General features: G+C 47.1%; 5 protein-coding genes across 9 annotated transcripts; 3 read left to right on the top strand and 2 right to left on the bottom strand.

Moving 5' to 3' along the window:
• The first annotated feature begins 56,341 nt into the window (after positions 1-56,341).
• On the top strand, positions 56,342-137,562 carry LOC123369028 (NACHT, LRR and PYD domains-containing protein 3-like). Its single transcript, XM_045014400.1, has 13 exons — positions 56,342-56,624; positions 60,556-62,212; positions 66,518-66,536; positions 82,399-82,442; positions 83,816-83,998; positions 92,139-92,309; positions 94,618-94,788; positions 97,105-97,275; positions 110,403-110,573; positions 116,892-117,062; positions 122,327-122,518; positions 131,432-131,602; positions 137,235-137,562. The coding sequence occupies exons 1-13, from the start codon at positions 56,342-56,344 to the stop codon at positions 137,407-137,409; spliced, it is 3,579 nt and encodes a 1,192-aa protein (XP_044870335.1). The 3' UTR covers positions 137,410-137,562.
• A 2,477-nt stretch (positions 137,563-140,039) lies between these two features.
• On the bottom strand, positions 140,040-170,879 carry LOC123368709 (inner centromere protein). Of its 2 annotated transcripts, XM_045013754.1 has the most exons (18): positions 170,522-170,879; positions 169,672-169,782; positions 164,459-165,240; positions 157,457-157,508; positions 155,522-155,555; positions 153,511-153,607; positions 152,753-152,804; positions 151,010-151,127; positions 150,787-150,921; positions 150,449-150,460; positions 146,436-146,545; positions 146,235-146,355; positions 145,113-145,235; positions 144,160-144,335; positions 143,744-143,855; positions 143,366-143,470; positions 141,245-141,404; positions 140,040-140,392 (listed from the first exon to the last, which is right to left on the bottom strand). In XM_045013754.1, the coding sequence occupies exons 1-18, from the start codon at positions 170,656-170,658 to the stop codon at positions 140,178-140,180; spliced, it is 2,652 nt and encodes an 883-aa protein (XP_044869689.1). In that variant the 5' UTR covers positions 170,659-170,879; the 3' UTR covers positions 140,040-140,177. The 2 variants fall into 2 exon arrangements, with proteins under 2 accessions (XP_044869689.1, XP_044869690.1); XM_045013755.1 differs by lacking the exon at positions 150,449-150,460.
• Positions 170,880-171,060: 181 nt separating this feature from the next.
• LOC123368710 (inner centromere protein-like) lies at positions 171,061-200,874 on the top strand. Of its 4 annotated transcripts, none has more exons than XM_045013757.1 (19): positions 171,061-171,145; positions 172,591-172,729; positions 173,461-173,574; positions 176,253-176,995; positions 178,013-178,064; positions 178,982-179,015; positions 180,418-180,535; positions 181,660-181,753; positions 182,900-183,038; positions 183,114-183,248; positions 185,112-185,123; positions 186,055-186,164; positions 186,504-186,624; positions 191,017-191,112; positions 191,886-192,016; positions 192,595-192,682; positions 193,003-193,104; positions 196,010-196,169; positions 200,529-200,874. In XM_045013757.1, exons 1-19 carry the CDS (start codon positions 171,109-171,111, stop codon positions 200,738-200,740), a joined length of 2,637 nt encoding a protein of 878 aa, XP_044869692.1. In that variant the 5' UTR covers positions 171,061-171,108; the 3' UTR covers positions 200,741-200,874. The 4 variants fall into 4 exon arrangements, with proteins under 4 accessions (XP_044869692.1, XP_044869693.1, XP_044869694.1 ...); XM_045013758.1 differs by having other exon boundaries at positions 171,077-171,153; XM_045013759.1 differs by lacking the exon at positions 171,061-171,145 and adding an exon at positions 171,375-171,501.
• Positions 200,875-234,031: 33,157 nt separating this feature from the next.
• FTH1 (ferritin heavy chain 1) lies at positions 234,032-240,351 on the top strand. The gene is made up of 4 exons (XM_045013787.1): positions 234,032-234,306; positions 236,700-236,846; positions 238,185-238,310; positions 240,029-240,351. The coding sequence occupies exons 1-4, from the start codon at positions 234,196-234,198 to the stop codon at positions 240,191-240,193; spliced, it is 549 nt and encodes a 182-aa protein (XP_044869722.1). The 5' UTR covers positions 234,032-234,195; the 3' UTR covers positions 240,194-240,351.
• A 2,549-nt stretch (positions 240,352-242,900) lies between these two features.
• Positions 242,901-257,634, bottom strand: BEST1 (bestrophin 1). The gene is made up of 9 exons (XM_045013760.1): positions 257,483-257,634; positions 254,488-254,582; positions 254,086-254,319; positions 250,904-251,058; positions 250,152-250,229; positions 246,745-246,897; positions 246,005-246,085; positions 244,681-244,832; positions 242,901-244,118 (listed from the first exon to the last, which is right to left on the bottom strand). Exons 1-9 carry the CDS (start codon positions 257,632-257,634, stop codon positions 242,903-242,905), a joined length of 2,316 nt encoding a protein of 771 aa, XP_044869695.1. The 3' UTR covers positions 242,901-242,902.
• Between the last annotated feature and the right edge of the window lie 20,137 nt (positions 257,635-277,771).

Consider the following 277,771-nt stretch of genomic DNA (forward strand, 5'->3'; position numbering starts at 1 on the left):
CAGTGATAAGTCTTTCTGCCCACTTCTCTAGCATGAAGTGCTGATTCATCTCTTCAAAAAGTCAAAGCCTGCTTACCTAGTGCTTGCATCTGACTGCTTTCTGTATACACTGAGCTCTTCCTATGAAATTCCAAAAAGACTGCATTGGGTTTTGTAGGTTAGGGACAAACCTTTCAATCACCTGAATGATTCGGAGTCTAAGCCCTGGTTTCGAGAGTGACAGACACTTAAAGCCAGATTTTGAAAGGTAGAGATGGAGATAGGTGCCTTGTGAGATTTTCAAAATTGCCTTATCAGGTTAGATGCCTAATTTAAATAGATTTCAAAGGAAAAGTCATTGGATAAGTGCATATGTCACTTCTGAAAATGGGAGGTAGGCTTCTAGGCCACTTAAATACTTTTGAAAATTTTACCGTTAAGATGTAAAACCCAGTGAACTTGCTTTGGAAGTTACAAGAACAAAACAAATCAGTCAGATTTGCTCCTTCCATATGATTACATGATGGGTCGCATGGTCTCAACATTGATCCAGGGCAGGTCTGTCCAGGGACAGACAGATGAAAAATGTGAATTACCACTCTTCTTTTTCTAATGATTTCAGTACAAATGGAACAATGAAGCATTACATTTCTACAGCAGGAGTGGGCAAACCACAGCTCATGAGCTGTATGCGGCTCTTTTACAGTTAAAATGCAGCTTGTGGAGCCCCCAAAAGCGCCCCCGCATCCATTCTCCATCTACCAGACAGGGGGAGCTCAGGGCTTCTGCCCTGCGGCGAGCTGGTGGGGCTGGGGCAGGGTTGTCAACTTTTTAATCACACAAAAACTAACACCCCTGTCCCCGCTCACTCCATCCCCTCTCCCTCCGTTGCTCAGTCTTTCCCACCCTCACTCACTTTCACTGGGCTGGGGCAGAGGTTTGCGGTGCATGGGGGTGTGGGCTCTGGGGTGGGGCCGGGGATGAGGGGTTTGGGGTGTGGGAGGGCTCCGGCTGGGGGTGGGGCCAGGGATGAGGGGTTTGGGGTGCAGGAGGGGGCTCAGACTGTGTCAAAAGCTTCACTGTCACACTAATGCTTCCCACCAGCCACTAGGCTGGTTACCCCATCAAAGAAGGAAATTAGATTAGTTTGGTGTGATTTGTTCTTGGCAGGTCCATGTTGGCTATTACTTATCCCCTTATTATCCTCTAGATATTTACAAACTGATTGTTTAATAATTTGTTCCAGTATCTTTCTGGATATCAAAAGTTAGGTTAACTGGTCTATAGTTTCCCAGGTTCTCATTTCTCCCCCTTTTTAAAGATAGTAGTTATGTTTGCCATTCTCCAGTACTCTGGGACCTCATCCATCTTCTGTGAGTTCTTGAAGATAATTGCTAATCTTCAGAGATTGCTTCACCTAGTTTCTTAAATACTCTAAGGTGAATTTCATCAGGCCCTGATGATTTGAATACATCTAACTTTATCTAAATCTAACTTTTCTAACTTACTTAAATATAAAGTATAAATATATCTCTCTAACTTGCATCCGAAGAAGTGGGTATTCACCCACGAAAGCTCATGCTGCAAAACGTCTGTTAGTCTATAAGGTGCCACAGGATTCTTTGCTGCTTTTACAGATCCAGACTAACACGGCTACCCCTCTGATACTTAAATATAAATATATATATAAAAAGGTCTTTGCACTTATTGTATATCACATTTCATCTAATGATCTCAAGGCATTTCACAAATATTAATTAAACTGCATATGTTCCCAGTACAATAAGTATTTTTATCCCTGTTTTAACAGATGGGGAAACTGAAGAGAGAGGATGACTTGTCCAAAGGCCTCAGTGGCAGAGCTGAAAGTAGAATCCAGGAGTCCTAATCCCATCTGCCAGACTTCCCTGTGTTTGCCTGTATCACACATTAGCCAAATGATAGTTGAATTAAAATATTCAGGAACACAACATCTTGACTCTTGTGCTAGGCTGCAGTGGCAATACCTAAACACACAATCAGTTGTGGCAAATTGCCAGCACTATTATGATGGATCTCACACTTTCTCTTCTTGGGGGGAGGTGGGAGTTCAGGGCACCATTTCTTACCCCTGAATTGGAATATTAACTGCCCCACTAGTGTCCTAGAGGGGAAGAGTGGAGAGGGAGGAACCTGGGCCCACCCTCTACTCCAGGTCCCAGCCCAGGGGCCCTGAGGATAGTGGTAAACCACATGAACTGACAGTTCCTTCCCCTGGGCTACTTCCCTCTCCTGCCCTTCAGCTTGTGGGGGCTTCCTGCCCTCCCTCTTGTTGTCAGAGCGGTACCGGTGTGGTGCTTTGCTTTCTCCTTGTTGATATCACTTGGCTGCGTGCGTGAGTTTCCTCTGTGTGCTGCCCCAGCTTTGCGCAGATAGCTGACACAGCAGCCCCGACGAGAACCCCCAATAACCACAGAGTCCAGTAAGATGCAAAGCCACGTCGGCTAGGTTTATTGCGACCTCGGACACCCTTGCAGGGTCCCCGTAGATTACTTAGTTTACCGGGCGTACTGCGAGAGAGTGCCTCTTGGCAATGGACCCGGCTTAATTAGTGGCGGGACTTTCCACTGCCCCCTAGGCCGGACAAAGGCACCGCCCTAGGGATGCATTCTTATACACAGGTACAAACAAGTTACACATTACTTCTGACGTATTGAGGTGCAACCTTTCTACATAGCACAGTACAACCCCTCTACGTATTAAGGTGCCGCCTCTTACCTTGTACATGTTGGTTTAATTAAAACAACTTTATTTATTATATTACCCTTTTGCCCCTGTCATTGGGATGGGCCAGCCTGTTCTTTATTTGTGTGGAATGTGCAAGTATGTGAATGTTCTGATATCTAGTGTTTAGTACCTTTTAGGTACGTATTTTTTTGCAGCATCAGCCCTTTCCTTGCCAGCTTCTGTGAGCAGGGCCTGCCTCTGGCTCACAGCTTAACTTTGCTTTGTTAGCAAAGTCTTGACCATTACTTTAGTTTAGGCCTTAGGCCTTATACCAGGCCTCTGATACCAAGGTTTATATCTTAGGGCCTCCTCTTACTACACCTCTGTACAAGCCAGGTGCCCCTTTACCTAGGATCTTGGACGTCTTAGCCCACCACAGCACTTCTTCAAACTGTTCTCTGCTCCAACACTGTCTGATTGAAGCAGGGGTTTTTATCAGGTGACTGACTGCAGGTGCTCTAATTGGCTTCAGGTGCTCTAGTTAATCTATAGCAAACTTTCGTCCCCTTTCAGGGAATAAGGCTCCCTTCTAACCTCCTCCTGCTGTCCTCTGGCCATTCTGTATCACATAGTGAATTATCAGAAGGCTGATAGGGGCCCTTACATGTTCAGCAGAAAGACCATCGATACTTTTCTTCAGTGCAGCCAAAGCTGCTTTAGTAACGTCACCAATTTTGTATTGGGAAAATGGTCCAGCATAAAGCTGTTCAAGCCCTTAAGAAGTGTCCAGAAACAACCAGGAAGAACCACTCCAGCAGAAGCAGTCCCCGAAGCACAAAATACACTATAAAGTTTAGCAAGGTAACTAAAAATATTTTAAGTTATTCATTTTTCACTTATTTGAGGCAGTGTTTCCACAAGTGTATCAAACCCTACTGCTGCCCCCAAAATCTAGTTAGGTTTATGCTTATTTTAGATGTAAGCTATTTCAGCTTCAACAATTTTCAACTTTCAAAGGAGATGCAAAATAATACAAAACACCGAAGTCTGCTCTTAGTTATATAAGGCCTGGTCTACACTAGGAGGTTATGACGAATTTAGCAGCGTTAAATCGAATTAACCCTGCACCCGTCCACACAACGAAGCTATTTAGTTCGACATACAGGTCTTTTTAGTTCGATTTCTGTACTCCTGCCCGACGAGGGGAGTAGTGCTAAATTTGACATGGCCATGTCGAATTAGGGTAGGTGTGGATGGAATTCGACGCTAATAGCTCCGGGAGCTATCCCACAGTGCACCACTCTGTTGACGCTCTGGACAGCAGTCCGAGCTCGGATGCTCTGACCAGCCACACAGGAAAAGCCCCGGGAAAATTTGAATTCCTTTTCCTGTCTGGCCAGTTTGAATCTCATTTCCTGTTTGGACATCGTGGTGAGATCAGCAGCACCGTCAATGATGCAGAGCTCTCCAGCAGAGGTGTCCATGCAATCTCAGAATAGAAAGAGGGCCCCAGCATGGACTGACCAGGAAGTCTTGGATCTGATCGCTGTGTGGGGCGATGAGTCTGTGCTTTCGGAGCTGCGCTCCCAAAAACGGAATGCGAAGATCTACGAGAAGATCTCCAAAGCCATTACAGACAGAGGATACAGCCGGGATGCAACGCAGTGCCGCGTGAAAATCAAGGAGCTGAGACAAGGCTACCAGAAGACCAAAGCGGCAAACAGATGCTCCGGATCCCAGCCCCAGACATGCCGCTTCTACGAGGCACTGCATTCCATTCTAGGTGCAGCCACCACTGACCGTGGACTCTGAGGATGGGATAGTGTCGACGGACGGTTCCTTGGAGATGGGGAAGATGAGGAAGGAGATGACGAGGACGAGGCAGTCGAAAGCGCTTACAACGCTGATTTCCCCGACAGCCAGGATCTCTTCATCACCCTCACGGAGATCCCCTACCAACCCTCCCCAGCCGTTAACCCGGACTCTGAATCAGGGGAAGGATCAGTCGGTAAGTGCTTTAAACATGAAAACATTTATTTCTAACAGAACAGGAATATTAACTATGCGAAAAGGTCAATATGAACGTGGATAGAACAGAAATCCTCTTCGGAGATCTCCACGAAGCTCTCCTGGAGGTAATTGAAAATCCTCCGCATGAGGTTCCTGGGGAGAGCGGCCTTATTGGGTCCTCCGTGGTAGCACACTCTTCCGCACCAGGCTATCCTCTGGTACTCTGGGATCATAGCCTCGCAGAGCATGGCGGCATAGGGCCCTGGTTTTTGCTGGCTTTCACGCAGCATGTGGTCTTTATCTGTGGCAGTGATCCTCATCAGGGTGATGTCGCTCATGGTGACCTGCTTTGAATTAGGGGAATGTTAGGATTGAGACTGCTTGCCTGTTCCTTTACATAACTGAAACCGGCGGTTTACAGCCACGCGGTGGAGGCGGGACAGGGGCAGCATACAGGGATCTTTCCCGGGGACAGCCGCGAGGAGCAGAGTTCATGCTTTACGGATTGCCGGCAGCAGGAACTGGCCAACGCTAGGAGCATTGCTTTGACCGTGAAAGGAGGGCACTGCTATAAATTAAGTTTTAAGCAGCCAAAAGTCTGCGGCTTACCATGTCTGCCTGCAACATGAATTCTGCTGTCCTGCCCCGCTTGTCTGAGTGCGAAGGCCGAAAAGTCGACCTTGTCCTGAGTGCGCATGAGATAGGTGCTGTGCATGGTCTTGTTCACAGAGACAGACTAGACTATGTTCATTGTTCGCAAAAATGTATCTTTGTAAGGAATTCACTCCCTTTTTCCCATCACACAGCTGCGGCTGTCTCCCAACCTACCCCGGCATCCCCCTCACAGAGGCTGGCGCAGATTAGGCGGTGAAAGAAAAGGACACGGGACGAGATGTTCAAAGAACTTATGGGCTGCTCCTGAGCCGAGGCGGCCCAGCAGACCCAGTGGAGGGAGAACATTTCTTGATACCAGCGCTTACACAGCGAACGGGAGGACAGGTGGTGGCAGGAAGACCAGCAGGCGACTCAAACGCTGCTTGGACTAATGAGGGAGCAAACGGACATGCTCCGGCGCCTTGTGGATGTTCTGCAGGACCGGAGGCAGGAGGACAGAGCCCCACTGCAGTCTATCTCTAACTGCCCTCCCCCGCCACAAAGTTCCATACCCCCCTCACCCAAAGTACCAAGAAGGAGGGGCGGCAGGGGCCGTGAAAACTGTCACTCCACCCCTGCAGAGTGCACAAGTACAAGAAGGCTGTCATTCCCAAAATTTTGATAAGTCCTTTCCTTCCCGCCTCACCCAAGCCCCTGTCCCAGTTTCATCCCCTAACTGTGTAGTTGATAATAAAAAATACTTTTCTGTTAATTACTGTTTCCATCATGTTCTTTTAGAGGAGACTGTGTTTGAAGGGGGGGAAAGGGGTTGGTAATTGGACAGGACAGTCACCTTTACCAGGGTACAGACACGGGGGCAGGTTCAGCAGCAGGTCACACACACAGTGCAGTCACTAGGCACCCTGGTCAGTCTGGGAGGTGGTTGTCATGTTCTGTGGGGGGGGGGCTATGTGACTTTGTGGTGGGGGAGGGCGGTTAGAGATCTTATGCAGCGGTCCTTATCCTGGAACACAGAGCCATGCAGCAGGGGATCTGTAACCGTCCTCCCCCGCCACAAAGTCACATAGCCCCCACGCACAGAGTCCTGAAAAGGAGGGGTGACAGGCTCCGTTGAAACAACTAGTCCACTACTGCGGACCGCTCTAGGAGCAGGAGCCTGTCATTCCTCGAATTTAGAAGCAGTCTTTACATCACTACACACCCTACCCACCACTGTCTGCGTCCCAGTTTCAACCCTTTACCGCGAAATCAGTAATAAAGAAAACGGTGCTAATTAACAAAGTTCCATGTATTTTATTTTTAAACGTGTGTTGGAAGGGGGTGAACGGGGTATGTAACTGCAGAGGATAGTCAACATTAACTGGGTAAAGAAACGGGGGCAGGTTCAGCTTCTCTGTAAACAAACTTAATAGTCACAGGTTACCCTGCTCCCTGAGGAACCTTGCTTTCAAAGCCTCCCGTATGCACAGCGCTTCCCGCTGGGCTCTTCTAATCGCACGGCTGTCTGGCTGGGCGTAATCAGCAGCCAGGCAATTTGCCTCAACCTCCCATCCTGCCATAAAGGTCTCCCCCTTGCTCTCACAGAGATTGTGGAGCACACAGCAAGTTGCAATAACAATGGGGATATTGGTTTCGCTGAGACCTGAGTGAGTCAGTAAGCTTCTCCATCTCCCCTTGAGATGCCCGAAAGCACACTCCACCACCATTCTGCACTTGCTCAGCCAATAGTTGAAGAGTTCTTTGTCACTGTCCAGGGCGCCTGTATAGGGCTTCATGAGCCAGGGCATTAGCAGGTAGGCTGGGTCCCCGAGGATCACTATAGGCATCTCCACATCCCCAACAGTTATTTTGTGGTCCAGGAAGAAAATACCTTCCTGCAGGCATTTAAACAGACCAGAGTTCCTGAAAACACGCGCGTCATGAACCTTGCCCGGCCATCCGACGTTGATGTTGGTAAAACGTCCCCTATGGTCCACCAGTGCTTGCAGCACCATTGAAAAGTAGCCCTTTCGGTTAATCTACTGGCTGGCCTGGTGGTCCGGTCCCAGGATAGGGATGTGAGTTCCATCTATAGCCCCACCGCAGTTTGGGAATCCCATCGCAGCGAAGCCATCTATGATGACCTGAATGTTTCCCAGGGTCACTACCTTTGAGAGCAGTAGCTCAACGATTGCGTTGGCTACTTGCATCACAGCAACCCCCACGGTAGATTTGCCCACGCCAAAGTGGTTCGCTACTGACCGGTAGCTGTCTGGCGTTGCAAGTTTCCAGAGGGCTATGGCCACTCGCTTCTGCACAGTCAGGGCTTCTCGCATCCGGGTGTCCTTGCGCTTCAGGGCAGGGGACAGCAACTCACACAGTTCAAGGAAAGTTCCCTTACACATCCTAAAGTTTCACAGCCACTGTGATTCATCCCAGATCTGCAGCACTATGCGGTCCCACCAGTCCGTGCTTGTTTCCCGGGCCCAGAATCGCCATTCCACAGCATGAACATGACCCATTGCCACCATGATCTCCACGGCGCGGGATACCGTGCTGTGTGAGAGGTCTGTGCCACTCTCTGACTTCATGTCCTCACCACGCTGCCGTAGCCTCCTCGCCCGATTTCTCAGCATCTGACTGTGAAAAAGGTGGACGATAAGGTGCGAGGAGTTGACAACGGCCATAAGTGCAGCGATGATCGCAGCGGGCTCCATGCTCGCAGTGCTGTGGCGTCCGCGCTGTCACTCACCAGAAAAGTGCGCGAACTGTTTGCCCGCCGGTGGGAGTGACGGTTGAATGACGACAGTTACCCAAAACCACCCTCGACACATTTTTTCCCCCAGCAGGCATTGGGGGCTCGCCCCAGAATTCCAATGGGCAGCGGGGACTGCGGGAACTGTGGGATAGCTGCCCACAGTGCACCGCTTCCAATGTCGACGCTTGCCCCGTTAGTGTGGACTCACAAAGTCGAATTACTGTCCTTAGTGTGGATACACACGTTTGACTTTGTAATATCGGTTCCACAAATTCGATTTAAGTAGAATCGAACTACTCTGGTAGTGTAGACATACCCTAAGAAACACTAGTGGTTTCAGTAGAGTTACTCCAGGTTTGCACTGATTTAACTGAGAATTCCTGTACACTCCGACTCCTTTGAGCCTAATTACACCCGCTTAATAACAAACGAATGTAAGGGTGTGGAAGATGGTGTAACTTACTCCTTGAGGGCCATAACAAGTTGTGAGTGAAAGTAGGATGTCTATTATAACTTCCATGTTCTCATCTCTAGTTACTTTCTTTCCTTTATTTACTTTTGTCTTCTGATCCTTCAGTTTATGTATTATTCTAGACTCCTTTCATTCAGTATCAGTGAGCCTAGTTTAAAGGCTCATTTAAAGAGGGAAGGTACAAATTGGATAGTAAGTGTGAATTTAAGTGACTAAATAATTGCAAGGGAGTTTAAGCAAGTCACAGAGGTTGAGACTTTTAGGGCAGTTGTGTGGCTAAGTGCCCTAGTCTGCTTTGAATATCTCTAGTGAGTATCCTGTGGAATTGTGAAGCAGAAATACAGAGACAGAAGGGCAGGGATTGATTAAAATAATTTTCAGTAAAACCTTTTAGTTTGTGGTGCATCTGAGCTCACTTTGTTCAATCCTCCAATTTGATTTTTGCACTGAAGAACTGCTGCTGCTTTTTTGATGATTCATTGGCTCAATCTTTGTCTTCCCTGCTTCCTAGCTGTATTCCCTCTCTCACCACTATGTGGGACCTAACAATCTTTTATAGTCCTCATGATTAGTGACCAAGATGTACAGAAACATCAGGACAAATGAATATGGAGGCCAGACAGTTCTAGGTTAAGTGTGTGCAGTCTTCTTTTGTGAAATATTTTTGTCCCATTGCCATGATTCTCAGCTCAGATTCCCCATTTTATTATGTTGTGGGGAATCTCCTCTGTTTAATTGTGTGTGTTATTTTCTGAAGTTTCATTTTTGAAATGGGAGAGAAATTCATATGCAAAAAATCCACCAGCTTGAAGTATAGTGAGTAAATTGTGCTTGGAAACATGAAGGACCTTTTAACCAGCCCCAGTGTTTGCTTTTATGAAAGTAATTAAACACTTCAGTGCATCTCTGCTGGAACTGTGGCTGCATCATTTCCAAGATACTGTCCACATGCTTGTTCCAAGCCTAAGGTTCAAAGCAACTATCTTGTATGATCTTTTTCAGGTACCAGTTTTAATGTATGTGGTTTAAAGGAAACTCCGAGGAACTTAGTAAATGTTGCCAGTTTGACATAGATTTGCCTCAGTTATTATCATAACAAAATCTGGCATTTTCCTTTCATACCTGCTGTACCAACAATGGAAGTGATACATGGATTTCTTCTTTGTAATATTGAATTATCAATGTAAATGAATGACTTGTGCATTGATATAGTGTTTATCATCCTGTGATCTCTAAGCAATTTACCATCTAACCTTCGTTATTTTTCAGTAATGTATCAGGTATAAATTTCAATAGCTAATTAGATCCTTTCCCAAATCAAGCCCTCTGCCTCCTGCACTAATAAAACAGGACACAAACAGAGAACTGAACTGCTTTTGGTTTATTGGAATAAAAAGTTTAAATCTAAAACATCATCTGTGGCTTTTTTTATGCATTAGAGATTAAAAACTCTTGATCAAAGAATCAGGAAGAAGAGAAAATTAGAGAGAGGGAATCAACAAGAAGCAATCAGCAGGTAGGATTATGATGATTTTTTCAGTGGTGCGGATCCATGGAGTTATGGTGCCTCTTAACACTTTTCCAGGATATTTTTCTGAAACAGAGATTAACAACAGTGAATGGAGAAGGCTTGACTCTGCTAAGAAGATAATGCAGGTAAAGTGCCGTACAACCAACTAAATTGAACATTAGGGATCTAGTACAACATTTTGGAGTATAAGAGCATGTTGACTGGCCGCACAGTCACTTTTGTCATGGTAGTATTAAATCTGGGTGTTTTTAAAACCATGAGATTTCATCTTTCAAACAGTAGGTTCTGCCAAGCACATTTTATTTTAAATATGCCTAAGCAAAATTGTCATGATAAGCAAGAAAGGAGCTATTTCTTACTCTAGAAAGAGGAGTAAAATCTCATTGTTATTTTTTTCACCAGTGTAATCCTTTGGACCTGAATATGCTTCACGTAGGGCCTGATACAAAACCCAATAAAGTCAGTGAGAGTCAACTGACTTCAGTTTGTTTTGGATTAGGCCTTTACATTGCTTTTACACAGGGGTATTTATTTTGACTTCAGTGAAGTTATTCCTGATTTACCCTGGTACCCTTTATTTAATAATAATTAATAAATGAAATTACCATCAATTTCTTCATGGCTTCTGCATGTTCCTGTGGAATTGTAAGCATATATTTCTTGAACTCGTAAGCAGCAGTCTTCATCACATCACTGGTTACAAAAGGAGCAATTGACTCCATGTATTCCTTAGGAGAGACCAAGTGTTCCTCGTTAAGAATGTTAAAGATACGTGAACACGTATCAGCAGTAACTGGAATGCAAACACATGAAATAGAGTTAAGCAGGATAATATCAAAATATTTTAAACTATTTATTGCTAAAATATTTAGTGCAATTTCTCTACTGTCTTAAAACTCATGGTGTCGAAGCCATAGTAGAGGTTGTGATGGTTATTTCATTCTAAATGTCTGTGAACTTGTGCTCATACCTCTATCACTGTGTTCATACGGCTGAAATTTTTCCTCATTTTCATTGAATGGGGAATACTTGTAGAATAAGGTACTACTTAATGAGAGTAAGGGTATTATAATTTGTCCTGTTGTGGATGATTTCTTGCCTGGCGATAACTCCAAAACAGATTATATTTTGAAAAATCAAACAGACCATGGATGTATATATTTTTTCTCAGTAAGGCCAAGAACCTTGGATATTTTTGAAGAAATTTGGTTGAGTACAGCACAGTGAGCATGTCTACTATATTACTGTTTTTACTGATTTAAGCAAGATATGGGTGTAGATGTCTCAATGTACAGAAGTGGAATATACACATTCAAATACCATAAAAACTGACATTGCATAAATGGTCAGCCTTTCCCCAGCCTGCCCCACTTCTGGGGGAAGGGGAACGATGAAAAGATAGGATGACAGCGAGTGAGCGGAAAGACTGAAATGCAAATAGAGAGAGAGAGACTGAAAAATGGAGATGAGATGGGGAATAAAAATTGTTCATAATTTCTTAGAATCGGTTAAACTATACTTAGGACACCCACTCATCCCAACCAAACTTTTGAGAGCATCTGCTCTCTCTAGGACTGGGGTTGGTCTCCTAGTACATAGTATAGGCTTTCTTCTACCGAATCACCCTGCCATTCAGTTTTTAAAAACTGAATCTCACTAGGAGAGTGGGGAAACCACATTGGTTTTAGTTTGCAAAGCAAAATGTTTTGTATATTCAAACTAATTTTGTGAACCTCAAGAAACAAAACAAAGCAATGCATGAGGATCCCTTAACCTCTTAAGTTCCCCCCAAGTTCACTCATCCCTATTTTAATCAAACTCTAATAGCCCTTGCTAACCCAAATTCATAATATGTAAGGTAGTGTTACATGTTAGGCTACAATACCAATTTGATACTAATGCCAATCTTTTTTATCAGTGCTGCTTTGAATCCCATATATACTTACATCAGTTGACCTGATTCTGCTCCCAGTTTACCTGATGTAAATCAGGAGTAGCTCCAATAAAGTCAGTGGAGTTGCATCAATCTAAAGCCAATGTTTGATTAAGAAGCAACGCAACATGATTCTGATCTAAGGTGGTAGAAGTTATGCACAGGTCAAAATACAGATGTGGGTAATTAAATTGCACAGCTGTGTAGCTTCCCCTATGTGACATTCAGGGCCAGATTCCACCACCATCACTAGTGTTGAGTAGTACCTTACTCCTTGAGTACCCTATTGATTTCATAGACTAAAGTGGCAGAATCTGGTCCTCAGTGACTGCAAAATAAGTATAACGGACCTCAATTGTTTGTCTTTCCAGCCTAGAAACTGGAATGCATTTGCTGTGGGAACCTTATAAACTTCTTAAGGCTGATTTCAAATAGCTTGATTCTTGAGGCTTCAAGAACTTGAGGTTTCATATAGAGAGTGACCAATTATATAAGGCTCCATTGTGAAACACCTACTCATACAAATCATCCCATTGACTTCAGTCAGTAAATGTTTTACTGTCTGGCCTGTAAGTAATACTCACCAGAGTAGCAGCACAATGTCAGGCTGATCAGCAGAAGGGCAACTGGCAGTTTCATGGTGAAGATGATGATTTATCACGTATCACAACTCAAACTGGAAGAGCCAATGAACTCACTTAGGAACTTTGCATGCAGAGATCCAATATATAAGCACAGCAGCAACATCTGCTCCTGCCAGCAGAGTCTATGCCAGACCACATGGCCTCATTAACACTGGAATCCGTCCCATATTTGCCAATGGAGTGGAAATAAGAAAAACATGTAAATACTACTCTTTGTTCTCTTGGAAATGTAATGGTCTGAAGAGTTAAACATCTCCGGTTCTTGTTATGTAAAGGTGCAGCATGTGCACTAGAGATCAAGAAAAGGGCAGGAAAGAATCAGATGTTATGTAAAGGACAGTTCTGATGGACTAGGTGACCCCACATAATTGGTCTCTTCCATCTGTCATTTCTATGAGTCTTCAGTATTTGTGTTAATATTTGGTTTGATACAAATAAACGTCCCCCTAAATTACTTGTATTGCCCTGCCCTGACTTAGTCTGATGACAGAGCGAACGGCATGTGCAAACTGAATAGCCTTCTACACTTTCAGAGAGACAGATGGTCTCCTAAGATACCATCTGCCTAGATTCTCACTCTTGGATCTTAACGCCTTAGCAGGAGACTAGTGGAACACCCATGGTTGTTTTTAAAAAAAAAGTTGGCCTCTGAGCATAGCTGTAGCATGGTAGAGGGGTGAGCCACTGCCCTCAACTCCCTATAGGTATAAATGCTGCCTCTAAGCATTCCAAATAGTTGCTTCTTGTCGGTGGAGGAACTCCCAGTTTGCTGTGCTTCTGCATTGCCCAGCTCTTTCTATTTCTCTGTCCTTTACATGATTTATGCATCCTTCCAGTGAGTTTGGAAGGTTGCATGAATTCTGATACCTTGGCCTCAGCAATGCTGTATATTTTTGTAGCACTTCAGGGTTTGTTTTGCCTAGTGCTCTGGATTCCACCCCAGAACACCCACTCCCACGCTTTCTCCTTCTTCTTAGGGCACCGCTTCCTCCTCTGCATTTTTGGTATGTGCCTCAGTCTCTCTTGGTGCTTGTACGTTTTTACACTTGAGTTGCCAGAGTTTGTTCCTTTCTATTTTCCTCACCAGGATTTGACTTCCAATTTGTAAAGGATACATTTTTGTCTCTAACCACCTATTTTACTCTGCTGCTTAGCCATGTTGGCATTTGTTTGGTCCTCTGACTTTTTTTTTTTAATTTGGGGTATACATTTAGTTTGAACCTCTATTATGGTGTTTATAGATAGTCTCCATGTAATTTTCAGGCATTTAATCCTTGTGACTTGTTGCAATGAGTTTTCTGTTGTTGGGGTGTTTTTTTATTATAGATTAGACCATTTGTGTTCAGTCTGGACTCACGACATCCATGGAAGCAGATCTGTATCAGGAGAGGACAAATGCACACAATCTCTGGTTGAAATTCATGATGTACTGATGGAGGTTTGAGCAGTTACTGGTAAGCTGGATCTGTGACTCTCCTGGCTGTTCAAATCAAGTAGACAGGTATTGTCAATTATTGACAATGAATTCCTCAAAAAGAGTTTGCTGCTAGCAACCCTCAAACAAGTCTTTGCTAGCTCCTTGCTCAAAAGGTGCATCTTGGATTTGACACACAGACTGACTTGGTTGTGTTGGCAGATGGTGGTGGATGAAGACCAGGTGTCATGATCACGATACTTGATCTCTTGATCATGAGGTGTTGGCTCTCATGTGGCCCCTGGAAGGATTAAATGGAGCTGTGTTAATGTAGCTCTGTTCTTTTTTTCTTGGAGAAGCCATGTGGAGTAGTTGTTGGCAATTGCTCTGCTTCCCCAAGGGCCCTCAGATATGAGATTCTGCAGGCAGTCATTCTGTTACCTATCTTATTTAATATGTAAATGGAGCCATTAGGCTGGTTAATGATGAGGCATGGGGTTCAGTCTATATGGAGTTTGCTGATGATACTCTGCTTTGTGTGTCTGCTTAATCTGACTAGAACAGTGCAGTTAAGCTCCTTAGCAAATGTCTGGTTGAGATTTGGGCATGGAAAGGGACAGGGTGGCCAAGACTTAATCCAGATGAGTGTGAGGTGATAGTGGGAAAATGGGAGAAGCAGCTGAAGGACGAGGCAGAGGTAACACTGTCCCCATTGACTGTCGGTGTTCGTCCTCCATTGATCACCTGAGTTCACCGTTTGGAGGTTGTGGTAGATCCCCAGGGACATATTGCAGCAATGACCAGGAATACGTATTTTCATCTACATGACCCTTTATCTCTCCTTTCTATTGTTGTGCAGGCCTTTCTCACCCCAAGAAAAGACTAAACGTGCATGAGTTTTCAACCTGTGGGTTGCAAACCCTGAGAAGTTCACAAACAGCTTACAGGGGACCACGACCACCTTCTCTTTCTTTATGGTTAGATGAGAGGGAGCATGACTCAAACTGCGGGGGGGGGGGAGTAATGATACCCATCCACGGTCCTCCTGAGGCCAGGCTCCACCCACTTGAGGTGCCAAAAATAGATTAAAGGCTTTATGAATCATACGATATCACAAATATCACATGTCACATTTCACATCACACATATCACGATACTGCCCTTGCAGTGAAAAAACTTCCATTGCCACTGGGAGAAGCGTTAATGACAGGCCCACAAGCTCTGTCTGAACTAAGCACCATCCTTCTCTGCAGTAGCTCCTGCTCGCAGCTAACTCAAGACAAATTCTGCTACCCTTTTTTTCATTCAGCATGGTCTTACTCCACAAATAGTTCAATTTAAATCAGTACTCAACATAAGGTGGCAGAATCTGGCCCTTGGTGAGGAAAAGACATGCAAGAGTGTGTTACCTTGTCCACATCAAAGATAGTAAAATGTGAGATTTTTCTCTCTGCTTGTCGGAGAATGTGTTATACTTGATCACTGAGCTTCAGACATGTAAAACTTAGCCATGGTAGAGAATTTCCTTCCTGAATGGAACTGTGTGGCTCAGTAGGCCAACAAGCCTCTGGATGCCATTATCCTCCATAGTGCAGTATGGCTGCAGGGACAGGCAGGCGTTTCTGTTAATTGCCACCTCCCTGATGGTATTGGATGATGGGAGGACTATTTTCCCTCCTCCTTTAAACCACATGTCAGATAAGTTGTCTTTTCCCATCTCATGATAAATTCTTTCTTAGCGGTGAAGCTCGGGGTGAAGTCGTGCCCATACTTGTTCCGATGCTTCATGCTAGCAACCTATTAGAAGATTGCAAAGCAGGACTGGCTCCATCCTCCATCTCCTCTTCTCTTGCAGCACAAGCTCACCTGGGCTGCATTACAGCCATCCTGCGGGGGTAGAAGCAAGCTCAGTGTTTTGTCTGGATCATATGAACGTCCGTCAGCCAATGTACAATGAAAACAAACTACACAGCATGGATCTTCACCCATGTGGTACCAGTGAGCCCACAGAGCTGAGGGCCTCCTTTGAGGAGAACTCCCTGATGTTGAGGAATAAAATAAGGGCACAGAACATGATTTAGTTCTTGTTCACATAGATACAACCACATTTGCTCCAACCCCTCAGACAGAGACAAACACCTACAAGATCTCTATCAAGCATTCTCACAACTACAATACCCACCTGCTGAAGTGAAGAAACAGATTGTCAGAGCCAGAAGAGTACCCAGAAGTCACCTACTACAGGACAGGCCCAACAAAGAAAGTAACAGAATGCCACTAGCCATCACCTTCAGCCCCCAACTAAAACCTCTTCAGTGCATCATCAAGGATCTGCAACCTGTCCTGAAGACAATTCCTCACTCTCTCAGATCTTGGGAGACAGGCCAGTCAGACAGCCCCCCAACCTGAAGCAAATACTCACCAGCAACCACATGCGACACAACAAAAACACTAACCCAGGAACCTATCCTTGCAACAAAGCCCGTTGCGAACTCTGTCCACATATCTATTCAGGGGACACCATCATAGGACCTAATCACATCAGCCACACTGTCAGAGGCTCGTTTACTTGCACATCTACCAATGTGATATATGCCATCATGTGCCAGCAATGCCCCTCTGCCATGTACATTGGCCAAACCAGACAGTCTTTACACAAAAGAATAAATGGACACAAATCAGATGTCAAGAATTATAACATTTAAAAACCAGTCGGAGAACACTTCAACCTCCCTGGTCAGTTGATTACAGACCTCAAAGTCATAATACTCCAACAAAAAAACTTCAAAAACAGACTCCAACAAGAAACTGCAGAATTGGAATTAATTTTCCTGGACACCATTAAATTAGGCTTGAATAAAGCCTGGGAGTGGATGGGTCATTACACAAAGTAAAACCTATTTCCCCATGCTAATTTTTCCCCTACTGTTACTCGCACCTTCTTGTCAACTGTTTGAAATGGGCCATCCTGATTATCACTACAAACGTTTTTTTTTCTCCTGCTGATAATAGCCCACCTTAACTAATTACTCTCATTATAATTAGTACGGCAACACCCATTTTTTCATGTCCTCTGTGTGTATATATATCTTCCTACTGTATTTTCCCAATGCATGCATCTGATGAAGTGGATTTTAGCCAACGAAAGCTTATGCTCAAATAAATTTGTTAGTCTCTAAGGTGCCACAAGTACTTCTTGTTCTTTTTAGTATAAAGTTGCTTGTTTTTCTCTGGTTGTCTCACAAAACCTGAATAATACCCTTTCCATGGGCCTGATCCAAAGCCTACTGAGTGAGAATCTTTCTATAAACTTCAATGGGCTTTGCATCGGGTCTCAAGTCCTTGCTGCTTGGTTTAGCGTTGATCAGAATATGTAGAAAAGTCTCTCTGTCACAAATGAACTTTAGGATTCATTTCTGCAAAAGAAAATCAAACCTGGATTCTCCCCTCACTGAGTCCCTGTGATGGGATGACAGAAGAGTACAATTCAGTATATAATGGGAATAGCCTGTGGCTGAATTTGCTTTGGATAAAACCCCAGAAGAAGTGAAAACTAAATGAGACAAAATGTACTGCAAGGGAAATGTTTCAGAGACTGGAGGAAAACTGCTACCATGGAATGTGATTAAAATTTTCTAACCCAAATCACTCGGGTTGTTTTAGGGAAAAGGGTGGAAAAGCCATTCAGAAAATACAAAAAAAGTCTGATTGAGGGCCTGATCAAAGCCCACTGAAGTCATTGGGAGTTTTTCCATTGACTTCAGTGGGCTTTGGATCCGTCTCTTAGCAAGTGCCTAACTCTGTCTTGCAAGAAACAGCTCAGGCGCCTAGGCTGCTTGACTCCAGGAAAGGATTTCCCGGCTGTGGATTGCAAATAGAGAGAGGTGCCTCCCTGCTGCCCAATGCAGGCACCTAACTCTGTAAGAAGAGCATGGCTCAATACACACCCCGTCATCGGCATCTCCCATTGGCTAGCTTAGGCAGGAATCTGTCCAGCCTGCTGCCTCTTAGGGATCCTATTCTTAGGCATCTCTCTCTCCCCATTCATTGTATAGGGAGCCAGGTCACCTAACTCAGGCTTTGTGGAACCTTTTGTTCTTCCGATGAATTTCTAGGTGCCTAAAAGTTATGCGTTGCGATGCTCAGCATTGCAATACCTACATCTCTGTGGACTCGGGCCAGAGAGACCTGCTCCTCTGTGGGGTTCTATCGCAAGCTGCCTAGCCCTTTCAGGGCAGTCGGGCTCAGCCTTGCCTGTGATTTAGCAGTTCACCACCACCGGATCTAAGGACTGAATTGTAGCTGGTGATCCCTGCTGTAGAAGTGTCAGAGAGACTGAATAGGGGAAGAGAAGAAGTTGGAGGAGATGACCCAGGAAGCTAAAAGGGCCTGGTGAAGGCAGCCTAAAGAACATAAGAAAGGCCATACTGGGTCAGATCAAAGGTCCATCAAGCCCAGAATCCTGTCCTCTGACAGTGGCGAATGGCAGGTGCCCCAAAGGGAATGAACAGACAGTGATCCATGCCCTGTCGCCCAATCCCAGCTTCTAGCAAACAGAGGCTAGGGACACCATTCCTGCCCATCCTGGCTAATAGCCATTGATGGACCTATCTTCCATGAATCTATCTAGCTTCCTTTTGAACCCTGTTATAGTATTGGCCTTCACAACACCCTCTGGCAAGGAGTTCCAGAGGTTGACAGTGCGTTGTGTGGAAAAAATACTTTCTTGTGTTTGTTTTAAACCTGCTACCTATTAATTGCATTTGGTGGCCCCTTGTTCTTGTATTATGAGGAGTAAATAACACTTCCTTATTTACTTTCTCTATACCACTCATGATTTTATAAACCTCTATCATATCCCCCCTTAGTCACCTCTTTTCCAGGCTGAAAAGTCCTAGTCTTATTAATCTCGCCTCATATGGAAGCTGTTCTATACCCCTAATCATTTTTGTTGCCCTTTTCTGAACCTTTTCAATTCCAATATATCTTTTTTGAGATGGGGCGACCACATCTGCACGGTGTATTCAATGTGTGGGCGTACCATGGGTTTATATAGAGGCAATATGATATTTTCTGTCTTACTATCTATCCCTTTCTTGATGATTCCCAACATTCTGTTTGCATTTTTGACTGGCACTACACATAGAATCATATACTATCAGGGTTGGAAGGGACCTCAGGAGGTCATCTAGTCCAACCCCCGCTCAAAGCAGGACCAATCCCCACACAGATTTTTGCCCCAGATCCCTAAATGGCCACCTCAAGGTTTGGCAGGCCAATGCTCAAACCACTCAGCTATCCCTCCCCCGATTGAGTGGATGATTTCAAAGAACTATCCACAATGACTCCAAGATCTTTCTTGAGTGGTAACAGCTACTTTAGACCCCATCATTGTATATGTATAGTTAAGATTATGCTTTCCAATGTGCATTACTTTGCATTTATTAGCATTAAATTTCATCTGCCATTTTGTTGCCCAGTCACCCAGTTTTGTGAGATCCTTTTGTAGCTCTTAGCAGTCTGCCTGGGACTTAACTATCATGAGTAGTGTCCCGATATTTTCTTCCTCTCATCTGGTCACCCTATATTCTTTTGATCTCAGAATACAGCATAGGCAGGGACTGTTGATTACATTATCCACTCTACTCATACATATGTAAACACACAAAAACACAACCATTACCTCCCCACATATCTTTTGAGGGTTATTTATTTTGCAGGATGTTTAACTCTTTCTGGCTATGCGTCACCTCTGGGAAAAACAGTGTTGCCAGGATCCTGCAGTTAGGCTGACCAGATAGCAAGTGTCAAAAATCATGACAGGAGGTGGGGGGTAATAAGTGCTTATGGGAGAAAAAGACCCAAAAATCGGGACTGTCCCTATAAAATCGGGACATCTGGTCACCTTACCTGCAGTCCTCACTCCCCAGCAACAAGAGAGAAGTACTATGGCCAGGGAGAGCTATTTCAGAAGTAGCCTCCAGGGAGTAGCTCGGCAGCCATACCACAGTCTGGATGGGAGGATTCCTTCACTTGACCTCGCGTATCTGCCCAGTGTCCAGCTCAGATCCTAGGTGGGCACATATCTGAGAATTTGGCCCTGTGGAGCCAATTCTATTCTTACTGAAATCAATTAGATTTGCCATTGATTTAACTGAGAAAAGGATCACTCCCTTTGAGCATACTGGGCAGTTTATCTGTGCTGGTGATGAAGCCTGGATGAAGAATCCTATTCTATAACTCAGACTTTGCTTATTTTTTCTGCTTTTATCACAGCTAAATATGTAACAATCACATCCCTTCTGTGTCCTGACTTATATTTGCGTCCCCCTGGACTGCATGCTACAAAAGTGCAATAATTAAATGCAGTAGCCCCTCAGTGAAGATGTCATGGCTAAAAAATCACTGTCATATCTGAGAGTTAAAAAGAAGAATAAGAGTTGAAAAAATTTAACCTAAAGGCAAATAGATATCTGGGGTTCGGAAAAAAGCTCCAGAAATGCAGTGTGCTCTCTTGGCAAGAGGTACCAGGATTTGGTTTGGCAGGCTGCTTGGGGAGTTGTTCCTTTATTTTTTGTTCTAGGAGCTGGTGCTTTGTGTGACACAATCGATTGGGGTAACATAAGGAAAAAGCTGAACTGAAAGGCCATAACCGATGAGAAGGAGAAATCTCTTGGCCTGTGGAAAGGGAAAGTTACAGACAGAAGGAGAAGCTTAGGCAGTTTTAATAAGCTGCACGATATTTATCCCCAAGGTCATTGTTACTGTGTTAAATGCTATGAGACAGATTAGGCCCCGCCATGGAAATTGGGGAGAGGGTACATGAAGCCTGCACCATGGTTAAGCACAGTTCTGTGTGGAGACCATAGACCCTGGACCGGGCTATTTGTAATGCTCTGTCTTCTAGAAGGCCAAACATTACAGCAGACAGCCCCCTCCTCATTCTCCCTGGGCTCCCAAACCCAGCAGTAATGGCTGATTTAGATTATCTCTGAGGGCTTGTCTACACTTAAAACACTATTGTGGTACAGCTGCGCTGCTGTAGTGGCTCAGTGTAGATGCTATGTACACCGACAGGAGGGATTCTCCCATCAACGTAGGTAATCCATCTCCTCAAGAAGCGTTAGCTAGGTTGACAGAAGAATTCTTCCATCAACCCACCACTGTCTACACAGGGATTTAGGTCGGTTCAACACCACCACTCAGCGTGTGGATTTTTCACACCCCGTGACCGATGTAATTAAACAGACCTAATTTCTAGTGTAAGATAGGTGAAAAGCAGATGCTGTAATTAAAGTTATATGCATGAGAACGTAGCCCCCATGGTGGGAAAGTACAGATAAACCTTCACGAGGGGGTATAAAGAATGGGACCCCGCCTGTGTGCGGGTGTGCAGGATTTAAGAATGCTTTTTTTCTCCCTTGCACCTTATTTGGGCTCAAATAAACTTGGTTTGTTTCTCCACCCTGGTGTGTTAATTAGTGCGACGCACACCGGGCAACGAACCTCCACTGTTGCTGTCCTCGGGCCCTTTGGGCTGGCAACAGTTTGGCGTCCCTGGGTGGGCTCGAGGCAAAATTGTGCCTTGCCCGGACTCCTCCGACGGCCGGCAGTCGACGGTCACAGCCGACGCCCAGCGCGCACCGGTGCCTTTACCGGGGGCCTCGGCAGAGACGCATTAGGCCGACCTTGTAGGACACAATGGTGCAACGCACTCAGATAGTGGAGAAGCAGCTGTGGGCGATGGTGAGGAACCGGTCCTGTGGATAAGGTAGGAATAGTCCAGTGGTGTGGACTTTTGCCTGTTAGGACCTGGGGACGCCCAGTGTCTCCGTATCCCTAGAGTACAGGGCAGGCAGGGTAGGGTGTATGCCCTTAGAATGCATTCTAGTTTGTATGGAGAGCTCTTGTAAAAAAATCCCTCATCATATGCCCCAGAGCTGCACTGGGAGGAGGACTGTCCGCGGGGACATCTGTCTCTGTTGGGCTCATGCCATCTGAACTTATTGACTATGCAGCAAGATAAAATGCATCGTGGTAATAGGAAATAATGGCCTGTGTGTGTGTGTGTGTGTGTGTGTGTGTGTGTGTATACCAGCGTGAGTGACTGTTACCGGAAGACGCCCAGAGTACCCTGTGAAGCGAAAGCTCGTGACCAGGACTACTCTAACGCAAGCCCGGTAACTAGTGGATCTTTAGGAGATCCGACCCACGGTGGGCTGACTTGGTCTGGCATCGTCCGGCGAGGAAGCTACCTGGGTCTAGGAGTGTGTGAACCCATCTTCCCTCTCTCCCCCCCCCCTTCCTTTCCATGTGGGCTACTGACAGTCTGATCATCTCACTGGACGCAATCAGAGTAAGCGGCGCCGTCTCCCAGAGACTAGCCGACGCTCTTTGCTGAAGGGAGGTGTAGGAGAGTCGTGGTCATCCTCGTTAGTCTCTCCTGTGTGAGTACCCTGTAGGGAAAGATCCTTAGTTTATGAGCCGCTAGCGCAGACAGGGCACCCTCTCTGTGTGTGTAAGTGGAAAATGGGTAAGGGACAGTCTAAACATTCCACCTCACCCCCTAAGGGTACCCCAGCATATTACATGTACGTACATTATGGTCCTAAAACCTGCAGGTATTTAGAGAGTCGGAATCTTTACACACGTGAAGATCCATCTAAACAATGCCCATTAGAAGGTACCTTCAATCTAAATAAGATCATACATCTCAGAGGAGCTTTTAATCACCAAAGAAAAGCCTCTGACACAGTGTGAGCAATTTGTCTAGGAACTGGTTAATTTGAAATTCAGCTTGGCCCAGAGATAAAGAGAAAGTTGCTCAAGGTCAAGAATCAATGCAGACTATGCTAAGTACAAAGAAAAACTGCTTTTGGCCCCAGCTGGCTGTGGAAAAATAGAGACAGAGGCAAACCAAAGGCAGTACAAGTTACAGAACTGAGATTGCATTTGCAAAGCTTAACTATCCAGTGAGATCCAACAGTCTTTGCAACCCCAAAGCCGGTGTGGCTTGGTGACACTGGAGAAGCCACAGGCAGCTGACCTGGACTGGAATCTCTGAAAAAGACACCGCAGGAGATTCCAGGGTGTAAAAGAACAGCCCTCCCAAGAGCGGAAGCATGTTGAAAATTCTGGACAAGCTGTATACAGGATAATCTCCCGTCCACCTATTCCCCTTCTCTGAACGTTATACACAGACGTGGCCAGTCTGGACATGTGTGAGTATTAAAGTGGCTTAAGGCTTGGGGCATTCATCCATGCTGGTCCCAGAAATGGCCAACGTGTCTGGCCCCTAAGCTGAGGGGCAAGGGGACTCTGCACGCTGCCTGCAGGTGCTGCCTCTGCAGCTCCCATTGGCTGCGGTTCCCGGGGAATGGGAGCTGCAGAGCCGGCGCTGGGGGCTGAGGCAGCCAGTGGAGCTTCCCTGATTGTCCCTGTGCCTAGGGGCTGGACATGCCGGCCACTTCTGGGGAGCTGCACCACCAACCGGATTTTTAACGGCCCGGTCAGCAGTGCTGACCAGAGCTGCCAGTGTCCCTTTTCGACCGGGTGTTCTGGTCAAGAACCGGACACCTGGCAATCTGACTTAAACCTAAAGGAGATGCAAAGCAGAGGCAAAATACCGTGTAGCTAACTAGGTTTTAGACCATGGTTAACTCCATAGTAATTGAGGCCTAACACATTTAGTTATTTTTATACTGCTGTAATGCAAATAAATCATCATCATCCTGGGGACTCTAACACATTGTGTATTGAGATATTACCCTCCAAAAGCCAAACATTGGATCTATTTTGTTAAATAGTTTTGCATAGATAATCACTCTAACTGCTCATCTAAAATCATTTTAACAGGCCTTCCATTAATGAAAACATTTGCAGGAAAATTGTAGGGAAATTATTATTTCTGCTTATTTTTAAATTGAAGATAGAAAACTCATAGGACCAAATCATAGAATCATAGAATATCAGGGTTGGAAGGGACCTCAGGAGGTCATCTAGTCCAACCCCCTGCTCAAAGCAAGACCAATCGCCAACTAAATCATCCCAGCCAGGGCTTTGTCAAGCCTGACCTTAAAAACCTCTAAGAAAGGAAATTCCACCACCTCCCTAGGTAACTCATTCCAGTGCTTCACCACCCTCCCAGTGAAAAGGTTTTTCCTAATATCCAATCTAAACCTCCCCCACTGAAACTTGAGACCATTACTCCTTGTTCTGTCATCTGGTACCACTGAGAATAGTCTAGATCCATCCTCTTTAGAACCTCATTTCAGGTAGTTGAAAGCAGCTATCAAATCTCCCCTCATTCTTCTCTTCTGCAGACTAAACAATCCCAGTTCCCTCAGCCTCTCCTCATAAGTCATGTACTCCAGCCCCCTAATCATTTTTGTTGCCCACCGCTGGACTTTTTCCAATTTTTCCACATCCTTCTTGTAGTGTGGGGCCCAAAACCGGACACAGTACTCCAGATGAGGCCTCACCAATGTCAAATAGAGGGGAATGATCACATCCCTCGATCTGCTGGCAGTGCCCCTATTCTACAGCCCAAAATGCTGTTGGCCTGCTTGGCAACAAGGGCACACTGTTGACTCATATCCAGCTTCTCATCCACCGTAACCACTAGGTCCTTTTCTGCAGAACTGCTGCTGAACCACTCGATCCCTAGCCTGTAGTGGGGAATAGGATTCTTCCGTCCTAAGTGCAGGACTCTGCACTTGCCCTTGTTGAACCACATCAGATTTCATTTGGCCCAGTCCTCTAATTTGTCTAGGTTCCTCGGTATCCTATCTACCACTCCTCCCAGTTTAGTGTCATCTGCAAACTTGCTGAAAGTGCAGTTCATACCATCCTCCAGATCATTAATGAAGATATTGAACAAATCTTCATTAGCTCCAGGACCAACCCTTGGGGCACTCCACTTGATACTGGCTGCCAACTAGACATGGAGCCATTGATCACTGCCCATTGAGTCCAACGATCTAGCCAGCTTTCTATCCACCTTATAGTCCATTCATCCAGCCCATACTTCTTTAACTTTCTGGCAAGAATACTCTGGGAGACCGTATTAAAAGCTTTGCTAAAGTCAATGAATAACCCGTCCACTGCTTTCATCTCATCCACAGAGCCAGTTATCTCCTCAGAGAAGGCAATTAGGTTAGTCAGGCATGACTTGCCCTTGGTGAATCCATGCTGACTGTTCTTGATCACTTTCCTCTCCTCTAAGTGCTTCAGAATTGATTCCTTGAGGACCTGCTCTATGATTTATCCAGGGACTGAGGTGAAGCTCCTTTTGGGAGTCTTGCTCTAGGCCTCAGTGGAACCAGCTGCTGGCCCACAGGAGATATTGCGCAAGGGTGGCTTTTGGAATCTGCTAATCAGTGCACTTTGCATTCTGTTGTGTTACATCAGTTGTGTGGTTTACCTTAGTATTTCTCAGTTATGGTTTAATTATATATGAAGAACAATAAGGGCTGTCTCTTTCAGCTAATTTAACACTCGCTGGGTCAAATTGAGAGGGGAGGAGAAAGGATCTGTTGCACCTGTGAAACAAGGCAGAATTAGATACTTTAGATTCCTTTAAACCTATATAAACACAGATATTGAGATGTAAGAGAGACTAAGGTTGTGAAACTTACATAATGTGCAATTAAAAGAAGGTGCAAATTAAAATAGGATACAAACTACTTTATCTTGCAACTTCTTCCTCCTTCTCCCAGCTCCTTGGGATTTAAATTACACTAATGTAGACTCCCGTATGCATCAATCTTCTTCTGAGCATATGTGCAACATGCCTCAGCTGGCATGTGACCTGGATTCCTCATGAAATTTGGTCCGCTGGTTGGATCATTATCTTCCCCAGCTCAGGCCAGGTACTGATGAAGAGTGTGACATGAACATTGATCCATGCTCTGTGCATGAGTAAGGAAGGGAGTCTATGGCAGGCGACCAGTTTGGCTTAACACAGACATCTGCGGTGAGCTTAAACACAAAAAGGAAGCTTTCAAGAAGTGAAACTTGGACAGATGACTAGGGATGAGTATAAAAATATTGCTTGAACATGCAGGGGTGTAATCAGGAAGGCCCAAGCACATTTGGAGTTGCAGCTAGCAAGGGATGTGAAGGGTAACAAGAAGGGTTTCTACAGGTATGTTAGCACCAAGAAGAAGGTCAGGGAAAGTGTTGGGCCCTTACTGAATGGGAAAGGCAATCTAGTGACAGATGATGTGGAAAAAGCTGAAGTTCTCAATGCTTTTTTGCCTCAGTCTTCACCGACAAGGTCAGTTCCCAGATTGCTGCCCTGGGCAGCACAGTATGGTGAGGAGGTGAGAAGCCCTCAGTGGTGAAAGAAAAGGTTAAGGACTATTTAGAAAAGCTGGACATGCACAAGTCCATGAGGCCAAATGCACTGCATCCAAGGGTGCTGAGAGAGTTGGCTGATGTGAATGCAGAGCCATTGGCTATTATCTTTGAAGACTCTTGGTGATGGGTGGTGGTCCCAGGTGATTGGAAAAGGTAAATATAGTGCCCATCTTTTAAAAAAGGGAAAAAGGAGAATCCAGGGAATGACAGACTGGTCAGCCTCAGCTCAGTCCCTGGAAAAATCATGGAGCAGGTCCTCAAGAAATCCATTTTGAAGCTCCTGGAGGAGAGGAAGGTGATCAGGAACAGACAACATGGATTCACCAAGGACAAGTCATGCCTGACCAACCTGATTGTCTTCTATGACGAGATAACTGGCTCTTCGGCTATGGAGAAAGCGGTGGATTTGATATACCTTGACTTTAGCAAAACTTTTGATATGGTCTCTGACAGTACAATTGCCAGCAAGTTAAAGAAGTATGGATTGGATGAATGGACTATAAGGTGAATAGATCGTGGGGCTCAACAGGTAGTGATCAATGGCTTGATGTCCAATTGGCAGCCGGCATCAAGTGGAGTGCCCCAGGGGTCAGTCCTGGGGCGGATTTTGTTCAACATCTCACTAATGATCTGGGGGATGGTGTGGACTGCACTCTCAGCAAGTTTGCAGATGACACTAAACTGTGAGGAGTAGTAGATATGCTGGAGGGTAGGGATAGAGTCCAGAGGGACCTAGACAAATTGGAGGATTGGGCCAAACGAAATTTGATGCGGTTCAACAAGGGCAAGTGCATAGTCCTGCACTTAGGACGGAAGAATCCCATGCACTGCCACAGACTAGGGACCCAATGGCTAGGCAGCAGCTCTGCAGAAAAGGACCTAAGGGTTACAGTGGACGAGAAGCTGGATATGAGTCAACACTGTGCCCTTGTTGCCAAGAAGGCCAACGGAATGTTGGGCTGTATAAGTAGGGGCATAGCCAGCAGATCAAGAGAAGTGATATTCCCCTCTATTCGGCACTGGTGAGACCACATCTGGAGTATTGCATCCAGTTTTGGGGCCCCCACTGCAGAATAGATGTGGACAAATTGGAAAGAGTCCAGCAGAGGGCAATGAAAATGATTAGGGGCTGGAAAACATGACTTATGAGGAGAGACTGAGGAACTGGGCTTATTTAGTATGTAGAAGAGAAGAGTGAGGGGGCATTTGATAGCAGTCTTCAACTACGTGAAGGGGTGTTCCAAAGAGGATGGAGCTAGGCTGTTCTCAGTGGTGGAAGATGACAGAACAAGAAGCAGTGGTCTCATGTTGCAGTTGAGAAGGTCTAGGTTGGATATTAGGAAAAACTATTTCACTAGAAGGGTGGTGAATCACTGGAATGGTTACCTAGGGAGATGGTGGAATCTCCATCCTTAGAGGTTTTTAAGGTCCAGCTTGACAAAGCCCTGGCTGGGATGATTTAGTTGGGGATTGGTCCTGCTTTGAGCAGGAGGTTGGACTAGATGACGTCTTGAGGTCCATTCAAACCCTGATAGTCTATGATTCCATGATAGAGTTCTGATAACCTTTTTCTTTTTGATCTAAAGAGATCAAGTGGCTTCCCCTTGTTACTTGCAGAGCAATCAAGTTCTATTTGATTAAGATAAATTCCTTCAGAAATTCAGATGCCTCCTTCATCTCCTATTCTGGCATTAATAAGAGTCTGAAAGGTTCAGAACCAACCATTTCCTGATAGCTCAAGACAGCTGTATTAGATGCATATGTACCCTCAACCATGTTGAAGATAGAAACTCTTGAGTAGTTTTGTATCATCTACACATTTTGCCATCTCATTATTTACCCCTTTATCCAGCTTGTTTATGAATATGTTAAATAGGACTGGGCCCACTACAGGGCCCTGGGAGACACCACTATTTACCTCTCTCCATTCTGAAAACTGACCATTTATTCTTACCCTTTGTTTCCTATCTTTTAACCAGTTACCAATCCATGAGAGAACCTTCCCTCTTACCCCATGACTGCTTGTTTTGCTTAAGAGCCTTTGGTGAGGGACCTTGTCAAATGCTTTCTGAAAATCTAAATACACTATATCCACTGGATCTCCTTTGTCTGCATGCTTGGTGACCCCCTCAAAGAATTCTAGTAGATTGGTGAGGCATGATTTCCCTTTACAAAAACCATGTTGACTATTTCCCAACAAATTATGTTAATCTATGTGTCTGACAATTTTGTTCTTTATGATAGTAGACCTAATGGGGAGCAGGATAGGCTGCTGTGGGGGCTCTGAAGTAGGGCCTGTTGGAAGCAGGGTGCTGCCTTAAAGAAGCTGCTGGAGTTCTCAGGGCGGGGGAAGCAGCTGGGAAAACCTGCAGGGAAGAAGAGTCCCAAGTGACAAAGCCCTGCGAGGCAGTACTCTGCTTAAAGAAGCAAAAAAGAACTATGCAGGGTCCAGGGGGAGAGGTAAAGAACAGATCTGAGATGACAGAATCAGGACCCAAGGATCTTTTCTATAATTTCATGTCTTTTGACGAGTTGGAATTCCTCAGGGAACAAAAGGTCAATAGGATGACTTTGAAGGAGGTCTATCACCAGTACTTAGCTACACAAATTAACATAAGGAAATTTGCTTGTTCCTCCACCATTCACAGTATATTTCAAAGAGAAATGAATGCCAAGCTCTCCCATGTTTACAATTCATTTAAATGCTAGGATGTTCTTTTAGGGTGACCAGACGTCCTGATAAAATCGGGACTGTCCCGATATTTAGGGTTTTGTCCCACGTCCCAACTGATGTTAGGTTGGGACGCAATTTGTCCTGATATTTCACGGCACTCCTTTTATTTTATTTTTTTTGCTTCGTCGGCGGCATTCCGTTTTTTGTTTGTTTGTTTCTTTGTTTGTTTTTCCCTCCTCCACCGGTGGCCGCCCTCCCACCCCCCAGTGTCCCGATATTTTCTTCCTCTCATCTGGTCACCCTATATTCTTTTGATCTCAGAATACAGCATAGGCAGGGACTGTTGATTACATTATCCACTCTACTCATACATATGTAAACACACAAAAACACAACCATTACCTCCCCACGTGTCTTTTGAGGGTTATTTATTTTGCAGGATGTTTAACCCTTTCTGGCTATGTGTCACCTCTGCAAAAACAGTGTTGCTGTGGAAAAATAGAGACAGAGGAAACCAAAGGCAGTACAAGTTACAGAACTGAGATTGCATTTGCAAAGCTTAGCTGTCCAGTGAGATCCAACAGTCTTTGCAACCCCAAAGCCGGTGTGGCTTGGTGACACTGGAGAAGCCACAGGCAGCTGACCTGGACTGGAATCTCTGAAAAAGACACCGCAGGAGATTCCAGGGTGTAAAAGAACAGCCCTCCCAAGAGCGGAAGCATGTTGAAAATTCTGGACAAGCTGTATACAGGATAATCTCCCATCCACCTATTCCCCTTCTCTGAACGTTATACACAGACGTGGCCAGTCTGGACATGTGTGAGTATTAAAGTGGCTTAAGGCTTGGGGCATTCATATTTTTCCTGAGTGATGTGGGAGCGTTCCCAACACTCTCCATTGTTTTATTATTTTTAATGAAGTTTTAAAATTTGATTATATGGTGTGTTTTATCTTCCCCCAACGTCCTGCAGTGTCAACCTGATCACCTGACATGAGGGATAAATTGGTAACAGAAATTTGTCACAGTTTGGTGAGCAATTAAGAATGGGGGAGCCCTGCAGAATTTACACCATCTATCTGTTTTACCCTTGTTATTTTATGTTTGCTTTGTTTGGTACTGTTGGTGTTATATGTTAAGGCTTGCATGATTAAAGGTGAGCCCTAATAGAATAAGGAAACACTATCTGGTTCTGGTTCTGTTCTGTTTAACCGGTTACTGTTGTTTTTCTGCTCTGTTCATTTGGGCATTAGGTGTGTGGGCGGAACTGAACTTCTCGTTCGTAATTCCTCAGAGTGGAAACCATGTGTGCGATGAAGCTCTGAGGTTGTATTGAGATCCTTCTGTCCCGTCCCCTGTAATGGACAATGTAATAGAAGTAGAAAAATCTGGCTTAGACCCCAATTTTCTCTGCTCTCTGTGTAATTTTCTTTTCTGTTTAAGTGTCAGCAGACAAATGGGTGGGTCTCTGGGTAAACCCCCTAAAGGGGTTTGGATTATATGTTAAGTAAATGGCCTTTATCCAATGGCCATGCGTTTTGCCCAGGTGGCAAGCCTCACAAGGGAGGACTCGGGTAGTCTTGTGAGTAAAAATGTTTTAGGGAAAAGACCAGAAGGGTAGGGGCTAGTTGAGAAGCCCACCCTCCTAGCTAAACTGGTAGTGGAACAAGTTGGTGCCCATGGAAGGGACGGTTCAGTGAGAAAAGCAGGATCGGGCCCAGGCGGGCAGGCAACAGACAGAGAGATTGGAAAACAGGTTGGAAACTTTTGAGGGTGTAGTGGAAGGAAGGAGTAAGTAAGTATAAGCATGGGGATTTCAAATACCCAGGAGGATACTTGAAATGGTGATTTGAATTGGTAAGTGGCTGTTGGGAGACAAGCAAGTGATATAAGGAAGAAGTGAAGAATTAACTCTGCAGTTGCTGGAGGGAACAGCAGTTGAACTTTGTAAAAATACTAAAGAGAAAAGTTCTTGGTGTCTTTGAAATGTTTGTAAATAAATTCAGGCAAAGAAATTATTAGATTGCAATAATTTGGCTATAAACAATTTTGTTGAATTAGCTGAAGAATGTATACGGTGCTATGTAATTGAAATTTTATTAGGCTCTAAGGCACTATAAGTGGTGATGTTTTCTTTCAGTGTTTAAAAGCAGGAGTTAAAAGTAAAAAGCAAGCCAGAAAGCATCTGTATTAATGCAAATTATTTAACTGATAAGGTAGAAGCCACTGAAACCTGGGTTGCCTATGAAACACATACAAGAAAATATGGGGTAATTCCCATGTTTTGCCTGAAATCAACAAGGGTATTTGTATATTTTAAGCAATGATTGACTGCCCAGAAGGGGTAGACCTCTGTTTTTGTCTTTCAGATAATCAAAGAAAACTGATGCCAGCTGAACAGCATTCAACGTACCATGGCACAATAAAAATTATGTTTTGTGTTCTATGTTCTGTCTTCTGGTGTTTGTCTCGTGGCCAGAATTGTTGTGTTTAATATTTTCATGGGATGGTCTGGTTTGGAATCAGGCGGAAGAGTTGGATTGGAATGCAGATACTTGTTTTGTTCAACTTAGAATATAAAGTGTTTGGATACATCAGGAAAAATGTGATATACTAAAGTCTAATACATTTTCTTAAGTAAGAGAAAGAAACTTTATTGGCCAAATCTTTTAATTGAAAATTGTTATTAAGATTTGCATACCAACAGTCTTTGGAAGCAAGGACACCAGTGGCGGATCTGGTTCAGGGTCTTACCAAGGCATCCTTATAACCTGGTGATCCACAGTTGCCAGAACAGCTCTTTGCAGGGCTGTGGACAGCCAGGCATAATTTAGAGCAGCCCTGAGGCAGTTCTAAATTGCACAGAGGGACCAGTCCAGCGCAGGGAGCAGGCCAGTATCATGAAGGTCTAAGAGGAGGCACAAAGCTGCCTTAAAATCCCTCATCTCTCAAGAGTTGCATGCAGCACAGCTCTGGCATGGCCAGGCCCCGAACTAAAGAGTGAAAAAAAAGTTTTTAAATAGAAAAAGAACCAGTCTGTTGCTTTGGCATGGTAGAGATTGAGGGATTACTGAGGCCTGGGCTACACTAGAAATTAGGTCTGTTTAATTACATCGGTCACGGGGTGTGAAAAATCCACACGCTGAGTGGTGGTGTTAAACCGACCTAAATCCCTGTGTAGACAGTGGTGGGTTGATGGAAGAATTCTTCTGTCAACCTAGCTAACGCTTCTTGAGGAGATGGATTACCTACGTTGATGGGAGAATCCCTCCTGTCGGTGTACATAGCATCTACACTGAGCCACTACAGCAGCGCAGCTGTACCACGATAGTGTTTTAAGTGTAGACAAGCCCTCAGAGATAATCTAAATCAGCCATTACTGCTGGGTTTGGGAGCCCAGGGAGAATGAGGAGGGGGCTGTCTGCTGTAATGTTTGGCCTTCTAGAAGACAGAGCATTACAAATAGCCCGGTCCAGGGTCTATGGTCTCCACACAGAACTGTGCTTGACCATGGTGCAGGCTTCATGTACCCTCTCCCCAATTTCCATGGTGGGGCCTAATCTGTCTCATAGCATTTAACACAGTAACAATGACCTTGGGGATAAATATCGTGCAGCTTATTAAAACTGCCTAAGCTTCTCCTTCTGTCTGTAACTTTCCCTTTCCACAGGCCAAGAGATTTCTCCTTCTCACCTGTTATGGCCTTTCAATTCAGCTTTTTCCTTATGTTACCCCAATTGATTGTGTCACACAAAGCACCAGCTCCTAGAACAAAAAATAAAGGAACAACTCCCCAAGCAGCCTGCCAAACCAAACCCTGGTACCTCTTGCCAAGAGAGCACACTGCATTTCTGGAGCTTTTTTCCGAACCCCAGATATCTATTTGCCTTTAGGTTAAATTTTTTCAACTCTTATTCTTCTTTTTAACTCTCAGATATGACAGTGATTTTTTAGCCATGACATCTTCACTGAGGGGCTACTGCATTTAATTATTGCACTTTTGTAGCATGCAGTCCAGGGGGACGCAAATATAAGTCAGGACACAGAAGGGATGTGATTGTTACATATTTAGCTGTGATAAAAGCAGAAAAAATAAGCAAAGTCTGAGTTATAGAATAGGATTCTTCATCCAGGCTTCATCACCAGCACAGATAAACTGCCCAGTATGCTCAAAGGGGGTGATCCTTTTCTCAGTTAAGTCAATGGCAAATCTAATTGATTTCAGTAAGAATAGAATTGGCTCCACAGGGCCAAATTCTCAGATATGTGCCCACCTAGGATCTGAGCTGGACACTGGGCAGATACGTGAGGTCAAGTGAAGGAATCCTCCCATCCAGACTGTGGTATGGCTGCCGAGCTACTCCCTGGAGGCTACTTCTGAAATAGCTCTCCCTGGCCATAGTACTTCTCTCTTGTTTCTGGGGAGTGAGGACTGCAGGTAAGGTGACCAGATGTCCCGATTTTATAGGGACAGTCCCGATTTTTGGGTCTTTTTCTCCCATAAGCACTTATTACCCCCCACCTCCTGTCATAATTTTTGACACTTGCTATCTGGTCAGCCTAACTGCAGGATCCTGGCAACATTGTTTTTGCAGAGGTGACACATAGCCAGAAAGGGTTAAACATCCTGCAAAATAAATAACCCTCAAAAGACATGTGGGGAGGTAATGGTTGTGTTTTTACATATGTATGAGTAGAGTGGACAATGTAATCAACAGTCCCTGCCTATGCTGTATTCTGAGATCAAAAGAATATAGGGTGACCAGATGAGAGGAAGAAAATATCGGGACACTGGGGGGCGGGAGGGCGGCCACCGGTGGAGGGGGGAAAAACAAACAAACAAACACTAAAACGGAACGCCGCCGACGAAGCAAAAAAAATAAAATAAAAGGAGTGACGTGAAATATCAGGACAAATTGCGTCCCAACCAAACATCAGTCGGGACGTGGGACAAAACCCTAAATATCGGGACAGTCCCGATTTTATCAGGACGTCTGGTCACCCTAAAAGAACATCCTAGCATTTAAATGAATTGTAAACATGGGAGAGCTTGGCATTCATTTCTCTTTGAAATATACTGTGAATGGTGGAGGAACAAGCAAATTGCCTTATGTTAATTTGTGTAGCTAAGTACTGGTGATAGACCTCCTTCAAAGTCATCCTATTGACCTTTTGTTCCCTGAGGAATTCCAACTTGTCAAAAGACATGAAATTGTAGAAAAGATCCTTGGGTCCTGATTCTGTCATCTCAGATCTGCTCTCCACCTCTCCCCCTGGACCCTGCAGAGTTCTTTTTTGCTTCTTTAAGCAGAGTACTGCCTCGCAGGGCTTTGTCACTTGGCACTCTTCTTCCCTGCAGGTTTCCCCAGCTGCTTCCCCCGCCCTGAGAACTCCAGCAGCTTCTTTAAGGCAGCGCCCTGCTTCCAACAGGCCCTACTTCAGAGCCCCCACAGCAGCCTATCCTGCTCCCCATTAGGTCTACTATCATAAAGAACAAAATTGTCAGACACATAGATTAACATAATTTGTTGGGAAATAGTCAACATGGTTTTTGTAAAGGGAAATCATGCTTCACCAATCTACTAGAATTCTTTGAGGGGGTCACCAAGCATGCAGTGGATATAGTGTATTTAGATTTTCAGAAAGCCTTTGACAAGGTCCCTCACCAAAGGCTCTTAAGCAAAACAAGCAGTCATGGGGTAAGAGGGAAGGTTCTCTCATGGATTGGTAACTGGTTAAAAGATAGGAAACAAAGGGTAAGAATAAATGGTCAGTTTTCAGAATGGAGAGAGGTAAATAGTGGTGTCTCCCAGGGACCTGTAGTGGGCCCAGTCCTATTTAACACATTCATAAACAAGCTGGATGGCAAAATGTGTAGATGATACAAAACTACTCAAGATAGTTAAGTCCCAGGCAGACTGCTAAGAGCTACAAAAGGATCTCACAAAACTGGGTGACTGGGCAACAAAATGGGCAGAGGGAAAGGTTGGCCTAGAACCCACATGAAATCAGGGTGGGTTTGGCTGGTGATAGATCTGTGCACATCAGCTCTAGTCCATAAAGCTGGACTGAATGTTCTCACAACTTTAGGCCCCTGGCCTTCTCCACAAGTAGACCCCTCAGTCGGTCCTCTTCTTAGATACCTACTGGGTTATGGTTGCATGATTGTACCTTCTGCCCCTTCCAAGGACCCCGTGTCCTCAGGAGGTGCTGAGTGGTAGTTTCTCACAACTGGGCCTTCAGAGAAAGCTGCCAGATAAAGGTCATAGCTGCCCAAATCCATACATGGGTGGGAGGGGTCAGGAAGCCCAGAAGGGTTTTCTCGCATGGACGGTACATTAGCAGCTCCTTCAGACAGATCCTCCTGGGTGAAATCATGTGGCCCTGCAGAGCCAGCTCTGCAAGGGTCACCTACCCCTGCTTAAACCTCGGATTGACAACTTTCTAATTGCGCAAAACCGAACACCCTCGCCCTACCCCTTCCCTGAGGCCCCACCCCCCACTCACTCCAGCCCCTTCTCTCTGTCGCTTGCTCTCTCCCACTGGGCTGGGGCAGGGGGTTGGGGTGAGGGCTCCAGCTGGGGCTGTGGGCCCTTGGGTGGGGCCAGAAATTAGGGGTTTGGGGTGCAGGAGGGGATGAGGGCTCCAGCTGGGAGTGCGGGCTGTGGAGTGGGGCTGGGGATGAGAGGTTTGGGGTACAGGAGGGGGCTCAGGGTTGTGGCAAGAGATTGGAGTGTAGGGGGGTGCAGGGTGTGGGCTTCAGGAGGGAGTTTAGGTGCAGGAGGGGGTTCGGGTGCAGGAGAGGGTGTGGGGTTTAGGCTCTGGGAGGGAGTTCTGATCTGGGGCAGGGGATTGGGGTGCAGGTGGGTGTTCAGGCTCCGGCCAGGCGGCACTTACCTCAGGCAGCTCCCAGTCGGTGGCACAGCGAGGCTAAGGCAGGCTCCCTGCCTGCCCTGGCTCCATGCTGGTCCCAGAAATGGCCAGCATGGCCAGCATGTCTGGCCCCTAAGCTGAGGGGCAAGGGGGCTCTGCGTGCTGCCTGCAGGTGCTGCCTCTGCAGCTCCCATTGGCTGCGGTTCCCGGGGAATGGGAGCTGCAGAGCCGGCGCTGGGGGCTGAGGCAGCCAGTGGAGCTTCCCTGATCGTCCCTGTGCTTAGGGGCTGGACATGCCGGCCACTTCTGGGGAGCTGCACAGAGCCGGGGCAGGCAGGGAGCCTGCCTCAGCCCCGCTGCGCCACCAACCGGATTTTTAACGGCCCGGTCAGCAGTGCTGACCAGAGCTGCCAGTGTCCCTTTTCGACCGGGTGTTCTGGTCAAGAACCGGACACCTGGCAACCTGACTTAAACCTAAAGGAGATGCAAAGCAGAGGCAAAATATCATGTAGCTAACTAGGTTTTAGACCATGGTTAACTCCATAGTATTTGAGGCCTAACACATTTAGTTATTTTTACACTGCTGTAATGCAAATAAATCATCATCATCCTGGGGAATCTAACACATTGTGTATTGAGATATTACCCTCCAAAAGCAAATTTATTGGATCTATTTTGTTAAATAGTTTTGCATAAATAATCACTCTAACTGCTCATCTAAAATCATTTTAACAGGCCTTCCATTAGTGAAAACATTTGCAGGAAAATTGTAGGGAAATTATTATTTCTGCTTTTTTTTAAATTGAAAATAGAAAACTCATAGGACCAAATCATAGAATCATAGAATATCAGGGTTGGAAGGGACCTCAGGAGGTCATCTAGTCCAACCCCCTGCTCAAAGCAGGACCAATCCCCAACTAAATCATCCCAGCCAGGGCTTTGTCAAGCCTGACCTTAAAAACCTCTAAGGAAGGAGATTCCACCACCTCCCTAGGTAACCCATTCCAGTGCTTCACCACCCTCCCCATGAAAAGGTTTTTCCTAATATCCAATCTAAACCTCCCCCATTGCAACTTGAGACCATTACTCCTTGTTCTGTCATCTGGTGCCACTGAGAACAGTCTAGATCCATCCTCTTTAGAACCCCCTTTCAGGTAGTTGAAAGCAGCTATCAAATCTCCCCTCATTCTTCTCTTCTGCAGACTAAACAATCCCAGTTCCCTCAGCCTCTCCTCATAAGTCATGTACTCCAGCCCCCTAATCATTTTTGTTGCCTTCTGCTTGACTCTTTCCAATTTGTCGACATCTTTCTTGTATTGTGAGGCCCAAAACTGGACACAGCACTCCAGATGAGGTCTCACCAATGTCAAATAGAGGGGAATGATCACATCTCTCGATCTGCTGGCAGTACCCCTACTTATACAGCCCAAAATGCTGTTGGTCTCCTTGGCAACAAGGGCACACTGTTGACTCATATCCAGCTTCTCATCCACTGTAACCCCTAGGTCCTTTTCTGCAGGACTGCTGCTGAGCCACTCGGTCCCTAGTCTGTAATGAGGAATGGGATTCTTCCGTCCCAAGTGCAGGACTCTGCACTTGCCCTTTTTGAACCTCATCAGATTTCATTTGGCCCAGTCCTCTAATTTGTCTAGGTCCCTCTGTATCCTATCCCTACCCTCCAACATATCTACCACTCCTCCCAGTTTAGTGTCATCTGCAAACTTGCTGAGAGTGCAGTCCATACCATCCTCCAGATCATTAATGAAGATATTGAACAAAACCGGCTCCAGGACCAATCCTTGGGGCACTCCACTTGATACCGGCTGCCAACTAGACATGGAGCCATTGATCACTGCCCATTGAGTCCAACGATCTAGCCAGTTTTCTATCCATCTTATAGTCCATTCATCCAGCCCATACTTCTTTAACTTGCTGGCAAGAATACTGTGGGAGACTGTATCAAAAGCTTTGCTAAAGTCAAGGAATAACCCGTCCACTGCTTTCATCTCATCCACAGAGCCAGTTATCTCCTCAGAGAAGGCAATTAGGTTAGTCAGGCATGACTTGCCCTTGGTGAATCCATGCTGACTGTTCTTGATCACTTTCCTCTCCTCTAAGTGCTTCAGAATTGATTCCTTGCGGACCTGCTCTATGATTTATCCAGGGACTGAGGTGAAGCTCCTTTTGGGAGTCTTGCTCTAGGCCTCAGTGGAACCAGCTGCTGGCCCACAGGAGATATTGCGCAAGGGTGGCTTTTGGAATCTGCTAATCAGTGCACTTTGCATTCTGTTGTGTTACATCAGTTGTGTGGTTTACCTTAGTATTTCTCAGTTATGGTTTAATTATATTTGAAGAACAATAAGGGCTGTCTCTTTCATCTAATTTAACACTCGCTGGGTCAAATTGAGAGGGGAGGAGAAAGGATCTGTAAGTTAGATTTCAGTGGATGTTGCACCTGTGAAACAAGGCAGAATTAGATACTTTAGATTCCTTTAAACCTATATAAACACAGATATTGAGATGTAAGAGAGACTAAGGTTGTGAAACTTACATAATGTGCAATTAAAAGAGGGTGCAACTTAAAATAGGATACGAACTACTTTATCTTGCAACTTCTTTCTCCTTCTCCCAGCTCCTTGGGATTTAAATTACACTAATGTAGACTCCCGTATGCATCAATCTTCTTCTGAGCATATGCGCAACATGCCTCAGGTGGCATGTGACCTGGATTCCTCATGAAATTTGGTCCGCTGGTTGGATCATTATCTTCCCCAGCTCAGGCCAGGTACTGATGAAGAGTGTGACATGAACATTGATCCATGCTCTGTGCATGAGTAAGGAAGGGAGTCTAAATCAGAGTAAAGCACTTTAAATTAGTATAAAGTGCATCACCTCACCTTGTTTTCTGCCACTGACTAATGTGATAGCAGAGCCAAGTGAATAATTTGCAGCAAATAATTTGCATTACTTTGGCTTCTGGGCAGAGCTCTCGAAACCTTATCACTTTTTCTCCAGTTCCATACAGTCATCCCTATGTTCTCTTTTATATCTTCCATTTTTTCATTAGCTCATGTTCTAAATTGAGCCTCATATCCAGAGTACTGGTCAGAAACCCTAACTACTTCCATTGTCTGAGAAGATTTTCTGATTTCCGAAGGATAACAAAGGAATTCTGCATGGTTGCACAGGTGGTGTCGGAGAGAGGGCTTTGGATTCTTCGACCATGGGATGTTGTTCCGGGAAGAAGGATTGCTAGGACGATATGGGATCCACCAAACGAAGACAGGGAAGAACATCTTCGCAGGCAGGTTTGCTAACCTAGTGAGGAAGGCTTTAAACTAGGTTTGCTGGGGAATGGAGCCCTAAGCCCTGAGGTATGTGGGGAAGTGGGATACTGGGAGGAAACACAAGGAGGAGGATGCAACAGAGGAGGCCTCCTGATTCATACTGAGAAAGTAGGGCAATCGGCTAGTTAACTTATGTGCCTGTACACAAACACAAGAAGCCTGGAAAACAAGCAGGAGGAATTGGGAATCCTGGCACAGTCAAGGAACTATGATGTGGTTGCAATAACAGACCCTTGGAGGGGTAACTCGCATGACTGGAGCACTGTCATGGATGGGTATAAACTGTTCAAGAAGGACAGGCAGGGGAGAAAAGGTGGAGGACTTGCACTGTATGTACGAGAGCGGTATGATGGCTCAGAGCTCCAGTATGAAACTGGAGAAAAGCCTGTGGAGAGTTTCTGGGTTAAATTTAGAAGCAAGAGCAACAAGGGTGATGTCGTGGTGGGCATCTGCTATAAACAACCAGACCAGGAGGCTGAGGTAGATAAGGCTTTCTTTGGACAACTAAGAGAAGTTTCCAGATCCCAGGCCCTGGTTCTCATGGGGGACTTCAGTCATCCTGGCATCTGCTGGAAGAGCAATATAGCAGTGCACAGACAATTCAGGAAGTTCTTGGAGAGTGTTGGGGACAACTTCCTGGTGCATGTCCTGGAGGGAAAAAATAAGGCGCATGCTCCTCTTGACCTCTACTGCTCACAAACAGGGAAGAATTGGTAGGGGAAGTAGAAGTGGGTGGCAACCTGGGCAGCAGTGACCATGAGCTGGTCAAGTTCACTATTCTGACAAAAGGAATAAAGGAGAGCAGCGGAATACGGACCCTGGACATCAGAAAAGCAGACTTTGACTCCCTCAGGGAACTAATGGGCAGATCACCTCAGAGGCTAATATGAGGGGAAAAGGAGTCCAGGAGAGCTGGCTGTATTTTAAAGAACCCTTATTGAGGGTGCAGAAACAAACCATCCCAACACGCAGAAAGAATAGCAAATATGGCAGGCGACCAGTTTGGCTTAACACAGACATCTGCAGTGAGCTTAAACACAAAAAGGAAGCTTTCAAGAAGTGAACCTTGGACAGATGACTAGGGATGAGTATAAAAATATTGTTTGAACATGTAGGGGTGTAATCAGGAAGGCCCAAGCACATTTGGAGTTGCAGCTAGCAAAGGATGTGAAGGGTAACAAGAAGGGTTTCTACAGGTATGTTAGCACCAAGAAGAAGGTCAGGGAAAGTGTTGGGCCCTTACTGAATGGGAAAGGCAATCTAGTGACAGATGATGTGGAAAAAGCTGAAGTTCTCAATGCTTTTTTGCCTCAGTCTTCACCGACAAGGTCAGTTCCCAGATTGCTGCCCTGGGCAGCACAGTATGGTGAGGAGGTGAGAAGCCCTCAGTGGTGAAAGAAAAGATTAAGGACTATTTAGAAAAGCTGGACATGCACAAGTCCATGAGGCCAAATGCACTGCATCCAAGGGTGCTGAGAGAGTTGGCTGATGTGAATGCAGAGCCATTGGCTATTATCTTTGAAGACTTTCAGTGATGGGTGGTGGTCCCAGATGATTGGAAAAGGTAAATATAGTGCCCATCTTTAAAAAAAGGGAAAAAGGAGACTCCAGGGAACTACAGACTGGTCAGCCTCAGCTCAGTCCCTGGAAAAATCATGGAGCAGGTCCTCAAGAAATCCATTTTGAAGCTCCTGGAGGAGAGGAAGGTGATCAGGAACAGTCAACATGGATTCACCAAGGACAAGTCATGCCTGACCAACCTGATTGCCTTCTATGACGAGATAACTGGCTCTTCGGCTATGGAGAAAGCGGTGGATTTGATATACCTTGACTTTAGCAAAACTTTTGATATGGTCTCTGACAGTACAATTGCCAGCAAGTTAAAGAAGTATGATTGGATGAATGGACTATAAGGTGAATAGAAAGCTGGCTAGATCGTGGGGCTCAACAGGTAGTGATCAATGGCTTGATGTCCAATTGGCAGCCGGCATCAAGTGGAGTGCCTCAGGGGTCAGTCCTGGGGCGGGTTTTGTTCAACATCTCACTAATGATCTGGGGGATGGTGTGGACTGCACTCTCAGCAAGTTTGCAGATGACACTAAACTGTGAGGAGTAATAGATATGCTGGAGGGTAGGGATAGAGTCCAGAGGGACCTAGACAAATTGGAGGATTGGGCCAAACAAAATCTGATGAGGTTCAACAAGGGCAAGTGCAGAGTCCTGCACTTAGGACAGAAGAATCCCATACACTGCCACAGACTAGGGACCCAATGGCTAGGCAGCAGCTCTGCAGAAAAGGACCTAAGGGTTACAGTGGACGAGAAGCTGGATATGAGTCAACAGTGTGCCCTTGTTGCCAAGAAGGCTAACGGCATTTTGGGCTGTATAAGTAGAGGCATTGCCAGCAGATCAAGAGAAGTGATATTCCCCTCTATTCGGCACTGGTGAGGCCACATCTGGAGTATTGCATCCAGTTTTGGGGCCCCCACTACAGAATAGATGTGGACAAATTGGAAAGAGTCCAGCAGAGGGCAATGAAAATGATTAAGGGCTGGAAAACATGACTTATGAGGAGAGACTGAGGAACTGGGCTTATTTAGTCTGTAGAAGAGAAGAGTGAGGGGGGATTTGATAGCAGTCTTCAACTACCTGAAGGGGAGTTCCAAAGAGGATGGAGCTAGGCTGTTCTCAGTGGTGGAAGATGACAGAACAAGAAGCAGTGATCTCATGTTGCAGTTGGGGAGATCTAGGTTGGATATTAGGAAAAACTATTTCACTAGGAGGGTGGTGAAGTACTAGAATGGTTACCTAGGGAAGTGGTGGAATCTCCATCCTTAGAGGTTTTTAAGGTCCAGCTTGACAAAGCCCTGGCTGGGATGATTTAGTTGGGGATTGGTCCTGCTTTGAGCAGGAGGTTGGACTAGATGACGTCTTGAGGTCCATTCAAACCCTGATAGTCTATGATTCCATGATAGAGTTCTGATAACCTTTTTCTTTTTGATCTAAAGAGATCAAGTGGCTTCTCCTTGTTACTTGCAGAGCGATCAAGTTCTATTTAATTAGGATAAATTCCTTCAGAAATTCAGATGCCTCCTTCATCTCCTATTCTGGCATTAATAAGAGTCTGTAAGGTTCAGAACCAACCATTTCCTGATAGCTCAAGGCAGCTGTATTAGATGCATATGTACCCTCAACTGTGTTGAAGATAGAAACTCTTATTCTATTCAGTCAGAAATTTCTCTCCTTAGGCAATGGGAAGCTAGAATTTGGTTCATCTATGTGAGGCTGCCTTAACTTTTAACAATGTTGATGGCTTGCCTAAATGTAGCAACATGTAGAAATGTGAATAAAACATTAAAAAGATTGAGATTTTAATTTTTTAATTTTTTTAATTCAATTTAAAAAAAATTAAAATGTGTGCATTTCAAATGTCGATGGAGTTGTTTTAACGTCTGAGTCTCAAACATTTCAGTGCCCATTTTAGAAACCTTGAAGAAACAGTCACCTCTTGGCTCAGCCCAGGTCATTTTGTTTTTAGAAAGTTCAGCAACAGAAAAGAGCTTTCAGTGGATGTTTCTCAGCCACAAGACACCTACCACCTTGCGTTAGGCTCTGGTGCCATTTCCCCCTCATGCATTTAAAGCTTCAGCGTTTAGTCCTTGCTGAATGGAGTTCCCTGCTCTCTGTGGGGCTCAGTCTCCTTCGAATGGAAGGAATTCAGAGGAGGGTGAGGGACTCTCTAGAAACCCTCACACACACACACATTGCTGCCAGCTGAAGGTCCATGACAGAAATATTAATATTTTGCTGATAAGGACTTCCATTTGAGGACTCACAGGGTGATTGCCCCTTAAGGGTGAGTTAAGGTTGGGTTCCTTAAGGGTGAGTTAAGGTTGGGTTCCTGTGCCTTATGTACACCTCAGTGTGGCCAATTCATTGGTCTTAAAAGGATAGTACCTGAGCTTGATAAGAGGGGTTTCTGTGCCTCCTAGAAAGGGAATTTTAATTTTAATGACTAACCTCAGCTGTGGGGAAGGAAACAAGAAAGGCAATAACTGACCCCAGGGATTCTGCGGGGCTGCATGCCTGCAGAAAACGGCCCCCCTGCAGATTTCCTGTGTTCCCCTGCAGAAAATGGCAGGGAAGCCATGTGGGGATGGGGGACAACCATGGATGCAGGTTTTGGGGGGATTGCCCCCCTCCAAACAGAGACGAGGCATGGGGGCCCACACTGGGTTGCATGCCACTGCCCAGAGCTGCCCAGACGAAGAAGGTTGTGTCTCGGCTCCACTGACTCTGCAGCTGAACGCTACCTCCTGGGTCCTAGCACCAGTCCTATTCCTCTTCTGTGTGCTGGGAGCCTTCCTGTTTTCTATTTTGTGCAACAGTGAGTGCCCGCAGTGGGGTGGGGAAAATGGGAGGGGGTTTGATGCGGAAGGAAGAGGAGTGGAATAGAGCAGGGAAGGGGAATGCCCAGTGGTTTAGCTGAAAGGCATGGCTGAATTTAATGGGGAGATATGAGTTTATTTATTGGGATCAAATTTAATTAGCTTAGTACGACCCTTGAAAGACTAAGTGGCCACAATATGTATCTAATCTGAAGCTCATTTGGGAAGCAGAGATCCTGGAAAAGTCAAAAGAGAAGCTCCAAGAAAAGAGAGAGCCTTTGGGGGCGAGGCAGGTGACTGGCACATGTAAAACAAGGGACCCTTTTGGACACAAAGCAGGATTCAAAAGGGGGTGAGGAAAATAGACTTTTCCTCAGATTTTATCTGCTTCACATCTCGGAGGGGCCAAGGCTGAAATGGCTGAATGCCAGCCTCATCCCCCTCCGGCTGCAGCAGGAGCATGATTAGGCAGCGGTGCAGAGGGTTAACAATGCCAAAGAGTTCAAAGCTGGCCGCTGGAGACGGAGAAGAGCAGTCCCTGCCAGCCAGCACCCAGCCCCTGCCAGGAGAATTCCCCTCTACTGTTCCTGGGGTGGGGCGGGGCTCGCCCCAGGGCCAAGGAGGAGGAAAAGGTTAATAGTGAATGCTTCAAGGCTTTGTACTAGGTCTAATATTGTTTAATATATCTATTATGTATTTAATATATATATTAATGAGCTGGAAAGGGGGAAGTATTGAAAGGAAAATTTTCAGATGACAAATGTTATTTAGCTTAGTCAGGTCCAGAGAAGACCATAAGGAACTTCAGTGAGACCTAACCAAACTAGGTGAGTGGGAAAAAGGATGACAAATTAATTTCAGTTATGACAAATGCAAAATAATGCACATGTGAAGAAAAAAATTAACTACTCACATGCCTTACAGAGTTGTAAATTAACTGTATGAACTCAGGAAAGAGACCTAGGGATTAGATGAATTCAGAGATTCAGCAGGAAGGGTTATGGAAGTTTGACTTCTTCTCCCACCGTTCCTGTGAATATGAGGAGGTATCCCTTAATCCACAACAAAAATGGCCTAGAATGCCATGAGCCTGGAAGCAAAGTGCAGGGTCTCCTGAGAGACCTTACCTGCACTGCATTCTGTGGACACATGACTTCAAATGAGATGTGACTTGTGTTAGTGCAATAGTGTGAAAACATGCAATCAGGTTACTTGCATTGGATTAACTGCAGTGATAGTGGTGTTCCTTTTCTGTTTAGACAAGCCCATGGTCACTATAGTGACACCCAGATAATTTAAATTCTGCCCTCTGTGACGTACCGCACAAACCCCACAAATTTACCGTACCTTTCCCTTAGCAAACAATGACAATTACTCTATAAACCATGCAACAATAGATCAACACTTCTTGCTCACAGAAACATCCTGCTGAGATGAATCCACTAAGCAATCTTAGCCCTGGTCTATACTACGAGGTTAGGTTGAACTTAGCCACATTAGGGCGATTTTATAAGCAATGTGGCTACACAACCAACTCCGTTGACCTAAAGAGCTCTTAAAATCAACTGCTGTACTCCTCCCCGGTGAGTGGAGTAGCACTAAAATCGACCTTGGTTTGAATTTCTGGTAGTGCAGACGCAGCATACTGCAAATCGACGGTATTGACCTCCGGGAGCTATTCCAGAGTGGTCCAATGTGACTGCTCTGGACAGCACTTTCAACTCCGATGCACTAGCCAGGTACACAGGAAAATCCCTGAGAACTTTTGAATTTCATCTCCTGTTTGGTCAGCATGGCAAGCTCAGCAGCACAGGTGACCATGCAGTCCCAGAATTGCAAACAAGCTTCAGCATGGAGTGAACGTGAGACACTGGATCTGATTGCTGTATGGGGAGAAGAATCTGTGCAGGTAGAATGCTGATCAAAAAGAAGAAATGCTAATATATATGCCAAAATCGCACAGGGCATGGTGGAGAGAGGCTACACCAGGGACACACAGCAGTGCCATGTGAAAGTTAAGGAGCTCAGGCAAGTCTACCACAAGACAAAGGAGGCAACCGGTCACCCTGAGTCAGAGCCCCATACGTGCCACTTCTATGATCAGCTGCATGCCATTCTAGGGAGGGACCTTACCAGTACTCCACCAGTGTCTGTGGACACCTGCAAGGGGGGAGTCTCATGTAACATGGAGGAGGATTTTGTGGATGAGGAAGAGGAGAAGGAGGAGGAGAATGCGCAGCAGGCAAGCAGAGAATCCGTTCTCCCCGGCAGCCAGAACATTTTCATCATCATGGAGCCAATACCCTTCCAAGGCGGCTTCCTGGACCCTGAAGGTGGAGAAGGCACCTCTGGTGAGTACACATTTGTAACTACACTACAGGGGGTAAAAGCAATTGTGTTTAATGTTTGATTTTCCCTGAAGAATTGGGATGCATTCGCGGCCAGTACAGCTACTGGAAAAGTCTGTTCACATGTCTGGGACTGGAGCGGGAATCCTCCAGGGACATCTACACATGATGCTCTCCTGGAGGTACTCTGAAAGGTTTCTGGGGAGGGCTGTCTTATTTCATCCTCCACGGTAGGACATTTTACCATGCCAAGCCAGTAGTCTGGAATCATTGCAGCACAAAGCATGGCAGAGAATGGTCCTGGGTTTTGGTCGTATTCATGGAACATTCAGTCTTTATCTTTCTATGTCAGCCTCAGGAGAGTGATATCATTCATGGTCATCTGGTTGAAATAGAGGAATTTCTGTAAGGGAACAGTAAAAGGACCCCGCTCGTGCTGAGCTGTTTACGAGGTGGGGGAAGGGGTGTGCTGTACATCCAACCCCAAATCACAGCCCCCTCCTTTTAAACGGCAAATCCAACCAAAATTGCTTGCTATGGGAAAGGAGGGCGCTGAAGTTTGAAACAATTCCCACATGTTATGAAGGCGGAAAGAGCCAACCCCGCATATCCTTTGGCTTACCATGGCTGCCTGGAAACCGAATTCTGTTGCCTAGCTGTGTGTGATGTGTGACCAGACCGGCAGGCGCTCAATATAAAAGGCAAAATGCAACTTTGTACCTAAAGCACATGTGCTGTCTGCTGTGAATGCTTGATTCACTGTGAAAGAATCTCCCTTTTGTTCTCAGAAATGTATCTTCTTAAATGTTATTCTCCCTTTTTATCCCCCCTGCAGATGTAAATACTTCTGTGCTCCCCGTATCATCTCCATCCCTGAGGTTATCGCAAATTAGAAAGCAAAAAAACGCACTTGTGATTACATGTTTTAAGAGCTCATGCAGTCCTCCCACACTGATAGGGCACAGCTGAATGCATGGAGGCATTTGGTGGCAGACGCTAGGAAAACATTGAGTGAGCATGATCAGAACACGCAGAAGCAGATGCTGAGGCTAATGGGGGAGCAAACGGACATGATCAGGCGTCTAGTGGAACTGCAGGAAAGGAAACAAGAGCACAGACCACTGCTGCATCCACTGTATAACCACCTGCCCTCCTCTCCAAGTTCCATATCCTCCTCACTCAGATGCCCAAGAATGCAGGGGGTGGGGGGAAGGCTCCAGGCACCCAGCCACTCCACTCCAGAGGATGGCCCAAGCAACAGAAGGCTGTCATTCAAACAGTTTTGATTTGTAGTGTGGCTACAATAAGCAGTGTGGCCTTGTCCTTCCCTCCTCCCATCCTCCCCCACCCCACCCGGGCTACCTTGTCAGTTATCTCACTTTTTAAAATTAATAAATAAAGAATGCATGGTTTCAAAACAATAGTGACTTTATTTCCTTTGCCAGCTGTGAGCGAAGAGGGGGAGGGGAGTTGGCTTACAGGTAATTAAAATCAATAAAGGAGACAGGTTTGCATCAAGATGAAACACACACAACTGTCACACCATAGCCTGGCCAGTCATAAACTGGTTTTCAAAGCTGCTCTGACGTGCAGCGCGCCTAGCTGTACTCTTCTAATTGCCCCAGTTTCTGGCTGTTCAAAATTGACCACCAGGCGATTTGCCTCAACCTCCCACCATGCCATACATGTCTTCCCCTTATTCTCACAGATATTATGGAGCACACAGCAAGCAGCAATAACAATGGGAATATTGTTTGCGCTGAGGTCTAACCTAGTCAGCAAACAGCACCAGGGAGCTTTTAAACATCCAAAGGCACGTTCTACCACCATTCTGCACTTGCTCAGCCTATAGTTGAACTGCTCATTACTACTGTCCAGGCTGCCTGTGTACGGCTTCATGAGCCATGGCATTAAGGGATAGGCTGGGTCCCCAAGGATAACTATTGGCATTCCAACATCCCCAACGGTAATTTTCTGGTCTGGGAAGTAAGTCCCTTCTTGCAGCTGTTCAAACATCCCTGGAGTTCCTAAAGATGTGAGCGTCATGCACCTTTCCTGGCCATCCCACGTTGATGTCAGTGATACGTTCTTTGTGATCCACCAGTGCTTGCAGCACCATTGAGAATTACCCCTTGCAGTTTACATACTGGTTGTATGTGGTCTGGTGCCAAGATAGGGAAATGTGTTCCGTCTATTGCCCCACCACAGTTAGGGAACCCCATTGCAGCAAAGCCATCCACTATGACCTGCACATCTCCCAGAGTCACTATCCTTGCTAGCAGAAGTTTAGTGATTGCCTTGGCTACTTGGAGCCCCCACGGTAGATTTGCCCACTCCAAATTGATTCCCGACTGACCGGTAGCAGTCAGGCATTGCAAGCTTCCACAGGGCTATTGCCACTCGCTTCTCAACTGTCAGGGAAGGTCTCAGCTTGGTATTCCTGCGCTTCAGGGTGGGAGAAAGCAACTCACACAGTTCCATGAAAGTGGCCTTACGCATGCGAAAGTTGCGCAGCCACTGGGAATCATCCCATACCTGCAACACTATGCGGTCTCACTAGTCTGTGCTGGTTTGCCGGGCCCAGAATTGGCATTCCACTGTATCAACCAGCCCCACTGTCCCAATTGCCACAGCCCATGCCTTCAGGAACGTCTGTGTCTGTCCTCCTCATAATCGTCCTTGTGCTGCCATCTCTTATCCAGGTTCTGCACATACTGCAGGATAATGCGCGAGGTATTTACAATGCTCAAAACAGCAGCGGTGAGCTGAGCAGGCTCCATGCTTGCTGTGCTATGTCGTCTGCACAGGTTACCCAGGAAAAAAGGCGCAAAACGATTGTTTGCTGTTGCTTTCAAGGAGGGAGGGAGAGAGGGAGGGGAGACTGACGACGTACCCAAAACCCACAATGTTTTTGCCCCACCAGGCATTGGGAGCTTAACCCAGAATTCCAATGGGCAGCAGGGACTGTGGGATAGCTACCCACAGTGCACCACTCTGTGAATCTATGCTAGCCATGGTATTGAGAACGCACTCCGCCGACCTACTGCACTTAGTGGGGACATACACGATCAACTGTATAAATTTGCTTTCTAAAGATAGATGTCTATAAATTCGACCTAATTTCCTAGTGTAGACATACCCTTAGTGATGAATCCACTAGAAAATGAAACTTCTGTACTTTTCCCTATTGCATTAGGGGCTTATAGGGCACCAGGAAGGAGAAGGCTCCATGCCGTTTTGGACGATGGTTGGGGAGGAGTGAATCATAGAGGAAAGGCTGTCTGGGGCTCTGGAACAGTGTGTGTTTGATTAAAAGACAGTTGGAGACCAAAATGGACAGTGACTGTACTTAGTGTTCATACATAGCGGAAATAACTCCATGTCACTGATTTCTCTAACAACAACAACTGACCTGTAGCAAGCCTCTCATGTTGATCTTCACTCAGCCAAGAGGCAACAATATAGTTCACAAAGCCAATGTTACAAAATTACACAAACCCTCCCCCACAAAAAATCCCAAACACATTATGCAATAGTTAAAGTTCATAAAGGAAAATAACACCCAAATCAAAACCACATAAACTACGAAATATAGAGTCACTCAGTAGGAACACTTTTCATGCCAAGAGGACTCTGACTAGTTACCGATGATCAGCTTTGGGTAAGAACAGGAGATATTTGTGGTGTATATGCATAAGAAGGTGATATATGTAGTTGTATGGCTTTATTCTGTATTGTGGTTTTGCATTCGGTGGTATTTGCCATTAGCGATTGAAACCCTTCTCCCCCCACCCATTCCTGTTCACTGTCCCGGTATGAGGTTGTTCGAGGTAGTCTGCTTCGTGGTGTGTTATGCCGTTGTAGCCGCCCATGTTGGTCACAGGTTATTGGAGGGGAGGTAATATCTTTTATTGGATCATCTTCTGTTGGTGACAGAGATTATCTTTCTCTGTGTAGCTTGAAAACTTCTCTCACCAGTAGAAGTTGGTCCATAAAACGCATTACCTCACCCAACTTGTTGCTTTTTACACAGCTCTGGGGAACTGAGCCTGAGAAGCCTCGATACCCACTGGCACACAACGTAGAGTACATCACCTCTCAGACCATACCCACTCAGACAAAGCACCAGGAACAAAGTGTTGTTCTGTAAGAAAACACAGAACAGGGTTACAGTGCAGCAGCCTCCTCTCTGCTTGCTTACCTTGGGCTCCCAGCTTCAGTCAGTGCTGAAATTTTCTGCTGGGAGGGCAGAGGGTGCTTCATGACAGGAACCAGGCTGTTCTCTCAACATACAGCAGTTTGTATTAGGGTTACCAACCCTTAAGGGTTGTCCTAGAGTCTCCAGGAATCAAAGATTCATCTCTAATTAAAGATTGTCATGTGATGAAACTTCCAGGAATATATCCAACCAAAATGGCAACCCTAGTTTGTAGTGCACAAACTGTAGTTTTCACTGCTGCGGCAGCTGAGGCACATTGGACCTTGGGCTACACCCCCTTAATTGTTTTTAAAGACAGTTCTTCTGTTTGAATTGTATGATACAGATTTACAATTTGTTATTTGACCTTAGCAAAGTAGTTTCCCCTCCCCACCCCAACCTCACTGGGATAGGGATGTAAGCAGAGTCAGGATGAGCTCTACCCTGACATCTGGTGGTAAATTATGAGGAGTGGGCAAAGGAATTTCAAGAATGTGCATTTGAGTGGGGAAAGGAATTTCAGGAATGTGCATTTGCATTGGCAAACCCACTCCACTTAGCATAGAACACAGCAGCCTGGGATGGTTATTTTCACAGCTGTGGGATCCCCAATTTCTTTGTTATTGGGGCAGGAGGAATAAAATGTTGTCACCCTGATTAAGTAAATGAGGAACTACAAAACTGTCTTATGATAAAGGGTTTCATTATCAACTAAATAGTACTTGCTAGACAAGGGACATGGGTTCCAAAACCCAGTGAATTGTGAGAGGCTGGGGACAGGTATCTGTACCTGGCTGTGCAGGCTCCTTGTGTGAGCTGGAAGCACCAGCCCCACCTATGTCTCTCTCTATTGTGGAATATCAGAGTTGATTTTTGATTCCCTTAAAGAATCTAGGTACAGGTTACTGAGCTGAACTCACTTTGGGCTAAATGGTGCACTAGCAGTGGGGCTCCCCTACTGTGAGCTGAAATCACTAAGAGCTGAAATCACTAAAGAGCTGGAATTGTTGAGCTGAGAGCACTGAGTACTGTGCTAACTAGTGGGGGGATCCTGAAGCTATACTGCAGAGCGGAGTGGAGCAGTTCGTGGAGCCACGGAGTGAGTGGAGCTGAGCAGTTTGCGGGGATGGCTGGTGGACCAGAGCAGCTGGCAGAGCGGAGCAGCTGTGAGACGGGTGGAGCGGCCCACGGAGTGAGCGGAGCAGAGCAGTTTGTGGGGACGGCTGGAGCGGATCACGGGATGGCTGGTGGAGCAGAGCAGCTGGCGTAGCGGAGCAGTTTGTGAGGACGGCTGGAGGAGCGGCACAGCTGGTGGAGTGGAGCCAGTCGTGGTGAAGGCTGCAGCAGAACTCCACGAAGAGGCGGAGCAGTCGGCTCTGGCCCACGTAAGGTGCCCCTTAACACCTTGTGTGTGCCCCCCACCCCCGCATTTCCACCCAGGCTGGGGGGTGGGGGGTAAAACTCTGCAGATAAACTTTTGAACTCTGGGGTGGCACTGACCAGAGACAGAGACTTTTGGGTTGTTGGACTTTGGGGTGATTGGACTTAAGACCCTAAGGGGGAAAGGACAGTGCCAAATGTACTTGGAGGTGGGTTTTTTGCTTATGGTTGTGTATAGTCCTGTTTGTGGTGTCTCTCCAACGTGATGCCGCATTGTTTCCCTCCTTTATTAAAAGGATTTTGCTACACTCGGACTCTGTGCTTGCGAGTGGGGAAGTATTGCCTCCTAGAGGCGCCCACGGGGGTGGTATGTAATTGTCCCAGGTCACTGGGTGGGGGCTCGAGCCAGTTTTGCATTGTGTTATTGACACGGAACCCCTGGATACTGAACCCGGCCCTTGTTGCTGCCAACTCAGAGGGGCAGAAGGGTTACATGGACTAAGCTAGTTAAGTGAAAGTGAAACTGTTTTCAGTTCTCAAAAGATTTCAGAGACCGTTCTCCTCCATTTACTCTGGGGGAAATGATACAAATTCAACCTAAACAAGCTCTCTGCAGGCTTCAAGGTGAGTCTTCAATGCATAAATTATTAATTCAGTTAGATCATATTTACAGTTGATGATGATGATAAGAAGAAAGCTAGAATCTTTGGCATGTACAGAAAAAGACACACAGAGGTAAAGTCAGGGGTTATGTTGCCTGAGGCATAATTTTCTGTAATCTCTGTGTCTATAGCATTCATCAGAACTCTCAAACCAACCCTGCAAATTGATACAATTTAAAGCAGACCAAGTCAGCATTGTGGGTTCATAGAATATGAGGCTTGGAAGGGACCTCATCTAGTCCAACCCCCTGTTCAAAGCAGGATCAGTCCCCAGACAGATTTTTGCCCCAAATCCCTCCTTTAGGGATTGAGTTCCCAACCCTGGGTTTAGCAGACTAATGCTCAATCCACTGAGCTATCCCTCCCTTTGTGTAACATGGAGCTCCATGGCAATGGTAGTTTTGCCTCAGTCAGTAAAGAGAGCAGGAGCCCATGGTTTGTTCTTGTTTTGTCTTTTGCAGATGAGCAGAAAGGGAGGAGTATTGTGATGTTGACTCCTGCCTCTGATTGACCTATGGTGCCAGCTTGAATTGCCCAGTTATTGGCTTTTCAAATAGTGACCTTCATGGTGTCTCCCATGCTGCCCCTTAGAAAGCGCACTATAATCCTCCAGCCTAGCTACCTCTTTTTCTTCCTTCGTTTGCCTTCTTAAAACTCCCCTTTGCCGTGATGCCTACAAAGAACTTGACACGTATGCGTTACTGCAGTACAAATAACAGTAGCAATAATTCTCATGTTTAGGAGATTTTTTTTTCCTGACGTTCATCCTAAATTTTCCTTTCAGCCAGTTACTCCTTTCCATAAACCGCCTTAAGCAAATCCTGTCTTTGATGTTTATAGCCTTCAGATACAGTACTTCACAGTGATCATGTTATATTATACATAGTTCGCTCTTTTAACCTATTATAAATCGGTGGAGGCATTTGAGTGCCTCAACAGCATTTACAGAATTTTTTTTTGCTGTTTCTGGTTTATCTCTATTTTTCTGATGCTGAGGGTTTCCATAAATTAATACAGTGGCTCTGGTCCTCAAGTCTGATCAAGCTCTGCTAAGCCTGGGATCCAAGGACTGTATCTAACTGTATGCCAACTTCGCACTCCCCCAGTCCCTAAGATGGCTCAGTTTCAGCCCCTGGCACAAGTTATGGTGGCTTCACGGCTACTATTACTTGCATCTGGACTAACAAGCCTCTTAGAGAAGGGCTGCTCTATGCAGCATGCTTCTTCAGCTACTGGTGGGTATTGGCATAGGCAACTCAAGCATTAATGCTGATTGAATATGCAGTAATTCTCTCACTGGTGCCTTCAAATCTCACTCAGAGACAGGCGTAAGGAGGCATGGGAGGTTTAGCTAATGGCCTATAGCTCGTAAGAAAAGTTGGTTGAAAAACACCAAATTAATCTATTTTTCCATATAAGCCCCCATTTTTTCAACCCCTTACTATGAAAAATATTTCCCAATTTAACTGTAAACAGTCCCTTTCCTCATTTTTGAGGCTTCCATTAGGTGCCCTCCAAAGATCCTATTCTCCAATGAAATGCATTCTAGCTAGTAAAAATGAGTACTGTTCATTTGAAAGAATAGGATCATGAGGGGGAATTTGTACATTTTGACCTATATGTGGTATTAAGAAAAATAGAGACACAATTATTATACCATAAAAATGTGGAGAAACTATGTTACTGTTGTTAAAATGGTAAGTGTCCAAAGTCCCAATGTTATCTAAAAGTCAGATATGAGTAAAAGAAAAACAGGATGTCTGTTAGGTATTGCTAAGCTACCTATCACTGTCGTATGCCACCTGTGCTAGTTTTATTGAAGGAATTTGCTTTCGTTACAGTGCTGATGTGGCTTTTTGGTGACAGTATTGCAGCTGGGACTTCCTGCTTTTTTTATGCATGCATCTGAACACTGAGAAGATTGAAGGAGAAGAAGTACATTGGACTGATTATGTCTTGTGTATAACATCTTCCTGGGCAACAGTAAATACGCTTGGTATTTATATGTGGGTGCATTTTTATCTTAACTCGTTAAATTTTAGTAAATTTGTCTCTTGGAATTTACAGCCTTGTTGGAATAGGGCTTCAGCCTGGACCTTTGTGGAATGTGAACTTCAGTTTGCAGCCTGAAACTTCATGAGTCAGGCTACGTCTTCACTACCCGCCGTATTGGTGGGTAGCAATCGATTTCTCAGGGATCGATATATCGTGTCTCATCTAGACGCGATATATCGATCCCCAAATGAGCTCCTGTCGACTCCGGATCTCCACCAACCCAAACAGCGGTAGCGGAGTCGACATGGGGAGCTGCGGACGCCGTGAGGACAGTAGGTAATTCGATCTAAGATACTTCGACTTCAGCTACGTTATTCACGTAGCTGAAGTTGCGTATCTTAGATCGATTTCCCCCCGTAGTGTAGACCAGCCCTCAGAGAGAGAACTATTGGTTTTATACAACCTTAATCTTTACCATTATTAAAAGTAACCGATTATATGTAACTTTCAGGTCATCACAGGCCACGTAAATGCAGGACATCATTACAAAACAAGTTTGTTTAGTCAGTAGGGGTTAGATCAATGGAGGGAAACCTGTGGCCCATCAAGGAAATCTGATTGCAGGCTGCAAGACATTTTGCTGATGTTGACAGTCTGCAGGAAGTGCCCCCCCCCCGCCACCAGCTCCCAGGGGCCGCAATTCCCTGGTTTCCAGCCAATGGGAGCTGTGGGAAGTGGCAACCAGCATGTCCTGCCACCCCTTTGTCTGCAGGCGCTGCTCCCAGTACAAGTTCTGCTGAGATAAGACAATAGTAGTGTGATTGTTATGTTGAATGGTCCCATCCTAAGAAACTCGGGTGCTCTGAGAACTGAATTCACCAGAATTACTAAAAAAAAGATTAATTTTTAATAGGGGTTTGTGTCTGATCCCCACCATAACCTCCCACTTGCACTCTCAGTCCACTTAAGCACAGATATAGGGAAGATATATAATCCCAACCAGAGAAACATTAATTTCAGCACATCCCAGAATATGTCAATTTCTGCTGTCATCCTGATTTGCACAGTCCTCATCTGAACAAATATTCCCATACACATTTCTGCAGCAGGTGGCTAACTACTCTAGTGATGGTGAGTGGCCTGGGGAGAATTCTGTTTGTGGGTGGGAAGCTGGTTTATAGCCCTTACCCTAACCCCTGCATTCTGCTGCAGCTTTGTGAGCTGGATGGAGAGTCTTCACCCTGCCACCCTTCACTTTTAGTTATACTGTTGCTAATACAATCCTGTGTTTCCAGAGATCAGCCAGTAAAAAGATCTCAGGCACTAAATAGCTGTTAACTCCTTATACAACATTGATCAAAATTTGTCCCCCTTTGATTGTCAAATATGAACATCATAGGCACACCATGGTTCAAATGAAGTCATGTGCTACACTACAGATGCAATTGACCCTTTGTTGCAATAGACTCAAGTGGGGTCGGTTACAGGACTGGAGGGATGAGATTCTATGGCCTGCGTTGTGCAGGAGGTCAGACTAGATGATCATAATGGTCCCTTCTGGCCTTAAAGTCTATGAGTCTCTCCCATCACTCGTTTTTTTTCTAGGCTGTAAAACCACTGCATATGTAATTCAAACTTCTCCTTCAGGTGAGAAATTCAGTTTAATATTCTCTCCTGAAAGAACATGCTGTATGGAACCCAAAGTAATTGGGTGGTAAAATTTCTGAATTTATTATCTTAAACTGGTTATGTAATAATATTGTGTATTTACATTTTATTTGAGGATCTCAAAGCACTTTACAAATGTTAATTGAGTTTAAAAATACCTGTGATATAGGCACAGAAGCTACTACTATCCTCATTTTACAGATAAATAAACAAGCCCCAGAGAAGTCAGTAGACATGGTCACATAGCAAGTCATTGTCAGAACTGGGAAAGGAACCCAGGAGTCTTGAAAGCAATTCTAGCTCTCCTTTTCTCTACAAGGAAAAATTGTGATTGTATGCTGAATCCTAGTAAATGAACTCTAATCCTCAGTCCTACTGTTATATTTTAATATCCTCCTGGTTCCAGATGATGGCAATTACAAGCAGCAAAATTAATGACCTTCTCTTATGTGCACTGGATGAACTCTCTCAGGAAAATTTTAAAAGATTTAAAGACAAATTATCTTTTATTGACTTTGATGGAGGAGGTAACATCCCCCAAGGTCCACTGGAGAATGCGGACAGAATAGATACGAAGAATCTCCTGGTGAAATTCTACGGTGAAGACACTGTGTTAGATGTAGCTATAGAAGTATTCACCCAGATCAATCTGAGAGACTCTGCGGTTAAACTCAAAGAAGAAAAAAGAAAAGGTAAATACATATCATTTCTGTAACTCCTTTAAATCTTTTCCCCTTGAATATCCCCAGATTATGTGCGGTAAAAGAAGCAGCAGTAGGAACAGGCTTTTGATACCAATTTGAAATTCTAAGACAATAAGACTAAAAACCAAGATGCATACACTTCATTGTCACAAAAAATAGCTAAATAAACATACATCTTTTCTAAGATTTTTAAAGACAGATTCAGGCAGGAACTTCTTCTACAAGATATATTATTATGAAAAAGATAAATTCAGGCAACTACAAATATTCAAACAGCAACAACAAAACCTGTAGAGCACAAGCCTGAAATGTCCCAGAATTTCTGTACTTTTCATGTTCCTCAAGAATATAAGACATGACAGCATGGATTTACTCTATGGGGGAACTGCAAACTTCATTAAAAGTATAAGGCATATATGAATTACAACCTATGTAGGAACCTCACAATGCACTGAAGCAGAGTTTTATATGAACAGTAAAAGAGAGAAATTCATTCCAAAATGACCATATTTATATGCCCAGACTTTGTTTGATCCAATATGTTTTAATGTCCAATGATGATTTACAGGAGACTTGAAAGTTTTAATTTTTTTTTTTAAAAGCACAATTTTTAAATTTTACCTTGACAGAAAAGCATCCAAAGCTGGAAAACTCTTTTATTCTCCGAATACTTAAAAATATAAAATCACTTTTAAAAAATCACTGCACAAATTAATCATTTTAACTCAATGTAAACTACAACTTAATTTCATCTGAGCTACAAATCCTATTAAATAAAGATGCCACATCAGTCCATCAGCGCCCTGTCTACAGTAGAACCTTTCTAATGTGCACTTCTTATAACTTACATAAAAAATGTTGATTTCTCCTAACTTCTCAGCTAATTTAACAGCCTGGTCATGACATCTGATAAGACTTCATTATTTGATTAAATGTTTTACATTACACTTTACTCCTGGGAGAATTCTGCACCACTGCAGAATGCAGAATTTTGCACAATTCCGTTTCTCCCCGCAGAATTTCTGGCCACCACTAGGGGCTGCTGGACTCTGCAGAGCCCACCATGCAGTGAACTGGGCATCCAGCCTGGCAGGTGTGGAGGCTGCATGCTGTTTGTTCCTCATTTCTCCTGTGGATGGGAGAGGGCCTGGGAGATCCAGCCAGCTCTGGCAAAGTGTGAGGAAGAGGGCTGTGCCACACCATGTCCCCCGGCAGGACAGTAAAGAAGTTGGGGAGAGTAAAGGCTCTGGGGGTGCTGGTGTCTGGGCTGGGGGCTGCCCCACGGCTGGGCTCTGTGGTGACGGGGTGTGTGGGTGTCTGGGCCAGAGGGTCCCCCACAGCTGGGCTCTGGGCAGATGGGAGTGCAGGTGTCTGGACTCTAGGGGGCTACACACAGCCCCCTCCAGTACCCCGCAACTGGAACTAGGTTGTTGTAGGGGGTTCTTTAACTCTTGTCTGTATTGTTGACATACTTGTTGGCAGGTATTTTGAAATAAATTACCAAAATAATTGAAACTGGAGTGATTATACTGCGTTATTTTGACAAATAAAATATGCAGAATTTTTAATTTTGGGGAACAAAATTGGCGGCATTTCGGCAGTGACGCCTCTGGATGACGCCGCTTGTCGGCGGCATTTCGGCAGATGCTCATCCGCTGGCCAGTACGCAGGCGCACTTAGATGTGCCTGCAGGCACCGCGTTGGGGACCCCTGGTGTAATTCACGTGGGGCTCTATTTCAGTGGTCACCAACCAGTTGATTGCAATCAACTGATGGATCCTGGGGACTCTCCCAGTCAATCGTGATCTCCAGTGGTGGAGCGGGGCTGCCGCTAAGCAGGCTTGCTCCCTGACTGCCCCAGCCCCATGCTGCTCCCCATGCGGTCACTGCAGCCCTGCGGCCCCATGTGGGGGGGAGCAGGGATCTCAGCGTGCTGCTCCTGCCTGCAAGCACCACCCCCGCAGCTCCCATTGGCCAGGAACGGGGAACTGTGGCCAATGGGAGCTGAGGAGGCAGTGCCAGTAGAGAGGGGCAGTGTGCAGAGCCACGTGCCCCACCCTCAGGGGCCACAGAGGCGTGTTGGCCCCTTCTGGAAGCAGCGTGGGGCCGGGGCAGGCTGGAAGCCGCCAACTGGGAGCTGCCTGCGGTAAGTGCCGCCTGGTTGGAGGCTGTACCCCAACCCTCCCTCCCAGACCCATACCCTCCCTGCACCCCAACCCCCCCTGCACTCCAAGCCCCAGCCCTGTGCTCCCTCCCAGAGCCAGCACCCCATTCCCCCTCCTGCACCCCAACCACCTGCCCCAGGCTCAGCCCAGAGCCCCCTCCCATACTGTGAACCCCTCAGCCCAGAGTCCACACACCCCCTCCCCCAAACCTCAACTCCTTCCCCCAGCCCGGTGAAAGTGATTGAGGGTGGGGGAGAGCAAGTGAGGGGGAGGGGTAATGGAGTGAGCAGAGCAGGGCTTCGTGGAAGGGGCAGGGTCTTGGGGAAGAGACAGGGTAGATCCTGGGTTGCCCTTAAATTCAGAAAGTGATCTTGGGTGTACTGCTCTATTTATAGGAGAGGGGCCTTAGGTGCTAATTTGCAGAAACAAGTTATTTGAAATGTGTGTTTGTTTGTTAGATTGTGTCGTGGAGTGAGGCCACCAAAGCTAAAATACTTAGAATAGCTGAACCTCCGGTCAGGAAATTATGATGTCATAGATCTCTTGATCTCTTGATAATCTTCTGCGTCCCTTTGGTGCTGCCCATATCACTCTGAGATAAAAACAATGCACGTTACAGAGTCGAATCCAAAGGGCCACCCGAGGAGCAAGTGAATATCCTTAGGCAGTCAATTGCCTGAGAGATTTTTCCTGCTGACCATTTTTTTTTCTTTCCAAACATGGCCATGCATGCGCCTGTTTTAGAGACAATTGTAATATAATTCTCACTGCCTATCTGTCTGGTTTTAGGGATTTCTCTTGACATTACAAATGGCATGGTTAAGAGGGATCTCTTTGGTCACCTAGTGGGTATCTTGCTTAGGATCACTTAAATCTCTGTTCTTTGTTAATAAACTTACCTTGTTTTATTACCAAACCATCTCAGTGCTGTGGATTAAAACGAAGTGAGAGTCTTTGGCTAATCTAACAGGCTGGTGTGTGCTCTGCCTCTTGGGCGGCAGCAATGAAGCGTAACAATTTCCATGAGTGTCCAGTGAGAGGTACTGGATGCTGCTGGGAGACATCTCTGGGGAACTCGGGAGCTGGAATTATCTGCAAGGCAAGGTTGAAACTGGCAGTGTCTTGAAGAGTGCACTGGCAAGGCACACAGACACACAGGAATCTGACACAGTGTAGTAGAAACGCTCTTACTCTTTCTAAGGCAGAGAGGTACACAGTGGCTCATAGGTTTGGTTCTCTTGAGCAGGACATCACAGTTCACCCCATGCACCATTGTCCTCTGTGTTAATAATTTGTTTTCTTTTTTGAGCATGAGTGTTTCATTGTTCTTACTCTTTTGATTCTTTTTAAAAGTCCATTAACCCTCTGGATATACCCATTTGCTGACAGCTGACTATGACTTAATATATGAACATATGATTTCTTTTTCAGCCCTGGACCCTAATCCAAAATCATTTGGGATAGCAGCAAATGGTATGTGTTATCCAGTTTGTATGTTGCATAATCAGTAAGGATTGAGCAGCAGTGGAATTGTGTGAGTGAGGGAGTGGCTTCATGGCATGAGAACCAGCTGATCGTTCATCCCCCCAGGAGTGGTCTGTGCTGTGGTCACACAGGATGTCTGTGATGTCCATGACCTAGTGTTTCAGGATTTCATGTCCATCTAAATGGCTTCATTGTAATGCCTTTCCTTTTGTTGAATGTTTCATGTATTGTATACTCAATGCTTCTCATGCTTCATGTCACTGAATTAGATTACAGGATGACATACAGTGAACATATACAGGAAGAATACCAATTTATAGAAGACAGGAATGCTCGTCTGGGTGAGTGTGTGAGTCTAAACAGAAGATACACACAGCTGCTTATTGTAAAGGAACATCGCCACTGGGAGGCCAAACAACATGAAATAATGGCAACAGGAAAGAGACATGCAGAGATCCTGGCTAAGACAGCTACTCCAACTAAGATAGAAAGTTTGTTCGACATTGATAAATGCAGACCAACACCACGAACCATTGTGCTTCAGGGAGCTGCTGGGATTGGGAAAACAATGACAGTAAGAAAGATCATGTTGGACTGGGCATCTGAAAAAATCTATCCTGGCAGATTTGATTATGTTTTCTACATAAGCTGCAGAGAAATGAACCTGTCTACCAAGCAGATAAGTGTTGCTGATTTGATTTTAAACAATTGCCCTGACAAAAATGCACCAATTAAAGATATTTTGATGGATCCAGAAAAACTCCTTTTTATAATTGATGGTTTTGATGAATTGAAATTTTCATTTGATCAACAAATCATTAATTTGTACACTGATCCCTGTGAGAAGCAGCCAGTGGAAATCATATTGGGCAGTTTATTTAGGAAAAAAGTTCTTCCAAAATCATTCTTACTGATCACAACAAGACCAACTGCTCTGGAAAAACTCCAAAACTGTCTAAAGTTTCCGCATTATGCAGAGATCTTGGGATTTTCTGAGGAAGACAGGGAGGAGTATTTCCACAAGTTCTTTGAAGATAAAAAACAAGCAGCAAAAGCTTTTGGATTTGTAACAGAGAATGAAATTCTCTTTACAATGTGTTTTGTTCCAATTGTATGTTGGATTATCTGCACTGTGATCAAACAACAGATTGAAAAAGGTGAAGATCTCACACAAACTTCAAAAACAACCACTGCAGTGTATATGCTCTTTCTGTCCAGTTTATTAAGGGATCATAGCTGCATGTCAAAGCATTCCAGACAAACTAATCTCAGAAAGCTGTGCTCCTTAGCCAGAGAAGGAGTCTGGCGAAAGATAATACTGTTTGAAGAAGATGATCTCAAGAAGCATGGTTTAGATGTATCCAATATTCAATCCCTCTTTCTCAACAAGAGCATTTTTCAAAAAGATATTGACTGTGAACATGCCTACAGCTTCATTCACCTAAGTTTTCAAGAGTTTTTTGCAGCTTTGTTTTATGTACTGGAGGAAGAGGAAGAAACAGTGGAAGAGTCGGTGACAGTTACAAAAGATGTGTCTAAACTATTACAAAGTTATGAAGAACCTAAAAATGATTATTTAATGTTAACAGTGCGTTTCCTGTTTGGTCTCTTAAACATGGATAGAATGAAGGAGATTGAGAAATGCTTAGGCTGTAAAACTTCACTTGACACAAAGAGCAAAGTACTGAACTGGGTTGAAGAAGTAGGCATAGCATTGGCGTCTCTGTCCTCTAAAGACCGGAACGAAAATAAGTTCAAGTTTGAATTGTTCCACTTTTTGTTTGAGATTCAAGAAGAAGAAATTGTGACACGTGCAATGGATTGTTTCCCACGTATTCACTTGGAACTGACTTGTTTTTCAAAAATGAAGTTTACAGTTCTTTCCTTCTGTTTGAAGAACTGTCGAAGAATGCAGTCACTTTTTCTGTCTTTTTGTTCATCTCAAGCCAGTGCAAGAAAACCACAAAGGTAGGGAGAGACAGTTTGAGATTTTATATTTAAAAAGTAAATATAACTTCCTTATAACAACAATTAGTTCTTTTTCCAGTGCTTGCTCATGTTGATTCTATTCTAGGTGTGTGTGCGCTCATGTGCACAGTCGTCAGAGATTTTTGCCTTAGCGGTGTCCATAGGGACGGCTGTGGCACCCTGTTGTGCCGTGCTCATGTGTCGGTATATCAGGCACCACCGATCCTACTCCCTCTCAGTTCCTTCTTACCACCCATGATGTTTGGTCTTAGCAGCTTTCCTGGCCTACCAAGGACTTGCAGTTTTGTCTCTTCAAGTCTTAGGCCGTAAATAGTTTGTTTATAGTAGTTAGTGTTAAGTATGTTTAGAAGTTAGGCTATGGCTATACTTGCACTTCAAAGCGCTACCGCGGCAGCGCTTTGAAGCGCTAAGTGTAGTCAAAGCGCCAGCGCTGGGAGAGAGCTCTCCCAGCGCTGTCCGTACTCCACCTCCCTGTGGGGAATAACGGACAGCGCTGGGAGCCGCGCTCCCAGCGCTGGGGCTTTGACCACACTGGCGCTTTGCAGCGCCGCAATTTGCAGTGCTGGAGAGGGGGTGTTTTCACACCCTGCTGCAGCGCTGCAAATTTGCAAGTGTAGCCATGGCCTTAGACTCCCATCAGGGACTTCGCCCCAGGCAGGGCATGCCCCAGTCTCTGAGGTTTAAGCCCTGCTCAGATTGCAACAGGCCTATGCCTGTTAGTGACTCCCATGGCAGCTGCGTGAAGTGCTTGGGGGAAATCACATGTGAAGGACAAGTGCCTTATTTGTAAAAACTTTTGACCCGGGACCCAGAAAGAGCATGAAATCTGTTTGCAGGCTTTCCTCATGGAGGCTGCCCTCTGCCCAGCTTCTGAGCCTTTCTGGCCAGACTCTACCCCTAGTACCTTGGCCTGGGTTTGTAGCACAGCCTGGCACTGAGCTCTGTCTGGCACTGCTCTCCATCGCCGGCGCCCAAAAAGACCAAAAAACACGTCTTCCTGGCGCTGGGCAAGAAAGGCCATGGGGTATCAGTCAAAGGTCCCAGTTTGGGCCACCCGTCCACATCGGAGCCACATGGACGTGCCTCCCCAGTTGAGGCCCTAGTCCCGCCAAAGGATCTGCCACTGACTCCCGGGAGCCGTAAGGGACCCAGACTTGTGGCTGGACCAATGCCTTCCCAGGCTCTCCTGGAGCCTAGAGAGCAGAGGCCTCTACCAGTGCTGCCGGCACTGCATGTGCCATAGGAAGTGGCAAAGGCTCCCTATGAGGGCAAGCCAGCCACCAAGACACCCCACAGAGCAGTTGAGCGTCACCAATCCCCTGAGCCAAGGCAGCACTCTGACTCCATGCTGCAGATCTCCAGCTTCGTAGCTCAGATCCTCTGGGGCTCGCCCTAGATCACTGGCACTGCGTTCATGGTCTCTGTGACACGGGTCACCTAGTGGGAGGCACTGTCACCATATTGCCAGCACCGTTCACCCTCCTGCCAGTCGTCTTCTTGGCACAGATGGGAATGATCTCCATCGCAGTACCAGTCCCCCCAGCCCCATCCTCCTAGTCAAAGTGCTGGTCTCCAGCGGTGATGGTCAGCTGGGAAGTGCTGGCATTGACATCCCCACCATGGTCACTGGAAGGGGATTTCTCCCGCATGGAAAAGGAGGTTAGCCCCTCGCTGAGGCATCACTGGTGTGATTGGGCACCAAAGGTTGCGTCAACCTCTACAGTGCCACCTTGGCAACATGGCCAGTGGCCAGCGCAGTGGCCATATTGCAGTGCATGGGGCATGCCTGTAATGCAGATGCCGATGCCCCCTTTGCACCACTCATCTGCTGCTGCCTCACAGCAACAGTTGACGGCACCAGCAGCACCAGTCTCGGTGCGGGAAATGCACTTGGAGGTTGTGGTAGAGGAGCCAGCACCAACTCCAAAACCCCTTTCCTCCATGGGGGATGATGCCCTGGGGCCTCCCCAGCGATACAATCATTGTCCTCGTCCCCGGACGAGGTGGTGGCGGGTCCCTCGAGAGCCAGCCTGCCGGATGATTCTAAAGAGCACAGGCCCTGAACTCATCAACGAGTTGCCATGAACTTGGGCCTAGAGCAGGGGTAGGCAACCTATGGCATGCGTGCCGAAGGCAGCACACAAGCTGATTTTCAGCGGCACTCACACTGCCCGGGTCCTGGCCACCAGTCTGGGGGGGCTCTGCATTTTAATTTAATTTTAAGTGAAGCTTTTTAAACATTTTAAAAACCTTATTTACTTTACAGACAACAATGGTTTAGTTATATATTATAAACTTATAGAAAGAGACCTTCTAAAAATGTTAAAATGTATTACCGGCACGCGAAACCTTAACTTAGAGTGAATAAATGAAGACTCGGCACACCATTTCTGAAAAGTTGCCGACCCCTGGCCTAGAGATAGAGGAGATGGCCGAGCAGGCAGATACCCTGTTCAATCTACTCTTGGGCATCTACCCCTGCCTGCATCATACTACCAGTGCATGATGGGGTCCTAAAAATTGCCAAGGCCCTCTGGCAGACCCCCTCATCCATCCCTCCCACCTTCAAGAGAGCTGAGAAAAAGTACTTCATCCCAGCCAAAGGGATGACTTGTTGGTCATCTCTGGGGCCAGTGAAAAGGACAAGCAGGGGCACTTAGTTAACCCCCAAAAACAGAGAGGCCAAGAGACTGGACCTTTTTTGGGAGGAAGATTTATTCTATGGCCAGCTTGCAATTCCGTGTGGCAAACCACCAAGCTCTATTAGGCAGGCATAATTTCAATTTGTAAGACAACCTCCACAAGTTCAAGGAGTCCCTGCCCCAGGATTTGGCGCAGAAGTTTGGCACCCTGGTGGAGGAGGGTACAGCAGCAGCAAGGTGCTCTCTTCAAATGGCGTGAGACGCAGCTGACTTGGCAGCCAGGGTGGTCTCATCAGTGGTGGTCGTGAGGCACAGCTCCTGGCTTCAGACCACTGGCCTGTCCCAAGAAATGCAGGCCTCAGTCCAGGAGCTCCCATTTGATGGGAATGGACTCTTTGCAGAGCAGACATACGTGAGGGTGCATGGGTTAAAGGACACTCAGGCCTCCATACACCGCAGTCTGCAAGGAAACAGTTCTAGCCGCCTCCTCCACCAAGGCTTGACAACCTTGATAGGGGTCCATGAAGAGAAGGGATAGAGACATGAGTGTTCGAGGGCTTATCCCTTCACCCTCCCACTTCCCTAGTCCTTCTCACATAAACAGAGAGGAGAAATACTTGAAGTCCGGAGGTGCAGACAATTCAATGTTTATTGGGATTAACTTCCAGCAAGCATGATTCCAGATTCCTTCCTCAGTGTTCCATTCCCAGCTTTGACACTGCAGAGCATTTACCCCGTGTCCCCCTTCCCAGCTCTGATGCCCCAGAGCCCTGCCTGTGTCCCTGTTCCCATTCCCTGTTCCCATTTCCCCCCTTAGCAAAACGTGATGCCAGTTTTCCCCCTTACTTCCTGTTTGACCTCAGTCTCTATAGTAAAACTTGAGTTCTACTTAGCTATACCTTATCCAATCATTTTACTGAAATTTAACTAACCAACCCTAACATACTGTAACATGATTATCTAACCAATTATATCCCACCACCTTAATTGGTTTACACCCAGCAAAATTAATTATACAGCAGACAGAAACAAATGACCAGACAGAGACCATACAGATAAACAGTAGAAAAGTGGGAACCATAAAGACAAAACAACAAGTGAGTGTTTCACAATCACAACTATTGATAAGTGAGTTCTTGCCAGACAGGATGCTATCAAACTAAGTTTTCTTTAAATCTTCTAGGCTCGTCCCTTTCTCTGGAGGTGATAGATTGGATCATCTTTTTAACAGCCCAAAATTGCCTTGTTTCAATGTGACAAGTGAGGATGTGACCTTTCGCTTCCCAGCTTATGGCTGCCCCTGCTGTTTAGCCAAAGGCCTTAGCTTAAGAACAGGGCCTTAGACTAGCATAGTGAGAGAAGGCCTATAAACAGTGTGGCAGAGCTCTGACCTTGCTCCCATGGGTCCTGCACTTCTAGGCGGTTTATGCTGCCTCAGTGGCTCACTGTGACCCTCCACGTAGCCCTTCTCTCTCTAGGGCCAGGGTTACAGTCTACTGAGCCCTTTTCATCATAGGCTGCAAGGAGGTTGGTGAGAGAACTCCCACAGTCTCTGTTCAGCTTCCTGTCCTGACAGGAACCTGACTTCCCCTTCCAGGAGCTGTTCCTGTAGTGGTGGGTTGGGGGGAACCCGGGCCCACCCTCTACTCCGGGTTCCAGCCCAGGGACCCTAATGGTAACAGTTGTTGGCAGCCAACCTTTCACTGCCAGAGTTGCTACATTTCCCTGGGCCACTTCCCCACAGCTCTCCTGCATCTCCCTTCTTCACCCTTACCTTAGGGCTCCTTTAACGATGGTTTGAGGGTGTCTTCATTAACCAGCCCTTCAGCCGCACTTCCTCTCCTCTGGCTCCCTGGCTCTCCTGCCTGACTGGAGTGAGCCCTTTTTATAGTATCAGCAGGGCCTTAATTAGAGTCAGGTGATCACATTAACTGAATGGCCTCACCTGACTCTTTACAGGTTAATTAGAGTCAGGTGTTCTCATTAGCCTGGAGCAGCCCCTGCTCTGGTCAGTCAGGAAACAGAAAACTGTTAATCCAGTGGCCAGTATATCTGCCTTCTGCTATTCTGCTGTACCCAACTGGCCTGGGTCTATCACAACAGGCAGACTGTGATTTTGATTCTTGTTTTGTACCTCTATAACTAGCTAAGTGATAAGAATACACCTAAATTCTTAAAGTATAGGCCTTTGCAGACAGGCCTGAATATCTATATCCTAACAATGAGCTTTAGTCGTCGCCACCCTTCCTCCTCCTACTCACCCAGTCTGGCAAAGCATCCAGGGGGTCAGAAGCGCTCATTTTGAAGGTGCACTCAAGAGCGACACCCCAGTCAACTCCCCCAATCCACCTTGTTCTTTCCTCAACCATCTCCATCCCTACCGTTTGGCCTGGTCACAGGTCACCTCAGACCGCTGGGTGCTAGAGATAGTATCTTGGTACCTTGCAATTCTCGGCCACCCCTCCATACAACCCTTCCTCTTCCCTGTCCCTCTTTGGGGACCCTTCTTACGAGCAACTCCTCATTCAGGAGGTCGAAAACCTACTGCACCTGGGAGTAGTGGAGGAGGTCCCTTGGGACATGGAAGGAAAGGGGTTCTACTCCTGCTACTTCCTAATCCCCAAAGCAAAAGGGGGCCTTGGACCTATTCTGGACCTGCAGCGCCTCAACTAGTCTCTCAAGAAGTTGAAGTTTCTCATGGTCACTGTGGGCTCCTCCATCCCTGGATCCAGGAGACTGGTATGCTGCTCTTGACGAGAAGGACACTTTTTTCCATATTCCAAGGCCACAGACATTTGTTCTGTTTTATAGTCGGTGGATGCCATTTCCAGTTCACAGAACTGCCCTTTGGCCTCTGATCAGCCCCAAGGGTGTTCACAAAATGTGTGGTGCTAATGGCCACTTACATGAAGCATCCAGGTCTTCCCGTATCTAGATGATTAGCTCATTAAGGGCAGATCTCAGGAACAAGTGTAGAGGAGCCTCGATTTGGTGTGTTCCACCTGACATTGCCTGGGCCTGTTGATAAATGAGAAAAAAAATCCGCCTTAAGGCTGGTACAACTAATAGAGTTCATTGGGCCTGTTCTCGACTCCATGTGAGCCAGAGCCTTCCTTCCAGAGGTGCGTTTCCAGGCCATGTCAGCCCTAATCTCCAATGTCAAGAACCACCCGCTCACCACAGCTCACACCTCCCTATGGTTGTTGTTGGGCCACATGCATGGGTGGCAGGTATTGTAGGCAAGGGAAGGTGTTTCTTTCCCAAACTGCCTCATGTACCCCCACTCATGCTCCACCAGAGTCCAGACCCCCTCCTGCCTGCTGTTCCCATGCCAGAGGCTGGGGCAGGCAGGCTGGGGGCTGTGCCGCGCTGCCTGTCCTCCTGGCGCTGTGGCCACTGTGGCCACCCAGCACTAGGCGTTGGGGGTGCTCCGGCCACGTCAAATGTCCAGCGCTGGGGCTGGCAGCTTGGCTGCAGAGGGGGTGTCTTCATGGTTGGGGGTCATGCCAGCAGGCATGCCCTGGGAAGGCTGGCACCGCGCCACCCGACTCTCCTCTCCAGCGCTCCTGGGCTGGGGGAGGCTGCAGCCACGCAGCTCTGCTCTCTGGAGCTGGGACAGGCTGTGGCCGCACTGCCTGGCTCTCTGGAGTTCCGGGGCTGGGGGAGACTGGAGGTGCTACCCGGGGGGGCAGGGACTAGCAGCCACAGTTGAGTGGGGGGGGGGTGCTGGGCATGGGCCAGCAGCAGCCACAGCGGGGGGTGGGCTGGGCTCTGGTGGGCATGGAAGGGGCGGGGTGGGAGGCTAGCCTCCCCAAGCTGTGGGTTCACCCACTGCCCATGGCCATATGGCTGCATGTACATATGTGGTCAGTCATGCCCGGCTACATCTCTGGCCTCTGCAAGTGTGGCTGGCATCAGTCTAGATCCCCAACAGGCATGACCTAGACCGGGTAGTCTGGGTGCCAGATCACATCTGGTCATCCCTGGATTGGTGTTTGGACCCCAGGTCAGTGTTGAAGGGAGTTCCCGTCACAGCCCTGGCCCAGTTGCTGACCCTGGTCTCTGATGCTTCAGACCTGGGCAAGCTCAGCACACAAGGTCACTGGTTGCGGGATGATCTGGACCGCCATATCAATGTCAGGGACCTCAGAGCAGTTAGCCTGGTCTGTCAGGCTTTCTTGCCCCACCTGAAGGGCAAGGTAGTGCAGGTCCTGATGGACAATATTGCTGCGATGTATTACATCAACAGGCAGGGTGAAGCCAGGTTGTCAGCCCTTTGCCATGAAGGTCTCTGCTTTTCAGACTTGTGTGTGGTATGCCATTCATCTGGTAGCCGTGCATCTGCCCAGGACCCAGAACGTAATAGCAGATTGCCTCAGCAGGACTTTCTCGTCTCACCCAGAGGCAGTCAGTACGATCTTCCAGAGATGGGGGATTCCCCAGGTGGACTTGTTTGCATCCTGTCAGAACAGGAAATGCCACATGTTCTGTTCTGCTCCCATGGTTGGGAGCTCTGGTGTACGCCTTCCCGCCAGTGCTGTTAATTCAAAGAGCCCTCGTGAAGATCAAACAGGAAAGGGCAAAGGGTATCCTGATAGCCCCTGCATGGCCTCACCAGCACTGGTTTGGCAGGCTGCTGGATTTTTTGGTAGTCACCCTGCTGCAGCTACCTTTCTGGGTAGACCTGCTGACCCAGAACCACAGCAGTCTTCTGCACCCAAACCTGGTGGCGTTGCACTTGACAGCATGGCTACTGCATGGCTGAATGCGGAAGAACAGGAATGTTGGCCCAGGTTCAACAGGTCTTGTTGGGTAGCAGAAAACCCTCCACCAGAGCAACTTACCTGGCCAGGTGAAAAAGGTTCACGTGCTGGGCCTTGGAACAATGTGTCTGGGCTGAGCAGGCCTTGCTTCAGGAGATACTGAATTATATTCTGCACCTCAAACTCCAAAGATTGTCCCTGTCATTGATCAGGGTCCACTTGGCCTCCATTTTGGCTTTCCACCCTCCATTCCAAGGCAAGTCAGTCTTCACTCATGACATGACAGCCTGTTTTTTTAAAAGGTCTGGAGCATCTCTACCCACATGTCCAGGATCCTGTCCCTCCCTGGGACCTGAATCTCATGCTGTCAGAGCTCATGGGGCCTCCCTTTGAGCCGCTGGCTTCCTGCTCTCTCCTGCTTCTCTCCTGGAAGGTTTCATTCCTGGTTGCAATAACTTCTTCCCACAAGGTGTCTGAGATCATGGCACTTACTTCAGAACCGCCTTATATGGTATTCTACAAGGATATGATCCAACTGCGGCTGCAACCTGGCGTTCCTGCCCAAGGTATTTTCCCAGTTTCATACTGGCCAGGACATATACTTACCTGTCTTCTTCCCAAAGCCTCATACATCCAATGAGGAATCTAAGTTGCATGCCCTGGAAATCAGAAGGGTGCTGGCCTTCTACGTAGACAGGACAAAGTCATTCTGTAAGTCAACGCAGTTGTTCGTTGTGGTGGCAGACAGAATGAAAGGTCTCCCAGTGTCTGCTCAAAGGATTCTGTCCTGGATCACTGCTTGCATCTGCTACTACTATGAGCTGGCAAAAGTGCCTTCACTGGCAATTGTGACAGCACACTCAACTAGGGTGCAAGCGTCATCAGTGGCCTTCCTGGTGCCGGTGCCAATCCAAGAGATCTTTGGGGCTGCTACCTGGTCATCTGTCCACATGTTCGCATCGCATTATGCACTTACCCAGCAAGCTTGAGACGACACTGGCTTTGGCAGAGCAGTGCTGCAAACTGGACGACCGTGAACTGCAAGCCCACCTCTATGGACTCTGCTTGTGAGCCACCTAGAATGGAATTGACATGAGCAAGCACTCAAAGAATTAAAAACGGTTACCTAACTTTTCGTAACTGTTCTTCTAGATGTGTTGCTTATGTCCATTCCATTACACACCCTCTTGCCCTTCTGTCAGAGTTGCTGGCATGAAGGAACTGAGAGGGTGGAGGGCTAGTGGTGCTTGATATACCGACACATCGGTGTGGCACTCAAGGGGGTGCCACAGACGACCCTACAGAGACCGCTAAGGCAAAAATCTCTGATGACCATGCACATGGGTGCACACACACCTAGAATGGAATGGACATAAACAACACATCTTGAAGAACAACAGTTACGAAAAGGTAGGTAACCATTTTTTATCTTACATTTAGTTATAGCAATACCTACTCATGTCATATTAGATAAGGTTGTGTCATCATTTGATAGAATAATAGAAACTAGTGAATGAGATTGGTTAGGTCCAAATTAGTCCACCTCAAAAGGGCTTTTGCTTATTTTTTCCCCCCCATCATATATTTTCCATGCCAGTTCCTGTTAAATGTCTCCTGGATTGGGGCTTCCACTACCTTCCCTTATGGGACTGTGTCTCAGTCTTATCTCTCTCATTTTCAGGAAACCCCACTTCCAGGCATTCTCAGTACTGTTAATGGTGATGTCACTTCTACTTCGATGGTGACACAGGCCTGACTCTTTAGAGTGTTCATAGTCCATTATTATTTTGGATGCTACTAAAACTTTCCTGTGGAACCCAGCCACAGTAGGGAAATGATGATTTTTAACAGTTTATAACTCAGCTACATGTGAATGGAATTTAATCAGACAAGGGGAAGGCCCTTCTCTAGGCTGAGGGCTCCGTGCCAGATTTCAAAGGGCTGCTGCAAACAATCAAGGTGTTTGAGCTTCTCAAATAAAGGTCAATGGAATATTTAAAATGGGTAGCGTTAGGTATCCCAAATACAGGGATCACTCCAGCTCCACATATAAAGCTGCTACCAGTCATAAGCCAACCACTAACTGCCTGAGGTTAGGAGAAACTTCCCACATGGGCAGGTTGCTTGATAATTGTCTGTTTTAATTAACCCAAATTTGACTCACAACTGCTATTTACTGTAGAGACCTCTCTTCTGTTTTCAGTGCAAACCAGCCCTTGACACATTTGGATGAGGATGAAAAGGCCTGCCAGAGTAATTTAATAAAAAAAGAGCTGGTGGAAGGATTGAAGCATCCAAACTGCAAAGTGCAGAAACTTGGGTGAGTAGTATGATAGTTTTACCTTTACTTGTGAATTTGTCTTGTTGTAAAAGACAGAGGCAGCTGCCAGGTCAAAGAGCTGGTGCCCAATTTCTCCCCGCCCCCCAACCCCCGTATATACTCAGGTACTGTGCCACAAGTTTATTCAATAGCTTCCAATGCCTTAAGTTCTCTGAAACACTGACATGGGAGGGAAAAAAACAAAAAACAGCTGGATTCTCTATTAGAAGATGACAAATTTGCAATTAAGAATGAAATTGTATTAGTCTCATACATAGGTAGTCTAATACCACTAGTTTGGAAAGGACTACAAAGAATTAGCAAGCAGTCCAGAACCCAGAGAGGGAAGATAGAAATTAAGGACAGATGAAAGATTGCAAAATCTGAAGACCAACAATAGCCTCTGAGGAAGCTGATATGCACTTTGAAGTTGTTTGTGAAGGAGTGGAGAGATGACCAAGTTATTGCAGTTTACAAATTCTCATAAATTACTGTGTTTCTCTCTGTCCACTGGATGAAACAGACTGCCCAGACCTGCTGGGAGATTATTGCTTTGAGGCATTTCTTTGTATCAGTCTAGGACAGACGTGGTCAAGCTATGGTTTGTGAGCCATTGGGGCTTCTGCCCCATGGGAGGCGCTGGGGCAGAAGCCCCTAGCCCCACCACCCTGCCATAGGGCAGAACCCCTAAGCTTCCACCCTGCCCCTCAGTCTGGTAGGCAGAGAATGGGGGGCAGGAACTCTGGGAAATACTTCAAGAGAATTTAAGCTGAGCTATTGTGAGTGAGACCAATAGAAAGAGAAGCTGTCACATGTGCTTTATATCAGGAAATTGTCATTCTGTATTCAGATATTGTGCTGTGCAGACCTCATGTGCTCGCGATCTCCCTGCATTCTGCAGAATACAGGCTGTGTTTACTGTTCATAAATTGCATTTGAATAGTTTTAGATTTAAGTGTTAATCCTACTTTAATTTTGCGGATTACAGTGAAATCTTCAAATTGTAAGAAACACAAGTATAAAGAAGAAAACGGAAGTTTTAAACCAGATTGGGAGAAACATTTTGCATTCACCATTACAGGTGGCAAATCTCTGTCTTATCTGCAATGCATAGCTTACTACACAGGGAGCAACTTGAAACATCACTGTGACTCAGTGTGCCTAGGGGAGCCCTCACTGGAAATGCCAAGGTCAGGGAGGCTGCAAAAGGGAGAGCAGATATACTCCCAAGACTAGTGGGTAACACTGAAGTTAGACTCCTCAACCAGTTACAAACTGTGCTTCTGATCTCCCACACTGGTTATCAAGAAGCAAAAAAGAAATTACACAGACCCCTTTATTGCATTCCAGTACTCTGGCTCCCAATCAGCACATAGGTCCAGTACAGTGAAGTTACTTAAACTCTTACATATACAAAATGTTCTTCTGACCCCAAAGGGTCACCCACGTCGCCAGGTTTGGATCTTACCCAAAATACCATGCTGCCAACCAATCCTTTAGTGCCTAAAACTAATGGTTTATTTTAAAGAAAAAAGAACAAGAAGAGAGATGTTAAATGGTAAAACAGTCACATATATACAAAGACTTCAATGTCCATCAGGTTCCTAGCAGTATTGGTGAGCTTGTGGTCTTGAAAGTCCCTGAACACATCCACAGCTTGGATGGGTTATTCAGCCCTTTGTTCAAAGCTTCGTTTGTAGAAAGGTGACTCCAGAGGTAAGAAGGCAGGAATGAAGACAAAAAGCAGAAGATGCAGCTGCCTTTTATAGTCTTTTGCCACGCAGCTTGATTTCCTTTGTTCCAAACACAGGCTGCCCAGCACATGGCCTGGAAGCCGTAGAGTTCTGTCCATAGGCATGCCCTTGCATGCCTTGCTGAGTCATAAGGTGTATCCCTTGTCTTCTCTAAGGCATTGTCTACACTACCAAATTTTGTCGATGAAACTATTGTTGACGCAAAAAAATTGACAGAATCAAAGTCGCCAAAGTGAGTCTGCATTTGCTTCCTGTGTCGACAGATTGTGTCCACATTCTGGGCACCATTATTGACAGTGTGAGTAATGCACTGTGGGTATCCCACAGTCCCTGGTGACACCATCTGTTGCTAGGTGTTGTGGGAAGGCGGAACCGGAGCGCAGCGCATCTTGGGATGTGAAAAATGTACCGTCATGCACCGCTTTGTGTCCCAGCCCTCCAGTGGTTTCTGGCTTCCTTTCGGGACTTTTTCCAACTGTCAGTCTTTGCAGTGTGTGCCAGCATCTGCAGTGAGAAAGGATGGATCCTTCCTATGTGCTGTTAAGTGTCATGAGGACATCGCGTATGGCAGCACAGTTACTCACAAAGTTTTTACTGACAGAGGACAACTCGCAGGTGCCCAACATTCTGCATGATATGGACAGCAGCAACTTATCAGTGCTTTTGACATTCACAGAGCAGCTGCATACGGCAGACTGTCGCTTTTGGACTCAGGAAACAAGCACTGATTGGTGGGATCGCACTGTCATGCAGGCGTGGGATACAGAGCAGTGGGTACAGAACTTTAGGATGCATAAAGCAACCTTCCTGGAACTATGTGCTGAGCTGGCCCCTGACCTGTGGCGCAAGGACACCAGAATGAGAACTGCCCTTTTGGTAGAGAAAGGTGTTGCAATCGCGGTGTGGAAGCTGGCGAATCCAGACTGCTACCGGTCAGTTGCAAATCAATTTGGAGTGGGGAAGTCCACTGTTGGGGCTGTATTACTCTAAGTGTGCAGGGCAATAAATCACATCCTGTTACGGAGGACTGTGACTCTGGGAAATGTGCATGAAATAGTGGATGGCTTTGCAGAGATGGGTTTCCCTAACTGTGGTGATTGATGACACACACATTCCAATTTTAGCGCCAGACCACCTTGCCTCAGAATACATCAATAGGAAGGGATACTTCTCTATGATGTGGCAGGTACTTGTGGATCACAGTGGGCGTTTCACGGACATCACTGCAGGCTGGTCTGGAAAGGTGCATGACGCATGCATCTTCAGGAACAGTGGCCTGTACAGAAAGCTGGAGGTGGGGACTTTCTTTCCAGACCACAAGATCACAGTGAGGGATGTGGAAATGCCCATAGTAATCCTGGGAGACCCAGCTTACCCCTTATAGCCTTGGCTCATGAAACCTTACACAGGCCACCTGGACAGCAGCAAGGAGCATTTTAACAACAGGCTGAGCAGGTGCCGCATGGTAATCGAATGTGCCTTTGGCCGTTTGAAAGCTCTCTGGAGGGGTCTCAATGGCAGGGTTTACGATACCGAGGATAATATTCCCGTGGCCATAGCCGTGTGCTGCACTTTGCATAAGGTGTGTGAATCTAAGGGTGAAGTGTTTGCTCAGGTGTGGAGCACTGAAGCAGAGTGCTTGGCTGCACAGTTTGAACAGCCAGATGCTTGAGCTGTCAGAGGAGCCCAGAGGGCTGCTATTAATATTAGAGAGGCTTTAAGGAACCACTTCGAGAATGAGGGGCACTAACACGTCTGCTTGGGAGTTGCTTCCCTGGTGCAGCCATGTACAATTTTGGGGCCCAAGATCCATGCAAGAAAATGCTTTAGAAACCTGTTCCCGAGAGTGAACTGATTGCCATATGATTTTGTAGAACACAGAATAAAAACATTGTACCATTAAAAACCTTTGCCTTTATTTATTTTTAAAAAGGGTAAGACCTCACAAGTGCGTGTAGCTCCAGCTATCATTGTCCAAGCTGTGAGAGGGGGTGGAGAGATGGGAAACTCAGGAGTGCTGTGAAGTGAAAAGGAATGTGTGGGTGTCGAGGGCGGTAGGGTTGGCAAAGAATTGTGCATGTGCACGTGCTGCAGTGGAGGTTGACCATGGATCTGCTCAGTCTGCAGCTGTATTAAAGACTTGAGCATCTCTGTCTGATCCTCCATTACTTTTATCATCTGCTCAGTTGCTTCCCTAACAAACGTTTGATTCTTCTTTCTGTCTTGCATTTTGGCTTCCCAGCACTCTTTCTGTTCCCTAGTCCGTGTGTCAGCACGCCGCATCATCTCTCTGAACATATCTTCTTTGCTGCGTCTTCTTCCTTATCTGCCGAAGCTGGACGGCAGGGGTGTGTGGTGTGTTCCTCAAGGTCTCAGCTGCTGTGGACAACGCACAGATGAGAGATTACCTTCCAGCAAACGACTGAAACATTTCAGTAACAAGGGCCTTTTGCAACTAGTAGCAATCAGTTTCTCACTGACTCTAGGCAGGCACACAGCTCCGCAAGCACACAAATCATGGTGAGTGTCGGATCGGGGTGGGGAGGGTGGTTGTGCATATGGACAAAACAGTCACAGCTTCCAGTGCAGCTTTGCAGGGAACTCATTCTAAAATTATCCAACTCTTTTCCACAGGCAGGCCTCCTAGCTGACATCTCACTGCTGCGGGCAAGCAGGGAAACCAGGGCACAACTACTGCATGCTTGCGACTTTCACCCCAGTCTATATGCAGCTCAGTTATGTGCCGCTTTGGTCCCAGCTGCAGTGATTGCTAAATGACATGGGACATTGTTCCTACAATGGGGGAACTAACAAGACTGCACTCCCTTGGAATCTGTGGCAGAGGATTAACAACTGCCTCTTGGAAATTTTCCAGAGCCTCTCTCTGGAGGATTCAATGCAGATCTCAATGGCCCTCGACACCCTGCTTGGCCATGCAGATTAGCTACACAGAACAATGTCCAGCTGACATAATAACACAACCTGCCTCCCACTTTTCAATTCCCTACACAGCAACTCATCTCATCTCATCTGCTTCCTGCTCCCCAGAGAGCACTTCTGGAGTGGAGAAGAGTTCCTGGCTGCATGCCCCACCGGCAAACACTGCTGGGAGTTCCACGTCCTCTTCTACCTCCACTTCTTCATCAAGAATTTCAGCCTCTGGGTTAGCTCCTCTTTCTGCTGCCTCCAAAGTATCCTTGGGGCTCTTGGCTATGGAGGTGTGGTCACCACCGAGGGTAGCATTCAGCTCTTTATAGATGCGGCAGGTCTTAGGTGCACCACTGGAGCAATGGTTTTCCTCCCTCGCCTTATGGTACGCCAACCTCAGCTCCTTTATCTTCACTCTGCACTGCTGCGTGTCCCCATCTTAGCCCTTTTCACACAAACCTCGAGATATCTGCCCATGTGTCCCAATTCCTACAGGTCACTTGCAGCTGTGACTGAACAGACTCCTCTCCCCATATACTGATCAGATCCAACAGCTCCACGGTGGTCCAAGCAGGAGCGAGTTTGGTGCAGCCATGCTCACCTGGGAAGATGCCAGGACACCTCTCCATGCTGAGCCAGGAAGCAGGTCATGGGATTTAAAATTCCCAGCGCTTGCAAGGGGGAGGGGCAGATTGGCTGCAGGGCAGCAGAGTTCAAACTGCTGACCAGAGCGGCAGCATGGGAATTGTGGGACACTTTCTGGAGGCCAATAAAGGCAACAAAAAAAAAACCCTCAGGCGTATTGTCTACACTGGCTGTTTGCTGACAATAAAGGGAGGGGGAAAGACAGAAAGTCTCTTGAAGGGGTGGAAGTTTTTTATTGCCAAAACTGGGCATTTTTTTCCAACAGAAGTCCCATTGCAGTGTGTACACTCTTGCTGTTTTGTCACCAAAAGGCATTTTTTAGCAACAAAACTTGGTAGTGTAGACAAGGCCTCAATGAGTCAGTTGCATAGCTGATGTTCCTTGATGGGTCATCAAGCTGACTAGGCAGTGCTAATGCTAATCTGTCTGGGTTGTCACCCAGATGCACAGCACAAGTTTGCAACTACAGATATACCATAAATATAACTTACAGTACAAAGGTGATAGAAAAAAAACAAGCTTATCATATCTAGAAAATTATAACATTTTTGCAGACCCCTTACATGGCATATCTGGAACAACTCTTTACAATTTTACAATATTGACATTCATAATATCTTCAAGTGTCGTCCATACAGCATCAGTCACTACGAAATGAATCACAATAATTTTAATCTAAATACTCTAATCAAAATTAAGGAAAGACAATCTACCCACATTAAAATTGTGTCTAAATAGTCAGACACTACTTTCGGTGTTGAGTAAGGAAGCTGACAAAACAACCAAAGCTATTTTTTTTTAATATGTCATGGAATATCACTTGTGCTAAATGTCCATATTCTGATGGAGAATTTGTTGAGAAGAATGTTGCAGAAGTGGTTGCAATTTTAGATCCAAGTAACACAAAACTTCAATGATTAATAAAGCAAATTCCAATTTCACGCCACATTACGGAGAGATATATATTCCAGATCAATGCTGATTTTGCAAGAAAGATGCAAAACGATCTGAAGAATTCTCTAGCATTCAGCCTAGCTGTTGACAAATCCACAGATATACGAGATAAACCCCAACTAGCGATATTTGTTTGCTATGTTTCCACAGATCTAATTGTGAAAGAAGAAGTGTTGGACTTAGTGGTGCTAGAAGAAACAACCCATGGTATTGCTGTAAAGAACACACTTGACAAAACATTGACAAATGCTGATGTACTGCTGGATAAACTTGTCAGTATTGCAACGAATGGAGCACCTGCAAAGGTGTGGGGGGAATTAGGCCTTATCAGACTCTTGAAAAGCAATCCCAAATTACTGGAGTTTCTCTCTTTCATTCATCATCCATCATGATCATCTCGCAGGCAGACACTTCAAGTACGAAAATGTTACAAAAATGGTCATAGAAATTGTTAATTTTATCCGCTTGAATTGAAAGACGCATCAACAGTTCAAAAATTTCATCAAAGAGATGGATCTTGAAGACAAACCTAACAATGTCTTTCTACTGTATTGTGAGGTGGTTATCAACCAGCAGTGTCTTAAATAGGTTCGTGGAATTGATGGAGCCTATCAGTGCTTTCCTTCAGGAAAAGAAAAAGTCCTATCCATAACTGGAAGATGAGAAATGGGTGCAGGATCTGATGTTTTTCACTGATAGTATGCAGCATCTGCAAACTCTCAACTCCAAGGGAAGGATAAGATTATTTCTGATCTGACTCAGTCTTCAGCTTCGAGAACAAGTTAAAGCTTCTTCAAAGAGACAAAGTGTCAAGAGACTTCAACCATTTTACCTATCTCAAGAGTAGGGTAAACACATTCCCTGAAATCAAAGTAGAAGATCACAAACTTGAGGAACACAGAGGTAAATTACAAGGACTGCTTGATGACTTTTGGGCCAGGTTTGAAGACTTGTAGAAATTGAGATCCTGTTTCGCCTTTCTTGTAAACCCATTCATGGTTGATGTGATCAACGACGGCTGTCTGATTCCCAAAACCATGGTTTTGGAAACATCTACTGTAAAAACAGAACTGTTGGAAATCCAGGAGGACCAGGCTCTAACGATGATGCATAAATCACAGTCAAAGTCAAAGGGGTGGCAGGTGGGGCTGGGGGAAAGACCCGGCCCTGACATTGGTGGAGCATGGGCACCCCGGGCCCATACAACTTGCCATCCCTGGCTAGTAGGTAGTGGGACATGGTGAATGGTATGTGGTCCGTTTGTGGGTTTGTTTTCTGTGTACGGGCTGTGTAGCTGGGCCATGGCCCCCTGAGGAAACAGTTTAGACAGGTCTGTTTGTGAGTGCCCTGGTAAGGGCCATGCAGTTCTGACCCTTGGAGCTTTGATCAGTCCCGATGTTTGAAGTCTGAGTGGTTACTTACACCCTAGTGGTAGGAATAGAGCTGAGCTAAGCAGGGAGACTTGGTATAAAAAGTCACTTGCTAGATGAACTTGAGAGCTGCAAACAGAGGCAGCTAACAGGATAATTTTGGAGGTGGATGGGGTTGGTGGGGGGTTGTGTGTGAGAGGCTCTCCTTCCAGGTTCAGCTCTACATGTGATTTCAAGATGGCCAGTGATGGAACAAGGTGGTGACCTGCAATGGATGTGCCATGTTTTCTTTCCTGCCTGATGCCAGGAGGATTTTCCTGGGCATGAAGTGCAAGTTCGTGGCAGTGCTGGAGGAAAAGATTCTTGGATTGGAGGGACTAGTAACAGATGCTATTGAGAATGAGAGACTCTGAGAAGTTCTTATGTAGCCAGGTTCAGGAAACATCAGTACCTTAAGTTCAAGGAAGAAAAGATCTGGCCAGCAAGGAGTCAGAGAGAAAGGAAGTTGGAGGAGACCTGGCAGTTTGTAACAACCAGAGGCATGAGGTCACAGCAGCATTGTACAACATTTGGAAACAGACAAGGATGGGCAGGCTGTGGCCACCAGAGAAAAGAGGACCAGGAGGAATTCCACACAATTCAAAATTTCCAATCAATGCCAGATCCTCAACATGGAAACTGTGGAAGATAATTCTCAAGGTGTAGCTGGTTTAAGGGAATGGAGAGGTGTATGGGACACACCTGTGGAAGACAACTTGGCCCAACCTGTAAGAAAATTAAGCTTGTCCACAAAGAGTTCTCCAACCCTCCAAGGATGACAAATGATCCTTCTTGGGTGTTCAGTACTCAGATGAATTGAAGGAATATTCTGCAAGGGATGAGAGGACAACAGGATGGCGCGCTGCCTTCCAGGAGCCAAAACACGAGACCTTACTCTAAGATTGGCTTGGGTTCTGAAGCTGATGGGCAAGGATCCATAGGTGATGGTTCATATCAGCACTAATGACATTGTGTTGTGGCATATTGCATAGTTAATAGGTTACTTCAGGAATCTCAGAAATGTGCTGAAGAAGAAGAATGTCCAAGTGATCTCTGAGATCCTTTCTGTCCCACAAGTTAAGGAAGACAGAAGGCAGAAGATTCTGGAAGTGAACTGTTGGCTAGGTAAGTGGTGCAGGGTGGAGGGTTTGGGTTTTGTGGAACATTGGTCCATTTTCTTTGGGAATAGGGGACTGTATACTTTGAATGGCCTTCATCACCTCAGTAGAAGGGGGACCAATCTTCCCAGGGATAGGCTGGATAGAGTACTCAAGGGGGCATTAAACTATAACAGAAGGGGAGGGTAAAAAGGGAAAATAGCATTCATTTAGCACAAAATTGAGATGTTGAGAATAAAATTAATCAAGAAACCAAGAACATGAAGAGAAGAAAATCTTGAATTGCCTATACACCAATGCCTGGAGCTGGATAATAAATAGTAGGAATTGGAATTGCTCATTTATGAGCATAAATTCAATCTAGATGGTATTACTGAAACTTGGTGGGATGATCCACACAATTGGAATATTAAAATCAATGGTTATAACCTATTTAGGAAGGATTGAAGAGAAGCGGCATTACCTGTTTCTGACTCAGAGGAAAATGAACCTCATGCCACAGTTTCTTCCATTTCAGCTTGTCTTACTCATGTCTACTACATATAGGGTGACCAGATAGCAAGTGTGAAAAATCGGGACAGGGAGTGGGGGGTAATTGGCACCTGTATAAGAAAAAGGCCCAAATATCAGGACTGTTCCTATAAAATCGGGACATCTGGTCACCCTCACTACATAGTTGTTCTAAATACTGATCAATCTTATACTTTTATCATAGGCACCAACTCTGTGGGTGCTCTGGGGCTGGCCCACTGCGAAAAAATGCTCTGGTAGGCTCCCTCTCCCGCCAGTGCTTCCTGCCTGCCAGCAAGCCCCACCAATCAGCACCTCCCCCTCCCTCCCTCCCCATGCCTCCCACCCATCACGATCAGCTGTTTTGCGGTGTGCAGGAGGCTTTGGGGGCAGGAAGGAGGAACAAGGACGGGCATGCTCGGGGAGGAACAAGGCAGGAAGAGGTTGGGCAGGGGTGGAGTGGGGCCTTGGGGGAAGGGGTGGAGTGGGGGCAGGGCCTGGGAGTCGAGCATCCCTGGCACATTAGTAAGTTGGCACCTGTGACTTATAATCCTACAAATCAACTCTGATTAACATACAATGAATATAGGTAGGATAACACTGATTAATCATAATATCACGCAATAAATGAATACTAAACTAAAATCATTGGCTACACATGGCATCTCTACAGCATTTATTCCCTGTGCCTTAACTAGTGTTATTTCAGGGATCATTTCATTTATTTATTCACTCATTATACTATTGTTGTATTTTTATTGTTTTGGGTAAAAGAATCTATTGAAACAACACATGGCCAACTCCTTCCTTGATGTAATTCTACTGAACACAATGAATATAGACTGGTGATGAATTTGGTTCACATGAATTTGGCACACTGAAGTGAACTCTCCAGCAGGGGCAGCTCTAGGCACCAGCAAAGCGAGCACCTGCTTGGGGTAGCCCATTTGCAGGGGCGGCATGGGAGCTGAGAACCAACAGGGGGCTCTGGGAGATGCAGTTCCTTGGTTAGCTCCCTGCCTATGGAGCCAGCCCTGGAGCAGGGAAAGAACTACATTTCCCAGCATTCCCTTGGCCACTACCAACTGGAAAGGAAGGAGGGGGACCTCATGCGGCAGCCTGCTGTGAGTGCTGTGAATGGTAGGGATCCATATTTTAACATTCAAAAAACAGGACACTCCACAGGGAGGGAGGGTAGCCCCACCCTGCCACCATCCACTCCCTCCGACTGTCCCCCACAGAAACCCCAACCAATCCAACCCCCCCTGCTCCCTGATCACCCCCTCCTGGGACCCCTGCCCCTAACTGCCCCCCAGGACCCCACCCCCTATGTAAGCACCGCTGGTCCTTGTCCCCTGACTGCCCCCTCCTGAGACACCCCCCCCCAACTTCCCCCCAGGACCCCACCCCCTACCTGTACCCTGACAAACCCCTGGGGCTCCCATGCCTATCCAACCGCTGCCTGTGCCCTGACTGCCCCCCCCCAAACCTCTGACCCATATAACCCCCCTTCTCTCTGCCCTGACTGCCCCCCAACCTCTACCCCATCCAACCCCTCCCTGCTCCCTGTCCCTTGACTGCCCCCCCAGAGCCCCCTACCCCTTCTCCAACCTCCCAGCCCCCTTACCGTGCCACTCAGACCAGCGTGTCTGGCTCCGCGCAGCGCCAGACACGCTGCTGCATACATGCTGCCGTGCTCCTCCACGGAGCCCACAGCCCCTTTCCCCGCCCCCCCCACATCGAGCACCTGCCTTCCAGATTTGAACATCTCAAAATTCAGGAGTGCTCAAGCTCAGTTTGGGCAGCTGTTACTTCATTTCTCCCAAATCAAATATACTGATCCACTGTAACTTGCTGTAGAAAAAGTAGGATAAAATTGAGCAAGAAATGCTTCCCAGTGGTTATCAGGACTGGAATTGCTATTTTCAACAGCCATTGCCTTTTTTTGTTTGTTTGTTTAAAAGGAAGACAGTGATATTGCATTGGCAAATTCCCCATAGAAAGAAAGAGTGGAACAAAAGAATAATAAAGGCACTTCAACTTTTCCTCATTTATGGAGGAGAGTCTTATAATATGCATCCAGATATCCTCCAATCACTCAAGCTGAAAATTGTTCCACTTTACTGCAGCTCTGTAACCATATGGGAACCAATCCTGTCTGTGTTTTGTGCACATCCAAAATTCCTGCTGAATGACCCGCCCTGGGAGCGAGTTACCAGTGACCCAGGGCTGCGGCGGAAGGAGGGTGCAGGTGCGGGGGGGGGGGGGGAGAGCCCAGGGCTGGGGCGGCAGGTGGTGTGTGTGTGGGGTACTGGTGGGGGGGAAAGGGGAAGCCCAGCACTGGGGCAGCGGGGGGTGCGGGGGGGAGAGCCCAGGGCTGGGACGGGGGCAGCCAAAATTTTTTTGCTTGGGACGGCAAAAAACCGAGAGCTGGCCCTGCTCTCCAGATTGGCTAGTTCTAAACAATCACCTGTCTATTCTTTTCAATCTCCTCCAGGTTTCCATGGTGCCAGCTCAATTATGAGGATTATAAGACTCTCACCTCACTTCTTAGTGCAAAGCAGGTGCTGACAGAGTTGGATCTGAGAGGTAATAGTTTTCGGAGTTGTATGATGAATGAAGGACTGAGTCTCCTGTGTGAAGGATTGAAACACTCCAACTGTATGCTACAGAAGCTGGTGTAAGTAACTGATGTTTTCCTTTACAATTCTCCAGTAAGTGCCCAAAATATTGCCCACTATTTTGAGTGCCACACTCAAAATATTGCCTGCTATTCTGGGTGCTACATAACGTCAAGAATACGCTAGAACTGGGAAGATGGACCTTTGGTCTGACCCCGTATGGCCATTCTTATGTTCTTAAGAGTGTCTCAATAGGTAATTATGTGTAAGTAGATAGAGTTCCCAACCTGCCATGAGCAGAGTATATTCACACTGGGCCAAATCCTCTGCTAGTGTACATGAGCAAAACTTTTTTGAAGTCAATGGCGCTTCACCCATTCACAGCAGCAGAGAATTTGGACCAAAGGGCATAACCCAAACTTATCCCTCTCCTGGTATTTGCCTTTATTAGTAACTTACAAAATAACAAGCAAACAAAAATTCAGTCTAAGCTATCTTCTCAGTGTGGATTTTCCTAGGGTTTTTTCCCACAGGACTCTTTGGCCCCAGCACCTTGTTCCCTCTGTCTCACAGAAACATTCCAACCTTTTTTCTGTGCTGGATGTAATAGGAGCCACCTGTCAGTATATATTACTCTGTATCTTTATTCAGGAGTCTAGCAGCTGACATTAGAGGGATGAAGCAGAAGAGCACTTCTTCCCTAGCATGTACGGGGTCCTAGAGTCTACTCCAGGGGTAGGCAACCTATGGCACGCGTGCCAAAGGCAGCACGCAAGCTGCTTTTCAGCAGCACTCACACTGCCCGGGTCCTGGCCACTGGTCTGGGGGGCTCTGCATTTTAATTTAATTTTAAATGAAGCTTCTTAAACATTTTAAAAGCCTTATTTACTTTACATACAACAATAGTTTAGTTATCTATTATAGACTTATAGTAAGAGACCTTCTAAAAACATTAAAATGTATTACCGGCACACGAAACCTTAAATTAGAGTGAATAAATGAAGACTCGGCACACCACTTCTGAAACTTTGCCGACCCCTGGTCTACTCCATTACACCAGAGTAAGAAAGGGGCTTATGGATAAGTAATCTGAGTGGTGGTTTGAAAAAAAATCAGATTTATATTCAGTGCAAAACATCATTAATGCAACATTATAGTGGTAATTTCACACATAACAGACATAAGAAATTAAAAATTATGAGACCAGATCCTTGATCCTGGTTTGGCACCTTTATATCATTTCAGTGGCATAAATGGGCCATAAAGCCCCTAACAGGGCAGCTGCGGATTCTTCTGGCATGAGGGAATCCCTGGGAGGCATAGAGATATAGCTTGCTCAAGCCCCTGTGTAGGCATGGCCAGGGGAAAATGCATAATCACAGTGTGCTGCACCCTGGCAGTTCTGGCCAGCAGAGCTGCCCGCAGGGCTCAGAGGACAGGGCAAACCCAGATGTCAAAAGACTGTAATGGTAGCTCAGAGTCAATCTTTGCCCTGGTTCTTTCAGCAAGCTGCATGGATTAGGTCTCTACCATACTGAAGGATCTGGCCAATAGTTCCTACTGTGAGCATAACTGAAAGCTGGTGTGCATAGTTAGTATTTTGAATACATTGTCATATTTACATTTGGTGTATCTATTGTGACAAAGCTCCTCCTCTACCTTGGTGGGTCCTGCGCTTATTGGCGGATTTGCTCGCCTCAGAGATCTTCCTTTCGGGTGGAACCCACAGTCTGGGTCAACTCCTCCTGTGTCTGATCAGGAGTTGGGAGGTTTGGGGGGAACCTAGGCCTGCCCTCTACTCCGGGTTCCAGCCCAGGGCCCTGTGGATCGCAGCTGCTTATAGTGCCTCCTGTAACAGCTGCATGACAGCTACAACTCCCTGGGCTATTTTCCCATGGCCTCCTCCAAACACCTTCTTTATCCTCACCACAGGACCTTCCTCCTGGTGTCTGATAACGCTTGTACTCCTCAGTCCTCCAGCAGCACACTCTCTTCCTCTCAGCTCCTTGCACATGCACCACAATCTGAAGTGAGCTCCTTTTTAAACCCAGGTGCCCTGATTAGCCAGCCTTGATTGGCTGCAGGTGATCTAATCAGCCTGTCTGCCTTAATTGGTTCTAGCAGGTTCCTGATTACTCTAGTGCAGCCCCTGCTCTGGTCACTCAGGGAACAGAAAACTACTCATCCAGTGACCAGTATATTTGCCTTCTACCAGGCTCCTGTACCCCACTGGCCTGGGTCTGTCACACTATGCAGTGGGATGAAGTTACTGTGGGCCCCATTCTGTGTTTTTGCTGCACCTAGCACAATGGGGTCGTGGTCCATGACTAGGGCTCCTGGGCACTTCTGCCATACAAATAAATAATAGTAATAAGGGACTTTTTTTGCCTGCTGTGCATTTAAATGCTCAACCATAATGTTAACTAAACACAATTTTCTAGGTTTCAGAGTAGCAGCCGTGTTAGTCTGTATCCGTAAAAAGAACAGGAGTACGTGTGGCACCTTAGAGACTAACAAATTTATTTCAGCATAAGCTTTCGTGAGCTACAGCTCACTTCTTCGGATGCACAGAATGGAACACACAGACAGGAGATATTTATACATACAGAGAACATGAAAAGGTGGAAGTATGCATACCAACAGGAAGAGTCTAATCAATTGAGATGAGCTATCATCAGCAGGAGAAAAAAAACCTTTTGAAGTGATAATTAAGATGATCCATAGAAGGTGTGAGGCGAACTTAACATAGGCAAATAGATTCAATTAGTGTAATGACCCAACCATTCCCAGTCTTTGTTTAAGCCTGAGTTAATTGTATCTAATTTGCATATTAATTCGAGTTCAGTAGTCTCTCTTTGGAGTCTGTTTTTGAAGTTTTTTTGTTGCAAAATTGCCACCTTCAAGTCTGTCACTGAGTGGTTAGAGAGGTTGATGTGTTCTCCCACTGGTTTTTGAATGTTATGATTCCTGATGTCAGGTTTGTGTCCGTTTATTCTTTTGCGTAGAGACTGTCCGGTTTGGCCAATGTACATGGCAGAGGGGCATTGCTGGCACATGATGGCATATATCATGTTCGTAGATGTGCAGGTCTGTGTAGCCTCTAGGACATGGAGGATTTGGGGATATAGTGTGAAGAGAGAGGCTCCTCTCTACTCCCAACTTGCTCCTGCAAATCTCCTGAGTTCCACAGGTGACCTCCTTCCTGAGGCAGAGCTCTACCCAGGGGCAGCTCTAGACATTTCGCCACCCCAAGCAGGGCGGCATGCCACGGGGGGCGCTCTGCTGGTCGCCAGAAGGGCAGCAGGCGGCTCCGGTGGACCTCCCGCAGGCGTGCCTGTGGAGGGTCCGCTGGTCCCACGGTCCGCTGGTCCCGCGGCTTTGGTGGACCTCCCGCAGGGATGCCTGCGGGAGGTCCACCGGAGCCGCGGGACCAGCGGACCCTCCGCAGGGACGTCTGCCACTCTACCACAGCCATGGTCATCTATGATAACTAACTCCTTTAGGCTCCAAACCAGCACCCATTGAAGTGGAAAGACTCCCCTTGACTCAAACGTCTAGTGATCAGGCACTTGTTGACTTGAAAAAAAAACACCTTGTTAATTAACAGGGAGAGCCACCTTCCTCTTCTGGGGCAGTTCCCATGTAGCGAAAAGCTGGTGATATTTTCCTAGACTGTTGCTGCCTCAGTTTCTAGAGCTTTAGCAGTGTGTCCCAGAACAGCCTAAAAACTGCTCTTGATCAAATGATGGTTAAAGGGTGATGTCCAGTTATCATCCTGGGAGGAAGAAGAAGAGGAGCCCTCAGGAAGTTCTTGGCTATCACTTGTGTCCATTTCTTCCTCCTCCTCAATTGTCCCTGATACATTTTAGGACAAACTCCCCAGTGTTGTATGAACAATATAAAAAAAGGCCCAATTGTAGCATACTGTACTGTATGTCTGAATTTCCAGACTTGTGTAATTAAATTCTCAAGTATATAGTTTCATTAATATAGCTACTTTTCTCTTTAAAGGCTTTATTGAGTTTTTGAAAAGACAAAACCTTAAGACCTGAAAGAGTATTTCATCAAAGAAAACAAGAATCCCTGTGCCTTTACCTGAGCATCTGATCCTTCAAAACAACTGAACAGACCATTCATTACAGGTTCAGATTCATTACTGTACAGATTACAGTTAAGATTACAGCAGGACTGTGATAAATGAGGGGGGTAGCACCCTTGTGTAACTCCCCAACCATTCAGTTAGCTGTAGAATCCTCCTTAGCAGCTGTACCCTAACTGCCTTACCTGTAAAGGGTTAAGAGGTAAGTTTAAAATGAGTTGGCACCTGACATGGGGAACCAATAGGAAGCTGTACCTTTTCAAATTGGGAAAAACTGCTGGTGGTCTGTGTCTTTGCTCTCTTGGACACCGAGAGATACCAGACAGCACCTATGCTGTAAGAAACTTGGAAGCCATGTATGAGAAATCATCTATATCATACCTAGAAACTGTTCATTTGAAACCCCAGATATGTAAGTAGATTAGGAAATGTTAGAAAGACGCAATCAGGGATTTTCTTTGTTTTGGTTTGTGGATTCCCCTTTTGTTTTGTTTTTGTTTGCTTGTAACCTTTAAGATGGACCTCAAGAAAGTTATTGTTGGTGTTTAATCCCTAACATCCTGAGTTTTCAGATGTGTTTTCTTTCTTTTTCCAATAAAATTTACCTTTTTTAAAGAATTTAATTGGATTTCTGTATCTTAGGAGGTTTGTGCACGTGTTTTTTAGTTAGCTGGTGGCAACAGCTGATTTCTTTTTTTTTTCTTTTCCTTCCCAGTTCTTCACTGGAGGGGGAGTGAATGGGCAGGAGGGTGCACCACAGGAAGGAATTCCCAAGTGCGCCTTCCTGGGCTCTCAAAGGGGTTCTGCACTTGGATGGTGGCAGCATCTACCAATCCAAGGTCAGAGACAAGCTGTAACCTTGGGAGTTTAATACAAGCCTGGAGTGGCCAGTATTAATTTTGAAAGTCCTTGCAGGCCCCCACATTCTGCACTCAAAGTGCCAGATTGAGGAATCAGCCTGTGACAAGGACATATGCCAATCAGTCAAACATTGAAAGAACAAAAATAAGGGGAAATACTTGTGCATTTCTTTCCATCTTCATATTGTCTACATTATTGTTAGACAATGCACTCCATAAGGTATTCTACAAGGGGAAAAAATTCATAGGGAAGGGTTACAGACCAAGCTGGATGAGCAAGCATCTCAAACAGGTGATTAAGAGAAAGCAGAAAGCCTACAAGGAATGGAAGATAGGAGGGATCAGCACGGAAAGCTGCCTCTTGGACGTCAAAAAGCGTAGGGTTAAATTGAGAACTGCCAAAAGCCAAGCAGAATTGGAACTTGGCAAAGGGAATTAAAACCAATAATAAAAGGTTCTCTAGCCATATAAATAAGAAGAAAACAAGGAAAGAAGAAGTGGGACCACTAAGCACTGAGGATGGGGTGGAGATTGAAGATTATCTAGGCCTGGCCCAACAGCTAAACAAATACTTTGCCTCAGTATTTAATGAGACTAATGAAGATCTTAGGGGTAGTGGCAGGGTGGCCAATGGCAACAAGGATATGGAGGTAGAAATGACCACATCCGAGGTGGAAGCCAAACTCAGACAGCTTAATGGGACTAAATCAGGGGGGCCAGGTAATCTCCATCCAAGAATATTAAAGGAACTTGCACATGAATTGCAAGCCCAATAGCAAAGATTTTTAATGAATCCATAAACTCAGGGGTCATATCCTATGATTGGAGAATTGCTAATATAGTTCCTGTTTTCAAAAAAAGGGAAAACAAGTGATCCAGGAAACTACAGTTCTCTTAGTTGACCTCAATTGTATGCAAGGTCTTGGAACAAATTTTGAAAGAGAAAGTAGTTAAGGACATAGATAATTAGGATAAAATACAACATGGTTTTACAAAAGATAGATTGTGCCAGACCAACCTGATCCCCTTCTTTGAGAAGATAACTGATTTTTTTAGACAAAGAAAATGCAATAGTTCTAATCTATCTGGATTTCAGTAAGGCATTTGATTCAATTCTACATGGGAAATTAGTTAAATTGGAGAAGATGGGGATTAATATGAGAATTGAAAGGTGAATAAGGAACTGGTTAAAGGGGTGATGACAATGGGTCATACTAAGGTGAACTCAGGCTGGAGGGCGGTTACTAGTGGAGTTCCTCAGGGATCGGTCTTGGGACCCATCTTATTTAATATTTTTATTGATGACCTTGGCACAAAAAGTGAGAGTCTGCTAATAACATTTGCAGATGACACAAAGCTGGGAGGTATTGCCAATACAGAGGAGGACCAGAATATCATACAAGAAGATCTGGATGAGTTTGTAATCTGAAGTAATATAAATGAGATTATATTTAATAGTGCAAAATACAAGGTCAGGCATTTAGGGACTAACAAGAAGAATTTTTGCTATAAGCTGGGGACTTATCAGTTGGAAGTGACAGAGGAGGAGAAAGACCTGGGTGTATTGGTTGATCACAGCATGACTATGATCTATGAATATGATGCAGCTGTGAAAGAGGCTAATGCAGTCCTAGGATGCATCAGGCGAGGTATTTCCAGTAAAGACAGAGAATGTTCGTACCATTATACAAGGCACTGATGAGACCTCATCTGGAACAGTGTGTGTGCAGTTCTGGTCTGCTATGTTTAAGAAAAAATAATTCAAACTGGAACAGGTGCAGAAAAGGGTTACTAGGATGATCCTTGGAATGGAAAACCTCCCTTATGAGAGAAGATTCAAAGAGCTTGGCTTGTTTAGCCTAACCAAAGAAAGCTGAGGGGAGATATGGGGGCAAAAAACCTAACTGGCTTCAACACTGAGCTGGATAAGTTTATGGAGGGGATGGTGTGATGAGATTTCCTACGATGGTGTGTGGCCCATCAGTGACTGCTAGCAGCAAAAATCCCCAACTGCTGGACACAGGACACTAAATGGGGAGGGCTCTGAGTTACTAGAGAGAATTCTTTCTCAGGTATCTGCCTGGTGGGTCTTGCCCACAGGCTTGGGGTCTAACTGATCGCCATATTTAGGGTCGGGAAGTAATTTTTCCCCAGGTCAGATTGGCCAAGACCCTGGTGGATTTTCGCATGGGGCACAGGTCACTTACAGGTCTAAACTAGTGTAAATGATGAATTATCTGTAATTTGAAGTCTTTAAACTATGATAACTCAGCCAGAGGTTAGGGGGTCTATTTCAGGAGTGGGTGAGATCCTGCGGCCTGCGTTGTGCAGGAGGTCAGACTAGATGATCATGATGGTCCCTTCTGACCATAAAGTCTATGAATCTAAGGCTTTCACTTCCATTTCTAGCAGATACCCAAAAGCAATAAGTACCCCAGCTACATCAGACTTGTATTCTAATGCAACCCATTAGCAGTGATGTCATCTGTTTTTATATTAATAGAGCAATACATCTTACCCTCCCACCTCGGGAGTTATTCTAGCAGTGATCACTGTTAAAGTTCAATAGCTCTTCCCTAAGTGTCTTCTAGATTAGTCAATAATAATTGCACTGGAATTTAAACAACAGTTAGAAGGTGAGAGTTGAACTCTGGATCTTCGCAACTCAGGGAACTTTCTCCTAGACTACAGGGAAGGTTGATAGTTTGTTGAGCCAGTCGGTTTGTCTTTTCTTTATTTTTCTGTCTCCAGAAGTGTTAAGTGAATAACAGTATTCATGCTGCTGCAGATTTGTTGTCAAATTTTGCAGGATCGCTTTGGTGCACATATTTTCTGGTCTAGCTAAAAAGTTATAAAATGTTCTATAAACAAACGTTCCTGGTATATTACTGATTCTAGCAATCAACATATAAGGAGTGACAACATGGCCAAAGGGCAGGTCACAGAGTGTAGTATAGTTTGTAAATTTCTTGCAAAATGATATTTTCATCAAATTACAATGAAAAAATCAAATAGTGTTCAATGTTTATATTCTATATCTTGGTTTTTGGCATTTCAGTTAAATGTTTGAAAAATAAATGCTCCTGGAGGCATTGTGTTACAAAGTTCACTTTAACTATGGGGCAGCTACCACCACTCTTATAGAATTATCATAGTGCTATAATTCAGAAGGAGAGAAACACTAATGAATTTTTGAGAAGCAAGCAAACAATTCTCTCTGTTTTTCCCTGTCTCTTGTAGGTTGAGAAACTGTTGTATCAGTAACTCTGATTGCAAGCAGCTTGCTTCAGTTCTCAGTACAAATCAAAACTTGAAAGAGCTGGACCTGAGAGGCAATAATCAGGGAGATGCAGGAGTGAAGCTGTTGTGTGAAGGACTGAAACATCCAGACTGCAAACTGCAGAAACTAGTGTAAGTAGTTGCTGGTCCCCTTTACAATCTTCCAGTAAGTGGAGTTCTGCTTCACTCTCCAATCTATTTATATGTGACTCATTGCAGAGAGCCTGTGGATACTGTGCATTTTTCTGGGTTCCATTGTATAAATGATGTTAAAGAACTCAGAAGGGTGCAGAAAGGGTGTGACATACCAGGATACAATCCAAAGTAGAGGGAGGGGGAGAGGGATAGCTTAGTGGTTTGAACATTGGCCTGCTAAACCCAGGGTTGTGAGTTTAATCCTTGAGGGGGCCACCCAGGGATCTGGGGTAAGGATCTGTCTGGGGGTTGGACTAGATGACCCCCTGAGGTCCCTTCCAACCCTGATATTCTATGAACTAATGAGCAGATGTCATCTCTGCCCTGCAACCTTGGGTGCCTTACAATGTTTTGCTGAAGTGGTTTTCACCTGGGCTGCTCACAAACAGCCTTCCAGAATGCAAGTCACACCCTGCGTCTCTGGGTGTAACTGCAGCCTGCCAGCCACACTTTGGTTACACTCTGGCTCTCACCAGCCTTGGTTATACTGCAGGGTGACCTCAACACACCTCCAGTCTTAGCTTTTCCTCCAGAAATATACATCCTGTACTACCCAGCCCTCTCCTGGACAATTCAAGTTATTTTAAGTCTGTCATTCCTTTAATATATTAGTATGCACACAACTTGTCACCCCAAATGGAGTTACCCAGGCACATCAGTTTAAACACATTGGATTAAATAAAACAATAAAATAAGTTTATTAACTACAAAGAGAGATTTTAAGTGAATACAAGTAATGAGGCATAAAAGTCATAAATGGTTACAAGAAAAATAATATTTACTATTACCTAACTTAACAAACTTTATCAGATTCAAGCAAAATTTCTCACCACATGCTTCCCGCAGTCTTACTGACCAAACCCTGTCGATCAGGACACCTTGTCCCAGAGTTCAACGAATGTTTCCTTCGTTGCTTTAGGTGCAGAGAATCAGATGGGCATGGAGATTGAGAGGAGTGCCTTGGGGTGTTTGTCCCTCCTTTGTTTAGGTTCAATCCCTCCCTTCAGAAACCTTTCCAGCTGAGCACTAGGGAAAGAAGAGTCTATGTGGAAGGATGTTCCCTGCTGGTTTTTTCACCTGTTTGAATTTCCTTTTGTCTTTCCTTTCTGCTTGATTACTCTGTTTACTGCTTAAATGCAAATTAAGCAGAGCACAATTACTTTAAGACAGACCTGTTTCCCAACTTCTGTTTGGGCAGGTCTCTAAGGTTTGGAACATGGGTTAATGAAAGCATACAGGGAAATCTTATAACTTTACATACAATGTTGACACACATATTTTATCAGGACAATACTGACCAGCAAATTATGAGTTTTCAAATGACACACTTTGTACAATGATCATTACAGTGTAGGGTGTGAATACAGGGGTATATTCTGCTGCAAAGGGTAATTATGGAAATAAGGTTTTGGGGGCTGAAACTCTGAGCACAGAACTTCCTGGTTATGGAGGATTGTGGTGACAATCAATAGTTCATTTGACAGGTCTCTCTCCTTGGCGTGCCCCAAAGTTAGTAACTGTTTTGACATCTTAAATAAATTAAAGAAACAACTAATGAGGATTATGGCCAGATCTAGCGGCACTAATCCAACCCTTGTGCTGTGGGTGGTCACCTGAGTCAGAGGTATCTCTAGGACATCCCATACCACATGGCATGTAGGAAAGAGAGAAGATAATTCTCTGCCCTCCCCCATCACTTTCACCCTTGTAGGTGTGAAGATAAGGAGCCATAGGAGGTGGGACATCCTCCCATTACCCATAAAGGTGCATTTGAGACTACTCCCTTACAGAAGCTGGGAGGTGAAGTAGAGGTGTGGTTTTGGGGTCTCAGTGTTATTCTGGACACTATTTAGATTTAATCCATCCCACCTAGAAACAATTCCAAACATCTGTAATATCATTACTTCCATTGTTAGTGTCCAGAACCTGATGAAGAGGCATCACCACATGGACATTTATTTGTATAATTTTATAAACATTTTGCTTATAATGTTTGATATTCGTAATGATAGATATTTAGTTCTCTCTGTTTGAACTCATGTCCCTATACAAGGTGCATTTTCTTTAATTTTTGCCTATTTTTAAAGTGTGTCTCTGCCATTCATAAGTGATCACAGGTCCTCTCTATTGTCCATTTAACATCTGACAGATCTCATTTTCCTTTACCAGGAGGTTGCAGTAATGAATTAGGTAAAGAAAGGGATGATTTCCAACCCTAACTCTCCTAAATCTCTGCCTGCTGCAGGTTGTCTTACTGCATGCTCACGGCTGCTTGTTGTCAGGGTCTTTCCTGTGTTCTCAGCACCAACCAGACTCTGAGAGAGCTGGACCTGGAGATAAATAAACTGGGATATTCAGGAGTGCAGCAGCTTTGTGAAGGATTGAAACATGCAACCTGCAAACTGGAGATACTCCGGCAAGTAATGCTAATGACTCATTAGTTCATTATACCACAGCCTCTAAGGATGCCAGCCTTCTAGTACCACATCCCCAATTCCCTGCCATGAGAAACTGGATGTATGCACATGCTTTCTCTCTCTGTATCTCTCACTCCTTTCTACACAGTTCACTAATATTTGGGAAACAGGGTGCTTGTTGGATTGACATCCTCACTATGGCAGAGCTAAAGCTGTGTGTGTGTTCTGTGGATCTCTGTTCACTTCCAAGTATTTTGGGGTTCAGGAAGGATCTCCAGACCAGCAGTGGTTTATTTCACACACGAAAAAGGATCTTTGTGAAATTACCCACTTAGTGCAGAAGCTCCTCTTTCTGAGCAGGGCACTTTCAGAAAGATACTTTTCTTTGTCAGAGTAGACATTGCTTTGTGAAAGGCCTTCCTCTACAAAGCAACACAAATGTTGCCCTTATAGAAAAACTTGGGGCCCAGTTTTGCAGTAAAGGAACCTGACAATAGGCATCATTGTTCTGCTCTCCTAATGACTAGAGGACATTTGCGCATGAAAGAACTATTTTTCAAATTAATCTAGATTAAGAAGACGATAGTTTTAGACACTTGGCAATAATATTCTTCTGTCTCTTCTAGATAGAATGGCTTCAATCTCACAGCTCCTTGTGTCACAGACATGTGACTTGCTGTTGGTATAAATCATTGCCTGACATTCTCTAACAACCTATCCTTTAGTTATTGGTCTGTACAGGAACTGAAATGTAACAGAAAATACTCTAAACATAATGGTATAAAATGAACGTGTCCTGAGCTATTTCAGGGTGTTTTCAACTCTCAAGTGGTTTCTCAACTTTCGGTGAGCTAGTCTTTGAACTGAACTAGTTGAATAAACTAAAATGAAGAAAATGTTCTCTCTGTACCTGCAGAAGAGGCTTCTACTGACAGAAGCTGGTGGAAATCACTAGCTAAGTCCATGGAACCAGAGTTTGGTGGAAGTGCTAAACCAGCTTTTGTCAGCAGCAGGAGCCTCTTCTGCAGTTGCAGAGATTATTTTCTTCATTTCAGTTGATTAAACTACCTTAGTTCTAAAACTAATTGATTCAAAGCCGAGAACCCATTTGAGAGTAGAAAAAGCAGCAAAGCTTGTTTTCCTCATCCAATCTATGAATAGAAGTGAGGTGCGAGAGGATGAGATCTGCTAGTTCTGAAATCTTGAAAAACATCATGACCACAAACAACCAGTTCAATTCACTAACTACAGATAAAAGAAATAGTAATAAATCAGTTACTTTTAAATGCAAAACATTTTGATACTTTTTTCTTTATGTATCCAGCACATTTAAGATAGTTCTGTTTACTAAAAAAGATTTTTAAAATCCCATTTGTTCATTTTAAATTCATTCTAATTTCCATCCAAATGGAAGTTAATAGAGATCATGAATAAAAAATTAATCTTCATCTAGTAAATAAATGCATCATTCACCATTCTCTAGAATAATTAAAAATGTAAAATTTAGAAATCTGAATAAATGTTAAGCTGCATAACTGCTCAGTTAAATGGGTATGGGTATAGGGTAGCCTTCTGATTTGGGGAAAAAAAGAAGGTAGTACCAGATTATACCAACAACTGAGGATCAACCTTTCTTTAGGAAAAAAACCCTAAAAAATACATATTAAAAAAGATTTAAATTAATTATTTAAATCCGCAAACAGGAAACCTTGATTTAAATGATGATTAATATTGGTAATTTAAATCACTTTGTTTTAAATAAATCCATTGGTGGCAAAGCCGTCTATGGAAACTAAGAGTTTATTTTTAAAAATTCTAGCTATTTTGCTTCTTAAGAAATTTATGAATTCAAATAGCTACAGTAATGAGGTTTCTGCATTACAGTACTTTTTCCTGAAAGAAGTGAAGAAGATGCTGGGATACATGTGGTGTTACCTACAAAAAAAGTTTAAGCACTCAGATGTGTGGAATTAGTATTAAACCCATATTTATCTATTCTACACAAACCTGCATTCATTTTCTATTCCTGTCTTCCTGACCTTGCATGCTGTCATCTCTATTCATTCAGATCAGAACTCTTTTCAGGCTCTGCTGCAGAAACTTGCGCTTTGTTTTTAAAAAAAAAAAGTAATTTGTTTGCTGAACTAAACTGTGTAATGCAACCTTAACTATGCAGCTACCATGCCATCCTCATACAATTGCCATAGTGCTAGGATTCTGGAAAAGAGAACTTGTTGACTTGAAACACATTCATTAATACAGTGAATTGTTGTACATCAAGGTATCAGCTCACTCTGTTATTCTGTCCTTTGCAGGTTGGGACACTGTGGTATCATTTTCTATGATTGCAAGTATCTTGCCTTAGTTCTCAGTACAAATCAAACTTTGAAAGAGCTGGACCTGAGTGGCAGCAAACTGGGAGATTTAGGAGTTAAGCAGCTGTGTGAAGGACTGAAACATCCCGATTGCAAACTGCAGAAACTGATGTAAGTAGTGGGGGTTCCCTTCATGGTTTTCCATTAAGTGCAGTTCTGCTTCACTCTCCAGTCTGTGTATATGTGGCTCATTACAGACAGCATATGGAACATTGTGCTTGGTGCCATTTTATAAATGATGTTAAAGACCCGAGAAAGGTGCAGAAAGGGTAATTACAGAAATAAGTGCTCCTGGGGCTGAAACGCTGAGCACAGATCTTCCTGTAACTTGAGGGTTGCAGTGACAGTTCACTCGACAGGTCTTTCTCCTCACTGCACATCTGAAGGGCACAGTGAAATCTTGAATAAATGATAGAAATAGCCAATGTGGATTAAGGCCAGATCTAACCGCACTAATCCAGGTCTTGTGGGTGGGTGGTCACCTGGGTCAGAGGTATCACTAGGACATCCCAGACCACACACTGCATGTAGGAAAGAGAGAAGACTGTTCTCTGCCCTCCCCCATCACTCTCACCCATGTGAGTGTGAAGATAAGGAGCCATAAGAGGTGGGACACCCTACCATCAGCCAGAAGTGAGCATCTGAGACTGCTCCCTTACAACAGCTTGGAGGTGTGGGTTTTGGGGTCTCAGTGTTATTCTGGAGGGCATCAGTGTTCTGCTCTCCTAACAACTAGAGGATTTTTGTGCATGAGAGAACTATTTATCAAAGTGTATTTTAATCTATATTAAGAATAGAACACATATATGCAATAATGTTCTTCATCTCCTCTAGGTTGGATGCCTGCAATTTCTTAGTTCTCTGCCTCAGAGACTTATCATTATCATTATCAGTATAAATCATTTCCTGACATTCCCTAACAACATTTCTTTTCGTTAGTGGTCTGTACAAGGATCTGAAATGTCACAGAAAGTAATGAAAAAATCAGGATGTAAAAATTAGAATCATAGAATATAAGGGTTGGAAGGGACCTCAGGAGGTCATCTAGTCCAACCCCCTGCTCAAAGCAGGACCAATTCCCAACTAAATCATCCCAGCCAGGGCTTTGTCAAGCCTGACCTTAAAAACCTCTAAGGAAGGAGATTCCACCACCTCCCTAGGTAACCCATTCCAGTGTTTCACCACTCTCTGAGTGAAAAAGTTTTTCCTAATATCCAAACTAAACCTCCCCCACTGCAACTTGAGACCATTACTCCTTGTTCTGTCATCAGGTACCACTGAGAACAGTCTAGATCCATCCTCTTTGGAACCCCCTTTCAGGTAGTTGAAGCAGCTATCAAATCCCCCCTCATTCTTCTCTTCTGCAGACTAAACAATCCCAGTTCCCTCAGCCTCTCCTCATAAGTCATGTGCTCCAGCCCCCTAATCATTTTTGTTGCCCTCTGCTGGACTCTTTCCAATTTTTCCACATCCTTCTTGTAGTGTGGGGCCCAAAACTGGACACAGTACTCCAGATGAGGCCTCACCAATGTCGAATAGAGGGGAATGATCATATCCCTCGATCTGCTAGCAATGCCCCTACTTATACAGCCCAAAATGCCATTAGCCTTCTTGGCAACAAGGGCACACTGTTGACTCATATCCAGCTTCTCGTCCACTGTAACCCCTAGGTCCATTTCTGCAGAACTGCTTCCTAGCCATTCAGTCCCTAGTCTGTAATAGTGAATGGGATTCTTCCGTCCTAAGTGCAGGATTCTGCACTTGTCCTTGTTGAACCCCATCGAGTTTATTTTGGACCAGTCCTTTAATTTGTCTAGGTCCCTCTGTATCCTATCCCTACCCTCCAGCATATCTACCACTCCTCCCAGTTTAGTGTCATCTGCAAACTTGCTGAGAGTGCAGTCCACGCCATCCTCCAGATCATTAATGAAGATATTGAACAAAACCTGCCTCCGGACCGACCCTTGGGGCACTCCACTTGAAACTGGCTGCCAACTAGACATAGAGCCGTTGATCACTACCCGTTGAGCCCCACGATCTAGCCAGCTTTCTATCCACCTTATCGTCCAATCATCCAGCCCATACTTCTTTAACTTGCTGGCAAGAATACTGTGGGAGACCATATCAAAAGCTTTGCTAAAGTCCACTGCTTTCCCCTCATCCACAGACCCAGTTATCTCCTCATAGAAGGCAATTAGGTTAGTCAGGCATGACTTGCCCTTGGTGAATCCATGCTGACTGTTCCTGATCACTTTCCTCTCCTCTAAGTGCTTCAGAATTGATTCCTTGAGGACCTGCTCCATGATTTTTCCAGGGACTGAGGTGAGGCTGACTGTCCTGTAGTTCCCTGGATCCTCCTTCTTCCCTTTTTTAAAGATGGGCACTACAATAGCCTTTTTCCAGTCATCTGGGACCTCCCCCGTTCGCCATGAGTTTTCAAAGATAATGGCCAATGGCTCTGCAATCACATCCACCAACTCCTTTAACACCCGTGGATGCAGCGCATCTGGCCCCATGGACTTGTGCTCGTCCAGTTTTTCTAAATATTCCTGAACCACTTCTTTCTCCACAGAGAGCTGGTCACCTTCTCCCCATACTGTGCTGCCCAGTGCAGCAGTCTGGGAGCTGACCTTGTTTGTTAAGACAGAGGCAAAAAAATGATTGAGTACATTAGCTTTTTTCCACATCCTCTGTCACTAGGTGGCCTCCCTCATTCAGTAAGGGGCCCACACTTTCCTTGACTTTCTTCTTGTTGCTAACATACCTGAAGAAACCCTTCTTGTTACTCTAAACATCTCTTGCTAGCTGCAACTCCAAGTGTAATTTGGCCTTTCTGATTTCACTCCTGCATGCCTGAGCAATATTTTTATACTCCTCCCTGGTCATTTGTCCAATCTTCCACTTCTTGTAAGCTTTTTTGTATTTAAGATCAGCAAGGATTTCACTGTTAAGCCAAGCTGCTCGCCTGCCATATTTACTATTCTTCCTACACATCGAGATGGTTTTTTCCTGCAACCTCAATAAGGATTCTTCAAAATACAGCCAGCTCTCCTGGAGTCCTTTCCCCCTCATGTTATTTTCCCAGAGGATCCTGCCCATCAGCTCCCTGAGGGAGTCAAAGTCTGCTTTTCTGGAGACCAGGGTCTGTATTCTGCTGCTCTCCTTTCTTCCTTGTGTCAGGATCCTGAACTCGACCATCTCATGGTCACTGCCTCCCAGGTTCCCAGCCACTTGTGCTTCCCCTACTAACTCTTCTCTGTTTGTGAGCAGCAGGTCAAGAAGAGCTCTGCCCCTAGTTGGTTCCTCCAGCACTTGGACCAGGAAATTGTCCACTACACTTTCCAAAAACTTCCTGGATTGTCTGTGCACCGCTGTATTGCTCTTCCAGCAGATATCAGGGTGATTAAAGTCTCCCATGAGAACCAGGGCCTGCGATCTAGTAACTTCTGCTAGTTGCCGGAAGAAAGCCTCGTCCACCTCATCCCCTGGTCTGGTGGTCTATAGCAGACTCCCACCATGACATCACCCTTGTTGCTCACACTTCTAAACTTAATCCAGAGACTCTCAGGTTTTTCTGCAGTTTCATACCGGAGCTCTGAGCAGTCATACTGCTCTCTTACATACAATGCAACTCCCTCACCTTTTCTGCCCTGCCTGTCCTTCCTGAACCGTTTATATCCATCCATGATAGTACTCCAGTCATGTGAGTTATCCCACCAAGTCTCTGTTATTCCAATCACATCATAGTTCCTTGACTGTGCCAGGACTTCCAGTTCTCCCTGCTTGTTTCACATACTTCTTGCATTTGTGTATAGGCACTTAAGATAACTCGCTGATTGTCCTGCGTTCTCAGTCTGAGACAGGAGTCCTCCCCTCTTGCGCTCTCCTGCTCATGCTTCCTCCTGGTATCCCATTTTCCCACTTACCTCAGGGCTTTGGTCTCCTTCCCCCGATGAACCTAGTTTAAAGCCCTCCTCACTAGGTTAGTCAGCCTGCTGGCGAAGATGCTCTTCCTTCTCTTCGTTAGGTGGAGCCCGTCTCTGCCTAGCACTCCTCCTTCTTGGAACACCATCCCATGGTCGAAGAATCCAAAGCCTTCTCTCCGACACCACCTGCGTAGCCATTCATTGACTTCCACAATTCGACGATCCCTACCCAGGCCTTTTCCCTGCACAGGCAGGATGGACGAGAACACCACTTGGTGCCTCAAACTCCTTTATCCTTCTTCCCAGAGCCACGCAGTCTGCAGTGATCTGCTCAAGGTCATTCTTGGCAGTATCATTGGTGCCCACGTGGAGAAGCAGGAAGGGGTAGCGATCTGAGGGCTTGATGAGTCTCGTCAGTCTCTCCGTCACATCATGAATCCTAGCCCCTGGCAAGCAGCAGACCTCTCGATTTTCTCGGTCGGGGCGGCAGATAGCTGACTCAGTCCCCCTGAGGAGGGAGTCCCCAACCACCACCACCCTCCTCCTTCTCTTGGGAGCGGTGGTCGTGGAACCCCCATCCCTAGTACAGTGCATCTCGTGCCTTCCAATCGGTGGAGTCTCCTTCTGCTCCCTTCTCTCAGATGTACCATCTAGACGACTCTCCGCATTAGTACCTGGGGAAAGAACATGAAAACGGTTGCTCATCTGTATCTCCATTGCTGGTACATGGACGCTCCTCTTTCTTCTTCTGGAGGTCACATGCTGCCAAATTTCTTCGCCATCCTTTTCTCCCCTCTGCACAGCCTGCTCCGATTCTTCAGGACTTTGTGCCCGTAGAAGCATATCCTGACGTCTGTCCAGGAAATCTTCATTTTCTCTTATGCAATGCAGGGTTTATACTTGTTGCTCCAGACCTCGAACCTTCTCTTCCAATATGGAGACCAGCTTGCACTTTGTACAGACAAAGTCGCTTCTGTCCTGTGGAAGAAAGACAAACATGGCACAACCTGTGCAGGTTACAACAGCTGAATGCTCACCTTCCATAATTTCCTTCTTCTAAGAGCTTCCTCAGCTGTTGCAGCTACTCACAGAAGCCCGCGAAATGAAAGCCTCAGTGGGCTCTCCCCAGGCGAACTCCCAGGCAAACTCCCTCTGTTAGCTTCTGCTGTTCGCCGCTCAGCTCAGAAAATTATTTGTTCTGAGCAGTGTGAGGGCTCATTCAGCTCCCAATCGATTTCTCATCTTTCAGTGAACTAGTAATTGATCTGAACTAGTTAAATAAATTGAAAGGGGGTAGAGCTCAGTGGCAGAGCATTTGATTGCAGTGTCACGCTGCCTGGAGTGGATCACAGCTAAGAGCGCTAATCTCAGATCAGACTGTCAGAAAACAGGGCAGACACACCCTAATTGATGGTATAGTCTATACTTAGATTTCACCAACCCTGCAATAAATGTATGCTCCTGGATCACTATATTAGTTTTACCATGGAGCCATAGACCGTCTCCCTTAAGCTCTCCAGTTCAATTTACCACCCAGATAAACTGGACTTTATGATGAAAGATTATTAAAAGCAAAATTCACCACATGTTAGGTTCTCCCAGTCACAAAAGGACCAGACACTTATTTCAGGTCAAAATATTCTTCAGGATCTCACCAAAAACAATGCTGTAGCCAATCCTTAGTAAACTAGTTAAAGATTTATTGACTAAGAAAGAGAAATGAGTTATTAAATGGTTAAAGCAGATAAAATATATTCTAGTTGGATCAGTGTATATAGTCCAAAATGAAGAGATATAATAATCTGCCAGTCTCTTAGAATCTTTTCATATGTTCCTTGGGGGTTCCCAAAAATGGCTTTTCAGGATCTCTGTCCAATTGCTTAGGGTTCCCCCTGCCAAAAGCCAAGCACTCCAGAGATGCAGAATCATTCCCAGACTACGTCTTTTATAGTTGAAACAGGCTGACAAATTGTAAGATATCTTTGCTAAGTGGGCTTTAATAAATAGCAAATGTAGACAGTCTGCGATCTTCATTGTTTCACATTCAATGGACCATTCAAAGATAATGCATTTGGTAACAGCCATCCAGACTACTAAAATGGTTTACAGGTGGTTTACCATGAAAATCAACCAGTTTCAGAGAGACGAAGACAATAACATTAGCAGGAAAAGCAAAGCAGCTCCCTGTGGTTTGGAAGGCGCTCAGCCAGCAGCCTGTTGCTTCCATTCCCTCCTGTCTGCAGCTTCCCACACTGCAAGAACTCACTGCCATCTGCCAGGTACTTGATTAACACTGGTGACCGGACACCAAAAATCCAGTTATCATGGGAATCTGTGCCCGCCTTGGGTGTAGTTTGAGCAGGCATTGCCCCCACCCCCACCCCCAATTTCCACCACCCCCGATTTCTCCAGAGCTCTGCTTAGCTCTCAGGGAAGGAGGAGGCTCCCCCTTCCCTCTCCTAGGCTGAGGTTGGCAGGCAGCTCCAGGACACTGCCTCCTGGGTCCTAGTGCCTGTCACCGCCATCTTCTATGTGTGCTGGGTTCCATTTCTGGACAACTGGTGAGTGCCGTTGGCAGGGGGAAGAGGCAGTACCAGAGTGGTAGGGTGGGAAGCTTGCACAGAACCTGCACACACTCTCTCCAGGTCCAGCCACACCTATTGCCCTCCCCCACCTCCATATAAGCAACAAATTCCCACACATTTGTAGGAAAAACAAAACAAAACATCCCATTCTGGATACCAGTGAGTACTTTAACTTTTACAGTACCTTCCATCGAGGGGCTTCCGATTTATGATGCACTGTGAGATACTGTATTGAAGTGTTTTTTGTTCTGGGATGCACAGGCAACCAAGTTCTTTCCTTATGCTCAGCCGAGTTCCACAGGCCAACACAACTTTGTACTTTTAAGGGGTTGCAAATGCTCTGGAGGAAGCTCAACACGCAATGTTGTAGGTTTCTCCCTCTTCTCTCCCTCAAGAATTTTAAATCCACTTCTTAGCAGGCTAATAGTCTAAGACAGGGTTCTGTCCATTTGCTGGGTCTCTAGCAGCTCAATCCATCATAAAAGTACCTCACATTTGATTTCTTTTGAGTTTCATTCCAAAAAGTTAAAGCTCAATAAACCTTAAGTTAGTCCTCATTTTTCTGCCCCAACTCAAACTAACTTCGGGCTTGGCTACACTTACAAGTTGCAGCGCTGGGAGTTACAGCGCTGGTCATGCAGCTGTGTAGGGCCAGCGCTGGAGTGTGGCCACACTGACAGCTACCAGCGCTGCAGTGTGGCCACACTTGCAGCACTTTCCAGCGCTGTATTGAGAGGTGCATTGTGGGCAGCTATCCCACAGAGCACCTCGTCCCATTTTGGCGCTGAGTATTGTGGGAAGGGGAAGGAAGTGTGTGGGTCATTCCGCTTCCTGTGCCAACGCCCCGTGGTGCATCACTTCACATCCCAGCATTCAGTCTTTCCGGCAACGTTTGGCGCCATTGTGAGTGTCTTTCTGTTTTACTCTCTGTGTGTGAATTGCGATTTCTGTGGGAAATGGAGCCCGAGCTGCTGAGGACTGTGCTGATGAGTGTCGCCAGCACAACACGTTTGGCAGTCGAGCTATTCCTTCAGCTCCAAAGTGACAGTGAGGAGTCCGACGATGATATCGATATCGATTTGCCTGCCGCGTGTGACACTACAGTGCTTGTGGCATTCACGGAAATGCTCAGCACCGTTGAACGCCGCTTTTGGGCTCGAGAAACCAGCACTGAGTGGTGGGATCACATCGTCATGGAAGTCTGGGATGATGAGCAGTGGCTACAGAACTTTCGTATGAGAAAAGCCACTTTCATGGGACTGTGTGCTGAGCTCGCCCCCACTCTGCGGCGCAAGGACACAAGATTGAGAGCTGCCCTGACGGTGGAAAAGCGGGTGACTATTGCAATCTGGAAGCTGGCAACTCCAGACAGCTACCGGTTGGTCGGTCGGGAACCAGTTTGGAGTGGGAAAGACGACCGTTGGAATCGTGTTGATGCAAGTTTGCAAGGCAATTAATCGCATCCTGCTAAGAAAGACCGTGACTCTGGGGAACGTGCAGGACATTGTGGATGGCTTTGCACAAATGGGTTTCCCTAACTGTGGAGGGGCAATAGATGGGACGCATATTCCTATTCTGCCCCCCCCCACCTGGCATCGGAGTACGTTAATCGTAAGGGGTATTTCTCTATGGTTCTCCAGGCGCTTGTGGATCACCGTGGGCGTTTCATTGACATTTACACAGGCTGGCCTGGAAAGGTGCATGATGCACGCATCTTTCGGAACAGTGGCCTGTTCAGGAAGATGCAGGCAGGGACTTTTTTCCCAGACAGGAAGATCACAGTAGGGGACGTCGAAATGCCCATTGTGATCCTTGGAGACCCCGCTTACCCGTTACTGCCTTGGCTCATGAAACCCTATACAGGGAAGCTTGACAGGAGCAAGGACCGGTTCAACTACAGGCTGAGCCGGTGCCGAATGACTGTGGAGTGTGCTTTTGGCCATTTAAAAGCGCGCTGGAGATCCTTGTATGGGAAGCTAGACTTGGGGGAAAGCAGCATCCCCGCGGTTATATCCGCTTGCTGTACCCTCCATAATATTTGTGAAGGGAAGGGTGAAACATTCAGTCAGGCATGGACCACCGAGGTTCAAGTCCTGGAGGCTGAATATGCACAGCCAGAGAGCAGGGCTAATAGAGAGGCCCAGCACAGGGCTTCAAGGATTAGGGATGCCTTGAGGGAAGAATTTGAGGCTGAAAGCCAACAGTAATGTTTGCTGCCTTGCATGGGAGTGAAGTGCACTGTTTTCACTGTTATTCTATTATCCCTAAAATGATTTGCAGTGCCTGTTTCTTTACTGGGCTAAGGTATCTTTCACTATCTGCTATAATAAAGACTGTTTTCAAAGCCAAGAATTGTTTTATTGAAAAGAAAAAAACTTCCTTGACAGACAGACAGACACACACAACATTTCATGAACACAAGAGGGCAGGGGTGTGGGTTGGTGAACTGCACAGTCACAAGTTTGCATATGTCCTGTCTGGAGTGCTGTGCAATGAATCCTGCACTTCAGGGTGCATAAACTGCATGGTGATGGGGGTTGAGTGCAGAGGGTAAGGGTTGTAGTTATCAGGGCTGGTTGGTGAACGTACAGGTGTTGGAGGCAGCTGGTGGTGGTAAGAACCTGGATGCTGGGGAAGGGGGGTTTGAGCTGACATTGGGGCACAAGGCAAAAAGCTTTGGGACGGGGGGGTAGCACGGTAGTGCTCTGCTTGCATGGCAACGAGTGACTCGATAGAGTCCGCTTGGCGCGACAGGATGCTTAGCAGCTGCTCTGTGCTTTTCCTCTTGGCCACTGCATTTCTCTTGCGGATCCTGCTTTCCTTTTCTCTCCACTCCTGCAAGTTTTTACTCTCTCTAGCAGAGTGAGCAATAACAGTTTTCAGCATGTCCTCCTTGCTCTTTCGGGGATTTTTCCTCAAATTCTGCAGTTTCTGTGCTGTGGTACATCTGGTCAGTCCAGCAGTCAAGGTCACTTTAGAAAAGCAGAAATGACAACATTTAACAGGGTAGCGTTGTTTTCATTATCTCCAGACAGAAATTCCCACACACTGAAGGAGTTCTTAGTCCTCACTTTAGCATTCTTTTACCACACACATAACACAACAGAAGACACGAAATGGTGAGTGAGGGGTGCTGCATAGAGGGAGAAGTGGGGCTTGAGTGATAGAGGGGTGCTGGTTGCTTCGGCTAAGTGCACCGAACAGCTGCAGTGATAGAGGGGTTGAGTGAAGATGCAGCTGCAGGGGTGATCTTCACTATCTCCCTATCTCTATCACTATCTTCACTAAAGAGTCTCCCAACATTTTTCACAGGAGTTAATCCTGGAAGATATCTCCCTGCTGCGGGTCACTACGGAAGAGTGGGAGGCTCTTCTACAGCAATGTGGATTCCGCCCTGGACCCTATGCAGCTTGCCTGTGTTCAGCAATGGTCCCCCCACCCCTCGCGGCACAGTGGCGCGGATGCGTTAGCCTGACTGGGACAAGGACCACAGTGGCTCTCCCTATAAACCTGCGCAGGCATATTGCCCACGCTCTGGCTGAAACTTTTGAGGAGATTACTGCAGCTGATTACCGCAACGTGATAGACCACATCAATGGGCTATTCCACATCTAGGCTGGCATGCATGCAGTCCTAACCCCCCTTCCTCTCCAGAAACATTTCCACCCAGAAAATAAAAGCCGCTTACCGGTAACCCGCTGCTCTGCTTGTCCTTCTGCAACTGCTGGCTGCTGCGATTGGGTACTTTCCTCCTGGCTTGAGAAGAGCTCCTGGCTGCATGCCTCCTGGGACTCTGGGGTGTCTTCCCCCATCCCAGTAGCTTCACTCGCATTTTCCTCCCCCCCCCCCGCCGCCTCCGCCTCCACCTCCGCCTCCTCCTCCTCCTGTCCCCCACCCTGCTCAGAAGTGTCCATCGTGGTCCTGGGATTGGCAGTGGGGTCACCCCCAAGTATCGCGTCCATCTCCCTGTAAAAACGGCAGGTCGTGGGGGCAGCTCCGGATCGGCGATTACCCTCGCGGGCTTTGTAATAGGCACTCCGCAGCTCTTTAACTTTCACCCTGCATTGTAGTGCGTCCCGATCATGGCCCCTATCCAGCATGGACCTTGATACCTGCTCAAAGATATCGTAATTCCTACGGCTGGAGCGCAGCTGGGACTGCACAGCTTCCTCCCCCCAAACACTAATGAGGTCCTGCAATTCGCCAGTGCTCCATGCTGGGGCTCGTTTGCCGCGTGGAGGCATGGTCACCTGTAAAGATTAACTGATTGCACTCCACACCTGGCTGCAGCAAACAGGAAGGAGATTTTTAAATTTCCCGGGGCATTTAAAGGGCGGGTCACCTGAGGCAAAAACAGTAGAGTGCAAACTGATGAGCAGAGTGGCTGAACAGGAATTCTGGGATAACTCCTTATTCCCTGGAGGACAATTAAAGCGCTGGTGAGTGTCCACACCTGATGAGCAGCGCTGGATCACCAGCGCTGCACTCCTTATACCCCAACCCGGATGGGTTTTCAGCCAGCGCTGCAACCAGGGAGTTGCAGCGCTGGTTGTGCCCTGCAAGTGTGGATGGGGTGTAATTGCAGCGCTGGAAAGCCTCCACCAGCGCTGCAACTTGTAAGTGTAGCCAAGCCCTTCTTTCCCAAGTGGAAAATCGTGGGTAAGCATGGAATGAGTGTGAGGCCATGTCTACACTGGCAAATTAAAGCACTCTAGCTTGCCGGCTCAGGGGTGTTAAACACGCCCTCCCCACCCCTCCCTCGGCGCAGAAAGTTTGAGCGCTTTAAAGCACTGTTGTGGACAAGCTCCGAGCGCTGGGAAGTGGATTACCAGGAGTGCTGGGAGAGCTCTCTCCCCACCGCTCACGGGTGACCACACTCACACCTCAAAGCACTGCCACGGAAGCACTGCCACAGCAGCACTTTGAACTTTCTAGTGTAGACTTAGCTTGATTCTAGAAGGGAATGAGAACACAGGCCAATTCCTGTTGACAGTTACACCTGTGTAGCCTTATTGACTTCAGGGAGAACCGATTTTTGCAAAGAATGGATTTTGGTCCCTTCTGCTTTTTCACACCTCATATAAGCAGAATCTCATTCAATTTCCTCCCCTAAACTCTGAGCACTTTAAGGGGGAAAAAATAAACAAGGTCTGCTTGATTTACACATGCAAATGAAACAGGAAGCTCTCCTTTCATTCTACACCAGCCTTAAACAAACACCGGACCTGATGTAAGAAGGGTGTCACTACAGCAGTTCTTTTGAAAGATCCTTAATGGTGCTTTTAAGATGCTGATTTTCAGTGAAGTCTTTTTGTTCAGGGGGGCAGAGAACACGACAGAAAATAGCTCTGTTTTGTCAACTGTTTTGTGAACGGATCACTTAAATGATTACCTGTTCTGTTCCTTCCCTCTGAAGCACCTGGCAATGGCCACTGTTGGGAGACAGGATACTGGGCTAGATGGACAATTGGTTTGACCCAGTCTGGCTGTTCTCATGAAATGAAGAAAATATTCTCTGTGTGCCTGCAGAAGAGGCTACTGTTGACATAAACTGATTCAAATCACTGGCTAAGCACCCAGCTTTTGTCATCACTAGTTTCTTTTACAGGCACACAGAGAATACTTTCTTCATTTTGGTTTATTCAAGTAGTTCAGTTCAATGACTGCTTCATTCACAGCTGAGAAACCGATTGGGAGTGGAAAAAGCAAGAAAGTTTGTTTTCCTCTTCAAATCTACGAACAGAAATGAGGTGTGAGAAGATGAGATCTACTAATTCTGAAATCTTGGAAGGACATGGTGATCATGGGGGGAGGGATAGCTCACTGGTTTGAGCATTAGCCTGCTAAACCCAGGGTTGTGAGTTCAATCCTTGAGGGGACCACTTAGGGATCTGGGGCAAAAATTGGTCCTGCTAGTGAAGGCAGACTCCATGACCTTTCAAGGTCCCTTCCAGTTCTAGGAGATTGGTATATCTCCAATTATTGGTATATCTCCAGTTATTACCACAAATAATGTGTTCAATTCATTAACTACAGATCTTGTTGACCTTGTATGCATGGGCAGCATGTGAAGCCCCCCCCCTTTGGGGAGGCTAGCCCCCTGACCCTGCCTGTGGCCCTGGACCTACCTTGCCCCTTCTGCGCCCTCCCCACCCCATGTGCTGGAGCCCCAGCCGAACCGGCCCACCCGCCCCAGCTACCCTGGGCCACTGAATGGCCTGAGCAGTGGCCTGACATCCAGGCTGATGCAAGCAGCCTTTGGCTGCCCTCAGACTGGCACAAGCCGCCCGCTGGCCCAGGACGCCCTGAGCTCCAGGCTGCTGCCCGTTCTGAGTGCCCACTGGCTTTGGCGGAGAGAGTGAGCAAGGGCACATCTTCTGGGTGGAGCATGGGCAGGGCCATGGCCTGGAGTAGGGGAGGCTAGCCTCCCTTGGCCTATTATACACACCTCACATGCTCTTATATCTGTTCATTCAGATTAGAACTCTTTTCAGGCTCTGCTGCAGAAACTTGCACTTTGTTTTAAAAAAGTATTTTTATTAAACTAAACTGTTGTGTAACTCAGCCTTAACGATAGGGCAGCTGTCACACCATCCTCATGGCATTACTATAGTGCTAGAACTCTGGAAAAGAGAACCTGTTGAAACACACTCATGAATACAGTTAATTTTGGAGAATCAAGCAAACAATGCCACCTGTTGTTGTTGTTGTTTTTTGTCTGTTGCAGGTTGGGAGACTGTGGTATCGCAGCCTCTGGTTGCAAGTATTTTGCCTCAGTTCTCAGTACAAATCAAACTTTGAAAGAGCTGGACCTGAGAGGCAGCAAACTGGGAGATTTAGGGGTGAAGCAGCTGTGTGAAGGACTGAAACATCCCGACTGCAAACTGCAGAAACTGGTGTAAGTAGTTGGGGGTTCCCTTCACAGTATTCCATTAAATGCAGTTCTGCTTCACTCTCCAGTCTGTGTATATGTGGCTCATTACAGACAGCATGTGGAACATTGTGCTGGGTGCAATTTTATAAATAATGTTAAAGACCCGAGAAAGGTGCAGAAAGGGTAATTACAGAAATAAGTGCTCCTGGGGCTGAAACGCTGAGCACAGATCTTCCTGTAACTTGAGGGTTGTAGTGATAGGTCACTCGACAGGTCTTTCTCCTCACAGCACATCTGAAGGGCACACCAGTGGCCCAAAATATGTCACTGTTTAGAAATCTTGAATATATGATAGAAGTAGCCAATGATAATTAAGGCCAGATCCAACAGCACTAATCCAGGCCTTGTGGTATGAGTGGTCACCTGGGTCAGAGGTATCAGTAAGACATCCCAGACCACACACTGCATGTAGGAAAGAGAGAAGACTGTTCTCTGCCCTCCCCCATCACTCTCACCCATGTGAGTGTGAAGATAAGGAGCTATAAGAGGTGGGACACCCTACCATCAGCCAGAAGTGAGCATCTGAGACTGCTCCCTTACAGCAGCTGGGAGGTGAAATAGAGGTGTGGTTTTGGAGTCTCAGTGTTATTCTGGATGGCATCCGTGCTCTTATATTTGTTCATTCAGATTAGAACTCTTTTCAGGCTCTGCTGCAGAAACGTGCACTTTGTTTTAAAAAGTGTTTTTATTAAACTGAATTGTGTAACTCAGCCTTAACTGTGGGGCAGCTGTCACACCATCCTCATTGCATTACTATAGTGCTAGGACTTTGGAAAGGCGAACCTGTCACACTTCCACAAGAAGTGGAAGCTTGGACAAATGACCAGGGAGGAGTATAAAAATATTGCTCAGGCATGCAGGAGTGAAATCAGGAAGGCTAAATCACACTTGGAGTTGCAGATAGCAAGGGATGTTAAGAGTAACAAGAAGGGTTTCTACAGGTATGTCAGAAACAAGAAAACAGGGAAAGTGTGGGCCCCTTACTGATTCGGGGAGGCAACCTAGTGACAGAGAATGTGGAAAAAGCTAATGTTCTCAATGCTTTTTTTGCCTCTGTCTTCACAAACAAGGTCAGCTCCCAGACTGCTGCACAGGGCAGCACAGCATGGGGAGGAGCTGACCAGCCCTCTGTGGAGAACAAAGTGATTCAGGACTATTTAGAAAAGCTGGACAAGCACAAGTCCATGGGGCCGGATGCGCTGCATCCAAGGGTGCTAAAGGAGTTGGTGGATGTGATTGCAGAGCCATTGGCCATTATCTTTGAAAACTCATGGCAATCGGGTTAGGTCCCGGATGACTGGAAAAAGGCTACTGTAGTGCCCATCTTTAAAAAAGGGAAGAAGGAGGATCCGTGGAACGACAGGCCAGTCAGCCTCACCTCAGTCCCTGCAAAAATCATGGAGCAAGTCCTCAAGGAATCAATTTTGAAGCACTTAGAGGAGAGGAAAGTGATCAGGAACAGTCAGCATGGATTCACCAAGGGCAAGTCATGCCTGACTAACCTAATTGCCTTCTATGAGGAGATAACTGGGTCTGTGGATGAGGGGAAAGCAGTGGATGTGTTATTCCTTGACTTTAGCAAAGCTTTTGATACGGTCTCCCACAGTATTCTTGCCAGCAAGTTAAAGAAGTATGGGCTGGATGAATGGACTATAAGGTGGATAGAAAGCTGGCTAGATCGTCGGGGTCAACGGGTAGTGATCAACGGCTCCATGTCTAGTTGGCAGCCTGTATCAAGCGGAGTGCTTCAAGGGTCGGTCCTGCGGCCAGTTTTGTTCAATATCTTCATTAATGATCTGAAGGATGGCATGGACTGCACTCTCAGCAAGTTTGCAGATGACACTAAACTGGGAGAAGTGATAGATACACTGGAGGGTAGGGATAGGATTACAGAGGGACCTAGACAAATTAGAGGATTGGGCCAAATTAGAGGATTGGGCTGAGTCCTGCATTTAGGATGAAAGAATCCCATTCCCCACTATAGGCTGGGGACCGAGTGGCTCGGCAGCAGTTCTGCAGAAAAGGACCTAGGAGTTACCGTGGACGAGAAGCTGGATATGAGTCAACAGTGTGCCCTTGTTGCCAAGAAGGCTAACAGCATTTTGGGCTGTATAAGTAGGAGCATTGCCAGCAGATCGAGGGACATGATCATTCCCCTCTATTCGACATTGGTGAGGCCCCACACTACAAGAAGGATGTGGAAAAATTGGAAAGAGTCCAGCAGAGGGCAACAAAAATGATCAGGGGGCTGGAGCACATGATTTATAAGGAGAGGCTGAGGGAACTGGGATTATTTAGTCTGCAGAAGAGAAGAGTGAGAGGGGATTTGATAGCTGCTTTCAACTACCTGAAAGGGGGTTCCATAGAGGATGGAGCTAGACCAGAGGTGGGGAAACTATGGCCCGCGGGACCCTCCTGCCCGGCCCCATAGCTCCTGCCCCGGGAGGCTAGCCCCTGGCCTCTCCCCTGCTGTTCCCCCTCCCCCGCAGCCTCAGCTCGCTCCGCCTCTGGTGCAATGCTCTGGGTGGCGGGGCTGCGAGTTCCTGGGGCAGCACAGCTGCAGAGCCCGGCCTGACCTGATGCTCTGTGCTGCACGGTGGCATCGCTGGTTCCAGCCAGGTGGAGCGGCTGCCTGTCCTGGTGCTCTGGGCAGCATGGCTGTAGCGCCGCCAGCCACCAGTGCTCCAGGCAGCGTGGTAAGGAGGCAGAGAGCGGGGGGGGGGGGGGGGTTGAGAGAGGGCAGAGGAGTTCGGGGCAGTGGTTGGGGGCAGGGGCATGGATAGGGGGCGGGGTGGTCAGAGGGCGGGGACCCCAGGGGTTGAATGGGGGCAGAGATCCCGGGGGGGGGGCAGTCAGAAAGGAGATGGGGGTTGGATGGGGCAGCGGGGGGCAGTCAGGGGCAGGGGTTCTGGTGGCAGTCAGGGAACTGGGGGCATTGGATGGGGCAGGAGTCTGGCGGGGGGCTGTCAGAGGGCGAGAAGCCGGGGGGGTCAGATAGGGGGCGGGGGCCATGCCATGCCTGGCTGTTTGGGGAGGCACAGCCTCCCCTAACCAGCCCTCCATACAATTTCTGAAACCCGATGCGGCCCTCAGGCCAAAAAGTTTGCCTGCCCCGATCTAGACTGTTCTCAGTGGTAGCAGATGACAGAACAAGGAGTAATGGTCTCAAGTTGCACTGGGAGAGGTTTAGGTTGGATATTAGGAAAAACTTTTTCACTAGAGAGGGTGGTGAAGCACTGGAATGAGTTACCTAGGGAGGTGGTGGAATCTCCTTCCTCAGGGTATGTCTACACTATGAAATTAAATCGATTTTAGAGAAGTCGATTTTTAGAAATCGATTTTATACAGTCGATTGTGTATGTCCCCACTAAGCGCATTAAGTTGGTGGAGTGCGTCCTCACTACTGTGGCTAGCATCAACTTACGGAGCGGTGCACTGTGGGTAGCTATCCCACAGTTCCTGCAGTCTCCGCCACTCATTGGAATTCTGGTTTAAGCTCCCAATGCCTGATGGGGCAAAAACATTGTTGCGAGAGGTTTTGGGTACATGTCATCAGTTGCCCCTCCCTTCGTGAAAGGAATGGCTGTCAATCGTTTCACATCTTTTTTCCTGGATTACTCATGCAGACACCATACTGCGGCAAGCATGGAGCCCACTCAGCTCACTATCATGCACTTTAAAAGCTCGCTGGCGCTGTCTGCTGACTAGGTCAGACCTCAGCGCAACCAACATTCCCATTGTTATTGCTGCTTGCTCCATAATATCCGTGAGAGTAAGGGGGAGACGTTTATGGTAGGGTGGGAGGTTGAGGCAAATCGCCTGGTGTCCGATTTTGAGCAGCCAGACACCAGGGTGATTAGAAGAGCACAGCAAGGCATGCTGTGCATCAGAGAGGCTTTGAAAACCAGTTTCATAACTGGCCAGGCTTCAATGTGACAGTTGTGTGTGTTTCTCCTTGATGCAAACCTGCCGCCTTTGTTGAGTTTAATTCCCTGTAAGCCAACCACCCTCCCCACTTTGAAATAAAGTAACTGTTGTTTTGAAACCATGCTGTGACGATGCGGTTCTGGTGGGACCCAACTGAGAGTGCCAATTCAGGACCAATTGCTTAAACAGGGCAGTCACAACCCTAGGCTGGGGTTTTTCCACCTCTAAGGCAAACCAAACCAGCCAGACAAAGAGGACTTTGGTTTCACTCCACTGGCTAACCACAAGTCACACAAGCAATTTCCTAGGACACTCCAGTCTCCCAGTATCACCACCAGTCCCACTCGTCCTGAGGATGAATGGTTATGAAAACCAATACCCCAATAAAAGAAAATAGTTTCTCTCGATCCCAAAGAATCAAGCCCCAGACCCAGGTCAATATACAAATCAGATCTTACCCACAAGTCACCCTGTTGCCAGTCCTTTAGAATCTAAAATCTAAAGGTTTATTCATAAAAGGAAAAAGATAGAGATGAGAGCTAGAATTGGTTAAATGGAATCAATTACATACAGTAATGGCAAAGTTCTTAGTTCAGGCTTGTAGCAGTGATGGAATAAACTACAGGTTTAAATCAAGTCTCTGGAGTACATCCCCCACTGGGATGGGTCATCAGTCCTTTGTTCAGAGCTTCAGCTTGTAGCAAAGTCCCTCCAGAGGTATGAAGCAGGATTGAAGACCAGATGGAGATGAGGCATCAGCCTTTTATAGGCTCTTCCAGGTGTAAGAACACTTCTTTGTTCTTACTGTGGAAAATTACAGCAAAATGGAGTCTGGGGTCACATGGGCAAGCCCCTGCATACTTTGCTGAGTTACAAGGCATATCTGCCTTCTCTCAATGGGACAATTGTGTAGCTGATGGTCCTTAATGGGCCATCAAGCAGGCTAGGCAGAGCTAACACCAACTTGTCTGGGATGTCTCCCAGAAGCACAGCACAACTTTGAAATACAGACAGTATAGAGCCAATACTCATAACTTTAATTACAAAATGACACACATATACAGACAGCATAATCATAACCAGCAACCCATAACCTGGTCTAAGACACCTTATATGACCCCCTTTACATAAGATTTGGTGCCACTACAGGACCTTGGTTGCAACCATGTTCTATATGGTTCCAGATTATATCAATAACATCACACATGCATTCTTTCTTCATTAATTTAAAAAAATGAGATAATGGACAAGTTAGCCCGGGTGGGGTGGGAGAGAGGGAAGGACACGGCCACATTGCTTACTGTAGCCACTCTAAAAATCAAACTGTTTGAATGACAGCCTTCTGTTGCTTGGGCCATCCTCTGGAGTCAAGTGGCTGGGTACCCGGAGCCTCCCCCCGAGCGGTCTTGGGCGTCTGGGTGAGGAGGCTATGGAACATGGGGAGGAGAGTAGGTGGTTATACAGTGGATGCAGCAGGGGTCTGTGCTCTTGTTGGCTTTCCTGTAGCTCCAACAAACACTTCATCGTGTCTGTTTGTTCCCCCATTAGCCTCCGCTCTTCACGCTCACTTAATTCTTTCCTGGCCTCTGTCACTGAATGCTCCATGCATTAAGCTGTGCCCTATCAGTGCGGGAGGACTGCATGAGCTCGGAAAACATGTCATCACAAGTTCGGGGTTTTTTGCCTTCTAATCTGTGATAACCTCAGGGATGGAGATGATAGGGGGAGCGTAGAAACATTCTATGCTCTACAATTCTGGGGGGACTGCATGGTCACCTGTGCTGCTGAGTGCTGCTGGGTTCACGTTGACCAAACAGGAAATGAAATTCAAAAGTTCCTGGGGCTTTTCCTGTGTACCTGCTAGTGCATCAGAGTTCAAAGTGCTGTCCAGAGCAGTCACATTGGAGCACTCTGGGATAGCTCCCGGAGGCCAGTACCATCGATTTACGTCCTTGCTACCCCAAATTCGACACAGCAAAGTCGATTTTAGCACTACTCCCCTCGCCTGGGAGGAGTACAGAAGTTGATTTTAAGAGCCCTTTAAGTTGACATAACGGGGTTGATTGTGTGGATGCATTCATTTTAAAATCGACCTAATGCAGCTAAATTCGACCTAACCCTGTAGTGTAGACCAAGCCTTAGAGGTTTTGAAGGTCAGGCTTGACAAAGCCCTTGCTGGGATGATTTAGTTGGGGATTGGTCCTGCTTTGAGCAGGGGGTTGGACTAGATGACCTCCTGAGGTCCCTTCCAAACCTGATAATCTATGATTCTATGATTAATTAATACAGTTAATTTTGGAGAATCAAGCAAACAATGCCACCTGTTGTTGTTGTTGTTTTTTTTGTCTGTTGCAGGTTGGGAGACTGTGGTATCGTAGCCTCTGGTTGCAAGTATTTTGCCTCAGTTCTCAGTACAAATCAAACTTTGAAAGAGCTGGACCTGAGAGGCAGCAAACTGGGAGATTTAGGGGTGAAGCAGCTGTGTGAAGGACTGAAACATCCCGACTGCAAACTGCAGAAACTGGTGTAAGTAGTTGGGGGTTCCCTTCACAGTATTCCATTAAGTGCAGTTCTGCTTCACTCTCCAGTCTGTGTATATGTGGCTCATTACAGACAGCATGTGGAACATTGTGCTGGGTGCGATTTTATAAATAATGTTAAAGACCCGAGAAAGGTGCAGAAAGGGTAATTACAGAAATAAGTGCTCCTGGGGCTGAAACGCTGAGCACAGATCTTCCTGTAACTTGAGGGTTGTAGTGACAGGTCACTCGACAGGTCTTTCTCCTCACAGCACATCTGAAGGGCACACCAGTGGCCCAAAATATGTCACTGTTTAGAAATCTTGAATAAATGATAGAAGTAGCCAATGATAATTAAGGCCAGATTCAACAGCACTAATCCAGGCCTTGTGGTATGAGTGGTCACCTGGGTCAGAGGTATCAGTAAGGGTATGTCTACACTACCAGAGTAGTTTGATTCTACTTATATCAAATTTGTGGAACCGATATTACGAAGTCGAATGTGTGTATCCACACTAAGGACAGTAATTCGACTTTGTGAGTCCACACTAACGGGGCAAGCGTCGACATTGGAAGCGGTGCACTGTGGGCAGCTATGCCACAGTTCCCGCAGTCCCCGCTGCCCATTGGAATTCTGGGGCGAGCCCCCAATGCCTGCTGGGGGAAAAAATGTGTCGAGGGTGGTTTTGGGTAACTGTCGTCATTCAACCGTCACTCCCGCCCTCCCTCCCTGAAAGCGCCGGCGGGCAATCAGTTCGCGCACTTTTCTGGTGAGTGACAGCGCGGACGCCACAGCACTGCGAGCATGGAGCCCGCTGCAATCATCACTGCAGTTATGGCCGTTGTCAACTCCTCGCACCTTATCGTCCACCTTTTTCACAGTCAGATGCTGAGAAATCGGGCGAGGAGGCTACGGCAGCGCGGTGAGGACATGAAGTCACAGAGTGGCGCAGACCTCTCACAAAGCAGGGTATGCCGCGCAGTGGAGATCATGGTGGCAATGGGTCAAGTTCATGGTGTGGAACGGCGATTCTGGGCCCGGGAAACAAGCACGGACTGGTGGGACCGCATAGTGCTGCAGGTGTGGGATGAATCACAGTGGCTGCGAAACTTTAGGATGCGTAAGGGAACTTTCCTTGAACTGTGTGAGTTGCTGTCCCCTGCCCTGAAACGCAAGGACTCCCAGATGCGAGCAGCCCTGACTGTGCAGAAGCGAGTGGCCATAGCCCTCTGGAAACTTGCAACGCCAGACAGCTACCGGTCAGTAGCGAACCACTTTGGCATTGGCAAATCTACCGTGGGGGTTGCTGTGATGCAAGTAGCCAACGCAATCGTTGAGCTACTGCTCTCAAAGGTAGTGACCCTGGGAAACGTTCAGGTCATCATAGATGGCTTCGCCGCGATGGGATTCCCAAACTGCAGTGGGGCTATAGATGGGACTCACATCCCTATCCTGGGACCGGACCACCAGGCCAGCCAGTATATTAACCGAAAGGGCTACTTTTCAATGGTGCTGCAAGCACTGGTGGACCATAGGGGACGTTTTACCAACATCAACGTCGGATGGCCGGGCAAGGTTCATGACGTGCGTGTTTTCAGGAACTCTGGTCTGTTTAGACGCCTGCAGGAAGGTATTTTCTTCCCGGACCACAAAATAACTGTTGGGGATGTGGAGATGCCTATAGTGATCCTCGGGGACCCAGCCTACCCACTAATGCCCTGGCTCATGAAGCCCTATACAGGCGCCCTGGACAGTGACAAAGAACTCTTCAACTACCGGCTGAGCAAGTGCAGAATGGTGGTGGAGTGTGCTTTTGGACGTCTCAAAGGGAGATGGAGAAGCTTACTGACTCGCTCAGATCTCAGCGAAACCAATATCCACATTGTTATTGCAGCTTGCTGTGTGCTCCACAATCTCTGTGAGAGCAAGGGGGAGACCTTTATGGCGGGATGGGAGGTTGAGGCAAATAGTCTGGCTGCTGATTACGCCCAGCCAGACAGCTGTGCGATTAGAAGAGCCCAGCGGGAAGCGCTATGCATCTGGGAGGCTTTGAAAGCTAGGTTCCTCAGTGAGCAGGGTAACCTGTGACTATTAAGTTTGTTCCCCCCCTTCCAACACACGTTTAAAAATAAAATACATGGAACTTTGTTAATTAACACCGTTTTCTTTATTACTGATTTCACGGTAAAGGGTTGAAACTGGGACGCAGACTGTGGTGGGTAGGGTGTGTAGTGATGTAAAGACCGCTTCTAAACTCGAAGAATGACCCCCTTCAAACACAGTCTCCTCTAAAAGAACATGACGGAAACAGTAATTAACAGAAAAGTATTTTTTATTATCAACTAGACAGGGGATGAAACTGGGACGGGGGCTTGGGTGAGGCGGGAAGGAAAGGACTTATCAAAATTTTGGGAATGAGAGCCTTCTTGTACTTGAGCACTCTGCAGGGGTGGAGTGACAGTTTTCACGGCCCCTGCCGCCCCTCCTTCTTGGTACTTTGGGTGAGGGGGGTATGGGACTTTGTGGCGGGGGAGGGCGGTTAGAGATAGACTGCAGTGGGGCTCTGTTCTCCTGCCTCTGGTCCTGCAGAACATCCACAAGGCGCCGGAGTGTGTCCATTTGCTCCCTCATTAGTCCAAGCATCGTTTGAGTCGCCTGCTGGTCTTCCTGACGCCACCTGTCCTCCCGTTCACTGTGTGAGCGCTGGTACTGAGACATGTTCTCCCTCCACTGGGTCTGCTGGGCCGCCTCGGCTCGGGAGCAGCCCATAAGTTCTGAGAACATCTCGTCCCGTGTCCTTTTCTTTCGCCGCCTAATCTGCGCCAGCCTCTGTGAGGGGGATGCCGGGGTAGGTCGGGAGACAGTCGCAGCTGTGTGATGGGAAAAAGGGAGTGAATTCCTTACAAAGATACATTTTTGCAAACAATGAACATAGTCTAGTCTGTCTCTGTGAACAAGACCATGCACAGCACCTATCTCATGCGCACTCAGGACAAGTTCGAATTTTCGGCCTTCGCATTCACTGGGGTCTTGCAGTGGAGATCAGACAAGCGGGGCAGGACAGCAGAATTCGTGTAGCAGGCAGACATGGTAAGCTGTAGACTTTTGGCTGCTTAAAACTTAATTTATAGCAGTGCCCTCCTTTCACGGTCAAAGCAATGCTCCTAGCATTGGCCAGTTCCTGCTGCCGGCAATCCGAAGCATGAACTCCGCCCCTGTCCCACCCCCTCGCGGCTGTCCCCGGGAAAGATCCCTGTATGCTGCCCCTGTCCTGCCTCCACCGCGTGGCTGTAAACTGCTAATTACAGTTATGTAAAGGAACAGGCAAGCAGTCTCAATACTAACATTCCCCTAATTCAAAGCAGGCCACCATGAGCGAAATCACCCTGATGAGGATCAGTGACACAGAGAAAGACCGCATGCTGCGTGAAAGCCAGCAAAAACCAGGGCCCTATGCCGCCATGCTCTGCGAGGCAATGATACCCGAGTACCTGATGATAGCCTGGCGTGGAAAAGTGTGCTACCACGGAGGACGCAATAAGGCCGCTCTCCCCAGGAACCTCATGCAGAGGCTTTTCAATTACCTCCAGGAGAGCTTCGTGGAGCTCTCCCATGAGGATTTCTGTTCTATCCCCGTACATATTGACCTTCTTTTCCATTGTTAATATTCCTGTTCTGTTAAAAATAAATGTTTACATGTTTAAAGCACTTACCGACTGATCCTTCCCCTGATTCAGGGTCTGGGTTAACAGCTGGGGAGGGTTGGTAGGGGATCTCCGTGAGGGTGATGATGAGATCCTGGCTGTCGGGGAAATCAGCGTTGTAAGCGCTGTCGACTGCCTCGTCCTCCTCATCTCCTTCCTCATCTTCCCCGTCCGCGAACATCTCCGAGGAACCGGCCATCGACACTATCCCATCCTCAGAGTCCACGGTCAGTGGTGGTGTAGTGGTGGCGGCCGCACCTAGAATGGAATGCAGTGCCTCGTAGAAGCAGCATGTCTGGAGCTGGGATCCGGAGCGTCCGTTTGCTGCTTTGGTCTTCTGGTAGCCTTGTCTCGGGTCCTTGATTTTCACGCGGCACTGTGTTGCATCCCGGCTGTATCCTCTCTCTGTAATGGCTTTGGAGATCTTCTCGTAGATCTTCGCATTCCGTTTTTTGGAGCGCAGCTCCGAAAGCACAGACTCATCGCCCCACACAGCGATCAGATCCAAGACTTCCCGATCAGTCCATGCTGGGGCCCTCTTTCTATTCTGAGATTGCATGGACACCTCTGCTGGAGAGCTCTGCATCGTTGCCAGTGCTGCTGAGCTCGCCACGATGTCCAAACAGGAAATGAGATTCAAACTGGCCAGACAGGAAAAGGAATTCAAATTTTCCCGGGGCTTTTCCTGTGTGGCTGGTCAGAGCATCCGAGCTCGGACTGCTGTCCAGAGCGTCAACAGAGTGGTGCACTGTGGGATAGCTCCCGGAGCTATTAGCGTCAAATTCCATCCACACCTACCCTAATTCGACATGGCCATGTCGAATTTAGCGCTACTCCCCTCGTCGGGGAGGAGTACAGAAATCGAACTAAAGAGCCCTGTATTTTGAACTAAATAGCTTCGTTGCGTGGACGGGTGCAGGGTTAATTCGATTTAATGCTGCTAAATTCGACATAACCTCCTAGTGTAGACCAGGCCTAAGATATCCCAGACCACACACTGCATGTAGGAAAGAGAGAAGACAGTTCTCTGCCCTCCCCCATCACTCTCATCCACGTGAGTGTGAAGATAAGGAGCCATAAGAGGTGGGACACCCTACCATCAGCCAGAAGTGAGCATCTGAGACTGCTCCCTTACAGCAGCTGGGAGGTGAAATAGAGGTGTGGTTTTGGAGTCTCAGTGTTCTTTAAGACGCTCTTTAGATTTAATCCACACCACCTGTAAACAATTCCAAACACCTGTAATAGCATCACTTCTATTTTTAGTGTCCAGAACGTGATGGGGAGACATCATCACTTGGACATTTATTTGTGTGATTTTTGTAAAAAAAAGTTTCCTGTATATACGTTTTATATTTCCAGTGATAGATGCTTGGTTTACTTTGTTTGAATTCCATGTGTCTATATAAAGTGTATTTTCTTCGCCTGTGTTTGTGTGTCTGCCATTCATTGCTTCTCTCTATTGTTCAATTAACATAAGACAGTTCTCATTTTCCTTTACCCCACAAATTAGGTAGGAAAAGGAAGATTTCAAACCCTAACACTATTCTAAATCTCTGACTTCTACAGGCTGTCTTACTGCACACTCACAGCTGGTTGTTGTGGGGATCTTTCCACTGTCCTCAGTACCAATCAGACTCTGAGAGAGCTGGACCTGGAGAGAAATGAACTGGGAGATTCAGTGTTGTTAGTCGGATATTCAGGAATGCAACAGCTTTGTGAAGGATTGAAGGACAAAACCTGCAAACTGGAGATACTCAGGCAAGTCACGCTAATTATTTTTGTTCATTACATCACATCCCCAGCTCTGCCCGTCCCCAACTTTCCCCACCATGAGAAACAAACCAGTTTTCTCTCTCTCTCTCTCTCACACACACACACATACACACACATTTTTGTCTTTTACCATTTATTGAATGAATTCACACAGAAAAATAATAAGACAAAAACACCGTATTACCCAGGGGCAAACGTTTTTCACTGAGCAATCACTTCTCTTCTGATCTTTCAATACTTTTCTTCAGTGGAAACCTCCACAACACCTTCAAAAGGCAAGCCTGGGAACTCACATTTATAGCACTGCTAGACACTAAAAACCATGGAGCTAGCAGGGTCATTGGTTTCATGGCTTATTACAAAAATTTGTAACACACACCTGCCTGCTAACTGTTAATGGCCCACCTCATACCTCTTTTGCATAAGAATCCAACCCTTATTTCCCACTCCATTTCAGGTGGCCTCCTATGACATGCATTACCCCTTATGCTTAACAATCTGACCCAACTTGTATTTAGCTCAGGGCTTGGCTACACTTACAAATTTGCAGCGCTGCAGCAGGGTGTGAAAACACACCCTCTCCAGCGCTGCAAATTGCGGCGCTGTAAAGCGCCAGTGTGGTCAAAGCTCCAGCGCTGGGAGCGCGGCTCCCAGCGCTGTCCGTTATTCCCCACAGGGAGGTGGAGTACGGACAGCGCTGGGAGAGCTCTCTCCCAGCGCTGGCGCTTTGACTACACTTAGCGCTTCAAAGTGCTGCCGCGGCAGCGCTACCGCGGCAGCGCTTTGAAGTGCTAAGTGTAGCCACAGCCTCAGACACTTTTAATTTCTCCCTCAGATCTGAAGAAGAGCTCTGTGTAGCTTGAAAGTTTGTACCTTCCACCAACAGAAGTTGGTTCAATAAAAGATATTGCCTCATCTACCTTGTCTCTCTCATATCTCAGGGCCAACATAGTTAAAACAACACTGCAAAGAGCCTTTCCTTTAATTATTTGTCAGAACAAGTGGTTGAAATGTCACAGAAAGTAATCTAAAGATAAGGATGCAAAAATCACGTGTTTTGAGCAGTTTGAGAGTGTTTTCAACTACCAATCTCAACTTTGAATGAACTAGTAATTAAACGGAGCTACTTGAATAAACTGAAAAGAAACCAGTATTCCTCTCTGCACCAAGAGAAGAGGCTACTGCTGACAAAAGTTGTTGGAAATCACTGGCTAAGCACCTGGAACCAGTGATACCCTAGCTTTTGTCATCAGTAGCCTCATCTACAGGCATAGAGAGAATATTTTCTTCATTTCAGTTTATACAAGTAGTTCAGTTCAATGACAACCCCTTTCAAAGTTGAGAAACCAATTGGGAGTGGAAAAAGTGGAAAGTTTGTTTTCCTCTTCAAATCTACGAACAGAAATGAGGTGTGAGAGGATAAGATCTACTAGTTCTGAAATCTTGAAGAACATTGTTGGGACCTGGTCACGTGCTACCTGAGTCACGTTGCATATACACTAAGAAGACCACAGTCAATCGGTCCAATTAAATAACTACAGATAAACAAAGGCATTAGTAATAAAAGTTACTTTTAAATGTAAAATGTGCTTTGATACTTTTTTCCTTATGCATCTAGCATATTTAAGTTTTATTTACTGAGTAAAACTATTTTAAAATGCTGTTTGTGCATTTTCAATTCAATTCCAATTTCCATTCAAATACTGCTCAACACAAATCATGACTAAAAAATTTAATCCTTGTGTAATAAATAAATACGTACTTCACCATTTTCTAACATAATAAAAAATGGAAAAATTAGGAGTCTTAGAAAATGTATGGTAAGCTACAAAAGGGCTTAAATAAATGTGTAGGGCTACAGTGTAGCCTCTTGTTCTTCTTCAAGTGCTGTCCCTGTGGGTGCTTCGCTTTAGGTGTTGCTGCATCCCTGCGCTTATAGCCAGAGATTTAAGGTAGCAGTGCCCAGTTGGGCTGCACATGCGCAGACCCTGTCTTGCGCTGCCTCAGGCAGTTAATTGATGCTGTGCGGCCAATCCCACCCCCCCAACTTCCTTCTCTACCGCCCTTGGCTCCAGTCAGAGCATTCATCAGCACTATGAAGTGTTCTCCTACTGGTTTTTGAATGTTACAATTCTTGATGTCTGATTTGTGTCCATTTATTCTTTTGCGTAGAGCGTAGGGATCTACAACCTATCCTGAAGGATGATCCCTCACTCTCACAGACCTTGGGAGACAGGCCAGTCCTCGCTTACAGACAGCCCCCCAACCTGAAGCAAATACTCACCAGCAACTACACACAACACAACAAAAACACCAACCCAGGAACCAATCCCTGCAACAAACCCTGTTGCCAACTCTGTCTGCATATCTATTCAAGGGACACCATCATAGGACCTAACCACATCAGCCACACCATTAGGGCTTGTTCACCTGCACATCTACCAATGTGATATATGCCATCATGTGCCAGCAATGCCCCTCTGCCATGTACATTGACCAAACCGGACAGTCTCTACACAAAAGAATAAATGGACACAAATCAGACATCAAGAATTGTAACATTCAAAAACCAGTAGGAGAGCACGTCAATCCCCCTGGACATTCAATAACAGACTTAAAAGTGGCCATTCTTCAACAAAATAAAAAATCAAAAAATGAGAAACTGCAGAACTGGAATTAATTTGCAAACTGGACACCATCAAATTAGGCCTGAATAAAGACTGGGAGTGGATGGGTCACTACAAAAAGTAATTTTCCCTCTGCTGATACTCACACCTTCTTGTTAACTGTTGGAAATGGGCGACGTCCACCTTGATTGCATTGGTCTCATTAGCACTACAAAAGTAATTTTCCCTCTCTTAATATTCACCCCTTCTTGTCAACTGTTGAGAATAGACCACTTCCACCATAATTGAATTGCCTCATTAGCACTAACCCCTCACTTGGTAAGGCAACTCCCATCTTTTCATGTGCTGTAATATATATATATTGCTCACTGTATTTTTCACACCATGCATCTGATGAAGTGGGCTGTAGCCCAGGAAAGCTTATGCTCAAGTAAATTTGTTAGTCTCTAAGATGCCACAAGGACTCCTCGTTGCTTTTGCTGATACAGACTAACACGGCTACCACTCTGAAACCTGTTGGCACCATGAATTTCAGCCAGACACCTCTGAATACAATGCAGTACATTATACCGTGCTCACCTATCACACCGGCACTGACCTTGGCCACATCACAACAACTCCTGCACCACAGAGGCTTATCTGTCTCCTCGGTACCTTAGTCCCCCCTTCTCAGTTCCAATGGTGCTTCTATACACAGGGCTCTTTCACAGCCCAGCTCTCCACAGTTGTCAACACACTGCTCCAGTGGGGAGGAGGATGAGGGTGAAGAGGACATGATAGGCTTGCTCGCCTCAGCATTCCACTCCTGTAATTAATCTTGCCATACAGGCACCATCAGCCACTGGCTTCTCAGCAAACTTTGCAAAACAACCCTGGTTCGGCCAGCTTTGGATGCCTCCCATGCCATTCCAACCACAGTGGCCATTCTGGCAACTGTGGGCACCATACCCACAACAACAACAACGGGGAACACCCAACACTCTGCCCGCAACTGGTGCACGCCAACCACCTGTGCTGCCATCACATGCACCCCCAAGTGTCTCCAAACAGGGGGTCGATGAACAGGAAGAATTCTCAGATCCAGATAATATAACCGACATTCATCTTTCCTCTTCCTCCCCGGGTGATGCACTTATGCCTCCACCTCCCAACATGACAGAGAATTTCAGGCAGTTTCAGGATCTCTTCAAGAGAGTGGCAGCGTCCTTTGACATTTCTCTGGAAGAGGTCCAGAAATAACACCACAAGTTAGTGGACATATTACATACGTCCACTTCATCCAAAATCGCCCTCCCCTTGAATGAGGCGATTATGGATCCTGTCAAATTACTCTGGCGAACCCCAGCAATGATTCCACCTACATGTAAAAGATCCGATAAGAAATATTATGTACCAGCCAAAGGCACTGAATGTCTCTTCTCGCATCCAACGCCAAATTTGCTGGTTATAGATGCAATAAATGAAAGAGGTAAACAACAGCAATATAGGAATACCCCATACAACAAAGACTGGAAACAGCTTGATCCGTGTGGTCGCAAAGCATACTCAACTGTGACATTACAATTGAGAATCGCCAATTATGAGGCCCAGTTGGCAAAATACAATCACAATAACCACGCAAGCCTTTCCAATTGTACAAGCTTTATTCCTGAAGACAAAAGAGAACAGTACAAAACCATCATTACAGTGGGTCACCTCATCACTAGAACAGCACTTCAAGCTGCCCTCAAATCTGCTGATTCTGCAGTGAGATCCATAGCCACAGCAGTTGTTAAGAGGAGAGCTTCCTGGCTTCACCTGTCTGGCTTTCCAAAGCCAGTACAGTCCACTGTAGAGGACTTACCATTTGAAGGTGCCCAGCTTTTCGCAGACAAGACCGACGAGTCATTACACACACTGAAAGATTCCAGGGCTACTTTACAATCCCTAGGTATCCACACACGTAGGAACAAGAGACGACAAATCACTTACAAACTCAGTAGCGATTCCGAACCCCTTCACACACTCAGCGCAACAGGTTCTATGACCAGCAGAGCCGCAGACAGAAAACCTCCTCCTCGACTACTGCTTCCCAGTCCTCAACAGCCAGGCAGCAGATTTGAAGGCTTGGTCGAGGGCTCGAGAACCCCATCGCTCACAATGCTGGCTCCATCGCCCAATGGCAAAATCTTTGGAGATCGCCAAATCCAATTTTACCCCATCTGGCATTCCATCACCAAGGACAGATGGATATTGGAAATAATCAAGACTGGGTACTCCATCCCCCTTACCTCCAACTGCCCTACCCATCCCCTTTCCCCGTCCATCTTCAGGGACCCCTCTCACAAACACCTGCTTTGTGAAAAGGTGAACCATCTTATATCCCTGGGAGCTGTAGAACCTGTACCAGCCGGGTACAGAGGGAAATGGTTCTATTCCCACTACTTTCTCACACAGAAAAAGACTGGAGGTTGGAGACCTATTCTAGACTTAAGGTTACTCAACACTTTTGTAAAAACACAAAGATTCAAAATGCTCACGCTAAGCACCATAATCCCAGCATTAGAGAGAGGGGGGACTGGTTCTCAGCCCTCAACCTCCAAGATGCATATTTTCACATTTCCATCTACTCATAGCATTGGAAGTTCCAGTGGTTTACAATAGCACAGGACCATTTTTCAGTACAAGGTCCTGCCCTTTAGCCTTTCCACTGCAGCGAGGGTATTTTCGAAAGTACTCGCTGTAGTAACTGCCCACCTATGCAGAGAGGGCATAATGATATTCCCGTACTTGAACGACTGCCTGCTGAAAGTACCAGCACTGCAGACAGCCATACTGTCCACCCAATGTACGATCCACCTCTTTATCTCCTTAGGGCTTCAAATAAACTTTCAAAAGTCCACCCTAACACCAACCCAGTGCCTCGAATTCATTGGGGCAGTCCTCAACTCCCTCGAAGCAACTGCTTCCCTTCCAATAAAACGCTTCCAGAGTCTAAACATGTTAGTCTCAACAGCACGGAACAGCCCACCGGTCGCTGCCAAGACATGCCTACAGCTTCTAGGCCATATGGCTGCTACGACCTTTGTTGTCTGTCATGCAAGGTTACACATGCACTGTCTTCTATCCTGACTACGGACACAGTACATTCCTCACAGGCACAGTTTACGCAAACTCCTCACCATGCCCAATGCAATCAAGGATTCCCTGGTATGCTGGACCAACTCAGAAAACGTCTGCACTGGAGTGCTTTTCACACAGAATCTGCCTACCCTTACCATTAGGACGGATGCATCCCTCCTAGGTTTGGGGCACATCTACAGACACATTCCGTGCAGGCCGACTAGTCTACAGCTGAGTCCCAACTTCATATCAATCTACTGGAACTTCGCGTGGTTCACAGTGCCTGCTCACACTTCCTGCTATTGATCCAAAACAATACAGATCCTCACAGACAATGTCACCAGTATGTTCTATATAAGCAGACAAGGGGGAGCATGATCACATTCTCTGTGCATGGAAGCCATGCGCCTCTGGCAATGGTGCATCAAACACAACGTCCATGTGATAGCATCGTACTTACCTGGCTGCCAAAGCAACATGGCAGATGCTCTGAAAAGGAGGTTCTATCAAGACCATGAATGGGAATTCCAAGATACCTTCCGATTGTGCGGGCTCCCAACGATAGATCTCTTTGCAACCTCACACAACTCCAAATGCCCCCAATTCTGTTCCAGGGCAGGACTCGGCCATCACTCTCTGGGCGATGCCTTCCACATCAAGTGGACCACCCCCCTACTCTATGCCTTCCCCCCCCATCCCTCTCATACCCCAGGTACTCAGCAAAATAACACAGGACAGGGTCAGAGTGATCCTAGTAGCACTGACATGGACATGACAAACCTAGTATCTATACCTTCTCCACTTGTCAGTCTGTCTACTGCGCAAGCTCCCACCTCTGCCTCAACTCCTTTTGCATCATCCATCCGGATCCCCACAAACTTCAACTCAAAGCATGGTTACTCCATGGCTCTCAGGATCTGAAATGACATCTTCCACAGAAGTACAGAACATATTGTTAAAGAGCCATAGGGAAACTACCTGGCACACATACATACGTAAGTGGAAATGCTTCGAATCACGGTGCCAACGGAAACAGACCACACCTGTGTTGGCATCTTTACCGCTTATTCTAAACTACCTCCTGAAACTCAAAGCTAACTGGATTTTCCATACCCTCAATCCGCATCCACCTGTCAGCCATTATGGTTTTTCATCTTAAAATCAACCAATTCTCGATTTTCATGCATCCCATCACCAAACGCTTTTTAAAGGGCCTCTCAAATTCCTATCTAGCTGTGCGAAAACCAGTTCCACCATGGGACCTCAGTTTGGTCCTCCACACCCTCACCGGACCCCCTTTTGAACCCTTAGCTACAAGCTCCATATCACACCTTTCTGTGGAGGTTGCATTTCTCGTGGCCATTACAGTGGCCAGACGGGTGGGAGAACTAGCAGCTCTCATGGCTGACCCACCCTATAACATCTTTTTTAAAGATAAAGTGTGTCTCAGACCACACCCTAAATTTTTACCTAAAGTGGTATCATTCTTTCACCTCAACCAAACGATATACTTACCCACATTCTTCCCAAAGCCACATATGGACAGTAGACAATCCAGACTACACACTTTGGACATCCATAGGGCTCTCACCTTTTGTATCGACAGAATGAAACCATTTTGCAAGTCTCCAAAACTATTTCTTTCCATCACTGATCAATCCAAAGGACACGCCATTTCTAAACAATGCCTGTCCAAATGGTTATCAGACTGTATCAAACTTTGCTATCTACAGTACGAATGACAATCACCTATGGGGATCTGCACACATTCTGCTAGGAGTCTCTCAAGGTCAATAGCCTTTCTCAACCACATCCCTATTGTGGAAATTTGCAGAACTGCAACCTGGACTTCACCTCATACTTTTACACAACACTATGCGTTGCTACAGCACACATCTTCCGATACCATATTTGCTCACATGGTGCTCTCATCCACTACGACATCAGCTCTGAAGCCCCCTCCTTCCCTCGGAAGGCACTGCTCTGAAGTCACCTAAAGTGGAACACTCACAGGGACAGCACTCGAAGGAGATGAAGAGGAAGTTACTCACCTTGTGCAGTAATGGAGCTTCTTCAAGATTTGTCCCCCTGTAGGTACTCCACTACCCTCCCTCCTCCCCTCTGCTTCGGAGTTCTATCCTATACAGACTCTGCAGCAGAGAAGGAAGTATGTGTGGGGTGGGGGGGCAGGTTGGCCACACAGCATCAGTTAATCGCCTGAGGCAGCGCGAAACAGGATTTGCACATGTGCGGCCCATCCAGTCACTGCTACCTTAAATCTCTGGCTATGAGCACAGGAGCGCATCAACACCTAAAGTGGAGCACCCACAGGGACACACATCTCAAAGAACCTCTGTTACTGCACAAGGTGAGTAACTTCCTCTTTTTTGTTTTGTTTAGTTTTTTAAGTTCCAAATTATACCAACAGTTGATAATCAATTTTTCTTTAGGAAAAAGACTAAAAATTAAACATTCACAAGAAGATTTAAATTAATTTAATAAGGTATCTACATTACAGTATATTTTTTCTGAAATAGTGAAGAGGATCCTAGTCAGTGGTTTTCAACCTGTAGGGGTCTGTGGACTATGTCTAAGGGATCCGTGAAAGACTTAGACTGAAAACTGACTGAATAGAATTCAACTATATATACAGAAAATAGATTTTCCAAAGGGGTCTGCACCTCCATTTGAAATTTCTAAAGGAGTCCGCACCTCCATTCAAAATTTGTTAGGGGTCCACAAATGAAGAAAGTTTGAAAAGCACTGTCTGAGGTTATATATGGGTGTTACAGAGAAAAAAGGTTAAGAACATCTATTCTTCCTCACTAAGGTGTGGAACTAGTTTTAGACCCACATTCATCTATTCTACACAACTCTGTGTTCATTTTCTAATCCTGTCTTGTTGACCCATGCTGTCATATATGTTCATTCAGAGTAGAACCCTTTTTCAGGCCATGCTGCAGAAACTTGCACTTGTTTTTAAAAATGATTTTTATTTATTTTTTGTTAAACTGAACTATGTAATGTAACCGTAAATACGGGGCATCCAGGACTCCATCCTTATAGCATTACTGTAGTGCTACAATTCTGGAAAAGAGAACCCAGGAAAACACACTACGGACACAGTGAATATTTGAGTATCAAGTGAACAATTGCCTGTCTTTTGCAGGTTGGGATACTGTGGTATCATGGCCTCTGATTGCAAGTATCTTGCCTCAGTTCTCAGTACAAATCAAACTTTGAAAGAGCTGGATCTGGGAGGCAACAAACAGGCAAATTCAGGAGTGAAGCTGCTGTGTGAAGGACTGAAACATCCCGACTGCAAACTGCAGAGACTGGTGTAAGTATTTGCTGGTTCTCTTTACAATTTTCAGGTAAGTGCAATTCTGCTTCACTCTCCAATCTCTGTATATGTGGCTCATTACAGACAGCAAGTGGAACATTGTGCTGGGTGCCATTTTATAAATGATGTTAAAGAACTGAGAAAGGTGCAGAAAGGGTAGTTATGGGGATAAGTGCTCTTTGGGCAGAAACACTTAGTGCCGAAATCTCTGTTACTTGAGGGTTTTGGTGACAACTGATGTTTCTTTCCACTGCACAACTGAGGGGCACACCAGTGGCTTAAATTCAGTAACTGCTTTGACATCTTGAGTAAATAAAAGAAATAGTCAATGAGGATTAAGGTCAAATCCAGCAGCACTTCCTGGAACATGGTCAAAATTTGCTTCCTTTCCCTCCTGTACGGGAATTATGTGCGTGATCTGCCAAGAATGACACTAGCGAAGACCTAGAAAATTCCATGGTCACAGCTAGAAGCCAACCTGATTTATGCATAAGTAACAGTCAAGACACATGTTGTATCGACTTGTAAGAGACTAGGTCAAAGTTGAAGTTTTAATACTGGCAGTGGCTGAGGCAGCCGCAAATCTACTGGCAACAATCCATACTTTTGTATATTCAGAAAGTGTTTGCTTCCTCTTCTCCCCACCATCCACAAAGCAGAATCTCTCTTTGCAAGGAGCATTAGAAACACACAAACAGCTCCAAACTAGACGACTGTAGGATCTGACATGGGAATTGTCTAATGCACCAGCCAGTCAAGTCCTTTAACTGATTCAGGCAACAGGCTAGGAATGAGTGTGAGCTCTTTGCCATGGCAGTGACAGAGCTGGGGTGAGTGCTTCGTGTGAGTCCTACGTGAATGGCCAGCCCTCACCCAGGCCTTGACCCTGATTTTACAGATACTGGAGTAGCGTGCAGGAGTCTTTGGCAGCTGTTCAGGGCATCCTCCTAAGATAGATAACTCGCTAGAGGGAATCCCAAAGTTTAGGTACCCTGCAGCCAGCTGAAATATCGTGCCCTGAGTGTGCAAAGCAGTTCCACTCTGAAGAACTGGCCAAAGGAACCTGGGAGGAACAGGGCTTTGGAAAGAGACATTAGCAAAAAAACAGAGGCCTGTATCTCTACTGGCAAAATTCAGATCCATCGAGCTTCAGCAGCGGCAGTGGAAGCTGTCGTATAGATGGGGCAGGTGGTTATTTTTATCACTATCTCTTGTCTAACCCAGAGCTCCTCTTGGATAGAGCCACACATCTGATTTTTTTTTCCCTTAGTGTAGACAAGGCTGAAGTGGGTGGCCATGGCAGAGGCCTGCTTTCAACTTTCCTTGTGTTGCCTATACAGTGCATGCTGTCCCTCTTAGAAAAGTTGTTTTAAAGCTTAACACCTAATGATAAGGTGTCTCCATAGTTTTATACTTCCCTCTTAAAGACACTCTCTCACTAGGGTCAAGTTCCCCCTTACCCTCTCCTTTGCTTGTCTCTGGCAGCTCTGCTACAGAGCTGCTTGGGTTTAACTCTGTTCTTTCTCAGGAGCCCGGGGGACCCTGGGATATCAGCTGGTGTGCTGAGATTCCATTGAGTCAGCCTATTCTATCATCCTGAGTCCCCATCCTGATCTTGCTGGGCCAGGCTCACAAACCTCTTCCAGCCAAGCACACAGGCAGGGCCACACCCAGCTGCACAGACAGAGATCCGCTCCGAGAAGGCTTAGTTTAAGGAACTTGCTACAGCACCCAGATGTCCATCTCCCTTGGGATACACACCCAAAGTTATATGAAACTTGCCTCTTCCCTCAATGTGGAGGAAGATAAACAACATCTCCCCCTCCCCCCTGCCCAGTTATAAATCACATAAACTGGGTTATACTATAAACCAGAAATACGTTTATTAACTATAACAAGTGTGTTTTAGTAGTTAAGGAGGTGGCAAACAGAACAAAGCAGATTACTAGGAAAATAAAACTGAGCACACAAACTAAGCTCAATATACTTAAGAAGCAGGTTACAAAATGTAAATTCTTACCCTAAATGTTATTTTAAGCAGGTTGCAAAGTTTCAGTGGTTCAGAGTTTTAGTTATATTTCTTTCCAGACTGGACCCCTGTCTCAGTCTGGACTCTCCCCTTGCCTTCCCTTCAGGTGGCTTTCATAGTCTTTCTTCTTGGGCAGGCAGCCATGGAGGAGAGGAGACAAGTTTGCCTTCCTCTCCACCCTTAAATAGGATTTACATAAGGCGGGAATCCTTTGTCTCCCAAACTTGACCCCCCTTCATCCCCCCTTCCCCTCCGCCCCAGGTCCTGCTCCCACTCCACCCCTTCCCCCAAGACCCCACCTCTCCCTCCACACCCGCTTTCCCAAGTCCCTGCCCCTGCACCATCCCCTCCCCACCCCCATTCCACCCCCTTCCCCAAGTCTCCACCCCCACCCCACCTCTTCCCCTGAGCACACTGCCTCCCTGCTGTTCCCCCTTCCTCTCAGAGCTTCCTCAGTGCAGCGAAACAGCTGTTTCCTGAGAAGTGCTGGAAGGGAGGGAAAGGAGCAGGGATGTGGCATGCTGGGGGGATGAGGTGGGGAAGAGGTGAGGTGGGGGTGGGGGGAGCTTGGCTGCCAGTAGGTGTGAAGCACTTGCTAATTTTTCCTGTGGGTTCTCCAGCACCCATGCAGTTGGCGCCTATGCCCCTTCCCTTCCAGTGGAAAGATAGAAGAAGTCCCAGGTAATATTCAGTAGCTGTAGTATCCCAGAGTCCATGAGTCTGTAGCAGCATGGAGCAGCCTCAGGAAGGCCAAGCCTTTTCACAGTTCATTGTCAGTGCTGATGGCCCATCAGTGCTGTCTGGCTTTTGCATTGTTGTACTTGAAGTGTTAGCAGGGGTGTCAACTAAAGTAACATAGTTGAAATACAGATACATAGTCAATATTCCTAATTCCAGATACAGAAATGATACAGGCATACAAATAGGATAATCATATTCAGTACATCATAACCTTTCCAATGCTAGCTCACAAGAGTTATCTTGCATGAAGCATATCTTAGCTATGCCATATTCCTACCGTGAGTATATTTTCATAAAGAATATGAGTTATAGTGTCACACTGTTCCTGGGGTTTGCTCTCATTATCTCAAGGGGGCATTGGGCTACTTTGTAAATATTCACCTCTGCTGCTGTGATTTTATAATTCCAGTGGTGGGGAAAATAAAATCATTTCTGTGTTTTTAAAAAAAGCACAACAAAGAGACACTAAGCCTGGCCTTGTGCTGTGAAGGTGTTTACGTGGGTGAGAGGACTTGCTAGAACAGCCCAGACCATGTCATTAAGGAAAGAGAGAAACATTCTCTGCCCTCCTCCATCACGCTCACTCCTATGGGTGTGAGGATAAGGAGCCATTGGTAGGGTTGCTAACTCTGACTGAAGCTATTCCAGGAGATTCTCTCCCCCCTCTCCCCAACATGACATAATGTCATTTTCTTAAACTATCCTATTAAAATCTCCTGATTTGCTTTCAGTTGTCCCCAGGAGCCCGATGCTGATTCTAGGAGACTCCAGGCCAATCCCAGAGGGTTGGTGACCCTAGCCATAGGAGGTGCATTAGAACACCTAATGGGGGGAGGGATAGCTCAGTGGTTTGAGCATTGGCCTGCTAAACCCAGGATTGTGAGTTCAATCCTTGAGGCGGTCACTTAGGGATCTGGGGCAAAAACTGGTCCTGCTAGTGAAGGCAGGGGGCTGGACTCAATGACCTTTCGAGGTCCCTTCCAGTTCTAGGAGATTGGTATATCTCCAATTATGAAAAATAAAAAACATTCAAGACCACTCCCTTGTAGTAGATGGGAGGTGTGATCTTGGGGTCTCACTGTCTATCTGGAACCTATTTAGATTTAAACCATTCCAGCTCTAAACAATTCCAAACACATGTGTGCTGTGTTAAACCTTGTTAGGGGTTGAATTAAAACCTTGTTCGAGCTGATGTGTGATACACTCTTTACTTAACATAGTTCTAAGAAATGCTTACAGGGCCCATATACCTATAACAAAACGGGACAGTCTCCCCAGAAACTAGCACCATGTGGGCAGGGGAGTTCCACTGCATCTTGTGACCTGGTGGGGTGGGAGAGAACAAACAGAACTGGGGACAGACAATAACAGAGAGCAGGGCAAAAGCCAAGCAGTTGCTTGTGAGCACAGTGTGACCCTGGCAAAAGTGTGAGAGCTTTTGGGTCTGTTGCCTAATGAGGTTTGGGGCTGTAAGCTAATAAGCTACTACTTTTGTTTTTGGTTCCTCTCACATTTGGGGTAGCAGGACTTTGTGCATTCCTTGTAAATAAACAAGCTTACATCAAAGAAAATAGCAGAGTCCATCAATTCCAATGTGAACATCCTCAGGGCCCTGAACCTTGCCTGGCTGCTTGGGTTGAAAAGGGGCAACAATGTCATCCCTTCCATCTTTAGTGTCCAAAACCAGATGAGGAAGCATCACCGTGTGGACATTTAGCTGTGTGATTTTTGTGAAGATTTTGCCTGTAATGTGTTTGATATTCTCAATGACAGAGTTCAGTTTGTTTCAACTCCAGGTCCATTTTCTTTGCCTATAGTTAATGTGTCTTGACCATTCACAAGTGATCACTGTTTCTCTGTCTTGTCCATTTAACATAGGGCAGTTCTCATTTTCCTTTACAAGAGGGTTGCAGTATGATTTAGGTAACAAAAAGGATGATTTCAAACCCTAAGGCTATTCTAAATCTCCGACTGCTGCAGATTGTCTACTGCAAATGCACAACTGCTAGTGTGGGAATCTCTCCTCTGTTCTTAGAACCAACTAGACTCAGAGAGCTGGATCTGGAGCAAAACAAACTGGGATACTCAGGGGCAAATGGCTTTGTGAAGGATTGAAACGTGCAAGCTGCATTAAATGGTTTCTGACCTTTCACAATGGTTGTATTTCAAGATGTGTTGCATATGTCCATTACACTGCAACCTCAACTCTGCTGCAGTAGGGATGCCAGCCTTCCAATACTCCATCCTCGGCCCCCCACCGTGAGACTCAGACCAGCTTCCCCACTCTCACCTATCCCTATTCCTTCTGTGCAGTTCTGGAAAGTCACACTTACTAATGTTTGGGAAATAGGTGCCTGGAAGGCTGCCATCCTCACTAGGGCTGAGCTAAAGCTTTGTGTGTGTGTTTTCTGTCTGTCTGGAACGTACGTCCTGTCAAATGCCTTCGCTTTTCATTTCCTTGCTTTTCTGCTTGTTATGTTGAGTATAGTGCAACCTGAACCCACACCCGCCAATGCAGTGGTTGTGGATTCATGTCTCAGCGTTTGTAGGTTCAAAAAGGTTCTCCAGCCCAGATGTGGTTACTTTCACAAAAACTGGGATCTTTGTGAAGCCCCGCAGCTGGCAGCAGAGCTCATCTTTCAGGGCAGGGCACTTTCACAAAGATTCTGTTCTTCATGAGAGCAGACACTGCTTTGTCAAAGGCCTTCCTCTGTGATGCAACATAAATGCTGCCCTTATAGAAAAACCTGAGGAAAAGACCAGAGGATTTTTGTGCACAAGATAACTATTTTTAAAGGTGTATTAACCTCCATAAAGGGGAAGAGACATTAATCAATAACGTTCTTCTGTCTTCTCTAGGTTGAGGAGCTGCGATTTCAAAGATGCTTGTATGAGAAACTTATCACTTGCTCTTAGTATAAACCACTCCCTGAATGAGCTGGATCTACAGTTTAACCTCCTGTCCTTTCCTTTCGTTACTCATCTTTATAAGGAGCTGAAATGTCGCAGAAGCAATCTAAAGATAATAATGTAAAATTCATATGTTCTAATCCATTTGAGGATTGTGGGATGGCTATTCATTTAAGCAAATGCCATTAACATTTGGTGTCATGACAAACAGGCAGAGTGAATACAATTGATGACTTTATTTAAATCCATGTTTAGGAAATATATGTTTATAGTTTCAGAGGGGTAGCCGTGTTAGTCTGTTTCAGCAGAAACACTGAGGAGTCCTGTGGCACCTTAAAGACTAACAAATATATTTGGGCATAAGCTTTCATGGGCTGGAACCCACTTTGTCAGTTTTAGTTGGTGTTGGTCCTGCTTTGAGCAGAGTGTTGGACCAGATGACCTCCTGAGATCTCTTCCAACCCTAATCTTCTATGATTCTAAGTGGGTTCCAGCCCACAAAAGCTTATTCCCAAATAAACTTGTTAGTCTTTAAGATGCCACAGGACTCCTTGTTGTTTATGTTTATAGTGAAATTTTAAATGCCAGCTTATATTAAGGGCTAAACTGATTATTTTGTTAGTGTTTTTCAATTCACAGCCTGTGGGCCAGATCTGGCCTATAAGGGCCTTCTGTTTGGCCTGCTGGGCATTAGCTGTTGAACCTGCTCCCCTTGGGGGGCACTGCTACCTGGCTCCAGGTCTGCTGGGGACTCTGCCCTTGACAGCTGCAGTATCCCCATGCTGCCTCTCCTGAGCAACCCCCTTCCCTCCCTCCAGCTAGCACAGAGGATGCTCTGCAGCTGGGGCGTGAAAGGGACCAGTTGGTATGGGAGCACAGGAACAAACTGGAGCCAGGTAGTTGGGCTGCTCAGTGCCCTTATAATAGAGCCCCTAGGAGGGAGGAAGCCAGCTGATGTCTAGCATGCCCTCAGAGGCAGCGCTAGCTTGTGTGCTCCCCTGCCAGGCAGCCCTTTCCCCTCTTTGGCTGCAGAGCATCCTGTGAGCCCGCAGGGTGGCATGCTCAGAGGCAGGTCAGCATGCAGGGGTGCTACAACCGGGCCAGGCAGGGGGCACAGGGAGTCAGAGCTGAGTAGCTGGGTCATCCTGACAGCAGAGTCCCCAGCTCAAAGCAGGAGCCAGCCCAGGCAGGGATGAGCACTGGGGAGAGTTGCCCCTGCTCCTCTGGGTTTCCCCCCACTCAAGCAGTATGAAGGAGGCTCCTGGTGCTGCTGCTACTCCTTCCCCCCCAGGGACCAAAAATCCCAATTACCCAACTGAACAGGGGACGCATACTGAACATTTGTATAATCAGGATTTTCAGTTAATTGAAAACTGGATAAACAGCCTGTACAAAATGTGCCCAGTTGGATTAGCAGGCTGTGTGCCACTTAGAAACCAACCAACCATCTTTGACACATGCCATAGGTCGCCAATCCCTGCCAGTAAAGTGAAGAATTAGTGTACTTGCACAAGAGAGCAAACACCTGAAGAGCCCTCTGGTCCACCATTTGAACATTGCCTTATCCAGACCCCCAGAATTTGTAATTGAATACCACAGCAGTACATGTTTGCAGCCAACGTTTTAAAGTCAAACCACTGAACTTCACTAGCTAAGCATGTGGAAATAGTTTGAGGTGCTAAACCTTTTGTCAGCATTAGCTTCTTCTGCAAGTGCAGAGAACTAAACAAAGTATTAATCAATTTTAAAATGCAAAATGTTTTAATAAACTTTTTTCTATATTTTATGCAGCCTATTTAAGGAAGTTTTGTTTAAACAGTTTTACAATTCCAAGTGCCATCTAAATGCAGTGCAAAATAAATCACGCTTTAAAAATTAACTAGTAAATAAATGCATAATTCATCACTTCAACATAAAGTTAATCTGAATAAATGTATGGATATAGTGTATCTTCCTAGACCGTAAACATGTACTACCTAATCATACTACTCAATGTGCATTAGCCTCTCTTTGGTAAAGACTAAGGCATACCAGTGCAAAATCAATCCACCTTACCTGCAAGGTGGTTTGTCAAACTTGCTTTTCCTGGGAGCCAATGTTTTTGGTAAGGAGCTGTGCTTCCATTAAGAAAAGTGTCTAACTCTTTTGGTTATTAAACTACTGAATGTAAATTAAGTTTGTACACTACAACATCTTTTTTCCTGAAACCCTGAAGAGGATCTTGGGATGGGGGAGTCACAGGTTAAAAATATCTGTTCTAGCCTATGATGAGATGTGGAATTAGTTTTAGATACATTTATCTACTAGACAAAGCTGTGTTCATTTACAGTTCCTGTCTTATGGACCTTGTGTGCAGTGATCAGTTCATTCCGCTTAGACCTCTTTCAGGCTCTATTGCAAAATCTTGCATTTGGTTTTAAAAAAGTGACTGTTTTATTAAAATTACAGTAGTCCTTTGTGTTGAAGTATTTCTGTAGTAGAGAATCTGCTGGAAAGTGCGGAAGAGAATTAGCCTAACGCATATACCCGCATCTTTGCAAAATTCTATAAGGACAGAGCTAAATCAATGGTGTTTCCTACAGTTCAGTTAAGGATACACCTTGATCTCTCCAGTGACTGAACATGCAGTAAGTCAAAGGTGTGTAAAGGAGGCTAGTAGTGTGCACCAGAGGGAATATCCCCTGTAGGTTTGGGTGTCTCCCTCACGTCCCCACTAGAGAAAATTCAACAAAAATCCCATGTGCGACAAACATGAAAAGCCCCAGTAAATCTGACCTTTATTCATCTACAAACATTAAGAGATTTACAGAGATTGAATATTATAAAATCCTTTTTCTTCCATAGACAAAGACTAAAACCCCACTACTCCATAGGAGGCACATTCCTCCATCCTCAGTATTTTTTCAGGCTGTAGGGCAGGCCTAACACAGCTTTGGCACCTGGAAAAGGTGGGGAATTCCAGACAGCAGAGCTGGTGCGCTTAAAGTATCGCGGCTTGTTCTTGTAGAAAATGTTCTCCAGCTTAGGGCTTATGATGGCCCCAAAGAGCGTGGCGACATCAGGAGGGTTATAGTACTGGTGGATGACAGCTTGACTAAGCTGAGTCCCTGGAGAAATAAGAGTGAACAGTTTATTAGACTGATTGAACTGGCCTTTAATTCCTTCATTGAAACTTAGGTGTGTTCAGACTGCTCTAGAAGCTGTACATCCCCATCCCCCTATCGCCTCCAAGACTGCAGATCCCTGGGGAGGAGGACCTTCACCTCGGCCCACTAGGAAATCAGAACCCTAGCATGGACTTCGGTAGCACAGAGGGTGAATGTGCTAAGCATTACATTATGCTTATCAAAAGGATCTGCAGTAAATTGGGGAAGGTGGAGAGGAGACTTTGCCTATCGCTCAGCAGAACCCTACACCTTCTCTCAGAGAGAAAATTAGGGTTTCTATCTATTCAGTCCTGTTCCAGGTATCCCAAAAGAGGGTTAATAAGGTAACTGAGTGAGATAACAGAAGTGTAAGAACAGCAGCCAGCATGGAGCTCAGCTGTAGCACTCAGCCTTAGAAAGCAGCTCTCAGAGGGAATGGTGGCCTGGACATTGGTATTACCCCTACAAAGGAGCACAGGGTCTTTAACAACAGTCACCGGCAAGCAGGTTTAGGCCCAAAATGTAGGTTTCAAAAACGTACATGAAAATTCATCCTTTCGCTATGTGCTAAGGCTGCTAGTTCAAAGGAAGTGATTTGTTATCTTGATGCTGTCCCATGCGCCTCCAGAGAAGGCATCTTGGTATAACATTCCATCGGCACAGCTCCAGGCTGGCATCTTTAACAGCACAACACCTCATCTCCCTATGCCACGGGCAGAGAAAGCTACCACCAAGTCTCATTGAACAGTCCAAGGGACCCAGCAGGGGTTTCTGAATGGTCAGGGATAGATTTCACAGTGAGCTGGCACATACCATTGGCCCAGGCAGGGATGGGCTTGCGGGGCTGGCTCTCATCGTCCGTAGAGTCGTCGCTGTTCAGATCCATCCCATAATTATTTGGATTGATGGTGGGGGGCTTAGGCCCTTTTGGGCCCTGCGGGGTCATTTGATAGGAGTTACAGACAGGGGAATTCTAGAAACAGAAAGTAGATACGCAGCCCTAAGTGATCATAACAGCACCATACTGAAGGGTTCTAGTGACACGCTGAGCCCCAGGAACCCCTAACATTGCATCTTGGGTGGTAGACCAGGCTATTTGTAAGGTGTAAGGCTCTGTCACTTCTGCATTGGCCCGGGCAGCTGGCCAGGCAGCCCCTGGGGCAGTCTCGGGCCACTCCACCCGCCCAGCAGCAGGAGTTTGGGTGTGGAGGGGCTCAGAGCTGGGGATTGGGGTGTGCTTACCTGGTGGGGGGGCTCCCTAGAAGGGCAACAGAAACTCCCCTCCCTCAGCTCCTAGCTCCACATGCTGCCTCTGCCCACAGGCACTCCCCCTGCAGCTCCCATTGGCCTCAGTTCCCAGCCAATGGGAGCTAAAGAGTCAGGGCTTGGGACGGAGGCAGCACATAGAGCTAGGAGCTGGAGGTTACCGCTTCCTAGGAGACAGGTAGGAAACTTGCCCCAGCTCCCCCAACCCCTGCGGTGCCCCCCAGGCTACGCCCCCATGGATTCTCCCCCAAGCTCTCCCCCCCCCCCCCCCCCCCCGTTTCAGTCAGAGGTATATAATAAAAGTCATGGACAGTGAATTTTTGTTTACTTCCCGTGACCTGTCCATGATTTTTACTAAAAATACCCATGACTAAAACATAGACTTAGTTATTTATATTAAAATGATAAGATCCTAAAGTGAGTGTTTTGGTACAAACAAGGTTTCACGTTCCCTTCTCTAACTTAGGTGAGCGTCATATTGGTAAGATAGACACTCTAGCTTTAATAGACGGCTGCAGCAATTCTACACAGTAAATAGGGTTTAAATCACAGATGACTGCTCTCCTGTCAAAGCTGGGGGTGATTTTAAGGTGCAGACTAAAGTTGAAGTCTTGTTTGATTATGTTTAAAACGCCACACACTTAATCACAAGCACATATGCAACGTTTATAGTAGGGAATTTATATAATTGTGTAAAGACAGTTACTGGAATGCTGATAGGGACAACTAAACTGGGGAAGGTGTAGCTAAGAGGAAGAAGCCTTAATTTAACACTTAAAAAAAAAAAAAAAAAAAGAAGGGTACTAACCCAGAGACAATCATTTTTATCAATCCTTTCCTAGGAGAATTAAAACCTCCTGTTTTAATCCAAATTCCCACCCCCAGCAAGTGGGGAAAGAATTTGTTCCTTACTTGAAGCCTCAACTTCATTAACTTTTGTGCATTTAAAGTTTGTTTAAAAAGAGCCTCACTTCAGAAAAAAACAAGTATGTACTTCACCAGTCTGTGTGCTCATTTTAATGTTTCAGCCACAATCATTCCCCTCCAAGATCAGACCAGGAGGGAAGCACTCAAGGAAAGGTCAGCAACTCAGAAGAGTTTTCAGTGGCAGTTTCTCAGCCACATAGTTGCAGATTCTACACTATAGGACAGACACCCAGCACCATCCTATGGCTATTTCTCTTATTTAAAGCTTCTGCACTTCACCCCCATTTGATATCATTCCTGCTCTCTGTGGGGCTCAGTCTCCTTCAAACAGAAGAATTCAGGGAAGAGTGAGAACATCAAGAGACTCCTCCCTCCCTGCATCCACTATGGGGCTGCCTGCTAAAAGTCCATGACAAACACTGATATTTTTTCCTTAAGGCCTTTTCATTGAGAACCTCAAAGCCATTTACAGAGGTGAGATGGTGCTCAGGTACCACGGTGATGAGCATGGCATACAAATCTAGCTCATCCCCATGTTAATGATGGGGGGACAGAAATTAAATGACTTGCTGTGTGATCTTGGGCAAGTCAGTGCTGGCATCAGGAACAGAAGCCAGATCCCCTGCTGTAACCACTACCCAGCACCACCCCCCTCATGAAAACAAATGGAGACAGCAGGACAGCCCCATTCCTCCCTGAGTGCTGTGCTCAGGCTTGCATCTCACTGATGTCCCCCCTCACCTCCACGGTTACGTCCATGGTTACATTCAGATGGTTACTGGTAGCAGCTGCGGCTTTCTTCTCTTGCTCCTGCTGTTCCAGCTCTGCTAGACGCTGCTCCTCTTGCTAAAGCAGAAATCACCAGTGCGTAGTAAGTATTAAGATTTTAGGAGTAACCAACCCCCTCCGTGGCATGGGTGGGCTGCCACCTGCTACAGGGAACAAGCAGCACTGCCTGTAATGGACAGGAGAGCTAGGACTCTCCCAGCAATTAAACTCTATGACAATTTATTCCAGGAGCACCACAGCCCACCTGAGGCTGGTGGCCAAGTTGCTGCTGCTGGAGACGGCACTTGTTATAATGGCTGCTGCAGCCAGATACATGTTGAGTCTCCTTACCCGTTTCTTCTCGTTTTCTTCCATCTCCTTTTGGAGCCGCTCCTTCTCTCTAGCTGCCATCAGCTCCCTCTGTAGGCGAGCCACCTTCTCCTTCTCTTGCCGCTCACGTTCTCTGGGAACCAATGAAACACACCAGGTCACGCTCAGAAAGAAGTGTGCAGACTGCATCTCCCCCATGATCCCTATTGAACTAGCTCCTTCACCCCCGTGTCCAGGGCCTTCACCAGCTGCCCAGCGCATATCTCCCACTATGGGGCCCAGAACTTCTTCCTGGCTGCTCATTGCTCATCCTCCACTCCAGGGCTGTGCTGACAGAATATAGGGCTTTGCCAGGCCCTTTCACTGGGCCATTCAGCCCCTGCTCTTCTCTGCAGAGTCACGGCAGAAGCTTCAGGACATGGAGGGTCATTTTTCACCTCTCCGCCTGAATCCTCTCCTGTTCCTTCTTCTTCCCAAGTTCTCTCTCTGCTGCCAGCTGCTTCTCCCTCTCTTGTTCCGCCTGTCTCTGCTCTGCAATTTTCCTCGCTCGCTCTTGCTCTTCCTCTTCTCTCTTCTTCTGCATTCGCTCCTTGTGTCGGTGCTCCTCCTCCTCCTAACAAGCAAAAGGAAGCAGTTACCTCCACCTTGCAAGGGAAGAGGGGGATATGCAGAAAAGCACGAGGGTCAGCCTGCCTGATGCCTTTCTGCAGCTCATTACTACAGCATTGATGGACTGAAGCTTTCAGTGTAGTTTCTGCTTCCCTTTGAGATACACAATCACTCGCTTAGCTCTCCCCATCCCACTGGCACCGGAGAGTGATACCCCTACTAGGTCTCAGCTCTGTCACCCTGAATGTCAATGGCCCTCAGCCCCAGGATCACAGTGGTTCCTGAGTTCTGATCCTCTGTTAATTGCAGTTGAGATTCTTTATAGATTATCTGATGTCTGAGATCTCCCCATTTACATCCTGCCTATCCCAGGAACTGGGGAAGATGGATTAACAAGCACTGACCTTCCCAAACCACTGGCTTTTGAGGAGGTGGAGAAGAATGAAGCAGCTCATGGACCATGTGGAAGAAATGGTTAGAAACTCATGAAAAGCACAGAAACTGGTCTGTAGTGAAGGGAAGGATGGGGTGGCAACAAGGAGTCCCAAAGGGACCCGAGGGACCTTGGGGGATAGAAGACTTTTCCCTCCTGTAGGCTAATTCTCCCTCAGCTACTCACTGTATAGTCCTGGCCTCCTCCCCACGTACAGGGACTGTGACAGATCAGTGTTACTCTGGCTGCTCCCCTGCCATGTATAGAGCAGAGTGCAGCACTGTCACCACACCCATTCCCCCAGCCCAATCCCTTCCTTCCTGCATACAGGACCCCAGCACAGCTCACCAGCTGCAGCGCTTTCTGTTTTCTGGCCTCCTCCTCTTGTCTACGCCGGGCCTCAACATCTCCCATCTTCTTGGCAGCTACCTTCTTCTTTACCTTTTCCTCTGCCAGCCTCTCCTCCCGCACCTGAGACAGTCACACATACATCCGGTCTGGACCTTGCTGTTGCACACGGGACAACTCCCCTGTATGTATTACATCCTCTCTGCCACATCAAGCTCATCAGGGAGTCAGGGACATCTCTCCCCAAAGGGTAAAAGATGCCCTTCCCTGTACCAGAGAGTCTAGAGGCCCAGTGGGGTCTGTGCATATTTCTTGGAGCATAAGCTCTTTGGGGCAGTGACCTTGTTTTCCCCTGGGTTTGCTCAATGGGATTCCGATCCCAATTGGAGCCTCTGGGTGCTACCTTATCTTAAAGGCAGGCAGCACCCAGTGCAGTGAGTCCAGCAGCACCTGGGACAGTTCACATGAGGAGAAGCTCTGCAGAACACACAGAGCATATCTGAAATAGAATAAGCGTCACTTAGCAGAGACTCTGGCAGCTGCATTGCAAACCAAAGGCCAAGGGTAAGCCAGTTTCCATCTGGTTCAAATTAAGGGTTTCCTAAGAGGGAACATGGCCCACAGTGGCAAAGGGGACAGAAGAGAGCAGGCTCCACAGTCAAGGCTGCTCTGGCTCTTCATACCTATCTGAACGGCCCTGCCCTATTTGTAATAGCCTAAGACCCTCAGACACAGGAGGCTGACGGGGGAGATGGTTTATTTGCGCACATTCTTTGGCTATTAACCAGACTGGGTACTAATTGACAAAGGAGTCTCTGCTGACCTAAATGCACCTTCCCCTGTATTCTCCCTCATCATTCCAGCCAACAGAGACTCCTATCAGGATTAGCTATAATCCCAAAACAAAGCAGGAACTCAAACCCCCTTAGCCCCAAGGTTCAAGTCAGACCTTTAATGAAAGATTTCCCCATTGGTTCCCTGGGTCTGAGCAATGTCAGTCCCCTTTGCCCCTATACAAGAGAGGACATGACCCAAAGTGAGGTGACCCCTTCTCCACCCTACCCACTCCCATAAGAAAACCATTGTCTCAAGAGGCTCCATGGTCAGATTGAGCCCACTTACCTTCTCACTCTTCTCATCAAATTGAGCAAGTTTCTGCTCAATCCGCCTTTTCTTCTCCTCTTCCATCTGCTCCACCCGCTCCCGAGCCTGCAGCACCTTGCGCAGACGCACTTCCCGTTTCCTGTAGGATACACAGAGAGCCAGTTAGAAGCAATTCTGAGATGAGCCAGAGATGGAGCAGCTGGAGGTACAGCTACTCACAGTTTCATCTCCTCCAGGCGCTGTCTCTTTTCCTCCTCCAGCTTTTGTTTTCGCTGTTGCTCAGCCTCCTGTTTCCTCCTCAGGCTCTCCAGCCGCTGCCGCTCCTTCTCCTGCAATGGATGGGAAGCTCAGATTATACCCAGCTGCTGGGGCTCGTTTCTGGTGCAATCTGGGTGGCCATAGGCAGCCAGAAACAACACACCAGGGAACTTGCAGTTGCAACCAGAGCCAATACAAACCTCCCTGGAAGAGGGCACAAAGGGCCCCAGTACCACAGTGGCTCAGCAAGGTGGTCAGCCCAGCGGCAATGGGAGAGACAAAGCAGCAGTGCTAATTCAGCCACCCCATTTTCTAGGAGCGGGAGAGGAACTGTGGGGCACTTCTTGTGTGTCAGAAGCATTACCCCAAGATCAGTATGTTACTGCATAGGGTGCATTTGGGCAAGCAACACGGTCTGTGATTTCTATGCTGTATTCACCACAGAAGTTCGACTGTCACTCGCCAGCGTCAGTGCTAGACTTCAGCATGAGACAAGGGAACAGGTGATGTCCTAGGTAATCCTCTGCTCACATCACACCCCAAGATCCCCCATTGCCCCTACTTTCCACCCAAAGGTTCTCTCAAAGGTTTGAATTCTGGCCTCCATGCTTCCTGTTGAGGCAGACTAGACTGGATTCCCTATTACAGCAGTGAGCCCCCTACAGCAAATGAATAAATCAACGCAGAGCACTCAGTTCCCCTCGCACACATCCCACGTGACCCATGCTGAATGTGCTGCCAGGGTGAGGGAAATGGAGGCCACTAGCAAGGCTGTCCCTAGGGGGGGTGCAGGGCCCGGGACAAATCAGCCTCCCGGCTTGCCTCCCCACCCCCCACGTATTCCTCCCCGTTGCTCACCGCCCTGCTAAGTCTCCTCACTATCTGTCCAGCACCCGTCCTCCCTCTCATCCTTGCCATTCGCTCGCCCACCTGCCTCCTCATCCCTCTCCCACACCCCCCGACACTGCTCTCCTCCTTGCTGTCCACCCGCCCACCTGCCTGCCTGCCAGTCTCCTTGCTGTCTGCCCCCCCATCCACCTGCCTCCTCACCCCCTCCCACCTGCCACTCACCTCCCCACCCCACTCTCTTCCCCCGCCGCCTCCTCACCTGAATATCAGGACAAATGGCATCCCGATTGTACATCAGTTGGGATGCGGGACAAAAGGCTAAATATCAGGACAGTCTGATTTTATCAAAGTGCGGGGCCCAGGGCGGTCACCCTGATTCGCTCTACTCAAGGGATGGTGCTGGCCACTAGTTCCACAAGAGTCTTCTCATTGTATTAGTGTCACAGTCCATCCCAGGATGCTTAGGTAACGCCTCTGACCCCTCCTTGCTCTTAACTGAAGGAACGGATCTTAACCAAACAAAAACCTATATTGTGCCAAACCATCTGATAAAGGGAGGACTCTCTGGACAGGCAACCTGCCCTGTGGATTGTTTAGACTTGGGGAATTGTTTAGACTTGGGGAATCCTGCATCACGTTTGGCTGTGACTGGAGTGAAGCACAAAGTACCACAGTCCAGGCAGGGATGACAAAGCATTCACCAAGCAGGTGAGTCATAGATTCCCAGGAGGGACTATTGCGATCATGAGTCTGACTTCCTGTATAACACAGGCCAGAGAACTTCCCCAAAATAATTCCTACATCGGAAAAATGGGCAGTCCACCACAACCCATGGTAAATGGTTCCAATGGTTAGTTACCCTCACTGTTAAAAATGTACACCTTACTTCCTGTCTGAATCTGAGTATCTTCGACTTCGAGCCATTGAATTGTGTTCTAATGTTCTCTGTTAGATAGGAGAACCCATTATTAAATATTAGCACCCCCACAGAGGTACTTCTAGACTGTAATCAAGCCACCCTTTAACCTTCTCTTTGTTAAATTAAATAGATTATAAATCACTGTCATGGCTTTTCTCTGAGCCCTCTCCAATTTATCCTTCTTAAATTGTGGACACCAGAACCGGACAGTATTCCAGCAGTGGTCGCACAAGTGCCAAATACAGAGGTAAAATAATCTGTATTCTCCTGCTCAAAATTCCCTTTCATGCATCCAAGTGTTGGTGTCACTAGGCATAAATCTAGGTAACTCGGGAGGATGGAAGACCACAAGTGTCAATAAAGTCTTCTTGCTCTGGGCCTATGTGAACCAAAGTACCTCAATGTGAAGCGCTTTTGTTAGCCTTACTAAACTTTTGTAACCTCCCGTGCTATGTGCTGATTACTAGCAGCTGCAAGGCCGCTTGGCACTAGGTGCAGCCAATACTAGATAAGATAGGCGGAAAGCAGATGCTGTAATCAATGTTATATGCATGAGAAAGTAGCCTCTACACAGTGGAAAAGTACAGATAAAAAGAAACAAAGGGGGTATAAATGCTGGGACCCCGCCTGCGTGCGGGTGTGCAGGATTTGAGATTGCTATTTCTCCCTTGCACCTTATTTGGGCTCAAATAAACTTGGTTTGCTTCTCCACCCTGGTGTGTTAATTAGTGCGATACACACTGGGCAATGAACCCCACTGTTGCCCCCCTCGGGCCCTCTGGGCCGGCAACACAAGGATTGCATTAACCCCTTTGACCCTTTGTCACACTCGGAGCTCATGTTCAGCTGATTATCAATCACAATCTCCAAATCTTTTTCAGAGCTTCTCAGGACAGAACGCCCCCCACCCTGCAAGTCTAACCTATATTCTCTGTTCCTAGATGTATATTATTTCATAAATACCGAGTGATAAATTGTTCTCCTTAACCACTGAGGCCAGGACAAGAAGCTTAAATTGCAGCAAGGGAGTTTCAGGCTAGACATTAGGAAAAACTTCCTAATTGAAGGGTAGTTAAGCACTGGAACAAGTTACCTAGGAAGGTTGTGGAATCTAGTTAAGTACCTCCAATAATGAACAAGTTAGACAAACACCTGTCAGGGATGGTCTAGAAAATATTTAATCCTGCCTCAGTGTAGGGGACTGGACTAGATAACCTAAGTCTCTTCCAATCCTTTGTTTCTATGGTTCTATTGTTTGCCTGCCCCCAGTTTGCCAAGCAATCCAGATCACTCTATATCATCGATCTGTCCTCTTCATTATTTATCACTCCCCCAATTTTTGGGTCAGCTACAAACTTTATTAGTGATGATTTTGTGTTTTTTATCAGTGACCTGGAAGAAAATAACTATCCTAGGACCACGAACAGATCTCTGCAGGATCCCCCTAGATACACAACCGCTCAATGATTGTTCCACATTTATAATTACATTTTGAGACCTACCAGTTAGCCAGCTTTTAATCCATTTAGTGTGTTCCATGTTAATTTTATATCATTCTAGTTTTTTAATCAAAATGTCGGTGGCACCACCATCTGTGGAGTAAGCTTGTGTGTGTCATTAGCAGTACACCAGGGAGATTAAATCCTTCTTTACTTGTGTGGAGAAGAGAAGTCCACCTTCAGAGTACAGCAGAACCCACTAACCGGTGCAGGCCCAAAGATTCCCAGCAATGCACTAGCAGCTCTGCTATCTGTTACTGGAAACAGGCTGTAGATGACAGACAGGACTCAGTGGTCTAGGTTTCTGGAAGCAAGACCTGATTTCATACAATTTAGATTTTAGTACTTTCAATTAATTTTTAGACAATGGAACAAGAGACCATCCCAAGCAGATCTCCTATTTATTTTAAAGGCACCCTGTATTAGTGAGCATAAGCAGGAGGCATGCATCCATGGCACCCTTGCCTCTACTGGGCATTCCTGTGAACCTGATCCCTTTGTACTTTACTGATGTTCTAAACAACTGTGACTTTGGCTCGTTCCTGCTGCCCATTGAATGCTGACCTCTCTTCTCACTGTTGTAAAGCAAAAATATTAGGACTGTGTGCAGGTAGTGAGCAAATTAAAAAGCACCCACAGCCCATTAGTGATGTGAGAAGTGCACCTACTGTAAGCCCAATCTATGATTAAGGAGAGTCATTACTTACGACAAATTCACCCTGTGTAAACAGAACATGGGGAAAAACAACAGTTACTCCCTTTGAAAATCACCATATAAACCTAGAACCAGACCTTCATGGCTCATCTAGTGGCTGCAAGGGTCTGCCTCCAGAATGCCATTGACTTCGGAGGTGGAGGGCAGTAAGTGGCACCCCCTAGATTTAACTATCCATTTGCATGGAGCAGCTTGCAGAATCAGGACCCCAGTCCCATCCTTGCCAGTAGCTGGTTACAGTTACCACACTGCATTGAGACCCACCCAGGCCTTTGCAGCCACTCTGTCTCTCTCTCCTCCCATCCCACTAACAGAGGGAAAGGGCTTTACCTTGGGATCGGTTCGGAGTGGAGTGTTGTGTTTGATGAAGGATTTCTTTATATTACTTCGCCCCACCGAACATGGGGTCATCAGCAGCTGGTTCTTCTGCACAGTATGTAAAAAGGTCTTAAATGGACGCACAACCTGTGAAGAGAGCACAGAGAGTACTGGTAGCTGAAGGAGAAGGGAAGAGTCCTAGAGGAAGTATGCTGGGGCTGGGACTCTGCCTCACTTTGCTGGCTGGACAGAGTGGCGATGGAGTCTTTTTTCTTGGAGGGGAGAGCCCGCCTTCCTCTGCTTGCTGCCCATCATACAGCTCATCCACGGCTTTCTTGTAACTTGGCTTTCTCCTGCAAAAGTTAATACATATCTATTACACAGTGACCCAACAGAGGAAATTCTTCTCCTGATCTTAGCAGCACTCATGATTCACACTGTCACAGTTCCAGGGTTAACTGCACACCAGTATCCTTTGTGGTCTCAAGTGCACCCCCCTGAGGACTCAGACCTCTAGTCAGCTCCTCTCTCGGGAAGGGAACATGCATGGTTCTTCCTCCAGACCAGACTTTTAGGGCTGCAGTTCCCTTGCAATCCGCTATGTTTATCCCACCAGGTCTGACTTTAATTTAGCACTTGCAGTTCTCTCTCAGGAATAATGACAGTTAATCAGCAACCAGACAGCTTTCCCAAAGCCCAAAATATTTATTAGGGTAAAACAGGGATGGGCAAACTACGTTTTAAGCCGGCCCGAAAGCTCCTCCTGGGGAGATGGGTCTGACTTTGCCCTGCTCTGGCGCTCCAGCCGGGGCGCCGGGTTGGGGGCCGCACCACGCGGCTCGGCCCCACCCCGGCGCTCCAGCCGGAGGCCGCTCCACACGGCTCCCAGAAGCCACGGCATGTCCCCGCTACGGCTTCTACACACTGCGATGGCCCCCTCCGGCGCTCCAATGGGAGCTTCAGAGGCAGCGCCTGCAGATGGGGCAGCGTGCAGAGCTGCCTGCCCAAGTCTCAGCATAGGAGCCGGAGAAGGGACATGCCACTACTTCCGGGAGTCGCTTGAGGTAAGCGCTGCTCGGAGCCTGCACCCCTGAGCCTCTTCCCACACCCTAACCTCCTGCCCCAGCCCTGATCCCCTTCCTGCTCTCCAAGCCCCTTGATCCCAGCCCAGCGTACCCTCCTGCACCCCAAACCTCTCATCCCCAGCCCCACCCCAGAGCCCACACCCCCAGCCAGAACCTGCACCCCTTCCCGCACCCCTGCCCCAATTTTGTGAGAATTCATGGCCCACCATACAATTTCTATTTACAGATGTGGCCCTCAGGCCAAAAAGTTTTCCCACCCCGAGATAAAAGCATTACTCAGAAAACAAATTAACAGTTTACATGCATGCTAAGCTCTATCAGGTATTACCCATCACCCACAGAAAAGTTTGTCAGTTCCGTGTTCCACGGTGAGTCTGTCTGAGTCAGACCAGGCTGACTCTTTATATAGTTTTGGGGGCTTTGTCTCCAGGTCTCCTGATCCAGGTTTGAAAGAAATCAGTCCAGGGCCCTTCCTCCAGGAAGCAAAGCATCAAAGGGATGAGTACCTGCATAACTAGCACTGGACGTCTGCATTAATTCCCCAAGTGATTCCAGATTCCATGGGAAACTCTCCCAATGAGGCAGGAACAAAAAGCTACCTACAGACTAGTGTATCAATAACGCTATGAATATCCCATAGGCAAAGCAAAATATTTTAAATCTTTCAAAAATATATATCCACAAAACTATGTGTATCAGAGCTTTTAAAAGCAATTGTCTGGTGATCTGGTACAATTACCTGGCTAATGAGGTATTATAACGCCATGCTAGGAGATGTGGATTAAAACCCTTCTTCAGAGATACAGAAAAGCTTTCATTGAAGCCCTATAATGTTGAATGAAATCAGTCCAGCCCACCCAGACTATTTCCCCTTCCCTCTGAAGAGAATGTACCTGACACTCTGGGGCTGTTCCTGGGCCTCATCACTCTTATCGGAACGGCTCTCTGCAGAGAAAGAGTTACAGTTAATTCCATCTAAAAGGTTCCCTTCAGGAGAGTCCAAAGCCAGAGTCATCCTGCCTAGCAGCTCACCCCCTGAGTACATTGCTGGGAACCTCTTTTGCTGTTGCCATGAACTTAACAGAAAGTGACTTAGCCACCTCCAAACCCCAGCACTCTGACCAATACAAAGTGTTATCTTTACAAAACACTGTAGGGAACAGCGCACAAACGTTGTCTGTGATATGCATTATGCTCTGGCCTTCTGCATGTAGATCCACCGAGATAACAGCCTCCATCAAACCATAAGAGGTTTCAGATCCTCCTTCCCTATCCATGTAAGATATAACAATCCTCCAACCTTCTAATGGGAAAGCACATTTACCACATTTCCTGAAGGAAAAACTATAACAAAAGAGTCCAGCACGGCCAAATGTCACTTGGTTTGAGACGGGGTAGTGAACTGGCAGACCGTAGGCCACATCTAGACCACCAGACACTTTTGAATTGACCACATCATTTTATCTATTTATTATCATTATTGTTTTTGCCATGTGAAAACTGTTTGACTACTCCCAGTTTGAGAGATCAGACCAGTTTCTTGCACAAGGAACCTGGTCAATAGAATGTGAGACAAATTAACCAACCCTCAAAGCAGAGTCTTGCCCTTTCCTAAACCTCAGTCAGCAATGGGGCTCTGGAAGAGAGTTACCTGTACTGCTCCCCTCCTGCTGCTCTGCCTGGACAAGGTTGCCAACGGCTGTCTTGGCATTCCTAGAACGAAGGGACATCCTGGGGCCTTGGGGATCCTGCAGAAAAGGCAACTGGATTTCAGTGTGATGCCCACAGAGAGAAATAAAAACTCAGTCAGCATTTTAAAGTATTCTGTGTCCTGCTGGCAAAGGCAAAGCACTGGGAACACAACAGGTACAGACCCTTGGAGTGAAGTCCCACCCTGCAACTGTAAGAGAGAGAGAAAGCCCCATCTGAGTAACAAGCTGCAGCACTGACGTAAATAGCAGCTGTTCGCATAGAACACAAGAGTGGCCACAATATGCAGGGATTTTTTTGCTCATATTGAGCTGGCTGAACACAGGCCATCTGACACCCAAGACAGTCAAGGCTGGATAACTGCTGATTGCAGCCTTTTTTCCAGGCAAGGGCAGATCAACATTCCATGTGGTGATTGTGCGCCTGTTACTTCAGATACCTAATTCCATGCTAAGAGGTTGGAGGAACATAGAAGAGCTCTATTTTATTAATATGACGTGTATCTTGCTGTCTGCTACATGGGTGTGTGTCACAGGGTGGCCTGGGCCCTTTAAGAGGGAACTGGGTCAGTCCACCTGTGTCTCATTAACAGGCTCACAATGGAGCCTGACAGAGAGCAGCTGGTATCTATAAAGAGCCAGCAAGGAAGCTGCAGAGTGTTAGCAGGCTCCTGCAGCAGTGTTTGAGACACCAGGGAACAAGACTGCAGCCAGACAGAGCTGGGAGCAGCCTGCTAAAAGCAGGGAATTGAGTTGGCCTGGTAATTCTGTGAGCATCCAGTGGATGAGGAACTGCTTAGAGGAGTTTGGGATTATTATGTGCCTATAGCAAACATGTACATAGAGAGTGAGCTCTGGAAGACAGTGCTTATGCTGCCAGAATGCTGCTTGTTTCAGGGAGCCCATCTACAGCAGGCACAGATGAGACCCTCCTGAGACTAAACTAAGCGTAGGTGGTGGTGAGGTGCCTCACGTCCCTGGATAGCTCTGGGAAATGTCCCAGGGAGGCAGGTCTGCAGAGAAACAGACTAACCTGGTCCTCAGAAGAGCAGGAGCATGAGGGATAAGTCAGACCTCCCTAACAGTTAGCATTTCCCTCAGGCTTTAGGTAACACAATATGCCTATAGGATTTTTTTTTAATTGTTGTTTTAACACTTCTGATTCCTATATCCCTATGGCAATTGGAGAAAAATATTTTGCTTTGAAGAGGCTGTTCAGTCACTACATTTTCATACTGATCACAGGCCCCCAAAGGGAAGTCTCTGGCAGGTACCAAACACTGTTGGTAAAGGGGGATGCTGTAACCCCATGATCCAGTCTAAAAATGGGGTGAATCACAGGATTCTACCCAGAGAAGAGCTGGTGCTGGGCCAGGGATTTAAGGAATTGAAGACAGCTGAGGAAAGAGCAAGTGATTCTGAAACAAGTGTTCACACAATCTTGGGGCTTTTCCTCATAAGACCAACTGAAGAGAGCACAAATCAGGGAGGGAGTGGTTTCAGCCTACATGGTAGTTACAATATTCAGTAGTTCTCTAATATGCAGAAATGGACAAGCCCTTCAATTAGACCTAAATATTATTTAAAGTGCAACTTTCAGAACTTTCCTGTTGACCTCTGTTTAAGTTCCCAATTTAGTAACTGTGTACAGACTGAACGACAGTTCAGTCAAAACACTTTCCACTACCATGAAAAATCATTTGTTTGCCTGCTGAGGTAAGGGCTGAAGATTCTGAGTTTTCCCACCACGTTTCTGATCGCCATCAGCACATAAAACTGAACCAGGAAACAGGAGCCAAAAGTCTCCCCCCGCCCCAATCCTTGCTGTGCTCTGGAACAGTGATGCCATCAATGTGCCCAGGACAAGTTGAACTAAGGAGCCGATGGACAAAAAATGGCTTTTCATAGCTCTCCCCCAGTATTTACACTGCATCAGCCCTACCCAGATCTTACCTCCTTACAGGGGATGGTAGATTCCAGCTCAGACCTGGAAGAAAGAGTTAGATGCTTAGCGGCAAAAACAGTACCAGCTCAGACCTGTCTGCGAGCAATAATACATTTTATGCCAGGATAACCATTGAAGAAATCCTCCAACCGTGAAATTCAATGCATTTATTTATGCACAAGAACGCCACTCCAAGCAGACACTGCTTTTAAAATAAGCCACCACAGAAATCTTCCCTTTCCCAAACTCGAAGAATGAACCAGCTAAGAGCACAAATGAAGGAGTTACTCAGCGCTCTGGAGTAGAGGGTCTCAACCTTTTCCTTGCTGAGGCCTCCCTCAATATGCTATAAAAACACCAGGGCCCAGCGGGGGGGGACACAACTCAGGGTTCCGCGCTGGGGTGCGACCCTTGGGCATAGGCATAGTTTTACTTCTATTTGGGGAGAGGGGGCAAGAGCTGGCAGGGCTTGAGACAACTCCACACAGTGGGGTCCAGGGAGGGAGCATCACCTCCACCCCCGACTCACTCAAGAGGCCACCCAGGCTGTGGGGGGACGCAACCAAAATATATAACTCAAAGGGGGAGACTCAGTTTAAAAAGTCTGAAAACCGCTCAGGGTGCAGGGAGGGGTTAGCTAGGGGCTGGGTGCAGGGAGGGGGTAGCTAGGGGCTGTGTGAAGTGAGGGGGTAGCTCAGGGCGCAAGCAGGGGGTAGCTAGGGGCTGTGTATGGGGGGAGGAGACTGGGGCTCCCAGAGCTGCTCCCAACTTCGGGAAGGGGGGTGCTGGGGCTCCCGAATTTTGCCCCTGCTGCTCCAGGCTTGTGCGGGAGGAGAGCTTTGCCGGCTTCAGCCCCACGCCGCTCCCGGCTTCAGCGCTGGGGCTCAGGGCACTGGGTTTCAGCTGTGGGGCTCCACGGCCCCCCTGAAAGGGCTTATGGGCCCTCGGTTGAGAACCACTGCTCTGGAGCATCAGATATTTCTTCCTCTAGAGCAGGGATAATCAATTATTTTTGTCAAGGTCCAAATTCCTTGGTCAAAGTATAGTCAAGGTCCAGATTCCAGAGAAAATACAAAAACAATAATGATAATAGTAATAAATAAATAATAATAATAATAAGTGATAAAAGGTGCTCTGATGCAGAGGATTGATCTGACTGGCCTGAATCTGAAGAGGCCCCTATCCTTCTTAGGACCCTAAAATCCACAGAACCCAAATGCAATTGGGGGATTCTTTGTTGGGGCACCTTTCTTGCCACCCACGCTCTTGTAACTGAGAGCTGCTTTTCTCAGCCACAGTCAGACTTCAGGACCTTAGCTGGCAGAATCCATTTTATTAGTTCCTTATGGAGCACCTTTGCTCGAGAATGAACCCTTTTAGCCTGGGATTCTTCATCAGGCTTCAGCTCTAACACAGACTTAGAGATCACCCTCCCTGTGTCCAGAGGCTCCCTTTCAGAACAGGATCTCCCAGAACCTCTTGGAGGAGCAGGCTCTGGAGCAGAGTGTTATAGTTCTTTTGGGCCCTTTTTGAAAAGGCTTTTACAAACATCACAGCCTTTAGCCAAATGCCTTTCTCCAATGCCTAAACAGCACTTTCCAAGACCATCTGAAACCGAGGAACATTGTGAGGCAAGAGGAACAATCTTGTCAACCCTAATTTCTTGCATGGGTTTGCAACCTTGGCCAAAACTGAAGGCTACAAAATGCAATGAAATAGTAAGAAATCCACTATACTAAAATTTAGATTTAATATCAGGTAGTTTAACTATTTACACTAGACTCTAGAAGCTCAAATTTGAGAGAAAAGCCTGGTTCTGTAGTTGCTCTGGCTAGTAAGGAACAGGAAGACCACTTGAGCAGCTCCTCCAGATGTGGCCTGGAGAGCTGGATGGGCCTCAAGAATATTTGGGGAATGGAGAAACCTTGCATGAGTAGCCTTACCTGACTTTGATGTTTTTTTCTTCATCTGTAAGGCTCTCCACAGAGCTGTGACCTGAGGGGAAAAAAGAGCATGAAAAACAAAATGTAAATAAACAAGTCCCAGAAAAGACTATTCCTGTCAATCAAGCTCAGAACCTGGGACCTGCACATCTATCAGGCTAGGGTATTTTGAGAAGGTTCTTGCTACAAGTTATCATATTTTAATAAATGCAAGCAGCCACTGGATTCCACAAATTGCTTTACAAATGGGGTGAACTAATTTTGGAACTACAAGAAGACTGCCTTCCTTTATTGCCCCAGAAATGGATAAGCTCCCCATATCACTCAGATTTAAAGAGCAGTCTCTCCTCAATCAAGACAACAGCCTAACTTATATATAGGTCTATGAGTAAACTACTGAACAAAAGCTTTTGCCTGCCCCAGCAACTGATGTATTTATTTTTGTTGTCATTGTGAAGCACTAATGAACATTCAATACTTGCTGACAGTTATGAATCAGATTCCCATAGTGCAGTTCTCTCTCTAGAATGGTACAAGCAAAGTACATGAACATAGATTGGCTCAGCAAAGCAAGATCTAGCTGCTGCCAACCCCTCCATGAGTATTTACTCAACTCCATTGAGTATTTACATCAAACAAAGTGTTTAGATTTGGATATTCACTGTGGAAGGCCCTGTCCATCCTACATGCATTTTTAAGCCATTTTACAGATGCATTAAGAGCAAAAACCCCTGCAAGAGGCTTACTCACGGTTTACTCTACTGAAGGCCAAATTGTCAGCAATGGATTCCAATTGACGACAACTGTTTAAGTCAAGGTGGGCAAGCTACAGCTCACGGGCCAAACCTGGCTCACCAGCCATTTTAATCCGGCCCTCAAGCTCCCACTGGGGAGCGGGGTCTGGGGCTTGCCCCACTCCAGTCAGGGAGCATGATTGGGGACCGCTCCACGTGGCTCCCGGAAGCAGCGGCATGGGCTCCCTCCGGTTCCTACACTTAGCGACAGCCAGGGGGCTCTGCTCTGAATGCCGCTCCCGCAGCTCCCATTGGCCAGGAACTGCGGTCAATGAGAGCTGCAGGGGCTGTGCCTGCGGATGGGGCAGTGTACAGAACCACATGGCTACACCTCCGTGTAGGAGCCGGAGAAGGGACAATGCTGCTGCTTCCAGGAGCTGCTTGAGGTAAGCGCCGCCCGCAGCCTACACCCCTGAGCCTCTCATCATGCCCCAACCCTGATTCCCCCAGCCCTCCAAACCCCTTGATCCCAGCCCAGAGCAACCTCCTGCACCCCAAACCTCTCATCCCCAGCCCCACCCCAGAGCCTGCACCCCAACCCCCTGCTTCAGCCCCAATCCCCCTCCTGCCCTCCAAACAGCTTGGTCCCAGTCCGGAGCCCTCCTACATCCCAAACTCCTCATCCCCAGCCTCACCCCCAGAGCCCACCCCACCCCCCAGCCTGAAGTCCCCTCCCGCACCCTGAACTCCTCATTTCTGGCCCCAACCCAGAGCCTGCACCCCCAACCAGAGCCCACACCCCCTTCCTGCACTCCAACCCCAATTTTGTGAGCATTCATGACTTACTATACAATTTCTATTCCCAGATGTGGCCCTTGGGCCAAAAAGTTTGCCCACCCCTGGTTTAAGTGCTAACATAAACTGTACAAAACTGTTTTCAATAGTGACCCACGGAGATCCATGCTGAGAATATTGTCAGCACCGCTTCCATCTCCTTGTCTACAGAGTGCTTTGGGCAGAGTCTGTGCTGCAGAAATTTATACAGAATTCCCCAGTTTCTGCTGAGCCATTGTCAGGACCCATGAGAACCACAGTGTGGACAAGGCCACAGCCTCTAGCATGATTCTAAAGAAATGGTTTAATTGAAACAATTTAGCAGTTGTGTTAATGGTGCATATTAAACTGTGAAAGCTCTTCTGTTTATGCTACAGATCTATCTTCAAGAGTCATGGAAGTCCTCAGCTAAAAAACATAGATCAGTGGCCCCCAAACTGAGGGCCATCAGCAGTGACCCCTGTGCGGAGGACGCCATTTTGCTTTGCACAGTGTGTCCTCGCACGTATGTTACATGCGAGGTCATGATACACAAGGGACACCATTTTGCACTACAAAACTGAATCCACTATGCTCTCTGGGATCCCCAGAGGAAGTACTTCATCAAAATAGGGCTGTGATGGCAAAAAGTTTGGGAACCCCCTGAGGTAGAACAATAGAACTGAAAAAAAATGTTAGCATAGCAGCCTTCTCTCTTAGGGTTGGGTATTTGATCAGTTGAAAAATAATTGGTTAATGGACCAGTGTAATACTGTCAAATAATGTCAAAATATTCATATTTTAAAGTACTAATTTATTAGAACAGTAACTAAAGAGTAAGGACTTTAGTCTCCAACAAGCGTATAGCCTTGGATACTTAAGCCTAATTACAAAAAACAAGTTACTTAACTGAGTTGTTTTAACTAATAATGCAAAACACAATGAAATGCACTGTAATGCGATCAAAAAGGGTCACCACCCATTCTTGCTGGAATATTTGGCGATATTTGATCATGGTCAAATAACAGGCAGTAAACTGACCAGCCTGCCAAGTCTGGTCTTCCTATTTTCCACAATTAGTCTCATCACACAGCTTATCTCCAAACCTTCTTTAGATGCAAGGGAAAGACTGTGGTGTTTACACTTCAGGAGTCTCCTACTCATTCTCCTGGTGTTTGTTTACTTTTTGCATTTCACTCCGCTCCATAACAGAGCCAGAAAGTGAAACTCATGCATAAAACAATGTTTGCTTCCCAGCAAGGCAAAATGGGGATCTTTAAAATCCAATTATTCCCCCACAAACAAACATCAGTTCCCATTGCAAGTTATTAAAATTATATATATTTTCATGAGAACATTTCTAGTCATACTAGGTCTTGAAAACCCCCGCCCCTCCTTGCCCTCCCAGAAAACGGGGGCTCCAAAACCACCGGCCAGTTTCTGTTTAAAATAGCTACTTTGTTTCCAGGGGAAAGGCACAGGTCTTGAGGAGAGCCCACACCACCCCGTCAAGCTACAGGCAGCAGCAGTTTAAAAAGGGGAAATCATGTCCACTGGCTTTTTCTGCAACTTTACAACGGCAAGAGACTCCAGAGGAACAGATACCAGGACTACAGCTTAATAAATCACACTCTTACCATCTATACCAGCGGTGGGGCAATAATTTTCGCCAGGGGGCCACTCCACGAATTTTGGCAAGTCATCACGGGCCTCACATTTCTACTATATTAATGGAGGAGTGTGGGGTCTGGGAGGGAATTTGGGTGCAGGAGGGAGCTCTGGGCTGGTGCAGAGTGTTGGGGTGCAGGAGAGGGTGAGGGCTCTGGGAGGGAGTTTGCTGCAGGAGGGGGCTCTGGGGCAGAGGATTAGGGTACAGGAGAGGGTGAGGGGTGTGGGCTCTGGGAGGGAGTTTGCTGCAGGAGGGGGCTCTGGGGCAGAGGATTAGGGTACAGGAGAGGGTGAGGGGTGTGGGCTCTGGGAGGGAGTTTGCTGCAGGAGGGGGTTCTGGGGCAAGGGAATGGGGTGCAGGAAGGGGTGTGAGGTGTAGACCAAGGGTTCTCAAACTGGGGGATCAGGACCCCTCAGGGGGTCATGAGGTTATTACATGGGGGGTTGTGAGCTGCCAGCCTCTATCCCAAACCCCACTTTGCCTCCAGCATTTATAATGGTGTTAAATATATAAAAATGTGTTTTTAGTTTATAAGGGGGGGGGGGGTCGCACTCAGAGGCTTGCTATGTGAAAGGGGTCATCAGTACAAAAGTTTGAAAACTACTGGTGTAGACTCTGGACGGGAGGTGCTTACCACAGGCAGCACCTGGCCGGTGGCACAGCAGGGCTCAGGCAGGCTGCCTGCCTGCCATAGCCCCACGCCACTCATAAGAACAGCCGTACTGGGTCAGACCAAAGGTCCATCTAGCCCAGTATCTGTCTACCAACAGTGGCCAATGCCAGGTGCCCCAGAGGGAGTGAACCTAACAGGCAATGATCAAGTGATCTCTCTCCTGCCATCCATCTCCATCCTCTGACAAACAGAGGCTAGGGACACCATTCTTACCTATCCTGGCTAATAGCCATTTATGGACTTAACCACCATGAATTTATCCAGTTCTCTTTTAAACGCTGTTATAGTCCTAGCCTTCACAACCTCCTCAGGTAAGGAGTTCCACAAGTTGACTGTGCACTGCATGAAGAACTTCCTTTTATTTGTTGTAAACTTGCTGCCTATTAATTTAATTTGGTGACCCCTAGTTCTTGTATTATGGGAATAAGTAAATAACTTTTCCTTATCCACTTTCTCCACATCACTCATGATTTTATATACCTCTATCATATCCCCCCTTAGTCTCTTCTTTTCCAAGCTGAAGAGTCCTAGCCTCTTTAATCTTTCCTCATATGGGACCCTCTCCAAACCCCTAATCATTTTAGTTGCCCTTTTCTGAACCTTTTCTAGTGCCAGTATATCCTTTTTGAGGTGAGGAGACCACATCTGTACACAGTATTCGAGATGTAGGCGTACCATGGATTTATATAAGGGCAATAATATATTCTCAGTCTTATTCTCTATCCCCTTTTTAATGATTCCTAACATCCAGTTTGCTTTTTTGACCGCCTCTGCACACTGCGTGGACATCTTCAGAGAACTATCCACGATGACGCCAAGATCTTTTTCCTGACTCGTTGTAGCTAAATTAGCCCCCATCATGTTGTATGTATAGTTGGGGTTATTTTTTCCAGTGTGCATTACTTTACATTTATCCACATTAAATTTCGTTTGCCATTTTGTTGCCCAATCACTTAATTTTGTGAGATCTTTTTGAAGTTCTTCACAGTCTGCTTTGGTCTTAACTATCTTGAGCAGTTTAGTATCATCTGCAAACTTTGCCACCTCACTGTTTACCCCTTTCTCCAGATCATTTATGAATAAATTGAATAGGATTGGTCCGAGGACTGACCCTTGGGGAACACCACTAGTTACCCCTCTCCATTCTGAGAATTTACCTTTAATTCCTATCCTTTATTCCCTGTCTTTTAACCAGTTCTCAATCCATGAAAGGACCTTCCCTTTTATCCCATGACAGCTTAATTTACGTAAGAGCCTTTGGTGAGGGACCTTGTCAAAGGCTTTCTGGAAATCTAAGTACACTATGTCCACTGGAACCCCTTGTCCACATGTTTGTTGACCCCTTCAAAGAACTCTAATAGATTAGTAAGACACGATTTCCCTTTACAGAAACCATGTTGACTATTGCTCAACAGTTTATGCTTTTCTATGTATCTGACAATTTTATTCTTAACTATTGTTTCGACTAATTTGCCCGGTACCGACATTAGACTTGCCAGTCTGTAATTGCCGGGATCACCTCTAGAGCCCTTTTTAAATATTGGTGTTACATTAGCTAACTTCCAGTCATTGGGTACCGAAGCCGATTTAAAGGACAGGTTACAAACCTTAGTTAATAGTTCTGCAACTTCACATTTGAGTTCTTTCAGAACTCTTGGGTGAATGCCATCTGGTCCCGGTGACTTGTTAATGTTGAGTTTATCAATTAATTCCAAAACCTCCTCTAGTGACACTTCAATCTGTGACAGTTCCTCAGATTTGTCACCTACAAAAGCCAGCTCAGGTTTGGGAATCTCCCTAACATCCTCAGCCGTGAAGACTGAAGCAAAGAATCCATTTAGTTTCTCCACAATGACTTTATCGTCTTTAAGCGCTCCTTTTATATCTCGATCGTCAAGGGACCTCACTGGTTGTTTAGCTGGCTTCCTGCTTCTGATGTACTTAAAAAACATTTTGTTATTACCTTTGGAGTTTTTGGCTAGCCATTCTTCAGACTCCTCTTTGGCTTTTCTTATTACACTCTTGCACTTAATTTGGCAGTGTTTGTGCTCCTTTCTATTTGCCTCACTAGGATTTGACTTCCACTTTTTAAAGGAAGTCTTTCTATCTCTCAGGGCTTCTTTTACATGGTTGTTAAGCCATGGTGGCTCTTTTAGTTTTTTACTGTGTTTCTTAATTTGTAATGTAATAATTGGAGATATACCAATCTCCTAGAACTGGAAGGGACCTTGAAAAGTCATCAAGTCCAGGCCCCTGCCTTCACTAGCAGGACCAAGTACTGATTTTTGCCCCAGATCCTTAAGTGGCCCCCTCAAGGATTGAACTCACAACCCTGGGTTTAGCAGGCCAATGCTCAAACCACTGAGCTATCCCTATATTTGGGGTATACACTGAAATTGGGCCTCTATTATGGAAGCAGCTGCGGCCAGCTGCTGCTGGCATGTCTCTGCGTGCCCCTTGGAATGAGGGGAGAAGTGGGTCTCCGTGCGCTGCCCGCGCCCGCAAGCACTGGTCCCGCAGCTTCCGTTGGCCAGTTTCCAGCCAATGGGAGCTGTGAGGACAGGGCGGGGGGCAACACACGGAGCCACCGCCCTCCCGCCAGCAGCATCCGGCCACTTCTAGGAGTGGCTTGGGGCCATAGCAGGCAGGCAGCCTGCCTGAGCGCCCCGTTGCACTGTGGGACTTTTAGCAGCCCAGACTCAGAGACTGTGAAGGGGCAGAGGAGGTCAGACAAATATTAGTCATGGTGGGCTGGACTGAAATGTTAGATGGACCGGATTCGGCCCGTGGGCCATATTTTACTCACCCCTGATCTTCACGGATACTGACTATTTAAGTGACCAGTTACTGGCTAGAAGTGCTGGCTTTTGTGAAGTTAACACTGCACTATAGGTGTCACATTCAGATGAGTCTCTCTAGAACTGGAGCTTATTTTTAGCAAGCCAGTTTAAACACATTGACATTAACTGAAATGTATCTAGCCCAAGGATACCTGCTGTATCCAACACTGAAGAAGTAACTCTATACTATAGCATTCCAATGCTGAAGAAAAACAGGCAGAGTGCCTGGGAATGGAGCAAAGCAAAATTGCCTTGTAAACCTGAGAAACTTACGGATCACGCAGTTAGAGGCTAAAGATGATTGACGAGCTGCAATTCTCTTGGACCTCGCCCTGCTGACAGACTTCCGGATCATGCTTTCCCTTTTGCTGGCCAGAGAGTACTTCTCCGCCAATGAGGTCCGGCAGCTTATGGAGGTTCTGCACATCAGACTTCGACGAACAGAGTGACGGCTTGATTTGGAGCCTGTAGGGGTCCCCGTACCATCCTTTAAATCCTGGGAAAGTTCCTTTACTGACCCTTGGTTACCCTCTGGTCCCTGAGCAGAGACATCCATCTCCTCAGTGGCAGGCTCCCTATTTACAGTGGCTTTGCTAGTGACTGTATTTGCTATTTTTAATTTAGATGCACTCCGGCCTTCTCTTGCCCCCTTTGGCTTAGTAGTTTCAGGAATCAACAGCACAGAGGCTGCAGACATAGGCTGCAGTTCTACCATCCCAGCTTTCTTGGGAGAGTCATCATCTGAACTCAGGACAATGACTTTGGAGACCATAGCACCTATCTTGGGCAGACTGCTCTTCAGATGCAACTCAGCACTATTGCGATCATTGACACTGATATCTACTAAGGGGACCCTGCCTTCCACTGGCCGGACAGCTGACTTCTCAGGGAGTGCCATAGAGTGCATATCAGAAACCACAGCCCGTGATCTTGTCACCCTTCGAGGCGGGGAGGCCTCTTCCATCACAGCCCTGATTATTTCCAGGTCCTCTTTGCTTCGCAGTCTTCTGGAACATCGTTTAGCAGATGCTCGCTTAATACTCCTCCTTGATAACCTAATAACAGAAACAGTGAAGCAAACTGGAGCCACATAAAAGCACACATTTCATTTACATTTGCAGGCTAGAGCTGGAGATGACAGTTTTCTTTTTATCAAAAAGCACCTTTCTGTGGATGATTCCATTATTCTTTACTCCCTAGGCATTTATGGAAAAGTTGCTGTTGCTGTGTACACACCCATGTGTTAGTGATGATGTGTGGTTTGGGGCACTTACAAGACAAAATTGAGATGCTATAGAGAAAAGCAGCAAATTAACAGAAAGAGGTGGTGTCTGTACCGCTATATGTACCCCTTTTACAAGACTATCATAAAAGTTGTACAAAGTATACCTTGAGGTATCATTTGAAAACTCATGATTTGCTGATCATTACTGTCCTGTTGCACACATTTCAACAACACTACATGTAAAATTATGAGATTTTGCTGTATGATGGTTACTAAAATAGGCTGTATGTCTGGGTAACACCCACAAGCCAATTTCTCAGACACAAAGATACCATGCCAGCAAGATGTTAAAGAGCCATTACCTACTTAAATAAAAACGACCATATGGGTCAGACCAAAGGTCCATCTCGCCCAGTATCCTGTCTCCCTACAATGCTTCAGAGGGAATGAACAGAACAGGTATCAAGTGATCCATCCCCTGTTGCCCATTCCCAGCTTCTGGCAAACCAAAGACTAGGGACACCATCATGAATAGTCATTGATGAACCTATCCTTCATACTTAATTGGACATTCACCAGCCTGCAGGGGAGGGGCCACAAGTATGTACAATTCACTGAAGGATAGTTGGCAGCTCACATACCCAATGGAACTGCCTGACCCCATGACCCAGCAAAGACTCTTCTAGTACAAAGGGTTGGAGTATAAAAAGGCAGGGGGAGGGGGAAGGCCTCCTCTCCTCTCCTCTCCACCTTCCATCTCTCTGCTGATAACATCAATGAATATCTGAAGAACACTGAACTAAGGGGACTGGTCCCAGGCTGAAAGAAAATCCAGCCTGTGAACTGCAAACTATGAAAAGACAGTTACCTCTTCCGTAACTGGTGTTCAAGATGCGTTGCTCATGTCCATTCCATATATGGGGTGTGTGCTCACCACATGCACCGGCGCTGGAAGTTTTTCCCTCAGTGGTATCTGTAGGGGACTAGTTCTGGTACCCCTTGGAGTGGCACGTGTATCCCACAGTATAAGGGGCACCATTGGCTCCCTCCACCCTCAGGTTGCTCCCAGCTAGCCTGGCCTTTCTCGCTCGTTAATGGCTGCAACTACCGGGGAGCTTGGGGCCAGATGGGTGTATAAATATTCATGACCCTTCACCAGCACATAGTATTTTCACTCTGCCCTTCTTGAAATGGGGGGGGGGGCAGGGATGAGGGGGTCTGCCACAAGGAGTGAATAATTTTAGATTCCCCCTCATGTAAGGATAGCGCCACCCTAGCCGGTGCCGTAAAGCAGAGGATGTCGAACAAGGAGTCCTATGTTTCCTCCAGCTCCTCAGCACGGATACACAAGTTAAAGGCAATGCGTTTCAATAGTTCCTGATGTGCCTTAGCATCATCTTGTGGAACTGGGGGGAGGGGAGGCAGGGGTAATCGCTTCATCGGGGACGAGAAGGATGAGGTCGGTCGGTACCATGGACTCCGCCACCTCTGGTGGTGGTCCTAGCGGCCATTACTCGGGGTCCAGGTGGACCTGAGTGGTTCCCCCTCCTGGGATGACTGTCTCTGGATGGGGGCAAGACAGAGTAGCCAATGGTTTGTCTGAGGCCCCTGTCACCAATCTGGGCACTTGTAATGGGGAGCGGTGCCGCACAGATGGGGACTTGTGGAATGGTCCCAAGGCAGATTTGCCTGCAGGGCCTCAGGTGTTGTGGGCCTCAGGCAACTGGATGTCTCTTCAACACTGTCCGGTGATGCAGGCATGGTCAGGGAGGGCTAGCCCACTATCTCTGAGCTGGGACCCCACCCGCAGGAGGAGGATCGGAGCCATCCGCCTTGGGTCTTGGCTTACTTCCCAGCCTCTCCTTGCCCTTGCGATACGTAGGAGATCTTCCTCTCCTGGTCTTCTGTCACTTGGCAGGTGCCGGGGAGGGAGATCGGCACCGGTCCGTCAACGGTGCTGGTGGGGGGCACACTCCACCCCACCAGTGCTGGGAGCAGAGTCAGACCTTAGCTGCTCTGGTGCCAGAGTTAGCGCAGACTCCATTGGAAGCGCTCTGAGACGGATGTCTCGCTCCTTCTTTGTCCAAGGTTTGAAGGCCTTACAAATTCGACACTTGTCGGTTATGTGGGACTCACTCAGGCACCTCAGATAAGTGCTGTGCAGGTCACTGATGGGCATAGGTTTTCTGCAGGAATTACAGGGTTTGTAGCCTGGGAACCGGGGCATGCCCCAACCCCCGTCTGAGTCCCGTTCGGCACTAACTTTTTATCTATCATTAAGGGTTTTCTAAAACTAATCGCAACTATTTACAACTTTTTTTGTTTTAAAGAACAGTTTGCTAACTACTGAGCAAGCAAGAAAGCTAGCCTAAGTAAAAGCAGTAAAGAGTCCTGTGGCACCTTATAGACTAACAGAAATTTTAGACCATGAGCTTTCATGGGTGAATACCCACTTCATCAGATGCATGACGAAGTAGCAGATGTTCCAGCACCGTCACTGGCAAGAAGAAGGAACTGAGGGTGGAGGGAGCCAGCGGTGCCCCTTATACTATGCCATGTGTGCGCCACTCCAGGGGGCGCCGGAGCCAGTCCCCTACAGATACCACTGAGAGAAAAAACTTCTGGCACCACCAGTGCATGTGGCAAGCGCACACAACTAATATGGAATGGACATGAGCAAGCACTCCGAGAACTGAGAATTGCCTGGAGCATCTGGTGTAGTAAGAATGATGTTTGTTTCCAATCTTATTTAGCTTGGTAAAGTTTAGGAATTAGCTTGTGGTTGTATCTATTTCTTTTGTAACCAATTCTGACTTTTGTGCCTTACCACTTAAAATCTGTTTCTCTAGTTAATAAACATGTCTATTGTTTTATCTAAACCTGTGTGTTTGGAAAATTCCACTTGGGGTATCAAGGCTTGTGCATATCATTTTCTATTAATAAATGACAGACTTAATATGAGCTTGTATTGTCCAGGAGAGTGCTTGGCAGTGCAAGATGCATATTTTTGGGGCAAAGTCTGGGACTGGAGAGTTTCCTGGTGTTGCTCTGCAGTGTAATTCATGAGTTGCTGGCTATAGCACTCATGCAGTGTAACTGGGAGTAATTTACATGCTGGAGACTGTGTGAGAGCAGACCAGGAGTGGTTGCTCTCACAGCAAAGCAGTGTAAAGGCACCCCAGGTTGGAGAACTGAGGGGACACAGCTTTTCAGCAAGTCAAATGTAGGCTGCACCATCGGGAAAATGGATATTCATGGCATGTCTCCAACTCTGTCCTGAGGTAGTCACAACTGATTCTAGGTGGGTAGAGAGCAATGTAAGTAAGGGAATTAATGAAGCAAGATCCTGTTTTCACACAAGTTCTCATGCAGTAGTTAAGACCGGTTGCTTGGCATGGATTCTGAGATTTTTGTAATTTAAAAAGTCACAGAATCTTAGATGCCCTTTGCGCAACTTCTTGAGCAGTCTAACCAGCACTGCTATGTTACAGAATACTAGCAGTGCATGTATAGTTTGTTTAGGGCTGCTATAGTTAGAGAATATTAATAAGTGTGCATGCAGAACATTGTCTGTGCAGTTCAGTATTGTACTTTAAAGCAGCGTTTCTCAAATGTGGCCACCAGGGGTTTTTGCTGTGGCCACAACAGTTTCCTGGCCAGAGATGAAGGAGGGGGCAAAGCAGCAGCCCCTCTCTGCAGCACCAAGGGGCTTGGGGGAGGTCTTCAGTCCCATTCCCCTGTCCCATCTTCAGCTGCGGGTCTCTAGGGCTGGGCTTCACACACACACACACACACGCTCCGGGGGTGGGCTTCAGCTCCACTGCCCCAGCTTCAGCCATGGGACTCCGGGAGCAGGCTTCACCCTCCCTCCCGTCACCCCCATCTTCAGCTGCAGGACTCTGGGGATGGGCTTCACCCCCTCCCCCACTTCTGTGGCTTCAACCTTAGGGCTCTGGCAGTGGCTCTGGGATTCAGCCCCTCCCTCCCCACTCTAGCCATGGGGCTCCTGCTCTGGGCTTCAGGATGGCTGGCCTTACTGGATATCATGGCCAAGAGGAAAGGAGCAGGGTGAGTTGGGGTGTAAGGCTGCAGAAGGGAGCTCATGGCAATGGTGGGCAGGGGAAGCAGCAGGACCTGCGGAGGGTCAGGGGGGAGAGGGAGATAGGGAGTTGGCTGACAAAGGCAGCAGGGACAAATTTTTTTTAATGCACAATCTCTAATATTCCAAATCTTTAACACCTGCAGATACCGCCTTTCTCACCTTTTCCTGATTGGGTCTTTGTTCTGATCCTGAACACTAGAAAGTTGCCTCTTTGGACGATTTTTCTGTGACGGTGTTTTTGGCATCAGCTCTGGCTCATCGCTGCAGCTGCTGTTTTAACAACAAGGTGGCAAGGAAGAGAAATCAACATCACCAGGGCAAGAAGATACTTGCACCTGGGCACATCCCTCAGGGTAGGTCTCCAGCTGGCGAACAGACAAAGGGGATGGCCACAAAGTCTTGCCTCTACCAGGTGAGGAGCAGGGCCCATGCCCAACAGGATACTACAGGTCAGGCAACAGGCTTGGCTCCAGCCAGTCACAGAGCCAGCCACTGGGCACCAGCTATGTAGCTGAGTCCGTTAGGGAAGTTCTCTGTCTGTCTCTATGGGGCTAGGGGGGTGGTCTCTATATGTCCGATCCCTGTGGGGGAGAGGAGGGTCTCTGCATTTGTATATCTGCCTCTATCTGCGGGTGTGGGGATCCTCTCTCGGCGTCAGTCGGTCTGTGGGGTCTCTGCACACGTTCGTCGGTCTCTATTTGGGGAGAGGAGGGGCTGGCGGGGTGCAGGGACAGGCTGGGCAGCAGGGGAAAGCGGACAGCACTGCCAGGGTTCACCACCCCGGGGCGCTCCCTTGCCCCTGGCCAGCCCCGGACCAAACTCCTCCTTCCGTGGCACGGCCAGCCCCGCCCGGCCAATCCTCCCACCAGCCCATCCATTCCCCCCACCCCCGAATTGGTGATGGATCAACACCCCCCCCGCCGCCCCCCCCGGCACACTCCTACCCCCGGTTCCGGATCAACCCGCCCCGGCGCCGGACCAGATCCCCCCTCCCCCAGCCGGCTCCTACCTGCCGAACATCTTGGCGGCCTCCTCGCGGATCTCCCGCAGCCAGACCATGTCGATGGCGTCCACCTGCCGCAGGAACTCGGCCAGTTTGCGGTTACAGACCGCGGGTAGGTGCGCGGGGCCCGACGCCGCCTCCATGGCTCCGTCCGTCCGTCCGCAGCCGGCGCTCTCCCAGGGCAGGCCCGTGGCAGAAACCCTCCTTGTCCTGGGGTGCGGCGCGCTGCTACCCGCCTCAATTTTCAAATCTAACTGTCAGACGACACGCGTGTCGTCACACCCCTCCTGCCCAATCACATAGCGTCCCACGAGGTACGCCGCCCGCATCATAGAGACCAAAACAGGCCTTTCTAGCCACTAGAGTCTATGATGCGGAGCCTCTGGGAGGAGCTCGCTGATCAGTAGCGGGGGGCGGGATCCTAGGAGTATCGCCCCCTCCCGGCCGTGACGGACAGAGGCGGAAGCCAATGAATATGGCGCTCCGGCAGGGCGCTTTGCGATTGGTGCGATCTCGGATGACCTCGATGGGCGTGGCGCGTGCCGGTTAGTGAAAGGCTCTCTTGACGCGTCCGGAGGCTCGGGTGGTGCCTGATGCCTCACGGATGCCGCTCTAGCCGTCCTCTCAGTGGTGTGGAGGTCTTTGTGGGGGAATGCACGAGCTGCTGCCCGGGCTGGGGGACGGTTACTACCTGCGGGGGAGGGGAGCTGCTTGCAGGGGGCGCTGTTCCCCTGCCTGTGCGCGCGCTGTGCTGCGGGGGCTCTGCACCCGCCCCCCAGTGACTGAGGCGGTTGGTGGGGCGGGAGGTCTGGGTCCTTTTCTTTCTGAGCTGGAACTGCTGGGTCCTGCCCCGCACGTGAGGGCTGGGGAGCCCTGAGAGCCTGGGCCTAGCCCAGCCCCAGGGCCTGGCAGGGGGGTGGGCGCCCTGTGCCTCCAGTGTGGGCTGAGGCAATGTCTCGTTGCCCCCTTGTGGGGAGTAGCTGGGGGTAAGTGTGGGTGGCTGTCATGGGTGGCAAGTTTGTAGAAATTTTGGTGGTGCCCAGAACCTCCCCCCCCCCCCAAACTCTGCCCCCACCTGCCTAAGGCTCTGGGTGGGGTTTCGGGGGGAGGTATGGAGTGCAGGTCCTGGGCTGGGGATTAGGGTGCAGGAGGAGTGCAGGCTTTGGGATGGAGTTTCGGTGCAGGCTCTGGGCTGGGGGTGTAGGAGGGGTGAGAGGTGCAGGCTCTGGGAGGGAGTTTGGGTGTTGGGTGCAGGCTCTGGGCTGGGGCAGGGGGTGGGTGTGCAAGAGGGGGTGTTGGGTGCAGGCTCTGGGGTGGGGGTGTAGGAAGGGGGAGGTGGTGCACGCTCTGGGAGGGAGTTTGGGGATAGGAGGGAGTGCAGGGTGAGGGCTGAGGATGAGGGATTAATGATGCAGGAGGGGGCTCAGGGCTAGGGCAGAGGGTTGGGGTGTGGGATGAGGGCTGTGGGGCTCATGCTGCGGGGGGGGCTCAGGGCTGAGGATTAGGGTGTGGGGGGATGAGGGCTCTGGCTGAGGATTAGGGTGCGGGGGGATGAGGGCTCTGGCTGGGGATTAGGGTGCGGGGGGATGAGGGCACTGGCTGGGGATGAGGGTTTGGGGCGTTGGGGAGGCTCAGGGCGAGGGCGGAAGCACAGGGTAAGGTTAGCCTGCCTTGCCATTAGTGGTGGGCAGGCACTAGGACCCTGGGGCAGCAGACAGCAGTTCTGCCGGAAGCCAATCTCTGGCAGTGGAAGCAGGCAGGGGAGAGACCCGCGCTGCCCCCGCGGCACAGTGGGGGCAGGACACGCGGCGGGGGCTGGGACCTGCTCCAGGCAGGGACGCGGCGGGGGAGACCCGCGGGGGCCGGGGCCCGATCCAGGTGGGGCCGGGGGAGAGACCCAGCTCCAAATATTGCTGGAGCAGGGCCCCCAGCCCTGAATATTCCTGGAGCCCGGGCACCACAAATGTATATACCGGTAACCTGCCGCCCATGGTGGCTGTGACATCCCAGGTGAATGGTGCTGCAGGCAGGTGCTAATGAACACCCACTTCCTCCTCCCCCCCCATGTGTTTCAGGCAGAGCCATGGCAGAGGGTCCCACTCACCTGCTGGAGGTTTGCAGTCAGAGACTGTCTGAATTCTTGTGCAATGTCGAGCACAAGCACTTGGCATGGCTGCGGGAAATTGAGGAGGAGGCCATGAAGATGTTTGATAGGTAGGATCATCTGGGTGGCAGAAGGGCTCGTTCACAGGCTGTTCTGTCTCTCTCAGCTGTCAGTACTATGGATCCTTCTGATGTGTGCGACAGTGCGTCTCATGAGTCTTGAGCCCATCTGTGCAAATGCGCCCCTGTGAAAAGCAGCCTTTGCTTGACGTTTTCCTCCTACTGATTTATAGGATTAGCCAGTGGGAACTTTTAACCATCGCAATGGAGAGTTCTTAGGGACTGGTTTATAATGCCAGTCTCAGTGAGATTTAAAACTAAAGGCCACTGGGGAGCCTGGCTTTTCCAGATGCTACTATAGTAAGCAGAGGCAAAAAGAAATGTTAGTGATTTATCTTTTCTGTTTGCTGGGCAGTTTGTTTTAGCCTGGAGTGTTCAGTGTCTGTGGTCTTGCTAGAATGTCCCTAAGCTGCTGATCAGAAAGACTTCATAGAATCATAGAAGATTAGGGTTGGAAGAGACCTCAGGAGGTCATCTAGTCCAACCCCCTGCTCAAAGCAGGACCAACACCAACTGAATCATCTCTGCCAGGGCTTTGTAAAGCCAGGCCTTAAAAACCTCTAAGGATGGAGATTCCACCACCTCTCTAGGTATCTTGGCCTTATGGCATCACTTGGCCTTGTCCCCACTGTAATGAACAACATGCTGCTGCTAAGGGTTGAACAGCATGGTGTTCAGGCAAGGAAATAAAGTCCTTCTCTTGTGTTCTGTTTTTTGAACAGCAACTTAAGTGCTGAACCTGAGCTGATGCCCAAAACAGCATCACAGAAGAAATATCGTAGGAAGAAGCGCTCCTTATCTGTTAAGGATGAGAACAATGAACTGACCAGAAAAAGGTAGGTGGTTGCCTTGGATCTCCTGTGCCAACAGACTACAGAACCAAACAAGCCAGAGGCAAAAGTAAACTACCATTTCAAAACAAAACACCTGTATCAATAACTAAACACATGTGCTAACTTAAAAATTATTAGTCTGCTTACTGAGACACTACCAGGTCAGAGTTAGTTCAAAATCTCGGTTTTGTATAAACTTGTGGTTTGCAGTAACGTAAGACAAATAGAAATCTTCCTAAGTCTTTTTATCCTAATGAATTATTTTTTTAAAATACGTTATTTCAGCCGTTTGCAATCTAATCCTTTGTGCTAATGCATGATAACTTGAAAGTGAAATTTTTAGAAACTATAAATTAAAAATGAAACTGACTTTTCTATTTTAATTGCCCAATGTGAGAGAAATGCAAGAAATATTCAAAGGGCATGGATTTAAATTTAAAGTGGATTTTTAGGATCCACTTTTATAAGCTAAGTGTCTAACATAGCTGATCATGTTTGGCTTTTTAAATATCATTTTTAATTAGGGTGTGATTCCAAAAAAAAAAATAATAGGAAGAAGGGTTTTATGCACCTGTCCTTCAAGGTGAAAAATAGTTCCTAAGAAGAAAACTGTGGAGAAAGCTAACGTCTCTTCGCTCCTAAATATTGTTAAACCTAGGGTACACTACCAACTTAACTGTCAATTTCTATTAGTCTTCTTTACCCTAAGGCTTTCTCAGTTTTTTACTTTGTGTATTTGACAGCCTTTGTGTATAGTCGGTTTCACTATTATCCTTGTACAATTTGTCAGTTTCTGCTGTTGATTGCTCTGTGGAGGGGAAAAAAACCCACACACAACAGAGGGAAGAAACTCTTGAAAATAGGAAAAGAGAGTCAGGAAGTTTTAGTATCTCAAATATTTGTCAAACCCTCTTTCTCTCTTTATGGCCCAGCAACCATTTTCAACTTGCTTTCTGATGCAAAAACTAAATTTGAGAGTTGTAAGTAGGATGTTTGCTGTCTCCTTGCTCCTGCCTTGCTGTGCCCTCTAAAGTCTCTTATTGACTCTATTCTCTATCACTCCTTAGGCCTGGAACCTCTCCTATACCTTGTCTGCAAAGTACCCATCATTTCCGTTCAGCTCTATCCTTCCAATCCACTTCTATAAAGCTCACAAAGTTTAATTAATCTAGGATAGGTGTGCTGTCTGATACCTGATGTTTGAGGGGTACGTGTTTTTAATGATCTGTATATAATAGGAAAAAACTGCCTACTCCTCACAAGCTGTCTGCACTGTATGCAGCTGAACGTCTGCACTGTATGCAGCTGAACTGCTGCAAGCATAGGATACCTTGTGCTCAGTATTGTTTCAGTAACCACAGTTAAACCCATGGGGGAAGGAAGGGAGGAGAGATTTGAACTAAAAATGAGGCTGAAACTAGGTGGTTAAGAATGGACATGTTTTCCTCCCTCCCCAGAGCCTAGAGCAGGGAGGAATTGTAAATGTCCAGATAGAAACTAGCTGCTTAATTACATTGTTAGCCCCCTCCCACCCTCCAAAAAAGTGGTGTCTTAAAGAAATTCACATCTTCCTATGCTTAGTCACCTAGGCCAAGATTTTCAAATCTGACATGATTTTTTTTTTTGGTGCACATGTTGAGATTCCTTAAAGGGTTCTCTTTCTCAGAAGTGCTGTAAACCCTCTATCTAACAAGTGACAAATTGGGCATTCCAGAAACACTCACTTAAGGAAATCTCAAGGTACATGAGGAAGTTACCCCTGAACTCTGAGTCTTTCCATTTAGAAAAAGATCTGATTCCATGATGCTAGGGATTTTTTTTCTCTCAAGTTACACAAGGACACTTCAGTGTAGAATCAAGATCTCATTTAAGAAGTTCACTTGATCTCACTGCTTGCTCTGTACATTGAGTCAGTTGTGATTAATTTAAGCCATGATGCTGGAGACACTTCCTAATCTGACAGACCTCATTCTTCAGGAAAAGCTTTTTTGATGATTCAGGTAAAAAAATCTTTAGGCAACTTCATCCTATTTGTACTTATTCCTCTCCCATACACAACATTGCCACTTCAGATACTGCTACATCATTTTATGTTCCCCTTTCCTGTCCAAGCTCTACACATTTAATTCTTTGGAGTCTATCCACTTTGCTCCTTTCTAGCAAGCTGCCCCATATTTCATGGTATCCCCAACTGGGACTCCTGTGTATCAAGATACTATCTGCATGGTAGTATTCCTAGTAAAGAGTGAGAGAATGATCCAGGAAAAGATAATGAGGTTTTAAATGGAATGATAGTTTCTATTACTGGAGGTTTTTGGTATACAATGTCTTTCTAAACACTTTGATAGTAATAATATCTAGCTCTTATCATAAGTAGATCTTAAAGTGCTTTATAAAGGTGATAAGTATCATTATACCCATTTTACAGATAAGGAGTGGGAACTGAGCCAAAGGAAGGCCTTGCCAGTGTTGCCCAGCAGGCAGAGCAGGGAATAGAACCCAGATCTGAGTCCTGGTCCAGTGTTTGTTTTATTAACTTAATCTCATTAAAGATAGTTGTACCTGGACAATAAGCATAGTTGCATGTAAAAGAGTCATGTTTGCAGTCAGTGATGTCAGTTTTGGGTTCTGAAATGGCCAGAGAGAAAAATCCTGCCTCATTTGACTGTCTTTGTTTTAAGGTTATCGAGAAAGAGAAGCAGCCTCAAGCCAGCATCCTCTAAGCAAGTTTCCCAAAGGCTTCGAAGCAAAGAGGGACTGGAAAAACCCAGTGATGTTCAAAAGGGAGTCAAGGTTGAAGCCAAGTGTTCTCCTCCATCGGAGGCAGTGGCTAAGACACCAACTATCTTGTTAGTAGAAGGGCGGGTTCCCTTGACGGAAATCAGTGTTGACAACCACAGTGGTGCTGACTTGTATTTGAAGAGGAATAGGCCTGAAATAATAGACCAAGCCTTGGAGATCATCTCCCTGAGTATTGATGACCAAACTCCCAAGAAGCCTAAAGTTACTGAACTTCAACCTATGTCTGCAGCCTTGGCACTGGTGATCCCTGACACTCCTGAGGCAAAGGAGACAGGAGAAGACCGGGATGCTGCCAACTTTAGAATAGCAAATACATCCACGCCAAAAGCTGCTGTAAATGGGGAGCCCGGAGCTGAGAGTGATGTTTCTGCTCAAGGGCCAGAAAAGGAACTTTTCCAGGACTTAAAGGACAGCACAGGGACCTCAACAGGGTCCAAATCGAGCCATCTGTCTGCACGCAGAAGCCAGAGGGGTAAGTCCCATAAGCACCGCAGGACCTCGCTAGCAGAGAAGTATTCTCTGGCCAGCAAAAGAGAGCGCATGATCCGGAAATCTATCAGCAGGGCTATCTCTAAAAAGAAGGCAGCTCGGGAGTCCTCTTCAGCCTCCAGCCACGTGAGCTGTAAGTATGTGAAGTCTGAAAACCAGTTCAATGTGTCCTTTTATTCAAAGCCTTTCTGCTCTGTCTGTCCATCAGTGTGCTGTTTGACTTAGAGGGGCTCGGAGCCACCTGTAATGCTGCTTGTGGAGGGGTGGTACAACTGAAATTTTTAAATCTCACCTTACAGTGTCTTAAAGCTTCATGACACAACAGTTCTCTTGTGTCTCCAGTCCAGCTCAAACTCCTGCACAGTCTCTGGGCTCTGAAAGTGTCTGCTGATATTCAGTTCCTTAAACTCTCTTGCTTGTAGAAGCAAAGTGGCTTCCAGCTGGGTCAGTTAAGTGCTAAAGCACATGGATTTTAGGCAAACAAAATTTAAATGCCACATGGCATGCTGTCGTCATACAGTAATAGTAAAAATTGTAACTTTAAAAAAAAGGAAACCTAACCTATGCTTGAAACACCATGGAAATCCAATTGAAGTCAAAGTCATGTGTAAATTGATGGGCAAGAGAAACACCAGTCCTGGAACTTCAGATAGTAGTTGCTGAGTCCTAACCTACTCAAGTTACTTGTTAATGCTGCAGAATATTGAATCTGCCCCTAAACAATAAGTACACAGTTACCAAAAATACAAAACACGCTTACTTTCATCCCTAATGAGGATTTAAACCCCTTTTTCTAACTGAAATACTCCACAGCTTCAACTATGGAATTACTAGTGACCTCTCCATAATACAGACTTGAGTTCATCTTTCTGTATTTCCAGAGTTACTCCAGCTGATGTGGAAGGAAGCTTGGGAGGTACTAAAATGGTTTTTGGGCTATTATGGTGCTTAAGTTCATTGCACTATGTAGCAATTTCTAGCTGTAGAAAGTCAAGCGAGGGTGCTTTGAGATCATATGGAAATCTATGGGTGGGAATGCAATGTGTCCCTTGGAGAGAGGAGTTGTATTGCACAGGAATAGCTGCTTATAAGATGCATCCGATTAAGACCACCAAGCTAGCTAGTGTCTTGCTTATCCTTTTCCTTCTAGGCCACAGCTCCCTGGAAGTATTTATGGATGAAGATGCAAGCAGCAATGTCAGGTGAGGCTGCTCTGTCAAATAGGCAGAAGCTATGGAAAATCTTGCAGAAAACTCTACAGGTCGTTCCTATGCCCAGTCACTAAATTAATACTTTGTGCTGTAACCTTCACCTGTGATTGGGGTTGGTAGTTAAACTCCTCATGCTACGTAGTTGTGGCCCTTCCTCAGACCCTGACCATCTTGCAAGCCTCTCCGACAGCAAGGCTGGTATTATCTCTGTTCTTCCTCTCAGATATCTGTACTGAGCTACCTGAAAAGGCTGATGTGGTGTTTTCAGCTTGTGCAGAATATGACAGTGCACTGCAAGATATTGGCCAGCTTGACTAAGAAACTGTTTCCTTAGGCTCTGTCTGTGAATATTTCCGGTTTGCTGTGTCCCATGTATCTTACTAACTTCCTGAACCCTGTGAACTAATGTCCCTTTCCACACTCATCACCAGATTGGAGAGGTGTGCAGTTTGTGGTCTCCAAGGCTTGCAGGGTAGAGCAGGTTCACCTGTCTGTGCCCCAGGACTGTGGCATATTCTACCTATTGACCTGAGCAATGCTAAGACCTTCTACAAGGGGCATAAACCCCCATCTGGCCTGTTCAAACAGGGTTGTCTGTGGGTCTCGTGCTGAAGTAAATGCACTCTCTGCCTGACGATTGTAGAGTTAGACTTCAGTGCATGAGTCTTGACTCCAGCATGTGTGAACAGTTCCTCCATTGATCAGAATGAATATCTTGTCCCCACTACACTTAGATATAATTAATATACTGAAGTAGACTGTCAGATTGTGTTCTTGGTCACCTGTAACATGCTCTTCCAAGGTGCCTAGAAGCCTCTGACAGAAGCACCACAAGAATAAAACCCATAATTTCCTTACTTCCTCTGTGGGAGCAGATAACTTGTCAAAACACCTCTCTCTCCCTTCAGGCCTGAACTGGAACCTAATGCTGAATGTGACAAGGTAAGGCCGAAGTTGGGCTTTCCTAAGACAAATGTAGTAAGTTAACTGTACTGCTTCTTAGCTGCTAGTCCCTGAGTCTAGATCTCTCTGCTGAACTGATAGAATCACTGTCACTGAAACTGGAGAATGTGTCTGGGGGATTGTTCTGTCTCAGCTGTCTGAGAAATCAAAATTTCTAAGGAAGTAAAGACCCCTCAACTTGGTTCTTGGTATATTATGGTACTAGACTGAGACTTCAGAGACCTGGTTTCAAATACAAGACTTCCTGTATTATCTTGGGTGAGTCACTTAGGGACAGATTTTTAATGATATTTGTATTTAAAAATCTGGCCCTTACCCTCAATGTCTTGGTTTCCAATCTTCTGCTTTTATGTTGTATCCCTTTTATTCACCCTTCTGTGTCTGTTTACAATGTCAGCTTCTTAAGGCACAGATTCTTACTGCTCTACTGTTTTGTACAGTGCCTAACACAACTGGGCCCCAGTCTCCATTGGACTCTCTAGGCACTATCATAAAACATGAGTAAAATTAAAGATTTGTATCAGAACATTTTATAATTTCAGTTCCCAAGTCAGCATCATTTTACAACTTGCTTCCATTGAGCTTTGACGAACCTGTCTGAAGACCTGTGCACCCAGATTGTGTAGGCTTCTGGTTGAATCGCTCGCTTTCCTCACTTCTCACACATGTCTATGCAAGAGCTATGTGGATTGGGAGTTACAGTGCAGTGCTTGGTTTGTAAGGAGAGGTGCTAATGCCTATGGAGTTTGTGCCTTTTCTAATCCTTCTGGTGCAGGGAGGTGGCTGCCCCCCCAGTAGCTGGGAATCGCTTGCAGCCTCAATCTAGGGCTGTTTAAAAGTGACACTTAAAGGTGCTTGACCAAGATTTTCAAAAGTGACTAGTGATCTTGGATGCCTCAGTTTGTGGGTGTCCAACTAGAAACATTTGAAGGGATCTCCCCACCACCACCACCACCACCACCCCTTGAAATTGCTGAGACTCTGAAAATCAGACCTCTCTAGGAAGTTTGGGTGCCCAGCCTGAGACAACTTAGTCAGTCTAGAAAAATCTTGACCTTAAAGTCCCAGTGGAGGAAGGACAAATCTGACTCTTTGAGGGGTGGTGTCTGTAACACCCCTTCCCTGCTGTGTCTTTGCTCCATGAGCAGGCATCCTGTGTCCGTAGTAGGCAGAACATAACTCGGTGGGTCTGCCCTCCTGCCATTACAAACCAAAAAGAGCAGTTCCTGGCTTGTTAGCAGCAGGGCTGCAATCAGTGCAGAGTGCATCCAGAGTCACTGGCTTTGCAACCTTCCTTTCCCCCCTTCCCAGGACACAGGATGCTTGCTGAACCCCTGATTCTGTGGGGGATCTTGCTAAAGTCTGCTTCCTTCTCCTACAGGCTCCAAAACACCTGCAGAAAACCTTCATTATTCCAAATGAAGGCAGCCCTGTTGCAGGACAGTCAGCTCAGACTGAACCACCGAATGGGACAGAGCAGCAGGCAGGAAACTGTAAAGGTAAATATTGCTAAAACTGTTGATGGAGCAGCAAGGAAGCATGGGACTGTGGAGGTCCCTTAGGGGTTTATGAAAGATCTGATAGTCTGTCTTGCATCTTTGCCACCTACTGACCTAACTTACCCTGCAAGGGCTCTTTGCTGTCTCCAAAGCAGAGTAAGATTTGTCCTGTGCTAGATCATTCAGCAGAGTTTTTCATAAATGTGCAAGATCTAAATGAGAGAAATTGGACAGAGTCTATACAAACCACTTCAGTCTGAGCAACTAATGGGTGGGGAACTGTAGAGGAAAATATCTTAAAAGCTTCAGTTTGGTTCAGTGTCTAGTGTTTAAGAGCAAAAGTCATTAGTGTTTGGCAGGGGCGGCTCTAGGAATTGCGCCGCCCCAAGCAGGGCGGCATACCGCGGGGGGCGCTCTGGCAGTCGCTGGTCCCGCGGCTCCGGTGGACCTCCCACAGACGTGCCTGTGGAGGGTCCGCTGGTCCCGCCTCCGCAGGCACGTCTGCGGGAGGTCCACCGGAGCCGCCTGCCACCCTCCCGTGGGACGCTGCCCCAAGCGCGCACTTGGCGCGCCGGGGTCTAGAGCCGGCCCTGGTGTTTGGAGTAGTAACACTATCTTGAGATACGTGAAACAAACTGAGGAGGAATAAGAGGAGATTGCAGCCTCTCCCATCTCACTCTGCCTCAAAGTGAGGAGCTATGAGATGGGATCAGCTTTCACTGTAGGAAGTGTGTAATCCCATAAGAGGCATTGGTTGGAGGATCCTGTTAGAGCATCTTATTGGGGTGGGGGTGGAGTGTCCAGAGTCCTCTTATGGACTAACATGCTATCTGTCTCATCAAGGGTCTCTACATAGAGCAGTGTGTGATCATACAAGGTGCATACTCTAATACTATTCTTTGTGATGTTGGTTAATGCATAGATATAAAACTTGTGTTTAAAATAGCCAGTGTGCTCCTGTTTTAGCTCAGTATAAGGTTTCTGATTGGCACAGCTCTTAGCAGTAATGTTCTGCAGTATTTTTATGAGGCTTGTCTTGAGAGCCATGAAGACAAGAACCTCTGGCATTGGACCTCTTCTGTAGGAAGCCTTTCATGTGGAACTAACTGTAGCATTCTTCACAGAGATCCATTTGAAAAAGAGTGGCACTTCTCAGAGCAGTGGGAGCAAGGAGCAGCCCCAGAATGCCAAGCCACTAGAACAGCCCTCGAGTATCCGGTATGTTCCTCCTTGGCCTCCGGCTGCGGGAGAGAAGAGAAATAGACTAGTGAGCTGGAATGACTAAGTTGTTATCTATCGAGTACCTTGGTTGAAAGCTTTGGTATGATTTGATCAAAGGGGGTTTCAAATCCACATAATGTACCAACATTTTTGGGTTATAGATTTTCATCAGTTTAATACAAAATAGGTCTCTTGAGAGGCGGCATGGCCTAGTGAATTAGGCACAGATGGGACTAGAACCTAGGTATGACTGTGCAAGTCACTTGTGTCTGCTTTCCATTTTCTGGATGGGAATAGTACCCTCTTCCCCCCCAGGGATGTAGTAAGGAATTGTGTTTGTAAATCTCTAAGTGCTGCTTGGAGGGGAGGAGTAGAATGGCTAAGGATGGCTGCGCAGCAACTTCATAGAATAGTTTGAACAGACTCTTATCTTAAGTGCCTAAAATATCTAATGGCTTGGCTCTTTCCTTCGCTTCTGCAGCTGCTGATTCTCCTACATACACAAGAGAATGGTAGTAAAAGATCCACCAAAGCCAATTTAAATGCAGTTGTTGCTCTCAGTTCTGTCCTTTTTTTCAACCTCTTGTCCCTCTGAGGCTCTGTTTGATCTTGTGAAATCTACAGCATCTTCTGTAGTTGGGGGGGGGGGGGGAGGGGGGAAGTGGCAACAAATTTGTAGTGCCAGAATAAGCTAATGTACAAAAACTCTTCAAAGCAAACTAAACCTTTCACATGGTGCTGGGTATGGACAGTAGACAACACACTTTCAACTATGCCGCATGCCCTGCCCCTGCGTTACTGATGCTGGCTGTGACAAACTGGCGTCTATCAGAAACTCGCATCTATCACTTACTGAAGCTGGGGCTGGAGAATAACATTGTGGTTGCTTAGTAAGATAGGCTTTATCTCAACTATTGTTTTGTAAGTCTAGGAACCCTCCATCCTTCACGCTTCATCCCATCCCCTTTTTCTAGCATCTTCATGGCTGCGTGTTCTGACTATGTGGTGTGTTCACATAGGCATCACAGATCACTTGATGGTGCTGAGTAGGCAGGAGGGGTTGTATAAAACAAAGGCTGCAGGGGAGGCCAGGAGTGATGTTTCCTGTGCTGCTTCGATGTAACATACCCTTTACTCTTTCAGGAGACAGAGTTATAAGCAAGCAGTGGATGAGCTATGTAATGGGCAACAGCTAGAAGACTGTGACCGCTCTCCTTCATATGATAAGGCCACTTCTTCTCCTGTAAGCAAGACTCTAGCCTCGCCCAGCCCAGCCAGCAAGGTGAGTAGATTCCATGGCCCCACATCACTCTGCCTATTCTGGATCCCCTTCTGATGCCCTCTGCTCTCCTCATAGGTTGTGCATCCGTTCAAACACTTTTTACAGACGGTGCAGAAGAACCAGCTGCTCGTGACCCCAGGGTCCACAGGTCACAATAGTGTCATGAAAAACCTTATCAAACGCAACACTCCTACCCGACCAGATTCCAAGGTAGAGACGATCTCTTTTCCCTTGTAGGTGAGAAGGGAAGAGCAAATGTATGGGGCAAGGTTGTCTGCTTTGAAATGCTCACTGCAAATCTGCATCACAAGCCGTTCAAGATTCCAAATGAGGAACGGTACCAAGGAGTAAACTTAAATCACAACTCTTCACATTCTGATATGCTGACTGAACGTCCGATCTAGCACCCAAACTCTCCTCTCAGTGGTCCTGGCAGAGAGGCTAAAAACTGAATGGGCCGTGAAGATTATTTTCCCCTTTGATGTCTGGAGATACTCCCTCCAGAGTCAGACATGCTGGTGTTACGGGAGAGCAAAGTCTTTTTTCCCCAGCAAGAGTACAGCATAGGCCGTGTCAGGGTAAGGGGTGTACAGGAGTGCATTGCCATGCTGGTATCTTTCATCAGCATGAAATTGACTGACTGTAGTCTTTAGCTTAATCCATTGAAAATCCTTTTGACAAACTCTTCCATGCCAAGTACTGGGTTTGGATAGTTTCCCCTGTAGCAGTTGTCTTTATGGCTGCCTGGTAGGTTTACTCCTAGGGGAATTCTGCGGCAAAAAATTACAAATTCTGTGCACAATATTTTAAAATTCTGCACATTTTATTTGTCAAAACAACGCTATATAATCATGCCAGTTTCAATTATTTTGACAATTCATTTCAAAATTGCCTGTGTGTGTGGTTACAGATGCATGCATACATTCCTCTAGGATAGGGTGACCAGATGTCACAATTTTATAGGGACGGTCCCAATTTTTGGGTCTTTCTTATATATAGGCTCCTATTACCACCACTACCACCCCTATCCCGCTTTTTCACATTTTGCTGTCAGGGTCACCCTACCCTAGGAGTAGAGAGTTAAACCCCTACGACAACCCAATTCCTGCTTCTCTTCCCCCTCCCCCACAGAGCCCAACTGGGGGTCAGACACACTCACTCCCTACCCCGCCCCCCCAGAACCCAGCCATGCCCCACCCCAGCCCACACACTCTCAGACCCTGCCCTCCTAGAGCACAGGGATCCAGAGGGAGAAGCAGCCTGATGCTGGGTCCTGGGCTTGCACAGTTTCCTGTGTGCTGCCACCTCCTTCTTTCAGGGCCTGCTAAGAACTGCAGCTTCTGGGAACCCTCCAGATCACTCACTCACCTACCCCCTGCCCTTGTTGTCCTTTTGCGAGCTGGTCCAGCAGTCCCTAGTGGTGGCCAACATCTCTGCAGCTGATTTCAGGGGGCCGGAATTCTGCATGCCCAACATTAATTTCTGCAAAATTCTGCATTGCACTGTGGCACAGAATTCCCTCAGGAGTATAGGTTGGTCCTGGGGTAGTGGTGGCATCAGCTGTTGCATTGAGGTGAAGGGAAGATAATGTAGGGAAACAAAGGTTTGGATGTATTTTTGCATGTTTGAAAATGTGCATTTTTATAACCTCTTCATGGTATAGGAGCACCTTAAAATCCTAATGAATCTGATCTTCCATTCCCCCTATCAGTTAGCTAATATCAAAGTCTCAACACATATTGTGACCTTGACATCAACTCCTTAAAGCTTTCTTTTGCATGCAGAGAAATCTTGGCTTCTCTGTCACATTCAGCCCAAACTCATAATATTCTGGGATTGCCAAACTCTAGGATGGTCCGTGGACACTTCTTAGAATTTGAAATTGGGTCTTTGCTGCCCAACAGGCTGCTGGACAGTTGTAAGACAAGCAGCGCATTGAGAACCAAAGCTGTTTAGTCTCATCTTGCTCAGTGGTTAGTTATGAGATCAGAGTCCAAAGGTTGTGGTTCTAGGGTTTACTTAACTAGTTCCACAAGCAGTAATCCTTGTTTCTCCTCTTTTCTATCTAAATAGGGGGATTTTGTTGTAAGTAACGACTCCTTAATCACAGGGTCTGTGGGCTCATATTGGGCACATTTATTACTTCTCTAACGGGCACTGGCAGCTCTTTAACCTCACCACTAACCTGCACGCAGACCTAATATTTCTTCCGAGTCTCATCTGAGAGCGAAATGATGATGTACTGGGCAGCATGTGGAGGGTGTGCACACTAGGAAGTGAGTAGAATTGTTCAGAGTGGCCCAAAGGGGATTTAACAGTACCTGGATAAAACTCAGCCATGGCAAATACAAACTGAGACTCTCTGATGAAGGGGATTGCTGTTGGACATTTCATGGTGTGTAAAATGCTCTCCAAGGGAAACAGTGGAAGTGATACTACTTATGTCACTCAAACTAGGCTGGCCAAAGCCCTGGAGAATATACTGTAGGGAATAATCATGCTTTGGCCACTGGGAATGAACTAGATGACTTAAAAGGCCTCACATTATATCTTCTAGATTAAAAACCATGTGTCTAAAAAGGGCGTAAAGGGGTCCCCTTCAGGGCTCTGAAAAGAATGGAGGAATTTTCATGTTTGTAGCACTGACACTGGCTAGTGCCATTAGGTGGTTTGTGGTGAATACAGCAACACAGTCACTGATGGTGTCTTTACCTGAACGTGTCAACTGCAGTAACTGTTTCTGCTTGGATGTTGGGCCTGAGGTGTCTCACAGGAACTGCCCCACTCACCCTCCGAGCTACTTTTCTTCAGTAAATGGAGTTGTTGAACTAGCACTGGTGCCAGAACAGCACTGTATCTTTCCTAACACGTGCCTATTCCAGAGGGAGTGTGAATGTGTCTCTGACTGAAGCTGCAGTTCCTAGGTGTGTCGTCTCTGGCTTCCTGTGCCCAAGTAGCCTGGGGCAGAAACAAGCCCCAGCAGTTGGGTATAATCTGAGCTTCCTGCCCACCCCAGGAGAAGGAGCGGCAGCGGCTGGAGAGCCTGAGGAAGAAGCAGGAGGCCGAGCAACAAAGAAAACAGAAAGTGGAGGAGGAAAAGAGACGGCGCCTCGAGGAGATGAAATTGTGAGTGGCTGCCCCTCCAGCTGCTCCTTTTCTGGCTCAGCTCTGAAGCACTTCAAGGTCTTGTCTACACTGGTCACTTGCCCTGATTACCCCCATTGGTAGCTAGCTACAGCTCCATTAATGCAAACAGTTAGTGTAGGTGGTGTACAGCTGCTGCTGGTGCCAGTGGAGCTTAGCCCAGTTTGAAGCAAGGGTAGGCTGAGCCAATGCAATGCTCTTACGCTCTGCATTGGAGGTTTGCACCAGTGCACTAGCTGCTCCAGTGCTGGGGCCTTGATAGCTATAACCAGGGCAAATCCCCAGTGCAGCCAAAGCTAACTGTCCCCACTCGTTCCCCAGGAAGCGTGAGGAGCGTCTGAGGAAGGCACTGCAGGCTCGCGAACGGGTGGAGCAGATGGAAGAGGAGAAGAAAAAGCGGATGGAACAGAAATTCTCTCAAAGTGAGGAGAAGACCGAGAAGGTAAGAGACCCAACCTGGAAACAGAGCCCCTCGGGACAGCTGGGTTTTCTCATGGCAATGGGTAGTGAACCTAGTAGAGCAGGCCTGCACAACTCATAAAGCGGCGAGGGACACATTCCTCCAAAGAAAACAGCTGAGGGCCGAAACCTCCCAGCCCGAGGAAACACCCCGCCCCAGGGCCGCCCAGCCCTGCGGAAACAAACCCTCCTTCCCTAGCGCCACCCCACCAAAACAGCTGTGGGCCAAAAAGGAAGGTTAGGGGTGGGGAGATGATACTTTATTTTAAATCAACCAGGGGCTCCCAGCTGAAGAGGTGGCTGGGAGCCCTCAGGGTCAAATTAAAGGGCCCGGGGCTCCGGCGGCTGGGGGAACCCAGCAGGGTCGGCTCTAGGTTTTTTGCTGCCCCAAGCAAAAAAAAAATTTGGCTGCCCCCATCCCAGCCCTGGGCTCCCCCCTGTACCCTCCTGCTGCCCCAGTCCTGGGCTCTCCCCCCACCCACACACACCCCCTGCCACCCCAGCACTGGGCTTCCCCTTTTCCTCCCCACCAGTGCTCTCCCTCCACCCTGCTGCTGCCCCAACTTTGGGCTCCCCTGCCACCAGTGCGCCCCCCCCACACACACCTCCTGCCACCCCAGCCCTGGGTCACTGGTAACTCTCTCCCAGGGCGGGTCATTCAGCCGGAATTTTGGATGTGCACAAAACACAGACAGGATTGGTTCCCATATGGTTACAGAGCTGCAGTAAAGTGGAACAATTTTCAGCTTGTGTGATTGGAGGATATCTGGATGCATATTATAAGACTGTCCTCCATAAATGAGGAAAAGTTGAGGTGCCTTTATTATTCTTTTGTTCCATTCTTTCTTTCTATGGGGAATTTGCCAATGCAATATCACTGTCTTCCTTTCAAACAAACAAAAGGGCAATGGCTGTTGAAAATAGCAATTCCAGTCCTAATAAGCATTTCTTGCTCAATTTTATCCTACTTTTTCTACAGCAAGTTACAGTGGATCAGTATATTTGATTTGGGAGAAATGAAGTAAAAGCTGCCCAAACCGAGCTTGAGCACTCCTGAATTTTGAGGTGTTCAAATCTGGAAGGCAGGTGCTGGGGGGAGGGGGCCTGTGGGCTCCACGGGGGAGCATGGCAGCAACTGTCTGGAGCTGCACGGAGCCAGACACGCTGGTCTGAGTGGCACAGTAAGCGGTTTGGGGGTTGGAGAAGGGGTAGGGAGTTCCGGGGGGCAGTCAAGGGACAAGGAGCAGGGGGGGTTGGGTGGGGCAGAGGTTCGGAGGGGCAGTCAGGGGACAGGCAGCAATTGGATAGGCATGGGAGTCCAGGAGATTTATCAGGGGACAGGTAGGGGGTGAGGTCCTGGGGGGAAGTTGGGTGGGGTCTCAGGAGGGGGCAGTTGGGGACAAGGAGAAGGGAGGCTTAGATAGGGGCTGGGGTCCCAAGGGGCAGTTAGGGGCAGGGGTCTTGGGAGGGGGTAATCGGGGGACAAGGACCCGTGGTGCTTAGATAGGGGGTGGGGATCCTGGGGGGCAGTTGGGGCAGGGGTCTGGGGAGTGGGCAATCAGCAGCCAGGGGCTGGGATTTAAAGGGCCCTGGGCTCCCCGCTGCAGCGGGCGGCCCAGAGCCCTTTGAATCCCAGCCCCGGCTGAGATTTAAAGGGCTCTGGGCTCCCTGCCTCTGCGGGCAGCGCAGAGCCCTCTGATTCCCGGCTGCGGCTGGGATTCAAAGGGCTCTGGATTGCCCGCAGAGCGCCGTGTGGGGGGGATTTAGAATCCCCCGGCGGGCCGCACAGTGAGGCTCCGCGGGCCGGCCGCCTGTTGTGCAGGCCTGTAGTAGAGGGTAGCAATGGATTGCCTCGCTGTGTGATAAACATATCGGCAGTTACTAAAATCCTTGATATAGTGACAGACCACAGGGGCCATGAGTGGGTAATGAGGCCACTTGGTATTAGAGCAAAAAAAGTCACTTTACGGTCTATTCGTAGTCCTCTGTTCAACAGGGGAAGACTCTCTCTGTTCTGTCAAGTCCATGCAACAGTGTTTATTCCTATCGTGGATTTCAGTCTCTATGGTACTCTAAGCTCTTTGAGGACTAGTAGTGGTGTCTTTTATGTTCTCCTGAGCAAAGTCCTATCAGCAGGGCCTGTGCCCTGTAACCAGACTACAAGTGTTGAGTGGGGTGCTCAGGTTTGGGCTGGCTCAGTTCTCATCTTCCTGCCTGTGCGGTCAGCCCAGCACCAGCTGTGTGCCCCACTCCTGCCAGCTGCCACCACTTCACTGTGCTGTGTGCACACTGCGGAGTGACAGGCCCTGCAGCTCCTTGGCACACTCACTCCACAGTATGCAGCCATGGATGTGCTCGGTCACCAGTGCTGATCCTGCTGAGTCAGGTAGTAACTCAGACATAGGTTAGGGGTTTGTTACAGGAGTGGGTGGGTGAGATTCTGTGGCCTGCATTGTGCAGGAGGTCAGACTAGATGATCATAATGGTCCCTTCTGACCTTAAGTCTGTGAGGTTCATGGGAAGGGTTGCACTTAAGTCAGAGAACAACTCGACTCTCAGGCTTGGATCAGGTGAGCTTGGTTCCAGTCCTGGTCAGTCCTAAAATTGGGTCCAAACAGACCTGTACTTGGAGCAGGGAGGTCACTCTGTTCACACTGCACTAAAGCATGTGGGCTACTCCTGTAATCCACCTTCAGTGCAAAGGCCAATGCCCCTGCACCTGGATGCAATAGTTCCTAGTGGAAGACCTGCTTTCTTTGATTCCAGCCTGCTGACAACCACACACAGCTCTGCTGAAAGATGCATGTGTGACAGATGTCTCTATTTATACCACTTCTGTGAGGCACACTGCTGCAGGCTGTTCATGTGACAGAGACCAGGGAGAATATGCAGAATACTCCAGAGTTGAGTGTTGCTTGCATCCAGGGTATTGCTGCTGCTCTTACACTTCATCAGTAGTTGCTGCCGAGTTAGAGATGTGCTGTGTGTGGTTTACCTGGTGTTCTAGGACATTGGTTTTCAAAGCGTGGGTCACGACCCAGAACTGGGTCGCAGAAGGGAAGGGACTTGGTCACGGCAGCTCTGGTCATTAAAAGTCCCATTGGCGGTGCTGCCTGGCTAAGGCAGGTTAGTACCTACCTGTTCCGACACTGCAGAAGCAGCAGCAGCAGGTCTAGCTCCTAGGCTGGGGGTGGGGGCCACAGGGCTCTGCATGCTGCCCCTACCCTGAGCACTGGCTCTGCACTCCCATTGGTCAGTTCCCGGCTTGTGCACCTCTGCCTAGGAGCTGGACCTGCTGCTGGCCACTTCCAGGGCACAGCATGATCTGCAGTGCCAGGACAGGCAGGAAGCTGACCGGGAGCCGCCCGAGGTAAGCCTGGGCCCCAATCCCTTGCCCCAGCCCTGAGCCCCACACCCTGAACCCCTCATTCCTGGCCCCACCCTGCAGCCCTCACTCCCACATCCCAGCCCTGAGCCCCTCCCACACCCCAAACCCCCCTTATCCCCAGCTTCGTTGAGTCACAGACATCAACAGTTTTCTTCAACTGGGTCACCAGAAAAAAAGTTTGAAAACCACTGTTCTAGGGGCAGCCCAAGAGCCTGGGGATCCAGCTTGGTTGGTCTGGCTTAAGCTCTGGGAGAAGGTTGTCATTCACTGAACCCCTTTTCTTCCTCCTTCCAAATGAGGATGAAAACTCAACAAGCTACAGCGCTTGTTCCCATTCTGGGTGATGAGGCATAAAGCATATCTTTTCAGGATCCATCCTTCAAGGTTATGGGGAAAGACTAAAGGACTGCATCTTTCCCCTGCACTAACAGCCAGAATCACATACAGTCCTCAGTATTCTTCTCCCAACCACGTGTTCCTTTCCACGTGTTCTTGATTATTGCTAGGCCACTCAGCTAAAGTGAAGGAATCTTGCATTTGTGGTCTTCTCACTTCCATGTCCCCTATTCATTTTGCACATCAGTTTGCCTGCTAGAAAACTATACCTCAAGCAAAAGGGAAGCCCATCTTCCTGCTGGCTCTCCCTTGTTCTGATGAAGGTCATGTAGCAATATGGCATTCTGTAATTTGGATTCTGTGTAACTCTGTTTCATGTGCTCTTTCCAGTCATTCCTGGTGATGGTCTTCTCCTCCTGTGAACTCTGAGGCTGAACTCGCTGCACTGGGTGCCATCTGCCTTTAAAATATGTACACGCTTCACTGGGGCTTTGGACTTTCACTCCGCTCCAGACATCTTCCCCATGGGATGTGATGAGCCCCATACTCCTGAAGAGCTCCTGACTCTTCTTTCTGTGGTAGATAAACATGTCAAGACTGGCTTGTATGAGGCTGGGCAGGGTCCAGACCTGATGTGTGTGATTCTCTCAGGTGCGAGAAGAGAAGGTGGTAGAAGAAAAGATGAAGAAAAAATTAGCTAAGAAGACTGGGGATGTGGAGGCCCGAAAACAGAAAGTGCTGCAGATGGTAAGAGCAAGATTAGGTCCCATCTGTAAGGAGAAGAGTTTGCATTGGAAAAACAGAATGATGGGAAATCTGCACAGTGTGCTTCATATGGGGAAGAGGGCAGAACAATAACCAGTAAATAGCTGTGGGAGAACAGGCCAATGAGTGTGTCAGAATAGATTTACCTACACACGTACAGAGACGTGCGCACACACACAGACTCCTCCCCTCTTCCCCCCCTCCCCCCCAATTTCCTAGTCCTTTTGTGACTGAAATGCCTTCTTTCCTTCCCAGTGAGGGTGAGGTATGGTCACTCTCCACGTATGTTCTAATGCAGCTCACCATTATGAGTTGCATAGCACCATAAATGTGCATGATGTTTTTACTGACCTCTCCTTCATATATGCTTTTCCATAGGGCTGAAATTTTCAGATGTAGGTATTTTTCCAAACACTCAGCCCTCCATTTCCTCCAAGGGACTAGGAAAGCTCAGGTGCATAATTCCATCCCAGACTTCCTAGCAATTCCATGACTAAATGAATTCTGGAGATGGGTAACTTTGTGCTGTCCCCTATACCCAGGTGCAATAGGTGCTGGGGGTGGTGATGTCCCTCTTCATATAGCAGCAAATATGGGGGGCAGGAAGAGGGGCTGCACAACTAAGGTCCAAGACACTAGTGCTGATGAGGATGGGTCAGAGTAGGTTATGGGTTAAGGCTAGGAAAGGGCACTTGACCCATAACCCAGCTACCCTCCCCATTTAGCATAGAAGTGGACTTGCTTTGCCTTCCCAGGAGGAGGATGAACACAAGCAGCAGGAGCTACTGAAGAAGAGGAGAGAGGATGAGCAGCACGACAAAGGGAGGAAGATTGCGGAGCTGAAGAAACTGGCAGAGCAGCAACAGGTGGAACAGGCAAAGGAGAGGTGAGAGCTGGCCTGTTTCCACACCCTTGAGAAGAGGGATGGGGGTAGAGCGACAAGAATGGCAAAAGCAGCAAAGAATCCTGTGGCACCTTATAGACTAACAGACGTTTTGCAGCATGAGCTTTCGTGGGTGAATACCTACTTCTTCGGATGCAAGTAGTGGAAATTTCCAGGGGCAGGTATATATGTGCAAGCAAGAAGCAAGCTAGAGATAACGAGGTTAGTTCAATCAGGGAGGATGAGGCCCTGTTCTAGCAGTAGAGGTGTGAAAACCAAGGGAGGAGAAACTGGTTCTGTAGTTGGCAAGCCATTCACAGTCTGTTTACTCCTGAGCTGATGGTGTCAAATTTGCAGATGAACTGAAGCTCAGCAGTTTCTCTTTGAAGTCTGGTCCTGACGTTTTTTTTGCTGTAGGATGGCCACCTTAAGATCTGCAGATCTTATCAGTACTAGGAGAAGGGTGTGAGCGATGGGCTATAGTGGAGGGTTCTGGATGCAGAAGGCAGGTATCGGAGCAGCCTGGATGGGAAGTGACCTGGGTCTTTTGTGACTCACTTGGTTATGCTTTAATTTACCAGGAGTCACAAACAGCAAGAGAAGGGGAAGGCCCTTCACCTGCAGATGGAGCTGGCAGTGGTTACAGAGGAGGAGGAAAACCAAAAGAAGGTGGGCAGTTGAGACACTGTCGTGCAGTGGACTTTATTCTATTTATGTCTGGCCTTGAGCATGCCTTTAGCTTTACCAGCTGCATTCTCCTAGTGAAGGGTAGCAGTGAGGCCTATAATCTCCAAATCAGCAAGAGGCTGCCTTGGAGTCTTAACAAAGAATTGTTGCTGTTCCTCCACTGCGGAGAGAGTCTGTCCCCATCATTGGGTAGTGTCCCATCCTACTGAGGGAGGGGATGAATGAGAGACTCATATAGGACAAGTCAGATTCAATAGAAGTGAAAACAGGGTGATCTGTTTATAACTTGGACTTGTTAACAGGAGGAACAGAGTCCAGAAGAGCAGGAACGGCGGGAAAATAAAAGCAAGCCACTAGAATCTGTTGCTATTGTTCCCAGTAAATGGCTGAATATAACAATGGAGGTGAGTGAGTCAAGAGCCTGAGCAAAGACGGGGTTCCAGTATCTACTGGGCTCTTAATTTCCTGGGTCGGTGGAGGTCTTTCCTCTTTGTTTGGGCCATTCTCCTTCAAAGAGGGCAGGGATGTCTCTTATCTGAGCAGCCATAAGAAACTTGGCTCAACACAGAAACGGTGGAGAGAATTCCTTTGTTTGGAATTTCAAACAAGTGATAGGAAATGGCCACATGATGACACTAGATCCTGAGGAATCCTGGGAGTTGGTGCTATATTGTAGCCTCTCACTAGTCACCCCAGGTAGCTGAGAAACTTCCATGTATCTCCAGTTGCTTTAAACTCTCTAACTACCACCATTGGAGGTGAAACACCATTGTGTTTCCAGCTTAGATGTGTTTGGTGAATCAAACTGAAAAGCTAGACTTAAGACATAATGAGATCAGCTTTGCTTTTTCAAGCAGCCAGCTACTGCCTCATCCATAACTTCTGGTTGTCTGATGCCTGATACCATCTGAAACTTGACTTGTCTTGTATTCTGTGACTGTATTTTAGAGCTCACTGGAAGAATGAGGGACTCTTTATTGGGTTCACATAAGAAATGTCCTTGCACCAGGTGGTGGGTCTCATTTTGACACACTGCTCCTGCTCAGCCATGCTGGAACAAAGCCCTTTTTTCTGCTCTCAGCCATCGCTCTATACAGTGAAATTGGCCTAAGTGACTGTTTCATGGGTTCTTATGCTTATTTCTAAAAATGACTAGGTGTAGCACTTACCTGTAGTCAGGAGTTGAATGTTAAAAACTTCATGTTGTCTTATAGCTTGTATTATGGCTAGGAATTCCTGTCATGGTCCCACAGTACTAGGCTCTATACAAACAAGTAACACTCCTTGCTCCAGAGAGATTACAGTTCAGGGGTCAGATTGGACATGACAAGTGGACAAATGGAGAGGGTGAGGGGAATGAAGTTACACAATGAGCAGACTATCAGAAAAATGCAAGTCTCTTGGCACTTGCCTCTGCCATGCCAAATGGAAACAATTTGTAGGCATCACAGCAGAGTGAGACTTTAAGAAGGGATTCAAAGGTGGATAAGTGGGTGGCTCTTCAAATGTTGACTTTTGTCCCCTATGCATAGTATCTGACAACTAATCCAAGACGCTTATGTTCTCTTTGTGTGGGGAAGATGTGTAACACTGAGTCAGCGACTCCTTCCCTTGGTTTGAAAAAGGTCCGACTCCTGAAGCACTTTATGGTTGTACGAAGCCCCTTAGGTGTGTGTGCTTTTCAGGAGATTTTGCTGCTGTAGAACAGAAGCACTAAGCATGCTGCGATAAGTAGCTTCCTTGCCTCTGCTGCTGTAAGGAGGGAGTGAGATGGAAGGAACAGGTCCTGTGACAGTCCATCTTCCCACCTCCTACCCTAAGAACTATCAAACAGCTAATGGTGCTCAGTCCTGTACAGTGTACTGCATAGACAAGCATCAGTGAGTTTACAATCAGAGTAATTGTTGCTGCTGCTTTTAGTTGTACTTTCCAGCCATACTGTGCCTGTTGCATGAAAGATGACGCTGCTGAACACCAATAGGGTGAAAAAACAGGGCAACTTGCTGCTTTTCCAAGAATTATATTGTTGATCTTTTGATTGTATACAGCTCATTTTTAAAAAAGTCATCAGCAACAGATGGCTTTAGATGAGTCTCTACGCTTAGCTTGATTTTTTTTTTTTCAGGTTAATTATAGAATAGCAAATGTCTGACATAAAATGTGACTCAGATAAACTGAGTAAACTGTGTTGTATACAGCAGTCCTGTAGCTGAAAATGTTTCGCTTCAGCACAGCTTGGTAGCTTACTAGGTGAGAGATCCACGTTCAAGTCTTAATTCCTCCCTCCACAAACCCTCTCCATTGGCATGAGTTGGAAGCACAGCCAAAGCAGCCTGCTTAGCCCCTACAGGGTGGGTGGGTGTGCGTGCATGCGTGGGGGGGAGAGTGTGCTCTTCTTTTACCATACAAGGATCTCCACTGGCATATGGAATGACTTTCTGTGCTGTATCATGCAGTTTAAGACTAGAGCTAAGCTTGTAAGCCTTTTCTGGGTGGCTACAGAGGCTGCCCTCTGCAGTTACAGGGAAGCTGCACTTTCTGTAGGTCATTGCCCTATAGCAATGGTATTTACATCTCAGAAATGTTCTGCTGTGTGTGGTTACTGTAGGGCATTGTCCTACAGTAATTGCTTTTGGAGCATGTGGATGCCAGTCTAGGGTACGTATTTATTTATTTATTTTTTTGTAAATGAGTTTTGACAAGAATCTAAGGAAGTTAGGCTCAATTGAAAAATCCCAGCCCAAATTATTTAACCAGTATATTTCTTCTGAATTATCATGTGGCTATTGTTGTTGCCTTCCCATAAATGGACAGGTGTGATCTCTGAACCTGGTGTTTTTGGAGTGGGATTGAAGATCAGGTATAAACATGACATTGACTGCCAGAGTCACACCATTGCCACTTCCTGTTTTCCATGGCTCATCTTTGTTCCCTCCAGGGCAGAGTATCTATTTCATACTCCTGCCCATGGAGACTCACGGCAGAACAGTAACGTTGATTCAAACCTAGTGTTGTATGGATAGCAGCAATGCTGTGTATATTAATAAACTTGTTGGTGCTGACATCTGCTGTCCTACCACCTGCTCTTAGCACCAGTGATTCTTGGAGTACACAATGTAAATCTCCTGCTCCTAGAACCTGGGATATTTCTATCATTAAATAACTAATACTCTAATCAAAATCAATAGTGGGTTCTTTCTAGAAACTCAAGCTGTCTCATCAGCACCACTACATAGAAGTATCATAAGGTAATTGGGAGGTTTTTTTTTTTTTTAAGGCTATATATCTAACTTTTCTATATGGTTTCAGAAATCTCCTGTCACTGACTCCTATCAAGGGCCCACTTTAGGCTCAAAAGAACCCAGATTCCCCAAGGTAAATCCAAATAACTATGGGCTGGATCTGAACAGTGATGACTCCACAGATGATGAAAGCCAGCCCCGCAAGCCCATCCCTGTCTGGGCCACTGGTACGTGCAGATCTTGTTATACCCACTGAAACTTCATCTATGAGAATTTGGAAGACCCCAGATTTCTCAGGGAGGCTTAGAAGTGGAGGAAGCCACAATTTAGGCCAGAAGTGCATGAGACTTCAGCTTACTGCAGTGCCATATGGTAATAGCTTTGAGTGGTAATCTGAGCAGGAGCTGCATTCCTGCAGGCACTCTTGTTTGGATGTTAATTCAGAATCCCTTGTGCCCATCCCTAGAGCTGAAGTGCTTTTGAAGTGTCTGAAAACAGAAGGCTAGGGAGTTCACCAGTGCCTCTCTTTCAGTGAGGGGTTTTCCACAGTACTTGGGATACCTGGAATGTGAAAGATGCCTTGGAAACCAATTATATTCTTTGCATGAGGGGGAATGTAAGGTTCTATATGAAGCCAGGCAAAACCCTACCTTGATCCAGTACTGAGAATTCGGTATCTGTTATGCCCACCCCAAATCTCTTCCAGGACTGACTCTGTGGGGACCTTCTGCAGGGCAAGAGAGCTTGGAAGGTTGCTTTTAGATCTTGGCTTTCATGCACGGATTCACAGTAATCATGGTACCAAGGAAGTGAGGTTTAACATGAGTTAGTAATGGGAGATTCGATTATTAGAAATGTAGATAGCTGGGTCTGTGATGACCGGGAGAACCGTATGGTGACTTGCCTGCCTGGTGCGAAGGTTGCGGATCTCTCGAGGCATCTAGATAGACTTATGTGTAGTGCTGGGGAGGAGCCGGTGGTCGTGGTACATGTAGGTACCAATGACATAGGGAAGGGTAGGAGAGATGTCCTGGAAGCCAAATTTAGGCTGCTAGGGAAGAGACTGAAATCCAGGACCTCTATGGTGGCATTTTCAGAAATGCTCCCAGTTCCACGCGCAGGGCCGGGTAGGCAGGCAGAGCTTCAGAGTCTCAATGCGTGGATGAGACGATGGTGTAGAGAGGAGGGGTTCACGTTCATTAGGAACTGGGGAAACTTCTGGGATGGGAGGAGCCTATACAGGAGAGATGGGCTCCACCTAAACCAAAGTGGAACCAGACTGCTGGCACTAAACATTAAAAAGGTTGTAGAGCAGTTTTTAAACTAGGAGATGGGGGAAAGCCGACTGCTGCAGAGGAGCGTGTGGATCGGACACAGACTTCTCTTAGGGGAGAGTCTGATGATAGAGAATCTCCAGGTTATAGTCAGGAGCAGAGGAATGAGAAGTATAATGTAAGGGCCGGATCAGATGATAAACAGTCACATAAAAAAGAATCTGGCACATCAGAAAAAGGTAGGCTAATAAACAGGGACAAGTTTTTAAAGTGCTTGTACACAAATGCCAGAAGTCTAAATAATAAGATGGGTGAACTAGAGTGCCTTGTGATAAAGGAGGATATAGATATAATAGGCATCACAGAAACCTGGTGGACTGAGAGCAATCAATGGGACACAATCATTCCGGGGTACAAAATATATCGGAAGGACAGAACAGGTTGTGCAGGGGGAGGAGTGGCACTATATGTTAAAGAAAGTGTAGATTCAAATGAAGTAAAAATCTTAAGCGAATCCACAGGTTCCATAGAGTCTCTATGGATATATTTTTACTAGAGCATGAAATTTCTAACAGTAGGGATCTATTATCGACCACCTGACCAGGACAGTAATAGTGATGATGAAATGCTAAGGGAAATTAGAGAGGCTATCAATTAAGAACCCAATAATAGTGGGGGATTTCAATTATCCCCATATTGACTGGGAACATTTCACTTCAGGACAAAATGCAGAGATAAAATTTCTCGATACTTTAAATGACTGCTTCATGGAGCAGCTGGTACGGGAACCCACAAGGGGAGAGGCGACTCTAGATTTAATCCTGAGTGGAGCGCAGGAGCTGGTCCAAGAGGTAACTATAGCAGGACCGCTTGGAAATAGTGACCATAATACAATAGCATTCAACATCCCTGTGATGGGAAGAACATCTCAACTGCCCAACACTGTGGCCTTTAATTTCAAAAGGGGGAACTATACAAAAATGAGGGGGTTAGTTAGACAAAAGTTAAAAGGTACAGTGACTAAAGTGAAATCCCTGCAAGTTGCGTGGGCCCTTTTTAAAGACACCATAATAGAGGCCCAACTTCAATGTATACCCCAAATTAAGAAAAACAGTAAAAGAACTAAAAAAGAGCCACCGTGGCTTAACCATGTAAAAGAAGCAGTGAGAGATAAAAAGACTTCCTTTAAAAAGTGGAAGTCAAATCCTAGTGAGGCAAATAGAAAGGAGCACAAACACTGCCAACTTAAGTGCAAGAGTGTAATAAGAAAAGCCAAAGAGGAGTTTGAAGAACGGCTAGCCAAAAACTCCAAAGGTAATAACAAAATGTTTTTTAAGTACATCAGAAGCAGGAAGCCTGCTAAACAACCAGTGGGGCCCCTTGATGATCAAAATTCAAAAGGAGCGCTTAAAGATGATAAAGTCATTGCGGAGAAACTAAATGGATTCTTTGCTTCAGTCTTCACGGCTGAGGATGTTAGGGAGATTCCCAAACCTGAGCTGGCTTTTGTAGGTGACAAATCTGAGGAACTGTCACAGATTGAAGTGTCACTAGAGGAGGTTTTGGAATTAATTGATAAACTCAACATTAACAAGTCACCGGGACCAGATGGCATTCACCCAAGAGTTCTGAAAGAACTCAAATGTGAAGTTGCAGAACTATTAACTAAGGTTTGTAACCTGTCCTTTAAATCGGCTTCGGTACCCAATGACTGGAAGTTAGCTAATGTAACGCCAATATTTAAAAAGGGCTCTAGGGGTGATCCCGGCAATTACAGACCGGTAAGTCTAACGTCGGTACCGGGCAAATTAGTTGAAACAATAGTAAAGAATAAAATTGTCAGACACATAGAAAAACATAAACTCTTGAGCAATAGTCAACATGGTTTCTGTAAAGGGAAATCGTGTCTTACTAATCTATTAGAGTTCTTTGAAGGGGTCAACAAACATGTGGACAAGGGGATCCGGTGGACATAGTGTACTTAGATTTCCAGAAAGCCTTTGACAAGGTCCCTCACCAAAGGCTCTTACGTAAATTAAGCTGTCATGGGATAAAAGGAAAGGTCCTTTCATGGATTGAGGACTGGTTAATGGACAGGGAACAAAGGGTAGGAATTAATGGTAAATTCTCAGAATGGAGAGGGGTAACTAGTGGTGTTCCCCAAGGGTCAGTCCTAGGACCAATCCTATTCAATTTATTCATAAATGATCTGGAGAAAGGGGTAAACAGTGAGGTGGCAAAGTTTGCAGATGATACTAAACTACTCAAGATAGTTAAGACCAAAGCAGATTGTGAAGAACTTCAAAAAGATCTCACAAAACTAAGTGATTGGGCAACAAAATGGCAAATGAAATGTAATGTGGATAAATGTAAAGTAATGCACATTGGAAAAAATAACCCCAACTATACATACAACATGATGGGGGCTAATTTAGCTACGAGTCAGGAAAAAGATCTTGGAGTTATCGTGGATAGTTCTCTGAAGATGTCCACGCAGTGTGCAGAGGCGGTCAAAAAAGCAAACAGGATGTTAGGAATCATTAAAAAGGGGATAGAGAATAAGACTGAGAATATATTATTGCCCTTATATAAATCCATGGTACGCCCACATCTCGAATACTGTGTACAGATGTGGTCTCCTCACCTCAAAAAAGATATTCTAGCACTAGAAAAGGTTCAGAAAAGAGCAACTAAAATGATTAGGGGTTTAGAGAGGGTCCCATATGAGGAAAGATTAAAGAGGCTAGGACTCTTCAGCTTGGAAAAGAAGAGACTAAGGGGGGACATGATAGAGGTATATAAAATCATGAGTGATGTGGAGAAAGTGAATAAGGAAAAGTTATTTACTTATTCCCATAATACAAGAACTAGGGGTCACCAAATGAAATTAATAGGCAGCAGGTTTAAAACAAATAAAAGGAAGTTCTTCACGCAGCGCACAGTCAACTTGTGGAACTCCTTACCTGAGGAGGTTGTGAAGGCTAGGACTATAACAATGTTTAAAAGGGGACTGGATAAATTCATGGTGGCTAAGTCCATAAATGGCTATTAGCCAGGATGGGTAAGAATGGTGTCCCTAGCCTCTGTTCGTCAGAGGATGGAGATGGATGGCAGGAGAGAGATCACTTGATCATTGCCTGTTAGGTTCACTCCCTCAGGGGCACCTGGCATTGGCCACTGTCGGTAGACAGATACTGGGCTAGATGGACCTTTGGTCTGACCTGGTACGGCCTTTCTTATGTTCTTATATGTTCTTATGAGCCATGAGATGCTACTTAGACTGCTCATGTAACGTGGTGGTTATTTTCTCAGGGGCTCAGCTTAATCAAGCTGTTACATACCAATATTACAACCCTCCAAATATCGAGACACTCTTTGGGCTGATTGTAAGCCCTAAACTGGAGGACATCTTCTACAAGAACAAGCCACGATATTTCAAACGCACCAGCTCTGCTGTCTGGCACTCACCACCTCTTCATGGTACCAAGTCTACACTGGGCCTGCCCTACAACCTGAAAAAGTAATGAGGAAGGAGAGTGTCCCTCTTCTGTCCACCAGCCATGTCAATGTTCTCCTAGTTTTTGTGTAAAGAAAAAAAATATTTTCAAAGATCTGTTTTTTTAATATTTGCATTTAATAAAAGTTCATGTTAAAATAATCAGTGCCACTTTCCTTCCTGTCTGGGGTGGGTTTTTGTTGACACTTCAAGTTTTGCTGTGGGAAAGAGCAGAGGCTTACTAAACTACAGCACTGCCCCCTCAGTGTCACTTTACTTCCTTCTGTGCCCTCTCCCTTATGTGTACACATGCTGTTGTGTGGTACTTGAGAACCCCTGTCTGATTGTATGCCTCTAGATGGCAGTGCAGATGTTCTGAATGGACAGCTGACAGCATTACATAGCTTATCTTTTTGGGGTAAGCTAAATGCCCAAATAAAAGAGCTGCATGGAAGATTATAACTCAGATGAGTAAGACTTGCTGTCTTCAGGGCCTGAGCTCTTCACTTGCTCCTTTAGTAGTTAAAATGTATGGCCTTTATAGTGCCCTCTAACTTCTTGATCTGAAATCTTCATGCTTTGTCTTAGGCTGGAAGTGACTTTTATTTGGAGTGTTTGATATGCCCGAATGGATTTTTATCACTCTGTGTTTTGTTTTTAAAAAAAATAAAAAATAAACTAAATCAAATTCCAGATGCTGCTTTTGCATTCAACTCAAAAGCAGTTCTACTAGTCTGTATATATCAACTGGGAGCCTTTCCTCTTGACTTCTTTCCAATCTGTAACAGCTGAAGGAGCATCTTCAGAGTTACGCTCAAGTCAGGTACCAAAGTGAGAGACCCTGGGTGTGTGGCAGCCCATGCAGTTAGTCTCACCAGTTACTCCTGTCTGATGCACTGGAAGAAATGGGGTGAGCTGAACCTGTGGACTTCTTCACAGGGTGGATTTGATTTAAATCACTAGTCAGGAAGACTGGATTTAATCATGGTTCTCTACATAAAAGTGCATTCATGCAGTTATAACCTTAAGACATATTCTTCACAACTCAGATACAAGTAGGTTTCATTTTTAGAAGGTACACGCTATACATTTTTAAACAGTGATTTATTTTGAAAACTTTTCAGATTGATTTTACAGCTATATCAGAAAATGAATGACTGACTGTTTGGTTATTTCATTTACCAAAGGTAATTGAAGCAGATAGTTCACCTCCCAATGACTTCATAAATATCTCCAATTCATCAGGTTAGTCAATAGTTGGAGGATTTTCTTGCTGTGCTGTATTTGGAAGAGAACATCACCAGCCAGACATTTAAATTGTTTTATTTAACTAAAACAAGCATATGTTCCTCGCTTCTCACATTTATCTTCAGCCTTCTTCTCCTTGTCCAGATCTATTCCACCCCCAACCAACTTCTATTCATTCAACTTTTTGAAGCTGCACTCTTTTTTTTTTTTTTTAGAGAGCAGTAAGGGATAGACTCTGTGTGCACAGATTTGCAGAGGGACAATAGAGTTGAGGAAATATTTCTCACCTCTATATTTTATTTATTTAAAAACATTATTGCTGTTAATAAGCATGTTATCTCTGGAGACACAAATCCACAGTTTGAGAACTGCAAAATTAAGCTTCTCTGATGGTATCTTCTAGACTGAGTCCCATGGGGTAGATAGAAAGATTAACCTAAATAATCTGTACAGAAGCCCCTGGAACCTCATAATCCATGAACTATTGGAACTCATTTACAAAACTTTTCTTAAACATTACATGAATATATTGTCTCATACTTTAGAATTAGAATTTATAATCCCTATTCCATGATACATTATAGCTGAAAGATATATCTTAATTAAAACTAGGTTAGGTTTTTTCCTCAAAGAGCATTTTATAAAACTTTTTTTATTTTTTTTAATTATTGATTTTTATCCACCCTGCTTCTTCATATGTCCCCTAAGGATCTTGATTTTTCTACTCAGCATGAGCCCTACTCAACAATACAATGCTCAATGCAGGACAGTAATATGCCTCAGCTCTTCAACTTGTCACCTGCACACTGGCTGGATCTAGATCACTAAAGGTCACAGCAGATGAGTAAGTACCCAACAAGCTGGAAGTGAAGACACCATCACCGGATGCTGTGAAAGAATGGAACTGTGCTGCTCTGAATGTAACTGAGCTTTTGAAAGTTCTGTACCACCGGGCCAGATTCCAATGTGGATGTTGGAGCAAAAATCATTCTGCAACATACAAACCTGTGTCCAACAGCTTGTTGCTTATACAGTAGCTGATTCTAGAAAAACTTGTTCTCTATACGTAGCCAAACTCCTTTGGGCTGCAGAAGTTACTAAGTCTTATTGGAAGCTTTCCCTGCCACTGTCTGTGCTGCCCCTGGGGTGTGGCTGGAAGACAGTTTGTTCTATGCGTCAGAGAAGGAAGATACTGAACAAAACCTGCCGATTCCATCTCTGCACAGCTCCTCTCCCAGTCCCCTGTACTTCACAGAGGTAATTAAGAGCTGGGAACTGTCAAGCTAGATATTCAGATCTGTTTCAGAATCTCACGCTATATCAGTATTTGAAATACTGTAGCTGAATGGCAGAGCCTGAGGGGAGGGAAGGGTGCTCAGTCTTGTTACTGAGGCTGGCTTCATTGCTCAGCATCACTTTGCTCTCTCTAAATTATCTTGGCATGTGACTCAGAGATACAAAGCTTTAATGGCCTTCTGTTTGAATGCTGGCTGCATGTTTCATTAATAAGCTAGAGACCCTATGGCAGGGGAACTTTCCTGCTTATCTAAGCCAGTTGCCAGCTTACACAGTTGTGAACTAGATCATTGAGTTCTGGGTCATAGACTGTCACGTGGTGGGAGAGATGTATAGGGTCATCCTTCTACAGAGAGTGTTAGGCAGCCAAGTTAAATGAAAGAAGCATTTAAATCCATTCTGCTAGTGAAGTGGAGGGAAGACAAAAGAACAATTCTGCTGTGCCATACCTGCTCAGCGGTGGGGATAATGTCCTTTTAAATTTTAGCAAAGCAGACGGTGTCTTTGGAAACACAGATCTTTGCTTTACAAAAGCCTTGTCTATACTATGGAAATACAACAATGGTGGAAAAACTTGTAAATACTACTTCACCCAGCACTGTTGTTAGCAGTGGAGGAGCGGTAGTCTAGGTCTATTTCTACTTTAATTCTTCCAAATTCCATGCCTTTTAATCCTGCTCCAGATAAGACAAATCACCCATGGAGGAAAATGATGGCAGCTGCAGGAGCCTTGTCTACACTGGAAGTTTCTTGCATTGGTGGCACTAGTGAAGCTCAACAAGTGTTAATGATAGTAGGAAACTTCTGTAAAACTTTCCCTAGAGGAGCGAAGGCTATGATGCATTTTTGGAGGTGGGGGAGTTCTAAAGAACCATCATGCCTTGAGCTGTGTAATACAAGCTAAGTGCTTTCTACGTCAAATGGAAATCTCATGACATGAAGAGGTGGGCAGTCCTTGTCTCTGAGATGAAGTGACTAAATGGGGGGAGAACAAGGGGAGAGTGTGTGAGAATGAAGCAATCTCTCTTCTTGAAGGAGGAAGAGAAACCAGGAGCCTACATTGGCTTCCTGGTATACAAGTCATAAAAAGAGGGGTGGGAGGTGGCTGCTGTCTTATCCTCAAGATCTGCCCTGGTCTGTCAGAAACCCCTTGATTCCAAAGGAGCCAGAAGGTGCATGACCTCAACTTATTGTCCTAGAGGTGATTATAGTATCAGTCAATAGTGCCTTCAGGAGTGAAAAATAGGAAAATGGGCTGGGAATAAGAGGATGCCCTTAAACCTGCAGCTCTTACAAACAAATAAATCCTAGTCCCATGATGCTACTGCTCAGCAATATGACTCCCACTCAGGGCAGCATCATTGATTCTACTGCTCTTTCAGACGGTCTTAATTACTGCTAAGTTCAGTTTGGTGAAGTTGACTCCTTTAGGGTTTCCTGACTCCAAAATAGGCTTAACAATGAGACTAAGCAATTCTTTTCCATGTTTTAAATTGAAAAGAGTAAAATTGTAGGTGTAAAATATGAAGAGGGTTGGGGCAAGCATGGTTGTGATGGTGGGTTGGAGTAGCCAGACTTCCCTCAGTGTTTCATCATAATGGCTATATCACCTAAATGAAGAATAGAGGTGATGAACCCTGCCTGAGCAGAGGAGTTTTCATGCTCAGCTAAACCTCTGTCAGACCACCTGTGGGGGTGAGGAGCCCCCTGGTCCATTCTGTATTCCACCCTGGTCCCACAGCTTGACTGGGACATTCATGGAGCCGTGAGCACTGCTCTGTACCTGTTACAGTTCACTCCCCTCCATGATGTCTACCCCTTCTGTGGCATGAGGGAGGCTCTGGTGCACATCTACCCCAAGTATGCCAGGTTGCAGATCCTTTTCTGGCTTCTCCAGAACCTTCTCCTTAGGTTGTGGCTGCACTTTTCCCCGCACCTCCTGATTACACACACCCCATCCATGGCCCTATGAAGTCACAAGACCTCCTCATCAACCATCTCCTAGTGCTTGCCTAGGTGCCCATCCACCATGCCAGGAGGTGGATGCTAGACGGGGAGGTGCTATGCAACTGTGGGGCCTATTTCTGCTCCTCCCTTCAATCACGCTTCAAGACAGAGTTCCTCTGGGCTGCAGCCACTGACTCCCTAGACACCTTAGAGGAGCAGAGGGTGCTGTCCACGGTTCTCTGCTCAGTGTCCTCCTCTTGGTTCCCTGCTTCCAACCCTGTGAACCTCACTTCTGTCCCTGTTTTATCATTTGTTGCCACCCTAACTTGCTTGAGCCCTGAGTTCAGTAGCTCCTGCCCTTAGGCTGGGGGAGGGGCCTTTAGATGTGGGCAGGACACCCGCAGGGACTTTAATAAGTATACCTCTGTCATTTTCCCAGGCAGACAGTTGCTTGAGCTAGGCACGTTTTGGCTTCCAGTAAATGCTGACAGCTAGTTATTTTGTGCAGTCATACTGAGAATCTCAGCTTCTCCGGGCAGTGGATATTGCTGACATCTCCTCTGGGTTAAGAAACAGTGCTACCATTCTGGTTTGTTTTCATGTGATTTAATTGCAGAAGTTTTATCTATTTGCACATACTGTCCTCCTGAGCAACACAGCATGCACTAGGAGACTGCATCATTTCCCACCTCCTGTTACTTCAGCTGATGCCAGTGCTTAGCCAACTGGCACCTCATGACTAACGAGAAAAAAAAACGTTTTGACTATTCAAACAGCCAAATAGTGCTTCAAAAGTGTGACCCTTTCTCAGTACCATCGCTTCAGAGCAAAGGAAGTTAAGATCTGAAGTGAGAGTAGTTTTAAAAGGTATCTACAGTTCTTCTTTGGGTTCTTGAAAACTGAATGTGCAGTGTGAATGCTCTACTCGAGATTGGCTGTGGATCTTTTCACCAGCCTCAGTTAGTAGAGATCAAAATGTATTGAATGGCTGTTCAGTGGCCAATAGGGGGGAACTGGAGCTTCAGTCCAAGACTTGATGGACAACTGTCCACCCTAGTCACCAGATCCCTCAGGGCAGGCATAAGGCACTGTCAGGGAAGATTCCACTAGTTGAGCTGTTCCTGTTCTGGGGATAAGGATGTCAGTCCCCTGGACTAGCATTCCAAGCATTTGTCATGGACTGAGTATGTCATGAGAGGTCTCCTCCAGTGTGGTAGGAATGTCCTCTGCCAGTGCTGGTAGATGGCTGTCTAGTCAAAGGGAGACTATCTCCATGAGCAGGGACTCAAAATTCCTGTGGCAGCTTTTTCAGTTTCAAGTTTTCTCCTGCCCGCCTCATACTTATGCTCTATCCTGCTGTAGCTTGTGCCAGCTACTGCTTGTGCTCAGTGACCAAAGGAAAATAAAGTGACCCCTCTCCTTTTGAACAGGCCTTATGTAAGCATAATGGAAGGGTTAAAGGTGCTAAAAGTATGTGCTGAATGTTTAGCTGCCTCAAGAAAGTGACATGAACACATCCTACTACTCAGTCCCCTGAGGCAAGGCCATTGCCTTCTGCATTCTTTCTGATTTTTCTTTGTTCCATTGACACAGATGAATCCTTAGGGAAGTGTAAGTACTAGCAATGCAGCGGAGGACAAGAGGAAGGCATCACAGACTAGCGCCATTAGCCCTGCGGTAACTGTACTAGTGCTTTAGTAACAGCTTTCAGAGTTGTAAAGGCTGATTCCCCACTCTGGCACGTCAAGTGCAGAAGGTAGGGTCCCACAAGGATTCTAAAAATTAATACTGGCTGCTCCAGGCTGGTCTTAAACTCCCAAGGTTACAGCTTTTCTCTGACCTTGGATGGGTAGATGTGCACCACCCAAGTGCAAAAACCCTCCCTTTTGAGAACCCAGGAAGGAGCACTTGGGAATTCCTTCCTGTGGGAAGGAGCCCTTTCACCCCCCCTCCAGGGAAGAGCTGAGAAAGAAAACAAAGGAAATCAGCTGTTACTACCAGCTAATTAAACAAAGATGTGCACAAACCTCATAGGACACACAAAACCCCAATCCTGTTCTTAAAAAAGGCAAATTTTATTAAAAACAAAAAGAAAGAAAATACATCTGGAATTTAGGCTTTTTGCTAGGTCTTAAAAAAATTACAAAAATTAAGCATCAAGCTTCTTGAGGTTCAGCTTAAAGGTTACAAGCAAAACAAAAGTATTTGGGGGTTAGCACAGAGGAGTCCACAAGCCAACAAGAAATAACCCTAATCGCATCTTCCTAGACATTCCTGATCTACTTACATATCTGGGGTTTCCAAGTAGTTCTAGGTATGATTTGATGATTTTTTCATACCTGTTTTTTACAGCATAATTTCAGCCCTGTCCCTGCTTTGTCCCCTCTCTCCGAAGAACAGCAGCAGCACAGACAAAGGGAAGTTTTTTTCCCCAATTTTAAAAAGTTCTAGCCCTCCCATTGGCTCTTTTGGTCAGGTGCCCACTCCCTTCTTTTTACCTTTATAGGTACAGCAAGTAGAGAACAGATAACAGGGATTTTATAGCGAACTGGCTGGCTAGGTGTCCATAAAAGGGAGCACCTCCCCCCCCCCCCCTTAATTTATCACGAGTCTATTTCAACATAGTGATGGTGAGAATAAAAGGCAAAGATGCAGACTGCAGTGACAACACCAGCCATGTTGTCCACTTCAAGGGTGTGTTGGATAAGTAGGGAACTCGGCTTTTTGCTGAAGAACTAGAAAGTTATTGATTAACTGTTCTCAGCCTTCGTGACTCTTTCTGAGTCAGATTATCTTCTGAATTGTCATAGAATCTGTCCTTGAGCCTACACTAACCACAAGGGTGAGGAGGGAGTGTCAGATTTCTCAGTCCAGACAGAAAAGTTGACAGTCCTGACCAGAGCTGAAGCTAAGCTAGCTACTCTCTAAGAGCCCAGAAGGATGAAGGGGCTCTGACAGCCCAGCTGTTTGCTGGTTGTTTTCAGCTGGGGCCTGACTGAGTTTGCTGTTGATTATTTTGGAAATGTTTTTTGCTTTCAGTAGCTACTGAAAAGTTGCTATTTATGGGTCTGGTCTAATATCCATTGCACTGGATGGAAAGATTCCTATTGGCTTCAGTGAGCCTTGAGGCCTGAGCTAAAGCCTGCTGGAGCTAATGGGAGTCTTTCAGTTGACTTCAGTGGGCTTTAGAGTAGGGCAGAGGCCAGGGGATCACTTGCTTAACAGCCTTTGCTCAATAGAGCGGTGACGCGCTCATGCGTGTGCCCTCCTTTCCCTCCCTCCTTCCTCTATAGACACTTCCCCCACAAGGAAATAATTTGCAGTGCACTCTGTACCTAGCACAATGGACACCTGCTTGTGGTCTTTCAGCACTGCTGTAATAAAAATATTAATAATCTACATGACAAACTTTTCCTCCTAAAATGATGCTGAAGCCTCATTTCAAAGGGGGTTTCAATACCACTGGGAATGGTGTGGCTCAGAAAACACAGATTATGTTTCTTCAATCATTGTCTCTCACCTGAGTCACCTCTACAGGGCACGTAAATTAAGTGGCTGTTCTTTCTCTTTCCTGCTTTCAGACTACTGGCAGTAAAGGGGAATTTAGCCTAAACTCCATGCTGGGAAGCAGGAGAATGCTGATTAATTGGGGGCAGGGGGGTGTTAATCTAAGAGCAGCCCCCAATAAACTTAAAACTTCAGGTCTTTCTTACCTCAAATTTTATGAGATCATTGAGAGTTGGAGGAGAGACTTGTGAGAGACAATCTTTCCTAGTGCACATTATATTGATATGATCAGCTGTAATTTTATTGCTTGAAATCTGTCATTTGCTGCATCTCTCAGTGACCCTTGCCACTTCTAAGGCCTTTGGCTGACATACTGTGTGGAGGAATGGCTGGAGATGCATCAATGGTGGAAAAAAGATTCCATGGCTTTTGTCAAATCTCCATAAACTGACATACAGGATACAGGCATAGATACTGCTGGCCTAGAGATGAAAATGGGAGTAGATTGTATGGGGGGGGGGCAATTCCTGGGAGATGCCTGGGGCCAAGACACCACCCTCTTGATGCAGCTGCTGCCAGCCTGATGCCAGTCAAGCATGCTTTGTGTAATGAGTGGGATGTGATTGCTTCTGACAACAGCTGCAGGTTAAACAGTGCTGACTCAGCCTGCAGCCTTGCTGGCTGCAGCAGGTTCCAGTCCTCAGCTCACTAAGTGGCTCCTCCTAATTACAGGTATTAACTCCACCTCTAAGCATGTATCCGTGGGGAAGTGCTAGAAAATTAAGGTTTATCAGCCACCATGACCAGACTTCATGCTGGTTCCACCAAAGCAAATGGATGCTAGTCCAACAGTGGAATGAATAGCCCTTGCCTGCTGATAAGAAAACTGAAGCTAGTGGATGTGTTTTGTAAGCAGAGTCAGGATGAGATCTACCCTGACATCTGGTGGTACATTATGAGGAGTGGGCAAAGGAATTTTAGGAATGTGCATTTGCATTGGTAAACCCACTCCACTTAGCATAACACACAGCAGCATGGGATGGTTATTTTCACACTGTGGAATCCCCAATTTCTTTGTTATTGGGGCAGGAAGGAAAAAAAAGGGCTGTTACCTTAATTATGTGAATGAGGAACTATGAGACTGCTTTATGACAGAAATGACTCAACCTACATTAAATAGTACTTGCTAGACAAGGGACATGGGTTCCAAAACCCACTGAAGAGAGAGAGGCTGGGGACTGGTGTGTGTACCTGAGGGTATGGGCCTCTTTTGAGGGCCTGGAACACCGATTGCACAGCCTCCTCTCTCCACTGTCAAAGAGCAGAGCTAATTTTGAATCCTTTAGGAGTCCATCTGGAGGCTGCTGACCTGAATTCACGTTGGGCCAAGGTGGCACTGGGGCTCCTCTACTACAAGTTGAAACCACTAAGAGCTGAAATCACTAAAAGAGCTAAGCTTACTGAGCTGAGATCACTGAGTGGGGGAGCCTGAAGATTGATCGCTAAGCAGCTGGCAGAGCGGAGCAGTCTGCAGCACGTGTCCCTTAACACCCTGCGTGTGCCCCCCCCCCCCATTTCCACCCAGGCTGGGGGGGTAAAACTCTGCAGATAAACTTTTGAACTCTGGGGTGGCACTGACCAGAGACAGAGACTCTTGGGTTGTTGGACTTTGGGGTGATTGGACTTAAGACCCTAAGGGGGAAAGGACAGTGCCAAATGTACTTGGAGGTGGGTTTTTTTGCTTATGGTTTGTGTATAGTCCTGTTTGTGGTGTCTCTCCAACGTGATGCCGCATTGTTTCCCTCCTTTATTAAAAGGATTTTGCTACACTCGGACTCTGTGCTTGCGAGTGGGGAAGTATTGCCTCCTAGAGGCGCCCAGGGGGGTGGTATGTAATTGTCCCAGGTCACTGGGTGGGGGCTCGAGCCGGTTTTGCATTGTGTTATTGAAACGGAACCCCTGGATACTGAACCTGGCCCTTGTTGCTGCCAACTCAGAGGGGCAGAACGGTTACAGTTTTAAGATAATAGATTATTAGGATTGGAAGGGACCTCAGGAGGTCATCTAGTCCAACCCACTGCTCAAAGCAGGACCAATCCCCAAATGGCCTTAAGGATTGAATTTACAGCCCTGGGTTTAGCAGACTAATGCTCAAACTACTGAGCTATTCCTGTATATATATGTGTGTGTGTGTGAGAGAGAGAGTGTGTGTGTAATCTGTAAATATAACAATGGAAGTGAACCCTAGAGCCCCTTGTCTTCTATCTTGTTCTGGCCCCAAGTGGAGTGAGTCTGGTACTCTTTTTCATTTCTGATCACAGACCTCCAAATTCCTGTGTGGTGGCAGCTTTGTGCTTGGGATGCATCTAGGCCCAAAATAGCAGTGTGTGCTTCAGTGGCATGAGCTAAAGCCCATTTAAATCCATAGAAAGACTCCCACCAACTTCTCAGTGGGCTTTGGATCAGACTCCAGTCCAGCAATGAGGTGCACTGGCAGACATGGGAGATCAGAGATGCCTCAAGTCCGGAATTAGGATGTGTATGGTTGAGAAGTGCTTACAGTGTTCTGAAAAAAGGGGTGGGGGCTATCATAATCTGGGAGCAATGGTTTTGGTAAGACTGTGTTTAAAGTGTGCCCCTCAGTGACCTGCCTTAATTATTTTTTTTTGCCAAGTTTTTGACCCCACAGCCACCACTTTAAGCACTGGGCTTGTGGGTGGGATGTCAGGGAGGGTTACTGGTCAGGAGGGAGGTGCAGCAGCAGAAGACCTGTGCCAGTGGCCAGGAGTGGAAGAGTAGGGCTCGTGAAGGTCAGTGTTGGGGTACTTTGACAGAGCTCCATGAGAGGAACTTAAACAGCTCCTCCCCCACCCTGTTTCTGTCTGTGTCCAATCCCAGCAAATTCTTTTAGTAGCACCGCACTTCACTGTATTTGAACAGTATGCAGCAGCGGTTATTTTATACCAAAGTTTTGTCCTAATGAAGTCAAAAGCAAAACTTCTGTTGATTTCAGCAGGGACAGATTGGGTCCTAAGTGAACACTGCTGTGCCCATGTTGTCACAGGTCCAGCTGACAGTTCCCTCGTGGCTGTTCACCACACTGTGGCGAGGGGATTTAGCTGCTGAATCCCCTGGGTGTTTTAAGCCACTGGAGGCTGAACAGAGTCTAGGCCCTGCCTTAGCCTTGGGGTCTCTGGGTACACTCTTGGGGTTCAGATCCTCCATCTAGCACTCCCTTCAGAGAGCTGTGGCCATGCAGCACACTGCTCCACCTGAGCCCTCAGACTCGCCCACAGCTTAAATGCCTTCTCCCAGAACTCCAGCTGTGTGGCTGTTCTGGGCCCATACTTTACCTCTTCCAGGGGCATGTGGTAGGTGTAACACATGAAACACGCAGACACTTCACACAGAATTCTTACTCCACTGGCCTTTCTTTAATAGCATGAGAAATAAACAAATCTATACAGAAATAATAAACCCTCAAGGCATTTCCTTGCCTCAGTTTCCTCGCCACTCTGGGGCATTCTCTGGGCTGGGCCTGGATCCAAGTACTGTAGGGCCACCCAGGGTATTTCTTCTGCAATGCATGGCTTGTGTTCAGAGACACAGAGCTGCCTTGGGCCCAGACTTCTTTCTCAGACTTTGGCTGCTCTGCCCCCTTGCTCTCTCCTTCCTCACACTTCCTGTGTGTGTTTCTGGATCTTCCTCCTCTTGTGAGTCTTCTTTAAACCCCTGCTTTATGACAGAGAGACTCTGTCTCTGTGTCTCATTTGGGAATTTTCCATTCTCCAAACACCAGCCCCCTATCAAGGGAAGCTGGAGAGAAGTGATTTCCCTAAGATAACGAGGAGTCCTTGTGGCACCTTAGAGACTAACACATTTATTTGGGCATAAGCTTTTGTGGGCTAGAACCCACTTCATCAGATGCATGGAGTGAAAAATAGAGTAGAGAGATATAAATACGCAGCATGTGCAAAGATGGGGGTTGCCTTACCAAGTAACCACTGACCCCCCACTGATGAAGTGGGTTTTAGCCCACAAAAGCTTATGCCCAAATAAATTTGTTAGTCTCTAAGGTGCCACAAGGATTCCTCGCTGTTTTTGCTGATACAGACTAACAGGGCTGACACTCTGAAACCTGTTCCCTAAGATAGTTACTCTTTTATTCACCCCAGGAGCTGATAAGTCTTTAACTATCGTCTGTTGTCTCTGATCTGGGAGGTACATGCTTAAATGCTCGTCAGCAATGGTGGACACACAGAAGCATTCTGATATACATCAATTTTCATTATATCAACCAGAATCCATACATTGTACAGACACATTCCTCAAATCATCACACATATTCCAAGAGGTGAATAAACAGACAACAGGCTGAACTTTCCTTGGATGTTTTCAGATACTCCTCTATGTCATAGCAGGAGCCCATCTGGCCCACAGAGGCCTGGAAACTCCCCGCCCCCACCCTGAACTTTTCTTCCATGCAGATTAAGGTGAGGAAAATCCCTCCCTCTCTCTTATCTTCTACTCCATGAAGATAACCAACTACTGATTTAATCCCCATAGTTTCTCTAAATTAGACATGACATGTGTGCCAAAAGAGAAACTGCACAGGGGCAGTGGTCTGGAAGTTCCCATAAGAAACACTTCTTGCCACAGAGAAATTGAGACGTGAGCTGACGTTTGTAAGGGAAGGACAGTCCATCTTTATGCTGCTCTGTTGCTGTCAGTTCCTTGAATAAACTTGTTTTCTTCAACATGCTTCAAAGAGTAGATCTACATTTAAGAACATCCAGTGTCTACCTCTCATAGGTTTAGTGATATAATTATATATAATGCCTGTCCTGCCATGGAGCTACACAGACCATTAAAATACAATCCCAATAATAATAATTACAATAACAAATATATGTGGTATAGGAGATTGGCTGGCTCAGGTGTTTTAGAATCACTAGGTCACAGCTCAGATCTACTCCCGGGCAGCAGTGTGAGTGTTGTGAAATGAATTGGGGGTGTCAGTTCATTTCCTAATGGACAGGACTCCCACATTCACATACAGCGCCGGCATATTTGGGCCTAGCCCTGCTTCTTTGTGTATACAAACTCCAGAGCCTTAAGTCATGTTTGGGGTATGAACTTGGAATGCTTGAGCAAGGCCCATACTCAGTCTCAGCAGAATGACCGAGGAGTGAAGGTCATGGAGGTTCAATTCTCCCCTTCCAGCTAGAAGTGACACCACCAGGTTAGCGGTGAGGCATATTAGGGGAAGCAATGTGAGGAAGCTTGCTGTGCTGCAGCTCATGCTTTTCCTGTTCTGTAGTAAACCAAGGAATTGAAGCTCTGGGGCTGTCATTCAGACCATGTCACAAATACTAGGTTTACTTAGTGTTCAAAGATAATCACACACAGGAGAATGATTTTAAGGCCATGTCTACACTACAAAATTAAGTTGACATAACTGACGTCAGCATACAGCCACTGCAGTAATAACGTTGCTTGTTCGTGTCTACACTTTGCTAGTGTCGGCGGTTTAAATTCTCACCAGGAGCGCCTTTATCAATTGTACTGTCAGTGTGAGGCATTGTGGGATGGCTCCTGAAAGCCAGTAACAATCAATGTAAGCAATGCAGTGTCTATACTGACACTGCGCTGCGTCAACCTAACTACATCAACCTTGACTCTACGCCGCAAGCGGACGTGGAGTTATTACGTCAGCATAGCCGAGTACTTACATTGATAGGAGCAAAATTTAAGTGTAGACACTTTTGTAGTTAGGTTGACGTAAGCTGCCTTGCGTTGATCTGACTCTAGTGTAGACCAGACCTGGAAGGTAATTTATTACACATCTCTTGGATTTGCTGCCAATTTAAATTCATACTGAAGTATCTTCATTTAATGTTAGTTAAAGTTGCTCTGTTACACTTTAATAACATTTTACTTCAAATGCTGAAACATTGAAGGTCATCACCCATGCATCTGTTTCTCATCTACACTAATAATATCTGTCAACAACCCAAAGCTTCATAAACTGCCAGGCAGCTCTGATATACATACAATAAAGATGTTTATGTTTAAAGTTCTCTTTTTCTCAGAAATCCAAAAAGAAAACCATATCTTAAGGTATGACAACTTTAACATATGTGTTCTTTTATGTACGTTGGAGTTAAGGCTGCACAAGAAGGATATATGTTAATTTATTCTCTCTCTTTTTCAAAGAACTCCCAAAGCAAAAGCCTATCTGAAAAGAAGGATCTTCTTGTGTGTATGTTGCAATTAAAGCTGCACTGTAATTTCTGAAGTTTTGGATATTAACAATGTGTAGTAGAAGGAAGATAGTAATGGATAAGAGTTGATCAGTTTTATGTAAGTAGAGAAACAGACGTGTGATTGTTGACCTTAACTCAGGTGGGCAAACTACGGGCCACATCCGGCCCGCGGGACCGTCCTGCCCGGCCCCCGAGCTCCTGGCCCGGGAGGCTTGCCACTGGCCCCTCGCCCGCAGCCTCAGCTCGCTTGCTCCGTTGCCGGCAGAGGCTGTGAGCTCCTGGGGCAGCGCAGCTCCAGAGCCCGGCCTGACCTGGTCTCTGTGCTGCGTGGTGGCGGTGGCGGCAACGTGGCCCAACTCCAGCCGGGTGGCACGGCTGTAGCGCCGCCAGCCACCGGTGGTCCAGGCAGTGCGGTAAGGGGGCAGGAAGCGGGGGGGGAGGGTGTTGGAAAGAGGGTAGGGGAGTTCTGGGTGGTGGTCAGGGGGTGGGGGTGTGGATGGTGGTTGGAGGGGAAACGGGGTTGAATGGGGGCAGTCAGGAAGGAGAGGGGGGTTGGATGGGGTGGCAGGGGGCAGTCAGGGGCAGGGGTTCTGAGGACAGTCAGGGGACAGGGAGAAGGGGTGGTTGGATGGGGCAGGGGTCTCACGGGGGCTGTCAGGAATGAGAGGAGGGGTTGGATGGGGTGGCGGGGGTCCGGGGGCAGTCAGGGGACAGGGAGTGGGAGTGTGTCGATGGGGCAGGGATCCCAGAGGGGCCATCAGGGAACAGAGGTGTTGGATGGGGCAGTAGTCCCGGGGGGGAGGGGACAGATAGGAGGTGGGGGCCAGGCCACGACCCCTTCCCCTAACCAGCCCGCCATACAATTTATGAAGCCACATGTGGCCCTCAGGCCAAAAAGTTTGCCCACCCCTGCCTTAACTGTTTCATTCCTAGCTTTTCAGCATTTGAGGGAATTTTTTTTAAAGTAGAACAGAGCAACCTTAACTAACATTAAACAGAGTTTTTCTGCGTGAATTTCCCTTGGTTTTTAAAGAAACTGGGTAATATGGAGATGAAAAATAAAAAGCAGATAACAGACTCACAAACAACAACGACAATCTAGAAAAGGCAGTGGCTGCAATGCATGTTTGGCTGTGAAGAAACATCAACATTAGATTAAATGTGGCCATGCAACCTGGCGAATCTGCTGTTATGTGTAAAACATGTGGGACACTACCTAGCACAGAATGCTGTCATAGTTAAAGTGATGCTTTCAAATCAGTGATGCTGACGTTAAAGTCAACATTAGATTAAAGGAAGCTGTTGAAATTAAATTAATTCACTACCACATATCCACATAAATCACTGCCTAGCAAACACCATCATATCACTAATGTGGCACTTTAAAATTGGCGTAGCTCTGATCAGTTATGAAATAAAATTATTTTTCCCTAACTCCAAAATGGAAAAATAAAAAAGTGGTATTTGTGTGAACTATACAGATACAATCACCTACACTAGAAGTTAGTATAAAATCTCCATAGGTTTCTTTGCAAAAGGGTTCAAAAGAAAAGTCAGACTCCAGGGACCCAGTTTCAAAAACTATCTGTTTTTATTTACAACATATTTTTCCTTACGTTACTCCCCTACAAATTCCAACTGCACAGAAAATGGTAAATCCCTCCTACACTCTATTTTGCATGTTTGGGATTTTTTTCTGTAATATAATATTTAGCAGATATTCTTGTTTTATTCCCTGCTTAAACAAAGTTCTCCAATGTAACTTTAAATACTGCTCCATCATAATAAGTTTTGGTTTTGAGCCTGAGGACTTTTTCCAGGAACTAGAAATCCTGCTTGATCCAGCCTTTCATACTCTGCATATGTAATACGTATTCAGTGAAATGTATTGCCTAAAACCTGGATTCCCTGATGTGGAAATCTGCCATCTTGGAGAAACAGCTGAAGAATTTGCACAATATGGCTCCTCTGGAAAAATCCACATATGCAATCAGTGTGGTAGAAGGAGGGATGTCAGAGTACAGCCGGATATAGGAACTAGCTTAAAGAACAAACACAAACCCCAGATGTTCTACATAAATTACAGTCAAGACTGGTTTCAGGTTTCCACAGTCTTGTGACCAGCCTGTGAGCTAAGCTAGGGTTTGGTTTTGTGTTTACGTAACATCTATGAACTGGCTTGCACTGGTGTTTATGGAAAGGATGGCAATTCTCCAACAGGATAGTTAGCTGTAAATATTTTCACCTAGTTTACAATATTCTTGGTCTCATCTGTAAAAATCTCCCTGTATTTCATAACCACAATACCTGAGGAACATACCATTTTCTATTTCTGACAGGACTTGGACCAATATTTTATGTGTTGCTTCAAGCTCAGATCTTCCCTATCGTTATTTTATCCACTTAGCCAATGAAAAACTTATTTTAAAGCAATAAAGGAAGTTCTTAATTAAAACAAGGATTTGAAGCAGCTGTTGGGGGTGACATTTCATTTAGAAGTGACTTTAATGGGGATAACTCTGTCAAAGCAGGATCTAATCCTGTCTCAACTCTCTGCCAGCAGGCATCTCCAGATGGACACATTGTCAGAGAAGGTAACCTGTGTACAGAATGTCAGCTGAGAGAATGCACCTCTGAACTGGAGATGAAGTGAATAATTTATTTGGTCCATGTATTCTGTTTCATAAATTGTCCTTTAGCAGCTTGCAAGTTTCTCACATTTATGTGTTGCTTGCAATTATTTACAGAATAATTTCTGTGGATAAGATATTGTGCATCAGCAGTTTCGAGAGTATTTGAAAAGGACCCCGCAGGCTATCGTGGGTCCTGATCCTGAAATGATTTCTGTGCTTGCACAGGGGTCTGTCTACACAGGCGTTGCTGCAGGCAGGGCCAGTCCTAGACCAAATGGCGCACCCCCCCCCCACATTTGTTAAACTTTTGAATGCCTTATCTTTTATTGCATTTGTAGCCCATTTCACTACTTCGATGCACAATTTACATTTATGATTGATCCCTGTCATATAAAATGATAAATTTGCACACTAGGCTCTGTAAATCAGCATTTATTCATGCCATATATAAACAATTAAAAAAATACTCTAAGTTTATAGAAACTTTTTAACTTTAAGAATAACTGAAATGTACTAACATCAAGAAACTGAACTATGCACCAACATTGGGTGGACCAGTATTAAATAGTGGTACAGTATGTGACAGCTTTAGAATGTTAATCCTAGTCCTTTAGTTCAAAAGATTGTGTTCCTTGCCTTTGCCCTTGTGAACTGAAGCGCAGTGTCAGAGAGATCCAAAGACTGGCCAATGACATTTTCAAGCGATAAAATAGCAAGGGATGTCAGTCTCTCATCAGCCATTGTCGATTGAAGATATATTTTAATGAGCCTGAGCTTCAAAAAGCTGCACTCACTTGTGACTGTGACCAGCAGCATGAGCAGAATCCTCAAAGCCATCCACACATTAGAAAAAGTGTCCTTCAGCTGTGATCATGAATGAATTGGAGAACTTGGAGTGGAGAGTGCTTCCCATGTTGCAAAATGTAATAGATGTTGTCCAACTCGACATCGAGGTCTTTATCATTGACATCCAAACATTCCCCATGTTTCAGCATCCAGTGAAGGTCCATACAATTGTTCAAGAGTGTTTTCCTGTCTGCCAGCAACTTACTAAAGTCATACAACCCCTCCCACGCCCCCTCCAGGTCTTTTTGTGGTGCTTCATTTCTCCAAACCTTTCTTTGCTGGACACTCAAGCAGTGTCAACGAATGAACAAAAAAATTGCCCCTTGACTTTTTCTTCCAAGCTTCCCATCACCTCATCTCTGCCCTTGTAACCAAACTGTCTCTTCTTCTAATGAATATGAGTTTCCTTGAAGACAGGCTCAACTCCTAACTTTTTCACCATTTCTTTGACAGCAATGATGGCATCTTCAAATCTGTTTTCTCTGGAGGCCACAACAAAATCAAGGTAGCGTCTCTTCAAAGTAGTGGCAGTCGCAGTGTCCATCGACTGAGTTTGTAATGCCTTGCTTACAACATTTACTTGGAACAGAATATCATCCCAAACCACAACTGAGACTAGAAATTTGAAGTCAGTGATCTGGTTTGCCCGGCTTTGAGCCTTGTGTTGGATTCTAGCCTCAGCTTTACTGAACTGCACCAGGTCCATCAGGGTGTCGTAAACCTCAGTCACTTGATACCTCACTGGCCTTATGCTGTCAATGTGGCTCTTCCAGCGAGTGTCACTTAGTGGCTTCATGGTCAGATTTGTAACATTGTCTGTGAGGATCTTCCATCTGATAGTTGATGCTGAAAACAGGATGTATGTTCTTTGCAGTATTCTGAAGAGAGATACTGAATCTAAAGAAGATGATGCTGCATCTGACACAATCAGTTTGAGGGAATGGCAGCCATAAGGCACGAAGAAAGCTCTTGGATTCAGCGCAAGGATCCTTGTCTGGACGCCACTGTTTCTTCCCTTTGTGTTCACACCGTTGTTGTAGCCTTGGCCACGGAAGTCCTGAAGCTTTATTTAATTCTCATTCAAAACGTTCATAAACAATTGTTAGGACTTTTCTAGTAGCGTTGTCCACAGACCAAAAACAGATAAATTATTCCTTTACTTGGATACAGCCATCCTTGTCATCAACAAATCTTATTGTAAATGACATCTTTTCACTGTGACTATTGTCAGGAGTTCAGTTCATTATTACAGCGTAGCACTTTGCTTTGCCGAGCAGCATCAATGTTATCAAGCACCTTCCTTGCCATAAGGTCAATCAATTCATTTTGAATTGTTTTGCTGCAGTAATATTCGATAACTTCTTTACAAACTACTTGACGTAGGTGCTCATGCATGACATTGTTGTATTTCCCAAGGAGCTCTACCAAACCGAGGAAATTACTGTTATGTTTTGTGAACAACTTATATGAAGAGCCCAGAAAGCCAAATTATTCTTTCCAAGGAAGAAGGTAATTGAGATCAGATGCTGGAGCACCTTCCTCCTCCAATGCTGGATTTCTACATTAATAATGTGCTGGTCTATGCATTTCTGCATCTGTGCATTTATTCAGCTTGAGCCTGGGCTCAGCCTGCATCCATTTGGAGTAGGTCATAGAATGGCTGGGTGACTTTTCATGTTGCCTCAGAGCATCAGCTAAATTACGCCAGTAATTGTACCTGGAAAGCACAAGTAATGATTTGGCATTCTTGTCAACAGAACACTTTGTCTGTTGATTTTGAATAAACTAACCAACGTCAAGTCAGTTTCTCATTGTTCTTGAGCACTCTTGAACAGTGTGACTTTGAGAAGTGTTGCTTCTGCCCATTTACTGATTTTGCCTGGCCCATTCAAAATTGTATGAGCAATATCAGCAGAGTTTAGGATCGCTGGCCATAAAGCAGGGTCTGATGTATCGATTTGTGGTGTGCAGTTTTTCTCACTGCTGTTTCTATCATCATGCAAGGCTGATTCTTCTGTATTGTTTCTTTTTTTTTAAAGAAACCAGATTTTTCTTTGTCATTCTTCTTCTTTTCATGTGAGCCTGTCACAAGGTGCACCACTCACCACCCAACTGGCGCCTCCTCCTGGTACTCTGGGGATTAGCTTGAGGCTGATATGCCCCCACCCACCCCCATCTGAGGTTTGCACACTGTTACTCTGTCTCTGTTGTCTGCCTGCAGCCTCTCTCTCAGCCTCAGGGACTGCAGTGTCCTCTTCGTGAATCAGCTCTCAGGCGGCATCACTGTCCGTGTTCCCCCCTTCTGGGAATTTAACTCCTCAGTAATCCTAGGCAGTCCTCTCTCACTCACTGCCTCAGCACCACTCGCTCAGTGGCTGTTGGAGGAACCTGGGCCTGCCCTCTTCTCCGGGTTCCAGCCCAGAGGCCCTCAGCTCAGCAGTCTGGGCCTTCTCTTTCTAGCCTCACTCCTCTATCCCTGGGTTTCTTCCTTCCTACTGCTGGTTCCCCTTCTCTTCCTGGGCCTACAAGTTCCCAAAGTCTCCTCCCTCTTCCCAGGGAGTGACTGCAGCCTGCAGTCTCCACTCACTTCTCCTTTCTCCTGGGAGTGTCTGCTATTTCCCAGCAGCCCCATCTGGTTTCAGTTCCTGGGCTTTATAGACCCTGCCTATTCCTGCTCAGCGGAGCCTCCTTAATCAGCTGCCTAATGGGTTAATTGGTCCATCTGGCCTGCATTAAACCCTGCAGGGTGTGTGGGGTAGTCACCTCATTACAGAGCCACATTCTTCTTGATCATCCCTCTCCTTTATGCCACCAGGTAAACTGGATGATTCTCAATCACTTTCCTCACATTTCCATTCCTTATCTTCAGGTTAATCTGCTAATTCCTTAGTAATTGGACGTCCATCATTTGCACTTCGCTTCTCAATTTCTTCTGCACTGGGACGAATGCTACTGCCTAAAGCCTGGTCTATGTTGTTCTGTTTCAGATATTTTCCCATCAAATTTGCCCCTTGCTGCAAATAAGATTGCAACTGAGCTTTTCACTTCCTATGCTGAGCTCCTAAAGGCTTCTTTGGGGACATCTTTTATTTTCTATGGGGGGAAATGGACAGTATTAGGGAGAGCAAAAATCTATGTTCCGCAGACTTAGAAAGTCATCAGACATTACGTATTAAGCATGGCAAAAGAAGTAACGCTACACCTCTACCTCGATATAACGCTGTCCTCGGGAGCCAAAAAATCTTACCGGATTATAGGTGAAACCATGTTATATCGAACTTGCTTTGATCCACTGGAGTGCGCAGCCCCTCCCCGTTCCCCCTTCCCCCGGAGCACTGCTTTACTGCGTTATATCCAAATTCGTGTTATATTGGGTCACATTATATCAGGGCAGAGGTGTATTTCTTTTATATTGTTGCATAGATAGGGATTCGCTAGATATCTCTGGCATTTTATTAAATATGTCCTTTATTAGTCGCTATTTACACTCTGCAAAGTCTTAAAACACAAGTACACTTTCACAATTACACAATAAAACAAGGTTCACAATATCTAGGGTGACCATATTTCCCTAAACTGAAAACGGGACACTGGGTAAAAGATGGTCAGTGCTCAGGGGAGTTTACTTACAGTACGCAAAAAAGACAAGGCAGTTTCATATATATATAATTTCATGGTTACATATATTTTACTTAAAGCTCAGTAGTTACTGGCATTGTTTCTTGTCTTGCAGTTCTTCAGGATGTGAAGCTGCTCTGACAATGCTATTTTTCTGAGGGTTTGCTTGTCTTTCAGCAACTTGTCATAGAATGCAGTACAGTCTAGAGAAAAGTTAACTCGCACACACAAGACAGCCTTCATTCAGATGTGATTTTTCAGAAGACCACATATCATTCATAATTGAAAAGACATGTTCAACAGTTGCTGTAGTACCAGGCAGACACGGCACAAATTCCACAGCCTTGGCTAGATCTGTGTATTGTACTGCATTATGGTCCATCTCTCGAAAAATCTTCTGCCACCTTTCAGTGATGGGCATTCTCTGATGATTCCAGTCTCAAAGACAACTGGAGACAATTGATTTTCCATTAAACCACTCGTCAAAGAGATGATTCCCATCCAACATATTTAAAGTGGGAATTTGCTCCCACTGCAGCATATTTCACAGCAAAGCCTACTCAAACTTTTTGGTGCATTCAAAGGCACATCTCCAGTGCTTTAAGTAGGACAGGCACATTGTGTAAAAATTGTCAACTACATTGTAAAACTCCTTTTCTTTCATTTGCCTGCATTCTACAAGAGTGGGCAGTAGGTTCTTCACTTCTGTTGTGACAAATCTTTCTCCAAGCCTCTCCGATAAGTTATCGTGCAGGGAATGTATTTGTAGTGCAACTTCTGTTACTGACAAATTCTTTTTCTCTGTTTCTCCATTATGTTTTGGAACATGGCAGTTTGCAGGCAAATAGAAGCCACAGTTAAGTAGCAGGATCATCAAAGAGCTTCTTTAGTGGCGTTGGGTATTTATCTTGAGAAAGAAAATATACTCTAAGCCACTGGTTCCCAACTGGGGGTCATGCCCCCTGGGGGGTCATGAAGAAATTCCAAGGGGGGTGCGAGGCTGCCCGGCCCTTGAGCTCCCGGCTGGGGAGGCGAGCTCCCGGACCCTCCTCTCCTGTCCACCCTCCCCCGCAGTTATGCCGCTGCGTGGGTAGCACAGCTTGTGCCCGCCCACTTCCCAGGCTTTCCAATAAGCCAGTCCTGCCACCCTGAGCGGCCTGATAAGGGGATGGGGAGCGGGGAGAGGGAGGGTTGAATAAGGGGCAGGAGGTCCTGGGGGGCAGTCAGGGGACAGGGAGCGGTTGGATGGGGAAGAGAGTCTGGGCGGGCAGTCAGGAGACAGGGAGCAGGGGGGGTTGAATAGGGGGTGAGGTCCCAGGGGGGTGGTTGCGGTAGGGGGTCCCAGGAGGGGGCGGTCAGGGGACAAGGATCGGGGGGTTGGCTGATGGTAAAGGAGAGGTGGGGGGCATGACGGTTTCTCAAAAATTAAAAAGGGGGTGTGATGCTGAAAAGTTTGGGAACCACTGTTCTAAGACCATCGAAAATCAAAAAAATCCTGTGTATTGTAGGTCCCAATGAGAGGAATCGTGTGCTTTAGGAATTTGGTATACTCAATTTCAACAGATCGACAGAAATCTTTCAGCTCTTCAACACACATCATGTAGATATGAAAGTATTTGTAAAGATTTACAGCAAAGCTCCCCACATCTAAAGGAAGACAGTCAACTGCAGTTTGGAGGCAGTTGGAGGTAAACCACACCCAATTCCAAAGATCTCCGTTCCTAAGTTGGCCTGGAGCTTTCGCCACAAATTGTTTTTTCCACATCTGGCACCCCCAAAGTTAGTATTGGTGTTGTCTACATAAATTCCAACAATCTTGTCACTAAGAGAGTCCTTCTCAATCACTTGCTGGATGAATGCACACTGCAAATCTGAAGTTTCTCAAGGTAGAGATGAAAAGTCAATAATTTTTGTGCAAACTCCACTCAGTGGGAGAAAATACCATATAAGAAAAGGAAATAGTTTTTGCTCCTTTTTGTTTGATGCATCAACACTAAGCATAATAAAGGAACACTTGTCCAACTCAAGCTGCACTTCTTCAATGGATAAAGGGGCTAAGACATTGCAAACGATTGCCTCAGATTTTGTGCAAGCAGATGAAAACGTAGGTTGGTACAGTTTCCTAATTAATGTTGATGTACAGTCACTAGACCAGAAACTGTCTGTTCTGCACTGAGTGGTAAACAGACATTCCCTCACTGGCAAAAACTTTTTCAGCTTCTGTGTCTTGCCTCAGAAAAATTCCTGAAACACTTAGTGTTAAACGCTTACTTTTGTCAGCATCTCTGTGTTTCTTGCTTTGAAGGTGCGGGTGCTGGGTAATGTTATTTCGACCGCAGTGGGCAATGGAGACATGCTCCACATGTCTCGCATAGAGCTTTGCTGTTGTCCACTGTTGAAGTATCTGTTTTTAAAAACTTGAACTGTTTTTGGAGGTCTTCATTAAAATTACACAGGTGTTTCCTGGATATTTTTATAGCAAAAAATGACCATACACAAACTATTGATTCTTCTAAGGACACAGGTATGCACAAGCCCTCCCCTTCCACAGACAAAAGGAACAAAAGCATCACCTGGCAACATCATGTGATTGGTGGCTGCACTGCCTTCACAGCTGGGCAATGGAGAGCACCAGCTGCTTGCTGGGGTGCCAAGCCCCGCCAGCAGCAGCACAGAAGTAAGGGTAGCATATGCCACCCTTACTTCTAACACAACCAGCCCTTGAAAAAGGAGAACATCTGTGTGAATGAACTGTCTATAATGCTCCTTGTAGGGATTTTTTGGATACATGATGTCAGTCTGCCTCTGCTGGGACCCTGCTCCTAATAGCACCATTTTGCTGAATCAGTTCCTTGCTATGGGCCAAGTTAATCTCCAAATCAAAGGGTTTACACCAGAGATCTCTATGGCCTGGTAAATCTGCTGCTGAAACATTAGGGTAGAATTGATTTGCAAGTGGCCCAGCATCTGAACACAGCACTCTGACTCTATGGCAGACAGGGCCAGCTCCAGGCACCAGCAAAACAAGCAGGTGCTTGGGGTGGCACATTTCTAGGGGCGGCATTCTGGCATCAGCCATCATAAGTGCTGACTCTGGGGCATGGGGAAAAAGTGCCCCTGCCTCCCCAGCACGCCACGCCAGCTCGCCTCTGCTCGACCTCCACCTGCTCCCCTGAGCGCGCTGCAGCTGCTCTGCTTCTCCCCCCTCCCTCCCAGGCATGCTGCATGCGAAACAGCTGTTTCGCGCAGCAAGTCTGGGAGGGAGGAGAAGCCGAGCGGCGGGGCGGTCGGGGGAGGTGGCGGTGGTGGAGCGGAGGTGAGCTGGAGCGGGGAGTGGTTCCTCTACCCCCTGTTACTTCCTGCGCCCCCCCCACCCTAGCTCACCTCCGCTCCGCCTGCTCCCCTGAACACGCCACTGCTCTGCTTCTCCGCCCTCCCTCGCCTGAGAGGGAAGGGGGAGAAGCAGAGCAATGGCGCACCCGGGGGAGGAGGCGGGGCTGGGGATTTGGGGAAGCAGAGCGGAGGTGAGCTAGGGCAGGAGATCGCGAGGGGCCCCCAGGAAGCAATGAGGGGGGGATGCACCCGGGGGAGGAGGCGGGGCTGGGGATTTGGGGAAGGGGTTCAGAAGGGGTGGAGTTGGGGCGGGGCCAGGGACAGGGGGGGCATGAAAAAAAAGGGGGGGACAGCAAAAATCCTAGAGCCGGCCCTGATGGCAGGCAGCCTGTTTGCTTCAGGGGGACTCTTAGCTACCACAAAATGTGCAATTAAAACCCCTTCCTGTTTCACACTGTCTCATCACTCAGGCTCCCAAGCTAGGCAAACATTGGAGCTGTGGCGAGACCATCACGCTGCTTCAGCCTGCAGCTACAACTCAGCAAACCAACAAACACCAGCATTTACAAATGAGAGCACTGCCACTAACCCACATTGGATGACTTGCATGTGGCATCCTTCAACCCTGCTGATGCTGACAATCCATTTAGCCATGTTTTGTGCCCATCAATAAATGGGGTTCCCACCTTCTCATAGCTGACCTTGCACTGAGCTGATAGGAAAATTAATTTAACACTTCTATACAGCCTCCGGGTCAAGCTGCTCAAAGCATTCTATATTGAGCCTGGTGGTAAGGAAGGCTCAGATTCTGAGGCAGCGCAGAAGTAAGGGTGGCAGTTCTATCTCACCCTTATATCTCTGCTCTGCCTTGCAGCAGGCAAGGGGGGCTGCTGCCCAGGGGGTCAGTTTTGAAAGCAGCGCTGCCTGCCAGCAGCAAATTTCTCTGCTGCTGCTGGCAGGCATTGCTGCCTTCAGAGCTGATCACCCCCTCCCATCCCTGGCAGCAGCCATAGCTCTCTGCTCTCCACTCTGTAATACTACTACTCTTGGTGCATCCTGCTCAAAGACCAGTGACTGCAGTCACTGAACTCAGAGGAGTGCATCATTCTAATGTGTGCAGCATACTCATTGTACCAGACCACAAGGCTGCTTGGGAGGGGATTATACATCCCTGTGGCACAATCCTTTAAGTAAATGCCTCACTATCCTGTGATGCAAGCAATTGGCAGCTGTCCCAAGCTGACCCAGACATAAGAACTACCTGTAGTGTCCAGTCAGAGAGTGGGGGCTGCTGCCTGGGGGCGGGGGACAGTTTTGAAAGCAGCGCTGCCTGCTAGCAGCAAATTTCTCCGGAGCTGCTTGTGGGCAACTCTGCCTTCAAAACTGACCCCTGGCAGCAGCTGTCGCTCTCTGCTCTGCTTTGCAGTTGGAGAGCGTGCAGCGGGGGCGAGGGGGATCACTGATTTGAAGTAGCACTTCTCCAATGCTGTGCCTGCCTTCAGACCCCGGGGCAGCAGCCTCTGCTCTTCGCTCTGCCTTGCAGCTAGAGAGAAGGGGCTGCTGCCTGGGGGGACAGCTCTGAAGGCAGCACTGAATGTACGAATCAGGGACAAATTCCCAGTTTTAGTGAAAAAGTAGGGACAGCCAAAACAGAGCTGAAAAAGGGGACTGTCCCGGCCAAAACGGGGACATATAGTCACCCTAACAATGTCGCAGCTGGGCTCTCACTTTGCTTCACTTTGTTTTTATATCTCACTGACTGACTGGCGATGCCCTGCTCCATATATACCTGCAAGGGCATGGCTGACAACATTCTAGGAGGTTCCAGGAAAATGTAGTTCTCAGAAAGTCTGGTAGGTTCCATGAGATTCTACAAAGGTCCACAACATTCTAGGAGGTTAGTGAAAAAATAATCCACATACAGAATACCTGAAACATTTTACATCAAACATTCTAGTTTCCCTTTTGTTGCTAACAACAAAAATAGCACCCTGAGCCTGGTGTCCCCCAAGCCCAGCACCCCTGGCAATTGCCTGGGTCGCCTGCCCCTAAATCCAGCCCTGGCTGCATTAGTGGGGACTTAATATTGCTGAGACACATGGTTACATGGTATGTTTTAGCTCCCTGACTGGATAAGACCAACTCTTTATATCTGGTTTATATGTTTACAAGTTCAAAATTCACTTTCTGCAAATAGTCTCCAATATTTGTTTAAAATTCACAGTTTACCCAACATTCCTGCACACAAACCCATTCACTGAGATATTCGCATCAAAGGGGGCACAGACACATTCAAAATAAATTAGATCACATTAAAAACAGAATTGATTTTCATGGAAAGTTTTTATCAGTATTGGGCTAGGCCCAGTCCTATGTGCAGTTGTTTACCCTAAGTGAGACATGCTCCTTCCCATAAAACTTGCTGAACTCTGCCCTAAGCCAAATAGGTGTGGCTTCTCTTTCATAACGTTACATTCCAGAGTCCAAAACACTCCCCACAGATGCAGGAGGACTGAGCTCTGCAAAAACAGGGCCCCAGCTGCCTTATGCTGGATACAGGTAAATTCTGACCTCATCCACCCAATCCCATAACCTAACAGCACTTTGTGTTTCTGTAGCACCATTCATCAGAGAACCTCAAAGCATTTTGCACATATAATTAATCCCCCTCCCAAAAACCCTGTGAGGAAGGTAGGTGATATTGTCCTCAGAATTCCTGATGCCCAGTCCTGTGCTTTAACCACTAGATCACATTGCCTTCCATGCAAAATGGCTGAGCTATAAATAACAAGGGAGCTGGCTCCATTTGTCCAAAGGTACACAGGGGTCCAACAATCTGGTGCTTGTGTAGGAAGACCATACATTGATCTTGGCCTGCCAGCAGCATGGGAAATGGCTCCATCTCAGGCCAACAAGGCAATGGTGTCTGCCTGCAGAAGCAGCCCAGAGCCAGGGTGGACACAAATCAATGAAGCAAGGGTACTCTCATGAGAAGTTAGCTCAGTCACTGGGGTGTTGTGATAATGGTCAGGTTACTGACTCCTTAGAAGGAAAACATTTGGACTATCAGGTTCTTTTTCCTTGTGCACTCAGTAAAACACAACAGATCTATCTGGAGATTAAAAAAGAAATGCTGGCAGTTGTTTCTGATTGTGAGCAGTTCCATGAATACATTTTTGAGAAGTAATCAGTTGAGATAGAAACAGACTATAACCCACGGGAAACCTTATTATAGAAGCATTGTGAAAAGTATGCAAATGATAATGAAATTGCAGAAGTACTCATTAAATGTGAAATAAAGGCTGTGTAAGAATCTTCTTAGAGCACAATTGTTTTCAAGAGCTTCCATGAACAGTGAAAGCACAAGGCTTCAGGGAGAAGAGTCTAATGTAAATATGACTCAAATACTACCCAGTTCTAGAACAGTATTCAGCAAACACAAATGAGAAACACAAACTTACAACAGTTTGAAAGAGTATTTCTAGATGGATGGCCTAGGGAGAAAAAGCCTACAAACCTGCAGGCATAAAATCTACTGGGATTATAAATATGAAATTGCTGAATATAAAGGGTTTCTGCACAAAGGGCATCATATTATAAAAAACACACAGCATGAGGGTTGGAAAAGCTACACTTACTTCATTGTGTTTGCCTGGATATCTGGCAAGGCATAAATGTTCTAATTAAATCTAAGGTTTACAATTGTGAAATCTACAATCAATACAGAAAGCATAATATAAAAGAACTGACGAAACCACATGACATTCCTGATCACCTTTAGCCTAAGGCTGGCACAGAACTATCTGAGTTAAATGAGAAAGATTATCTCTTAGCGGACTACTGCTCAAGTGTTTTTAAACTGAGCTGTTGCACAACGTTTCATGTAGCAACGTAATAACACATTGTAAATCACAGTTTGTTCACCACGAGCTTGTGGAAAAATAAATAGCACTGGCCCACAATTCATAGGTAATTCGTTTGGGCAATTCTCTGTTATATAAGTTCAAATACACCATGTCATGCACAGTCAAAAGAATTAGCAGGCAAGTCAGTGCAAACAGGAAAGAACTCGATTCAAGAGAACCACCACTTTGTAAGTTCAACATTAGCATTTCTTGAATGTTGCCATGCACTGCACAAGGATTTTTTTTAGGGTTTAGAGAGTCATGAGCAAAACGAGAAAAACTTTAGTGTGAACATGTGGCAAATTTCTTGAGCCAAATATAACAATAAAAAGCCTGAAGTAGGTGCAAAGAGAGCAAAATGGCAGGAAACAAAAGCAGGAAAAATACCGAGTTACTTCTTTTACAAGTGGAGGAAAATGTAAGATTTCAAACAAAGAGTGGCTGAGAACCCTGCCAAAGTAATTGATATATCATCCACACTAAGGTCATATGTGATAACCACATCTGATGGTCAGTCCTACAGGAGGGACAGAAAACATCTAAACAAAACCAAGAAGGATATTGGCTATTTCTTTAGGACATCCATAATGCCTTTGACCATATTCCTGTACTGACAGATGTAATACACACACACATCCAGTCATTGACAATGAAAAACATAGAATCATAAAAACATAGAACTGGAAGGGACCTCGAGAGGTCATCTAGTCCAGCCCCCTGCACTCAAGGCAGGGCTAAGTATTATCTACCATTCCTGAACGGTGTTTTCCAACCTACTCTTAAAAATCCCCAATGATGGCGATTCCACAACCTCCCTAGGCAATTTATTCCAGTGCTTAACCACTCTGACAGTTAGTAAGTTTTTCCTAATTTCCAACTTAAACCACCCTTGCTGCAGTTTAAGCCCATTGCTTCTTGTCCTATCCTCAGAGGTTAAGAAGAACAATTTTTCTCCCTCCTCCTTGTAACAACCTCTTATGTACTTGAAAACTGTTATCATGTCCCCTCTCAGACTTCTCTTCTCCAGACTAAACAAGCCCAGTTTTTTCAATCTTCCCTCATAGGTCATATTTTCTAGACCTTTAATCATTTTTTTGCTCTTCTTTGTACTTTTTCCTAATTTGTCCACATCTTTCCTGAAATGTGGCACCCAGAACTGGACACAATACTCCAGTTGAGGCCTAATCAGCACGGAGTAGAGCAGAAGAATTACTTCTCGTGTCTTGCTTACAGTACTCCTGCTAATACACCCCAGAATGATGTTTGCTTTTTTTGCAACAGCGTTACACTTTTGAGTCATATTTAGCTTGTGATCCACTATGACCCCAAGATCTCTTTCCACAGTACTCCTTCTTAGGCAGTCATTTCCCATTTTGTATGTGTGTAACTGATTGTTCCTTCCTAAGTGGAGTACTTTGCATTTGCCCTTATTGAATTTTTATCCTGTCCTCCAAAGCACTTGCAACCCCTCCCAGCTTGGTATCATCCACAAACTTTATAAGTGTACTCTCTATGCCATTATGTAAATCATTGACGAAGATATTGAACAGAACCGGATCCAGAACTGATCCCTGCGGGACCCCACTCATTATGCCCTTACAGCATGACTGTGAACTACTGTTAACTACTCTCTGGGAATGATTTTCCAACCAGTTATGCAACCACCTTATAGTAGCTTCATCTAGGTTGTATTTCCCTAGTTTGTTTTTGAGAAGGTCATGCGAGACAGTATCAAAAGCCTTACTAAAGTCAAGATATACCACATCTACCGCTTCCCCCCTATCCACAAGGCTTGTTATCCTTTCGAAGAAGGCTATCAGGTTGGTTTGACACGATTTGTTCTTGACAAATCCATGCTGACTGTTACTTATCATCTCATTATCTTCTAGGTGTTTGCAAATTGATTGCTTAATTATTTGCTCCATGAGCTCCATGAGCCACCATAAGCTCTAGGTTGTGGATCCATCTCAATGACTGAACAAGTTAACTGCAACAGAAACTGTTTTGAGAACAAGAAGTGAACTTTTGATCAGAAAAGCACCGAGTTTCAGTCATGGTGGTTTTATCAGAAGTCTCCTGATACTTGGTGTTTTTTATAAAGTCCCAGTTCCTATCATGAAGTTACCTGAGAATCTTAGCTTTCATTTTAAGAAAAAGGAAGTTTCCAGCCCTTAGCTTTGGTTGTGACCAGAGTGCGCCCTAAAGGCTCAGAAACCAGAAAACAAAGAAAGAAAACCCAAGATTTATTATTTTTTAAAAATTTCATGATTTTGGGGGCCTGGCTCATGATATTTGAACATGTGGGGCAGGGGCGGCTCTAGGAATTTGGCCGCCCCAAGCAGTCATGCCTGCAGGAGGTGCACCGGAGCCGCGGGACCAGCGGACCTCCCGCAGCTGCGGAGGGTTCGCTGGTCCCGCAGCTCCAGTGGAACATCCGCAGTCATGCCTGCGGGAGGTCAACCCGAGCCGCGGGACCAGCAAACCGTCTGCAGTCATGCCTGCGGGAGGTCCGCTGGACCCGCGGCTCCGGTGGACCTCCCGCAGGCATGACTGCGGAAGGTCCGCCGGACCCGCCTGCCGCCCTGCCGGCAAAATGCCGCCCCAAGCGCGCGCTTGGCGCGCTGGGGTCTGGAGCCGGCCCTGATGTGGGGTTGGCAGTACTCAATAAGATGCAAAATATTCCTCCATCTGTCAGAGAGCTTGGATGGTCTATCCCAGTGATTCTCAAACTTTTGTACTGGTGACCTCTTTTACATAGAAAGCCTCTGAGTGTGACCCCCTTTATAAATTAAAAACACTTTTTTATATATTTAACACCATTATAAGTGTTGGAGGCAAAGCAGGGTTTGTGGTGGAGGCTGACAGCTCACAACCCCCCATGCAATTACCCTGAGGAGTCCCAACCCCCAGTTTGAGAACCCCTGGTCTATCCTGATCTTCATCCATGACTTCTCTATTACTGTTTTACTAATGGCCATCTTAGGTTTTGGTTCTTATTTTAACTGGCATGTTTTTCTGTGCATTTAATATAAATAAGGAAAAGAATATCCTATAGTACACAACTGGAGTTAGTGATTACTGATTCCTGTCATATGATAAGGATGTTGAACTTTCTCACCCTGACCCAGGTCAAGTGACTTGAACCAGGAGATAAAATTTAGTTTCTTACCAGGACTTGTGTGTGTCATACCATTATTATATCATTTGTCAGCTTTACCAACTTGTTGTCCTCTTTCTCCTCTAAGTCATTAACATATAAAATCATGTGTCCTGGTATTGATTGCTGCAAGACCCTATCAAAGAATTCCCTTCACTTTGAGGAATAGAGATTTCTTACAACTTAATTAATTCCCTATTGTTTGACTAGTTTGTAAGACACACTGGGATTTTCACTGAAACTAGATGGTTATTTTCCTTAAGAGCCTTTTCTGGAAGACTCTGTCAAAAGTGTTTTAAAACCCTAGTAATCCTCCAATCAGTCATTCATAAATAGTCTTCTGTGGTTATCTGCCGCATGGAGTGAAATCATGTCTTTAAAGTGCATTGTCATTGTGTTACGTCCATCCAATCACTTGTCTGTTACGATATCAAACTTAAATTAGCAGCGGTCATTGTTACCCAATGGAGTATTTACACTCATTTCCTGTACAACTCGAGTCATCTTCAAAACAAACTGACAGAAAAACAGTGGTTATGTATGTGATCAAAAAATTACTTCTTCCCAAAATACCCTATCCTAATTAATAAGTACTTCAGACAGTTCATATCAAAGTAGTTAAAAATTCTATTATTTTTGCAGTTCTAGGAGACTATGCATCTACCTTTCAAAACACTCAGGGCCAAATTCTGCCCTCAGTTTACCACTTGGCAACCCTACTAATTTCACTTGGGTTATACATAAGGAGAAAATTGGCTTCAAGACCATTTTTATTATGGACTAGGAGACTCTGGCCATTCTGGCTCCTTGGGTTTTATAACTAAGCAGATTCAGTCCCAAAAAAGATATCATCAGAGCAATGCCCATCTGTCTCACACCAGGAAACAAAAGTAATGTCTGGGAAATGACAAATTAAATCTAAGATTAAAGTGTTAAAAGGGTTTCTTGTTTATATTTTTAAACTAGTCCTCAGCAAGGTGCTCGTGAGCTAAACGCAATGATACCCACACACATTTTTAAAGCAATTTGTGATTCTTGTAGCTGAGGCATTATAGAAGTGCAAATTATTGTTATTTCTTTATTATTATTACAAAGTGCTACATGCGTTGATGGTCCTTTATGGCATATACATAGCTGGGCCAGATCATCTTCCCAAGCAATGGGATGTATTATTCTGTCATGAATTGAGAGAGAGAGAGTGTGTGTGTCACTGTTCCCGAGGAGAAGGAATCAGAGCTGCTCAGCTGAAGGGGTCTGGGCTGAGAGGGGAAGCGCAAGGCTCTGCCTGCACTAAGCTTGTGGCTCAGCGCCCGCTGGCTGCGTGCGGGCACGGGGGTCCTGAGGGGGGAGGTTGGGTAGCCACAGACGGGGCCCGCGGCCCTTGTGGTGTAGCAGGGACACAGCCCAGCCCTGGGCACGCCCAGCAGCGGAACCTGCTGAGTCACGCTGAGCCAGGAGGCCCTAAACCCCCTCGGCTGCGGCGGCCCCCGCTTGCGCGCGCGCGGGCTGGGCGTGGCCTCCCTGCGCGCTCTGCGACGTGGGTATATAAGGCGGCGGCTGGGGCTGCAGCGTTCAGAACACGCGACCCAGACAGACCCGAGCCCGGAGGTTCCTGCTTCAACAGTGTTTGGACGGAACCGCCGCCGCTCGGACCCCCCCAACTCCGACCCTTGTATCCTCTCGGCTCCCGTAGCAGCAGCAGCAGCAACAACAGCAGCGGCGGCGCCATGTCTTCGTCTCCATCCCAGGTGCGGCAGAACTACAACCAGGACTGCGAGGCGGCCGTCAACCGCCAGATCAACCTGGAGCTCTACGCCTCCTACGTGTACCTCAGCATGGTGAGCGCCGCGCCGCGCCGGGCCTGGCACACGCACCTCGGCGCGGGGAGCGCCGGGGGACCGGGGCTTGCACAGGCACCTTCCCACGGGGGGGGGGGCTGTTTCAGCGGGGCGGGGGGCGCGGCACGGGGGAGGGGGACCCAGGCCTCTACCAGGCGCGTCAGCAGCGTCAGAAGACACCGAGGGTCCAGAGGGAGCCCGGGGGTGGGCCCGGCCCGGGGCGTTGTGGGGCCGCCCGCGCTCTCGCCTCCTTTGTTGCCCGGCGGGCGGGGCGGGCCCGCGGGGGGAGGGGTGTCGGCCTTGCCCCCGCGCCTCTGCCTCGCTTCCCCCCCTCCGCCCCCCAGGGGCCCGGGTCTGTGCCCGCCGGGGACTCGGCACCGAACGTGCCCCGGGGCGGGGCCGCGTGACGCAGCTGTTCCGGCCCGGTCCTGGAGCGGCCTGGCCCGCAGGGGAGGTGCCTCCTGGCAGAGCCGCGGGCGCGGCCCGTGTTTATCTGCGCGCTGCAGGCAGCTGCCCCTGAACTGCCCCGCGGGGCTGTTATCGGCGCCAGCCGGGGCCGGAGCAGAGCCTGCTGGCGAGGCAGCTACCGCCCCTGGGCTGGGTCCCTCGCCCTAGGGCTCCTCCTTCTGGGAGGGGGGCTCCTCTTTGTAGAGAGAGCGTGACTGTCTTTATGTAAAGGGCTTTCTCCCTGCTGGTGAGGCCTAGTATTGAGCTCAAGATGGTAGATCACAGCCCATAAATGTATATTTAACGCCTCAGTAATGGACTCAGACACTCTGGTCAGAGATGCCTCTTGGGGTAAAGAGAACTTCAAACTGCCTTTACTAGTAGATGGGAGTGTTCAGTGTACATCTGAGGTGCCATATGAATTGCCCCAACAGCACTAGAAACTTTCAAGTATCTGCTAAGATTCAGACTTGCTTGGCATTTGAAATCAGGAAAGAGCAGGGTTTTGTACATACTGCTCCCTTCAGTTGTGAACTGACCTCAACTAAGTAGGTGCCTACTGCTCTGTACAAACACTGCAAATAGTGATCCCTTGACCTAAAGAGCTCCCAGATGCTCACCTCTGGTCGTTTGCAGTGACATCGAAGTTCTGTTATACTAGTTTTAGCTTAGCTTTATCATGTGCCCAGTGGCTTATAAAACTAATGGCTGTTGCCAGAAAAGTACATTTGCAGAGTGACCCATAAAGAGCTTCTCAATCTTCTCTGAAGTAGATCAGATTCTGGTATTTTTTCCAGATGTCCCAATTGTGGTCATGTTCAGACTTTTTAACCACACTTTGGTGTGTGTGTGTTTTTTTTATGTTAAAGAACACAACACTTTTTAACATCTGACCTAGAGAAAACAAGATGTTAGAAGAACATAGCACTAGGTCCTGTACAGAGCTCAAAACATAATCCAGTTGAGCAAAAAAAGATATATTTACAAACGTGTTCCTTTCTCCAAAAGTGAGACCAGAACTTTCTGCAACTCCCCTTTTTCTTAGCCCTTTTTTAAAGCACAAAGAAACATCAGGCCAAAAAATCATTTGTGCAGAGCTGGCAGGCTTTGCATGGCTCCCCTGAAGCAGTGACATGTCCCAGCTGTTTCTAGGCGGAGGAACAGCCATAGGGGCTCCGTGTGCTGCCTCTGCCCTGAGCGCTGGCTCCTCAGCTCCCATTGGCTGGGAACCACTGAGAGCTGTGGTGGTGTTACTTGTGGGCGGAGGCAGCGTGTGGAGTTGCCTGGCCGTGCCTCCTGCCTAGGAGCAGTAGGGACTTGTTGCTTGCAGGGAGATGCCCAGATCTGGTACCCCAAAACCTCTCCTGTGCCCAACTCCCTGCTCCAAGCCCTCTCCCGCACCCAAACTCACTCCCTCCCCTCCATTGGTAAGTATAACTTTTACTTAACCAGCATTTTTGACTGACTGGCACCCCCCACATTCCCCCAACTTTTCAGATAACAGATTTTACTGTAGTAGTGGTGTATAACACAATTCATACATGCTAAACTGATCTCTTCAGTTTCTCTTCCTTTCTACTGTCAGATTTTTAAAGTATGGTGCTCAAAAGGAGGCAGTTCCCCCTTGAGGGTTGAGGGGTTAACAACTATGTATGTGGAGTTTATAACCCAGATGAAGGGGAGTTCAGGGGTGAAATGGCTGGATGTGTGTGCACCAAGTCACTTTTAGGAGCACAGGTATCAAGCTGCAATCTGCTACAGAGTGACAGTTACTCCACATCCAAAGCCTGCTAACTTGACAGAGCTATAGAGTGAAGGCAACGGTAGGAATAACATAATTCAGTTGATTATTGAGATCTGCATTCACAGGCTCCCAGACTGAAGAAGTCTTGATTGTTATTTTCAAATATTCTCTAATAAACTTAAAATCTGAATTTTGTTTTCAGTCTTTCTATTTTGACCGGGATGATGTGGCTCTAAAGAACTTTGCCAAGTATTTCCTGCACCAGTCCCACGAGGAGCGTGAGCATGCTGAAAAACTCATGAAGCTGCAGAACCAGAGGGGTGGTCGCATCTTTCTGCAGGACATCAAGGTTAGCAGCTGTGCTAAGGAGACAGCTCAAAGGCATAAAGTGTGGTATGGTAACTTCCTCTTCTGGTCTGCTCTCAGGCTGGAAGAGAGGGGCCATGAAAACCAGTATGGGCAAACAAGTCAGTAGTAGTGTAACAGTAGGCACATAGATATTTTGTATTTTATGAACTTGTGAATAGGCATGGGGGATGGGGGGGAATTGCAGGGCAGAGATGTGGTAAATGACAATCCATGATAGTATGATACTGGCATTAAGGTATATTTAAGTCTCACAGTATCAGTCTTTCCTGTGATATACCACACATCTAGTCTAAGATGTATTTAGAGCTGGTTCTACACTGTACAAAAATAACCACCTTCCCTGCTAGTCTCTTGCAGATCATATCAACTAGAGCTCTCCCTCAGACCAGCTTCTGTTTTGTCTTGCAAGTGATGTTAGTACTCTTAGATTCATGGTTGCCAGGGAAACATGAATATTAGTGTTTCCAATGGCATGCTATGCCTTCACTGCAGAATTCCATGGGAGCAGATTAGTGGAGTCTGTAATCAACATATCACAAAATTATCCAGACTGGCTTGGTATCAGCCATGTGATGTAGACATGACTCTTTAAAGAGATTCTAAATTCTTCTTAATTGTGAGTCTCAAATATAAAGTAAAAATAAAGGCGTTCAGGAGAATCCTGCTTCTAGAAGCAATTGAACTGTTCTGTTCATGTGGTTTTTTTTTTTTAAAAACATATCCCCCGTGCTATAACAGGTGTCTTGAGCATCAGTCTAGTCAGAAGACTGCATGTGTTGCAAGGCCTTTCAGAACACCAGTAATTACTTAACACCATCTTCACTTCCTAAATCGGGTCAGGAGCACTGGCTCTTGCATAACAAATATTCTGGTTCTCACTTCCTCACCCCTTTTTGGAGACCTGGGTTGGCTTAAAGCGCAGGGGCTTATCTGGCTGAAGACCAGATTTTCCCTGTACTGAGCTGCTGGTGAGTCTTCTCATGATACTAAATTTTCAGGCTGCACACTAGGTCACTTTTGCCCATGTATAGAAGCTTCATTTCTTGAAATCTGTTTTGGAGGAGTACTATGCTGCTCTGGGGTTATATAGATTCTTGAACTGCACCTCCATACTGCCATTATGGCAAAAACATTCCTAACCATCTGGTATGATGGACCATAGTTCAGAAAGGTAACTTGCCAAACTTAGATCTTCAAAGTCCAGTATCTTGGTTCCAAAGAGATTCTGTTGAACTGAGTGTTCTATACACAGCAGCAGGGCAGTGAGCCTCTGATGGGAGCTAAGTTGTGGTTGTGTGCTTTCTCTTTACTATGTTAGAAACCAGATCGTGATGATTGGGAGAATGGGTTGACAGCAATGGAGTGTGCCTTGCACCTGGAAAAGAATGTGAACCAGTCACTCCTTGATCTGCACAAGCTTGCAACTGACAAGAATGACCCTCATGTAAGTGGAAGCTGAAGCTGTGATTGGAATGTGGTTATGCAAGCCTTTAAGGATGAAGGGTTGGGGGGCAGGAGGGGCGCGGCAGGGTGTCTAACCATGCAATCTCTGTAATACAAGCAGGGACTTCCCCAAACCTGAGGAAGGGGTAGAATTCAGAGTGGAGCATCTTCCTTTGAAGGAGGGCAGCCTGCATCTTAGCCCCTTTACTACAGTTAATATAAACATCCACTCTGTCTTATGAAAAACATTGACAGAACTAATGGATTGTTGCATTGGCTGATAGAGCGTTGTGCTGTGCATGTGGGTGGCATTAGGCTGTCTTGAGGGAGCTGGCTTGTTGTTCAACAGCAGAGACCTCTATCTGAACATATTTCTAGAAAGTTGACTGAAAATAAGTCTTAGCTAGAGTGACAAGCATAACAAGCTTTGTTCATATCTCAGTAGCCTGGTGACTGGCTGTGGATTCATTCTGATTCTCAACTTAATACGACTCTAATAGCTGTCTAAGATGCCCATGAAGCTTTGGGCTGCTCTTATGCATGGGAGGTAAAAGTAGCTGTGAATCCTGAATTAGTGTCTGAAAACCTGCAGGTTTTCTGTGAATACTACAACTTTATGGAGACTCCTCAAAGTTGGAAACTTAAACAGAATTTGGAGGGGAGTGGGAAGAGGTTGATGACTTCATGATGCATGTTCATGCATCATGAAAATCTGAGATTCAATTGTAGAAATTCATGGCAGAGGCAAGCAACAAGATCAGAGGATTGAGTAAATGTACCTAGTTCTTTTAAATGGCTAATGGCAACTTGAACACCAAGTATTCAAAGGGTGTAAATAGTAAAGGTTGGAAATTTTAAATACTACAAGGGGAGGCTTCCATAGCTAGAAATAATTGAGGGAACAAGAGACCAACTCTAGCATATTCTTGGGTAGTGGTGGAAGCTGAGTTGGTTGTGATGTCAGTATAAAACATCCTGATTCCAAAAATGAAACTGGTATTTATCCAGTAAACACATAATCATTTCTGGTATCTAAGGGCTTTTTTGCATAGAGCTGTAAGGTGGAGTACAGAGGTGTGATTACTAAAATACACTGTATTGTGCATGAATTAGTCTGTGTAGAGCTTGCTGCTGCACACTAAAGATCTTGCCTGAAACAGCACATGTTAAAGCAAACTAGGGAACGTTATAAAGATTACTGATTACAGTAATATACTGTAATGTGTATAATGCCATACTCATTACGGTATACACAGAGCTCCAAAAACCTTGAAACTTTAGACATACACAACTCCACTTACTAAAACTAAACCCTAAAAATTAAATGAGTGAACCCCTGGAAAACAGAAGCCCTATCAGTACACTACTGGGCACTGAGATGTGCCTATGTATAGGTGATCTGGAATCTTCCACTTGATGTTTTGGTGTGTCTGATAAATCAAAGGCTTTTCTCCTTTAGTGGTTCAAGAGTATAACCCCGTCTCAAGGAGTTTGGGGAGGGGCAGTCCTTTTCTCCCCCTAGAAAGAACCATGTAGTATGAAATCAAACCCCCATGCCTAACAAACTGGCTTAGGAGGTAGTGCCATGCCCCCTTCCAAATCATACTCTGGAAAGTGCCAGAACCAAGATCCATTCTTTGATTCTGTCAAGACCTCCCCTTTGGCTGAATAAATAATACTGACATGAATTAAAACTCTCTCTCTCCTTCCCTCTTTCAGTTGTGTGACTTCATTGAGACCCACTACCTGGATGAGCAGGTGAAGGCCATCAAACAACTGGGTGACTATGTGACCAACCTGCGCAAGATGGGGGCACCTAAATATGGGATGGCAGAGTACCTCTTTGACAAGCATACCCTGGGGGACAGTGACAATGAGAGCTAAAGCCTCAGCATAGGCCACCCATGGGTTTTAGTAGGTCTCCTAGCTTGCCCAGCAGTGCATGCATCTATTGTTTAGATAATGTCATCCTGCACCAAAAATCACACCTTTGTTTCTTTGTGTTTGTAACATCTTACATCCAATAAAGTGACTTGTTTCAAGTTTGTTTCATTTGCCTTACACTAATATGGGAGTGAATCCTACATTTGGAGATTTCACAGCATATTCCTGACTTACTGTGGGATGACCCCCTCTCAGAAGGGGGGTCAGCTGTGTGAATACATTAGTGGGGGCAGATCTTGAATCACTGACTGCATGCTATTCCTTTGGGTTCACCACAGATCACAGCCTATGACTTAACATCATAAACTTAAGTGAGATGGGGAGGTGTCCCCTACCACTAAGACCTAGCATAGGGATTAGTCCATGAGTACATATGCACTTGGTATAGAGAGAAGGCTTAGCTAAAAACTACGTGGGGGGAGATAATCATAAAGGAAATAGCCAAAGAACAACAATCTCTGTTCTCTTACTCAAATGTTTGTGCCCTGACCTCTTTACAGATACCACCCCCAGAAGCTTTGAGAAACACCTTGCATTATTAGCTAGCTTCCTGTGCTGCAAAGGCATAGGGAAGAAAAGCGAGGCACTTCAGTAGAGAATGTAAGAATTGTGGACTAATATTCTTCAGCAGGAGGTTCTCAGGGTGCCTCCAAAGACCTCCTCCTGCAGGGAAAGGAGTGCCTGGCTTACAGACCGCTCTCTTCCCCACCCCAACCTGAAGCAAATACTCACCAGCAACTACACACCACACATCAAAAACTCCAACCCAGGAACCAAACCCTGCTACTCTCCACATATCTATTCAAGGGACACCATCATGGTGTTGGTGTCCCTAGGCCTAAGTGAATCAAAGTTGTAACTTTAGGCCTGAGTGAACCAAAGTTCTTCCCAGCCTAAGATGCTAATAAACAGCAAGCAAAATGTGTAACTGTCAGCTTTCTCAGCTTGCAGCTGCAGTATAGCTCGAAACAGCAAAAAGCGGCAGTAAGACAAGGGGGAGGAAAGTCTGTATGCGTCTGTGCTGTGAAGGCCATAGATATTCATGTGAATGAGAACAGTTCTAACAAGCTACATTATAGTGTTAAGTGTAACTGTTGCAAGGGAGAAAGGGGGAAAAACAAGGGGGGTATAAATGCTAGGACCCCACCTGCGTGCGGGTGTGCAGGATTTGAGAATGCTTTTTCTCCCTGGCACCTTATTTGGGCTCAAATAAACTTGGTTTGCTTCTCCACCCTGGTGTGTTAATTAGTGCGATGCACACCGGGCAACAAACCCCCACTGTTGCTGTCCTCGGGCCCTTTGGGCTGGCAACAATAGGACCTAACCGCATCAGCCACACCACCTGGGGCTCATTCACCTGTACATCTAACAATGTGATATGTGCCAGTGATGCCCCTCTGCCATGTACATGGGCCAAACTGGACAGTCTCTGCACAAAAGAATAAATAGACACAATCTGACATCAGGAATCATAACATTCAAAAAACAGGCAAATACATCAATCTCTCTGGTCACTCAGTAACAGACATCAAAATGGCAAGTCAACAAAAAAAAACTTCAAAACCAGACTTCAATGTGAAGCTGCAGATTTGGAATTAATTTGCAAACTAGATAACATCAGATTAGGCCTGAATAAAGACTGGGAGTGATTGGGTCATTACAAAACCTAAACTTAATTTTGCCAATACTAATTTCTCCCTACTGTTACTCACACCTGGTCAACTGTAATGGGCCACTCTCTTAGCACTTGAAAAGTTATTTCTCCTCCATTGGTATCCTGTTGATTTATCTCATTAGACTGACTTAACAAATGGTAAAGCACCCCACATCCTTTCATGTATTTATACCTGCTCCTGTATCTTTCACATCATACATCTGATGAAATGAGTTTTAGCCCATGAAAGCTTATGCCCAAATAAATTTGTTAGTTTCTAAGGTGCCACAAGGACTTTTTTTTTTTTTTTGCGCTGATATAGACTAACATGGCTACCACTGAAACCTGTCGTCATACTTCAATTTAGTTTGGTTGAAGGGTAAGCAAAGTCAGTGAAAGCTCCGGAGTCTTTGGGATATATAGGGGAAGGGGAAAACACAGTATCCTCTGGAACACCACCACCATTCAGTGTAATCTAAGGAACTATGCATTGGGGCACTTGTTATTGAGTCTCTTGTTGCAGACACCAGTAAGGCTGAGTGCTGGTGTGGTTTTGTAACAGGGGTCAGCATTCCAGGCATATTTAGGAAACAGACTTCTGATTTCATCTGTATCTGCACCCAAGTTGCCAAAATGCTGGTGTCCTATGTTGCTCCATTCTCAGGTACTTGCAATTAATGAATAATTTTATAAAATCATTTTTTGCTTTAATTGTATAGGTATTTCCATAGGTGTGACACTGAAGTTCCATGAACTCTTCTTATACACTATTGAATGAGGTTCATTGCTAGTAAACTGGCCCTGGGAACAAGTTCATGCCATCATCCATCAGGTACTGAAGCCCCACCCTTTGGCAGTACATGGCTGGTATGGTATTGCCTCTTTGTAGAAGCTTTATGCATCTTGAGCACCAATATCATTTGGGGTAAAGACACTGCAGTATCCTTAATAGGGGGGTATCTCAGCAGTGAGAAGGAATCAACTGGTCTCTTCATTTAGCTGTATCTATCCACTTCATCAGACACATTCTCACTGGCTTCCATGATCACCTCCATCAGCCCCACGTAGTCACCCTCTGCTAAGGAGATACCAGAATCATTAGGTGAGGGACTCTCTGCTCTCCTCTGTTCCTCAGTGTGATGAGCACTAGCATTTCCATTTCCTGTCTCTCTTCCAGTCCCAGAAACCTCTATGGAAGCCTGTACCAGGGCACTAGATGCATCATCTGAGCTTGGACTAGGAACAATGCCTGAGTTCCCTAAACGTGACCTCTCCAGCATTGGGGATGTCACGGGGGTGAATGAAAAGAAGAGGGGCCCACTGCTACCAGGGGTTCTCATGCTGGGAGTATGAAAGTTGCTGGGATTATCTGAGTTTGGGGTGGCTGCTGGTGTCATGTTCTCCAGAGTTAGCCAGGGATGACGGCGGCTTTTCAGACTCTTCAAGCTCTTGAAGCTGCCTTGTTTTTCATGGTCTGGGGACTCTGCTAGGAAGGGAAACTTGGGGCTTACCGATACTATAGCTTGAGGCCCTGGACTCCTAACAGGGGCAACCTCATTCATTTTATTGTTCAACGTGTTATTCTCTCCTTCCTCTACTGTCACCACCAGGGAGTCTGGGGCTTTGTCTCGCTCTCCTGGCCAAACAAAAGTTTCCTTAACTGCAGAACCAAGGGAGCTCTGGCTTTTGTCCACATCACTAGCCCTGGAAGGTGACAGGTTGGCAAAGTTGTCTCTCAGTGAAGTCGAACAGGCCACGATGCTGGAGAGAGCAGGGGGCTTCTTGCGCCCTGGGCGCCTGGATGGGAAGATCATAGGGATGGAGCTGATTGGTGTCTGTGGAGCACTATAAAAGCCAGGTCTCTCATAGAAGGGGGTTGACACGAAGGCATCAAACTCTCTCAGTTTTCTATCTTCATTGTCCCATTGCTCCTGTGAACTGGAGCCTGGGTGGGAGGAGTCTCCCCTTTGCTGATTGGCACTGCAGGGGCTTCCAGGTTTCCCTACATCCTGGTACAAGTAATGAGGGAAGGGGGACAAGAGGTCATTCCTCTTGCGTGGCAGGTTCATCCGGGAGGATGACCTGGAGAAACTCGGTGACTGGACCCCCAGCAAGCGGCCCAGATGTCCCAGCAGTGGTGTAGAGTGGTTTGCCTCCTCATTCTCTTTAATTTGCTCCAGCGGCTGGAATTCCATCTCTTCTTTCTGCATGCTGGGGAGAAGCAAAACAGGCTGTTATATACAGTGACTCTGCGAATTCTAGAGTGTGTTGGAAGGGACCTTGATGAATGGACTTTTGCCTTCCACTAGAATAGTGAGTAGAGATCAGTGAAGATCAGGGGGGATGACTGCAGCACTGGGCAAGCACTGGCAAACTTCAGCCCCTGACGTCTTCCTCTATATTGCTATGGGGAGCAGTATCTGGCACACAGTTGTGGACACTTGTGTTGGAGACGAGCAGAAGCATCATTATACACAAAGGAATGCAAACACAAACATGTTTTGATGGAGGAAGTCGAATCTCTCTCTCTCTCTCTCTCTCTCTCTCTCTGGGCTATATAGACACAATCTCTTACCATGATTTCACATGCACAAGAGAGGATTTGAGCAACACTGAACTCCAGAGTGGGGGCATTTGTGGCAGGGGAAGAACTGCTGCCTTCCTAGAAGGGCATTGGTAAAGTCCAGAGATAATCTGACACATTGTGGCCCTGGGCTGGGGTGTAAATCTGGCCTCCATTGATAATTTCATGTTTCAGGAAAGCTTCACTCACCTAATGTCAAAGGTTGAGCCAAGAAATGATGTCCGCTTATACTCAGCAGTGGCTGCGGTGTAGGGTGGCTGTGGATAGGACTCATTCCAGTACAGGTCCTTCTCCATGAGGGGCAGATCTTGGTGCATGTCATCCACAGCGAGAAGGGAGACCTGCAGGGGATGATGGGAATGTCAGACTCAAGGGGGTAAAATTATCATTCTGCATGGTGTAGTACCTTCATTTAAGAGAACAAATTCTCTTCCGCAGAGTTTGCAATATGACTAGGCCCAGGAGTGGGGAAGGGATACAACAGGAAAGCACCCAATGAATAAGCAGCTGGGTTTGGTACATGGGTTGTTAGTTACTAGGGTTGTTCTTTATGTATACAAATTGGAATGAAGGGGAAAGTGAAGGAGTCACCATTTGGAGTATAGAACAGTGTGTTTTAGGAGGGATATGAAGGTGGAGTTTGTTGCTTGGTCCCCAGTACGATGGAGACTGTTCTAGGCCCAAGAATCAGTGTGGAAAAGGCACAAGGTCATCGATGGGAGAAGGGGGTGCTAGGTTTGAGACGGGGCAGGAATGGCATGGCACAACGCCCTAGTGGGAGAGCAGTGAGATATAGACCAGGGGCGGCTCTATGTGTTTTGCTGCCCCAAGCACAGCAGTCAGGCAGCCTTCGGCGGTGTTTCTGCGCGAGGTTCGCCAGTCCCGCGGATTTGGCGGCGGTTCTGCGGGAGGTTCGCCAGTCCCGTGGATTCGGTGGCGGTTGTGCGGGTGAGCTATTGCCTGGAGCCGCCCCTGATATAGACAAGTCACATAAAGCCTTAAACATGAGCACAGGCCACCTGGGCTGGATAGAGAATGACACAGGAGGAGCATGCAGGGATGCAGCCCCTCACACATGTGCAACTGGAGCAGCATACACAGAAAGTCACATGCTCAGAGGTGTGGTCCTGTAGGGGCAGATCTTGTCCCATAATCTTCCATGCACGTGGGCTGATTCCTTGGCTACTGAGGGAACGAGGAGCTGGGCTTCCTCGCGCATGAAGAAAGTGCTTTTTATCAAATCTCTGCTTACTCCTTCCCCTCCTTCTCCTTACTCTGACCCCTTTGTCTCCCCACCCCCGGACACTCAGGGCCCTGCCCTAATGTTATGCTGTCTGCAGCGCAGAGAAGGAACCAGGGATGATAGAGAAGAGGTGCCACGTGAGCGCACCCCTGACCTCTCTCCTTATGTTTGGAGACCTGGAGCTATGAGTCTACTCAGTCCTTGGGCGCTGCCCTATCGCCGCTCTCATCTCTGATGGCCCTGTTGTGTGGGATCAGGGCCCACCATTACCTGCAGATTCCTGTCGATGAGCCAGTTGGTTTCAAAATCATCATCATCCTCTCCGAATGGGTTGATGAGCTGTTCAGCCACCTGCGCATTGAGAGCACATGGCAAGAGTTCAAATCCCCTTCCCGAGAGAGCGTCCTGCAGGGCCACTGGGACGCTGTGCCCCAGCACTAGGCCTGGGAAGCACATTTCAGCTACACTGCTTCTTGCAATGAGCAGCAGTGAGGGGGTTAAAAAGGGAGGCTTAGCTGCCATGTGGCTTCTGGGACAGTTAGTGCTAATGTGTGTTGTGTGTTTACTGTGTTACACTCCATTAGCCTTGCAGCTGAGGAGGAGGAAGCCAGGCCTCCATCAGTCAGTCACTGCAACTCCTGGATTCAGCCAGAGGGGTGGCCATAGAGGAATTCTCTGCAGGGCCAACAAAGCCCACTGCCTCAGAGCTAGGGTGACCAGATGTCCCGATTTTATAGGGCTTAGGATGTGAATCCAGATCTCCTGCAAGGAGGTGCACTCAGATACAGGGAAGTGCCCTCAGCCTCTGCTGGCCTAGACAGAGACAGCTAAGCCCTGGGACTTGATTGTGGGCCTGTTGCATGGCAGCGCAGGGCCTGGATCATTCAGACAGTGGGATGTCCCCCAGAGTGATGTGAGAAACTCCTGCCTGGGCCTGGAAACAATTCCAGGCTTCCCATGTTGGGAAAAGGAGGCTCCCAAAAGGTCAGGGCATGTTTCCTTGGACTCACCTTTAACCAGCCAGCGTAGAAGAAGAACTGCAGGAGAGTGAAGACAGGCACAAAGAGATCCAGCTCATGGCCAGGATACCCCTTCGCTGGGTCCAAGAACTGCCGGCCGATCAGGCAGGCCAGGAAGAAGCTGTAAACGGCCACCGTGACCACCTGGCAGGGACAGGGGGATGCGGTCAGAAACAGATTTCAGTTCCTAGCTTGCTTTCCTTGACATCCTTCCTCGGATTCCCCTCCGACCCCTCCAGACTACCGCAGGCAGCTGAGGAGCTCTGTGGGACTGGTCCCTCTACGGCCTTTCTAAGACTGTGTTTAAGAAGGCAAAGCTGGGCGCGTCTCTGGTCAGGTCTGCCCCAATTCACCTGCTTCCTCTCAGCAGGAATGTGTCTTTCTGCTTCAGACATTTTTAAATGTACCCCCCACCCCCCAGATTATCTCCCTGTTCCCTCAATGACCATACAACTCTGGGGAAAAGCTAATGCTTTGCCCCTCTACCGCACCTTCCACCTGCAAAGCACATGTCTTAGGAGCAGTGAAGCCTCACAACACCCCCATGAGGGCCAATGAGGAAATTAAGGCACAGAAAGGTTGTGTGACCTGCCCGAAGCTGCACAACAAATCATCGGCAGAGCTGGGAAGTGCAACCTGGTCTCCCTCTCCTGTCCCCAGGAAACTTCCCTGAGTGCCCGATGTCTCAGCTAGGTGGCAAAGTGCTGTCTTCCCTACCGGAGGAGTGGGACTGTTGGGCTACTGGTTCTTGGGCCGGTTCTCAGTTGAAACCAAGAGATACCAGTGTGGACCAAATGCTGGAGGTTGCTAGAATTCCCAGCAGGGTAGTACCTGCAGTATTGCCGACCCTAAACTTTCAAAAATCAAGAGTCTGGCTCCCGAAAATTATGGGATTGATTTAAAACTTGAGGGGTTTTTATACAGATCTATTTTTAATTTGCCTTCTGCTTTCTCAGCCTCCAGGTTTCACTTGCGGCACATTTTCAAGCTTTTCTCTACAACCATAAGGGCTGGAAACTTTCTTTTAGTTTTTTAATGCAAGCTGAGATTCTCATGCAATCTCCTGATGCCAGAAGCTGGGGCTTTCTGAAAAAAAAAACCCCAAACAAATACTGCAAGACTTTTGAGTTGGCAACACTGCCGGGTGACCTTCCACCCTGCTCTGGACAACCCCCGCACCCAAGCCAGGATGGCAAAGCTTCAGGGGCACTTGTGGATATGCCTGGCTCACAATGCATGTGGAGTCGGGCCAGGGGCGGCTCTAGAAAATAGGCTGCCCCAAGCAGCCGTGCGCAGCGCCGCCCCTTCCCCGGTCCCGCGGCGGGTCCCCTCTTCCCGCGGCACCTGTTGAGCTCCCGCAGGCATGCCTGCGGCAGGTCAACCGGAGCCCGGGACCAGCGGACCTGCCGCAGGCGTGCCTGCGGGAGCTCAGCCGGAGCCGCGGGAAGAGGGGACCCGCCGCAGTCATGCCTGCGGCAGGTCCGCTCCTCCCGGGCTCCGGTTGACCTGCCGCAGGCACGCCTGCGGGAGCTCAGCCGGAGCCAAATGCCGCCCCCCAGGGAAAGGGCCGCCCCACGCGCCTGCTTGGCGCGCTGGGGTCTAGAGCCGGCCCTGAGTCGGGCCCTGGGTCAGGGGACTGTGGCTGGATATCGCTGACAGAACTCTCATTGCAGGCGACTGGAAGCAGAGAGAAACTGTTTCCATTATTATGACTGAGGAGCCTGCATGGGCAGATTCTTCCTTCTTGAGGGTTTGACCTTCCTCCCACCCAGGCAGTGCAGCCTCAGCAGGCTGGTCTTGCTCGGCATTCTGGCCCTGGATCCAAGGATCCATGGTGCATTTGGGGCGGGGGGGTCCATGACAAGTTGTCTTTCATTGAAGTCGAACAGGCCACGATGCTGGAAAGAGCAGGGGGCTTCTTGCGTCCTGGGCGCCTGGATGGGAAGATCATAGGGATGGAGCTGATTGGTCTCTGTGGAGCACTATAAAAGCCAGGTCTCTGATAGAAGAGGGTTGACACGAAGGCATCAAACTCTCTCAGTTTTCTATCTTCATTGTCCCATTGCTCCTGTGAACTGGAGCCTGGGTGGGAGGAGTCTTCCCTTTGCTGATTGGCACTGCAGGGGCTTCCAGGTTTCCCTACATCCTGGTACAAGTAATGAGGGAAGGGGGACAAGGGGTCATTCCTCTTGCATGGCAGGTTCATCCGAGAGGATGACCTGGAGAAACTGGGTGACTGGACCCACAGCAGGCGACCCAGATGTCCCAGCAGTGGCATGAATCCCCTGACCATGCCCCATTATTAGCTGAATCCCCACTCCGTACGCCTGGGACATGGCTTCGGTTGTACAGTTCCCTGTCGTCTATGGACGCCTAGATACCCCGAAGAGCTGACCGCTGTGTGGAGCTGACATTGCTGGCTCAGGGCATTAGTGCACAGTGTGTGTGCGCATCAGGGTGTGAACAGAGGCGGAGTAGCGCTGTGCCGTGCACTCCAGGAAAGCATCCTCTGGCCACCCGTAGTGACCGAGCTCCTGTGGAACAGCACTGTGACTAGCTGTGGCCTTGACATTCTCTTGCCTTTGATCCTGGTTTGCAGGAGAATCTGATCTGCACAGGACTCTAAATAAATCCCCCACTAACCTTTGCAGCCATCCAGAACTGGAGTTGTTCCTCTTTCATAGCAGACCACACTAATGGGAGTGAGCATTGCCTAAGCAGCTGCATTATATAAGATGGGGCTGGCGCCAAGCTGTCTATCCGGGGGTTGCTGTCAGAGAGCTATTGAACAGTTAGAGCGCCTGGTGTCTAATGCAGATAAACAGCTTTCCCTGTCCACAGGGAGTGTAGATGGCACCTCCCACTCAGACCTGTGCTGCATTCTCTAGTGTCATCTGGGCTAAGGTACCAGCATTGTTGAGTGGGGAGAAGCTGATGCATTTACAGGCTGATGAGCAGGCATTGGAGGGGTGTATATGTAGGAGGTATACATGGGAGTGTGTCTGGAGTTCATTTATATCTATGGTATGTGTGGGGACACACGGGTCACCCACCATAGGTTTGTCCATGGGTTGTCTGTCTGTGAATTGATGAGGAATGTGGGTGTGCATGCCTGGGATCGGTGCGTGTGTGCTGGGGATACATGTGTTTGCTGCATAAGTTGGTGTTTATGTGTGTGGGTAAGTCTGTGTATGTAGAGTGTGCATGGGGGGGGTGTCCATGTGTGGCTTTGGAGTATATCTGGGGGTCCATGTGGGCGGTGGTGGTGTATGTGGAGAACCACATGTGTATTAAAGAGCCTTGCCTGTTTCCCAGCACATTATGTCTCTGGTTGCAGTGATTCACCTTGCAGAGGCCATTGGGTGGGGCAGTGGCTGCAGAGGGCCTCCTGCACTCACCTGAGTGTAGACCAGCGGGATGCTGATCCAGTCATACCCATAGAGTCGCCCACACTGGCTACGCAAGGTATTTAGTTCCTGGAGTGGGGAACAACAGAGAAAAGGGAATGGCTCCCTTCCACAGAAAAGCTACCTCATACTAACACCCTGCCATGCTCCTTCCCCTCCAGACTGCGCTTAATGCAGGGCACACCTCCCAGGTAGAGCAGGGAATTCACTTTCTATGGTCATTCATTCCTGGGCTTTGCTCATTCTTAAATATTGAGATTTCTGCCCTCCCCAGCGCCACATTGGAGCACCAGTGGGACCTCTGGCTTGTCCTGGAGGGACCCTTTCTTTACTGGAGTCAGGAGGGGATTCAGGGCCTGATTCTCCTCTCACACCGGTGCAAACTGGGAGTAACTCCTCTGGAGTCAATGGCATTACACCCTTGTAAAGCAGTGTGAGAGAAGAGCCAGTCTCCTTGTCTAAAGTCCTGGGCTGCTTCACACAATTACCGTGCTAGTGGACCCCACACCGTATTGGACTAACTTCCCATTTTCTCCCCTCCACTGAGTGATAGATATGAGTGGGCATGTTTCCCATTGAAGTTAATGGAGTTACACCACGGGTGTGATTGGTGCAGTCTCTAAGCCCCACCTCACCCTCTCTGCTCCCCTGGGTGACCAGCAGCAAGTCCTTCTGCTCCACCCAGAGAGGAGGGCAGAGCTGGTTCGTTCTTGACATGCCCTCTGGCTGTCTCCAGAACTCACGTTCAGGATGCCCTGGAGCAGCACGCTATCCCGGATCCTGCCCTCGTTCCGCGCCTTCACAGCCAGGTTCGAGAACCACACACAGGGGATCCAGAACTTGTTGTGGGGAGAGTTCAGGCTCTCAAACTTCTTGTGCTCTTCTGGGGTCATGAGGCCTAAATGGGCAAAAGGAGATGGAGGACGGAAGACAATAGAGAGCCTCCCCTTTCCAGTCTTTCCTTGACACATGAAAAACCCGCAGGCTCCTGTGGGTGGGTCTTCACGTCACAAAGCAAATTGACCCACACATCAGGAGATCCCATGGTGTCAAGGAAGTTCGGCCACTCACAGGATGTCCCAGTCTCTTGTGGAAACTCATGTGCCTGTCCCCCCCATCTGGCCCTACAAATCATCAGGCCAGCTTTGGACCAAGGAGAGAGAGAGAAAATCCAGGTGCAGAGCCCTACCTAAGGCAGCAGAGCCTGATTGGAGTTCTGATTGTCTGGGGATTTTGCGGCTCACAAAGTTTTGGCATGCACCTCTGAGCTCTCCATGGCGACACCACCTCCCTCACCGGTTGTATTCCACGTTCCCTATCTAGAGGTCAGCACTACACACCCTGGGCTTGTCTGAAGAGTTCTCTCAGTGTAGAAAATCAGCTAGTGTTCAAAGGGCCAGGCTCCCACTCTCTGTCTGATAGAGAGGGGCTCATTTCTGCTGCCACATCCTCTGTGCATCTGATCCGGTAGCTCTTTACACCTATGTTGCACTCTGTGGCCCAGATTCTTGAGTGAGCTGTGATCAGTGCAGGAGCAGAGGGGAGAAGGGAGAAAGCTCTAAGCTGTCTGTCTGCTCTCCTGGTCTATGGCCAAACCAGTCCTGGCATAATTTTGAGTAGCCTAAGTAGTTCTCAGCAGGGACGGCTCTAGGAATTTTGCCGCCCCAAGCATGGCAGGCAGCCTGCCTTCCGTGGCTTGCCTGCGGACGGTCCGCCGAAGCCATGGGACCAGTGGACCCTCCGCAGGCAAGCCGCAGAGGGCAGCCTGCCTGCCGCCCTCGTGGCACCGTGGCTTGCCACCCGAAGCATGTGCTTGGTGTGCTGGGGCCTGGGGAGCCGCCCCTGGTTCTAAGTTATGCAAGCTGGAGTAGTTCCAAAGGGCAGGATATCTTGGGGTAGGTGCCATCTAGAAGCAGGGTATTTGGAGGCAATTACCCTAAGGGGGCAGGTTACTTCCAGGGTAATTTCCCAGAAGGGGCAGAGTATTGATAGGATGGGGCCATGGGTCAGGGTATTTCCAGGGAAAGCATCTTTAAGCACCAGGTATTGCATGAGGTGTTTAGAACAGAGGAGCAGGATATTTACAGGGTCGGTGCCATGTAATTACAAACTCCTCTGGAGCAGACCGCAATTATCCTGTGTAGCTAGTGAAGCCTGTCTAGGTCTCAGAGCACTCACGCCCTGAAACATGGCATCCTCCCTCCTTGTTCTCAATGCTGGGGCTCACTGTTGCTTTGTAAGAAGAGGCTTTTACGGAAGCCCACTGGGGACAAATGTGTGATGCATTAGCTCTAGAATGTGTCATTCACATCCAGCAGTCATGCCTTTTAAAGAGGAATAACAGATGTCCCACCCATGAAGCATCCCCATAACAATACTGAACACATCCCACACAACCAAATAACCCTCGCAACAGCCCTGATAGGAATTATTTTAATTCCTTTTGGTAAATAGGGGGAATTGTAGATGGGGAAACTGAGGCACAAGACAGCTGTGGCTTGCTCAAGGTCACACAGTCAGTATGAGAATTAAAACAACAAAATTGCTGGCTTCCACACTGCTGCTCAGAACACACCTCGGACCACGAATACTATCTGGTCTAAATCAATATCAACAAAAGGCCTTTAAAGACATGAAATCTATGACCACATCACTGCTGTCTGAGTTACCTGCATCTAAGCTGCTGTTAGAATTCTCTTTGCTATGAGCTGTTCTATGTTTGAAGTAAACTTGATGTTCAAGGTGCTGATTTTCTGACTGACAAATTCAAACCATATTTAATAAAACCAGAGAAAACAAGATGATAAAGTAGAAAATTGAATGAAAAGCAATGACCTTCAATGACCACCAGAGAGTGCAACAATCCGAGAATCGGGTCAAGAATGCATATGAGACTTGCCGTTATGAAGAGATTCAACTTTTATTTGTCTTTATGTGCTTCTTTCATTTGTGTTATTCTCTTAATGTGTATTCCCCCCTTCCCCTCCAACAGTACATAAAGTGTCAGTAGCCACCACTCCCATGAGCATAACTTACAATGCATAATCATGCACAACAATTACTGATCATGGGCAAAATCCTCCCCAGTGCAGGAGGCCTATTCAAGCTCCACCACTTTGACTCATACCGAAGGCTCAAGTAGTGCAGAGGACTCTGCTGGGCCTTTGCAGTGGGGGGAGCATTTCATCGTGTCAGCACAGCTCATGAGCAAACCTACAATAACAAAGTGTCAAGGGGATCAAGAATGGAAGCCATCTTGTTCTTCCCAGTGACCCTACAGAAACAAACCAGAGCCTGCCACTACATCTTTCTGATGAACCCTGCAATAAAGAGCAAGTGTATACAGCCCGATGTCCTCAGAAACAGCCCTGCAATAACAAATCAGAGTACCCAACCCGAAAACTGCAATAACCAATGTGTGTGTGTGCTCACAGTAGAGGAAAAATTAATTGTGATCAGAAACTAGCCTTCAGTTGCACTATTTCGAAGCTCAAACAACAGGAAAAAACATGACTGGCTAGGTCGATCTCAAAGATGCATTCTCTCCTTGGTAGCAGTAGTGAGGGGGCTAATGACATAGGGCTCAAGCCTGAGTAATTCCTGGTTGTGCCGGGAGCCCTCAGTTTCCCAGAAATCCCAGTGGTAGGTGCTCAGCACCTGCAGCAATCACTGAGCGCTTTACAGGACTGTGTCCATAATGCTCATTGCTTGGCCCCTGCGCTTCTTGTTTGGAACCAATAGATTCGTTTGGATTTCCTGGCTTGTCCCCCTAGCCCTGGTCTCCTGAGCCACGAGGATTCCAGTGGGTATCTCTGTATCTCGAGGTCATGCAGTTGTTTCCACCACACCTCGACCCAGCCAGCCCTCCCAGGACTGCCTCTGGCTTAGGCTTAGCAACTGCGCTAGAGATGGAGAGGGCACCTACCTGCTCGCACAATGTGCTCTGTGCTGGGGAAGCGCTTGTAGACGGCGGTGCTGACGGACCGGAGGATCAGCACACTGCAAAGGTTGCTGTAGCGCATCAGGGTGCGCCGCAGGAGGCGCCCATACTCGTCCTGTCCATCCACGTTACTGGAGACCAGGTTCATGATGCGGTCGGGCCATGGGATGCTCTCGTACTGACCCCACCAGCGAGATACCACCAGGGCTACATAGAAACCTAGGGCAGAATTGGCCTAATTAGTCCACCCAGATACCTGTCAGATACAGCAGGGTCTGCAGGGGAGGAGTGGCTAGTTATGTCCCCAGTGTATCCCAATGGCCTGCAGAGCAGTGTCTGGATAGGAAGGGGTAGCACCATCCCACTCCCTAACCCCACACTCCTTACCCAGCACGAAGGACACAGGGATCAGCTCAGCATAGTTGTTGCAATACAGAGCCAGCTTCTCAAACATCAGCCTTTGGCTTGCATTCAGGATCAGCCTGAAAAGGAAACCCAGAGGCACATTCTCACTATCAGCCTCGCAGAAAAGACGTCACCCTTCCCAGCCCTGCATGGATGGGAGTCCATGAGCAAAGCCAATGAAACCACTGTGCTCTCTGACCTAGGAGATGTTCCATGGGAAACACCTTGCTTGTCAACCCAGGGCATGTGTCCAAGGGAGCTCCACTCTGTTTTACCCAGGGGACACACCACATGAAACGTGTTGCCATCCCATCTAGGAGATGTCTGTGCTAAAGGAAATGACCCAGTGGCCAACCCAGGAGATACTTCTGAGGCTGTGAGGCAAACTTGCAACCAAACTAGGGCTGCTGGCTCAGGTGCTGCAGTGAGTGAGTTAGCCCTCAGGCCTACAGTAGCAACCTATCACCAAGCAGAGACGGCATCAGATGACCCCAGGCTCAGGTATTTCCACAACCCCAGCAGACCTGCCGAGCAGATCAGTCTGAGTAACGGTGCCACCCAGACAAGAGCCTTCCTGCTGCCTCGCAGTGCACCAGACTCCAGCTGCAGCCTCAGTCCTGTCTGAGCCCGGTCCTTGCCCTGCAGTAGCCTCACTCCAGCCATGTCACTGACCTGCTCCAACCTTTCTTCTGTCTTTGGATCTCCCCGCAGCCCTCGGACTCTGACTATCCCATTTCTACCTTCAGCACATGTCTGCACTCCGGCTTTGGTATCAGCTTGTCTTGTCTCTGGACTCTGACCACCCAGCTTCGATCCCTGGCCTGCACCTGGACTCTGGCTATGGTTCCAATCCTGGCTACGGACTCTGATTTCGGTTTTGACTCCAGCCTGCCCCCAGATCTTGATTTCAGAACCATGCTTGGCTCAGGCCCAACCCTATGCCTAGCTGTGACCCAGGCTGCAGCCACTAGGCCTGGCTATCAGAAGCAATGCCTGACACCTGCTGTCTGACCCTATGGGCAAAACACAAATGTCCAACCTAGGAGAGGCGTAGTGGCCAATACAGAGATGTTGTACGATACCAGAAATGTACCATTGAACTGGATTCAGTACCACGATGGCAGGGCCGGCTCTAGGTTTATTGCCGCACCAAGCAAAAAAAATGTTGGCTGCCCCCCACCCAAGCCCTGGGCTCTCTCTTCCCCCCCACCCGCACCCCCTGCCGCCCCAGCCCTGGGCTCCCCACCACCAGTGCTGACTCCGCCCACTCCCCCCCTCGCCTCCAGCCGGTCCGACGCTGGCAGGATCGAGGTAAGCAGTGCACGCCTCAGCCCAGGGTCCCTCCAGCCAGGGCTCCCTCCTCCAGGACCAGCCGGGACCTGGGAGAGCAGAGCTGGAGGACTGCCCCGGTAGGGGGCTGAGGAGCCGGGGCAGGGTAGCCCCAGAGGGAGCGGAGCCCCGGAGAGCGGGACGTGGGCCCCGCATGGCAGCGCCCCGCCCTCTATGGCCCCGCTGCTGCTGCTGCTTCTGGCCGCCCTGCCGCAGTCTTTGGGCAGCTCGGGCTGCTTCGCCCAGCTCTGGCTCCGGCACTGGGGGGGCGGCTGCCCTGCGGCACCTGCAGGCAGCTCCGTGTGCCCCGTGGAGTGGCCCCCAGCCCAAGGTCCCCCGTTCGGAGCCTGCCCTGCCCAGCCACAAGGTGCGGGCGCTACTTCCCCGCAGCTTGAACCGCAGCAGCCCCAGGGCACCCCCCGTGCATGATGTGCTGCTGCTGCCAGGACCGGCTCTAGGCTTTTGCAGTCGGAAGTAAAAAAAATTTTAAAAATGCCTCCCTTGAAAATGTGCTGCCTCAAGCACATGCTTGGTTTGCTGGTGCCTAGAGCCGGCCCTGCACGGTGGATTTAAATTAATTGTAATCTCTAGTCTGATGCCTGACATTCAGACACTATTAGTAGCAAACTGGGAAGGAGCTGCTTCTGCCTTTATACAGAGGTGCTTTCCAGCCTCGGCCTCAGTGCCACCTAGATACACCTTAGCTCAGCTGTGTGAGCTGAGTGACTTTCCCTCCAAGAAACAGAGGAGTCACCGAAAACATGACCGCCCCCCACACCAGACTCCACAACAAACTAGTAGCCCCAATCCTGTCTGCTCCGTAAGAGACACCAGAGGAAATGCCACGCTGTGCAATCTAAGGGATTTCTTCCCAAAAACACCCTTCCAGGGTTATCCTCTGTATGTCCACTACCTAAGCCCAGAGAAACATCTTCCTGCGGGATGGGGATGTCCCCTGTATATGGACATCCATCTTATCTGCATTAATTTAACCATAATCTGCCCTTTTCTGGAAGGACAGGTATCCATCATACATAACTTACTTTCCCTCCATGGAGAATCCATGCTTCTTCTAAGGAGAAGGGTCACCCTGTGTATATTTCACTAGTAGCCAGTAATACATTTTAGAAGGTCTCTTTCTATAAGTCTATAATGTATAACTAAACTATTGTTGAATGTAAAGTAAATAAGGCTTTTAAAATGTTTAAGAAGCTTCATTTAAAATTAAATTAAAATGCAGAGCCCCCCCCCAACTGGTGGCCAGTACCCGGGTAGTGTGAGTGCCACTGAAAATCAGCTCGCGTGCCGCCTTCGGCACATGTGCCATAGGTTGCCTATCCCTGCTCTAACCCCACCGATAAGGAAAAGCTGTCAACTAGTAAACTCTATTGGAACAGTGAGGAAAGAGCTTTCCTCTCTTCACGTCTCAGTAGATCCAGGGAGCAAGTCTCCGCTGTTCTTGGGAAATGGAACCTCTGCAATGCACCATCACTGACACTGCTTCACAAGGCTAGGACCTGTACTAAACATTTCTTGCCCAGTTCCTTTTCCCCAGTAGCCAGTATCATTGTCCCCAAACCCACACTGCCTGAATAATGGGAAGAACCTGGATGGGTCTCTCAGGGCTCAGGTGAAAGAGGAAACTTACCTGTAAGTGAGGCTGATGCTGAAGTAAAGAGTGATGAAAATGAAGAACTCGCAGTAGAGGAGTTTGTAGATACTCCCTTTCCATCGGAGCAGGAGCTGCGAGAAGGTGCCCAGGCGCGCATCAGCTACTCGATTTGTGTATGTCACAGTCATCACAGAGCCTGTGAGGAACAAAACATGGAGATACTGAGGCCATCAGGAAACCTGCTAAAGGGATGGAAGGAGGCTGTGGTACAGCAAGGAGTACCTGTGACTGAGCTAGTAAGGGATTTCTGTGCAGTGTGGGGACACTGTCCAGAAACAGCAACACTAGGAATCCATCCCAGCTGTGCACAGAAACTCAGGTTCTTCTCTTCCTGGGGCCACCCCACAGTCCATTTCAGGTAGGCACAGAAATCCAATTCAGAGAATCATGCCACAGCCCGTTTATCAAAAGCAAACACAGTCCGGAACATCAGGAAGTAGTGAGGATGGCCCATATGTGCTAGATGGAACTGGGCCTATTGAATTTCCTATGGTTTAGGTTGGAGCTGAGCCCTGGTACTTTAATGAAACATGTGGACTGGTAGCCTCTGGCTGTGGAAGACTCAGAAGGACATATCTCGACTTTCCCTGATTTACCATTATCTATCTATCTATCTATCTATCTATCTATCTATCTAGGTGTTTATACCATGCCCATCACCTCAGTATCTGGGTGCCTGTAGAACTTGTGGATTTGCTGTCTCAGGAAAGATGAATCTTGCTAAAATACACCATGTTTCTCATAGTTTTTTCTAAGGAATCCTCAAAGAATCCACTGCAAAAAGCCTGGATCTGTAGGTCTTGTATAAAAGATCCATATCCAGCAACCTAACCCATAACAGCTGCCTTCTATAGGCGAGCAAACTTTGTTGCAAGCAAGAAGTTTGGCCAGTATCCCATGGAGAGCAGAGGGCACTGGTGCTGTGGAAGCTGATGGTGTGTCCAAGTCTCTTTGAAGGGAGTGCTCAGGCCTTTTTCTCTGATAAATTCTTCCACTTGTAACTGGGACATTTACCAGTATAATGCAATCAGCTGCAGGGAGGGGGAAGGATTTGCCAGCTTTACCCTTCCTTCCCAGGACAATGCTTTGCAAAGATCACTTTATGTTAGGATTGATATTTGACTCTTGCCATTCCCAGCCATTGAACTGAGGGAACAGGAAAGGGGCTCTGTCTTTACTGCTATTTCAGAGCTCCCGGAAGATGCTGCACGGCCAATTGCAGTGCTAGACACCCCTCCCAAAGCCTCTCTGTAGGGGCATGAAGGGAGCACAGACTCCATTCAGTCCTTGGTCTGTCTTCAACGCAGCTGACAAGGGGGCAGATTTAAGCCAGTTGTGATGGTGGATTTTGACCTGTTCCCTGAGATCTGAGCTGGCAGCACTAACTCACGTCACATAAAAACAACGAGGCGTCATTATGGTTCTAGCCCATGAAAGCTTATGCCCAAATAAATTTGTTAGTCTCTAAGGTGCCACAAGGACTCCTTGTTGTTTTTGCTGATACAGACTAACACAGATACCCCTCTGAAACCTGTCACGTCACATAGATCTCAAAGCAGCCACGCGGTAGTATTAATATTCAGCCACTAACTGACCTGGTCTAGGTTTATACTGTGACCTAGTAGCAAAAGGCTCCCTATTCATTACCAATTCCTTGAGTTCTGTAGTGCCCCTTGGATGGGTGGCAGAACCAGCTTAAAGTATCTGAAGGCGGGAATGAGAGAGAAAGGGTCACACCTGCTGCTCCGGCAGAGACAAAGTGACTGCGACACAGATCTAGAGCCTGGGTGATTGGTAGCTGTGGTTCGAGGGGAAAAGGTCTGAAAGCAGACTCCAGAGAAGTGGTGTACAGCCCCTGGGAATGTGTGTAAAGGTGGAAAAAGAGAAGACAGGGTAAAGGGAAGAAAAAGAAAGAAAGAAAGAAGGCTCTGAGGGGAGAGAGAAAGGTAGATAAGACAGAAAGAGAATGGAGAAGAAGGAGAGAGGTAAAGGTGGAGACAGGAGACCAAAACAGGGATGAGATAGGTGTGTGGAGAAGGGGAGGGTGAGAAGAGAGAGGAAGAAGGAGGGGAAGATGAGGGGAGGCAGTTTGTTAAGAAATGTTTTAAATCAGGCTTGGGCACATCTCCAGGACTAAGTGGAGGTAGTTTAAACACATCAGAGAACAGCAAAGTGGGTTGATCCCATCCACAAATGAATGCCCTGACTTGAATTGCGGCTCTTTGATGAGTGCAAGTGGCAGGAGGTGGGGGTGGGTGGCAGTGGTGCTGGCTGCAGTGTGGAAAAAGAAGCCATTCACATCTTCTTGCCCCTCCTGTTCCATTCACGTAAGCTTTGGGGAGTTCTCCTCCTCCTGTGCGGCTTGTCCAAGGAGAAAGTGTAAAGGCTGGGAAGGCAATGGAAAGCTTCCTGTGGCTGAATTCTCCTCATACTGTAGGTTTCCTAGCGTCTTGGGTTGTGGACCCCTCCTTTGAAGGATTGCCCTTCCTTGCAGTTACGTCAGTGCTTGCAGTTTCTCAACATCACGGTTTACAGCTTTCCGGTGTTTATGTTATTAGACATTTCACTCTGCAGTTCTGCTGGGGGAGGTTTCAAGATCAAGACATCTCTGGAGTATGTTCCAAAGCAGAGAAGAATTGGCCCCTTGTTGGCAGCCTCAGCAGAAGGCTGAGGCCTTCGGTCCATTGACTTCAAAGGGCAGTGGATCAGGCCCTAGAAATGGTCCCTGCTGCCTAGAGCTGCTGCTCAGGCAACTTTCCCCAGCACTAAATACATTTAGGAAAGATTCCCCTTGACTTTAGTGGGTTTGCATCAGGTCTCTGAGGAATTGAGAACAAATGAGAACAATGATCAGGCAGGGGAGAAAAGCGTGCATCCCCCCAGGTGTCTAGGCTGTGAAGGGCAGCACTGCAACAGCACAGCATCTGTCCTCTTAATTCTGGGCTCGGAAGCAGGTGCGTGTCCACATTCTGAAGGACGACACCTCCAGCAAGGCCAGGTCCCTGACACCACATTGAGGGTAGCAGATAGCACCTCTTGCAATAATGTGCCCCAACACCATGCTGAGGAGGTGGATGATAGTGTATGTCCAGGGTGTGAAGGAAAGTGACTCCAGCAGCACAGTGGAAAGAGGAGTGGATAGTTTACAGCAAATAACCCATTTAATGAGTGTCACCTTTTTTCTGACCATGAATTGCTTGTGAGCTGTTACAACATTCTAGCATTTATTTGTTATGCAACATATTCACTGAACCATTATCAAGACTCTCTGATAGTCAAAATTCAAGCCGCGTTGGTTAGTTGGACTGGACATAGATCCTGTGTGATATAGTTTCTGTTCCTTGATTGGATGAGCCTAACTCCTAGAATCAGGTGTTTATTATGAAGACTCAGTTTTGTGAATTCAAATTCTGCTGCTTCTTTTTGCAACCATGCCTGCCAGAAAGCTTGTTCCCAGAATGTTTTTGGAAAATGAACACACAAGTTGCAAGAACACCGGCAGAGTGATTTCTTTCGCAGATTCAAATAAAGGCTAATGGACAGTGTTTGCCCTGCACTAGCTAGTGACAGCTCCCCATAATGCTGAGCTGGGTATTGGGTGGATGAGTCTGTCCTGATTTTGAAAGACAGTACATCACAGCAAACCCGGACACCACGCGCGAGTGCTGGAGACAGAGCATGCCCAGGGTCGGAAGAACAGCAATCCCAGCAACACCCCTCCAGCCATCAATTAAATCAGAATATTTCCTAATGAATCATGTTGAGGGAGGAAATGTGTTCAAGAAATGAAATCGCCCCTCCAGTAGCAATGTCTGTTAATGGCACTGTGAGGCTTAATGACTAGGTTTCTAGCACAACCTTGAGTGTATAATAATGATAATAATAATTAATAAGAGGAGTTACACCACCATAAAACTGATGTAATGAAATATCAATTCAGAACCTGCAGGCCTCTGTTGGACAGACTAATACAAATTATACAGTTAGAGGTGTGCTTCTTTTTTCAAAATCATGAATATTTATCCATAGCTGAAGCTGCTAGCTTTTGTCCACTTGTAAATTCATTATCCCAAATTAGGTTCAGTGTGCGCGCACACACACACACACACACACACACACACACACATTGTTGAATACAAGACAGTGTTCCCTCCCAGCTGATGCTCTCAAACTACAGGTGCACTTTAAAGCATGAAATCAACCCTCCTCCTGGGAAATGGACCTGGAAAGCTGCATTGCTGACCATCTCAAAGACCAACCTGACCCTCCATCCCAAAAGGAACGCACACATATCCAGCGTTATTACTCTTTCTGAAGATGCTAGTGCTTTGGCAGTACCTTTTGTGTTGCATTTTCAGTGACAATTAGCTGAGTGTCAGCCCACACTGTGATACCAGAAACCTGCACAGCTGGGACCTTTGTCTGCCAAGTAGATCACTCCTCTTGTAATGCCTGTTATATGCGTACATTTTCATATATGTTTCTAGGACTTAGAAGGCTGGTTGCAACTTTAACTGCTCCATAACCTGCACACATATAGGTTGTGTACCAGAAAGGTACACACACTTACATAGCTATCTTGGGGACCTATTACACAGAGTGGGCTGGGTTGTGTGTGTTACACACCTCCCTTCATGTCTCAAAGCGCCCAGGGAGACTCTTCATTACATAACTCAAATGCAGAATAAATTTTTACCAAACATGGAAAACTTCAGCTCGTCTTTATGTAAATAATGGCTGTTTCCCACCTCCGTCTAATTCCTCTGCTGCAGGCATAGGGCACGGGCCATTTCTCATGCTTTTTCCCTTCGCTCTGGATGGTTAAGGTAGTTTCCCTGCCATCCTGCCCATTGGGGTGGAAATGTTGCAGAATGGGACTAGATGCATGGCTTTCTCTGCAGTTTGGGGCTGAGGGATGCAGCGTAAGGTCAGTGTTGGGACTGGCATATCGGGATCTGGGATAGACAAGCAGAAAGAGAAAAAAACACTCGCACATCATTTATAGTGAGTCTGCATAGCCAGATACCCAGCTGCCTGGCATTCTGTATGAGTGAGGTCTGTTCTCCCAGCATCTACACAGCCACTGCCTGGTTACTCGCTGAATAGTTCTGGTCATTCCGTTTGGATTAACAATCACATCCAGAAACTGATGGACATTAACCAGCTCTCACAGCCCTCACACAGACAGACAGACAGACTCAATCAAGTGTCCACAACAGAAAGACGGATGCTAATATACCATGGTGATCGGTACAGTATAATACTATAGATAGACAGATCAAACTAGCAGTCCCTGAGGGAATCTTTCCAGCCATGTGATAAAGCCCCATGGGGTGCGAGTACTTACCGGCACAGGCTTCCGGACTGCACGGGAGACTTGGGAAGTTTGGTCCTGCATGTGTCCTCGCTGGGTCCTTTGTCGGCACACGCCACCCCCCTCCTCCCACCGCCCCCTCGGCTCATGGGGGATTGAACCTGACAGAGACCGGGTGCTCTAAGGAGCCTGAAACCCACTTGGGAGCTGCAGCCGGTCACTTGATTCTTTAATCCCACTCCCATTACAAAAGAGACTCTTGTCTTTTGCACTGTTCCTTTCTAATCTTCCGAGTAAGCCCCTGTATGTTTACAGAGGCGGCTGGGGGAGGGGGGAGGCAGGGCTGGCTGCTTGGCGGCTGCTGCTAACTCCTGGCACAGCCAAGGTGGCTACAAGAAGAGAGGCATTTTCCTCTAATTCTTTCCTGTTTGGTTCCTTCCTGTGTGTCACGGTTTCAGAGGAGCCCCGGGGATTAAGAGAGGCTGGAATTTTCCACAAATGCTGTAAAATACCTTTCCCTCATGACCTGCATGGCCCCTCCATGGCCCAGCTCATACCTTGGTGCAAGAGGGCAGGAGGCCTTGCCCCTGTGGACAAGAAGCTATATGGACGTCCCCACCCGGGGCACTGTCTGCCCCACCAACCCCAGCCTCTCTTTTAGCCTGTGATTCCTTCACTCCTGCACTGCCCAGCACCACTGGAGAAAGTTCAGGGACCTGGGGCTTCCCCTACTGCAGAGCCATTCGCCCCCTGACTGACTCCTGGCCCTCGAGCCCACAGAGATTCTCCTTGCCAATCCGCACTCCTCTCAAAACCTCTTCTCATCCCTGCCCAGGGCCTTGCCACTGTCTTTTTCCTAGTGCCCACCTCTAACCCCTCCTCCCTCCTAATGTCTGAGTCCCCTCAGTCTCTTCCTCACTCCTCTGGCTACTCTCCTGCAGTCTCGTACATAATCTGGTAACCTCTGCCCCCTAGAAAGCCATCCTCAACCCTATTTACCTGCCCATCTGACGCCTTGTTTCCCTCCTTCCTTTGCCTCTAAATTCTTTGGGTGCACTCACTATTCCCACTGCCTCAATTTCCTCCCCTCTAGTTTTCATGGTGCCCTGAAATCTGGCCTCTGCTCCCTCTGCTTTCCTGAAACCATTCTTGATCATCACTAACCTCTTCCTGACAGAGCCTAAGGGCCTGTTCTTTCTCCATCTGTCTACTACATCATTGCCTTCTTCTCCTCCTTCTTCCCTTGCCCTCCCTGGGTTCCTCTGGCTCTTCTGGTTCTAATATCTCACCAACCTCTCATTCAATGTTTTCTTCAGTGGCTCCACCTCCTCTCGTCTGCTTTCATTGATGTTCCTTCTGCGTCCCCTACTCTCTTCAACTTATCCTCTCTCCCTGGGTGACATTGTCTGCTCTACCATATACTATCTCAGTGCTGATGACTTTCAATTCCCAGCCTCAAGACTGAGCCTCTTCCCCTCTGCTCAGTCTTTCTTCTCTGCCCGCCTCTCTAACAGTCCTTCCTGGGTGTCCAACCACTACCTTAAACTCTGCTTGGTAACCTGAGCTCCTCATATTTGGTCCCAAGCCCTCCACTCTCCCTGCCTTGTTCATCACCCTCCATAGGCCCTCTCCTAGGTTTGCAACCACAATGTCGTTCTCAACTCTTGGGTCTTCTTCCTCCCACCCATATTTAGGCAGGCCCATGTCAAATCCTGCTACAGCACTTTTTGCAGCATCTCTAAACCTTGTCTGTCCTTTTCCATCCCAGCCATGGCGTGGCCAGCTCAAACCTTGGCTACTCCAACCTACTCTGCTCTGGCCTCCCTAGAGCTCACCTTGCTGTCTTCTTTCCTCCCACAACTCTGTCCAAAATGCTGGTGCTACAGTAAACTCCTTGTTTGGGCTTGATCACATCCCCCTTCACCTTCCACGTCAAGTCCAAGCTTCCCATGCTCACCTTCAAAATCCTGCACAACTTCTCCCCTTCTGGCATCTCTGCAATCACCCCCTCTCCTGAGCACCAAAGTTGTGCTTTTCTCACAGTCCTGTGTTCACACCTTTTTACAAGCTGCCCCTCAGGCTCAGAACTGTTTGTCTCCTCTCACCTCCCTGTCTTCCTTCAAGTCCCTCTTGTCCCTCTTGTTTCCCTCATGGAACTCTCCTCTTCCATGAACCCTTGCAAGAGGGATACCCCTTGACATCTCCACAACTTTGAACTTGCCCCATCATATGTGCCTTGCACTATTACTATTGTATTTTGAATAGTACCGCATGTCTCGGTTTAAAGTAGATGGAAAGCTCCCTAGGGTCTTTGCATATTCTACCATCAGTGGGTGAATCCCCATGGCATCCCACCCCCAATTTTCTTTTGTGGCTATATCTATGGAAAGGGGCAATTGGGGCAAAGTATTTTAGTAGGCTCAGGTAATGAAGCCTTGGGTCATTCTCATTATCTGCATTGTACAAATGAGCAAACCCCAGGCACATGGAGGCTGTGACTGGCCCAGGGTTCCCCATGGAAGAAAGATGGATTACAAGGGGCAAATTCATGTTCAGACACAAATGTTTATATACCACACAGTGGCACTGAAAGGGTTAACTGGAGTTAATGAGCTCAATTAAGGCACATGGTTGTCCCTGGAGGGTGGGCCAGGTCCAGCTGAAGATGAAGCCCTGCTTGGGGAGGAGCTGGGTGTGAACATAAAGGGAGGAAGCCCTGATGAGAAGGAAGCCCCAGCCCAGGGAGAGGGTGGAAGAACTCTGCAGGCCTTCTCTGGATGCTAGAGAGTGAAGGAAGGGCCTCGAGAGAGGCAGATATTCAGTAAGTGCAAGGAGAGCTGTGGGAAGGTATCTGAAGGAAGGCCAACGTAGGGAGCAGATCTTAGCTGCTTGTCACAGGGTTCTTGGACTGGAATGAGCCTGGGTCCCCCCACCAATCCACTGGGAAAGGTGGTGCAGAAACACCCCAACACAAGGGCGAGAAGGACTACTGAATTTGGAGCTGAGCCTCCCGGCAGAAAGCCCTGGGAGGTGTCACTCCACACAAGACCAGGAGGACAACCCACAAAACCCGGAAAGGGGTGAAGAGTCTGCAGAGGAATGATTCTGGGTAGGGGCAAAGAGCTACATTTATCTGAATGTTGTTTATTGGACTCCATGTTTACTCCAGAAGGGGAGAGATTATAAAGCAGTGGTTCTCAAACTTTTATATTGGTGACCCCTTTCACACAGCAAGCCTCTGAGTGCGACCCCCCTTATAAATTAAAAACACTTTTTTATATATTTAACACCATTATAAATGCTGGAGGCAAAGTGAGGTTTGGGGTGGAGGTTGACAGCTCGTGACCCCCCATGTAATAACCTCATGCCCCTCTGAGGGGTCCCGACCCCCAGTTTGAGAACCCCTGTTCTAAAGTGACCTAGTCAGAGGGCTGAGAAGTGAGACCACAGCAGGATAGGAATGACCGTCAGCAGGGGGCACTAGACAGGAAGGAGCTGCGACACCACATCCGGCCATGAGGGGGCACCCCTGCAGTGAGTGAACTATTGAAAAATAAACATCTCTGAAAACCGGAAAGAACTTGGTATCAGTTTTATTTTCTCCAGACAGGTTTTTGGAGCAGAAGAAAATTACAGGGTGCAGAAGAAGCCATGTTGTCTCATGGGGAGGGATTCAGGGCACCTGGATTTTATTCCCAGCTCTCATCATGAGGTGCTGTGCGATCTTGGGCAAGCCCTTTCCCCTCGCACTGTGGCTGTACAGCCCCTATGGTTTTACTTGTGGACCCTATGGAGTCTTGGTCTTACTTGTGGCCTCTAGGTGCTGCTTTAATACTACTAGTAGTAATGGAAATTATTAATTGCCAGCTGTTACCACTGATTCCTATTCTCTGTAAAGAGAGTGTTGTGGTAACCTGGTCTACTCTACAGAGTTAGGTTGATGCAAAGTAGTTTACATTTGCCTAACTTTTTACTCCCACCAACGTAACTGCCCAGCTAGGCTGACTTACTAACTCCACCTCCATGAGTGGCGTAGAGTCAACGTCGATGTAGTTAGGTCAATGCAGTGTCAGTGTAGATGCAGTGTTGCTTATGTTGACTGTTACGGGCTTTCAGGAGCCTTCCCACAATGCCCCACACTGACAATACAGTCCATAGGCGCCTACTTCCCCTTAGCCCGGTGGGTGCTTGACACCCCCCCCGCCTCTGGCCCCACCCTTACCCTGCCCCCATTTCACCAATTCCCCAAAGTCCCCACCCCCATTCCACCCCCTTCCCCTAAGTCCCCTGCCCTGCCCCATCTCTTCTCTGCCTCCTCCCCTGAGCACACTGTGTCCCCGCTCCTCCCTCTCCCTCCCAGAAAGTCCTAGGTGCCACCAAACAGCTGTTAGGCGGAGGGGAGCGGGAAGTGCTGGGAGGGAGGAGGAGGAGTGGGGACCTGGTGTGCTCAGGGGCGGGGAGTAAGGAGGAGAGGAGGGAGCTTAGCTGCCGGTGGGTGCAGAGCACCCATTAATTTTTCCTCTTGGGTGCTCCAGCCCTGGACTGCACTGCTGGCACAAGGAGAAAAGTGCAGACACACACAAGTAATGAAATTACTGTGGCGGCTGTATGCCAACATAAATTAGGTGGACATAATTTTGTAGTGTAGACATGGCCTGAAGTACCACTGGAGACAAAGGGTGACCTTTAATATGTGTAACCAACTCTGCTTGGGCCAGCAGAAGGGGTTGACCCAGAGATCTCCAGCACAAAGCATGAGCTGCTGCTGCATGAAGATTAACTCCTCTAATTAGCTGCTATAAGGGATTCATAAACCCCTTATTAAGCACTAGAAGCAATCAAAGAGCCACGCTCTTCTAGGGAGGGTTTCACGTGCAGTCATGAAATAGATCCTTTCTTTGTATTTGCCAGTAGACAGGAAACAATGCCTGAAAATAACATCATAAGAGAAACAACTGGTTCAGATAGGTCCCACATTGCTCCAGATTTATATCCTGAGAATATGGTCTTCCTTGGCAGCTTCTCTAGTTGACTACCAGTTCTGGGGTTGAATTTGCTGGGGTGGCACAGGACACTCACTGACTGCTAGTGTGGGTGAGGCTAGCCGAAGGGAAGGTGGCTATTTTGTTGTTCAAAAGGTTCAAAGGAGGCTGCCCATGTTTTGTCTCTAAACTGGTATGACACCGTATTCCTCTTTGTAAAACCCAGGTAATTGTTTCTGTGATGAGAGGAAGGCTGATCTAGTGGCTAAGGCATTAGGCTGGGACTCAAGAAATTGGTGTTCATTTTGTGTTCTGCCACAGACTCTCAGTATGACCTTAGTTGAGTTATTTAATCTCTGTGTGCTCAATTCTTTTCCTGCAAAATGGAGGGAAATAATCCTTCCTTTCTCTAAATTTACACTGGCACAGCTGTGCCACTCAGGGGTGTGAAAAATCCACCCCCTGAGCAGGGCCGCCTGGGGAGGGGGCAAGCGGGGCAATTTGCCCCGGGCCCTGCAGGGGCCCCCACAAGAGTTTTTCGGGAGCCCTGGAGGGTCCTTCCGGCACTTTGGTGGTGGGTCCTGGGGCGGGTCTTTGGCGGCAATTCGGCGGCGGGGGGTCCTTCCATCCTGGGACCCGCCGCCGAAGACCCCAGTCCCCCTGAATCCTCTGGGCGGCCCTGCCCCTGAGACTGTAGTTATGCTGATGTAACCCCTGGTGTAGCTGCAGCTAGACCAACAGAAGAATGCTTCTGTCAATCTAGCAACTGCCATTCGGGGAAGTGGAGTTCCTATAACGATGGAAAATCCCTTCTGTCACCGTAGTCTGAGTCTACACTACGGGGTTACTGTGGGTATAGTGCCTGTAGGGGTGACATGGCCTAGATTGTAAAGTCTTTGAGACAAGGGTTGTCTATGATTATTTGTTTTTACAGCATCTAGCAAATGGGGCCCTGATCTTGGCTGGGCTTTCTCTAGGCGCTATAATAATAGATGGGCTTTAAAAAGAACCCCCTCAAATCTTTTAGTGTTTTTGTTAAATGCTAGGAGTCAATGGCAGCAGTCTCTCCTCCTCCAGCAACCAACAAACATATGGGTGCAAACCTACCCTTACAGGCAGCCGTACACTGACAAACCCACCTGTGAAAGCCCTACTCCTCATGAGTGACCCTACAATAACAAACAAGTATGGGCAGCCCTAGCTGTCTGCAAATCAGCATGTGAAACCTAGCACTTAGAAGTGACCCAACCATAACAAAGCCATGCAGGCAGCCCCAGACTAAACGAGGAGAACAAAATCCAAGTAAACTAAACTAACCTTCCTCCCAATTCCATGGGTCACGCTCCACAGCTCTTATCAGCGCAGCAGCTGTGCAGCGAGCCTGCCACCAGGGGGCTCCAAAGCAGCAGCTACTGCAAGAGCAGAAGGACAATAATTGTAGGTTTCAGAGTACAGTGGTAGCTGTGTAGCCTGTATCTGCAAAAACAGCAAGGAGTCCTTGTGGCACCTTAGCGACTAACACATTTATTTGGGTATAAGCTTTCGTGGGCTAAAACCCACTTCATCAGCTGCATGGAGTGGAAAATACAGTAGGCAGGTATAAATATACAGCACATGGAAAGATGGGAGTTGTCTTACCAAGTGGGGGGTCAATTGTAAGGAGGCATTGGCAGCTCACTGGGAGGGGGGCAGCCTAGGGTGACCAGGTGTCTGGTGTTGGACTGGAACACCCGGTTAAAAAGAGATCCTGGTGGCTATGGTCAGTACCACTGACCGGGCCATTGACTGTCCGGTTGGCGGCGCAGCGGGGCTGGCAGGCTCCCTGCTAGCTGCCGTGCCGCGCCATGGTGGCTCCCGGGTCGGAAAGCAGCCGGCATGTCTGCCTTCTAACCTTAGGGGTTGCTGGGGTGTGTGGGCAGGTCTGCATGCTGCCCTGTCCCCCGCTGGCTGCAGGCGCAGCTCCCATTGGCTGGGTCAGGGCAGGGGAGGAACTAACGCCACTCGCAAGTGCTCAGCAGGCGGCTGTTGAGGGGTCGTGTGGCACACGCCTCTCCCGGTGCTGCCTGGCCCTTTTCTCCTCGCACTCCTCCTGTGCCTGAGCTGGAGCAGTGGCATGTGCCCTGCTGCGAACCGCGGCCTGTCTGTTGCCCCATCGCCGGCACCCAGGAGTTGGAGGTATGTGTATCCCTGTCTCCGAGTGCTTGGAATGGGGCTGCACCCCCATCCCCGTCACTGCGTCCCTCCCCGCCTCCATCCCCCTCACTGCATCTCTCCTTGTCCCAACCCCCTGACGCCCCCGTTCCCCCACTGCATCTCTCCCTGTCCCAACCCCCCCCCATGCCACCGTCCCCCTCACTGCATCCCTCCCCGTCCTATCCCATCCTGCCCCCCACACCTACCCATCCCAGCCCTATACCTCTTACAGCACTCTCCCACCCATCCTCTCCACCTCCCAGAGCTGTCACCCCCATGTCCCTCATCCCCCACATGCCTGCACCCCATTCACCTCCATATACTGCTTCACTCCCATTATGTCCCTATACACCCCATACCCCCCCCACATCCTCATGCCTTCTGTAGCCTTCTGCCTCCCCCTGCAGCCTCATCCACCCCACACCTCCTCCTCTCTCCTTCACTGCCCCTTCTCACCCCCACTCTGCTCTCACCCTTGGCCTCTTTCCCTCCCCATCCCCCACCCCCACCCAATCTTTTCCCTTCCCACCCACCCTCGTCGGCTAGGTGATTTAGGCAGCACCTGGAAAAGTGTATGAAAAAGTGTCTCTGGGTAGGCAAGTGTGTGCATGCATGCATTGTATGTGTTTAAGAGACTGTGTGTCTTTGTATAGGGAGGTACGTGTATTGTGCATGTGCGTATACCAGCATGAATAAAATTTGCAGCCTAACTTTTATTCCCTTTGCTGGCTTGCGCACAAACTGATCTGTGTATTCATTTCATAACAATTTTTTTAAAGAGAAGGGGACTCTAAAAGAAATGTATTATTTCTTAACAAGTGAATGTTGACTAGTAATTGCGGAAGAGCCAGTGTATCATACAGTTCTCTCCACCTTTGTCTAGCTACTTTATTAACTCTTTGTTGCAGCCTCTCTCTTTTCATGTGTATGCAGAGGTCAGGGCCGGCTCTAGACCCCAGCGCGCCAAGCGCGCGCGTGCATGGGCGCCAACTTATATGGGCTCTTGGAGCTAAAGCCCCAGGAATATTCATAATCAGGGGCTCTGCTCCACCAATATTTGGAAATATTAGATTTTTCCCCCTCCCCGGAGTTTCCCTGCTTGAATGTAAAGAGAGCACACAGCATGTCTCTCTCTCTCTCTCTCCTTTGCTGCTGCTGCCGGTAGCCTAAGGGCTGCAGCATTAACATAAGAGGAATGTGCTAAGCATTAAGATAAGAGGAATGTGCTAACGATTGATGAAGCACTCAGGAGGGGGAGGGGAGTGGAGGGGGCCTCCCCTCCCCTCCCACCCTTACCTGGAGGAGACACAAACGGGACAGGAGACAGACATCATTCACCTTAGCAGCAGTTGGGACTTTCGTGAGTGTTTGACCCTATGATTTTTTATTATGTTTGAGTGTTTGACCCTATGATTCCCCCCCTGCCCCAGCCCCAGTCCCAGCCCCCCAGTGAGGCACAGCAGGCTGCACAGGGGAGGCAGGAAGCCACATGTGAAGGCAATGCCCCCTCCCCCAGCACCCACCAACCCACCCGCCACAGGAGGGATGGGAGAGGGAGGCTTCCTAGACCTGAGCAGCTGGGGCGTGGGTGAATTTTATGACACCCTGCTCCCCCACCCCATAGCCAGCCACCACCCTGCCTACCCCACTTCTGCCCCATGCTGGGCAAGGGGCAGCCCCATCCCCCATCCACAGTGAAGTTATGGTGAGGGGCAACATGGAAGGCCACCTGTGCCCCCCCCCCCCCCAGTACCCATCATAGGGGAGGGGAGTGAGCTTTCTGGACCTGAGAGGGGCTCTAGGAGCATGTGCAGAGTGTGTGTGCCATGGGGGGCAGGAGGGGACCCTCCCCTGGAGCTTGCTGCTGCCAGTGGTGGTGATGGGGAGTCCTCTCTGGCCCTAGCCCTGGGGCAGCCTGTCTGCACCCCAAGTTCCTCATCCTCAGCCCTGCCTCACTCCAAAGCCTGCACCCCCAGCACCGAGCACGCTCCTGCACCGTGAACCCCTTATCCCCAGCCCCACCCCAGAACCCTCACCTGAGGGGAAAAACATGCAACTTAAATTTGGTGGTCAGTTTGGAGTATCATTGTATTTAGCACAATATTTGATTATTTTACACCCTTCAAAGTATGTAACTGGTCGTATACAGGTGTTTTCTCTGAATACTGTCTGTGTGCCTCAGTTTCCCCAATGCATTTCTTAAGGCTCTAGATGGTGGGATAAGGGGGTGTGATTGTTGTAAAGCCCTAGAGGGCCAGTGTGATGCTGTCTGCACAGAGAATGGCTGACACCCTGTCTCCAGGCAACTGATGGCCTGGGCCACTCTCCTGCAAGGTGCCAACTGAAGGTGTTGGAGAACAAAGAGATCAGGTGGCCTCCTAATGCTTGGAAAAGAGACAAAGGCCAGAGGAGGGAGTGTCAGTGCCTGTGCAGACTTCCGGGAAGCGCATGGTGTGGAAGGGGATGCTGGGATGCTTTGGAACAACTCCATACAAAGCCAGTCAGGACTCTGGGGGAGCCTCCTCTCTGAGCATACTGTCTCCAGGGCAAGAAGCTTACACCTTCCTGGGTCTGACCTCGGAGCATTCAGCATGCCCTTCCACACTGTGCACTTTCCGCAGCGAGTCTGCCCAGGCAGGTCCTGGGGCAACCAGAGGTCCCTGCACCCCAACTCCGCAGTCAGATGTGACTCTCAGCCAGACAGTAAAACAGAAGGTTTATTAGATGACAGGGATACAGTCTAAAACAGAGCTTGTAAGTACAGAAAACAGGACCCCTCAGTCAGGTCCATCTTGGGGGGTGGGGAGCCCAGACCCAAGTTCTGGGCCTCTCCCGATTTCCCCAGCCAGCTCCAAACTGACACTCCCTCCTCTGGGCTTTGTGTCTCTTCCGGACAAGGAGGCCACCTGATCTCTTTGTCCCCAACACCGTCAGTTGGCACTTTGCAGGGGAAACTGAGGCACCCACACAGTATTCAGAGAAAACATTAAGAACATTCCCACTTTGTCACAACAGGTGCAACAAAATTTAATACCGTATATTAGGTATTAATAGGCAAGTGCTGCTTCTGACTTTCCACTTTTAATTGACCCTTGTAATCTTGTGGTGCTGACGCATTGTAGCGTCATTTTATATCAGCTTACAGGGTGAGAGCAGGGGGGGACACCACCATTTTGGGCCCCACCAAAAATTATATGAACCTGCCGCCTATGCGCGCGTGGGGCGGCATTTTCCCGGGAGGGCGGCAGGCGGGTCCGGTGGAGCTTCCGCAGTCATGCCTGTGGGAGGTCTACCGGAGCCGTGGGACAGCAGACCTCCCGCAGGCATGACTGCAGAGGGTCCGTTGGTCCCGCGGCTCGTGTGGACCTCCCGCAGGCATGACTGCGGAAGCTCCACCGGAGCCGCGGACCAGCTGCAAGAGGTCCCGCAAAGGCGCGGGACCGGCACCCAGCAGCGCGCCCCCTGCGGCGTGCTGCCCTGCTTGGGGTGGCCGAATTCATAGAGCCGCCCCTGGCAGAGGTGGTACGGGCCGGTACGGAGGACCGGTAAGAAAAGGAGACTGGCTGCATAAGAATAGTTTAAACTCATCTGTTCCCTGAGTGGTTCAGCCCTCAGGGTTAGAAGCCAGTTTCTGGCATCCTTGTTAATTTCACTCCCAGTTGTTGTTGGGGGGCAGGTGGGGGGGGAGAGGGTGTGTGTGACCATGGCAGGGGCAGTTCTTTTCTGCCCCTGGGATGAGGGGATCCTATACACAAAAAAAACCCCAATAAAAATCAGGAACCATTTCCAAGTTCAAATCTATCCCATTCCCTGCCCAGCAGAGGATCATGGTTGTGATGTCCAAACTGCTTGCAGATCCTCTTTGAAATGTTACTAAACCGCACAGGGAACAGCTGAGTTTAAACTGTTCTTATGCAGGAGGCAGGCTTCTCCCTCCCTCAGCCAGTCTCCCTGCTCCTGCTGCAAGCTAGAGGGAAGCCTCTGCAGCTGCTGCTCAGTGCCACACAGGGAAAAAGCATGGAGTCTAGTGTCCGCAGCCTGGCTGGAGGAAGAGGGAAGACATGGAGAAAAATGTGACAGTGAGTTTTCATTTTTTCAGGCTTATTCCAATAGTAAAGTTTTATTACAGACAGTACTGGTAGTAGTAATAGTAGCTTTATTTTCTCTATCTATGTCATGCAATGAGAGGGATCCATGAAGTACATAGGAGAGGTGGGTTGCTTGCGATTGGACCATATGAGTAAGAAATGTAAATTACTTTCACCCCTGCCCAAACTCCAGGGCTCCCAGCTGCCTCTGCAGCTGGTAGCTCCGGGGGTTTAAAGGGCCCGGCTCCTAGCTTCAGCTGAATCCCCGAGCCCTTTAAATCCTGATTTAAAAGCTCCGGGATTTAAAGGCCCCACCTCTTCCGATAGAGGCCACGCCTCTTCCGGTTGAGGCCCCTTCCCCTCCGCAGGACTCTGGAGTACTGGCAAATCCTTTAAGCACTTACCACCCTGGAGCCCTGATCTTAGTTGAGGTCTCTAGGCACTAAACAATTGTATCAGAGGGGTAGCCGTGTTAGTCTGGTTCTGTAGAAGCAGCAAAGAGTCCTGTGGCACCTTATAGACTAACAGACGTTTTGCAGCATGAGCTTTCGTGGGTGAATACCCACTTCTTCAGAGGCCTCTGAAGAAGTGGGTATTCACCCACGAAAGCTCATGCTGCAAAACGTCTGTTAGTCTATAAGGTGCCACAGGACTCTTTGCTGCTTAAACAATTGTAATAAGTACATGTGTTAGTGCATGCTAGGTGTGTACACATGAATACACATGTGTATCTGCATGTGGGAGTCAGTTTTACAGGTGTGCAGTTCTGTGGTTGTGCTCTGTGGATTTGTATTTGGGCTTCGGGAGGGGGCCTTTAATGGACCCATTGCAGCTGTGTTAATGTGCGGTCCTAATTCCACACATAAAATTACAATAACTTCAGTGAACAAAAAACACGGAGCTGGTTACAGAAAACGGGAAGAGGGGAGGGAAAGAATCATGAAAATCTTTGCGAAATTCAATTTTTTTTTAAATTACCCTTTTGGACTATTTTGCTGCCAGCTCTAGTGTCCCGTAACAAATAAAACCTGAGCTTAGCATAATACATCTGTCAAAACAATAAATATGCCTGTTTGGGCCTTGCAGTGAAAATAAGCACATGGGGCGGGAGGGCAGAGCAAGCAATGGACGGAGTGGGGAATGGAGTGAGCGGGGGTGGGGCAGTGGGTGGGGCAAGGGTGTTTTTGTTTTCTGGAATTAGAAAGTTGGCAACCATAGGGCAGCCAGAGAACAGGGTGGTGTGGGTGTGGGGCAATTCAGTGTCTTCAGTCACTGAGAACAAGTGAAGCTGCTTTCAACTACCTGAAAGGGGGTTCCAAAAAGGATGGATCTAGACTGTTCTCAGTGGTACCAGATGACAGAACAAGGAGTAATGGTCTCAAGTTGCAGAGGGGGAGGTTTAGGTTGGATATTAGGAAAAACTTTTTCACTAGTAGGGTGGTGAAGAACTGGAATGGGTTACCTAGGGAGGTGGTGGAATCTCCTTCCTTAGAGGTTTTTAAGGTCAGGCTTGACAAAGCCCTGGCTGGGATGATTTAGTTGGGTTTGGTCCTGCTTTGAGCAGGGGGTTGGACTAGATGACCTCCTGAGGTCCCTTCCAACCCTGAGATTCTATGATAAGCTACGATGTGTGACTGGGCCTCAAATATGGTGTGACCCTACAATAACAAGCCAGCGTATACAGCCTCAAGTCCATAAGTGACAGGGGGTTAAGATAATGGTGTGTAGAGGAGTGACTGTGGTAACAAACCAAGCTACCAGTGCTTATGGCTGACTCAGTGAGGGGTACAGAGGATGTCACAGTGTCTGCCCCCCCACCCCAAAGGACAGCCATAACGAGAGCATGCTGCTGATGCCCAAGCACATACCACATCTTCCTTACAGGAGGGACTGGGACAGTATCCCAAGGTGCAACTGCTCTCAGCTCAAGGGGAGGAAACCAATGAGCATTATCCCTTCCTCAGGGGTTGAGCTGCTTCGGTCTGAAGGGGATGGACCAGGATGGGGCTCCCTGTGGTATGGATGCAAATGCCACAGACAGGAGGGCCAGGATCTGCTTTCCCCAGGGCTCCCAGAGCCCTGCGAGGAGCTTTCCAGAAGAGTTCTGCGGAGTACAGGAAGTGAGGCAGATATACGGAAATTGGGGCAGGCCATTAGTGCTGTGAGTGGGAAGGAGCCACATCCCCACATAGACCCCTGGTAGCTCAGTTGCAGTTATCAGTGGCATTGGAGTCAGAGGGCCTGTAAGGGTGCACCACTCACTGCCATGGCGCCTCCTGCTGGTTGTCTCAGGGAATTAGCCTCCAGCATGCCCCCTGTTGGCCAGTGTTACTCTACTGCTGGCCCCTGCGTCCCACCCAGACCCTGGTACCCCTTTCACTGGGTGCTGCCCCCTGGCACTACCCCCACTCTTTCTCTGGGTCTCCCCACCCAGGGGAACCCCCACCCACTATCCCCACCTCACCTCAGTATTTGGCTACTGCCAGTCACCATCTAGCCCGATCACTGGGGCAGACTGCAGTGTCTCTACAAGCAAAGAGAGTGTGTCTGTGGGCCTGGCTCAAAGCCTTTTTATAGGGGCTGGCTGTGGTCTGTTCGGGACATGTTTTCCAGCTGTGCCTACTTGCCCAATCAGCCTGAGAGCTGCATGCCTCAGCCACAGCCCTCTGTTGGGCCGTTCCAAGCCCCTCAGGGCAGGAGCGGGTGACCACCCTGCTACAGGGCCCATGTTCTGTGCAGGGACTGTTATTGAGGGGGCACCAGGAAAACAGGGGGTGCAAAGGGCGGGGCTGGAAGGAATGCAGCCACATGGACAGAGCAGTGCACGAGGGTTAATAAACTTCCATGAGTTCATCTGAACCTGCCGTCAGTGTCACTCTTGGCCGATGAAACAATCACAACAAGCATTTCAGACTCCATGTGCTGGAACTTAGTTCAGGTTTGAGCTGAGCTCTCCCCTTCCCCTAGTGTTTTGGGTAGCCCTGGATTGACCCATTCCCTTCTTTGCTAGCTCAGCCAAGGCGGGAGTGTAGGGGGAACTCCCTCACAGTGAGGGAGTAGGACAGGGCAGGAGACTCTTCTCCCAGCAGTGCAAATAATGGGAACATGACACAAATGTGGGCTGTTTGTCTCGCTTCATTCAGGGTATGTTGGACTCCGGGGGATTCTGCTGCCCCCATCCGAGAGGAATTTAGCAGGCAGCCTGCGGCTCTGACTGCTGTGGAGACAGCAGAAAACTGTGCTGTATTTAGTATCAAAGTAAATAACTCTGGGGCTACTAGCATGCTGACGGCATTATTCATTCTTCCCTTCTCCTATCCCCAGCTGGCCTCAGCACTTCCTGCCCCTGCTGGCCCAAAGCACGCAGGAGTATGTTGTGCTGCCAGGAGAGACACTGGGCTGGCCTTTATTTTACTGGTTAATGAAAACCCTCTGCATTTAACAGCCATAGATCTCAAAGGAGGACAGGGTCACTGTCCCCATTTTACAGGTGGGGAACTGAGCCCCAGGGAAGGGAAACAACCTTTGCACACCATGACAACCTCGGGAAAAGAGCCCATGCATCCTGACTCCCAGCCCTCTGCCCAAATCAGGAGACTAAAGCTGTCCTGCTGCCTTAACAATCCGTCCGTGAACAAACAGGTTTCTTTAGGAAGAATGACACCATAGGTTGTGAAACTCAGCAAAG

This window comes from Mauremys mutica, chromosome 4 (genome assembly GCF_020497125.1).
Source record: "Mauremys mutica isolate MM-2020 ecotype Southern chromosome 4, ASM2049712v1, whole genome shotgun sequence".
Classification (NCBI taxonomy): domain Eukaryota; kingdom Metazoa; phylum Chordata; order Testudines; family Geoemydidae; genus Mauremys; species Mauremys mutica.

Bases quoted from the DNA above. Each gene is read 5' to 3' on its own strand.
- LOC123369028 (XM_045014400.1), top strand. From the start codon at position 56,342: ATGGCAATTACAAGCAGCAAAATTAATGACCTTCTCTTATGTGCACTG. The intron at 56,625-60,555 runs GTAAATACATAT...TCACTGAATTAG, and splicing joins CAAAGAAGAAAAAAGAAAAG to ATTACAGGATGACATACAGT. The intron at 97,276-110,402 runs GTAAGTAGTGGG...TGTCTGTTGCAG, and splicing joins TGCAAACTGCAGAAACTGAT to GTTGGGAGACTGTGGTATCG.
- LOC123368709 (XM_045013754.1), bottom strand. From the start codon at position 170,658: ATGGAGGCGGCGTCGGGCCCCGCGCACCTACCCGCGGTCTGTAACCGC. The intron at 169,783-170,521 runs GTAGGAGCCGGC...TTGTTAAAACAG, and splicing joins GCCGCCAAGATGTTCGGCAG to CAGCTGCAGCGATGAGCCAG. The intron at 153,608-155,521 runs GTAAGATCTGGG...CCTTTTCTGCAG, and splicing joins CTACCATCCCCTGTAAGGAG to GATCCCCAAGGCCCCAGGAT.
- LOC123368710 (XM_045013756.1), top strand. From the start codon at position 172,530: ATGGTGCTGCAGGCAGGTGCTAATGAACACCCACTTCCTCCTCCCCCC. The intron at 178,065-178,981 runs GTGAGGCTGCTC...CTCTCCCTTCAG, and splicing joins GATGCAAGCAGCAATGTCAG to GCCTGAACTGGAACCTAATG. The intron at 181,754-182,899 runs GTATGTTCCTCC...TTACTCTTTCAG, and splicing joins GAACAGCCCTCGAGTATCCG to GAGACAGAGTTATAAGCAAG.
- FTH1 (XM_045013787.1), top strand. From the start codon at position 234,196: ATGTCTTCGTCTCCATCCCAGGTGCGGCAGAACTACAACCAGGACTGC. The intron at 234,307-236,699 runs GTGAGCGCCGCG...TTTTGTTTTCAG, and splicing joins CCTACGTGTACCTCAGCATG to TCTTTCTATTTTGACCGGGA. The intron at 236,847-238,184 runs GTTAGCAGCTGT...TTACTATGTTAG, and splicing joins TCTTTCTGCAGGACATCAAG to AAACCAGATCGTGATGATTG.
- BEST1 (XM_045013760.1), bottom strand. From the start codon at position 257,634: ATGACTGTGACATACACAAATCGAGTAGCTGATGCGCGCCTGGGCACC. The intron at 254,583-257,482 runs GTAAGTTTCCTC...TTTCCTTTTCAG, and splicing joins AGCATCAGCCTCACTTACAG to GCTGATCCTGAATGCAAGCC. The intron at 244,119-244,680 runs GTGAGTGAAGCT...GCTTCTCCCCAG, and splicing joins GGCTCAACCTTTGACATTAG to CATGCAGAAAGAAGAGATGG.